At 47.8% G+C, this 257,011-nt stretch overlaps 5 protein-coding genes and 1 long non-coding RNA gene across 20 annotated transcripts; 2 read left to right on the top strand and 4 right to left on the bottom strand.

The window, feature by feature from the left end:
- Positions 1-2,442: 2,442 nt before the first annotated feature.
- SHMT1 (serine hydroxymethyltransferase 1) lies at positions 2,443-30,256 on the bottom strand. 2 transcript variants are annotated; one of them, XM_025428176.3, is made up of 12 exons: positions 30,074-30,256; positions 22,769-22,883; positions 20,882-21,027; positions 16,180-16,295; positions 15,672-15,832; positions 10,931-11,012; positions 9,795-10,007; positions 8,260-8,376; positions 6,801-6,923; positions 4,531-4,647; positions 3,848-3,958; positions 2,443-3,503 (listed from the first exon to the last, which is right to left on the bottom strand). In XM_025428176.3, exons 2-12 carry the CDS (start codon positions 22,862-22,864, stop codon positions 3,331-3,333), a joined length of 1,455 nt encoding a protein of 484 aa, XP_025283961.1. In that variant the 5' UTR covers positions 22,865-22,883; positions 30,074-30,256; the 3' UTR covers positions 2,443-3,330. The 2 variants fall into 2 exon arrangements, with proteins under 2 accessions (XP_025283961.1, XP_025283963.1); XM_025428178.3 differs by lacking the exon at positions 30,074-30,256 and adding an exon at positions 29,068-29,211.
- Positions 30,257-38,507: 8,251 nt separating this feature from the next.
- Positions 38,508-47,220, bottom strand: LOC112646435 (uncharacterized). Of its 2 annotated transcripts, XR_007410552.1 has the most exons (5): positions 47,130-47,220; positions 42,973-43,140; positions 42,457-42,569; positions 40,888-40,959; positions 38,508-38,690 (listed from the first exon to the last, which is right to left on the bottom strand). It is a non-coding gene; the product is annotated as an uncharacterized LOC112646435 (long non-coding RNA). The 2 variants fall into 2 exon arrangements; XR_003127644.2 differs by lacking the exon at positions 40,888-40,959.
- Positions 47,221-83,113: 35,893 nt separating this feature from the next.
- PRPSAP2 (phosphoribosyl pyrophosphate synthetase associated protein 2) lies at positions 83,114-132,191 on the top strand. Of its 7 annotated transcripts, none has more exons than XM_025428179.3 (12): positions 83,114-83,267; positions 88,559-88,654; positions 88,903-89,053; positions 90,046-90,098; positions 93,764-93,830; positions 97,694-97,866; positions 100,524-100,639; positions 109,632-109,687; positions 117,074-117,222; positions 124,436-124,506; positions 128,095-128,241; positions 131,680-132,191. In XM_025428179.3, the coding sequence occupies exons 3-12, from the start codon at positions 88,935-88,937 to the stop codon at positions 131,836-131,838; spliced, it is 1,110 nt and encodes a 369-aa protein (XP_025283964.1). In that variant the 5' UTR covers positions 83,114-83,267; positions 88,559-88,654; positions 88,903-88,934; the 3' UTR covers positions 131,839-132,191. The 7 variants fall into 7 exon arrangements, with proteins under 7 accessions (XP_025283964.1, XP_048966224.1, XP_025283967.1 ...); XM_025428180.3 differs by having other exon boundaries at positions 83,135-83,331; XM_049110264.1 differs by lacking the exon at positions 83,114-83,267 and adding an exon at positions 85,044-85,160.
- A 7,569-nt stretch (positions 132,192-139,760) lies between these two features.
- SLC5A10 (solute carrier family 5 member 10) lies at positions 139,761-211,582 on the top strand. 3 transcript variants are annotated; one of them, XM_049110263.1, is made up of 15 exons: positions 139,761-139,887; positions 160,510-160,581; positions 160,870-160,974; positions 161,362-161,421; positions 162,137-162,241; positions 165,795-165,900; positions 166,165-166,245; positions 167,638-167,843; positions 171,527-171,662; positions 204,757-204,864; positions 206,781-206,931; positions 210,231-210,399; positions 210,577-210,792; positions 211,034-211,091; positions 211,213-211,582. In XM_049110263.1, exons 1-15 carry the CDS (start codon positions 139,810-139,812, stop codon positions 211,317-211,319), a joined length of 1,758 nt encoding a protein of 585 aa, XP_048966220.1. In that variant the 5' UTR covers positions 139,761-139,809; the 3' UTR covers positions 211,320-211,582. The 3 variants fall into 3 exon arrangements, with proteins under 3 accessions (XP_048966220.1, XP_035572784.1, XP_025283973.1); XM_025428188.3 differs by lacking the exon at positions 139,761-139,887 and adding an exon at positions 155,243-155,419; XM_035716891.2 differs by lacking the exons at positions 139,761-139,887; positions 204,757-204,864 and adding an exon at positions 155,242-155,419.
- On the bottom strand, positions 165,565-195,940 carry FAM83G (family with sequence similarity 83 member G). 4 transcript variants are annotated; one of them, XM_025428183.3, is made up of 6 exons: positions 195,865-195,940; positions 194,728-195,403; positions 181,621-181,788; positions 174,163-174,287; positions 172,166-173,411; positions 165,565-168,419 (listed from the first exon to the last, which is right to left on the bottom strand). In XM_025428183.3, the coding sequence occupies exons 2-6, from the start codon at positions 195,247-195,249 to the stop codon at positions 168,012-168,014; spliced, it is 2,469 nt and encodes an 822-aa protein (XP_025283968.3). In that variant the 5' UTR covers positions 195,250-195,403; positions 195,865-195,940; the 3' UTR covers positions 165,565-168,011. The 4 variants fall into 4 exon arrangements, with proteins under 4 accessions (XP_025283968.3, XP_048966216.1, XP_048966217.1 ...); XM_049110260.1 differs by lacking the exon at positions 195,865-195,940 and adding an exon at positions 169,711-169,771 and having other exon boundaries at positions 168,223-168,419; positions 194,728-195,811; XM_049110259.1 differs by lacking the exon at positions 195,865-195,940 and having other exon boundaries at positions 172,385-173,411; positions 194,728-195,811.
- Positions 211,580-236,522, bottom strand: LOC112647270 (GRB2 related adaptor protein). 2 transcript variants are annotated; one of them, XM_025428189.3, is made up of 5 exons: positions 236,166-236,522; positions 228,661-228,758; positions 224,136-224,258; positions 214,624-214,792; positions 211,580-212,979 (listed from the first exon to the last, which is right to left on the bottom strand). In XM_025428189.3, exons 1-5 carry the CDS (start codon positions 236,391-236,393, stop codon positions 212,794-212,796), a joined length of 804 nt encoding a protein of 267 aa, XP_025283974.2. In that variant the 5' UTR covers positions 236,394-236,522; the 3' UTR covers positions 211,580-212,793. The 2 variants fall into 2 exon arrangements, with proteins under 2 accessions (XP_025283974.2, XP_035572785.2); XM_035716892.2 differs by lacking the exon at positions 214,624-214,792.
- Between the last annotated feature and the right edge of the window lie 20,489 nt (positions 236,523-257,011).

The raw sequence follows: 257,011 nt of genomic DNA, 5'->3' as shown, positions 1-257,011 counted from the left end.
GGCCTCCAGGGACATGACCTTACGACGCTTTATCTCCAAGGCACAGGAAGGCCTCTGGGGTCCAGAGGACAAGACAGAGAAGGCGATCCTTGGCACCACCATGGCTTCCCTTCTCGTTTCACACCATCATGGACTCTGCAGTTAACAGTGCCATCACCTGGGAAACTGACCGAGGCAGGAGATCAGTCATACTTGGCCTTCCAGAAGCTAAAGCCATTGGCTACTGTGGTCTAAAGTAGTCACCCTGGAGGGGGTTGGTGTGGAAGCTCTGTCTCAGGGATGGTTCTGGAGGCCCCAGGATTCAGAGGCAAGGGACCAGTCAGGTGTGAACAGAACAGGGGTGCCTTGTGCCAGGGCCAGCCTCAGAGCAAATGAGTGTCTCCCTGGAGTCGTTCATTCATGAAATGAAGTTAGCTACACAGACCAGTGGGTAGACTCCAGGTTTTACATTTTGGTTAAAGTCTAACTTTTCACTGTGGCCGTTTCAAAGGATTGCTAGATGCCAAGTATGTTTCTTTCCAAAGGGATTTCATGGTGGCCCTGGGACTGAGCCAGTTTGGGCAGGCACTTGAGACAGTGGAGATGCCCTTCCCAGACCCCCTCCACTTTGGAGAACTGGAACCCACTAGAAATCCCGCACCTGTAAATCTTAAGGGTGGGGAATCCTATGCAGTGGGGCTGATCTCTTTGCAGTGGGGCCTCAACCTCCTTTGAGGTTTGTCTCAAATCAAACATTTAAAAAACACTGCAGAAAATAGAGGACATCAGTGCCTCTTACTACTTTGTCAGTCCCCACTCCCTCTGAAGGCCCAGACACCAAAAGTGTGTCTAACATTTATTTCAACTTTACTTCCAATCTGGTACCGCTCCCCTATCCCCAACCACCCCTCTTTCAGCAGGTCCAGGTTGAGAGCAGCCTGATGAGGCTAGCGGTGCTGCGGTCGTGCTTTCCAGAAGCTCTGTATAAGAGAGGAATCAAAGCCTTTGTAGCACCTTGGCCCTCGGGACGCTTCAGCCTGAGCTGTTGCCTCACGCCTCCCTGTTTCCCTGGGGACCTTGCTCCTTTAGTGGGATCCTTGGAGTTTAAAAATTGTGACTTGTCCACAATTTACCGCAATGGCTGAAATTCTCTGAATTGCACCAGAATTTGGAAATGGATTGTCATAGCTTCCTCGTCATTTCCCATCAAGCTTTTAACTTCTTTGTTGCTACATTCAAGGTATTGTTTGTAGGTTTCGACCTCAAATAACATCCCAGTTCAAATCCTAGGAAGACCAACAGATGGTACCCTGAGTGCCAAGGCTGCTACAGCTCTGTGACAGGTTTCCAGAGGCTTAAAGAGATCGCGTGCACACCAACCACCCACTCTTCCAGCAGTGCTGGACGCATGCCCCCGCCTCCCTGGACCTGGTGTTGCCAAGCAGGTCAGCTTCTTATGCTGCTGCACAGCTGGTAACCCTCAGCTGCTGGGGAGCCCATGGGGAAGCATGGACAATCTTCAGAGGAACTGGTCTCCCAAGCCAGCAGTCCAGTTTTAATTTCTCATCTCCCTAGAAAGCTCAGAAGAAAGTGCCTTGGTTTGTGCTTTGAAGCCAACCAGCCAGCTTTCTGGCTTTTCCCCAATACTGTGATAGAAAGTGACAAAACTGGAATCTTTAAAAAGAGGTAACAGTATTAACAGACTGTAAGAAGGAAAAAGCATCAAATTTCTACTGGCTGGAAAGAAAACCAGTCTCAGCTGAAAAGGTCTGAGCACACCAAGTTTTCCTGAGCCCTCAGAGGAGAAAGCTGTGAGCATTGACCTAATCTAGTCCTACCTGTTAAGGTTTGGTGACGGCCAGGGGAAGGAAGAAGTGGGGTGGGGGTGGGGTGGGGGGCAGAGCGAGCGCTTTGCAGTGAATCCAGCTGTGGGGCGTGGAGCCCCAGCTTCCTGGGATTAATTGTTCAGCAAGGGTCTTGAGGCTCTCCTTTTGTGTTCAGTTGAAGGAGGAGCCAGGCTCCCTGAAGGGAAGACTAGCTTGGTGACATCATGGCTCCCAAAATTAAGGCAGAGAGATTTGGGGACTGGTATATCACCCACACCCCCTGGAGTCCCCAGTATCCATCACATGCTGGACCCCAGGGGCACCCTCCGGGCAGGACCACAGTGTGCCTCGCCCACTGACTGCCCAACTGCTGGCTGGCTATACAGGTTGGGTTGAAAACATGCCATCTTTTAAGGCTGCAGTGAAAAGCATAGTCTGTGATGAATTCGTAGCTGTTATTTTTGGAAAGCTATTTTATTACTGCATGTCCCTCTGTCCATGCGTGTGAATGTGAGTCCTAACCACCCCAGGAGCTGCAGGCATCGCAGTGCACGAACACGTGCGTGACAGCAGCTCTTGGGTGTGGCCGCATCAGAGTCTAACCAGAGTAAATGCCAAACAAATAGTATGAGAAGTGTACTTTTTAAGAAATTAATTTATTTGAGTTCAGATATTTTTGAAATATAAAAATTGGTTGTATTTTTTAAAGCTATAATTCTTGTAGACATTCTGTGGTTAAAAATTTGATTGTGCTTATTAAAAATGGTCATCTATGTTTTGCACTTCGGCTTTGTGAAAAATAAAGTTTCTCTGGGAAGGTGACATTTGGTTTCCTGATTACAGGAGGGGATTGGTTACACCTGGCACAGGGCAGGAAGCCCCCCCCCCCCCCCCCCCCCCCCGGGCCATTGATTCTCGCACCTGATGACACCTGGCAGCCCCCAGGGGTGGGGGATGAAAGAGACCGTTTCCAAGATGTCCTGAGCTGCTGTGAAGAACCTCCCACCATAGTGGGCGGCACCCTGTATAGAAATCACCAGAAGCTTCAAAATTTCCCTCAGTTATGACAATCCTCAGTCTTCCTTTAGCAACCCTCCACCTAACAAGACGTGAAGAAGGGGCAGCTCGTGGCAGCTCTGAACTTGGGAGGTTGTCTCTCGCAGGATGTGGGGAAAGGCCAGTAACTCAGAGAAGCGCAAGTACACCTCCTGGGGTCTTTCTAACCGTCAGCCCTGGATCCAGTCTAAGTACTTCATTTTTTCCAGAAGAACTTTTTATACAGCTAAGAGAAAGGATAATTTAAATGCCTCAGTAACTTGTCCCAGAATTATTAACAATGGGTCTTAAAAACAAATTTTGATTTGTGAAGGAATGAGGAAAGCAGAGAAAGAAACCCCCCTCGGGGCACAAAGCAGTCGATGCAGTCGGTCCCGTGTAGGGCAGCTCTCCCGTCTCTTCTCAGAAGGGCACTGGGTCCTCGAGCAGGTGGTTCCTGGGCAGGTGCCTGAGGGCAGGTGCGGCTCCTCTAAAAGTCAGGCAGGCCAGGCAGAGGGAAGAGAGAGGCAAAGCTCTCCACTTCCTCCCTGAGAGCCCTGATGGCCCTTTGGTGCTTCTCGTCCCCTGCCAGTTTCTCTCTGAACTCCTTTAGGGTGGCCCTGGCACCGATGTCGTTCTGAATCTGCAGAGTCAGTTCTATCCCTGTGCCGGCAAGAGACAAAACGGGTCCGTGCTGCGGCTCAGTGGGCCTGAGACACACCCGAGGCTCAGCTGCCAGTATGTTCCCAGAAGCTGGCGCGGGACAGCCATAGGTGTTAAGGCTGACCTCAGACACGATTCTGGTGTGCCCCCTTCCTTGGGCCCGACCACTTTACAAACCTCTCAGCCTAGATGGTTTGGTAAAGTGATTTTTGCTATCTCTTGTCGTCCCCAAGCCCTCAGCCCAGACCAGGAACATCCTTCAGTGGCTGGGTGTCAACTGCTCAGTCGCAATCAGAAATCCATACACAGTTCGGGATGTCTGACTTCCAAACCTTTATCCTTACCTCTGTGAACAAACTGGGCCACTTTCTGGAACTCTTTCTCCAAAAGTCCTCGAGATGTCAGCGCTGGAGTCCCGAGACGCAGTCCGCTGGGCCGCAGTGCACTTTTGTCACCTTCAAGATAAACAGGCTTTGTCCCTGGGTCACACCCAACTCACCACTGACCGCTGTGCATTTAAGACGCTTGGCCAAAAAAGTGGCCTTTGGGTGCCAGCTGTATCTAGGAAGCTGAGTGCTGCTGATTTAAATGCCCAAAGGGAGAGAGCAGTGCATTAGGGTCACGGTACTGAAACAGGAGGTTGCTTTCAGTGGTGTGGTTCTTGCTCCCCAAAGTGAGGCTAGCATCCATCTGTGTTAGATGCATCACCCACACTCTTCCTATAACTCCCTAAGAAACCCGGCCTGTTCCAGAGGCCCCACTTCCCTTATCCACACACCCGTGGCACCTGTGAGCAGTCCTCCCCAGTTCCTCCTCCTCTGTCCCTGGCACAGTTACAGCTGTGTCGGAAGGAGCAGGACGGGAGAGAGCCATGATTTTGCCCCATGCTGCATGATGGTGTACACACCCCTCCAAAATCCTGGAGTGTCTGTCCCCAGAGCCAAATTACCACCAGCTATAACCTTGGCCAAAAGAAATGCAGTAGGTCAGGAGAGGTACAGAAGAAGAGACCAGCAAGGATTCTTACCTGGACAGGTATTCTTGTTACAGGCAATAGAACAGGCTTCTAGAACCTTCTCAGCCCTTCCACCATCCGTGCCTTTGGAGCGGAGATCCACGAGGATCAAATGGTTGTCAGAACCACCTGGAAAACCAAGTTGGACATGTAGGAATGTGGAAAACTGACTCCGTACCAAGTGAAGGTATCTCTCCCTCCCTAGAAAGTGAGGGTAGGGCTGAAGGAGGCTCAGGCAGACAAGGTCAGAAGGTGAGCACCCCTACAGTGGGTCCTGTAAGACTTCAATCCTCTGCTAAACAAAGGATGCCCCAGGGCCACAGGATTGTGAGAAAAGACAGTAGCTTACAATGGGTACCCAGAGGACCGTGAGGCTGGGGGAGCTTTCCCAGCCCACGCTGCCCACTGGTGATGTGGCACCAGGTGCCGGCGTAGGGCCTGGCAGCTTGTCTGGGGAGTGACAGCTTGTTCAGTGCCCCTGGTAGCTCTTGTTGGCTCTTAATGATCACTTGGGAGTTCCCCCATGTGCCTGCGAGATCCATCTGGAAGGCTCCCTCGAAGGCAGCGTCAGAGTGGCAGGCAGCGGCTACATTCACGTTCATGGTGGCTGACTGCAGCATTCACTGAGCACACGGTAGGTGCCAGGCTTTGCTGGTCTGCCATGTGTCTTACCCTAATCCTGCCAGGTTAACACTGGTTAAGGTGTTATCAAAGTGGTCCACATGAGCCTATTGAAGCTCCAAAAACTTTCTGCAACTGGCCCAAGGCCATGCAGTGGTCTTTCAAGCACCTGCATCTTTCTGCTTCAAAATCTCATGAATCCCAGGCCATTAACTTGACCAACAGCAGTGACTTCAAAGACGGCAGTTGGACTCAGTCAGCACCTAGCTCTGGACCCCACAGCCTAGAGGTGAAGCTGTGCCCCCTTACTTCCCGTGGCTTTAGGCAGCTCAACGTCTTGGAACCCCAGATGTCCACTTTTAAAATAAGAGCAATAATTCACAAGGCTGCCGTGATGTCTCAACATGGTGCCATCTGTGGCATTTTGCCTGCACTGGGCACAAAGTGGGTTATCACAAACGCTGGCTCTCCGTCACCAGTATCTAATTCTGCCAGTTGCAGTGTGTCCTTGGAGCAGAGTGAACTAGGGGTGCGGGCAGGCCTGGGAGCTCAGGAAGGTGGAGACCTCTCTCCTGAGACTCATGGGAGGCCTCAGACAGAGCCAGGCTGCGGTGCTGCCTTGTGCTGTCTGTAACCAGAGGGAGTCTGGCCTAACCTTTCCCAAGACCAAGTGTGGTTCCCACACCAGCATCACATGGGAGCTGGATGGAATGCAGACGCCAAGCCAGATCTGCCAAATAAGACCTGCATTTTAACAGGGTGCCTGGGGGGTTGCTGTGCACCGCCAAGTTTGACAAAGAGTGACCCAAGGGACCTTGAAGGTCGCAGTCCATGCCGAGATTTCTAGGGCTTTCTTACCAAAAGATACGGAGAATGAAGGAGAAAGGAGAGAAGGGAAAAAAAGGAAGTGAACCAGAGAAGAGGCACCCCCGGGACTGCTGAGGACCCAGTGTGTGTCCCAGCTCTGCTGCTCACCAACAGTTTGGCGGGCAGCCCACTCCTCAGACTGGGGCCTGAAATCCCCGTGAAGGGCAGCAGGCCGGGCGTGGGCACCCAAGTCTGCGGAATGCCAGGACCCACCTCCCTAGACCACCCCACTTGCAGCATACACAGCAGCCTTGGAGCAGAAGAACAAAGCTGTCCCTCAAGATCACAAAGTCGGCCAAAAGAATGCCATCCTGGCTGTGTGAACCTGCAGTGACGCACGTGGATGGCACCCTGAGTGGGCCTCACCTGCAAAGTCCACCCCACAGGAGGTTACTCAGCGCCACTATCTTTTGTATGAAAGCAAACATGGGCACAACATACTCCCTGTGAACTCCTGGTGGGAGGGCCTGCTGTCCCCTGACCTTCAGGGGTGCCTGGAGACACTCCCAAGGGATGGCATAAGGTGTCGCTGTAGAGAAGGTGCCGGGGTCCTGCTCTATTCCGGATCATGGCTCTGCTGGCCACGAGCCATGTGAGCACTGGTACCTGCCCTCCCTCAGGTGAGCTTCAGGTACGCCTTCCACAAAGCTTTCCTGTGGTCTCCCGTGCCAGTGACAAACTGTCCATGGCTGCTGCCACAGCACCCAGGGCCACTGTAGCCACAATGTCTGAGGGCGAGGCTTCAATGCCACCCCAAGGAGCCAGGGGCACCTCCCCGGGGTTTCTGCTGGTACCTGTCACCACTTTGTAGCCCAGCTCCATCAGGGTCTCAGCCAGAACTCGGCAGTTGGCCACCACCTGGTGCTGGTAAAGTCTGAACTCCGGAGTCATGGCTTGCTTCAGGGCCACAGCGACCCCTGGCGGGAGAGAGATGGGGTCAGGAAGGCAGAGGGGACCAGGAGTCCAAGCCCCTGGTTTCCGCTCCTTGCTTTGTCCCCTCATCCCCCCAGAGGGTAGATTATACTCCTCCCCACAGATGGTATATATTTTTAACCCTACGATTACCTGGCTAAACCTCAGACCTCTCCTTTTTAAGGAGCTGCTTTTAAGGTACCTTTTAAGGTAGTTTCCTCTGGGCATGGGAGTCTGTGCTGTAAGATCACACAGGGAAGCTGCTCTTCTGCAGGATGGATTTTACGTCCTTTCTAAGCTCAGCATATGAACATGAGAACTCGACTGCCCAATAGAAAGCTTCTGCTTTGGTGCCAAATTATCCACATCTTCCCAACCTGAGGCCGGGAGAGTGGTGTAGACCTGTTCTACGTGCACATCTGGACTCATCCAGCCCCTTGTTCGATCCCAGGCTGCTTGAACAGGGCACAGAAAGTGAAGAAGACAAAATAAGCACTGCCTAAGTGTAGGCACAGAAGCCTCCCATCAGGGTTCATGGAAATGACTGGAAAAGGCCCAGAGTGGCTGGAGAGCGGGTGATCCCATCACCCCAAGAGCTGAAGAAGCCAGACATGGAGTTTGGAGGCGTAAAGGTGGAATGGGACCTGCCCCTGACTCCCCCTTAGTGGGCTAAGATTCACCCACTCCCCGCTGCCCCCCTTCCCTCCTCAAAAACACAGTGCTTCTCCAGATGGAGCTTGGTTACCTTCACCCTGGGCTCCTCTACCAAACTGCTTTGTTCCAAAGAAGACATTGAAGGAACTCCAAGATCACAGATTTCCCAAGCCACTTGCATACAGAAGGAATGCCACCGGCAGACTGCTGGGTGAGCTCGGTCAGCAGTGTGAGGGTCAGGGTGTTGGCACAAGCAACTCGCCCTCACAGGGCTTGGACACTCATCACTCACTCCCTTTGCCGTGCCGTCTTCCGATTGTTAAACTCCTTCCCCGCTGGTTCTTAAAGAGGGCCCTAGCTACTTTACAGAAGATGGCCTGACAGTTTTGCGCCAGTGGCGGCCATTTGGGCAAAGTGGTCATCAATCCCCCTCATTCCTGCCTGGCTGCAGTTGCCAGATTTCCTTTTCTTCCTCGTTAGCACTTCCCAGACAGAGAGTTTGCTCTAGCTGTTCCCCAACATGCAAGTCCTGGCACACATTTGGTGGACAGGTGAGGTGGGAATTAGGGGCCACAGATGAGCAAAGGCAGGAACTTCTACCACTAGCTGGCACAGGGGCTGCCATGGGTGAGGGTGCACCCCCAAGTGCCACCCGAGGGCTCTGGGCTGACTCTGATGACATTTTACCAGCAATGGCGTGGTTGTGGGGACCTCCCTGCAGGCCTGGGAACACAGCAGAGTTGATAAGCGACTCCAGGTTGTACAGGGTCTCTTTGCCGGTCTTGGGATCCACGCTGCGCACTCCTGGATAAAGGAAAATAATAAAATGGGAACAGCAGATGGGCCAGATGGGCTGTCCCCTCAGTCTTCTCCCTACCCAGACTCAAATCCAGACTGGCTATGGGCTGCTGAGCACAAGCCTGGCCTCTAGTCCTGGAGGCAAGACCTGGTCTATAATGCTGCAGAGCACAGTGCCCCTTGCTGGCAGAGCAAGAGCCAGGCTACTCTTTTGTAGATGAAATCAAAGGATAAAAATTTCCCTCCACCAACACTGTAACAAAGAGTATGCCTTGGGTGTATTTCCTCAAAGACGTGTCCAAGAGAGCAGTCTTCCAAGATGATTACTTTGAAGGAGAGAAGACTCATTTGTATAATGAAATATATAAATTATATAATAATGGCTCTAATGGGGACTAGGAATCCTTTGCAAAAAAAAAAAAAAAAGTTAATAATCAGTTGTAGTTACTAATGTGTCTACAGAGCTTCTTGTGAGCCAGGAACTTCTCTAGGCACTTTATATACATTAATTACTGCTCCCAACACTAGTCTGAAGGGACAGGTGCTATTATTACGATCCCCACTCAGGAGGTGTGGAAACGAGGCACAGAGAGGCTGTACAAGTAGCCCAGGATCACACAGTACAGACCAGGAGCTGCCCGGGCTAGCCATACTCGGTGGGAAGCAACAAACATTTCCCAGGCAGTTGGGAATGGCTGCCCGTCTCAGAACGTCGATACAACTAAAGAAGACCCTCAGAGACAGCAGCGCACTGAGGAGGCTAGTGGGCATGTGGGTGTGTCGAGCCCTGGCCAGGGTGCCAGGCAAGGAGACTGTAGGGGAGAGAGACCCCACCACCGAGGGCTGGTTTCTCTGCAAGTGTGTGGACATCTGATCTCACCATGGGCTGGATGATCTGATCATAAATCTGGCTTCCCCAGGTGTGGGAATCCCAAAATAAAGGGAGTGTTTAGGTATGGGTTGCAGGTGTTCAACAGAGAATCCTCACTAAAAGGACTACAGTGGTAACTAAGGTTTATACATCAATGTCTTGTGGTTTGATTACTGTGAGTCGTCCTCTCTGCGAGAGGCATGCTGGACCACAGTAAGTTCACCAGAGGAAGGTTGCACAGCGAGGCCTCCGGTGGCCCCTGGCCAGCCACGCACACCTTCCTTTGGCTCCGACACCTGCGTCTTGTGGGGAGGACTGGTTGGCCCACAGCACCATACTTTCCTCCTCTCCCAGGACCTGGACACCAAGGAATGAGGCTAGAGTTGTGCTCCGGACTTCCTTCCAGATCTCTTCTGCAGACTTATCATTGCCCCCTCCTAAGTAGCCATTTCAGGGATACTTCAAGGAATTTTCCCAGTTTCCCAAACTGAACATGAACCCCAGAGGAGACCAATGCCAGCACCTGGCCAGTACCCCACATCCCAGAGTGTACCTCTCCTGTAGAAGATTATGCCGGCTCGGCAGCCTCTCAGGGTTTTGTGGGTGGTGGTGGACACCACGTGGCAGTGCTCAAAGGGAGAGGGCACCACGCCCGCAGCCACCAGCCCGCTGATGTGCGCCATGTCGGCCATGAGATACGCCCCGTTGTCATCCGCGATCTTCCTCAGTCGGGCGTAGTCCAGGTTTCGGGAGTAGCAGCTGGTTCCTGAGATGGCAAAGGTGACACAGTCGAGTCAGAGATACCCACAGCCAGCTGAGAGTCACCGGAAGTGCAAACCTGCAAAGGTGCCTCTGGATAGGCAGATTTGAAAGCTTGGAAATTTCTCCCTCAGCATCTCTGAGAACAGAAGTGAAAAAGACCCTTAGAAAACATCTTTGTGGGGATCCCTGGGTGGCTCAGCGGTTTGGCGCCTGCCTTTGGCCCAAGGCGCAATCCTGGAGTCCCGGGATCGAGTCCTGCGTCGGGCTCCCAGCATGGAGCCTGCTTCTCCCTCTGTCTGTGTCTCTGCCTCTCTCTATCTGTGTCTATCATAAATTTAAAAATCTTAAAAAAAAAAAAAAGAAAACATCTTTGTGCCAAAGGCAACCACTCAGACCTGCCTCTTCACGTCAGGTGCCTCTTCACGGCAGTTGGGACAGCCCCTATTATTAACTCCGTCAATTAGTTAGTGGTAACATTTCTAGATGCTTCTCTGAGAACAGCCTCAGATCTTATTCTACCTTGTACTAAGTGGGGGGCAAACCGATATTTGTCCTGAAAGAAAAGAATATACTTAGACCCAAGAGGCCCAGCTATTTGAGGCAGAGACTAGCAGTGAGCTAGAGAACATCCCCACATCATCATTTTGGGTTTGTTTTTTTTTTTAATTGGTACCTTTTTTTTCCTTTAAGATTTTACTTATTTATTCATGAGAGAGAGAGAGAGGGGCAGAGACACAGGCAGAGGGAGAAACAGGCTCCATGTAGGAAGCCCGATGTGGGTCTCAATCCCGGGTCTCCTGGATCACGCCCTGGGCCAAAGGCAGGCACCAAACCGCTGAGCCACCCAGGTGTCCCCCCGACATCATTATTTTGTAAGAGGCCTGGGAGCTGCTGACAGGTACAGTTCCTTTACCCCCAACTCGTCACCTGCAATAATCAGCTTCGGGTGGAAGAGGCGTGCGTTTTCCTCCAGTTGATCGTAGTTGATGTAGCCAGTTTCTGGGTTCACCTGTGGAATGTCACAGAGACAGCAGGTTCGGGCTGCATCTTCCAGCACACCGTGCCTGCCTTCCCACCCAAACTCATGCCAGCTATCAAGGCCAAGATGACTTCCTCAACCTGCCCAAAGTCTGTTCGCTCCACTCTACCACAAACACAGGAAAGCTGTCCTAGGGTGCGACTTGAGGGTGAGATGGGGTACCATGTATCTGGCCTACAAAAGTGGTGTGGACAACCAAGTTATCGCTCAAGGAGGCAGGATGCCCTGAGGGGTCCCCAGAGGAAAAGTGAGCCCCTGTCCTGGGGCCTCTACCACAGAGGACAAGGAACCCAAGAGCCACTGCAGAATGAAATGGGAGCAACAAACATGCACCCCTGCAATGCAGGTGCTAAGACGCTGTTACCTTTGGGAATGAGACAAGATGCTGCCCTCAGCTCTTCTAGTCCAAATACAAAGAGGCAAGAAAAAGAAATAGAGACACAAGATCAGAAGACATAAAAAGCTGACATTACAGACACCATGACAGTGTCCCTGGAAAATACAAGCCTCTAGGGACAAACTATTAGAATTAGTAACTAGGATTAGCAGAGGGTCAAAAGCCAAAAACCAGTTACATCCATGCATATAAGCAGCAAAAAATGGGAAACGAAATTTTTTAAAAAATATTGTATTTATTTATGCTTGAGAGATAGAGAGAGGCAGAGACACAGGCAGAGGGAGAAGCAAGCACCATGCAGGGAGCCCGATGTGGGACTTGATCCTGGGACTCCAGGATCATGCCCTGGGCCAAAGGCAGACGCTCAACCACTGAGCCACCCAGGCAATCCAAGGGAAATGAAATTTTAATGATAATACTAATATTATGTTAGTTTCAAAATCCATAAAATATCTAATAAAAGACTTACTTATTTTAGAGACAGTGTGCAAGTAGGGGGGATGGGTAGGGTAGGGGGGAGAGAAAGAGAGAAGAGAGAGAAGAGGAGGGGAGGGGAGGGGAGGGGAGGGGAGAGGAGAGGAGAGGAGAGGCGAGAAGAGAAGAGAAGAGAAGAGAAGAGAAGAGAAGAGAAGAGAAGAGAAGAGAAGAGAAGAGAAGGAAAGAGACTAGCAAACTACTCGCTGAGTGTGGAGTCCCATGTGGGGCCCGATCTCATGGCCCTGAGATCAGGACCTGAGCCGAAATCAAGAGTCAGATGGTTAACCAAGGAGCCACCCAGGTGCCCACACACAAAGCATTACTGAGAGAAATTTAAAAATTCAAAAAGTTACAGTGATTAAGCAGCACATGTTTGTGGAAGGAAAAGAACAGAAGAGACCCAGAAATAGGACCCCTTGTGACAGAGGGTCATCTGATCAATGACTAAATGGTAATGCTGCAGGGAAAGGATAGTCTTCCAGTAAGTGGCACCAGGTATGCTGGATGTCCACATGGAAAACAGTGTTATCTAGACACCCACCCCACTGCACCCCACAGAAATCATTCCAGGTAGACCGTGGATCCATCTACATGGGAAACACAAAGCAATTTTGTTTTCCTCTTGGGCAATGCATGTCTTTGCAAACTCAGTGTATTAAAGCTGTGTTAAAGCATCTGTGCCAAGGGGAAGTGAAAATCAAAGCAAAAGATTTTCGTGGAGTGAGGCATGGGAGCTCTCTGGGGAGGAAGTAGTGGAGGAGCTTCATGGTCTACAGCCCCTTCCTCCTTGGGGCAACGCTCAGGTGTGGTGGCTACCCTTCCAGAATGAAAAGAAGCACTTCCAATCCCACACGGTCACAGAAACTCATGTGCAACCAACATCATTTGGAAAGGCAGGCAGAGGACCACCTGTGGTTCTGTTTCAGAGGGAATGAACTGGTTCTTTCTCAGTCACCTGAACTTGGCAGGGAAACTGTTACCTTGAGAAAAACCAACAGGGACGCCTGGGTGGCTCAGTGGTTGAGCATCTGCCTTTGGCCCAGGGCATGATCCCAGGGTCCCAGGATCGAGTCCCACATCGGGCTCCCTGCATGGATCCTGCTTCTCTTTCCTCTGCCTGTCGTGCTCCCTCGCTCCCTCTCTCTCTCTCTCTCTCTCTGTCTCTCATGAATAATAAAACTTAAAAAAAAAGAAAAAGAAAAAAGAAAAAAACCAACAGCTGGACCACAGCAAAAACATGGCCATAATTCTAAAAAAGTTTTTAAAGAGATTATACACCCCCCCAAATGTGTTGCTCCTCCTACTCTTCTACATTTTGGCTTTTAAACTTATAGGATTTTTTTTTTAAGTTTTTTTCTCTTTAAAAAAAAAAATCCTAAACATTCAACAGTAAGCCTGCTGCTCCAGGGAAAATTCATGGGTATTTGTAAGAAACCGCAGAGGGGCCAGAGGAGCGTAGAGGGGCAGGAATGGGGCCTCCCCTGTCACTTGGGACCTCCGGAGAGGGGACTCGTTGGACACAGGGAAGAGAGGGAGGGATGGAGGTTCGAGTTGCTGTTTCCCGGGAGGATAAAATGCCTGGCTCTGCATGCCTGCAGTTGCCTGGAGGGTGAGAGAGCCCCACGGAGAGGGCAGGGGCCGGGAGAGGCCAGGCAGGGAGGCAGGCTGGGGAAGAGGAGGAACAAGGCATCTGCTGCCGGAGGCCAGTCAGGTCTCTGTCCTCCTCTCTGCACCAGGCCCAGTGCTCACAGGCACCCCGCAGGCAGGTGAGCTATGCTTCCTGCTGCCCAAGCTGGCCAAGCTCCAGGGTCCCACCACTCCACACCCCTGCAGGCCTACCACCACTGAGCCTCCAGCCTGCACCCATGGGGCTGCAGCCTGCACAGCATATGTGTCAGAGATGCGGGGCGGCTGAAGGAGACTGGGATGCGGCCCCAGGCTTGCTAACACCCAGAAGAGATTCTTGTAGTAGGGTGCAGGGGGCTGGGTATCTCTGTCGGTTAAGCATCCGACTCTTGATCTCAGCTCAGGTCTTGATCTCAGGGTTTTTGTTTTGTTTTGTTTTTTGTTTTTTTTATTAATTATTTATGATAGTCACAGAGAGAGAAAGAGAGAGAGAGAGGCAGAGACACAGGCAGAGGGAGAAGCAGGCTCCATGCACCGGGAGCCCGACGTGGGATTCGATCCTGGGTCTCCAGGATCGCGCCCTGGGCCAAAGGCAGGCGCCAAACCACTGCGCCACCCAGGGATCCCTGATCTCAGGGTTTTTTTTTTTTTTTTAATTTTTATTTATTTATGATAGGCACACAGTGAGAGAGAGAGAGAGAGGCAGAGACACAGGCAGAGGGAGAAGCAGGCTCCATGCACCGGGAGCCCGACGTGGGATTCGATCCCGGGTCTCCAGGATCGCGCCCTGGGCCAAAGGCAGGCACCAAACAGCTGCGCCACCCAGGGATCCCTGATCTCAGGGTTTTGAGTTCAAGCCCCACATTAGGCTCTGTGCTGGGCACGGAGCCTACTTTAATTAATTAGTTAATTAATTTAAAAAAAGAAGGGACTCTGGGGTAATGGAGGACATTGCGTTAAAGAGTAAGGCTGCCCGAGGCCTCAGCTAAGGTCAGAAAACAAGTCTGTGATTCCTCTCTGCCACCGTTCTTTCCATAGTGAAAGAAACTGTAGAAACCAGGTTTTGTGTTCTATGTGCAAAGACGGAGCATTGTCCCGCTGGGATCACGTTTCAAAATCCATCTCCAAGGTCAGCATTGGCCAACGAAGATACTAGCAGCCAGAAATGCCTGGGCTTTCCCTAACAAGAAGTGAACTGTCACTTGCACACCAGAAGCACTCACATGGTCACTGGACCAAGCCGAAGGCTAACAACGGGTGAACAGTCAAGGGGAGGCGGCAAAGACCACAGAATGCCAGGAGGGAAAACTGGCTTGGCGTTCTTCAAAGAGTAAAATCCCGTGGCTGACACTCAGCCCAGCACAATGATGCACTGTGACCTCTGCTTGTGGTGGGACACGTGAACAAACCTGGAATGGCCCACCGCATATAAAACACCAGGAAGAAATGGTTTCTGGATGTGAGAAAGGGTTGCCAGGGGCATGGACTGCCCCATAGCCAAGTGTGAGGGTTACTGCCTTTGTCTCCAGCACCAGCAGCACCTTTACACATCAGCTATCATGCCCCCTGGGAGCCCACGGGTCTTCTGTGCATTGTTCCACCAAACTGTTTATAATGACAAGGGCCCCACAGGAATACGTGCCAGCCCCACGCCAGGCACACAGCTCATATAGGCTGCAGCTAGCTGATAGGTCGGTGAGGGGCGGCGGGGTGCAGGGGCCAGCTGTCCTGGTGGGCTGTGTGCTGATGGTGGGGCTGCTGGCGCCAGGGCTAGGGATGCAGCTGGTGGCCCAGAAGTTCCGAGCATGGCTGTCCCTGATCCCCAGGGGTCTGGCTGCAGCTGACCTGGGTGCCAAGAGTCATCATCCCAGCTGGCGTTGCCCCTTGGCTCTGGAGGAGCCCCCACCACCTCCTCCGCTGCCTCCCTGACCTGTCTCCCTAGGCTTCAGCTGCCCCTGGTGTGCTCTGAATGCCTGAGGAGTCCCCAGGCCAGGGAGGTGACAGATGGTGAAAGGTAGGGACACTTCCTCTTGCATCTTAGGAACAGGACCACCTATTCCTACAGGGGCAGACCTGGAGACTTTCTGAGGAAAAGGACTGCAGAGCCATGGACAGAAACCCACTCTTACCTTATAGGGCATAGATTCAAAGAAGATGGACGTAGCAGAGATTTTCTTCTTGTCTGTCATGAACCCGTGTGTCAGGTGGCCCCCATCGGGCAGGTCCAGGCCCATGATGCGCCCGTGGGGCTCCACCAAGGCAGTGTACACTGCAAAGTTGGCAGGGGAGCCTAGAACGCCAGACCAGAGAAAGTACGATGACTTCTGCCTGTGAGGCCCCAAGCAGGACCCCAGAGCTTGGCCACCAGGCCATCTACCAAGAGTGGACAGAACAAGCCTGGCACCACTGTGCAGCCCCCAGTTCCCTGGAGGTTCCCGGGCAGCAAACCCCGAGACCAAGGGACAGGAGTTCAGGAGGGGTGAGTCAGGGGCAAGCCAAGGTCAATGGAAAGAGACCCACAGACCCAGGAGAGGCTTAGCTTATTTTTCACTCTCATTTATGGGAAGTCCTTCTTGGGACTCCTCTCAGAGAATGCAGGGGGCTGCCCAGACCTGGCTGGATGTGGCAGTTACCTACCTGAGTAGGGCTGTACGTTGACCCCCCAGCACTCAGGATCCAGACCATAGACCTGCAGCGCTCGCTTCTGACAAAGGATCTCCAGCTCATCGATGAACTCGGTCCCACCATAATACCTGCAGGAGACAGCCAGCCGACTTAGGTCCCCTCTGGCCCCAAACCTCTGTGCTTCCTACAGAGGCCAAAGAAGCTTCCGGCTTTGGGGTGGAAGAATTAAAGCGGAGAAGTGGTGAGAACCAGTACCCTGAACCTCATGCCACTCATCTTCCATTTGTGCCAAGTCGGCTGTGTGTCCGAGGAAGTACCTCCTCATCTATAAGGAAAAGTCTGACGTGGGCTGCGTGCATGAACCCTGAGGATACACAGTCATTATGCTGAGCGAAGTAAGCCAGTTACAACTGTGTGATTTCCCTTATATGAGGTTCCAAGGGCAGAGTTCCAGAGACAGAATGTGCAAAGGGGTTCCTAGGGGAAGGGAGAAGTGGAAAGTTCTTTTGCTTTTTGTTTTTACAGTTCTAATAAAATTTTACTCATTTGGGCAGCCCTGGTGGCTCAGGGCTTTAAATCTTTAAAAAAAATTTTTTACTCATTTAATAGTTACATGTGAAAATTTATATTTGTCATATCTGCATATTAGTAATCGTAATAATTCAATTCAGATTTTTTTAAAAGATTTTATTTATTTATTCATTAGAGACACACACAGAGAGAGAGAGAGAGAGAGGCAGAGACACAGGCAGAGGGAGAAGCAGGCTCCATGCACCGGGAGCCCGATGTGGGATTCGATCCCAGGTCTCCAGGATCGCGTCCTGGGCCAAAGGCAGGCGCCAAACCACTGCGCCACCCAGGGATCCCCCAGTAGATGTTTTTAACACCTGTGCCTTGTGGTCAGAGAAAATCTTAAAATTTTTAAGTATATATACTCTTTTTGGGGCACCGGGTAGCTCAGTCAGTCAAGTGTCTGACTCTTGATTTGGGCTCAGGTCATGATCTCAGGGTCCTGGGATCCAGCACCACATTGGGCTCCCTGCTCAGTGGGGAGTCTGCTTCTCTTTCTCCCTCTGCTCCCCACCCCCAGCCCCTGTACTTGCACATACTTGCTCTCTCTCTTAAAATAAATAAATCTTTAAAAAGATTTATATATATATATATACACTCTTCATCCTAGTAAAGACCAAGTAACATAAAATTGACATCTCAATCTTTTCAAGTATAGTCTAGTGGTGTTAAGTACTTCACACTGCAATGTATATTCCCAATTTTGTGCAACAGACCTCTAGAACTTTCTTGTCCTGCAGAACTGAAACTCTACACCTATGAGCAGCAGCTCCCCGCTCCCTCCCCACAGCTGCTAGGAGCCATCATTCTCCTTTTCGCTAAGATCTTGACAATTCTAGACAGCTCACTGTAGCACAACACACCACCCATATTTTTGAGACTGGGTTATTGCAGGTGTCACAATGTCCTCATGGTTCATCTTCGATGTAGCACGTGATGGGAATTCTTTCTTTTTTAAGACTGAAGGATGTTCAATTATATGGATAGAGCACATTTTGCTTATCCATTCATCTACCCACTGATACTTGGGTTGCTCTCACCTCTTGGCTATTGTGAATAATGCTGCAATGGACAAGTCTGGAAATCAAAAGGGGCTTCACTGAGTGATCTGGAAGGTCCCTTCCAGCATCACATTCTCTGCTTTGTCACCAAAGAAGTGTGTGGTCTCCCCAGGTTTGAAGGAGAGCAGTCCGACTGGGGAACAATTATGGAGCTTCAGGAACATCAGGGCTACAAGGGGACGTAGCAATTTGCCATTTTTCAGGGGAGTAAACACAGGACAGTGATTCAGGGTCATGATGGGGCCCCAGTGCCCCTATCTGCCTTGCCTCAGACAGAGGAGCCAAGCCACCTGCCAAGCATTTGCCACACAGATGTGGATCTGAAGCATGCAAACCTGGTTCTGTTCTTTACTATGGGAGTTGGAGCAGCCTCCTTCACGTGCTCAAGTCTGACTCCTCATCGGGAAAGGGGGTGAGAGTTCTGACTTTGCAGTCAGGCTGCACATGAAGGTGACTGTAGTCACACTCGGCCTGATCCTAGAACACAGCACTACGTTTTACCCTCAGTGACAAGGCCACTGTCATCTCACTGATCTCCAAGAAAGACAAAAGTGTTTTCAATGAAATGGTGGCTTGGCATCTGTGAGATCCATTCCAGTTTCAGAGATGTTAAAATGTCAAAAAGTAAGTGCTCTGGGTTGATGAAAGTCAGTGAGGACTCAGCATGGTCCCCTGCTGCTGTCCCCAGCAGTGACTAGAGATTCATCTCGGGACAAGGGATTTGGAAGCCCGATATGGACCTAGGATCTAGGCCGTGTTCTTCAAAAGAACTTCCTGTACAAGAAAGTGGATCCTCTTCATGTGTATCAGGACAAGACTCTCAGAGGAGGAGAAATGCCTACCAGTGCTTAACTGATGCCCTCAAACCACAGCAGTAAATACAGTGTAACTCTTACCATGGAGGGGCAGATATCACCACCGGCTTCACCTCTCTACAGATAGAGCAGTCCCTGTGTCCACTGGGTGGGGACGAAACCCTGGGACCCATCGAAGTTTCTTTTACAAGATCAACTTAGAAATGATGGAACCCCTAAGACAGCTTGGAATTTGGAGTATGTGGGTGGTTTTTCCAATACCAACCACCAATTCTTGGATACCAACTGGGTGTCCCAACAATTCCATTCGATTCTGACACAAACTACCCAGAGTTAGCACAGAAGCCACAGGTTAAGGACTCAGTTTCACAAGGCTGCCCCCACTTTGCACACCAGCCACAAGTCCTGGGCCCCCATGCTACCCATGCCACTGTCCCGCTTGGCCACGAATTTGGGGGTCCCTACAACCTCCTCTCACGCTCATCATTTCACCAGAACAATTCACAAAACTCAAGAAAGTCCTTTACGTTTGATTACTGGTCTGTGAGAGAAGATTTAACTCAAGAACAGCCCAAGGAAGAGGTGCATACGGCAAGGTATATGGGAGGGCACGCCACCCTCCCAGCACCTCAACTGGTACAAGCCCTGCCGCATCTAGCCTCCTCTGGCGCCCTGGTGTGCCCTGGAGGCTCGGGGAGAGGGCTGAAAACACTGACCCTCTAATCTCCTGTCTGGTCTCTCTGCATCTAGGGGCCCCACCCACAGTCACCTTGTGTAAACTCAAGTGTGGTCAACAAAGGGTCACTTGAGAATAAGAAAAGACACGGCTACCACCAGGCAATTCAGAGGCTTTAGAAGCTCAGAGCCAGGAACCAGCAAGAAAGACCAGATGTTAATTTTTCACAAGACCACAGTATGAAAATGTCTACCTGTGTGCAAACCTGAGCCGTCACTGAATCTCAGTGAGTCTTGGCTTCCTCATCTGTCAAAGGCAGAAATAGCACCCCCGGCCCCGTAGGGTGGCCTCGAGGATCAAATGAGCTACTGGTTGTGAAAACACCAGATGAAGCCTTGAAGGCGCAGAGAGAAGGTAGTTATTTAGGGCAGGACAAAGATTATGCCTTCAACTTGATTCTCGACCTTTCTCCAGAGAGCTCCAGGGGCTTTTCAGTGCAGAATGGCAGGCAGTTCTACTCGAGGGTGACCCTTCTTTTTGCCTGTGTCCTTTGGGACACAAATATACAAATCTGCAAAAACCATATGTCAAATTCTATAATCATCATCTTTGATAATGACTATAAAAAACAAAAATGAATAGAACCTCTTGTGGTTCTCGGGGTGAAGGAACTGACCAAATCCAATGTTTCTAATGCAGCCATGACAGATTCAATTGTCACTTCTAGGTCACTCCTGATACAGATTCAATTACTCACTGAGCAACAACTTTCCATGGCATCATTCAGAGCACTGACCTTCTCCTAGAGGTTCAACAATGGCCTAGCAGCTCCAGACTCCTTAGGGACTAGCCTGTTATTCTAGAAAGCCCCAAAAGGGACTGCTAAAGACTCTAAGTAGAGCTGCTCCAAGAACATCAGTGCTGCCACATGCTGGGAATTGAAAATGAGTTATGACAGGATGGGAACAGAATAGAAATCCCCGCTGAGTGAAGTAAGTCAGTCGGAGAAGGACAAACATTATATGTTCTCATTCATTTGGGGAATATAAATAATAGTGAAAGGGAATATAAGGGAAGGGAGAAGAAATGTGTGGGAAATATCAGAAAGGGAGACAGAACGTAAAGACTGCTAACTCTGGGAAACGAACTAGGGGTGGTAGAAGGGGAGGAGGGCGGGGGGTGGGAGTGAATGGGTGACGGGCACTGGGTGTTATTCTGTATGTTAGTAAATTGAACACCAATAAAAAATAAATTAAAATTAAAAAAATTAAAAAAAAAAAAAAAAAAAGAATAGAAATCCCCACATGGGGATCCCTGGGTGGCGCAGCAGTTTGGTGCCTGCCTTTGGCCCAGGGCGCGATCCCAGAGACCCGGGATCGAATCCCACGTCAGGCTCCCGGTGCATTGGGCCTGCTTCTCCCTCTGCCTATGTCTCTGCCTCTCTCTCTCTCTGTGTGTGACTATCATAAATAAATAAAAATTTTAAAAAATTAAAAAAAAAAAAAAGAAATCCCCACGTGGTGTAGACTCTATACCGACTCTGTAGCTCCCATCAGTATGTCAGAAGCAGGCCTTTGACGGCATTCACATACCTCTGGCCTGGGTAACCCTCAGAGTACTTGTTATTTAAGCAAGAGCCGAGGGCCTCTAAAACTGCCCGGCTGGTGAAATTCTCTGACGCGATCAGCTCCAACCCGACTCTCTGCCGGTTACTCTCCTTCTTGATGATGTTGTAAACCTGATGAGAAGTAAAGGAACGGTGAATGTCTGGCTTAGCATTTTGCTCTGATCAAAGCCATAACCTATCTAAGAGAAGAGACACTATGATAGATTCATATTTTGCCCGTAAGAGCCGACCATAGCCCAAATAACCCAACTGAGAAGACTCCCATAGTACTTAGAGAATAGAGATCTTCCTCAGATTTTAGCATTCAGGGAGGAATTAATAGAAGACAATGAATTAAGGGAAATAAATAATTGAAGAGAAAATGACCTTTCAAATAAGTATCCCACCTAATTTTTAATTTTGTGCCACCTTGTTATTTTCATCCCTGTTTCATTGAGTTTCTCCCTCCCTGAACTTTATTCCTTGCTCTTCGTCCTTAAAATAAAAGTTGCTTTGGTAAACCCACACAGTTAGAAAGTAGGCCGGTAGAAGCTGAGGGTTGGGGGTAGCCTGAGGTGACTGCTCATGGGTTTGAGGTTTCCCTTTGGGGGCATAAAAATGTTCTAAAATTGATTATGGGGTGCCTGGGTCGCTTGGTTGATGAAGTGTCTGCCTTTGGCTCAGGGTGTGATCTCAGGGTCCTGGGATCGAGTCCCACATCAGGCTCTGTGCTCAGCCAGGAGCCTGCTTCTCCCTTTCCCTCTGCCACTCCCCCTACTCATGTTTTCTCTCTTTCATATGAAAAAATAAAATCTCTAAAAATGATTGTGAACATGCTAAACAACACCGACATGCGCACTTTCAGTGGTGATTTGTATGGTAAGTGAATGATCTCTTGTATATAAAGTTGTTATAAAACCTTATAAATAGGGATCCCTGGGTGGCGCAGCGGTTTAGCGCCTGCCTTTGGCCCAGGGCGCGATCCTGGAGACTCCGGATCGAATCCCACGTCGGGCTTCCGGTGCATGGAGCCTGCTTCTCCCTCTGCCTGTGTCTCTGCCTCTCTCTCTCTCTCTCTCTCTCTCTCTCACTATCATAAATAAAAAAATAAAAATAAAAAAAAATAAAAAAAAAAACCTTATAAATAAAAGATGCTTCTTGGTATCTAGATACACTCCTCTGAACTAGCAGGAAAGGGTCAGACCTCAGTGGACCCTCCTATACCCCTTTCCTCTAGAGCAGCCAGGACAGTGCTCTGCACTTGTAGAAACTCAGGAATATCTATATTTTCCCACAGAGGCCTTTTAAAGGTTTTTAAATTTTTATTTATTTGAGAGAGAGAGAGAATGTGTGAGCAAACAGGGAGAGGGACAGGAGAGGGAGAGAGAATCTAAAGCAGGCTTTGTGCTCAGTGTGGAGCCTGACATGGTACTCGATCTCACAACCCTGAGATCATGACCTGAGCTGAAACCAAGAGTCGGACACTCAACCAACCAAGCCACCCAGGCGTCCTGCACAGAGGGCTTTTGGCCACTTTGTCATGCACCGCCCCTAAATCTGGCACTCTAAGCGCAAGGCTATCCTGAGTAAGACTTATTTAGGAGTAGACCTGGCTATTTATTTATTTATTTTTAAAGATTTTATTTACTCATGAAAGACAAGAGAGGGAGAGAGGCAGAGACACAGGCAGAGAGAGAAGCAGGCTCCATGCAGGGAGCCCAACGTGGAACTCGATCCAGGGACCCCAGGATCACACCCCGGGCCGAAGGCAGACACTCAACCGCTAAGCCACCCAAGCATCCCCAAACTTGGAAATTTAAACAAGAGTCTCCGCTTTACAATATCTAAGCAGACCCTCCCCACGGCGTCTCACCTCAGTGTCATTGTCTTTCAGGGGCTCCGCCAGCATTTTATCATGCGAGGACCACAGGTCAGTGTCCTTGTGAGTACTGTTGACTGCAGTCATCATTGCACCAGTTCAAAGTTACCTAAAAATGGAAATGCTCCCAGCATTAAATTTAGTTAGTTAAAGCTCATGGCAACCTGTTGGTTCACCCAGGTTGCTGAAGGACTGACATGTTTTATGACCTTTTTCTAGAGCTGCTGGGTAAACACGAAGGCCTTCTATTGTAAAACCACCGTGTGGAAGGAACTTCTGGTTCCTTTCAGAACTGTAGACGTCCGCTTGTGATCCCATGAATACAGAGAACTACCTGCCCTCCCCATGAGGGCGGCCCAGTCCTGAGAGAGCCAGGTACCCCTCTTCCCAACTAAACCTTTCCTGGCTCCAGGGTAGGCCCCCACCTAAACTAAGTGCCTTGCAGGCAAGAACTGAGTGTTACTTTTTTTTTTTCAAATCCCACACAGAACCCCAACACAGCCATAGGTATTTGCCAAATGGCTGAACAAACAAACTTCCGTGTCACTCTTCCCATTTTTCATGTAACAAAAGTGAAAAGAAAAAGTATCTCAGCTCAGGGCTGCACAGCATGTTGGCCACAGAAGCCGCCCTCAAGAAACTCAACACACATTCTGAGCGCCTCCGCAGACTTCCTCATGGCTGCGAGTTAAGGCGCACGCTTTTGCTTAAATAGAAACCCTCCTGTAAAAACTGCAGGTCAGATTCGCACATCTGTCTTTTTTTAATCAGAAAACAGCATCCTGTTAAAATACAGCTGAGCGGAAAATGCAAGATTCTTAACCCAGGTTTCCGCAGAGAACGAGAATGTCTGGACAGCGGCATATCCACCAGTGTGAAAGTTTAAATATTGACAGGAACCAGCCACCTCTAATCAATAGTTGGCAGCTTTCTAGTACTTTCCCGTTAACTTACTAAGCTTTCATTTCAGTTCACTCATTAGCCAGCTATTTATCGAGGGCCTTCCCCGGGGCAGCCACAGCACTGGGAGGGACTGTGCACACAGATGGCTCCCCTCATGGGGAAGCACAGCTCCGAGCAAACAGGTGCACTCAATGCAGCTAGACAAAATGAGGAAAGTGGCATGTGGGCATTTGCTGGCATGGTCAGGGCTCACCGTGGACAGCTGGGTCAGGGGCCTAGTAGACGACATAAATCCAGAGGACAGCTAGATGGAGAAAGAGCCAAACAGGAGAGAGCCTATCTCCCAATGAGTACTGTGAAATAATAAGAAATATAGATTGGTCTCCGCTCCTAAAACCCTTGTGATTTCCTAGGGGAGAAGAGTGCCTTTTGTTCTACTTCGGTCACTCTGGGTGGACTCCTGGCTGGTCACCACAAAGACCAAGCCGTGATCAGAAGCTTGGAATGTTCCATCTGACTCCCCATTCTCCAGAGAGGGGAGAGGTGCTAGAAATCGAATTAATAATTGATCAAGTGTAAGTGATCAAGTGGGCCTTGGGGAGCTTCCATGTTGGTGAATACATCCACGTACCCAGAGGGTGGTGCACCCCACTCTAGGGGGACAGACACTGCTGCACGTAGGACCCTCCCACACCTCACCCTAAGTATCTCTTTATGGCTGTTTATCTGTATCCTTCCTTTATGGTCTCTTTCACTATATAACAAACTGATAAAGATAAGCAAATGTTTCTCTGAGTTCTATGGGCTCATAAGCAAATGATTGAGTCCAAGGAGACGGGTCATGGGAACCTCCAATTTGCACCCAAGTCATACAGAAGTTGTGGGTAACCTGGAGACCTATTACTTGCTGTTGGTGTACGAAATGGGAGGCAGTCTTGTGGGACTGAGCCCTTAATCTGGGGGGGTCTGCGCTAACTTCAAGTAGTACCAGAATCTAATTGAACTGTAGGACCCCCAGCCAGTGTCACAGAATTGACATGTAGAAAACCCACATTATCTGGTGTCAGAAGCATCACGAGTGTGGTAGCAATACGTGGAAAGGGGACACACAGCAACATGGGTCATTTTTCCTATGCAAGCTCACACGCACTCTCGTTTGCCAAACCAACGTACCCACTAAATAAAACAGCCCAGTAATCCCAAATCACAGTGATTCTCCTTAACCTCCAGTAGAGCTAGCAAGAAACTGTCAGTAATCTTTAACCAGGAAATTCCTAACTGGGGCTTTCAAAGCAGCCATTATTTTAACTCAAGCACTAGAAGATTAGTAATAAGCCACGTCTGCAAGCAGTTTGACTTCAGTGTCATGCAGACTTCTGCAGCAACAGTGGGACTATCCTTGCCAAGGGCAGGCAGGCAGCCTCGGAGGTGGCGGGCCAGACCATGTTGCCATTACAGGGGGAGAGAGAGACGGGAAATGGTTTGGGCACTGTGCCCATGGCTTCTTTGTGTTGATGATCCCCGTGCTCAAGAACAGCCGCTACAACCCAAGGCTCTCTGCATCAGCCAACACGCATGCCCTGGCAGGTGGTAAACCCACCAAAAGAAACAAAAAACAAAACCCTAAAAACACAAGAGCCGAAACAGGTGCTCAGGTCCTAGAATCTCGAGGAGCAAAGCTTCTTTTAAATACTGATTATTCAAAAAGGATTTGAAGGTGGCAAGCAACATCGATAAGATATTGCTCAAATGCCACATAATTAAAGTCCATTTTAAGCCCTCCTCCTCCAAGGCAGGTCAGATCCACAATCATTCTGGGAAAGGTGCCCAGTTGCACCCTGCTCAGGACAAGGAACAAAGTCCCTACCTGCTTCTCTGCGCCCACTGGCTTCCCTTCAGCAAAACACCTGCTACTTTGTACCCTGGCTGCAAATTTTTTCCTTACCTGAAATGCTAATTGAGTCAGTTACTTCTGACACCCCAAGGGAGAGCTGTACCGTGGCTGAGACCCTGCTAGGGCCTGCTGCTCTCACGACCCACCCACGCAGAAGAGTTTTCTACCCTGTGTCCTATAACCACTCAGGGTCAAGTCTTCTCCCCCCCACATGGGGTACTTAATCCACACACACCCTTATTAAACCCATACCCTTCTTTTTTTTTTTAAGATTCTATTTATTTATTCGTAAGAGACACACAGAGAGAGGCAGAGACACAGGCAGAGGGAGAAGCAGGCTCCATTCAGGGAGCCCAATGTGGGACTCGACCCCAGGACCCCGGGATCATGACCTTAAGCCAAAGGCAGACGCTCAACCACGAGCCACCCAGGCATCCCAAACCCATAGCCTTCTTTTTTTTTTTTTTTAAGATTTTATTTATTTATTCATGAGAGACACACAGAGAGAGAGAGAGAGAGAGAGGCAGACACAGGCAGAGGGAGAAGCAGGCTCCATGCAGGGAGCCCGACATGGGACTCGATCCCAGGTCTCCAGGATCACACCCTTGGCCGAAGGCAGCAGCGCCACCCGGGCTGCCCGCCCATAGCCTTCTTGAGTCCAGATGAAGCTTTTTGTTTTAACTGTGAAGAAGTTTCAATTCTTTAAACAGAGTTCAAGATTCCTTGTCTTGCTTGATTTAAGTCAATTAGACCTACTACAGATATGATCTATTGTCTCTATTAAGTCAATTAGATCTCTCCCATCCCAGGGCAATCTGAATTACACTTAGAAAGACAAAGACCGGGGATCCCTGGGTGGCGCAGCCGTTAAGCGCCTGCCTTTGGCCTGGGGGTGTGATCCTAGTCCCGCGTCAGGCTCCCGGCATGAAGTCTGCTTCTCCCTCCTCCTGTGTCTCTGCCTCTCTCTCTCTCTCTCTCTCTATCATAAGTAAATCTTAAAAAAAAAAAAAAAAAGACAAAGACCTTGAATGTAAACAGCTAATTTATGTGTCAACCTGAACAGATTTACAGATAACCAAGTAGCTGATAAAACAAGAAAGAGATCTTGACACTGTGTACTTTTAAGATGCAGAGGGAAGATCATTTTTAGCTAATATTATATTTAGGGAAGACCTACTTCACATCTTTTCTTGAGGTTTGGAATTTGGCTGAAAAATAACATGCCTTGAACTTTGTCCTCATTTTTTTTGAACTGTGATAAAATATACATAAGATTTACCATTTTAATCATTTTTAAATTAAAAATAATCTTTATTTAAAAAAATTTTTTTTTCTATTTCACCCATTCCCCCCCTTCCTTTCCTCTAGCAACCACCAGTTTGTTCTGTATTTAGGAGTCTGGACTTTTTCTTTTTTTCTTTGCTTGTTCATTTGTTTCTTAAATTCCACATATAAGTGAAACCAATATGGTCTTTGTCATTCTCTGCCACTTTAACCATGTTTAGGTGCAATTCAGGGGCATGAAATACATACATACTATTGTGCAACCATTAACACCATCCATCTCCAGAAGTTTCTCATCACCCCAAACTGCAATTCTGGGTACCCATTAAACCTTCTTCCAGGCAGGCTGGTAGTTAACAACTAGATTCTACTTTCTATGAATTTGACTATTTCAGGTACCCCTGTAAATAAAATCACACACTTGCCCTTTTGTGTCTGGCTTCTTTCATGTACTATAAGGTTTTCAGAGTTCATCCACATTGCAGGACTTGTCAGAATCTCCCTCTCAAGTCTGGGTAGTATTCCACTGTATGGAGACACCATGCAGTATTTTGTTTATCCATCCACCCATTACCGACAAGTGGGTTGCTCCCACCTTTTGGCTACTGTAAGTGATGCTGCCACAAAGATGAACAAATACCTTGTTTTCAGTCCTCTGGGTGAAGACCCCAAGTGGAATTGCAGGATCATATAGTAATTCTACATTCAGTTCAAAACAAGCTTTTGATATTTAGGAGATCTATACTCTACTACTATTATCAGCCTACAGTGAATTCATTCACTCCTGCAACAAGTATTTATTGAGGAGCTCCTATGTCCTACGCACTGAGCAAGGAACTTACTAGAATATATACGTCAAAAAAGACAGAGGCCTTGCTTTTACGAGGAGCAAACAAGTAAACAAGAAATACAGAAGGTAATGTCAGGGGGTGGTGATTGCTATAAGGACAATAAACGGGTAGAGGGCTTCTTTAGACCAGGCCATCGAAAGTACCTGGGCTGAAACCTTATCCTCCTAAGGTGCTCCTCACCTTATTGCCCTTAGTGCAAAGACCCTAAAATGGGAAGAAATTTGACTTGTCAAGAGTCAGAAATCAGGCCCACATGCCTGAAGCTTGGAGAACAAAGCAGAGGCACAAGAAATGACACTGAAGGACCAAGGGTGAGAGCAGGGATGGAGAACAGATTCTTCACCTTGACAGGATGTATTTTACAAGGTTTCAAACTATGTTCTAGAAACCTTGGTCTTGAGTCACTTCTCAGTCTGCCTGTGAAATCTGAAACTAACAACTAGAGAAACCCAACAGGGGAAGACCAGGGTTCCTTATGTAAAAGAGCAGATGGTGAACATCTCCCAAGCTGGACCCCTCCAACTCTCTCATGTCCCAACAGTGAAGACCACACCCAAGGAAACTGTGCTAAAGCCAGCCTCTCCACTTCCTAATGTGCAGCTCAGCTACTGACACCTCTGTTTCTCAGTCCCCTCATATAAAACCCAGGAGCGAAGACCGTTCTGATTTGGCAGGGAGAGCCAAATGAGCTACCGGACATACACAGAGTGCTTGGAACACTGCCAGGCACAGAGGAAGTACTCAAAAGCTATCATCTAGTACAGTTATTAAAGAAATGGAGGGACCTTTGGGCCATCTTTGTTACCACTCAGTAACCTGGGCTGAGCACCCTGGGAGCACACAGCTCACTGCAGCTATTATTATCATTATAATGCTGGATATTTTTTTAAATGTATTTATTTATTCATAAGAGACAGAGAGGCAGAGACATAGGCAGGAGAAGCAGGCTCCCTGTGGGGAGCCTGATGTAGGACTCGATCCCAGGACCCCAGAATGACCTGAGCCAAAGACAAGATGCTCAACCACTGAGCCACCCAGGTGCCTCTAATGCTGGATATTTCTGTGGGGGGGGACATGTCACTCACGTGTGGCATGATCCTCACCTCAACCCCAGGGAAACAGACCTGAATTTACTTGCCAAGGTCATCAACCTCCCCATGGCCCCAAATCTTCCCCAGGACTTTGTCACACAAGCGTAACCAGCCAGAAGTCTCCGGAGGGAACCACCCTATTGAATGTCATCGGTCTGTCCCATACACAGATTTTTCATTATCTAGCTTACAGAGGAGGAACCCGAGGCTCAGGGAGCTAAGTGGTCTAAGGTCCTACAACAAAGAGTCAGAATCTGAAGTCCAGTTTACCTTTAGTTCCAAACATCCTCACGACACTGCACTAAATAAAAGCACAGGTTGCCCACCTCCAGTGCATGTTCCCTCAGGTAAGAAATTCAAAAAATGATTCCATAAGAACCTGAACTGGTGTTTCCAGTCCAGCAACTGCCTGATTAAAGACACATGTTGGTGCTGGCCCCAGCTGATCAAGGGTCACTTAACTTCTAGGACCTCGAAGGCCAGGGCGTGGAGCCAAGAACCCTACAGTGCAATGTTTGTCTCCCAGCACAGTGAGGGCGGAGGGCGGGGGGCGGGGGCGGGGGGAGGGCGGCGACGGAGGACAGACTGCAGACAACAGGCGCAGCTCCGCCCCCGCAGGGCTCGGTTCACACCAAAAGTAGCGCGACCCTGTAAGCAGTGGTTGACAGTGCAGGCTTGGGGAGCTTCCGTTTGATTCCGGGCTCTGCCATTTTGCCATCTGCAGGGTCGCGCCCAAGTCGGCTCTTCTCTCCGAGCCTCACCTTCCCCATCTGTAAAATCGGCTACGCGACAGCGCTCCGCCTGTAGCTTTGCTCAGGGGATTCTCAGGTGAAGGGGTGTACTTAAATTTAAAATGCTCTACAAGGGACGTCTGGGTGGCTCTGCCTTCTGGAGTCACAGAATCCTCCTGGAGTCACAGGATCGAGCCCCGCATCGAGCTCCCTGCAGGAAGCCTGCTTCTTTGGCTCTCGATCTGTGTCTCTCGTGAATAAATCAATAAAATCTTTAAAAAAAAATGCTCTACGAAAGAAGCGCTCAGTGGAGAGCTACCTTACCAGCAGCAATCAGCCTTCGCGTCTGAGTCAAAGACCGCCCTCACCCCCTAGCGCACCGGCCCGTGACCAGGCCGGAGCATCCGGGCTCGCCGCCCTCCCTCCGCTCACTTTTTCCGGCCTCTCAGAGCCGCGGGGGAAGCGCGGCTGCCAGGCGCACACCACAAAGCGCCCCGAGAGCGCCGGGGGCACCGAGGTCCTGGCACCCGAAGCAGCCCACCTACCGGCACAGGGTCCCGCACAGCCCAGCGCCCCCGAGACCCGCCGCCGACCACGCTGCTGCCGCCGCGAGCAGAGTCCGAGACCCGCCGACCCGCGTCCGGCCCTGTGCCCGCCACGTGACACCTGCCGCGCGAGTCGGGAACCCAGAGCTTGGCGCGCAGCGGCTCTCGCGCTCCACTCCGTGCCCTCTGCGGGCAGCTGGGCCCCGCCCCCGGAGGCGCCCAATCAGAGGGCGCCCCGCCCCCCGAAGCGCGGGCGCTATTGGCTGCAGCGGAGCGGTGGGCGGGGCTGCCCCTCCCCGCGCGGCGCGGGGTAAGGCTGCACAGTGCAGCTGCGGAGCTAGACCTTCGCTGCGGCGCCCGCGGGCTAGGCGCGGGGCTTCCGGGGTGTCCGCAGAGGGCCTGTCCCAGCGCGTTTGGAATTAGGGGTGAATCTTGTTGCTTATATTTGACATTTGCATTGTCCTTTTTACAGTTTAGCACGTGATCATAGGACAAACCTGGGTTCGAATTCGGACACTATTACTCTGTGTAGAAGCCTATCTATATGAGTTTCATATTTCTCAACTTTGAATTGGGGATACTTTTATCTGCCTGACAGGACTCTCGGGAGGACTAATAGACATATCTGAGACACTTCACATCGCATCTGACTGACATGTTATAAGGACTCAACATATATTAGCCTTTGCTAAGAATCCTAAAAACCAGGGGTCTGCCCAGTGTACGAAAAGAGCTGACAAAGATTCTCTCAGGGACCAAATTCTACTCACGCTTGCCCAATTTTAGGAAGAATTCAGCTAAGTCATTTTAACCAGAACACCCCCCCCCCCCAAAATCCCCCATATCTGATTGGATTCCTTGTCCTCCACCATCCTTGGTGATGTCAGATCCCCCTGGCCTGGTCAGTTTAGCCAGAATCCCCTTACTCCTGGTGTTTGCTCTTACTAATTTTCCACCCACTGACCCTGGCTCCTTGGCTGTAGATTCCCAATCGCCCGTCCTATATTCAGAGTTCAGCTCCATCTCTCTCCCCACCCTGCAAGCGTCCATCCAGCAAATTTGGTTTCTGGTAAGGGCTCTCTTCCTGGCTTCTTTATGGGTGCCTCTCACTCTGGCTTCTATATGGGTGCCTCTCACTATGCCCTCACATGGCCTTTCCTTGGTGTGTGTGTGCACAAGGGGAGAGATAGCAAGATCTCTGGTGTCTCTTCTTATAGGGACACTAATCCTACCAGATCAAGTCCCCACCTTTGTGCCTTCACTTAACCTTAATTACCTCCTAAAGACCCTATCTCCAAATACAGTCAAATTGAGGGGGTCATCCTCCAACATAAGAATGAGGGGGATGACACAATTCATTCCATAGCAATCAGAATGGCTAAAAATTAAAAATAGTGCTAATGACAAATTCTGGAGAAGCTAAGAAACAGGATCTCCCATATATCACTGGTAGAGATGTAAAATGGTACAACCACTCTAGAAAACAGTTTGTCAGTGTCTTTTTTTTTTTTAAGATTTTATTTATTTATTCATGAGAGAGACACAGAGAGAGGCAGACACAGGCAGAGGGAGAAGCAGGCTCCATGCAGGGAACCTGACGTGGGACTCGATCCAGGGTCCCCAGGATCACACCCTAGGCTGAAGGCGGCACTAAACTGCTGAGCCACCCAGGCTGCCCAGTTTGTCAGTGTCTTAACAAACTAAACATACACTTTCCATATTACCTAGCAATCATACTCCCAGGCATTTACCCAGAGAAATGAAAACTTTAGTCCACATGAGCATTCAGAGCATATTTATTTGCAATACCCTCAAACTGGAAGCTACTCAAATGTCCTTCATTAGGTGAATGGTTAAACCAACTGTTACGTGAGCTTTTTATTTTTCCATTCTCTGTTCACAGAAGTCAAGATTCCAAAACCAAGAGGCAGATCCAAAATGGTAAAACAGCCTTGTCCTTCAGAGAGTGATATGATAACCTAAAAAGTAGCTCTTTAAAAAGATGAAGGGGGTCAGAAGGAAGGAGATAACCAAGAGAAGAGCCAGACAAACAAAAGGGAAACACAAAAGTTGAGTCAAAAGGGAACATTTCAGCTAGCACGGGTCCTATCAGCCCCTGATTTTAAAGAAGAAGGAGATGATCAAGAAGGTAAAAAGAAGAGGGGTGCCTGGGTGGCTCAGTCGGTTGCGTGTCTGACTCTTGGTTTCGCCTCAGGTCATCATCTCATGGGTGGTGATATTAAGCCCCGAGTTGAGCTCCATGCTGAGCATGGAACCTACTTAAAAAAAAAAAAAAAAAAAAAAACTGGGATCCCTGGGTGGCTCTGCGGTTTAGCACCTGCCTTTGGCCTGGGGCATGATCCTGGAGTTCCAGGATCCAGTCCCACATCAGGCCCTGCATGGAGCCTGCTTCTACCTCTACCTGTGTCTCTGCCTCTCTGTCTCTGTCTCTGTCTCTGTCTCTCTCTCTCTCTCTCTCTGTGTTTCTCATGAATATATACATAAAATCTTTAAAAAACAAAAAAACTCTGAACACTAAACAACATGTGATCTACTGTAATGAAAATACTTTGGGCTCAAAGTACTAATTCACTGCCAGAAAGAGAATACAAAAGAGCAAAGAAGAGATGGAGATCTTGAGAGAGATTCACAGGACTGATGTTCCAGATTCTAAATTGAGGACTTTATTGTTAATAGTATTATTCCTGGGTCACCTGGGTGGCTCCGTGGTTGAGCAGCTGCCTTTGATTCAGGATGTGACCCTGGGATCCAGGATCGAGTCCCACATCAGGCTCCTTGCATGGAGCCTGCTTCTCCCTCTGTCTATGTCTCTGCCCCCCCCTTCTGTGTCTCTCATGAATAAATAAATAAAATCTTTAAAAATATAGGATTATTCCTGTGTTATAATTATTGTAAAAATTTCCGATAGGGTACACACTACGTACTGAGGCAGGCCATCATCCTATTAAAAGTTTTTTTAACCAAGTTTAAGATGAAGCTATGTGTTTGAAAGTTATAAATTCAGAGGAAGATAGAGATTGTACATTATTTCACTTAGAAAAAATTAAAATTCATTTTGTTTTGAAGCTAGGTGTTCAGCTGGAATAGCTAATGTGCCCCCCACCCAGGGCAATTGTGCCTTTCCCTTGACATTCCTTTGTTGTGCAATTCTTTAGAATCCTAATACTTGTCTTCTTTTTAATCCTGAGGGATTAAATGGTAGACTTGTAAGAAAAAAACCTGTACTGTCACCAAAAGTTTTTTTAAGATTTTATTTAAAAGACACAAAGAGAGACAGAGATATAGGCAGAAGGAGAAGCAGACTCCCTGTGGGGAACCCGATGTGGGATTCAATCCCAGGACCTTAGGATCACGACCTGAGCCAAAGGCAGAGGTTCAGGTGCCCCTGTCACCAATATTTTAAAATTAAAAATTTTAAATAAAAATATGGTTATGGTTTGCTTAAGTGGTTAAACAAACATCTATACCCTGGAATACCAGCCAGCAATAAAGAGTACTGAGTTGTTGATACACATAACGATTTGGATGGATCTCAAGGGCATCATGCTGCATGAAAAAAAGCACTCTCAAAGGGTATATACTGTATGATTCCATTTGTATGACATTCTTGGGGCTCCTGGGTGCCTCAATTGATTAATTATTGGACTCTTGATTTCAACTCAGGTCATGGGCTCAGGGTCGTGAGATGGAACCCCATTTCGGGCTCCATGCTGGGTTTGGAGACTACTTGAGATTCTCTCTCCCTCTCCCTCTGTCCCTTACCTGCTGCTTGTGCTGTCTCTCACTCTCTGTCTTAAAAAAAAAGTAAGCTATATGACATTCTTGAAAAGACATAATTATAGAGATGGAGAACAAATTGCTCATTGACAGGGTAGGATAGGGGCATGAACTAGAAAGGGGTAACATGAGAGAGAGCTTCATGGGAAAGTTTCATATTGTTTTGATTGTGATGGTAATTACATAAATCTATACATGGTATTGAATATTGAACTATACACACATATTTTATCAATGTAAATTCCCTGATTTTTATATTGTACCACAGTTATGGAAGATGTGGCCATGTAAGAAACTGAGTGAAAGGTACATAGGCCCTCTTTATACTATCTTTGAAATTTCCAGTGAATTACAATTATTTTTAAATAAAAAGATATTTTAGGAAAAGTCTTAGAGATCAAAAAGATCCACAGGTAATTTAACTGTCATCCAGAATGAAGTCCAGCACCTTTAAAAAAGACAACAAAGTCTAGTTACTCAACAAATAACATCCACAGTGACCTGTACCCAATCAAAAGTTGGTAGACATGCCAAGAAGCAGAAAAATGTGACCCATAACTAGGAGAAAACATCAATGAATAGAAACAGATACAGAAATGAGGTGTTGAAACATGCACATAAGAACATCAAAACAGCTTTTGTAATCATGCTAAACCATTTACAGATATATATGAATATAGTGAGAAGGGAAATCAGTGAAATCAAAAGCTTTAGAAAAATCAACAAAATTGTGGCACCTGGGTGGCTCAGTTGTTGAGCATCCCACTCTTGATTTCGGCTCAGGTCATGATGTCAGGGTCATTTGATCAAGCCCCACGTCAGGCTCTGTGCTAGGTGGGGAGTCTGCCTCAGGATTCTCTTTCTCTCTTTCTGCCTTTCCCTTTCTCTTTCAAATAAATGAATAAATCTCTTTAAAAATTAGGGGCAGGGCAGCCCGGGTGGCTCGGAGGTTTACTGCAGCCTTTGGCCAAGGCTAGCGATCCTGGAGACCCGGGATCGAGTCCCACGTTGGGCTCCCTGCATGGAGCCTGCTTTTCCCTCTGCCTGTGTCTCTGCCTCTCTCTCTTTGTGTCTCTCATAAATAAATTTTTTAAAAATCTAAAAACTCAGGGGCAGCTGAGTGGCTGCCTTTGGCTTGGGTTGTGATCCCAGGGTGCCGGGATCAAGCTCTGCGTCAGGCTCCCTGCTTAGTGGGGAGTCTGCTTCTTCCTCTGCCCCTACCCTCCCTCTATCTCCCCCAAATTAATAAACAAATAAGATCAACAAAATTGATAAGACTGTAGCTAGAATAATCAAGAGTATAAGAGAAGACATAAATTATTAATATTAGGATGGAAAAAGTAGACATAACTACATACCATAAAACCATTGAAAGAGTAAGAGCATTAAATGAATAGACAAATTTCCACAAAGACACACTACCAAAACTCACTTAGGAAGAAATTATAAATAATCTTATATCAAGTAAAGAACTTGAATTCATATTTTTAAAAGGTTCCCACAACCATATAGTTTTCTTACCTATCAAATATTTAAGAAAGAAATAATGCCAATTCTACACAAAATCTTTCAGAAAAATAGAGTAGTAAACACCTTCCAACACATTTCATTAGCCCAGCATTACTATTAAAAAACTAGACAAAAATCATTAGAAGAAAACTACAGACCAATATCCCTTGTGAACAGAGATATGAAAGTCCTTAATAAAATAATAACAAACCAAATCCAGAAAAAAATAAACATGATCATATATTTGATCAAGGGAGTTTATCCTAGAAATGCAAAGTTTATTTATTTCTTTCAAGTTTACTTTGAATATCAATCAATGCAATTCACATATTTAATAGAATAAAGGTGAAAAAATATGATCATCACAATAAATGCAGAAATAGCATTTGGTCAGATGTAGTACCAAGTACTTTACTATTATGAGTAAAGCTGTTATAAACATCCATGTGCAGGTTGTTGTGTAGCCGTAGTTTTTCATTTCACTTATGTAAATATCTAGGATGGATGGATGGCTACTATGGCAAGCGTAACTTTATAGTAAACTGCCAACACCGTTTCCAAAGTAGTTATATAAATTTGCACTCTCATAAATAAGGTATGAGAGTTATAGTTGTATCGCATTCTCATCCATACGGTAGTCTCCTCCTTCTCTCCATGGAATATCCACCCAGTGGATGCCTACACCATGGATAGTACAAACCCTAAATATACTATATTTTTTCCTAAACATATATACCTATGATAAAGTTTAATTTATAAACCAGGCACAGTAAGAGATTAACCACAACTAATAATAAAGTAGAACAATTATAATAATGGATGGTAATAAAAGTTATGTGAATGTGAAAGTAGTCTCTCTCTCAAAATGTCTCATTGTATTCACTCTTCTTCCTGTGACAATGTGAGATGATAACACATCTGTGTGATGAGATGAAGTGAGGTGGATGACACAGGCGTTGTGATGTAGTGTTAGGACTACTATACATCAGAAGAAGGATAGGATGCATAAGAAGGAGAATCATCTGCTTCTGGACCTCAGTTGATCCTGGGTAACTGAAACCATGGAAAGCAAAATGGTGGATGAGGAGGGATCTACTGGATTTGGTTTTGTCAGTGTTTTGGATTTTTTTTTTTTTTTTTTTTTTGAGAGAAAGAGAGAGCATGTGTGTGCTCACAGAATGGGCTGGAAAGGTTCCTTCCTCATCTATTTTTGGGAAAAGTTTATGAGAAATTATTCATTCTTCTTTAAGTATTTGGCCGAATTCCCCAGTAAAGCCATTGGGCCTAGGTTTTTCTTTGTGGGTGAAATTTTGATGACAAAATTCAATCTCTTACTTATTATTGGTTTATTTGGAGCCTCTATTTTTTTTCTTCCATCAGTTCCAGTAGTTTGTGTTTCTAGGTATTTGTCCATTTTATCTAGTTATCCAATTTATTGGCATACACTTGTTTCAGCCGTTATTTTTTTTACATTTTTTCCTTCTCTCTCTCCTTTCCTTCTTGTATTCCATTATACATATGTTGGTGCATTTAATAGTATTGCAAATTTCTCTGAGACTCTATTATTCATTTTTCTTCTTCTTCCCATTCTTTGGATTGCATAATCTCTATCAATCTATCTTCAAGTTCACTTATTTTTCCTTCTGCCATTTCTATCTACTGTTGAGAATCAATAGTGAATTTTTCATCTCAGTTATTGTACTTTTCAAGTCCAGAACCTCCATTTGGGTCTTTTTTTTATAACTTCCATCTTTTTATAAACAATCTTTATTTGGTGTGACAGTGCCATCACACCTTCATTTGCTTCTTTAATTATGACTTTCTTTAGTTCTTTGATCATATTTGTAACACCTACTTTGAAATTTAAAAGTTTAACATTTAGTCCCTCTGAGTCATTTTCTGTTGCCTGATTTTTTTCAGCAACAGAAATTGTTGTGTTCAGGTTATTCTTTCTTGTTGTTTTTTTTTTTTTTTGCGGGGGGGCGTTAAATATTTTATTTATTTATTCATGAGATATACACACACAGAGAGAGAGGCAGAGACACAGGCAGAAGGAGAGCAGGCTCCATGCAGGGAGTCTGATGCAGGTCTCCATCCCAGGACCCTGGGATCATGACCTAAGCGGAAGACAGATGCTCAACCACTGAGCCACCCAGGCATCCCTGTTGGGGTTTGTTTTTTGGTTGTTGTTTTCTGTTTTGTTTTGTTTTTTTACCTGTCTTATAATTTTTTGTTGGAAATGGGAAATTTTATTTTATTTTATTTTTTAAACAAGATTTTATTTATTTATTCATGAGAGACACAGAGAGAGAGAGAGTCAGAGACACAGGCAGAGGGAGAAGTAGGCTCCATGCTGGGAGCCCAATGTGGGACTCGATCCCAGGACCCCAGGATCACATCCTGAACCAAAGGCAGACGCTTTAACCTCTGAGCCACCCAGGCATCCTGGAAATGGGAAATTTTACAAAATATATTGTAACAACCCTGAGTTATGGCCCTACCACCCTTTTCCTGGGCTTGCTTGTTTGTTTAATTATTTTAGTGACTTGCAGGATTAATGAAGTCTATATTCACTGCCCTCCCACCTCGAATGTGAAGTCCCTGATGTTGCTCCTACGGGAGGGAGGCACCTTGGGAGGACACTGGTTTTGGAAGAGCTCTCTTTATCTCTTTCCGTGACCACTTCCAGAGATTTAGCTGCACTAAGTGCCAGCTGATTGGGGACTGTGATAGACAAATGCAACTGTCATAAACGAATTATATACCCACACTGAAGGGAATGGGCAAAAAAGGAGCTGACCTCAGTAAATGTGGAAACAATATTTTGATACTGTTAAGTTAAAGGCAAAAAGAACTATAGACAAACATTAAACTCTAAGGATAAATTTGTTTCTGGCAGGGTTATGGGTCAGCACTTCTGAAACTGCATTATATGTACTCTAGGGTGGAAAAAACTTATTGTAGGTAGTGAGAGCCAGATTCCTTACTGTTGGAGAGGAGGAGAAATTATAACAAGGCAAAGGGGAGAAAGTTAGAATGAACCCTATGGTGCTCAAGAAATAAATGCACATAGAAATAAATAAATAAATAAATAAATAAACAAATAAATACATGTATACACAGAGAGTAGTATACCTAGATATATTTCTTAGCTCTTTCTATGGAGAAGAATGATACTCCAGTAGCAGTGAGCACATATAGTGTGCTGATCTTAGATTCTTGGATCTTGGAGAAGTGGTTCGTTCCAGAGCTGAGACAAGCAAAATACAGAAGGATCTTGGAGTATCGTGGTGCCAAAAGGAAGGAAGTGCTAAAAAAAAAAAAAAAAAAAGTTTTTTTTTTTCTTACAAAATGATGGAGGGGGCAGTCAAAAGAACAGAAGGCATACTGAAATAGTTTCCAATTACCAAAATTGGAACAATTTGAGGAACAAAATATATTAGAATAGTATTAGATTATAACCTAAAGAATAAAACAAATACAAGTGTGAGTCCATCCTGATGTAACTAAATAATTCAATAGATCATAAACGAAGAAGAGACTTTTCCTTTCAGAAGAATTCCAATGAATACATTTAGGAGGAATAAAGGAAATAGAAAATCATCACTAGAAAATCTTGCTTCAGGTCAGATCCACCAGTGAATGCTAACACAAAAGGTTGGCACTTTAAAGAGAAACAGGGTATTTGCAGTCTCAGACTATGTAATTTATTAGTTATCTGGGAAAAATAATACCTTTCCAGTGGAGACACCTGGCAGACATGACGTTAACGATGTGATCAAGGTCACTATCACCAATAATAAGATATGTTGATTTCATATCAGACACTGTGAAAGGCATATTACCTCTCAGTTTTTCTTCCTTGAAATGTATAGCCTTGATTGTATCAGGAGAAAACACTAGACAAATCCAAACTAAGGAGCATTCTACAAAATATCAAGCTAGAACTCCTTTAAATTGTCAAGATTGTGAAAGACAAGGAAAGAAATGAGGAACTGTCATAGACTGGAGTAGACAAGGGAGGTATGACATCTAAATGGAACACAAGATCCTGGATTGGAAACTGAAACAGACAAAAATAAATCTTAGAGCAAACACTTGTGAAGTCCAAATAAAGCATGCAGTTTAATTAATAGTAATGTACCAATATTAATTTCCTAGTTTTAATCATTGCACTGTGGGAACTGCAACTTGTTATCACCATGGAAGCTGGGAGAATACTATAGAGAAACACTGTACTAATTTTTTTATTGTAGTGAAATACACAGAACATAACACATCAACCATTTTAACCATTTTTAAACATAAAATTCAACGGCATTTAGTACATTTACTATGTTATAAAGTCATCACTAACTAGAGTTTCAGAACATATTCATATTCATCAACCTAAAAGAATTCTGTAATTTTTAAAAAGATTTATTTGTTTACTTGAGAGAGTGGAAAGGGGCAGAATGAGAGGGAGAGAGAGCCTTAAGCAGACTCTGCACTGAGCACAGAGCCTGACACAGGGCTCAGTCTCTTGACCCTGAGATCACAACCTCAGCTGAAACCAAGAGCCTGACATACAACCAACTGTGCTACCCAGGGGCCCCAGAACTCTGTAATAATTTTATAATTGTTTATAAGGCTAAAATTATTTCAAACCAAAAAGTTTAAAAATTCACCCATTTATGATTTTTAAAAAAATTTTTAGCATACTGCTATAAATGAGGAAACTTCCTTAGCCTGAGAAAGGACATCTATGAAAAATCTATATGTAACATATAGGTAACATAGCATTTAAGGGTAAAAGACTGAATGCTCTCCCCTAAGATAGGGAGAAAGGCAGGGGTCATACTCTCACCACTTATATAAAACTAATATCATTTAAAACAGTGTCCAAAAACATGAAATACTTAGGGGTAAATTTAACAAGATATGTTTATTGAATGTACAGTGAAAACTCAAAGACATTGTTGGAAAAGTAAAAAAAAAAAAAAAAAAAAAAAGACTTAAATAAATGAAGACACACCAGTGTACCATGCTCATGGACTGGAAGGTTCAGTATTATATGACAGCAGTTCTTCTTAAATTGATATGTGGATTTAATGCAATCAAATAAAAATCCCAGCAGGCTTTTCTTATTTTTGTAGAAATTATAAGCTGATTTTTAAAATTTATACAGAAATGCAAAAGCCAAATCAACTTTGAAAAGTAACAAAGTTACATTACCTGATTTCAAGACCTACAATGGAGGTAAAGAAACCAAGTCAGTGTGGTATTTTTATTAGAATAGATGTATAAGTAGGAAGGAAGTCCAGAAACAGAACCACACAGATATGATCAATTAATTTTCAACATAAGGGTCAGTGTAATCCAATGGGGAAAGGATATTCTTTTCAAGAAATGGTGCTGAATATACTCATGGGCAAAAATAAACCTTGACCTTTATCTCACACCATATAAAAACATTTGCTTTAAATAGATAAGAGACCTAGACATAAAGGCTAAAACTGTAACAGTACCTAGGAAAAATGCGTAGAAGAAAACTTTCAGTCTGGAATGGCAAAGATTTCTTAGTACACAAGCAGTGTGAACTACAAAAGAAAAAAGTGTAACTTAGACTTTACCAAAATTTAAAATATCTACTTTTTGAAAGATCTATTTGGGAAAATTAAACGATAAATGGGAGAATGTGAGAAAATATTTACAATACCTATATTTTCCAAAGACTCGTACCTGGAAGACATAAAAGTCTTTCACAAATCAACAACAAAAAACAACCCAATTAGAGAACGGCCAAAAGATCTGAATAGACATTTCTCCAAAGAAGATATATCAACGGCCAATAAACACATAAGAAAATGCTCAACACCATTCGTCATTTGAGAAATGCAAATTCAAACCACAAAGGGATAAGAAATTGACAAACTGGTTTTGAGTGTTTTTGTACCATTTCAAATTCCCCTACAAATTTATGAAAGTTCTAATTGCTCCACATCATCACCAACACTTGGTATGGTTACAGGGAACATAAGAAAAACTGGGATTTTGGGATGCCTGGGTGGCTCGGTGGTTGAGCATCTGCCTTCAGCTCAGGTCATGATTCTGAGATCCTAGGATCGGGTCCACATCAGGCTCCCCGCAGGGATCCTGCTTCTCCCTCTGCCTGTGTCTCTGCCTCTCTCTCTCTGTGTCTTTCATGAATAAGTAAATAAAATCTTAAAGAAAAACAAAAGAAAACCCAGGATTTTTCTAATATAGGAATGCTGGCTATACTGACTCCACGTTTGACCTACCATCTCATTGTTGTTTGCTTAATAACCCCTTTGGCCTCCGTGTTACAGGCCTCCTAGTATAAACTCCATGCTTACATTCCAAGACCAGAATGTTTAGGGAGCCTGTTCTGGATTTCAGTTGGCTCACAATCCAGTTTTCTCCTCCAGAGGCAAACATGCCTCTCCTCCAGAGGCAACAGATCTGCTGAACATTAGTTGTATATGGGAACACTCCCCTACACATCCTCCTCTCCTGTAAAACCAGTAAGTTAAAAACTGGACTTTTGCTGAGACTGGCTGCACAGCTGTTTGGATATTTATCCCCCAGATCCTCCCTGTCAGTGAGTTACTCCAAAATAAAACTGCATATTCCAGACGGAGTTGGGTGCTTTGTTTTTTCAGTCTCCAAGGGCCTTCTCAGTTTGGGGACACTACATTCTTCGTGCTCTGGAACATATAATCAGTGGGGGAAGAAAAGTAAGGGCAAGATGAGAGTGCTGTGTTCAGTACAAAATTTGTTAATGTTTTACCCAGCAAAAAAACAAAAACAAGGGGCGCCTGGGTGGCTCAGTCAGTTAGGCATCTGCCTTCAGCTCAGGTCATGATCTCTGAGTCCTGGAATCAAGTCCCATATTGGGCTCCCTGCTCAGTGGGGAGCCTGCTTCTCCCTCTCCCTCTGCCTGCTGCTCTGCCTACTTGTGCTCTCTCTCTCTCCCTGTCCGATAAATAAATTAAATTAAAAAAAAAAAGACGAAAATGAGAAACAATCCTCTAACACTTGGGGCCATCTTTACACTGGACAGAAAATAAAAGCACCTCATCTTAGTTTTACAGGATTGCAAAATCCATTGGCTCCTATCCTTTGGCAAGTCAAGTTTCCTTTCCCCCAGAAAATCTTCTGTCCTCAGCCAGGCTGGTTAGACAAACCTCTGCAAAACACAGAAAGTTCACAGAGTCATTCTCCAAGTTGTGGATAATTTCTCTTAATAACAACAATCTCCTAAGCGCCCTTCCTGGTCACTCTGGTCCTTGTCTCATCTGTTCTCTGCGGCAGAATGATTTGTTTTCAAAATGCCAGGCAGCAGAGTTTCACCTCTTAAAGCTTAAAGCTCTGTGGTCCCCTAGTTCTGACACGGAAGTCATTGCCTTCCGGCCCACACTGTGAGGCAGGAAGTTGTTTGGAGACTGACCCTGCCCCCAGCTTGTGGGATGGGCTCCAAGTGGTCCGTTTATGGACAGCACGTGAGATAAATTGATTCAATCAGAATAAACCCAAGAGTTTTGAGAGATTGTTGGGGTACCAGAAATTCTCTCTCTCTCTCTTTTCATTACCTCTAGGTAGATGTAAGTTCTGGAACTTCTGCTTCTCCTTTTTCTTACCAGGAAAGAACCCAGCCTGAGGATGAAGCCAACCATGGAGGGGATAGAGTTGGAAGAATGATGTCAAAAGAATGGAAGCCTTGACCAGTCCATTCTTGATGACTGGAATTGTCCAGTTACCTGAGCCAATAAATTTTCTTTATTATTATTATTATTAAAGATTCTTGTACTTATTTTATTTTATTTTTTTGTATTTATTTTAGAGAGAGAGTGCAAGAGTGGGGAGGGGGAGAGAGAGAGGGAGAGACAAAATCTCAAGCAGACCCTACACTGAGTGTGAAGCCCAACATGGGGCTGGATCACATGACTCTGAGATCTTGACCAAGAGTCATACCTCTAACCAACTGAGCCACTCAGGCAGCTCTTTCTTCATTATTTAAAACAGTTTGCCTTTTTAAAAAGATTTTATTTATTTATTCATGAGACACAGAGAGAGGCAGAGACATAGCCAGAGGGAGAAGCAGGCTCCCTGTGGGGAACCCGATACAGGATTCGATCCTAGGACCCTGGGATCACGACCTGAGCCAAAGGCAGACACTCAACCACTGAGCCACCCAGGCATCCCTCCTTTGTTTTTTAAAGAACATATTTATACTGCTGATTTTGTGTCTGAAACTGTTTTAAGCACTGTACTATATTAAATAATTTAAACTTTTAACAACCTTAGGAGGTAAGCCTTTTTTTATTCACTGTTTACAGATGAGGAAACTGAAATAGAAAGGTCATAGTCAGAACATGAGAGACTCCTAACTCTAGGAAATGTACAAGGGGTAGTGGAAGGGGAGGTGGTCGGGGGGGATGGGGTGACTGGGTGACAGGCACCGAGGGGGGCACTTGACAGGATGAGCACTGGATGTTATACTATATGTTGGCAAATTGACCTCCAATAAAAAAATATACAAAAATACAAATTTTAAAGAAAGGAAGGTCATAGTAACTTAGCCAAGGTCAAGAGCTGGTAAATGTTACAGCCATACCCTGAACCTGGTCCGTGTGGTCATGGAGTTCTTGCTCTGAACCATCACTATGACTTGAGTGTAATACCCTGGTCTCTAGAGGCCGACCCCAAGTTAGGAATTTGATACAGTAGTTTATTTGGGAGATGATGTTAAGGAACATCAGTAAGGGGGCATGTGGAATCTGCTTGAGATTCTCTCTCCCTCCCCCTCTGCTCCTCCTGGTTGATTGAGCTGTCTCTCACTCAAAAAAAAAAAAAAAAAAAAAAAGCATCTGTAAAAAAAAGAGAGAGAGAAAGAAACGTCAGTAACCAGTAGGGCAGAGAATATAGCCAACAAAGAGTATGGATCAAGTAAATTACTGCTGTGGGTAATTGGGTCTTAATCCTTTCAAAGAACTCTAGCAGACACGTGTGTTCTGATCACCTGTTGCTGCAGAGCAAATCACTCCAAACTTAATGCCATAAAGCAACAGCTATAACTGATTTTGTATTATATCTCTCAATTCTGGTGGTTGACTGGGCTCAGTTAGCAGGTTTCTTGCTGGGGCTGCAGGCTTCTTCACTCACCTGTCTGATGCTCGGTGCTGGCTGAGCCATGGCCTCAGTGTGGGCTTTCAGCCAGAACATAAGCATGTGGCGCCTGTGTGTGGCCTGGCCTCCCTCACAGCATGGTGGCAGGGTTCTAACAGTGAGTGTCCCATAGAGAGGGCCAGCTACCTTTTACAACCTTACCTCGAAATTCACACAGCATCACTTCCGTTGCTTTCTGTTCATTAGAAGTGTGTCACTTAGGCCAATCCAGACTCAGAGGCTGTGGAATCAGATTTTACCTTTTGATAGGAGGAGGGTCAAAAGCCAGAACCTGTCCTGGAGTGGCTACCCCAATGTGAGAGAGAAACTCTCCTATGGTATGTTTTTCTCTTATAGGTAGTGGACTCCGTCTGTCTAGGGCAGACTTTGGCTCCTCCTCTCTATACTCACCTTGACACTGACACCGCCTCATATGGCTTATATTAGAATATGTATAGATGCTGAAAGATGTTATTTTCAAGCCCTTTCAGTTCAGCAGCCCCTAACCACGAGCCACAGAAGATAAAGACTACTTCTTGCTTTGGAAGGATGGGGTGGGAGAAATGTAGCAGGAAGAAAATCAAGCTAACAGCCACATATGTACCATAATGCCACCAAGACACTTAGGTATGTCATGTGGTGTTAACATCTGCTGAGGTGTGATGGTCCTCCAAGGCAGGAACTGGGACCGTTCAGTGGAATCCTTAGCACCTGACACAGGGGCTGGCATACTCAGCGCATACTGTATGAGTGAGGATGGACAAATACCTGCAACTATATCCATGTACACAGATAATTTAGAACTATTTTATTTGTGGGGCACCTGGCTGGCTCAGGTGGCAGAGTGCGTAACTCTTGATCCCAGGATAGTGAGCTCGAGCCCCAAGTTGAGGGTAGAGTTTACTCAAAAACAAACAAAAAATAATAAAAATATTTTGTTTGTAAATAATTTGAAATTTACAGAAAATTTCTGAGAATCAGAATGATAGAATATTTGTGTGCCCTTTCCTTTACCCATAGGTCTCATATTGCTAATATTTTGCCCCATTAGCTTAATAAATAATAATATAGCTATAATAAATAATAGTATATATGTTAACAGAATGACATATAATAATCATTATACTATATTATATCTTATAATATATAATAGGATATGTTATATATAATTATATATAATAGCTTTAGTATATAATATAGCTACTATATATTAGTATATATTGTAGCTTTAATATATAGGTATATGTATGAATATAATAATATATTCTTATATGTAGTCACATATTATATATGATCATATGTCATGTATTATAATTATATATAGTTTTATAATCTAAACATATGTAATTACATGTAATATATTACTTCTAATAGTATAATTTATACCTATAATATATGATAATTATATATAGTTAACCCTTGACAATATGACTTTGGTTTTTTTTTTTAATTTTATTTATTTATTCATGAGAGACACAGAGAGGCAGAGACATAGGCAGAGGGAGAAGCAGGCTCTATCCAGGGAGCCCAACGTGGGACTCGATCCTGGGATCCAGGATCAGGCCCTGGGCTGAAGTCGGCACTAAACCGCTGAGCCACCCAGGCTGCCCAACAATATGACTTGGAACAGCATGGGTCCACTTATGTAGTTCTAAAAAATTTTTAGAGGCACCTGGGTGGCTCAGTCAGTTAAGTGTCTGCCTTTGGCTCAGGTCATGATCTCTGGGTCCTGGGATGGAACCCCAAGTCAGACTCCCTGCTCAGTGGGAGTCTGCTTCTCCCTCTCCCTCTGCCTACTGTTCTACCTGCTTGTGCACTCTCTCTCTCTCTCTCTCTCTGTCAAATAAATTAATTAATTAAATATTTAAGTAGAAAATATTTAAATAAATGCAGTACAGTACTATAAATGTATTTTCTCTTCCTTATGATTTTCTTAATAACATTCCCTTTTCTCTAGCTTACCTTATTATAAGAATACAATACATACTATATACAAAATATGTGTTAATCGACTGTTTATGTTATCAATAAGGCTTCCTGTCAATGGTCGGCTATTAGTGGTTAAATTTGGGAGGAATTGAAAGTGACACATATTTTTTCAATTGCACAGGAGGTTGGTACCCTTAACCCCTGTGTTGTGCAAGGGTCAACTGTACATTTTTACTGAATCACTGGAGTGTAAGGTCACCATGTATCAAGACTTGTATCCCTAAGTATTAGTATATTTCCTTAAGAAATTCTCTTATGGGGGGGATCCCTGGGTGGCACAGTGGTTTAGCGCCTGCCTTTGGCCCAGGGAGCGATCCTGGAGACCCGGGATCGAATCCCACATCGGGCTCCTGGTGCATGGAACCTGCTTCTCCCTCTGCCTATGTCTCTGCCTCTCTCTCTCTCTCACTGTGTGCCTATCATAAATAAATAAATAAAAAAGAAAAAAAAAAGAAATTCTCTTATGGGACACCCGAGTGGCTCAGTTGGTTAAGCCCCTGTGTTGGGGCTCAAACTCATGACCTTGAGATCATGACCTGAGCCAAAACCAAGAGTCAGCCACTTAACCCATGGAGACACCCAGGCAACCAACCCATCAGCGACTTCACAGTTTTGAGGAATACTGGTCAGCGATTTTGTAGAAACTCCCTCAACTTGGGTTTGTCTGATGATCTTCTCATGGTGAGACCAAGTGAGACCATTCTCATCACATCATACAAAGGGTCTGTGACCTCAGGATGACTTATTACAGTTGATATTGACCTTGATGGCTTGGTTGAGGGAGGTTTCTCCACTGTGAAGTCACTCTCCTTCCCAACTTCCTCACTTGTGTGACGTTGCTTCTTTTTTTAAATAGAAGGTTCCTTGATTTGTGTTTTTGTGTTTGTCTGCTTCTTCATTATTAAATTCTGGTTAGGCTTTCTCTGCCAGAATGCCTGCGTGAGTGATCCTGAGTGCTTCCTGGGGCATCGCATTAGAAGATGTACGATGCCTGTCTGTCGCTCATCAGTGACATTGATGTTGATGACTTCAGTACAGATGCTGTCTGATTGCCCCACTGCAGGGCTACTCTTCTTTCTTTCTATTCATAAGCAATCATACCCAGATTTTCTAAACGCTTTTTTTCTTGTGGTAAAATATGCAGAACACAAAATTTGCCTTTATTTTTTTTTAAATTTGCCGTTTTAAAAAAGATTTTATTTATTTATTTATTTGAGAGAGAGGGAGCACCAACCGAGGGAGGGGCAGAGGGAGAAGCTTGCCGAGCAGGGAGCCCTATGCAGGGCTCGATCCCAGGATCCCAGGATCATGACCTGAGCTGAAGGCAGACGCTGAACCAACTGAGCCACTCAGGTGCCCCACCCCATTTTCGCCATTTTTAACTGTATGTTTAGTGACATCAAGCTTGTCACACATACTTCTGACCAACTGGCTTTAAACCAGGAATTCCCACCACCCTTGCCTCGGGTTCAATGATTTGATAGAATGATTCACAGAACTTAGGAAGGCTCTTTACCTACTATCACTAGTTTGTGATAAAGGATGTAACTCAGGAGCAGCCGAATAGAAGAGGTGCATGGGAAGAGGGTGGGAGGTTTCATGGACTTTCCCCTGCCCAATCTGGGTATGTCACCCTTCCAGCACCAACTCAGAAACTCTCCAGTATAGGTTGTTTATGATTTTTTCTGGAGGTTTCATTACGTAGGCATAGTTGATTAAATCACTGGCCTTGGTGATTAACCCAGTTTCTAGCCCTCCTCACCTACATGGAGATTGGGGGTTGAGGTTGAAAGCTCCAGCCCTTTAATAGTGCCCTGGTTTTTCAAGGAACAGGCTCCCACTCTGATGCTATCTAGGAGTCCACTAAGTGTGGCTCCATTAGGACAAAAGATGCTCCTATCACCTGGAAATTCCAAGGGATTTAGGAACTTTGTGTCAGAAACTGGAGACAAAGTGCAAAAATTTATTTTTTATTATAAAATACACTTTACATTCTGTAGAATGTCTGCTCACACTCTGGTAACGACCATTCTCATTCTACTTTCTGTGTATCTATCTCTATGAATTTGACTATTCCAGGTACTTTGTATATGTAGATTCAAGGAATATTTGTTCTTTTGTGTCTGGCTTATTTCACTTACCGTAATGTTTTCAAGGTTCATCCATGTTGTAGGCTCCAATAGGCTTCACGCCTAAAGTGGGGCTTAAACTTATGACCCCAGGATCAAGAGTCACATGCTCCACCAACTGAGCCAGCCAGGCACCCCTCAGTCCTTTTGGCCGAATAACATTCCATTATTTGAATATACCATATCTTATTTTTCTATTCATTCATTGACACTTTTGTTATATTCACCTTTCGGCTATTGTGAATAATACTAAGAATATTTTTGAAGATGATTTATTTATTCATTCATGAGGGACACAGAGAGAGAGAGGCAGAGACACAGGCAGAGGGAGAAGCTGAAGGCAATGCCAAACCGCTGAGCCACCCGGGCTGCCCTAATACTAAGAATATTGATGTACAAATATTATTCAAGTCCCTGCTTTAAATTCTTTTGTATATATAACTGAAAATGGAATTACTTCTTTTGGATACATGCCTAAAAGGGAAATTGCTGGTCAGATGGTAACTGTATGATTAACTTTTGAAGGAACAGCCAATCTGTTTTCCACAGTGGTTGCACCATGTTATTTCCCCACCAGAAAGTACAAGGGTTGCAATTTCTCTACCTCTTTCCTGACACTTGATCTTTTTTCTTTTTCTTTTTTTCTTTTTTTTTTAAATTTTTATTTATTTATGATAGTTACAGAGAGAGAGAGAGGGGCAGAGACACAGGCAGAGGGAGAAGCAGGCTCCATGCACCGGGAGCCCGAGATCCCGGGTCTCCAGGATCGCGCCCTGGGCCAAAGGCAGGCGCCAAACCACTGCGCCACCCAGGGATCCCTCTTTTTCTTTTTTTCATCACCATCCTGGTCTGTGAAGTGGTATCTCACTGTGGTTTTGATTTGCATTTCCCTAATGACTAATGATGTCAAATATCTTTTCATGCGCACTTTGGCAATTCGTGTACGTTCTTTGAAGAAATTACAGTCCAAGCCCTTGGCTTATATTTTAATTGGGTTTTTTTGTCTTTTTGTTGTGGAGTTGTAAGAGTACTTTAAATATTCTGGATACTAGGTCTTTACAGATAGATGGTTCATGAATATGTTCTCCCATTCTCTGAACTGTCTTTTTCACTTTCTTGATGCAGTCCTTTGTTATGGACTAAATTTTTAATTTTGCCACAGTCCCTTTTAGTTAACTTCGGTTTTGGTGCTTGTGTTTTTGATGTCATATCTACAAATCAATTGGCCATTGGCAATCATTGATCAAAGGTCATAAAGATTTACTTCTATGTTTTATTCTTAAATCATTGATCAATTTTGAGTTTTTTTTTTCATATAGCATGTGGACATACAGAATTTTATTGTTTTCCATGTGGATATCTAGATGTTCCAGCAATTTTTGTTGAAACAAGGTTATGTTTCCCTACTGCATGGTCTTGACACTCATCAGAATCAATTCATCAATGATGTTTGGGTTTATTTCTGGACACTCAATTTTATACATTGGTCTAAATGTCTATTCTTATGCCAGTACCACATTGTTCGGATTACTACAGCCTTGTACTAAGCTGGAAGTGTGATTCCTACAGCTTGTCCCTCTTTTTCAAGGTTGTTTTGACTATTTGGGTCATATTCCATATGAATTTGGTTTTTCTGTTTTTGCAAGAAAAGCCTTTGGGTTTTGAAGGGATTGTGTTAAATCTATAGATTGCCTTCTGTATCATTCCATTTTAACAATACTAAGTCTTCCAATCAATAAGCATGAGATATCTCTCCATTTATTTAGGTCTTCTTTAAATTTTTTTCAATAATGTTTTAGAGTTCTCACTATACAAGTTGCACCTTTTTGTGTAAATTTACTCCTACGTATTTTTTAAATTTATTTTTATTTTATTTATTTTTTTTTAATTTTTATTTAAGTATGATAGTCACACAGAGAGAGAGAGAGGCAGAGACATAGGCAGAGGGAGAAGCAGGCTCCATGCACCGGGAGCCCGACGTGGGATTCGATCCCGGGTCTCCAGGATCGCGCCCTGGGCCAAAGGCAGGCGCCAAACCGCTGCACCACCCAGGGATCCCTTATTCTTTTGGATGGAGGTAATGGTGGTAAATGGAATTCTTAAAAAAAAAAAAAAAAAAAAAAAAAAAAAAAAAAAAGATTCTTTTATCTTTTATTTTTTAAAGATTTTATTTATTCATTCATGAGAGACAGAGGGAGAAGCAGGCTCCATGTAGGGAGTCCAACACGGGACTCAATCCCGAGTCTCCAGGATCAGGCCCCGGCCGAAGGCGGCGCTAAAACCGCTGAGCCACCAGGGCTGCCCAAAATATATATTTTTTAAATTTTCTTTTATGATAGTTACACAGAGAGAAGAGAAAGAGGCAGAGAAGCAGGCTCCATGCACCGGTAGCCCCACACGGGACTCGATCCCGGGTCTCCAGGATCACGCTCTGGGCCAAAGGCAGGGGCCAAACTGCTGCGCCACCCAGGGGTCCCAAGATTTTTCTTTAATTGTGAGAGAGACAGAGAGAGGAAGGGAAGGAGCGAGCAAGAGCAGGGGCAGAGGCAGAGGAAGAAGCACACACCCCGTTGGGTAGGGAGCCCAATGCAGGGCTCTATCCTAGGACCCTGGGATCATGTCCTGAGCCAAAGACAGACATTTAATCGACTGAGCCTCCCAGGCACCCACTTAATTTTATCTTTGAATTGTTTGTTGCTGGTATATGGACACTGATTTTTGTGAGCTGGTCTTGTACTCTGTAACTTTGCTGAATTCTTATTTATTTATATGTTATTTTAGGGACCCCTCGGTGGCTCAATGGTTTGAGCGTTTGCCTTTGGCTTGGGTCGTGATCCCTGGGTCCTGGGACCGAGTCCTGCGTCTGGCTCCCTTCAGGGAGCCTGCTTCTCCCTCTGCCTGTGTCTCTGCCTCTCTCTGTGTGTCTCTCATGAATAAAAAAATAAGATCTTTTTTAAAATGTTATTTTATTTTATTTAAATTCAATTAACATGTAGTATATTATTAGGTTCAGAGGTAGAGTTCAGTGATTTATCAGTCATATAATACCGAATGCTCATTATTCACGTGCCCTCTTTCATGCCCATCACCCAGTTACCCCATTCCCTCAACCCCCTTCCCCTCCAGCAACCCTCAGTTTGTATCCTATGGTTAAGAGTCTCTTATGGCTTATCTCCCTCTCTGATTTCATCTTGTTTTATTTTTTCCTCCCTTCCCCTGTGCTCCTCTGTTTTGTTTCTTAAATTCTACATATGAGTAAAATCATATAATAATTCTTTCTCTGATTGACTTATTTCAGTTAGCATAATGCCCTCTAGTTCCATCCACGTCATTGTAAATGGCAAGGTTTCTTTTTTTTTTTGATGGTTGAGTAATATTCCATTGTGTATATACATACATCACATCTTCCTTATTCATTCATCTATAAATGGACATCTGGCTTCATTCCATAACTTAGCTATTGTGGACATTAACTTTGCTGAATTTTTAAATTAGCTACAATATTTTTTATGGGTTCTTCGGAGGATGTTCAATGTATAGTATCTGTGAATTGAAAGAGGTTTACTTCTTTTACAATTTAGATGACTTTTGTTTCTTTTTCTACCTAAATACTCTGGCTAGAACTTACATCCAGTATGAGGTTGAATAGTAGTGGTGAAAGTGGACATCTTTGCCTTGTTCCTGATCTTAGGGGAAGTGTTTTTATTTATGGAAGTATACTGTTTTCCACAGCAGCTGTACCATTTTATATTCCCACCAACAGTGCACACCCACATTCTCACCAATATTATTTTTTTATTTTTGAGGTTTTTCTTTTTTTTAATAGTAGCCATCCTAATGAATGTGAAGCAGTATCTCATTGTAGTTTTGACTTGCAAGTCCTTAATGATTAGTGATGTTGAGCATCTTTTCTTTTTTTTTAAAGATTTTATTTATTTATTCATGAGAGACACAGAGAGGGGCAGAGACACAGGCAGAAGGAGAAGCAGGCTCCTCACAGGGAGCCTGATGCAGAACTCCACCCCAGGATCCTGGGACCATGACCTGAGCCAAAGTGTTTTTTTCTAGTTCTCTAATTCCTTGCTTAGCTTCTCTCTGGTTCATCCATCCATTATTGAGAGTTGGATATGGAAATCCCCAACTATATTTGTAGAATTGTCTATTTCTCCCTTCAATTGTTTCAATTTTTCTTTCTATATTTTTATAGTCTGTTATTAGGTGCATAATTGTTTATAATTATTTTATCTTCCTGCTGTATTGAACATTTTATAAATATACAATGTCCTGCCTTTTGTCTTGTCAACTTTAAAATCTAAAGTCTATTTTGTCTGGTATTGGTATAGTCAACCTTGCTCTTTTGTGGTCACTATTTTCATGGGATACTCTTTTCCATCTTTTTATTTTTAACTTGTCTTTGGATCTAATGTGAGTCTCTTGAAGATAGCATATAGCTATATCATTTTAAAAATTCACTCTACCAAACTCTGTTTTTTGATTGAATAGTTCAATCCATTTACATTGAAAATAATTACTGATAAAAGGGGACTCACTGCTGCCTTTCTACTATTTTTTTCTACATACCCTGTAGCTTTTTTTTTCTTTTTTTTCTTTTTTTAATTTTTATTTATTTATGATAGGCGCACAGTGAGAGAGAGAGAGAGAGGCAGAGACACAGGCAGAGGGAGAAGCAGGCTCCATGCACCGGGAGCCCGACGTGGGATTCGATCCCGGGTTTCCAGGATCGCGCCCCGGGCCAAAGGCAGGCGCTAAACCGCTGCGCCACCCAGGGATCCCACCCTGTAGCTTTTATTGTTCATTTCCTACATGACTTTTTTCTTTTGTCTTTGGTTAAATATTTAAATTTTTCTCATTTTCTTATTGTATATTCTTTAGCTATTTCCTTTTTTAGCTATCATAAAAATACATTTAAATTCCTAAAGAAGGGATCCCTGGGTGGCGCAGCGGTTTGGCACCTGCCTTTGGCCCAGGGTGTGATCCTGGAGACCCGGGATCGAATCCCACATTAGGCTCCCGGTGCATGGAGCCTGCTTCTCCCTCTGCCTATGTCTCTGCCTCTCTCTCTCTCTCTGTGACTATCATAAAAAATAATAATAATAAAAAATAAAAATTCCTAAAGAAATAAACTCTAATTTGAATTTTTACCAGCTTAACTTCAATAACATACAAAAACTACACCTTTAACAGCTGTCTTCACCCCTTTCAGTTGTTGATATCACTAAATTACATCCTTATATATTGTGTGTCCAAAACATAAACTAATAATTTTGAAATGCATTTGCCTCTTAAATCATGTAGAAAACAAAATGTGACATTACAAACCCAAATTACAACCATACTAGCTTCTAGAGTAATAAGTGTTTTGTGGGGTTTTTATAGATTTTATTTATTTATTCATGAGAGATGCAGAGAGAGAAAGGCAAAGACATAGGCAGAGGGAGAAGCAGGTTCCATGCAGGAAGCCCTATGGGGGACTCCAGGATCATGCCCTGAGCCAAAGGCAGACACTCAACCACTGAGCCAACCAGGCGTCCCAATAAGTGTTTTTTAAAAAGTATTAGTCTCTTAAATCATGTAGAAAACAAAAAGTGGACTTACACATTATTGTTACAACAATACTAGCTTTTACAATTGCCTACATATTTAGACTTACTGAAATCTCTATTTCTTCATATACTTTGAGTTGTCTAGTAGCCTTTCATTTTAAACTCAAGGATATCCTTTAGCATTTGTTGCAGGGCAGGTCTAGTGGTAAGTAACTCCTGAGTACTGTATGTATCTGAGAATGTCTCAATTTCTCCTTCACTATTGAAGGACATTTTTGCTGGATACGAGAGTAAGACAGATTTTTTTCTTTTAGCTCTGAATATTTGAATACATCATTCCATTGCCTCTGGCCTGCAAAACTTCTGATTGAATATAATGCAGTCTTGGGCAGCCCTAGTGTCTCCGCAGTTTAGCACTGCCTTTGGCCCTGGGGCGTGATCCTGGAGACCCAGGATGGAGTCCAACGTTGGGCTCCTTGCATGGGGCCCGCTTCTCCCTCTGCCTGTGTCTGTGCCGCTCTCTCTCTCTCTCTGTGTCTCTCTCTCTGTGACTCTCATTAATAAATAAATATGTAAATCTTTTTAAAAAATGAGTTGGGAAGAGTTCCCTCTTTAAAAAAAAGAATATAATGCAATCTTATAATTATACATAAATATATACATATTATGACATAATAATCTTATTGAATATTTTTTGTGGATGATAATTTGTTTCTCTCTTGCCTTTTTCAAAATTCCCTCTCTGTCTTTGTCTTTCAACAACTTGACTTTATATTTTTATTTTCTTTTAAAGATTTTATTTATTCATGAGAGACACATGGAGAGAGGCAGAGACATAGGCAGAGGGAGAAGCAGGTTTGGACCCCGATGTGGGACTCGATCCCAGGACTCTGGGATCATGCTCTGAGCCAAAGGAAGACTCTCAACCAGCCACCCAGATGTCCCTCAACAACTTGACTTTAATTTGTCTCAGTAATAGGTCTCTTTAAGTTTATCTAGGTTGGAGTTCTTTGAGATTCTTGGATGTTTGTAATGATGTTTCTCATCAAATTGGTATTTTTTTCCCCCTACCATTATTTACTTAAGTATGCTCTCTACCCCTTTATCTATCTCTTCTTCTCTTGGACTCCCACAATATGCATGATGGTCCATTTAATGATGTCCCACTGGTCTCTTAGGCTGTATTCACTTTTCTTCAATCTTTTTTCTTTCTGTTGCTCAAACATGATACTTTTTCTTTTTCTTATCTTCAGATTTGCTGATTCTTTCTTCTGCTTGCTTAAATCTGCCTTTGAATCACTCTGTTGAATTTTTCATTTTAGTTATTACACTTTCTTTTTTTTTTTTTTAAGATTTACTTTCCAACATCAAATATTTTTTCCTTTCTTTTTAGGTTTCCTGCATCTTTATCGATATTTCCATTTTGTTCATACATTGTTTTCTTGACTTTGTCCACATCTTCCTTTTGCTTTTTGAGCATTGTTAAGATAGTTTTGAAGTCTTTGTCTCATAAATATGCCATCAAACCTTTTTCAGCAATTTTTTACCTTGCTTATAGTCTTTCTCTAGATGAACCATCCTTTTTTTTATACCTTGTGAGGGAGCTCATGCGGGACTCAGTGGTTGGGAGTCTGCCTTCAGCTCATGTCATGGTCCCAGGATTCTGGGATCCAGTTCCTCATCGGGCTCCCTGCAGGGAGCCTGCTTCTCCTTTTGTCTGTGTCTCTGCCTTTCTCTGTGTCCCCCATGAATAAAGAAATAAAGTTTAAATAACAACAACAAAAAAGATTTTATGCCTTGTGGATTTTTTTTTTTCTGAACACTACTGGACATTTGAATCTAATATTGTAATAATTCTGGAAATCTGGTTCTCTCCCTTTCCCAGAGCTTCCTGGATTTGGTTTTGATTTTTGATGTTGGTTTTTGATTTTTTAATGTTGTAGCTATCTCTTTGCTGAGGATCTACCTAAGGTGTATATTTACAGCCTTTTCTGGTGTTTTTTGAGTCTGCATCTATCCTTCACATTCACAATGACTTTCTAATTTCCTTTGCAACGTGCTTGCTTCTGAATGTATTATTCTTCGATGTCTGGCTCTAAAAATGGGGAAAAGAGAAGATTAGGGATGCCTGGGTGGCTCAGTGGTTGAGCACCTGCCTGCCTTCGGCCCAGGGAGTGATCCTGGAGTCCTGGGATCGAGTCCCACACTGGGCTCCCTGCATGGAGATTGCTTCTCTCTCTGCCTATGTCTGTGTGTGTGTGTGTGTGTGTGTGTGTGTGTGTCTCATGAATAAATAAATAAATAAAATATTTTTAAAAAGAGAGAGAGAAGAAGAAAGGATGAAAAAAAAATCCCAATCCTTTAAATCTCCTGGAAGTCATTTCAACCAGAGGGGGAGGAGCAGCAACAATAGCCATTGTCTTTTTGTCTGAACTTCTGTGATCAGAAGCAGCAATCAGTGATTAGAGCACAATCTCCAACATTTGAAGGACGTGGTCCTTTTTGCCCACCCTAACCCCTGCCAGCTGTGTAAAAGCTGCTTCTGGAAAATGTGCACAGTTGCCTGCCATGGTGCTGAGGGGGAGGGGTTGGGTACTACTGCTCTGCTAAAACCTAAAATTGACGGAGATTAATCACTCTTTTCTGTCTAAGGCTTTCCTTAGAAGTTACAAGCCTTTAATAGACACCAGAGTTCCCAAATAGTAACACAAGACAGATTCTGCTGGTACAATTCTTGTGTAGGTGGGGAGACAGAGTTTCATGCTTACCACTCCATTATCTTTCCAAAATCCTCTCCTTTGTATTTGACTTTTAAAAATTTCATTGTAATGTCTTTTCATGGATCTTTCTGGATTTTTTAATACTTGTAGTTCTTTGAGTTCTTGAATATGTAGACTCATGATTTCATAAAATTTTGGAAGTGTTTTGCCTTCATTTTTTTTCAGATATTATTGTGCCTTTTTTTTTCTCTCTTTTGTGATTCTCATTATGCATATATTGGTACATTTGATGATGTTCCATATATCCCTTAAGCTCTATTTTTCATCATTTTTTCTCTATGCTCCTCAGACTAGATAATTTCAGTTGTTCTATATTTAAGTTTGTGGATTCATTCTTTCTTTCTTTGTGTGTGGATTCTTTCTTTGGCCTGCTCAAATCTGTTTCTCAACCCCCCTAGTCAATATTTTCTTTCAGCTATTGTACTCTCCAGCTCCAGTATTTGATATGGTTCCTTTTTATAATTTCTATATTTTTATAAATATCTATTTGTTCAAACATTGTTCTCCTCTATTTCATTAGCTTTTTGAGCATATTTAAGACAATTGGTTTAAAGTATTTCTCTATTAAGTTTAATACCTGGGTTCTTTCAAGATAGTTTCTCTTAATTTTTTTCCCTGTGAATGGGACACATATTTTTGTTTCTTTACATTGCTTGTTTTTTTTTTTGTTTTTTTGTTTGTTTGTTTGTTTGTTTGTTCTTGTTGAAAACTGAATATTTTGTTTTTTTTTTTTTTTTTAAACTGAGTATTTTGAATATTATAATATGGTAACTATGAAAATCAAATTTTCCCCTTTCTCTAGGGTCTGTTGTTTTTGATTATTGGGGGCTGATATTCTCTCTCTCTTTCTCTATGTGTGTGTGTGTGTGTGTGTGTGTGTGTGTTTATGGAAGAGAGAGAGGGGGAGAGAGATTTTTTCCAAAATATTTTGCCAAAACTGTATTCCTGATCATGTATTATCACTGAACATCATGTTCTGTTATCTCAGTAGACAAAGATTTCCATAACTGCCTGGAGCCAAAAAGAGGAGGAAGAAGGAAAAAGAAAAAACCCAAAACCTTTCTCCTAGTCTTTGCAGATTGGATCTGACTTAGGTTGCTCCTACAATACTTAACCAGGCCACCTAGAACTCTGCCTTAGCCTTCATCTCCTTCTTGTGCAGAGCCCAAGGATCAGCTAAACATGCAAGCCTAGAATCCTCTCAGATCTTTTCTATGTATGCATCTGGCCCTGGGCATTCCTTTTGTAGTCAAATAGCCTGGTATATGCTACAGTCCCTCAAAGCTCTTATTCCTCCCAGTATCTCCCTTCCTTCCCAGGCCTTTGAGTCCACCTGCTGCTGTACTTGTCCACTATCCCTGGCTCAGATGACTATGGGTATTCAATGTCTTTAATGGTTTTGAAAAATCACTACCTGGGAAGTTGATTCAGCCTGAGGGAGCAAGATCAAGGCAAACCCTTGCACCATTACTTAAGTAACTGCCAAATTGGACAAAACATACAAGCACAGTATTTAGAACAAATTGCCTGGTCTAGCAAGTTACACCAAGAATATGGGCTGCCATCCCCACAGCCAGAGAAATGAGTGATGGTAGGTAGGAAGGAAAAAATCCAATCTTTTTTTGCTTTTTCTTTTCTTATTTTACCCATCCCCCTACTCACATGACTTCTGGTAACCATCAGTTTGTTCTTTATAGCTAAGAATCTGTTTCTTGGTTTGTCTCTGCTTTTTCCTTTTGCTCATTTGTTTTGTTTCTTAAATTCTGCATATGAGTGAGACGATATGGCATTTCTCTGTCTCTGATTGACCTATTTCACTTAGAATAATTTTGTCTAGTTCATCCATGTTGTTGCAAATGGCAATATTTCATTCTTTTTATGGCTGAATAATATTCTATTGTGTATATATATACCACGTCTTCTTTATCCATTCATCTATTGATGGACAAAACCCTTTCTTACTAAAACTTAATACTTTTTTCCTTCATTAAGCACTTTCTGGTTGCTGTAAACTCTTTTTTAAAAAATTATTTCATAAGAATTATTTATTTTGTTTGTTTGTTTAAAAGAGAGCAGGAGGGAGGGCCAGAAGGAGAGGGAGAAGCAGACTCCCTGCTAAGTAGAGAGCTCTGTGCAGGGTTGATCCCAGGACCCTGAGATCATGACCTAAACAGAAGGTAGATGCTTAACTGACTGAGCCACCCAGGCGTCCCTGGTTGCTGTAAGCTCTTGATTAGATTCCAGAGTTCCAGAAAAAGTTGAATCTGTCAGTTTTTGCTTAATGGTTGCTTCAGTGGAGGGACTGACCCTTTGACTTCCTTTACTTCTATTTTCTGTTGCTATTTTGCTCTCTTCCTCCGCTTTTTCAAGATTTTCCTTCTTTCTTTTTTTCTTTTCTTTTCTTTTTTTTTTTTTAGAGAGAGAGTGTGTGAGCTGGAGGGAGGAGTAGAGAGAGAAGGTGAGAATCTTAAGCAGCCTCCATGCCCAGCACAGAACCCAATATGGGGCTCAACCTCATGACCCTGAGATCATCATCTGAGCTAAAATCAAAAGTCATGTGCTTAACAGATTAACCCAGGCACCCCCCAAGCTTTTCTTTCTTATTAGTCAGTTGTTTTGTTTCCAGTTACTTCTTACCATGGATGGTGCTATTAAACACATCTGCAGAGAAATGACCTGTTTTCCTTTTGTGAATGGATTTCTTTGGAATTTATTCCCAGATGAGGAAATTCTGGGCCAAAGAAAATAACAGTGGTACAGCTCTGGTTAAATATTACCAATCACTCTAGAACGATTGGCTTAATTCACCATCACGCACACACACACACAAGACACACACACTCCTCCAATCTTTGTTTTACTCTTCAATCTGTCAGCAACTGTGTTATTTTTATCTTTTACTGAGTATCTAATATGTGCCAAATGCTTTGTCTATTTCTTTTTTTTTATAAATTTTTATTTATTTATGATAGTCACAGAGAGAGAGAGGCAGAGACACAGGCAGAGGGAGAAGCAGGCTCCATGCATCGGGAGCCCGACGTGGGATTCGATCCCAGGTCTCCAGGATCGGGCCCTGGGCCAAAGGCAGGCGCCAAACCGCTGCGCCACCCAGGGATCCCGCTTTGTCTATTTCTTAATGCGTCTTTTTTTTTTTTAAGATATGAGCTGCTTTTTAGAGATTTTTTTTTATTTGTTTGTTTATTGAGAGAGAGAAAGAGGGCAGCCTGGTGGCCCAGCAGTTTAGCGCCGCTTTTGGCCCAGGGCGTGATCCTGGAGATCCAGGATGGAAACCCTCGTCCGGCTCCCTACAGGGAGCCTGCTTCTCCCTCTGCCTGTGTCTCTGCCTCTCTCTCTCTGTGTGTCTCTGTGTTTATTTCATAATAAATAAAATCTTTTTTAAAATTTTAATTAAATCAATAAAATCTTAAAAAGAGAGAGAGAGAGAAAGAGAGTGTGATCGGGGGCTGGGGCAGAGGGAGAGGGAGAGAGAATGTGAAGCAGACTCAGCACCAAGCATGGAGCCTGACTCAGGGCTCTATCACACGACCCTGAGATCATGACTTGAGCTGAAACCGGGAGTCAGACACTTATCTGACTAAGCCACCCAGGCGCCTCATTTAGTGCATATTTTCAAAGTGAGTGTTTTATTTACTAATGAAGAAACTTGGAAAGTTCAAGTTACTTGAGGTTATACAGATGAGGGCTGACTGGTCAGAACATTCGTACAGTTTCTAGGAGTCCTGCAGGTCCCATGTTGGGTCATGACCTGTATCACCTCAGGAATGAAGAAAATACACAGATCCAAATTAAAACCTAGAGGGAAGAGACTTGGATGATGGTGGAGGTGATGGTGGTATAGTATTTCAAAATCCCCAAATTCCTACATAAAAACTGCTGAACTAGGATAGCACATCAAAATCTCACTGACTAGATCCACAACAAAACCAGCAGACAAGGACTCAAACTATCATGAAGTGCAGTGTACTTATGAGCCCTTCCTGGGGAATCTGTCAGAATCTTCTTGGAGGATTAAAAATAGCCCCAAATCTTTGAAAAATCCCTCTCATTATCTTCCCTTCCACAGGGCATGGGGTCTGTGGCTGCTTTGATTACTAAAATACCAGGAAATGATAATGTGCCAATTTCAGGGCTCAGGCCTTAAGAACCTTGCAGCTTTCACTTCCTAACAACCCATTCTGGGGAGAGCTAGCTGCCAGTGTCAGAAGTCAGACTACTCCAAGGAAGCCCATGCTAGCCACATGGAAAGGCTACGTGGAGAGAGGTCGAAGCCTGGCCAGCCCCTGGCGGTTTATAGCCAGCCTTTTCCAGATACCACACAGGTGAGCCAGGGTAAATAGCCTCTGGAGAATCCCAGCCCCAGCCACCATCTGACTGCAACTCTGTGAGAGATCCTATGGGAAAACCACCCAGCTCAGCCCCATCAACTCACAGAACCATGACATATTAAAAAAAAAATGTTGTTTTATGCCTCTATTCTTTGTGAAGGATTGTTACATAAGCACAGATGACCTGGCTACAGGAAGCAGGACCACCAGCAGCAGTAGGAGCATCTGGTTGATCTTTAGAAATTCAGATTCTTTGGGCTAAACCCTGGCTGCAGCTCGACCCCTCCAGCCACTGTTTATGCTTCCAGCCACTCAGAGTGAACACCTGTGTGAAGCCATTCTGGATGTTTGTTGTTTCTGTTACTTGCCCTGAGTACATTCCTACTGCAACACACAGGAGGGTGGGTTTGTTTATTTTAATTGAGATATACCTGGGGCGGGGGGGTAGCTCAGTGGTTGAGTGTCTGTCTTTGGCTCAGGGCGTGATCCCGTAGTCCTGGGATTGAGTTCTGCAGGGCACCTGCTAATCCCTCTGCCTGTGTCTCTGCCTCTCTCTCTGTGTCTCTCATGAATGAATAGATAAAACCTTTAAAAAATTGAGATATACCTCACATATCATAAAACGCAGTACTTTGATGTGTTTTTTTGTATATTTGCAAGGTTCTGGCACCCTCACCACCATCCAATTTCAGAATATTTTCTTCACTCCCAAAAGGAGTCAGTAGTCACATCCCACCCCTCTCTCACTTGTTCTCCCCACCCCCTGCCTCTGGCAACCACTGATCTACTTGCTATCTCTAGGGATTCGCCTATTCTGGCTGTGTCACATAAACAAAATCCTGGATTATGTTGCCCTTTGTATCTGCTTTCTTTCACGTAACGTAATACTTTCAAGGTTAATGTTCATTTCAATACATAGCTCACCATACCTTGGCTGCTGTATGGCTCCTGTCTTCCCCTCCTTTACCCTGTGATCATCCCAAAGTAAATACACATTGTGTGCTCATCCACATAGATTTATAAGTATTGCTGTATGTAGTTGTCTTTTTTTTTAAGGTGTATATATTTATTTTTTACTTATTCTAGGCCCAGCTTGGGGCTCAAACTCACGACCCTGAGATCAAGAGTCGCACGCTCTTCTGGCTGAGCCCAGTGTGGTTGTCTTTTAAATCAGATATGAAAAGAAGAAGAGTTACAAACCAAAACTGATCACTCTGGCTTCTGTATTTACCAGGACTCAGAATAATGCAGAGAAAATGATGGGGAATGACAGGGGCAGGGAGAGAGGCAAACAGAGGTAGTCCACTTGATGCTAAGCTCAGAATGGTTGCAGAAACACCCTCCCACCCTGGACTGAATAGGGAAGGTGGTTGCCCTGGTGACTGCTGGCAGTCAGGAAGGAAGTCCTTCCAAGGAAGAACCTGACATATGGAGAAGGGCTGAGCAGAGAGAAAAGCAGAGCTTGATCAAACCACTCCTGAAACTCATTTTGCTGGAGTCTGTAAGTTCCCTCTCTTGTTAGGATTTCTGTTGCCTGAGCCTGACAGTACCCTGACCGCAGCTTTCTCTTTCCCCTTACTTTTCTCATACCTCTGAGCCTTTGAATTTGGCCTCTCTCCACTTTGAACACCCTTCCCTCATGCCCACCTGGTGCAAACCTAGTTATCATTCAATACCCTTCTCCGTGAATCTTTTCTTGAGCTCCCAGGTGGGGTTGACTCATCTCTAGCACAACCCAAGTTCCCAGGGCACGCTGCTATCGTGCATACACTTCACTGTCATGATTAATTCTTGGTCTGTGTCTATCACTGGACTGATGACTCTTAGGGCAAAGGGATGGGTCCAATTTTTCTCTTGACCTTCAACCCCAAGCAACTACACTAGATGAGTACACTAGACCTCAGTACCTACTCTTGCCATTGATTTATCCATGTTGATAAATGTAGCAGGAGCTCATTCATCTTCATTACTGTGTAAGATCCCATGATATCATGCCGTAGTTTCTTTGTCCATTCTCCTATATCAATTGATCATTGAGGTCATTTCCATCTTTTTTGCTATAATAAATAATGGTGCCCAGAACATTCCTTTATGTGCCTACTTATCTTTTTACTAAGACTTTGTTTCATTGCTGAGTGACAGAGATGTGAATAACAATGGCATAATAGGCTGGACAGTGGCCCCCAAAATACCAAGTCTTAATCCCTGGAACCTATAAATATTACCTTATTTGGAAAAAAGGTCCTCATAGATGTGATGAAGCTAAGGATCTTCTTTTTTTTTTCAGATTTTATTTATTTATTTGAGAGAAAGACCAAGAGGCATGAGTGGGATGGGGAGGAGCAGAGGGAGAAGCAGACTCCCCACTGAATATGGAGCCCAACGTGGGGTTTGATCCCCAGACCCTGAGATCAAGACCTAAGCCAAAGGCAGACACTTAACCAACTGAGCCACCCAGGAGCCCTTGAAGGTAAGGATCTTGAAATGAGATTTTTCTGGATTACCTGGGTGGACCCTAAATGCAGTTATATGTATCCTTGAAGGAGGAGGCAGAGGGAGAGTTGATGCACACTCAGAGAAGGCAGTGTGTAGGTGGAAGCAGAGATTGGAGTGATCTAGCTACAATCTGAGGAACACTGGCAGCCACCAGAGGCTGGAAGAGGTGAGGAGCAGATTCTCCTCTAAAGCTTCTGGAGGTGGGGATGATTGGGTGGCTCAGTTACTTAAGCCTCTGACTCTCAGCTTCTGCTCAGGTTATGATCTCAGGGTTTTGAGATCAAGGCCCAGGTAGGGGTCTGGACTGAGCTCGGATTCTCTCTCCTTCTCCCTCTGCCCCTCCCACTTATGCTCACTCTCTCTAAAATCAATCAATCAATAAATCTTTAAAAAAAAAAAAAAGCTTCTGGAAGGACTGAAGTCCTGGTGACTCCTTGATTCTGGTCCAGTCATACTGATCTCAAACTTCCAGCCTCCAGACTTGCAAGATGATAAATATACCTTGCTTTAAGCACCCAATGTGTGTGAATTTGTTGCAGCAGCCACAGGAAACAAATGCAAATGGCTTGAACACAACAGAAGTTGACAATTCCGGGGTTCCTGCTGACTCAGTCAGTAGAACATGTGACTCTTGATCTTGGGGTTATGAGTTCAAGCCCCACATTGGGTGGAGAGATTACTTAGAAATAAAATCTAGAAAGAAAGAAGGAAAGCGAGAGAGAGAGAGAGAGAGAGAGAGAGAGATCTCTTACACATAAAAATCTGAGTATAGACAGTCCAGGACTGGTATAGTGTCTCCACACTGATAATTCAGGCTGATTTAGTTTTCTGCCTTCCCATCGCAAGAGTGTGTCCCTATTCTCAAGCTCCAAGAAGGCACTCCAGCACACCAACCCATTTTTAAGTAAAGGGACGATGGATGCTCTTGAGCTGTCTTTAGAGAAAACCTCCCAGGAACTGTCAGAACACTGAGGTTTCATCCCATTGGCCAGAATGTAGTCACGTGGCCACCCTCACCACAGGGAAGCAGGACGGTGAGAAATACAGTGTGTCTTTCATTTTTTTTTTTTTTTTTTTTTTTTTTTCAGTGTGTCTTTCAGATGACGCATTGATCCGCTGAAAATTAGGAGATTTAAGAAGGAGAGAACAGATACTGGGGTGAGCAACTAGCTAACTCTTTGTGTTACTTCCTTGCTCTTGTCTTCATTTTATAAATTAAAAACAAATTTTAGAAATCACCATGCCTAATTTGTGTATTTTTAAAAATATTTGAAATGAAAAGGGAAAAGAAAAAAGTTTTACCGGTTTAAAAATATCATCATGCGGGCAGCCCCGGTGGTGCAGCGGTTTAGCGCCGTCTGCAGCCCAGGGCGTGATCCTGGAGACCCGGGATCGAGTCCCATGTCGGGCTCCCTGCATGGGGCCCGCTTCTCTCTCTGCCTCTCTCTCTCTCTCTCTCTGAATGAATAAATAGATCTTAAAAAAAAAAAAATAATCATGCATTATTTGTTAATACACAATGAAACATTTAAATTAAAAAGAAAACAGCAGGGGCGCCTGGGTGGCTCAGTCGGTTAAGCAGCTGCCTATGGCTCAGGTCATGATCCTGGCCCGGGGTCCTGGACTAGACCTGCATCCATTGGGCTTCCTGCTCAGCGAGGAGCCTGCTTCTCCTTCTCCCTCTTGACCTTCTCCTTCCGACCCTTCCCCCTGCCCATGCTCTTGATTGCTCTCTCTTTCTCAAATGAATACATTTAAAAATCTTAAAATATATAAAGAAAATAGCAAAAAAATTTTTTTTTAGTGTATAAAAATCACCATGCATTATTTGTATATTTTTTAAGTGTATGAAATAAAAAAGAGAGGGAACTGGGATGTAGTAACTTACTGCGTCCAGGGCCTGGCCCCCTTGGTGGGGAGCTGGTCTGGAAGCATCCATGGGGGCTGGTTCTAGAAGAAGACAGACTCACCACCCAGGAAACCATTGTAAGTAGGAGATATGGTCCAGCATATGTCCTGGAACAGCCCCCTCCCAACCCCATTAAAGTGGCTGTCACACTAGTGCCAGCAGCAGAGTCCAGGGTGAGCACCAGCTCAGAGCATGCAGAATGGCAGTCATTTTCCAGCAAACTCCTATTGAATGCTGTATTGGGTTGAGTAGTGTTTCCTCTTACACACACACACACACACACACACACACACACACACAGGTGTGCACGCAAAATTCAAGTCCACCAAGAAGCTCAGAATATGACTCTATTTGGAAATGGTGTATCGGGACAGCTGGGCAGCTCAGTGGTTGAGCGTCTGCCTTTGGCTCAGGGCGTGATCCTGGAGTCATGGGATCGAGTGCCGTATTGGGCTTCTTTGTGGGGAGCCTGCTTCTCCCTCTGCCTGTACCACTGCCTCTCTGTCTCTCATGAATAAATATATAAAATCATAAAAAAAAGGAAACGATGTATCTTTACAGGTATTCTTAGTTGAGGTGAAGTCATACTGGGTTACTGTAAGCCCTAAATTCAACATGATTGGTGTCCTTAAAAGAAGAGAAGTGACGCAAAGACACAAACATGAATATACCCTGTGAGGACAGGCAGAAATTGGAGAGGTATGGTATATATAAGCCAAGAATCATGATGGATTGCCAGTGATCACCAGAGGCCAGAGGAGGCAAAGAAGGATTCTATGAGGGATCCTTCATAGGGAGAAGGACCTGCTTACACCCCGACTTCTGACTTTGAGCCCCAGAACTGTGGAAGAATAAATTTCTGTTGTTTTCGGCCCTCCGGTTTGTGGTGTTTTGTTATGGCAGTCCACAAAGCTAATGTAAGCACCTACTATGTGCTAGATACTGTGTCAGCCTTGGAGACACAGTGAAAAAGTGGGCTAAGGGCTCTTGTCCAGTGGGGGAGGCAACCTTGTACCAGAGTCCAGGAAGTTCTGGGCATAAAGGGCACAGACTCCCTAATCAAGCCCCTGGTTGGGAAAGTTCTCCAAGCAAGGCCCTAAAAGCTGGGCTCTTCTTTGGAGGGACATTTTTCCCCAGGTTGTGGCCAAAGTTGATTCTCCTTCCCTGTGATTCCCCCCACATGCCATTAAAGCTTCCAAAACCCTCAACCCTTTCTGGGTCACCACATATGCCATGCACCTATGTGCCTCTCCTGAATCATAGCAATTGGATTACATGTCTGTCTCTCTCTAGGCTGCAAGGACCAGGTCTTTTTTTTTTTTTTTTTAAGATTTTACTTATTTATTCATGAGAGACACAGAGAGAGAGAGAGAGAGGCAGAGACACAGGCAGAGGGTGAAGCAAGTTCCCTGTGGGGAGTCCGATGCGGGACTTGATCCCAAGACCCTGCATCACGACCTGAGCTGAAGGCAGATGCTCAACTGCTGAGCCAACCAAGTGCCCCTGCAAGGACCAGGTCTTACTGATTTTTTAAAAAAAGATTTTATTTCCCTGAGATAGAGATAGAGAGAGAGAGAGAGCAGGCAGGAGGGAGAGGGAGAGAATCTGAAGCAGACTCCATGCTGAGTTCAGAGCCCAAAAGGGGGCTTGATCTCACCACCCCAGAGATCATAAGCCAAAACCAAGAGTCAGATGCCCAACAGACTGAGCCACTCAGGTGCCCCTTACTGATTTTCTTTTTAAAAGATTTTATTTATTTATTCATGAGAGATACAGTGAGAGAGAGAGAGAGAGAGAGGCAGAGACACAGGCAGAGGGAGAAGCAGGCTCCATGCAGTGTGTCTGATGTGGGACTCTATCCTGGGTTTCCAGGATCAGGCCCTGAGCTGAAGGCAGCACTAAACCATTGAGCCACCCAGGCACCCCTTACTGATTTTTTAAATCACTGAAATTGCTTAGCACGGGGCCAGGCACCAAGGAAGTGCCTAAAGGCTGTTGAAAACAATGAGGGCTAAAACTGAAGCTAAAATGGGCATGAAAAATCTTTCTAGAATGATGGAAATTTTCTACAATTGGTTCATGGTTGGTGGTTGCACAACTCCATAAATTTACCACAAATCATTGAATTGGACACATAAAAACAGGTGAATTTTACAGTATGTAAACTATATCTAATAAAGCTGTTAAAAAAAAGGGGGGGGGGATCCCTGGGTGGCGCAGCGGTTTGGCGCCTGCCTTTGGCCCAGGGCGCGATCCTGGAAACTCGGGATCAAATCCCACATCGGGTTCCCGGTGCATGGAGCCTGCTTCTCCCTCTGCCTGTGTCTCTGCCTCTCTCTCTCTCTCTCTCTCTCTGTGACTATCATCATAAAAAAAAAAAAAAAAAAAAAAGCCTCCGGTCCCCTGGCTGGCGCAGTCTCAGAAGCATGTGACTCTTGATCTTGAAGTTATGAGTTCAAGCTCCACATTTGGTGTAAAGATTACTAAAATAAATAAATAAACTTAAAAAAAGAAGCCTAATCTATGTGAATGGCTAAAATGGAAAAGACAGAAAACACCCAGTGAGATTGGAACCTGGTTGCACCACCACCAGTGGTATAACTCAGCTCAACTGCGTTGGAAGCAGGAGCTGCTACTGCTAAACAAATATATATATAACCTATGGCCCAACAGTCTCATTGGCAGGCAAACACACAACAAAAATATATATAATCTCCACCAAAAGATAAGAGACTCATAACAGCACTGTTCATAATGGCCTGGAACCGGAAATCATCCAAATGCCCATCCACAATAGAATGGAACATAGAATCATAATAAACTGTGTTCATTTGAAAATACAACTACAGGGGCATCTGACTCAGTCAGTGGCACATGTGACTTTTGATTTTGGGGTTGTGACTTCGAGCCCCACCTTGGGGTTGATGTTTACTTAATTTAAAAAAATACAGCTACACAGGACAGTATGGATAAAGCTCACGACGGTGTATTGAGTGAAAAAGCCAGACCCCAAGGAGCACATGACAAAACAAGAAAGACTGATGAATCTAGGGCTCTGTGAGTCAGGGTAGGGGTAATATTGGCAGGGGGAGGGGAGGGTGAGTGGAAGAGGGCACGAGAGGGCCTCCTGAGGTGTTGATCATATTCGGTCTCTGGAGATGAATGAATGCTGGTCACACAGGTTCGTTCAGTTTGTGAGAATTCATTGAACCGAGCCCTTAAGGCGCACTTGTCTGTATTTATTGCATAGCTCACTAAAAAGTAAACACACAAAACCCAGAGACTGGAGCCTGGTTTCTCGCCTCTCCATCTCCATCTCGTGGTCACTTTCTGAACTACTACACCCCGCGGGCTGCGCGAGAGGAAAGCAGGTTAATTAATGCTTCCGGGAGAAGAAAAAAGCCCCCCAAGCAGCCAAGACCTCAGAGTGTGCAAAAGAGTCACTGTGGGGACCTACAGGCTGAAAAAGCACTGAGAACCAACTGAGCTCCAAATGTCCTCTGAACTGGGGTAGGACCAGGTCACCAACCAAGTCCCCTCCTTCTCTGCTCTCAACTCTGAGAGTAGGTCATGTGCTGCTCACCTTCCAGAATCTAGCCCCTCCCGGGCCCCGCCCCCGGCCCCGCCCCCCTGGCCCCGCCCCTCCCGGGCCCTCCACTTATGCTGACTCCACCCCCTTAGCTAGGTGTGGAGCATGTGACTCCAGATAGACCAATCAGACCTAAGAGTCCCTGGCTTGAGTGATTGGTTCAGGGGCGGGATTGTGATGAAAGCCGTCCAATCAGAGTGAGCCTGGCACTTCCGCTGAGCGTGCTGAATGCTCCTCTGGAAGGAGGCCGCTCCCGAGGCTGTAAACCACCGTCTAACCACCTGTCTACTAGTGGCAGCAACACTGAGAGGATGAAGGGCCAGTGATGGGGAGAGAGAAATGGGGGCCTGGCCTCATCCTCTGGCCTCTGGCATAAAACCTGACTGAAGTGGAATCTAAGACTATTTGGTTATGTGGGAAAGCTTCCTTTTTTTGTTGTTTTTGTTTAGGGCAATCCCTGTGAGTGCTGTTTTTTTTGTGCCCTGCAATTGAAGGAAGCCAACAGAAAGAGTCTGATGGCTTGTGCTTCCAGAAGAATTAGCACGTGCATTGGAGGGAGGGAGGGAGATACTATGATACAATCAGTAGTCGGGAGCTCCAGGGGAACCACGTGAAATCAAAGAGCTCTGCACTGTGACATGAGAGCAGGTTTAAAGAAGCACAATTGACTCGCAAACCACACAGGAAATAAAAGCAAGGGGTAAACTCCTCCGTTTTACATTTTATTTTTTCGATTTCCTGTAAAGAACATGTTCAACCACAGAAGCATATAGTTTTGGTAAACACTTTCACAGTTGTTTGCATCTAGTCCTATTTACTTCTTTTTTTTTTAATTTTTATTTATAATAGTCACAGAGAGAGAGAGAGAGAGAGAGAGAGAGAGAGAGAGGCAGAGACACAGGCAGAGGGAGAAGCAGGCTCCATGCACCGGGAGCCCGACGTGGGATTCGATCCTGGGTCTCCAGGATCGCGCCCTGGACCAAATGCAGGCGCCAAACCGCTGCGCCACCCAGGGATCCCCTTTTGTTTCTTTTAAATCAAAGCAAGTCAAAAGAAATGGCAGAGATCACAGCTGGAGGGAAAACCTTCAGGGCTGAACTGTGACTCCCTCAAGAATGGATTTTTGGTCTACATTTAGATGGAGTTCCTGCAGGACCTGTCCTGTACTTTTTTTTTTTTTTAAGATTTTATTTATTTATTCATGAGAGACACACAGAGAGAGGCAGAGACACAGGCAGAGGGAGAAGCAGGCAGGCTCCCTATGGGGAGCTCCATGTGGGACTGGATCCCAGGAACCAGGGATCATGACCTGAGCCAAAGGCACATGCTCAACCACTGAACCACCCTGCCCTGTGCTGTTAGATTGTCCCAAGAATGCCCCCTCGATTGCTGTGCTTGGCTTGTAGGGTTATTCCTGGTATAACTTATAATTTATGGTCTGTGGCTTTGCTGAAGAATGGGAAGTAGCCTCTTCCCTTTACAGTACAACTCACCTAGCAGGGGACCCCAGAGCCAGTGGCTTCCTTTGTTGAAGTCTCCTGCAGCTAGAACATACCCCATATGCAGAGTTTAAGAAAAAGGAAAGCTGTAAGCCAAGTTCTCTATGGAGCTGGCTGCTGTATTTCCTGACCCATATCCTTTCTAAGAACATGAGGTGCTGAGTGAGCCACGGTATGTTGTGGATTTGATTGGCACTCTTAACCTGAGACCCACTACTGCGGTCTTGTGCTAACTTTTCCCCCTAGATACTTAAGGGGTGCCTCTTTTTTTTAAGATTTATTTATTAATTCTTTTATTTATGATAGAGAGAGAGAGAGAGAGAGAGAGAGAGAGGCAGAGACACAGGAGGAAGGAGAAGCAGGCTCCATGCCCGGAGCCCGACGTGGGACTCGATCGCGGGACTCCAGGATCGCGCCCTGGGCCAAAGGCAGGCGCTAAACCACTGCGCCATCCAGGGATCCCCAAGGATGCACCTCTTAAAATAATACCTGGGACGCCTGGGTGGCTCACGCCTGCCTTCGGCTCAGGGTGTGATCCTGGGATCCAGGATCAAGTCCCATACTGGGCTCCTGGTGGGAAGCCTGCTTCTCCCTCTGCCTGTGTCTCTGCCTCTCTCTCTCTCTCTCTCATGAATAAATAAATAAAATCTTAAAGAAAGAAAACCAAGAATATCCTACATAACCCAGGGATACTATCACATGCAAGAAAATTTAATTTTAGTATATGTGCTGCCAAAGCAAGCATGAGAACATTGAAAGTTCTAGAATACCATTTCACATCCAGTCCCTTTTCAAGTTTTCTCAACTGTCCCCCAAATATTCTTTATAGCTGATGTTTAAACATAAGGATCCATTGGCAGATCATTGGCAAAGATTCTCTCCTTAACCAAACTCCTCTGAGCCTAACTTGGTCCTGTCCTTGGGGATGTCCTCTAAGAATTTTATTTTATTTTATTTTATTTTTATTTTTTTTAGAATTTTTTAAATTTATTTATTCATGAGAGAGAGAGAGAGAGAGAGAAAGGCAGAGACATGGTAGGACACAGGCAGACAGAGAAGCAGGCTCCATGCAGGAAGCCGGATGTGGGATTTGATCCCAGGTCTCCAGGATCACACCCCGGCTTCAGGCGGCGCTAAACCGCTGCGCCACCGGGGCTGCCCTCCTATAAGAATTTTAGCAAGAATACTGCTAAGTCATTTTAGCCAGAATCTCCCACCCTGGATTTTTTTTTTAAGATTTTTTAAATTTATTTATTCATGAGAGACACAGTGGGGGGCGGGGGGCAGAGACACAGGCAGAGGAAGAAGCAGGCTCCATGCAGGGAGCCTGACGTGGGACTCAATCCTGGGACTCCAGGATCAGGCCCTGGGCTGAAGGTGACACTAAACCGCTGAGCCACCCAGGGATCCCCCCACCCTGGATATCTGATGGAATTCTTAATCCCCTGCCATCCCTCAAATAATGGCTGATCACCCTGGCCTGCTTTTAGCAAGCATTTTATTTAGCCAGAATTCTCTCTTAGCCCTGATATTTCCTTTTAATAATTTTCCATCCATTGACACCCCCCCACACACACACACCCTGCTCTTTGGCTGTGAATTATGATTTTTCCTTTTCATATTCAGAGTTGAGCCCAGTCCAATGGGGTGGGGAGGATGTCTCTTCTCGTCTTATTAAAATCTCAGGCCCCAGGTGGCGACACTTGGGCCAAGCCAACTCACCAAACTGGCTTAGTACCTAACCTAATTGCATTTTCAACCTTCTCCAGAAATGTAAGGATGTGTGTTAACCTGTCAATCAGGAATTTTCTGATAAGCACCAAAGAGGTCAGCTGTCACAGGGGCTCTTTCCATTTCCTACCTAAGACCCCCTGACCCCCACTCCATCTTGCCTGGAACAGCCCTTTCTTTTGCTAATAACTTTCTTGCCCCACCCTCCTTCCTATAAAAACCTTTCATTCTGTGATATTCCTTGGAGCTCCCCTCTACTTGCTAGATGGGATGCTGCCCAATTTATGAATCCTTTAACAAACCCATTACATTTTCAAAAGTACTTAGCCAAGTTATATTTCTAACACCCTATTGCAATAGTTCCCAAGTAGAATGTGTTTTTCTACTTTAACTACTGGCAGGCTCTGGTTTTCTCTGACATTTTGAGATTGGGAAGTTTTTATGGGCCAAGCCTCAAAGCAGTGTAAATCACGTCTGCTCACATTTCGTGTCCAGAACACAGTTACACAGACTCGCTGCGAGGAAACTGGGAAATGTAATTTACAAGTGCCCACAAGGGCACTTGTATTATTAAAAACCAGGCTTTATTTTTACTGTACAAAGAACATGTCACAGTGGTAAATGTTAATGGCTATTGCTGGTCACTTCCCTGGTACCCATTGTTCCCTTCCTAATATGATCTCAATTTTTTATACCCCAAAAAGAAATTGATGCAGTCTTTCAGTACAGCTAGGAGAGGAGGCAGTGAGTTCAGATTAGATCTCCTACCTTGGAAGTTGGAAGCCACTGTGATGAAGTTTTGGAATATAGGTGAGGTTCGGTGAGGTGAGGTCTGGAGCTGACAACCAAGAAAGAATTCTTGAGATATCTATGGTGCAAAATGGTAGTTTTATTAAAGCATGGGGACAGGACTCGTGGGCAGGAAGAGCGGCTGCCCTGGGGCCTGTGAGGGGTGGCTGATTATATACCTGGGAATTGGGAAGGGTTTGAGGATAGCGTACTCTCTAAGGAATTTTGGAAGCAAGGTTTCCAGGACCTTGAGGGAGCTAACTATTGTTGGGAAAAGGTCACTTATTACCGTCTAATAAAACCCGAGTCATGAGACCCTTCAGATATTTATCAGTGGGCCATGTGCTTGGGGGATGATTGCAACACATGTATATTGGGGGGTAGAGATAAAGGAAATTTCTAAAGGAATTTTTATATGTTAAAGCAGACTTACAGGATCCTGGGGGTCAGGCTAAGATTGTCTTTTCCCCTTAGCAAAGTATTAACATCGAGGCAGTTGAGTCCTCAGCTAGCTCTGTTCCCCATCAATTGAAATTTCCTTCACAGATAAATGACGTGGTAAAATGATTTTTTAAAAAGGAGTTAATTGGGTGCCTGGGTGACTCAGGTCAGTTAAGGGACTGCCTTTGACTCAAGTGATGATCCCAAGGTCCTGGGATTGAGCCCCCACATCAGGCTCCCTGCTCCAAGGGGGATCTGCTTCTCCCTCTCCCTCTGCCCCTTCCCTGGCTCCCATGCACATTCTCTCTCTCTCTCTCTCTCTCCCTCAAATGAATAAATACAATCTTTTTTTAAAAGGGAGCTAAAGGAGCTAATCGGGATGCCTGGGTGGCTCAGTGGTTGAGCATCTGCCTTCCACCCAGGGCATGATCCCAGGGTCCTAGGATCGAGTCCCGCCTCAGGCTCCTTGCATAGAGCCTGCTTCTCCTGTCTCTGCCTCTTTCTGTCTCTCATGAATAGATGAATAAAATCTTTTTTTAAAAAAGGAGCTAATCAAGATTCTTGCATAAAATGCCTTTTGAATCTGAGATTGGGAACCTTCATCCCCTACAAATAGGCTGTCCCAACAGAGGTTTTAAGACTCCCCTACCCCCAAGCCCAGCTGAGTCAGAGTCAGAGTCAGGTGACCTTCCAAGTTGGCTAGAGGAACACGGATGTAAATCAGAAATGACCACACCTGCATCCGCTAGGACTGTGGAGGAAGAGATTAGGGAGAAGGGAACTTCTCATGCTTTGCCACTTCCTGGCTCTGTGACCTCCGGGCAAGTGAATGATCCCTCCCTCTCTCCAATACAAGGTTGCATGACACCTGATGGACAAGACCACCATTCTGGGTGAGGTCTGCTTTACAGATAGTTGCCTCAGGTTTCTCAAAGGAAAACGGTGGAGGACGGCATTATTATTCACAAGCTTGCAGTGCCACTTGCTGGAGAACTCTCCTCCCTTGCTCCTCACACCAGGCTTGGCCCCATGACTTCCTCTGGCCTGTGGGTGTGTTAAAGTGACAATTATTCATCATGACACCTGTTAAAGAATTGTAAAGCAAGCTTTATTTGAGGGAGTCAATCAGGGACCACTGCAGTGGGGTTTTGCAGTTGGGGAGAGAAATTGGGCTCAACTTGGAATAGAACAGTGGGAATTTGTAACCAAGGTGTAGGATGGGGGCCAGTGGATGGAAAAGGATTGAAAGAAAATGTCAGGGTGGATTGTGGCCAAATGAGATTTTTGCTGAAGGTAGGCCAGGTGATAAGATAGCAGAGGGGAAAGTATGGAGAGTGATCTGTTATGTATGGAGGGTGATCCTCTATGGAGGATGGGGGATTCTGGCTAAACTGACTTAATGAGGTTCTTGCTTCAACTACATAATGCAAAAATGAGCACAGAAGTTCAAAAGTCAAGGTATAGTTGAAAAAGAATTCAGAGGAACCTGGGTAGAGTTTGGCCAAGGAGAGATTCCTTTGTCCCATATAAGCAAAAGTGACACATGTCATTTCCTAGCAGAAGCTGTTCCAATTGATGCATAATTAGCAATGGATGTCTTTTTTCTGTCTCCTGGGAGATAAACAGTGGCCCGCATAGGACTTGTTCCTATGCTGGGGTATCGAGTGTGTGGATGATATGGATTAGAGTGACCAGATGACCCACAGTGAACACATAGTGTTAGAAAGAACTCTTTGGGGGCACCTGGGTGGCTCAGTCGGTGAAGCATCTGCCTTCAGCCAGGTCACTATCTCCCGGTCCCGGGATAGAGTCCAGTGTTGGGCTTCCTGTTCAGCTGGGAATTGGTTTCCTCCTCTCCCTCTGCTCCTCCCCCTACTCTTTCTGGTGTTCTCTCTCAAATAAATAATAAAATATTTTTTTAAAAAAAGAAAGAAAGAATTGTTTACTGGTAAAACCAACAGCAATCTGGGGCTCATTTGTTACTGCAGCAGAACCCAGCCCATCCTGACTTACAGGGGCATCTTTATTGCCATTCACTGGACAGGACAGGCCTCCTGCTGGCAGCTCTGACCAACTTCCTGAAGCTAAGATGAAAGCTATTTCCTGGCAGCCTCTACCCTGGCCCCAGTTCGGGCCTCAATGAGGAACAGTGCCCAGTCACTCCCTCCCATGGGACAGCCCTGCAGTGATTTTAGGTGGAGAAACCTCTTCAAGGTCCAGAGTTTTCAGGAAGAGCTTCCACTTTATTTTTCGAGCTTTTATGGCACCAAACCCAGGACTTAGGACTATTTCAAGGGCCTTCATTTATTTTTGAGACCTAATTTTTTAAAATTACATCCCCAAGTTTTTAAAACCTTGCAAAGCCAATATTAATAAGCATTTAATTAAAGACCCACAAAATGTAACATTATACTCAACTTCTTCACCACTGAATCTAATGTTCATACACTTTTTTCAGGACAGCGGAAAACATGTGGCTTAGGTTTTCTCACTTTGTAAGAATTTCCCATAAAGTAAGATGAGCACTAATTACTTAGAAAACACAGCCAGTCAGAAGTTGAGTGAATCACTTGTGGCCAAATGATTTCAGAAATGGAATCATAAAAAATCCTTTCAAGTTTTATTTTATGGCAAAGAGTCTCATATTTTGTTAGGTGGGTGCATTTTTATGTATTTGATAGAGGATGTGGGGTGAGCATGCAAAGGTAAAGCCCTTGGTAGAAGGTCTTAATTCTGTTAGTGGTCTTTTTGTGGGACATGGCTTGGGACCCCTCCTTGTCTGTGATGGAGATGGCCAGTAGCTCATCAACATCCACTCTTCTCCTTCATCCTCAGAGCTCCCAGGGAGTGGCTTTCAAAGTATGGCCACTGGACAGCAGCAGTGGCATCCTGTGGGAACTTGTTAGAAATGCAGGTTCTCAGATTCTCAGATTCTCTGAATCAGGAACTCTGGGGTTGGGTCCAGCATTCTGTTTTAACAATCCCTCCAGTTGATTAAGTTATGCACTCAAGTTTAAGAACCACTGCTATGCACATGTGTATGCAAGTATTTGTTTGAAAGCCTGTTTTCAATTCTGTTGGGCAGACATCTGGGAGGAAAACTGATGAGTCATATAGGAAGTCTGTGTCTAGCTTTTTGAGGAACTGCCGAGCTGTTTTTTCAGAGTGGCTGCACCATTTCACATTCCCTTGGCTGGATGCTGTCAGCAGGAGGAGGCAGTCTCAACCTCACTGTGGCTTCCACTACTGCCAAGTACAGTAAATACATAGTTCCCCCCCTCCTCAGACAGTCCCCTGTGGTAGGGGGCATTAGCCCATTTACAGATAAGTAAATTGAGGGACAGAGAGAAGTGACCTCTTTTTTTTTTTAAGATTTTATTTATTTATCCATGAGAGACACAGAAAGAGGCAGAGACACAGGGAGAGGTAGAAGCAGGCTCCACACAAAGAGCCCAATGCAGGACTCGACCCTGGAACCCCAGAATCACACCTTGAGCTGAAGGCAGACACTCAACCACTGAGCCAGCCAGGTGTCCTGAGAAAAGTGACTTATAAGGTCTTATGGCCAAAAATGATGATAATATTTGATATTATCATTTTAAAAAAAAGACTTTATTTATTCATGAGGGACACAGAAAGAGAGGCAGAGACACAGGCAGAGGGAGGGAGAAGCAGGCTCCCTGCAAGGAGCCCTATGTGGGACTCCATCCTGGGAACCCAGAATCAGGTCCTGAGCCAAAGGCAGATGCTCAACTGCTGAGCCACCCAGGCTTCCCTGATATTATCATTTTATGTATGTAATGTAATTTATTATGTAATGATAATAAATGTTATATATAGTGCTATAATATTTACATATACAAAATGTATGTTTATTTATGAAGGTCTCAGTTATATAGTATTGTTTCCTGGGTGCTAAAGCTGGTGCTTGCCAACCACTTAGCATGTAGCAGCTCACCCACTTGTTGGTCATCTCATGAGGTAGATGCTTTGTCATTCTCTGCCCAGCTCTCTAACTGGGCCTGGCACATGAAAGATAATCAATATTTGTTGAGTGAATGAATAGATCTGAAGGTCAGCTAGCAGTGTGGCATGGGGAGCTAGAGGCAGCTCGATGCAAACGAGTAATTTTAACAAGCCCAGAGGGCCGCTGTGGTGGCTCAGCGGTTTAGCGCCGCCTTCAGCCCAGGGCGTGATCTTGGAGACCCGGGATCCAGTTCCATGTTGGGCTCCTTGCATGGAGCCTGCTTCTCCCTCTGCCTGTGTCTCTGCCTCTCTCTGTGTCTCTCATGAATAAATAAATAAATAAAATATTAAAGAAGAAACAAACACAAACAAACAAACAAAAAAACAAGCCCAGGAAACAGTGACAATCTGGTGGGCTAAATTAAAAAAAAAAAAAAAAGGATTATGCTTGATGGGTGGGGGTGAGGAAAATTGAAACTCTTCAGTTTACCTGGAGAGTTTTTTTTTTTTATTTTATTTTTTTATTCATGAGAGAAAGGCAGAGACAGAAGCAGGCTCCACACAGGGAACCTGATGTGGGACTCAATCCCAGGACTCCAGGATCACACCCCGGGGCAAAGGCAAGTGCTAAACCACTGAGCCACCCAGGGATCCCTACCTGGAGGGACTTAATATGAAAAAAGTACTCCAGTAAAAGTGCAAAGACGTGTAGATTAGTAAAATGTGTTCAGAATTAGAGGTGGGTTAAAAACATGACAGTCCTGGGGCACCTGGGTGGCTCAGGTGTTGAGTGTCTGCCTTTGGCTCAGGGCATGATCCCTGCAGGGAGCCTGCTTCTCCCTCTGCCTGTGTCTCTGCCTCTCTCTGTGTGTCTTTCATGAATAAATAAAATCTTAAACAAAAAAATCACAGTCCATCCATATTACCATAGTTCATAGGAAGTGTGGCTAATAGAAAATGGTTGGCAAGTGTGTGCTAGGTAATAACTCACTTAGTCATCATGAGACCCTCCGACATAGACACTGTGATCATTACCCTCCTATAGCTGAGGAAGCAGTTGCAGAAACGTAAAGGTCATACAGCCGGTGAGTAGGGCAGAAGGAATTTGGACATAGGCCATCTGATTCCCAAGGTCTGTGCTGTTTAGTCCACCATACACATGATGATGACCTTGACTTAAATTCATTAATGTGAACTCTGTAATCAATTATGATGTGGAGAAGGGAAGTTAAAAAGATATTAGGAGTAGGGCACCTGGCAGGTTAAAAAATATCAGGAGTGGGGCGCCTGGGTGGTTCAGGCCACCCAAGCATCTGACTCTTGATTTTGGCTCAGGTAGTGACCTCATGGGTCATGGGATCAAGCCCCATGCTGGGCTCCATTCTTAGGAGGGAGTCTGCTCAAAAATTTTCTCCCTCTGCTCCTCCCCCTGCTCACTCTCTCTCTGTCTCAAATAAATAAATCTTAAAAAAGCATCTCTCCATGGTGAGATAATGGCAAGTACCTTTTTACTTTTTTCTCCTTGTGTGTTTGCACTTTTTTACATGTAAATATTAATAATCATGAAAGACTATGAAGCAGCTTTTTTTTTGGTAGGGGGAGGGGATAGAAAAGGGAGAAAATCAGGGGATAAGGGAAAGGGCTCAATGGTGGAAACTTCCAAGGTCCCCTCCTTGACTGGTCACTGGTCTCTGGTTGCCTCCCACGGCCAGACCAGCTACCATCCTCCTCTCCTTGGAGAACAAACAAAGCCATTGATTCCTTTTTTTATTTATTTATTTTATTTATTTATTTATTTATTTTTTTAAATTATTTATTTATTTATGATAGTCACAGAGAGAGAGAGAGAGAGAGGCAGAGACACAGGCAGAGGGAGAAGCAGGCTCCATGCACCGGGAGCCCGACGTGGGATTCGATCCTGGGTCTCCAGGATCGCGCCCTGGGCCAAAGGCAGGCGCCAAACCGCTGCGCTACCCAGGGATCCCTGATTCCTTTTTTAAAAAAAGATTTTATTTATTTATTCATGAGAGACACAGAGACAGAGACAGAGACAGAGACACAGGCAGAGGGAGAAACAGGCTCCACGCAGGGAGCCCGATGTGGGACTCAATTCTGGGTCTCCAGGATCACACCCCAGGCCAAAGGCAGGTGCCAAACTGCTGAGCCACCCAGGGATCCCTAAAGCCATTGATTCCTGATGTCCAGAGACGTGAGGGTGGAGAGGCAGCTGCAAAGCAGCTTCCTCCTGCACTCCAACAAAAGGTCATTCTCTACCCCGAATTCCCATACAGCTGCTAATCTTAGTACCCATTTTTCAGGTGAGGAGACTGGAGCTCAGGGAGGTGCCCTCACCTCTCTGTCTAAGGTCATTTCTGCAATGAGGAGGCGGGATGCTGACTCTGGTCCTAGTGATTGACAGTCAAGTCCCTGAGTTTTCATTTCAATGTTTATTTGAAGGAGAAGTCTGTGGTCTCTCCTATACCACCCTGCTGAAAAACTTCTATAAAATTATAGCAAAGATGCTCTTCCTTAAAAAAAAAAAAAAAAAAAAAAAAAGGGATCCCTGGGTGGTGCAGGGGTTTGGCACCTGCCTTTGGCCCAGGGCACGATCCTGGAGACCCGGGATTGAATCCCACGTCGGGCTCCTGGTGCATGGAGCCTGCTTCTCCCTCTGCCTGTGTCTCTGCCTCTCTGTCTGTCTCTCTCTGTGTGACTATCATAAAAAAAAAAAAAAGAGGTGGAAGGGGAATGTCTTAGGCTTGGGTGTCTTGATTCATATTTTATTTGCAGAAGTTTGGCTCTTGAATATGGTCTGTGATGTGATGCAGGCAGGCTGATCATTTCCAGAATATATAAAGACTCTGTAAACCTCCAAGTATGCAAGGGATTCTCAAGCTTGGCAATAGACTAACCCAAAATTGCATTAAAGTGGAACTGACCACAGCCTTTAAATCCTCGTTCTGCTCCTGTCTTGCTCATTACCCATAGCTGTGTAACAAGACATCTCCAAACTCAGTGATCTAAGCCGAAAACTTATTATCTCTCAATGGTCTGTGGTTTGACGGGGCTCAGCTGCGCAATTCTCACTTGGGGGGTCTCTCATCCAGTTGCAGTTGGGTGGTCACTGGGGCTGCGGTCACTGGTGGGTCACCTGGGCTGGATGCCCACCACAGCTTATCCTCATGGCCTAAGCCCTGAGGATAATGAGAATGGGAGATGAGACATTAGATCTAGGAATTTCGAAAGAGTATTTGGAGAATGGAAGGCAAACGGACAAGTGGTATTTGATTCAACATAGCAAAGGAAACTAGAAGCCATGTGCCTGCAGTGAGGGGAAACTGATTAGAAACTAGTTATTTCACTGGAATCCTGGAAGCAGAGCTATATGGGACCAAGCCATACTGGCTCAGGAGAGGCAATATGTAAAATTTCCAGAACGTTTTCTCTGTGTGGTGCAAATATTATGTAATTCTGTGCTATTTCACACCTTTCCACCAAGGGGGGGTGTATCTGAGGTCACCCATTTTACAGACACTTCTTGAGTACCATACTTGTGCCAGACACTGTTTTCGGTACTGGAAACTAGAAGTCAGCAAAAGAGACAAAGGGCTTGCTTTCACAGGCTTACAATCTATGGGGCCTGGGATTGGGATGTTTATGAAATAATCACCCAAGTAAATACATAATTATCAATCATGATAAGTTTAATGAAAGAAAAGAACATGAAGCAAATTGGGGGGAGGGTTTAGGGAAGGCTTGAAAGTGACAACTGAGCTGAGATACAGTTTCAGTAGGAGTTGATGGGGGAGATGACTGCAGAAGGAAGTACATTCAAGGAGGCAGGAACAGCATGTGCAAAGGCCATGTAGTTCAGAGATGGAGAAGCAGGCTGGTGAGAAAGAACAATAAGCAAGTAGAGGAGAACACGCCCCCTGTGAATGATAGAAACCCAATCCACACTGGTTTAAGAGGGTGGAGGGGAGAAATTTATTGGCTGTATTGACATGTATTGACATGTCCAGGGAACTACTGACTTCACATGCAGCCTAAACCCATATAGTTGGGGCCCTTCTATATTCCCTCCCCTCTCTTCCACTCTCAGCATCTCTTCTGGCGGTTCCCCTGCAGGTATCCTGACAGGTGGCAAGATGCAAGGCATCCAGCCACAGTTCCCCACGCGGCTGCAGATCGTGTCTCCTGGGCTCCCATTGGCTCAGCGGCCTATCCTTGGAGCCAATCAGCGAGCTGAGAGAGATGAGCTGTCCTGATTGGTCAGATCCATTCTTGGGTAACAAGTGGCGTGAAGGGTGGATCCCATGCTTCTGGCCCAAGCAGGCAGGTGGTCGATCACAGTGCAGAAGTGAAGAAAATCTAGCAAAGGTCTGTTTGGAGAAGATTCCGTTTTGTTCCAAAACGTAACTGTGGGCTCAAAGGCCTCGCTCTTTGCAGAAGTATATCCCTGTAAAGTTGTCAGGCAAAGGAGATGTCTTAAATGACTCCATTTCATGAACTATCACACAATTTATAACTCATAAATTGTATGCTTGTATTCCTCAATTGTAAAATAAGAGGTGCCCAACCTTCAGTGAATGATTTCACGCTTGTGAAAAATCCAAAGCAGAGTTGGAGATGCAGTGTGGTGTCGGTTCAGCGTAGTGCAGGGTTTGGTGCCAGGCTTCCTGGATTGCAATTCTCGTCCGCTTAGTCATATGTCAAGCCATTCAGCGTCGGTGTTTCAGATACCACGGCTATCAAAATGCCTACTTCATACTCTTGTGAGCATTAAATAAATTACAGTTAATACATGGTAAGCACTTAAGAGGACTCAGCCTGACACATGGTAAATGCTACCTACATACGTGGTCACTATTATTATGTTATATATATAAAATAAAGGGTAAACATACTTAAATTATAAAGAATTCGGGCAATAGATACCAAAAACACCGATTGCTTTATAATGAAAGAAGAAAGGAAATAATTACAGGAACAACTGAGCATTTAACTATATGCCGGGAACTGAGCTAAAAAAGCCCTGCAGGTGCTATGTCCTTTAATCCTCACAGCCCCGTGAGGTGGATGCTGCTATCATTTCCATTTTTCAGATGAGGAAATCGAGGCTCAGAGGTGAAGTGACTTTGCCTAAGGTTACAGGCGGGTAAGGACTGGAGCCCAGACATCTGTAATTTCACAGCCACCTGAAGGCTAGCCCGGAGCAAGGGCCGCCCCCCGCCCCGAGGAGGCTCAGCCCCGCCCACGTCCCCGCCCCTCCCCTCGGGCGGGCCCCGCCCACGACCCCGAGCCAGGTGCCTCCGCAATCCCAGCGCCCGGCCCCGCCCTCGGCCCCGCCCACGGGCCTCGCAGTCGCCGCGGACGCCGCTCTTGCGCATGGAGTCGCCATTTTGCTCCTAGAGAAGCCGCCTGGAGAGACGGCGCTTGCTTCCTTCGGCAGCCGAGGCTGCGTCGGGGCCGGGGCTGGGGTCGGGGCCAGGTAGGGCGGGAGCCAGCGACGAGCGGCGGCGCGGACCGGCGGGCTCCGGCAGTGCGGGGCGCAGGTGCAAGGGGCGGGGAGCCCCCCGGCGCCGGCTGGCGGACGGGTCGCGCGGTCCCGGGGCTGCAGCTGGGGGGGGACAGCAGGGCGACCCCGGCCTCGCGCCCGCCGCCGCCCCCTCCCCCTCCCCCCTCCTCCTCCGTTCGTCCCTCCTCTCCCGCGCGGGCTCCGCGGGGCTCGGGCCGGCGCGCGGTCCCCGGGGTTCCCCCGCTCCGGGCGCCGTGGGGAGTCGAGCCCTAATTCCGGGACCTGCGGCCGGGGCGGCTCAGAAAACCAGCCTCCAACCCCGCCATCTGCGGCCCCTGATTTTAAGTCGACTGGCCTCGCTGCTCGCAGGCGCTTCTCTTACCCCGTAACCTGGTGTCTTTTTTTTTTTTTTTTTAATTCCACCCAGAACTCACCTAGAGGAGGTTGAGTGAGGACCTTGATGTTGATTTTTAGATATTCTTTTACTAGAAAATGTTTCCCCTAGTATCTTAACACTGATGATGAGGATCCCCCCCCCCCCCTTATTTTGATACTGGCGCAGTTTGGGTTGTGTAGCTTTTGTAAAAAATAAGGAAATGCAGAATGGGGATTTGGGGCACGAGGAAGTGTGATTTCTAATGTTTAAAAGATTTCAGTGCGCAAATAAAAATAATTCAGCCACATTATTGAACTCCACTAAATCATACCCTTCTTCCTGACCCAGTCTAAACCATTGTCACCCAGTTTTGATCGGAGGAGACGAAATTCTGCTCTTATTCACTTAACATAAGCACTTCTGCATTGTCCCAGACGTTTACCGTTCCTATTGTCTTGAATATATTATGAATTTCACTTAATTACCCCATTATCGATCATTCATGCCCAGTGTTGCCCTTAAAAAAAAAAAATCTTGCAGTGACTGACCATCATTGAACAAACGTGGCTTTTTCTTTCTTCCTCTTGGTGTAAATTCCCAAAAGGGGAAATACTGAATCAAAGTTCTGTGTTGTGTTCTTTCTTCAACACTCAGATATAAATTGTTTTCCAAACAAGGCCTGTTTATGGTAGACGTTTTTCAAAATGTGGATGTCGGATCCTGCTCACTGTGATGCAGAATCAGCAGGGGAGTCCAGGCATTTTTTGTGCTGTTGGGAGATGAGCTGTCCCCACAACTGTGTGTGCTGCAAGTCAGACTGGAACTGAGCTCATGTCTGCAGCTTAGAGGCCATGCAGCCTTGAGCATGTTTCTTCCGTGTCAGAGCCTCATTTCCCCGAGTGTAAAATGGATCCTTGTCTGGTCCCTGCTCTGTTGAGTTGTCATCAAAATTCAGAGGACTCAGAAAATGATGTTAGCCCATAAGAAAACATGCTGATGGAGAGAGACGAGCAAAGTGCCTGGGATCAGAGGCATGGAGGATTAATTCAGCTTTAGGTTTTGCCCTACTAATTCTCTTCACCAGTGAGATATAAAGCAATTGTTTTTGAAGTGAGGTACATCACTAATAAAAATAGTAATTCTTTGTACTTTATGATGCCTTTTAGTTCCATTTATTAATCATTGCAACCTGGTCAGGCTTTTATTCAAAAATGTTTGTTGTTTGACAAATACTGAGCTTCTTCCATGTGCCAGGTACTAGGCACTGGTTTATACAGTGGAGGACATAATGAAAAAAAAAAATCTCTGCTGTCCCAGACCCTAAATTCTGCTGGAGGAAGCTGATTTTACCAAGCATCTATCTCTGTTGTCAGGAAGGAAGACGCGCAGGCCCTGTGAGGCCAAGTGACCTACCCGAGGACCAGTAGCTAGTAACGTGGAAGGCAGACCCAAGACTTCACACTCCTACTCCAGCATCTTTAGATAAAAAGGTGTTTGTACAGTGGACCCTTTGGAGGGAAAGCGTCACACTTTAATGCAAGCCTTCCTTGTCCAAAATCCAGGGAAGTGGGTTTATTTTATTTTATTTTATTTTATTTTATTTTATTTTATTTTATTTTATTTATTTTATTTGTGTAAAGATTTTATTTATTCATGAGAGACACAGAGAGAGAGGCAGAGACACAGGCAGGGGGAGAGGCAGGCTCCCTGCAGGGAGCCCTATGCGGGACTTGATCCAGGGACCCAGGATCCTGGATCACGAGCTGAGCCAAAGGCAGATGCTCAACCACTGAGCCACCCAGGTGCCCCTGGGGAAGTGGTTTTGAAAAGACTGCTGGCCACATCTAAACCAAATGGTCTTTCAGTGTGGAATCATTCATGAGACTTAACAGGTTGTCAGATCTCATTCAAAGAGGCGTAGGATTTGCTTTTAGAAAGGTGCTGAGATTCTCTGGAAAGGGTGTGTTTTCATACTCGTTATAAATAATCCTCACACATTCTAGAACAAATTTAGGATAAACGTAAAAACAACTAGTTTAGAGGCTCCACTTCACCCTGTAGCTTTATGCTAATGAGCCTTCTGTTAGCTCCATCTTGGTGATTCTGTTTCTGAGGATGATCTTTAAAGCTCACTTTTCTTTTTTTTTTTTTTTTTTTTTTTAAATTTTTATTTATTTATGATAGTTACAGAGAGAGAGAGAGGCAGAGACACAGGCAGAGGGAGAAGCAGGCTCCATGCACCGGGAGCCTGACGTGGGATTCGATCCCGGGTCTCCAGGATCGCGCCCTGGGCCAAAGGCAGGCACCAAACCGCTGCGCCACCCAGGGATCCCTAAAGCTCACTTTTCTTGAACCTTGATAAAGAGCACAACTTGCATTTCCAATAGGGAAAAGGAGAACCCAAACTAACAACAGCCCTTGGGTTTGAACAGGACTTGACTGTATCGATAGCCATTTCCAAATGGACTCCCCTTCTGGTGCCATTCTGAGGGTGGTTTCAAGTTAGGTTTCAATTATAGAAACCTGGTATCTGAAGACGGACTCAAAAGAGAGCACAGTCAGTGGTGAAGGGCATTTAAACTGACCAGAAAAAAAAAAAATAAAAAGAAATAATTAACTGACCAGTAAGGAAAGGCTCCAGGAAGTATCCTGGAGCAGAGAGTACCCAGGAGTAAGAGAGCCATCTAGAGATATGCGGCAAGGGAATTTGACATTTCCTGTAGATTACCAAGGAAAAGACAAGGATCTGGGGGTGGCGACTGCAGGGAGAGAAAGTTTAGCATGTTCTACGGAAGTGTTTGGAATGGAGGGGCCCTCCGGGTATGGGCATCTAGCTCTGGAGCTGTTCAAGCACCTGCCTGCTGTGGCTTCTTGGCGGGAGTCCTGTAGATGGGCGGGTTTACCTGCAAGAGCTCTTTCTACCCTCAGATGCTTTCATTCTGAGTGTTCCAAGCCCTCTCAGGGACACTATGGTACTTTAAGAAGCTTCTTACTTGAAGTTTGGAGGATGTAAAAAGATGTCTACCCCAAGTGTATTACTGTGCTTGGTCAGTAGAAAACTGAAATATTAAAAGTTGATGCCTAAGTAGCTTCCATTTACCAAGCAGATCTTCTGTTTGGGACACTTTAAGTGCTGTACAGAATTAATTTTACAGTGACCCTGTAAGGGCTGTGTTTATATATTGTATGGATGAGGGAACAGTGGCTGAGAGATTAATTTTTGCAGGGCCTCTCAGTGAGCTAAGGGGAAGTAGCAGCCAAGATGCAGACACGATTTTGACTGTAAAGGTTGTACTTAAAATTACAGGAGAATGAATTTCATCTTCCAGACCTGTACCCTGTGTTCTTAAACACAGACCTACATTGGTTGAGAGACGGCGTTGGAAGATACTTAAGATCTCTTCCAACTTTGAGGATTGAGGATTTTTTTTTTCATGTAACCTGCCACTCTGCCCCCACAGTATGCCATAAAGCAGGGGTCAGCAGACTTTCTGTAGAGCGCCAGATATAATCAGTGTTTTGGCTTTATGGCCGATGCTCAGCTCTTATCATTGTATCTGTAGACTGTAGACAGTGAACGTGGCTGTGTTCCAATACAATTTTATGTACAGAAATAGCATTTGGAGGGATCTGGTTTGGCCCATGGGCTGTAGTTGGCTGATCCTTGCTCCTGAGCTGCTTTTCATGGTAGGCATGTCTGGTCCTCCTTGGTCTCCTTAGAGCTTTGGTCATGTGTGTATGTGTTTTTATTTGTAATTATTAGGCTGTAGGTAAATTTCATTGAAGTCCATATTTCCCTTTGTGGCATGCCCCATAAGAGGCAATCAGTGGGGGAACATGCTTTCCTAGCCTGCTGGTGCGTCCATACCTGTAAATTGCACCACCCCCAAGACCCAGTGGTTCTCTTTTTGCAGTTACTGCAGAGAGAGACCTACATGTGCACTAGGAAGCCTGTTTAGGATGTTGACCAGCTAAATGTGGCATCTCTGCATCATGGAGTACTGGCATCAGTTAAGAAAAGACACGATGGGCCTATATTTTGTAACCCTGGGTTGTCAAAATATATCATTTAACAAAAAAGATGATAAATTTGTATGATGATTCTTTTTCTATGTTAGAAGTATATCCTTATCATATTTTCTTATGAGGGATGGATCATGTATGAATGTGTAAAGGTCTGATGGTGCCCATATCAAACTAATAAAAACTGTCCATTCCGGGAGGGTGGGTGGGAAGGAGCCCGGGATTGGGGCTAGTGACTTTAACCTAAACTATCACGTTTCAGTTTTTTTTTTTCCCAAGGAGAATGTGTTTGTGTATTACTTGTGTAATTAAAATTGAAGAACAGCAGAAAAGATCCGCACAGCTTCATTCTTAGTCTCCACCGGCCTTGCGGGGGCCATCGAAGTAAAGCTACAACCGAGGAAGTGCAGTGGGCTAGCTGGGAAGGTGCCCCCGTTCCTCATGGTCCTCGAGACTGTTGCTGGTACACCTAGTCCTGCACCGTCCTTGGGTGATAAGGACACAGCTCAGAGATCGGAAGGTGGAAGGACACGTGAAAGGCCTCAGCCCTGACAATTTTGAGGCCAGGGGCTTTTCTCTTTGTGCTCTGCTGCCCATCAATTGGTGGTCTGCTTACCTCCCTTCCACTTAGGGTTATTGTTTGGTCTGCCTTATGTTCAGTTCAGGAAAATGCAGATGGCAAGGTCTCTTTTAGACCCGGCTCAGGGCCCCAGAGAGTCAGCTGGCAGGCCCCGGGGAGGTGTTGGGATAAATAGTGACTACAGTAAAAGCTGGGCATAGGTGGGTTATTTCTTCATGATTTTTGAGGGTCAATCAGTCCATGTCCTTGCTAATGGCTCTGCCATTTTTCTGTGTGTTAATCCAGGAGGAATTTTGTTGTCAGAGAATAAAAGGAGGTTGTCCATAATTGACTTTAAGCAGCAAACAGTAAAACACTGAGCTCTTCAGCTCCGCCTTTCTTGTAAGTTTATCATTTATTCCCAGTGGTCATGAAAACTAAATCATATAACAATGTATTTCCATAAATTTGGAGCCATAAAGCCCAAACGAACTTTTTCTTTATCCATACATATATGTAATATAAAAGACTCCATGATGGTGAACACTTATCTCCTTCAGCTTAAGTCATTTGCTATTTAAAAAAAAAAGTTCATTCAGGTGAATTTAATATTCTGTGGCAGTTCTTAATATACTTTTAAATCCTCCTAGGCTCTGAGAATTGGAAAACCAAGAAGGTTTTGATGTTTTGTGTGGCGCCACCTGAATTAGAAACCAAGATGAACATAACCAAAGGAGGTCTGGTGTTGTTTTCAGCAAATTCTAATTCATCATGTATGGAGCTCTCAAAGAAGATTGCTGAGTGAGTTATAATTATACTATTACAATCCATATTTATTATGTGATGTTTTAAATTTGATGATCGGAATAGCACTGATTGTTAAACTTGAGAGCAGATATTTTGTGGTTAGCCTGTGTATTATCTATATATTAAGGGCTAACTTTTTGTAAGCTGTTGTAACTCCCTACATGTTCATTCAGCAGACATTTAGGGAGTCTTGAGGAGTGCCAGGGATTGTGTTAGGTGCCACACATATACAGAATTACTTGAGTATAAAGAACAACGGAGTGTATTCTGTATGAAAATAGTTTATCTAGGTTATAGTTCAGTATAGTTTTAGTTATTTATTAAATATTCTCCAGAAACCAACATTGCACTGTATGTTAACTAACAAAATTTAAATTAAAAAATAAAAGATAAATATTGAACATCCTTCTGTGTACTAGGTCTTGATCTAGATATTGGGGACTCATGGTGAACAAACCAGTCAAGATCCTTCCTTCTTATATTTAGTAGACAACCAGACAAGAAGGAAGTCAACAAAACAAAATTTCAGGCAGTGGTAGGTAGTATGAAGAAAACACTGTGAAAGGAATGATTTGAGCAGGTTGCTCGGGTACCTTTTAAACTCAGGGTATGGTATGTGAATTGAGAAGTCCTGTGGGTCAAGGGGACAGAATGTTCAAAGGCCCTGGTGTGTGCACCTCTGACATGGTGGTATAGCCTAGGGGCATGGCAGGAGGGCAGAGGGTGCAAGGAATGGTCGGTGAGGCAGGCTGAGCAGGACTCCAGAGGCCTTCTTGGGTTAGGCCTGGGATGGCGGGTGGGGGATTAGATAACAGAGTGACTTAGTAGTAGCATATCTGCTTTAATTTTATAAAAAGAGTGCCTCTATTTCATTTTGCCTTATCTTCTTTTTAATGAATTTATTAAGCATCCTTAAATAGTTAAGGTGTTGGATAGATACTATCTCTGTTACCTTTCCAACTTTTCTCCCCCTTTCTCTTCTCTAGGCGGCTGGGGGTGGAGATGGGCAAAGTGCAGGTTTACCAGGAACCTAACAGAGGTGAGCTATCTTAGACATGCACTGCATTGATTTTTTTTTTTTTTGTGGAATGTGCCATGCTGGCTCTGTCTTTCATCCTCCACTCTTGAAACAATTGGATCGAGTGGCTGGTTAGTCCTGCCTGCAGGAAGTTGGGTGGGCAAGGTGGTGAGAGTAGTGCTCCAGCTCCTACTGATACCAGCTGTATATAGAGTATGTGGGAGCTTGGACTCCAGCTCTCAAACCTCTAATAAAAACTGCAGAGATGCATGAAACCTGTACCCTGAATGGAAACACTGCTCAGAAGTCATATGAGTTTATGTCACTTTGGGCAGGCTGAGAAAACCCTGTGTGGCCACAGTATTAATTGGTTGTTAATTCTTCTCTCTCTCTTTTTTTTTTTTAAGATTTATTTACTTATTTGGGAGAGAGAGTACAAGTGGAAGGGGAAGGGGGAGAGGGAGAGAGAATCTCAAGCAGACCTTGTGCTAAGCATGGAGCCTGATGCAGGGCTCAGTCTCACTACCCTGAGATCATGACCTGAGCCAAAACCAAGAATTGAACGCTAACCTGACTGAGCATCCAGGTGCCTCAGTTGGCTGGATTCTTATTTCCCTCAAGCTGTCATGGACAAGACTTCATGAAATGCTTGTTAGGAAATGCTTTTGTTAATTGATTTATATTATTACATAAGCGTCTCAAGTTGTGAAAGCATATGTTACTTAATCTTTGTGATTTCTCTAGAAATGGTGGATATTTGAAATTACCCTAGGAAAAGCGATGGAAAGCTTGCATGGACTTGAGGGTCAGACCACTTATTCTTGGCAAGTTATTTAACTTTTCTAAACTACAAATGATTAGGGCTATTTTGAAGATTAAATGTGATAATTTGCCCAATACAAAGTCCTTAGCACATAGTAGGTGCTCAGTAAATGCTGGTTCCCTCTCGTTCTCCACTGTAGGATTTTGTCGATATTTATTTATTTATTTAAAGATTTTATTTATTTAGTTGTGGGAGACACACACAGAGAGAGAGGCAGAGACATAGGCAGAGAGAGAAGCAGGTTCCATGCAGGGAGCCTGATGTGGGACTCGATCCTGGGACTCCGGGTTAATTTTATTTTTCGATTTTATTTTTATTTTTTAATTTTTAAAATACTTATTTGAGAGAGAAAGAGTGAGCACAAGCAAGGGGAGGGGCAGAGGGAGAGGGACAAGCAGACTCTCTGCTGAGCATGGAGTCTGACGGGCTCGATCCCAAGACCCTGAAATCATGACCTGAGCTGAAGTCAGGCTCTTAACCATCTGAGCCACCTAGGCATCCCTTTAGATTTTATTTTTAAACAATCTCTACACCCAACATGAGGCTCAAACTCATAGTCCCCAAATCAGAAGTGGCACACTCCACCAACTGAACCAGCCTGGTGCCTCTAGGATTTTGTCAATTACTTAAATAGAGAACTTAAAGACACTTTGATGAAAAGGCACAAAACTCTTTTTCCAGTATTTATTTCTCCATTACTGCCTTCTCTTTCCTGTCTCCCAAGATCTCCCATGTGGCTTCCATAGGAAAAATGTGTAATTAAAAAAAACCTGCAGGGAGAGTTTGGAGAAGGGTCTACTGCCAAAGGGGATTGCGTGATGTCCTTTGTGTAGTCTGGGAAGGGGGGGTAGGGAGAGCTGGTGGTGGAAGGCCCAGGAGGAGGTTGGCCCACCCTCCAGGTTCATGAATGAGGGCAGAGAAAGTAGTTGGTGTTTATTGTGAAGGAAGGCAGGAACTGACATTTGTGCATTCCTCACTGTTACCAGATACTAAGGAACTGCTGCGTTGAGGGATAATGTTACATATGAGGTCCCAAAGTAGGGGAGTCAGGGTTTAAGCCCAGGTCTCCCTGATTCTAAAGCTCATTTTCTTTCCTTGGTACCATATTCCTTTGTAAACATGTATTTTGTTTTTTCCAACTTTTTGAAAAAGATTTTATTTATTTATTCATGAGAGACAGAGAGAGAGAGAGAGGGGCAGAGACACAGGCAGAGGGAGAAGCAGGCTCCCATGCAGGGAGCCCGATGCGGGACTGTATCCCAGGACTTCAGGATCACGCCCTGGGCCGAAGGCGGCGCTAAACCGCTGAGCCACCTGGGCTGCCCTGTTTTTTCCAACATTTTTTTTTTTTTAATTTTTATTTATTTATGATAGTCACACAGAGAGAGAGAGAGAGGCAGAGACACAGGCAGAGGGAGAGGCAGAGACACAGGCAGAGGGAGAAGCAGGCTCCATGCACCGGGAGCCTGACGTGGGATTCGTTCCCGGGTCTCCAGGATCGCGCCCTGGGCCAAAGGCAGGCGCTAAACCGCTGCGCCACCCAGCGATCCCTTTTCCAACATTTTTAATGAAAATATTCAGACCTATAAAAAAGTTCAAAGAATAGTGCAGTGAATATCCATATGCATGTCTGCTGCTTGGATTCAACAGGTAACATTTTGCAATATGAATATGTGTGGTACCTTTTTTCTTTTCTTAAAGATTTTATTTATTTATTCATGAGAGACCCAGAGAAAGAGGCAGAGACACAGGCAGAGGGAGAAGCAAGCTCCATGCAGGGAGCCCGATATGGGACTGTATCCCAGGACTCCAGGATCATGCCCTGGGCCGAAGGCAGGCACCAGACCGCTGAGCCACCCAGGCACCCCTGTGTGGAACCTTTTGAAAGTGAGTTGCAGGTGTCAGGTCACTTAAGCCCCAAATGCTTGACCATGCGTCTCAAGAATAAGTATTTTCTCCTGCATGAATACAGTGTTGTTCTCATACTCAAAGAAATTAACAACCATTCTCTAATTATCTAATATCTAGTAATCTGTATTCAAATTTCCCTTGTCCTGAAGAGCCTTTTATAGCTGTTTTGTCTTTTTTTTTTTTTTTTTTTTTCCAAACCAGGATTCTTGGCTCAAGTAATAATGTTTTTTATTCTAATCTAGAACTGTTCTTTTCTTCCCAGGACATTGACTTTGAAGAATGTCTCATTCTGTATTTGTCTAATTGTGGCTGATCGCAAGTTTTTTGAGAGTAGGGTTATTGGACCTTATTTGTCTTTACTCTCACAGCATTGTTATAACATTTATTGTCTAATAAATTCTTAATTGTTGCTGGTTTTATGACTGAATATGTGATTTCCCATAGAGATACTGTGCTCAGTGTGGCACAACACTCACTGCCTGGATAAGAGAAGTAAGAAGGGTAGATTTACTTGTTCCAAGTCAGAAATTGAATTCTTTCTGAAGCACGTAATGTAACCCGACATGTTTTAAAAGTGTGGTTGGGGGGCCTGGGTGACTCAGTTGGTTAAGCATCTGACTCTTGATTTTGTCTCAGGTTGTGATCTCAGGGTTGTGAGATCGAGCCCAGGGTTAGACTCTGCACTGGGCGTGGAACCTGCTTGAGATTCTCTGTCTCCCTCTCCCCTCCCTTTCTCCCTTTCTCTAAAAAAAGTTAAAAAAAAAAAAAAAAAGTGTGATTAACTCCAGTGTGCTCGTTATCCTTTATAGCATCTAAAGCCTCATGAGTTTAACAGTTCCAGTTTCATATTTTATAACATTAGGGATGAAGCAGATTTTTTGATGTACATATTTTCAAAAATGTAAATTGTGTCTTTTTTTTACCCCCCTCACTTCTTTCCTTTTCCTGCCAGAAACAAGAGTGCAGATTCAAGAATCCGTGAGGGGAAAAGATGTTTTCATCATCCAGACTGTCTCAAAGTGAGTCCTTATCCAATAGATACGATGTTGTTCTCTGGGTTTTTCTTTCTAGGCATGAGCGTTTAAAATAATAGCAGCTGACTAGACAGGAAGAATTATGATCATTTGGAAATTGGTGTGTCGTATTCTGCTAATTTTTCTGACCTAACTGCTGACTTTTACGTGTTTGTTCCATGTTTTTGAATGGTGGAAGTAACCAAGTATTGGAGTAGAGGTTCTTAATGAGAACAGAACCCATTATATTGCCTCTCAACCAGAATTTTGTAAAACTCCCAGGGAAGCTCTTCTAGTTCCCCCCCAAAAAGGTAGGAGGAAAGCTGTGTATTTACTTGAGGTTTTTAAAGCTCTGGCTGCAGGTAATTTAAAAATGATCACCATTTCTTATGTTGTTTAGATAAATGAGCTGAGAAGGTAAAAGAATGTATTGAAGGAATATGTATTCCTCTTTGGTGTGGAGTTTGACATACGTGTGTCCTGGAAATTGTTGAGGCTGCAAGTGTATAATCTGAGTGCAGAGGAGTCAGTGCAATGAGGTTGGTCTGCGTCATTTTTTAAAAGACCACTCTGTCCATACATATCCCCAAATGCCTCTGTATTTGAAAGTTCTTCACTCAGAGTGATTCTTAATAATGTCTGGAGATCAGTTTGTGTAGGGCATAATTTTTTAGCTTAGAGATTCTAATTTTGCTGCGTGTTTATATGTATAATAAATACCAAAGAAGGGGAACAAGAGCCAAGTTTCAGGAGAATTTAGACTTGGGACACACATACTTTCATCTACATTTTGAACATCTGTCCAGGTCTTTGGTTCATGGGGATGAGATCTTGTAGCCACCTGGCTCTTCCAGGAAGAGGAGTTAAAGGGGACTTGTCATTGCATCCCATGCCCTCCCGGGAGTGTGTGTGCCTTGAAGGGAGGGGGTGGCTTGCCTTTGCCGAAGTTCCCTTGTTTTCATTTCTTCTGTGCCACTTAGCATTCTTGGCAGACCTGGGCTAGGAAGCTCCCAGTTCTCAGAACCCCTGCCACCACCTTCTTTACCCAGATGGCTGAAGGGCTGGGGTGCTAGTGGAGGACTCCCTGTGCCCACAGCTACTCTACCCCTCCTGACATTGGGGTGGGGATAGCGCAGAGCACAAAATAACTTAGGTTGCTCCTGGCTGTCTGCAGTGCTTTTATCTCCTCACAGACACGTGTGAATCCATTTGGATGAATGCAGAGAAGTCGCTTATGTTACACAAGGGGATAAGTGAGCCTTATAGGCCAAATTGGACTTAGAATTCAGGGCTTCAGCAGCATGACTCATATAGTCCTTCCTGTTTCCAGGTCCATCCATTCCTGTCCTTTTATTTCTATTTGGTTTATTTCAACACTTACTATTCTGCCCTTGCCTTTTGTTGGTTTCTTATTCCCTTAGCTAAAACTGCCTGCATGTCTCATTTTTCATTGTTCCGAACCATGACCTTGTGTGAACTCACTTCATCTTGCCAGAGAGCCTGGACATCGGGTGTTTATGAAATAGTTAATGTTGAGATTTGATGTTGTCAGATACGTGTTATCTTTCATTTTAGGACAGATTAACAGTGGGCACTAAAAGTATCAGAAAAGTTTTAAATGAAGAGAATGCTGCTCTTGGCTCCATTTATCCAGTCATTCAGACAAGTTCATGACTTGAGGTTAGTGCTGGTAAGCCTGTCAGCAGCTCCAGAAAAATGGTGCCCTTGTAGTATGGCGTGGGGCCCTTGGTGTAATTCTGTGCCCACTGTTGGGTCCTCTCCTTCTACCCTTTCACAGACAGTGCTTTCCTGAAAGTCTGCTTTTCACTCTTGTGAGACCAGGTCAGATATTAACATATAACCCAGTCACCCACATGTTCTGGGTTTCCTTTCACTCATTCATTCATTAACAAACACTGATTGAACGTCAGCTGCATGCCAGTCACTATTTCAGGTGTTCAAGATGCGTGAATGATTAAAACAGATAAAGACCGATGCACCTGGGTGGCTCAGTGGTTGGGCATCAGCCTTTGGCTCATGTCATGATCCAGGCGTCCTAGGATTGAGTCCTGTATCGGGCTTCCCCACAGGGTGCCTGCTTCTCTCTCTGCCTGTCTTTGTCTCTTTCTCTGTGTCTCTCATGAATAAACAAATAAAAATCTTAAAAACAAAACAGATAAAGACCCTTGGCTTCATGGAGTCTATTTTCTGAGACATGCAATTAGTTAACTATATACTTATTGACTTAGTAACTGAGTATCTACTGATCATCCAGTTTGTCAGAAGCTGACAAAGACCTCAACAGTGTGGCAGGGGATTGGGAGTGATGTAGGGAGGGAGTAGAGAGAGGGCAGGCCAGGCAGGCCTCAGCAAGGAGGTGACAGGAGAAGGTAGGGGCAGAAGCCAGGTGGCCAGCCAGGGAGGAGCACTTTCCAGTTGGGGAGAGCCCCAAGGGGTCTCAGTGTGAGTGAGGACTGACATGATGTCTAGTGTGACCAGACTGGGGGGCGGAGGGCATGAGAGGGGGAGCAGAGAGGTGGGGTGTCGGGCAAATCATAGAGGGCTTTGGGAGCCATCATGGGGCTGTAGGCTAAATGGGAAAGCATTTCTGGATCTTGAGCAGAGGAGTGTGTGATGTGACTTGCACTTGAAGATCCAGCCAGCCACCCTGAGGAGAACAAGCAGCAGAGGGACCGCTAAAGAACAGGGAGGCCTGTGGTGGCAGACTGCGCCTGTCACTGGCTTGACACAGAGCACACCTGGCCTGGCCCCTGTGCAGCAGTACAGTGGGGATATGCTGTGACCTTCTGGAGACAAGAACAGTGAAGGGGGCACCTCTTTTTTTGTCCTGAGTAAACTGAAGGAGGAGTGTCGCCATCTACTGCTATGGAAAAGGTTTTATGATGAAGCAGGCTTTGGGAGGCAAAGAGCAGTTCAGTTTTGAGGGGTCTTGACAGACACTTGAGTGGCACCATTGTCAGGTAGTGGTTGGATTTGCTAGACTGGAGTTGAGAAGCTTGGACTGAGACTGTGACCTTGAGTCTCCAACTTCTAGAAGCTGTGAAATTAGATGAGAAGCCCAAGGGATGAGGGGAGGTCGAAGAGAGGTGCAAACGAATGAGTGTTAGGAAGGTGGGGAGGAGGGGAAGCTGCAGAAGAAGCCAGGTGAACAGCAAGGAAGTCCTAGAAGCCCAGTGGGTGAAGCTGGGCAAGCAGCTGTGGACACTCAGGTGAGAGGAGAACTGTCCTTGGATCTAGGTGCATGGAGGTCATTGAGGACCCAGATTGGAATGCGTTTGAAAGAGGCAAGATGAGGTGAACCGGAGATATCTGAGTGTAGACAACTCTCTTGAGATGTATACACAGGGGAGGGAAGAAATAGGCCAGTGGGAAGAGTGGTCACCAGTCGTTTCTAATGCAACAACAGAGTTTATAGTCCGATGGGTACAAGCCCAGGGAGTGTACAGAATTGATGGCAGAGGCAAGAGGGAGAATTACTGGAGCCTATCTTCCAGTAGGCAGGAGTGGAGAGGAGGGCGAGGGGTGCTTAGGGTGTCATTGTGAGGCCTAATTGCAGAGTAACTGGTGTAGAAAGTTTTCTCTGCCTGATAGTGAAGGGCTGGCCAACTTGGAGGGTGGGAGCTCATGGAAGGCTCTCTTCTGACTGAGTAGTTTTTACAGGGAAAAAGGAAGTAGGTCAGTAGCTGTGAGGGGAATGTGGGAATTCGAATTCGTTTGTGCCTTTTCTGTGTCTCGAGCCTTAAGGCTGTAGAGGCACACATAGCACATTGCTGCTACTTTGTGGGAACAGGGAGATGTTAAACACATGTCTTATGTTCCTTGCTGGGATTTTCTTTCTTGAAATGCAGGGATGTGAACACCACCATCATGGAGCTCCTGATTATGGTGTACGCGTGTAAGACCTCTTGTGCCAAAAGCATTATCGGCGTGATTCCCTACTTTCCTTACAGCAAACAGTGCAAGATGAGAAAAAGAGGCTCCATTGTTTCTAAATTGCTGGCTTCGATGATGTGCAAAGCTGGTGAGAATGGCAGATACATGACATTTATTGGGGGCCAGGGCATTTTATGTTTACCTTGGAAAGTGTAAACCATTTTCTTAACTAAATTAGAATGTGGAACAGAAAAAAGACCATTTTTTAAGACCGCTAAGTTACAATGAGAAAACACAGAGAATTCTCTTCTGTTCCCCACAACCTAAAACAAAGTTAAGGAGAGTGACTTATTTTTCCCTAAGTTCTTTGTTTAAAGAATTATATTAAAACAACAAGTTACAATCACATTTAAGTTGTTTTTGAAGGGGAAAAGGGCATTTTAGAACCGAGCACTCTTAACATGGCAACTTTTATTTTAGTCTCTTCCCAGGGTGGATTGGCATATTTTGCAAACCATGTGCACTATTTTGTGTGGTGCGTTTTCAGGTCACATCCTAGGCATCCCCTCTTGTTTCTAAATAACCTTCTCATAACCTTCAGAGTTATTACATGTGTGTGTAACCATGTGGGCGTGTGTGTGTGTGTGTGTGTGTGTGTGTGTTTGTATGCAACTCTAGAAGCCACATATCCCAGAGCACTGGTACAGAGGGGAAAGGACAAAACAGCCCCATATCACTGCATTGAACACAGACACTTACTGTGAAATAGAGTTTGTGTCTATTTTTTTTGCATTCCAAAGAAGGCAAAAACAAAACAAAACAAAACAAAAGAAAAACAACCCACTCAAAAACCCACACACCCAAATTTGTCATTATTTGATGACACCCGAAGCCCAGCTGCCTTAATGTATAATGTATTAAACAGTCTTCAGAGTTTTAAAAGCTGGCTGAAGGGAGCAGGCTAGCTCACTGGATCTTCCAGAAAGATTCTGCTCATCTTTTCTTTTGGCCTTGATCCTGGCTGGACTGCCAGGTTGACTCTCTTTCTCTTCTGGGCAAGTTTTGCTTTTTTTTTTTTTTTTTTTAATGTTTTATTTATTCATTCATGAGAGACACAGAGAGAGAGAGAGGGGCAGAGACACAGGCAGAGGGAGAACCAGGCTCCATGCAGGGAGCCCGATGTGGGACTCGATCCTGGGTCTCCAGGATCAGGCCCTGGGCTGAAGGCGGCGCTAAACCACTGAGCCACCGGGGCTGCCCAAGTTCTGCTTTTTAAAAAACTTTTCCAGTTAGACTTTCCTTATTCTGGTGATCATTTCAAGTATCCTGTAAGGAGCCAGTGAGGATGAAGGTTCTTCATTTTGTCCAGAGACAGGCCCATGCAGTTTGTCTTAAGATCAATATTTGTCTTAAGTATCTATCTTAATATGGCTTTGCTATGCCTATTAAGGAAACTTCATGGAAATATAACTTGCTTTAATAGAATTATCAGAGACATTTCTTCATTACTATTATCTTTGTTATTTTCAGACTATAAATTGATGTGAAAATCATGTATCTGTGTGGAAAAACCACCCTCTCTTTCCCTTCTTTTTTTTTTTTTTTTTTTAATTTTTTATTTATTTATGATAGTCACACACAGAGAGAGAGAGAGAGAGGCAGAGACATAGGCAGAGGGAGAAGCAGGCTCCATGCACCGGGAGCCCGACGTGGGATTCGATCCCGGGTCTCCAGGATCACGCCCTGGGCCAAAGGCAGGCGCCAAACCGCTGCGCCACCCAGGGATCCCTCTCTTTCCCTTCTGAGTAAGGAAAAACCCAGTTCACCTCCTGTTTGTCTCTTCTACTCACACACAAAGGGGATTGCTTCTGACACTTCTGGTCACCAAAGGTGTAGGGGTTTTCCCTACACCTAGCAATTCTCCATGACACTGGCTGAGTATCCTACAATTCACTTAATTTCTGGAGATAGTGTCAAATCCCACAGGTTAAGGGCTCAGTCCCATAACCTGCCCCTGCCCCACTCACCCATGCTAGCTGCAAGGCCAGATTGTCACCTCTGCATCTGGCCAATCTGCTGTAAATCACAGATTCCCAAGACCCACATGTCGGATTCAATTAATTTGCTCGAGCAGCTCACAGAACTCCGGGGAACTACTCACTCACTGTTTGCCACTTTATTGTAAAAGCATATGATAAAGAATACAAGTGATAGAAGAGATACGAGGGCACAGGATGTGGGGAGGGCTGCAGAGCCCTTGACCTCTCAGCATGCACCACTTGCCCAGAGCCTCCACCTGTTCACCAACCTGGTGCCCCCCCTCTCTCCCAAGGCTCTGCCTCATCACGTAGGCGCAATCAATCATTGACTCCATTCCCAGCCCCTCTTCAGTCTCTGGAGAATGGGAGGTGGGGGCTGAAGATGCTAAACCTTTTTTTTTTTTTTTTTTGGTGCTAAACCTTTAATCACAGCATGGTCTTTCTTGGTCTCCTCATCCAAGAGCCCACCCAGAGTCCCCTCATTAGAACAAAAGGTTCTTTTGGTGCCCTTATCACTTAGGAATTTACAAGGGTTTTAGCTAAGAGCCCTGTGTTAGGGACACAGGTAGAGACCACTATATAGGTTTTCTATTCTCATCGTCTTATTGAACTAAAACATCTGAGAAATAAAGACACTAAGTCTTTTTGATGAGAAAGCAATTTTTAAATAGCTATTATATATAGTATTGTGTTTTATATATGCTTAGTTCGTACATATCGACTGGTTATTTGACCACTCGTGTTTTTGTCTGCTTTGTTTCCAAAGGTCTAACCCATCTCATTACTATGGATTTACACCAGAAGGAAATTCAAGGCTTCTTCAATATTCCTGTTGATAATTTAAGAGCTTCTCCCTTCTTACTACAGTATATTCAAGAAGAGGTGAGCTGGCTCAAACTTCTGCATTTTAACATTCTGTTTAAGGTTGAAAAGATACATTTCCATTTCCCTGGGCAGTCTGTAAAGGATTAAAACTTAGTGTATTCTGCTTGAATATTTCCTGGGATGCCTGAGTGGCTCAGTTGATTAATATCTATCTGACTCTTGATCTCAGGATCATGAATTCAAGCCCTGTGTTGGGCTCCACTGAGCCTCGCATGGAGCCTGTTTAAAATATAGTAATAAAATAATGAAGTACTATTTACTTTAATAAATGTAATTCAGTATATTTTAAAATTTCTAATCTATAGTTTCTTTGTTTTGCTAAGCTCTTAAAATTGCTGTGTTTTCTTTGGGGCCTCAGGTACCTAGGACCGGACTAGTTGTGATCATGGCACATAACTCTCATCATTGGTCCATGTATAGACCTGGCCCTCATTTCATATCTATTGCTCTTCCTTGCTATCTGTCCATCTGTCTGTAGTGGTCAGCATCCAGGATCTTACCACTCAGCAAGAAAACTTGATGCATCATAACTGATATCCACTAGCGTGGTTCTTTTGTGTCACATCCCCCCTACCTCCTCCCACTGAGGGAGCTACCATCTTGAATCTTGTTTCCTCTTTTAATTTCCTTTATATAGGGATCCCTGGGTGCGCAGCGGTTTGGCGCCTGCCTTTGGCCCAGGGCGCGATCCTGGAGACCCGGGATCGAATCCCACAACGGGCTCCCGGTGCATGGAGCCTGCTTCTCCCTCTGCCTGTGTCTCTGCCTCTCTCTCTCTCTCTCTCTCTGTGACCATCATAAAAAAAAAAAAAAAATTTAATTTCCTTTATATATGGTCTTATATCTTTGTACACATAGAGAGACTATTCCAAGACAAAAACATGTAAGATAGATATTTTTTAATTTTATTAGAAAAATAATCAAATTGTGCGATTTTGGGGGAATATTTCACTTTATGTTGCATTAGTAAGCTTCTTCCAGGTTGAGGGTCACAGTGCATTCATTTGAACTATTGAGAACTACTCACCGTGCAGCTTTACCACAGTTTACTTGTAAGGGTGTTGCCGTTGTGATTGTGCTCCTGTGAGCACTCTTGTCTGTGTCTCCTGTGGCACACAAGCAGAAGTATATCACGGTCACATACCTAGTGTAGTTTTGCAAGGTGAAATGGCATGTGAGTGTTTGATTTTTCCCAAAGCAGTTACGCCAACTTTCATCCCCCCCCAGCAGTAAATCAGATGCTCTGTGGATCCGTCTTGTTTCAACACTTAGGTTACCAGAATTTACAGTATTTGCTAGTTGAATGCACTGTGGTGTCTTGGCATCACTTTGATGGATAGATCTCTTATGATGTAAGAAGTTGAACATCTCTTTGTATAATTTCCTTTTTTATGAAAAGGCGCTAATGTACTTTGTTCTTCACTGGTTTTATGTGTGTGTTGTTTTCTGAGCTACAGGCATGCTGTTTTGTATTCTAGATTCTAGCTATTTGTTAGTATTGGTTTCATTAGGGAGTCTAGATGAGTAGACATATTCAGTTTTTTTTTTTCATTGAGGTGAAATCCATGTAACATAAAATTAACCAGTTTAAGACAATTTGGTGGGATTTAGTACAGTCAGTGTTGTATAACTGTCTGTATCCTTTGTCTAGTTCCAAAACTTTGTCATACTCCAGAAGAACACCCTGTACTCATTAAGTAACTACTTACCATTCCTCCCTCCCCCTATTCCCTGGCAGCTACTCATGTGCTCTTTGGCTCTGGATTTGCCTGTACTGGACATTTCATGTACCTGGGATCATGCAGCATGCAACCTTTTTGTGTTTGGCTTTATTCACTTAGCTTAATGCTTTTGAGGTTCATCAATGCAGTAATGTGTATTAGGACCTCATTCCTTTTGAAGACTGAATAATATTCCACCGTATGTACATACCACTATTTGTTTATCCATTCATGTGTTGATGAACATTTGGATTGTTGCCACTTTTTGACTATTGTGAATAGTGCTGCTGTGAACATTCTTGTATAAGCTCGCTCCTTCCTTCCTTCTTTCCTTCTTTCTTTCTTTTCTTTCTTTTCTTTCTTTTCTTTCTTTCTTTCTTTCTTGAGCAAGCAAGAAGTATATGCATGTGTGAGCAGGGGGAAAGAGGCAGAAAGATAGGGAGAATCTCAAGGAGGCTCCACGCTGGGAGTCACAGGACTCGATCTCACGACTTTAAGATTATGATCTGAGCTGAAATCAAGAGTCAGATGCTTAACCGACTAAACCACCCAGGCGCCCCTCTTGTATAAGTTTTTAAGTGGACATAGGCATTTATCGTGGCCATATATTTCATTTCTCAGATAAATACTTAGGATTGGAATTACATGGTCATATGATAATTCTGTATTTAACTTTTTGAGGAACTGCCAAACTGTTTTCAATGGTGCCTGCAGCAGTTTGCATTCTAATCAGGAGTATATAAGATTTGCAATTTCTTCACATACATACTGACTTACATTTTGATTATAGGTATTCTAGTGGTTATTGTGGTTATAAAGTGGCATCTCATTATAGTTTGATTTGTATTCCCCTAATGATGTTGAGCATCTTTTCATGTGTTTATTGACCATTTGCATATCTTCTTTATGCTTTTTAAAAAATGTTTATTTATTTAAGTAACCTCTGCATCCAACATGGGGCTTGAACTCACAACCCTGAGATCAAGAGCTGCGTGCTGTAAGGACTGAGGAGCCCATTTTTTAATTGGGCTGTTTACCATTTTATTTAGTTCTTATTATATATTGGACACTAAACTCTTACCAGGTATATGATTTACAGATATTTCCCACCATTCTGTAGTTTGTCTCTTCACTATCTTGATACTGTCTTTTGATGCCCAAATGTTTTAACTTTGATGAAGTCCAGTTTATCTCTTTTTTTTTTTTCGTTATTCATGGTTTTGCCCTAAGAAAGCATCAAATCCAGAGCCATTAAGATTTACCTCTGTGTTTTCTTCTGAGAGTCTTATAATTTTTAGATCTTATATTTAGGTTGATCCATTTGGAGTTAATTTTAGTATATGGTGTGAAGTAGGGGTGTAACTTTGTTTTTTTGGATATGGTATCTAGTGGTTCTAACACCATTTGTTGAAAAGGCTATTTCCCAACTGAATGGCTTTGTCAAAAAAAACCAAAAATTCGTCCATATACGTTTGTGTTTATTTCTAGTCCTTCTAGTCCTTCATTGGTCTATGCATCTGTCCTCCCACAATTAACCCTGGCTCTCAGTAATGAAAATAAATTTAAGTATTTTTGAAAGAGAGAAATATAAAAGAGTTTGCCTATTTTCTTTAAAGTTATACACAAGAAGCATACAGACTATAAAAAATCCAGGAAACAATACAGAATAGAATTTACCTGAATATGATTCCCAGTTGAGATAGAAAGGATAGGAGAGGGATCCCTGGGTAGCACAGCGGTTTAGCGCCTGCCTTTGGCCCAGGGTGTGATCCTGGAGTACCGGGATCGAGTCCCACATTGGGCTCCCTCCATGGAGCCTGCTTCTCCCTCTGCCTGTGGCTCTGTGCCTCTCTCTCTCTGTCTCTCATGAATAAATAAATAAAATCTAAAAAAAAAAAAAGAAAGGATAGGAGAGCAACAGCAAGTGTGTTGATAGGGCAGGGAAGTGGGTCCATCCAGAGAGAAGCCCCAGAGGATGAGACAGACTTAGGTATGTGGGAGAACATGGTCCAGTTAAGAACTGTCCATGTGAAGGATCCTACAGCTTTGGGAGAAATAGAGCAGTCGGTGTAGACTTTTATAGACTAATGTTTACATCTTCTGAATTTTTAGGATGTGTCCACTCAAGGTACAGGCATGTTGTGTGCTCACATATTGAGGCACAAATGGCAGTAATGCCTTTTGGGAGGTGCCCGTTTGGCCTACTGAGTTTGCACTGCGGCATTGATGCTGGTCCAGAGGCCAGGCTTCAGTCTCCTTGAGCCGCCCTGGTTGTGGCCCCTAAGTGTAGGCCTCTACCTCTGTATAAGACTGCCTTCCCCTAGGAAAATCCCTTTTTAGGCTTCATTATTGAAAAGAATTGAACTCTCAGGGTTGAACTCTCTCTTATACCTTTCACGATTCAGCAGACAAAGGAAATGGCTGTTTTTGATGGCAAGCTATCAGTGATAACACCAAATGTGGTTTTAAAATTCTCTGTCCTTCATTCATATATTATAAATTTTATAAATATAAATTAAATATAAATCAATATAGGCTGTCGAAAATGAAATACAATATGGGAGCTCACTGTTTGAAAGGATTTTTGTTTGTTTTGCCTTTTATTGCATACTTGTCTTAGTAGACCATGTCTTACAGAATTGAAGATGCCACCAGTTAAGGCTTACGTTATTTAGATTGTCAGGAAAGAAGAAAACACTATGGATGATAGTGTAACACAGTGCCTTCATGTCATTTAGTGATCCTGTTCTGCAAGATTGATGCTGACATCTTCCTACTTGATAGCTCACACGCTGTTTCTCTCAAGTCATCCTTGGAATTTATGTGCTTTCTGCCACATGGAAGGAGTGTTCAGATAATTGGATGCTCACTGCCTTGCAGCTTTGCTGCTCTCTCCTGAGAGCTTGGTAATTTCTCCTGCCCTCAGTTACGCTGCAGTGCGTGTGCTAGGCATCATCTGAGGTTCAGTCCTTTCCAACCTCCACCTGCTGGTGTGGATCCTCATTTGGTAGGTCCCACAGACCTTGCAGGAAGATACGGACTTGAGGCCATTTCCTCCAGTGATGACTGATTCATGAGTGTGAAATGTACACCCTGCTGCCCATATGCCAGGTCTGTGGACATGCATGGTAACTGTTGATTTTAATGCTGTATTATAGGGAACTCTTGCTGGAGACATTTTAAGTGGCAGGTAAAGCCAGCCCATATAGAACCAGCAGTGCCTGTGGCTCATTTGAAATGAGAACCATAAGAATGCCATGGCCTTCTTCACCCATACCAGATAAAAAAGGCACATCACAGCTGCTGTGGGGCTGACAGCAGCTATAAGACACTACTGAGTTCAAGACATCTAAATCGGGGCACCTAGGTGGCTCAGTCGGTTAACCATCTGCTTTCAGCTCTGGTCATGATCCCGGGATCCTGCTCAGCAGAGAGTCTCCTTCTCCCTTTCCGTTTGCCTGCCACTCTGCCTAATTGTGCATGCTCTCTCTTTGTCAAATAAATCTTTTTTTTTTTTTTAAATCCAAATCATAGAGATACTAAAATGACCAAAATTGTTCCAGGTATTGATTAAATACAGTGCATGTTTTTAAGAAATGATTAAGCATGACAGTGACAGTCCTAGAAATCATTGGTCTGCACCAGGAGTTTTTAAGGAAATGATGAAGAGGAAGACCACAAGTATATATTTTGTTAAGATTTATTTATTTATTTTAGAGAGCACTTCACTTGTGCATGGATGCAGAGATATAGGGCAGAGGCAGAGAATCTGCAAGCAGACTCTGCTAAGAATGGAGCCCGACATAGGGCTTGATCCCACGACCCATGAGATCTTGACCTGAGCCAAAACTGAGTTGCTCTTTAACCAGCTGAGCCACCCAGGTGCCTCTATCTGCACCAGGCGTTTTTAAGGAAATGATGAAGAGGAGGGCTACAAGTATATTTCTATGGTGTGTGTAGAGAGCCCATCCCATTAATCTTTTAAGTAGGAGTTTCTAGAGTATCTTGTTTCTGATTCTTGAGTTGCTGTTGTTTTTTCCTCCATGTTCTTCTGGATGTCTTTGTATCAAGCCACTATCATCACAGAAACAAGATACGGAAGGGAATGAGAAACCAGGGGACAAGGATAGGCCTGTATAGCAAAGGAGCGTGGGGCGTATGTAGCGCCATTTGATTCTTTGTGATTCCATAGTGGTCCTGGTGATGTTTTCCCTTAATGGCGCAGGGGAAAATTTTAGAGTTTGGAAGCTGGCTTACATGGCGTTTTTTTCCCACTCCACTTGTTAGTAGGGGTGCTCTTCTAAAAAATGAAAAATGACACTTTACATTGACAGTCGCAGTGTAGGGATGTGCATGTGTATCTATAGTAATTCTGACAATGTTGGTAAAGCCTTGGGGCTTCCCTAGCCCCCCAGCCTGATCCTGGGCTTCTCTGCAGGGATAACCCTTGTTACCAGCTTGCTTTGTGTCCTCTGTCCTCTCTGACCTTTCTCTTTATTTTTGCCTCCTCATCTACACACATAGTTATAGATGTTGAGTTGGGGGTGCTTTTTTTTTCCCTCTAAGTCATGACCCCAAGATCAAGAGTCGCATGCTCTACCCACTGAGTCAGCCACCCCCCACCCCCGATTTGTGCATGCTTTTTTAAAAAACACAATTGACCTATAGCCTTGTTCTGCAGCTTATTCTTTCATTTGCTCTGCTGGTATGTAGAGGTCTTTCCATGCTAAGATATGTAGGTTTATTGCTTTGATGATAATTGCTACATAGTAGTACTCAGTTTAGATCAGCAATGTCCAGTAGAGCTTTCTGTGATCATGAAAACGTTCTAGCTATTGTCCAGTATGGTAGCTGCTCGTTGCATGTGGCTAGTGTGACCAGAGAGCCAAATCATCTTCTCTAAGTTTATTTAAGTTTAAATAGCTACATGTTTAACTGCTTAGTGTGCAAGTTTAAATGAGCCACAGGCTTTTTTTTTTTTTTTCCCAACTATTTTCCTCTTGATTGTTCTAATTTTTTACTCTTTTAAGTGAAATATTTTATTTAAAGAAAATTATCATAAGGCATGCATGGCTAGCTCAGTCAGAGGATCATGCAACTCTTGATCTTGGGGTTGTGAGTTTGATCCTCACAATGGGTGTAGAGAACACTTAAGAAGTATCATAATACTGCATTGAAAATTCTTGTACTTACCTTTCTGATTACTTATGTGGGTGTTTTTCTGAAAAAATACTAGGAAGTGGAATTGCTTGATTGAAAACTATCTTTAAAACTTTATTTATTTATTTATTTATTTATTTATTTATTTATTTATTTATTATCTTTAATACTTTAATGGATATTGCAAAATGACAATTTCCTGAAAATTTAATGTTATAGGAAATTTCAGTTGTCCTAAGGGGCTGTATTAATTTATACTCCCGCTAACAGTACATATACTAGTATCTTGCCCTGGGCTCTTCATTTTGCAAACCGAATGACCAAAACAATATTGTATAATTTGAATTTTTTCCTTTCTCGATTTCTAGTGTGATCAGGCATCTTGTGTATGTTTTTGGGGGTGGGCAGGAATTTCCCCATCTAGTGGAGTTTCATTATTCTGCTATGTTTTTGAAATTTCAGCATGATGTGTCTGGGGTGAATGTTTCCATTCATTCCAGTAGATACTCACTGGGTCCCTTTCATTCGCTGGGCATTTTTTCCCTCTATGATTTGAGTGTCTTATCCCTTCTGTTTTCTCATTCTTTCCTTTGGGAACTATTAGATGTTGAAATTTTTGGATCTAGTTTCTGTTGTTTAACTTTTTTTTTCAAGTTTTGCATTCTTCTATACAGCATTGTGGGAAAATCTCTTGGCCTGATCTCAGTTTGTTCACCTGTGTCCATTCTACCGGCCCCGACAGCCAGCTAACTTTCTTATTTGGACTGTAATTATTCCAACCTCCTAGATTTCTTTTTGGTTCTTTTTCTTAACAAGTTGTTCATTCTTTATGGGTATGATTTCCCTTTTTAGCTCCTGATGAGAAAATAGATGTGTTTTCTTTTCTTTTCCTTCCTTTTTTTTTTTCTTTTTTTTAAGTTTATACCTGATAGGGGGCTCAAACCCAAGAGCCTGAGATCAAGAGTCATATACTCTACCAACTGAACCAGCCAGGTGCCCCCCAAATGGACTTGTTTTTATTAAAAAGTCCTTTAAAAAAAAGATTTATTTATTTATTTTAGAGGCAGGGAGCATGTCAGGGAGGGGGCAGAGAGGGAGGGAGAGAGACACTCAAGCTGACCTCATGCTCAGTATGGAGGCAGTGCGGGACTTGATCTCATGACCCTGAGATCATGACCTGAGCCAAAACCAAGAGTCAGATGCTCAACCACCTGTGCCACCCAGGCACTTCAGAGTCCTTTCTTTTAAAGCCTCCTTTTAATTTGTTTTATTAACTGTTTCCTTTGTTGTTACTTCTTCTCTTGGCTGGGTTTGGTGCTGTTTGATGATATTTGGTAAGACAAGTACATAAAACCGTTTAGACAGACTTCCAGCAAAAATATGGAAGGCACCTAAATTAGAATATTTTTTGCCAGTTTACTCCCTGATAGTATTGGATGAAATTATTAGGCTGTCCTGTGGAGACATCCAATCCATGTGGTTATGCTGGATATATCTGTATTAGAGCTGTCTTCAAATTAATCTTTTGTTCACTCACTAAGTATCATTTAATACATACTAGGCATTGTATGAGGTGCTAAAGGTTATTAATGCTTACATAGAAATTCAGTGATCTAGAGTAATTGTGAGAAAAGCAATAAGGATATATTGAATAAAATCAGGTAATTTAGTGTTTGTGTGTCTGGAACATAATTTGGAAATATGGCCAGGATGAAGTCAGAAACAAATTACTGCACGGCTTAAAAAGAGTTCTGTCTTCTAAACTCTTAGAAGTTGATAAGGGGTATATCTTCAATTAATGATCATCACCAGCACAGATCACTTCAAATGTCCACCAGTAGAAGACTCCAAAGTAGAGACCGATACTGTTGTTATTTTCTTAAGGGTTCTTCATATCTTTATTTAACCCCACCATCCTGGTCATCCTTTAACAAATTGGTGTCTTCAATATGCTGTGACTGAGACATGGGTAGTCATTTCTATGGACTGCACTGATTTGGAATTTGACAGTTAACTTTTTTATTGACTGTTGGGTGTTGGTGTGAGTGTTGGGTGTTGGTAGCCTTGTGGAGACAGGGGAGTAATCCCTGACCTCTTGTCTGTCACAGATTCCAGATTACAGGAATGCGGTGATTGTGGCCAAATCTCCAGCCTCAGCCAAGAGGTAGGTGGGAGCTCCTGACTACCCCTTGGGTCCACGTGGAGAATCACATCCCCAGTCGGATCCTGGACATTCTGGATTCTCAGTGCTTCTCATTGGTGTCCCTTATTTTTATTCTATGGGCGATAGTTTAAGAGATTGTCTGCTGACTCCATTTAAAAAAATGATGATTTATTTTCCTCTTTTTTTCAGTCCCAGTATGTAACCACCAGTTAAAGACATTTAGGTGTAGAGAAACCTGACCTAGTGTTTCTCTCACTTCTAGATTGGCAGCCTCTCCTGGATCTTCAAATCCAAGGTGTTTAAAATCCATGGTGTTTAAAATAACCAGTGGATATGCTTTGTAGTTGTTTATTTTTATTACAAGAACTGAGTAATTTATTAACAGAATTGTATCCAGCTGAGAGACCACTTACTAGTATGTGTTAAAAAATGACATTTTATTTTTATTTTTTATTTTTTAAAAAAGTGACATTTTTTAGAACAAAAACACCCTGAGGCACACAGATAGGGCTGCTGAGAGTTCCATGTAACCTAGAGTAACTGATGAATCAGTTACTTAAAGTGGTTTGGGGTTGAGAGGATTTCATATACCAGTGTTTTGTGGAGAAGCCACTTTGTTGGGAAGGGAGAGAACAAAAGCAAATGTAGGAAGAAAGGCTTTTTCCTGAAAAAGCTTTTTTTTTTTTGAAAAAGAAAGAGGATTGGAAGCAAGGGGCAGAGGGAGAGAGAGAATCTTAAGCGGGTTCCACACCCAACACAGGGCCTGGTGTGGGGCTTCATCTCATGACCCTGTGATCATGACCTGAGCCAAAAATCAAGTCACTTAAAAATAAAAAAATTAAAAAGGAGTCAGACGCTTAACCAAGTGAACCACCCAGGAGCCTCTAGAAAAGCTCTTTTAAGGGACATCTGGGTGGCTCAGTGGTTGAGTGTCTGCTTTCAGTTCAGGGCGTGATTCCGGAGTCCTGGGATCGAGTCCCACATCGGGCTCTTTGTATGGAGCCTGCTTCTCTCTCTGCCTGTGTCTCTGCCATTCTCCCTCTCTATCATGAATAAACAAACAAAATCTTAAAAAAAAAAAAAAAAAAAGCTCTTTTAAAATTATGTCCTACCATTGAATGCCTTTGCTCCCTGGATCCCTGTGAAGCTCTTGCAGAATATAAGAAAGCATCAGTACCTCCGTCCTGGACCCTGAAGGCTGTTGATATTGAAGGATGAGGGAGAGCTTGCAGACATTAAGCTGGTGATTTAAAAGGTATTACAGTAAGTAGTTATCCATTATAAGTTAAGAAGGACATTTAATATATTAAATAAATGAGGCTGGCACTTGTGGTAAAAACACAAAGTTGCCATGTCCAGTGCAGCCAGGGCTACACCCACACGACCCTTCCTTCGAGAAGCTCTATCATCCTCTATCATCGGGGTCCTGTATTGTCCATTTGGTTAAACTGTAGTAAACTGTGATTGGTTTTGGAGTATAAACATGTCAAACGCTTTTGGTGCTGGATCAGTTTTAATGTAGTAATTTGTTTTTCTCTTGTATACATGCTTTTAGTTGTTGTTAAGGCAAAAATCACGTAACACTATGTGATTAACACAATCACTTTAAAGAATTTTTTTTTTTTTTAATTCATTCATGATAGAGAGCTAGGCAGAGACACAGGCAGAGGGACCCCGATGCAGGACTCAATCCCGGGACTCCAGGATCGCGCCCTGGGCCAAAGGCAGGCACTAAACCACTGAGCCACCCAGGGATCCCCTAATTAATCACTTTAAAGTATACAATTCATTGGCATTTAGTGTCCTCACATTGTCGCGCAACCACCACCTCTCTCTAGTTTCAAAGCTTTGTCATCGCTCTAGAAGAACACCCCGTACCCATTAAGAAATCACCCTTCATTCCCTTCTCTCCCCAGGCCCTGGCAACTGTTAACCGGCTTTCTCTCTCTGCCTATTCTAGACATTGTGTATAAATGGAATCATACAATATGTGGCCTTTTGGGTCTGTTTTTTTTCACTTAACATTGTGTTTTCAAGGTTCATCCACACTGTAACATGTGTCAGTCATTCATTCCTTTTTTACAGCAGAATATTATCTACTGTGTGGATATACCGCACTGTTTATCCATTAGTATATTGAAGAACATTTGAATTGTTGCCACCAATTGTTGGCTGTTATGAGTAGTACTGCTATGAACATTGGTGTACAAGTTGCTGTGTCAGTATATGTTTTCATTTCTTGTGGATGTATACCAAGGTTTGAAAGTGCTGGCTATGTGATAATTCTATTGTTTACATTTTTGAGGGACCAGTAAACTGTAGCAGCTATATCATTTCACATTCTCACCAGGAATGTACAAGGATTCCAGGCTCTCTGCATCCTTATCAGTGCTTATTTTATATGTTATTGTTACTATGGCCATCCTGGTGAGTGTGAAGTGGTCTTTAAATGTGGTTTTGATTTGCACTTCTCTAATGATGAAGGATGTTGAACATCTTTTCATGTGCTTATTGGCTATTGTTATATCTTCAGAGAAATGTCTGTTCAGGTCTTTTGCACATTTTTTAATTGAGTTATCTTTTTGTGGTTGAGTTGCAGGATTCTGAATACTAGATCCTTATCAGATACGGGATTTGCAAATATTTTACCCCATCCTGTAGGTTATCTTTTACCTGTCTTAATAATGTCCTTCTACACACAGAAGTTTTTAATTTTTATGAAGTCTGGTTTAGCTATATTGTTACTGCTTTTGCTTCTGGCATCATACATAGGAAGCCATTGCTAAATCCAAGGTCATTAAGTTTTACCCCTGTGTTTTTGCCCAGTGGTTTAGTTTTAGCTTTTATGTTTGGGTTGTTGATTCATGTTGAGTTCATTTTTGTATATGGAGGGAGGTGTCAGGGTCCAGCTTCTTTTCCCTATAATTATCTGGTCATCCAGCACCATTTGTTGAAAAGACTATTCTTTCCTCCTTGAACGGCTTTGGCATTCTTGTCAAAAGTCATTTGGCCATAGATATTTGTGTTTATTTCTGGACTCTCCGATCTTCTGTCGTCTGTATGTCAGTACCACACTTTTGATTACTGTAGCTTTGTAGTAAGAATCAGATAAAAATGCTCACAAGTACACAGAAGTGGGAATAACACTCCTTGTGAATCCTCTACTGACACCAAGTGGGGAGTGGCCTTGTTACCACTGTTGGGGAAAGTCCTGACTCCACTAGGCCTCCCCTGACACCATCTAGTAGGGGAGAGGGAAAGGCACTTCTTTACTGTTGAGTTGGGTTGGAAGTCCAGGGTTCACTCTGCACTGGGAGATCATTACCATTTGGTAGGGATGAAAGTCCCAGCTCCCTACTTGGCTTTCTCTTAGACCACCCCATTGGAGGGCTTGGGGCTTGTCATTATAGCTTAGCAAGGGAGGAGGTGTGAACTCCGTACTTGACCTTTGCTCATGTTGGGGAGTGGGTAGCTGCAGTTTTTTCTGTGGCGGTTGGTTGGAGTAGGGCAGTTACCATGTTAAAGTTTTCTGACTTCAGACACTGCCCCTTTCTTAATCCTTTGGTTAGAAAAAGCAGGCTTTTTTGGGGGGGGGGGGCGGGGTATGTGCCTATTGGCATTTTTGGGTTGCAGCTGCAAGTCTGTGATAATGAGACAAAAAGACCAAAGGACCTAACTACTTTGTTGTTCCAGCAGTCCCAAGATCCCCAGTCAGTCTGTTTTCTCCTTTCCACCTTTAGTCTTTTTATGTTTGTTTCATAAAGAATATTCACGGTTTTAGTTTTACTTTGTGGGAAGAGTACACCATCTTAGCAGAAGCAGAAGTAACAGCAGTGCATTTTGATAAATTTTTTCCCCACCAAATACCAAAAGAATATGATGAATTTTCTTTTGACTCGCCCAGATGGATAGTCTTCTAGTAACTCTGTAATATTCAGTTTGTATTTAATATCATTTGCTGATGAGATTTTATCATTGTGGTAGTCTTTGGCTCAGTTTTTTTGGCATTTGTGACTCTTGAGCAACATGGGTCTTAGGGGTGCCAATCTCCCATCCTTCAAAAATCCACACATAACTTTTGATCCCCCAGAACTTATTTCTAATGGGCTACTGTTGACTGGAACCTTACTGAGAGCATAAACAGCTGATTAACACATATTTTGAATGGCATATGTATTACATACTTTATTCTTACTGTTAGAAAAATATCTACCTATAAGTGGACCCATGCAGTTCAAACCTGTGTTGTTTAAGAGTCAGTTAGTTGTATGACAGCATTTGTCATTTCTCCATTTAGATATTTTTTTTTAATTTTACTTACTTTATTAAAAATTTTTTTTTCATTTAGATGTTTATTAATAAGCTGTTGTGCCGGGTCTGATGAGGCCTGAGAAGATTCCCTCAGGAAGCTTATGTGTAGTGTCACTATGGTGGACTGTATTTGTGTCCCCTCCAAAATTCATCTTGAAATCCTAACCCCCAATACAATGGTATTAAGAGATGAAGCCTTGGGGGTGATTAGGTAATGAAGGTGGGAACCCTCATGTCTGGGATTAGTGCCCTTATGAGGAAAGTCTGGTGCTATAGTGCTCTGTCTCTCTGCTCTCTGCCATGTGAGGGTACCATGAGAGGCAAGGGGTGTCTGCAAACCGGGAAGCAGGCCCTCACCAGGCGCCAGCTCTCTTGTGCCCTCTTCTGGGCTGCTAGCCTCCAGAACTGTGAGAAATACATTTCTGTTGTTTAAGCACCTCCAGTCTGTGGTATTGTTATAGCAGCTGGAAACTAAAACATCTTTGTTACCTCATTTGATCTTCTGTGGTTGGCAGTCAACATTTATTATCTCTCACAGATGAAAGGGTTGAAGAAAGCGATCCACGGTGATTCAGCTATATGTTGTTTGCTGGAAGGTAGTAGAACCACTGGTCACTTCTTAGGATGTTTTCCATACCAGTGATTATGGGATTTGAGTGTTGGCCAAATATGATTGAGGTGGACTTGTCCATCCACTGAATATATATGTAAGTGCTATTTAGACTTTGAGAAAGAATAACAAAGTTGGACCTCTAACACTCAAGTCAGGACTAGCTGTAAAGCTAAAGTAATCATGATTACATAGTATTGGAGTAAAGATAGAAAAATAGATCAGTGGAACAGAATAGATTCCAAAAACAGATCTATGCATATCTAGAATACTGGTTTCCAGTAAAGGTACAAAAGCAATTCAGTGAGAAAGAATAATCCTTTTCATGAATGATATTGGAATGGTTGGATGTTCATGTGCAAAATAATTTTTTGAGCCATATTTCACATCATATACAAAAATCAACTAAAAATGAATCCTGTAACTAAATGTAAAACCTAAGACTAAAACTTCTAGAGGAAAACTTGGGAGAAAAATCTTTGTGACTTTGGTTGGACAAAAATTTTTAAAATATGACACCAAAAGTACATTTTATAAGGAAAAAAAATTATTAAATTAGACATCATCAAAAGTAAAACTCCTCTTCAGAAGACATTACTAAGAGGATGACAGGAGAAGGCATAGATGGGGAGAAAATATTTATAAAGCACATATCTGATAAAGAACTTATATTCAGGGGCTCCTGGCTGGTTCAGCTGTAGGAGCATGCAACTCAATCTTGGGGTCGCGAGTTCCAGCCCCACATTGGATGGAGAGATCACTTTAAAAATTAAATAAACTTAGGGACACCTGTGGTGGCCCCAAACTATGGTTGAGCATCTGCCTTTGGCTCAGATCATGATCCAGGGATCCTGGGATCAAGTCCCCTGGGGAGCCTGCTTCTCCCTCTGCCTGTGTCTCTGCCTCTCTCTCTCTGTGTCTCTCATGAATAAGTAAATAAAAATCTGAAATAAATAAATAAATAAATAAACTTTAAAAAAGAGAACTTCTATTCAGAATATATAAAGAATTCCCCAAACCTAGGTTTTTTTTTTTAAAAAAAAAAGATTTTATTTATTTATTAGAGAGGGGAGCATGTGTACATGAGTGGATGGGAGGAACAGACAGAGAGAGATAAGCAGATTCCCCACTCAGTGGTGAGCCCAACGTGGGGCTCAACCCCAGGATCCTGAGTGAGATCATGACCTGAGCCAAAGTCAGATGCTTAACCAACTAACCCACCCAGGAGCCCACAAAACTCAGAGAACTAACAACCCAACTAAAAAATTGGCAAAAAATAAGCAGACCCTTGACCAAAGTATGTATTCGAATGGCAAATAAGCACATGAAAAATGTTCAGCACCATTTTTTAAGAGGAAAATTCAAATGGAAACCACAGTGAGGTGCTGCTACACCCCATGAGAATGGATAGCATTTGAAATGATGGGCCACACCACATGTCAATGAGAACATGAAAATAGTGGAACCCCATGTGCGGCTCAGGGGGATGTAAAAGGTACAACCACTTTGTAAAAACAGTTTGTTTTTTTTTTAGAGAGTTAAATACATGCCTACCCTGTGATCCAGCCATTCTACTCCTTAGTGTTTACCCAAGAGAAAAGAAAGTGTGAGTCCATGCGGAGATTTGCACATAAGTGTTCAAAGCTGTTTTGTCATGGTTCAATATTGGAAACATCTCAGAAATTTATCGAATAAATGAACAAACTATGGTGGCCCCAAGTAGTGGGCTGTTGCAATGTGGAGGGATAATCTCTTGATGTGCCATATAATGTGGATGAATCTCCAAAATGTTATCCTTAGTGAGCAAAGTAAGACAAGAAATGACTACATACTCTGATGCCACTAATTAAATTCTAGAAAAGGCCAAATTCTGGTGACAGAAAGCAGATTATGAGTTGCCAGGTGCTGGAAGGAGAGGTTACAAGGACACGTCTGACAGTGATCAATATTTTGATGGTCTTCATCGTGCTAATGGTGACATGGATGTATGCGTCCATCAGAGCTTATGAGATTGTACAGTTTAAATATGTACAATTTATTGTGTCTCACTTATATCTTGGTAAAACATTAACATTGATGCTTATGACTTTGATGAGTATTTAGTGCGCTTTGTCTCCTGTGGTTGGTTGTCACTATTGGGTAGGTGGCGAGGTGGTTTAGTGATTACAAGCAAGGAAGCCGTGGTTTAGGCTTAGTGGAGTTAACTAGTGCAGGCTCAGCTGGCCGGCTGAATGCAGACCGGGCCAGCTGCCACCAGGTCACTGGTGCCCATTGCCAGAGGGACATGCTTATCACCTGGGGTCTCCATGCTTTGTCCTGGACCCGAAGACGTGAAGATTATTTCCTGTCTTTTTTCATTAATCCTTTTGGAAACCACACTGGATTTGTGTTCTGGAATGTTTCTGCTGTGAATATCAGGAGACGGGCTCTGTGCTTTCTGAACTGTGTCTCATGCTCTCCCTCAGGGCACAGTCTTTCGCGGAGCGCCTGCGACTGGGAATCGCGGTGATTCACGGAGAAGCGCAGGATGCCGAGTCAGACCTGGTGGATGGACGGCATTCCCCGCCCATGGTCAGGAGTGTAGCTGCCATCCACCCAAGCCTGGAGATCCCCAGTAAGTGGGCTGGCCCCTCTTTGTCACTTCCCTCTTTGCTTCTAGGGCTAACTCCGTGTATTGTTTTTCAACTGAGAATTGCCTCTTCTCTCTTTGATTTTTTAAGTTGCCAAAAATTGACTAATACCTTCTCTGGCCCTGTCATAACAAGTGCATTTCTGGTAGTGCTGTAGATAGTAGAGCCTTCTATTATTATTTTTTTAAGATTATTTATTTATTTATTCATGAGAGACCCAGAAAGAGAGAGAGGCAGAGACACAGGCAGAGGGAGAAGCAGGCTCCATGCAGGGAGCCCGACGTGGGACTTAATCCTGGGTCTCCAGGATCATGCCCTGGGCTGAAAGTGGCACTAAACCACTGAGCCACCCAGGCTGCCCAGTAGAGCCTTCTAGAAGCAGTCTGTGTGATCATAGCAGGAACTCTGAAAAGGCTCAGTTCTTCCATTTGAGAGAATTCCATTCATTCACTCAGTGAATTCATTCACTTTTCTTGGAGAAAAGTTTAACACAAGCAAAACACTCTGTGTAAGTTATTCACTAATAGTGTTATTTTTTTTTAAAGATTTTATTTATTATTCATGAGAGACAGAGAGAGAGAGATGCAGAGACACAGGCAGAGAGAGAAGCAGGCTCCATGGAGGGAGCCCGATGTGGGACTCAATCCCGGGACTCCAGGATCACACCCTGGGCCAAAGGCAGGCGCTAAACCGCTGAGCCACCTGGGGATTCCAATAGTGTTATTTTGAATGCAGAATATTAGAAAAGTCTGAATGGCTGAGCAGAGGGTAGGCCTTGATAAATTATCTTGCATCAGCACAACTAATCATGCAGCCCATTGAAAGTAATTAAGACTGTCTGCATACTAGAGAAAAATCTGGAATATATGGGAGTACCTCTGCTCGTGTGAGGCCCCTGAGGGAATACAAAAGATCCCAATACTGATGACAGGGTGGGGCGGTTATGTGTGAATTTGCTTTTGTTTTTTTTTTTTGTTTGTTTGTTTGTTTTTTCTTTTGTTTTTAAGAAACTTCCTTTGTGCTTTATTAACATCTTAAAAAAAATACTACCCTTTAGTCTGTTGGAGAAGCAAAAATTTCCCCTGCCCTCTTTAGGTTCAGGGTCATGCAAATAAAACTCACACAGGATAGATTTGTGCAAGAAAAGATAATCTATGACATTTTAACAGGGGAAACCAGAAAACAAGTGACTTGAGAGATGAAGGGTCCCCTAGCACAGAGGGGAGTAGGATAGTTTTGTGACTATGTCTGTTTAGGTGTGGTGCTGACTTCTTATCTGGGAGGTTAGTAATCTTCCCTGGTTGTTCCTAGCAGGGGATTTATGACATTTGAATTCTTTTGAGTTCTGTTGGGGTCTGTGCTTCTAGACAATCAGAATTTCAGGAGTTCCAGTGCCTTCAGCTCAGAATAATTTTTACACCATTGTGGCATATTCTGGATCCCTTCGGGTTCTTGCTTTGCCCAGGAGTTTGTTCATTTGCCAAGAGAGAAGGAAAGCTGTATTGCAGTGGCCATGAGGAAGCTGAGATTGGGGCTGAGCCTGTGGATCTCGGCAGGTGGAGGTAGAGGGAGGTGCTGGTTAGATCAGGGTGCCAGGGGGGCAGCTGGGAGGCCTGTGTCTGGCCGTGGTGTGACCAGGAAGGATACCATGCTGACTGCTAGAAGGTCCTTCAGGGAAAAGATGGGGGTTAGATAGCAGGAGTCTGCTGGAGAAATGCCAGTTAATATACTTGCATTACAAAAAGCAGAGTTCTCTCAAGATGGGAGCAGGTAGTAAGGGGTGGATGTCTAGGCTTGCATCGAATGTTAGGATGGATTATAGGGAAGAGAGAGGCAAGAGATGTGGAGGACAGATTTGGGAGGCTATTGAAATTACAGAAATGCACCGTGGGAGGGCTTTGATGTAGGGCTGTGCTGGGCTTGGCAGTACTGTCCAACCCGGTGGCCGTCCACTCCCTGGAATGGGGTGAGTGGGAGATGGGACATGCCGGGAATGTGAAACTCTCAGGAACTCTCAATGTGAAAACCATAATGTGAAAGATCTTTATTAATTTTTTATTGAGTCTATGTTGAAATGGTATTTTTGAGTTACTGGATTCAGTAAAATGTATTATTAAAATTAGCTTCACCTATTTCTTTGTACTTTTGTTACGTGGCTCCTAGAAAATTTAAAATTACATCTGTGGCTTCCATTTGTGGCTTAATGTACATCACTGCCCTGGGAATCTAGCAGTGGGCTCATTGGATGGGAAAACCTGTGTTCTCCCATTCCATCTTAGGAGATGGCCCTCTCCCACTGTGATAGTTAATTTAATTTTATTTTTTTTAAAACTTTATTTATTTGTTCATGAGAGACACAAAGAGAGAGGCAGAGACATAGGCAGAGGAAGAAGCAGGCTCCCTGCAGGGAGCCCAGTGTGGGACTCGAACTCAGGACCCTGGGATCACGACCTGAGCCGAAGGCAGATGCTCAACCACTGAGCCACCCAGGTGACCCTGTTTCAGTTAGTTTCATTCACGATTTTAATTATAACATTTCTGTGTTTACATTTTGACTCAACTAGTGTAAAGTAGTGGACACTATAGAGGATTTTGGGGGGCTTGGCCAGAATTGTAATTTCACAGATCCTATATGTTGAACATTTTTGTACATTCCATAGCCTGATGCTCTATGGATAATACTTGTTTAAGTTAGTAGCAAATAGATACATGAAAGCAAAAGAAAGCATTATTCCTATGGCATCTCACACCTATGTTTTGAGATTGTGATGACATCCAAAGATTTTGATATTTAGCATTAGATTTAAAAAATTAAAAATAAAAAAAAAGAAAAAAAATTAGTTTGTATTTTCGTGTTTTTTAGACACGAAAAATGCCAACTAAAAAAGAAAATACTCTTCCAGAATATGAAAAAATAAATTTTTAAAACATCATAGTGCATAAAGGAAGCCATCAGTGTGAAATCCAGAGACACAGCACTTTCATCTTTTGGTCAGCCTCTTTTCATGGTTTCCTTCCTTGGGTTATGGGGCTGCAGTGCATACGGTACAGAATGCATATGTTGCTCCATAGCACACCTTCTCCCAGGTGATTGGAAACTTGTAGAAAGAACATTTTTAATGGCTGTTGAATATCCCATCTTAGGGATGTGACTTTTTTTTTTTTAAGATTTTATTTATTTATTCATGAAAGACAGAGAGAGAGAGAGGCAGAGACAGAGGCAGAGGGAGAAGCAGACTCCATGCAGGGAGCCCAATGTGGGACTCGATCCTGGGTCTCCAGGTTCATGCCTTGGGCCGAAGGCAGGCGCTAAACCGCTGAGCCATCCAGGGATCCCTATGGATGTGACTTAAACCTAAGCCCAACGAGGGTTTAGCAGGTATTTGTTTTTGCCTATTTTTTTTTCTTTTTTTAAGATTTTATTTTAGAGAGAGTGGGGATGAGGGGGAGGAGCAGAGGAGGAGGGAGAGAATCTCCAGCAGACTCTGTGTTGAGCACAGAGCCCCACACAGGGCTTGATCTTAGAATTCTGAGATCATGACCTGAGCTGAAACCAAGAATTGGATGCTCACTCAACTGAGCCATCCAAGCACCCCAATGTTTTCGCCTGTTCTTTGTCTTTATATATAATGTTGCAGTGCACCTATGTGGGTAAACACTTTGTCTATACCTGGGCTTATTCATGATAGGATTCTAAGAGTGAGACTTATGAGTCCAGAGGTAAGCCTGTTCATACGGCTTTTTGTCAGGTTGATTCCCTAAAGGCTACACCACGTTGTATCTTTTGCTGGTGTTGGTCAGGTGCCTGGGAAAGCAAGTGTGGAAAATTTAAAAAAACGACTTCAGTTTTGGGATTTACCTTGCTTTGTTTGGTTTTACATTTCTGCCGTCCCCACTCCCCCACCTCTGCCACCTAGGATCACATTGCATTCTCTTGTCCTGTCTTTAGCCTCTTTTAATCCACAGCATTGGTTATCCGCTGCAGGGAGAGGGTGGCATGGAGTTTGTCCCTTGAGCACAGTTGGACGTGTCTGCATACATTTTTGGTGGTTGAAATTGAGGGGCCTGTTACTGTCACCTAGTGGGAAGAGGCCAATGATGCTATAAACATCCCATAACACATAGGACAGTTCCCACCGCAAAGCATTATCTGACCCAAAATGTCAGTGGTGCCCAGGTTGAGAATCCCTGATCTAAAGCACTCCTACTTTTTTTCTTTAGTGACACTGATCTTTCTTTAAAAATTGTACACAACACAGAATCAGCTGTTTTAAAGGCATTGAGTACATGTGCGGTGCTGTACAACCACCGTATCTTCCTAGTTTCAAACATTTCATCACCCCAGAGAAACACCCTTACCTATTAAATAATCACTCCCCACGCTCCCTCCCCCCACTAATTTACTTTCTGTTTCTATGAATTTGCCTGTTCTAGACATTTCATATACATGGAATCCTACAGTCTGTGACCTTTTCTGTCTAGTTTCTTTCACTGAGTACGATGTCTTTGCTGTTCATTCATGTCTTTGTATGGACCAGGACTCCATTCCTTTTGATGGCTGAATAATACTCCATTGTGTATGGATATGCCACAGTGTGTTTATCCCTTCGTGCACTGATGGACACTGGAGATGCTTCTACCTTTGGCTATAAGGCTGTTATGTTCATTTGCAAGTTTCTTCCAGACATAGGATTTCATTTCTCCAGGGTCTATCCCTAGGATTACAATTGCTGGATCATATGGCAATTTATGTTTAACTTTTTGAGGAGCTACCGAACTGTTTCCCACAGCAGTTGTACCATTTTACATTCCTGCCAGCAAAGGTTAAAGGTTTTGATTTCTCCACATCCTTACCAGCATTTATTTTCTGATTTTTTGAGTATCATCTTCCTACTGGGTTGAAGTGCTGCATCGTTGTAGTTTTGACCTGAGTTTCCCTAATGGCTAATGATGTATCTTTTCATATGCTTGTCCATTTGTGTGTCTTCTTTGGAGAACGTCTATTGAAATTTTTTGCTTATTTTTAAATTGGGTTGTTTGTTCTTTTATTGTTGAGTTGTAAGAGTTCTTTGTGTATTCTAGACAGTTGACTCTTAATAGAAAATACATATATTTTCTCTCATTGTGTAGGTCATCTTCACTTTCTTGATAGTGTCCTTTGATGCACAGAAGGTTTTAATTTTGATGAAATCCATCCAGTTTTTAGTTTATTGCTTATCTTTTGGTGTCATAGCTAAGAATCCTTTGCCAAATCCAAGGTAATGAAGATTTATTCTCATGTTTTCTATCTAGTGTTTTATACCTTTAGCTCTTATTTTTTAGATCTTTGATACATTTCAAGTTCATTTTTTGATATAGTGTGAGGTAAAAGTACAGCTTCATTCTTTCACGTGTGGATATCGAGTTTTCCCAGCACCGCTTGTTGAAAAGTCTGTTCTTTCTTTATGAGTGGCCTTGACATCCTTGTCAGAAATCAATTCTAAGTGTTGTCCTTCAGTGGTTGAATGGATAAAAAAATGGATGAAAAAACTATTATTCAGCCATAAAAAGGAAATACTGCCATTTATGGCAACATGGATGCACTTTGAGGATATTGTGCTTAGTGAAATAAGTCAGACAGAGAAAGACAAATACTGTGTGATGGCACTTATATGTGGAATCTAAAGAAAAAGTCGAACTCAGAAACAGAAAATAGAATGGTAGTTGCCAGGGCCTGGGGGTGCAGAGGAAATGAGATGTTGGTCAGGGTACAAACTTCCAGTTGTAAGATGAACAACTTCTGGTGATCTACTAGCATGGTGACTATAATTAATAATGCTGTATTACGTACCTGAAAGTTACTAAGAGAGTAGATATTAAAGATTCTTGTCACATACAAAAAAAAATCGTAATCATGTAAAGGTAATGGTCGTGTTAACTAATTTTACTGTGCTAATCATTTTGCAGTATGTACATGTTTCAAATCATTATGTTTTACACCTTAAACTTACACAATGTTGTATATCAGTGACAACTCAAAAAAAGCTGGTGGAAAATCAATTGACTATGGATGTTTGGGTTTATTTGTGGACACTCATTTCTGTTCCATTGATCTTTGTATCTCCATCCTTATGCTGCTACCACATTTGAGTCATACAGCTTTGTAATAAGTTCTCAAATAGGGAAATGTGAGCTCTGCACTTTTTTTTTTCTTTTTTAAGATTTTATTTATTCACGAGAGACACAGAGTGAGAGAGAAAGAGAGAGAGAGAAAGAGGCAGAGACACAGGCAGAGAGTGAAGCAGGCTCCATGCAGGGAGCCTGATGTGGGACTCGATCCTGGGTCTCCAGGATCAAGCCCTGGGCTGAAGGCAGTGCTAAACCGCTGAGCCACCCGGGCTGCCCAAGTTCTGTACCTTTATTCTTTCTTTTTTAGAGATTGTTCTGGCTATTCGGGGTCCCTTATATTTCCATATTTTAGGATTTTAGAATCAGGTCATTTCTTCCAGAAAAGCAGTTGGAATTCTGATAAAGATTGTATTGAATCTCTAGCTTACTCTGGGAGCACATTCCCATCTATACAGTATAAATGCTGTGATCCATGAACACCATGGGGTGTCTTTCCGTTTGTGTTTTTAGTTTCTTTCAGCTGTGTTTTGTAAGTTTGAGCGTACACGTCTTTCACTTTATTGGTTAAATTTATTTTTAGGTATTTTAGTCTTTTCAGTACTTTTACAAGTGGAATTTTCTTCATTTGTTCTTCAGATTGTTTGTTGCTGGTATGTAGAAACAGCTGATTTTTGTGTGTTACCTTGCAACTTTGGTGAATTAGTATATTAGCTTTAGTAGTTCTATGTGGATTCTTTGGTATTTTTTTATATGTAGAATCATGTCATTTGCTAATAAAGATAGTTTACTTCCTTCTGTCCAATTTGGATATGTTTTATTTTTTTTCTTGCCTAATTGCCCAGGCTAGTACATCCAGTACCTCGAGTAGCAATGGTGAGAGTAGGCATCCTTGTCTTGTTCCAAGTCTTAGGGGAAAGTTTTCAGTCTTTCATTAAATATGAAGTCAGCTGTGAGTTTTCCATGGTTGCCCTCTTGCAGGTTGCGGAGGTTCCCATCTGTTTTGAGTTTCTTGGAACTTTTTGTCATGAGACATTCCTTTCTAAAGGCTCTAATCTAGAAACTTGTGTGTGTGTCTTTTATTCTGACCAGTGCTGATTCCCAAAGAGAAGCCTCCAATCACAGTTGTAGGTGACGTGGGAGGAAGGATCGCCATCATTGTGGTAGGTAGACCTTTTATTATTATTCATTGTTATTCTCTTGTGTTATTTGTGAATTGTGTGGGGATAGCAGTGTGGCCACGTGAATCTCATTTAAGTTGATACCTTGTGCTAAATGTTTACTTTGGTCACAAAACTGAAAATTGTTACCATTAGTTTATTAAGAAATTTTAACTAACTGCTTAGTTAACTAAATATTATGCAGCTGTTTGTCATAACATAGAAAATTGTTTTATGATGGATAGAAGTAAGGTACAAAATTGATGAAAACTGTTTAAAACGCACATCCTCTTGCACTTCACAAAACCAGTGTACCGTAGGAGTACGTTTAATGCTTGTATAGTTAGAGGAAGGATAAGATGAACACGTGGGTACCCTGCTGCTTGGAAACAGAATGTTGTCCTGTCCCCTTGAAGCAGCCTCGGCTTCTCCCTGGTGTCTCTTCTCTCTGCTCCACTCAGAGGTTGTCAGCAGCCTGAAAGTCATCGTTCATGCCCTTACTAGCTGTGACAGTCTGCCATAAGTACATGTACCCCAAACACTAGGTGGTTCTGTCTAGCATGTTTTTGATGTTTGTATAATGACGTCTTTGTGTACTTTGTGACTTTTGTTCAATGCTGTTTTGAGATTTCTCCATGTAGTAACATGGTTGTACATTATTTTTCCTTATTGCTCTGCTCTGTTCCATGGAACAGCCATGATACAACGTACTGTTCTCCATGCATTGAACATATAGTTTCTCTATTTCCAAATAATACTGCTCTGAATAATCTTTTATTTTATAATTTTGTAAAGATTTTATTTATTTTTGTGAGAGAGAAATGTATGTGCGCATGAATAGAGAGAGGGGGAAGTAGACTCCCTGCTGAGTAGGACACCCAACATGGGGCTCCATTCCAGGACCCTGAGATCATGAGCTAAGCCAAAGGCAGATATTTAACTGACTGAGCCACCCAGGTGCCCTGCTCTGAACAATCTTGCGCCTATTTTCTGGTGCATATGTAAGATTTTCTTGGTGCCTGGGAGTGTGGTCATTACGTCTGAAGGCACACACATTTCTAGCTTTACTGGCTGGTGCCAAACTGTTCTCAGAGTGGCCACACTAGTTAACCAAGACTCCATAGTGGGGGCCCCACATGCTCCCCCATGCTTGTAATTTTGTTTATGAATTTCTGAATTATAAAGTTTTTTTCTGAATTAAGGAATCTCTGATATCACCCTTTTAATAAATACTCATTAATTTATTCCTCAGTTAACAAAATCTGTAGTAGCAAGATGCTGTGAATTCAGTAATGCTTTTGCTCCCTTTCTAACTGCATTTAAAAAAAAACAATCTAGGGATCCGTGGGTGGCTCAGCGGTTCAGTGCCTTCCTTTGGCTCAGGGTGTGATCCTGGAGTTCTGGGATCGAGTCCCACATCGGGCTCCCGGCATGGAGCCTGCTTCTCCCTCTGCCTGTGTCTCTGCCTCTCTCTCTCTCTCTCTCTCTGTCTATCATAAATAAATAAATCTTAAAAAAAAGACAATCTTTTTATTTTGAAATAATTATTGATTGGTGGGAAGTAGCTCCCCCCCCCAAGTTATATAGGGAAGTCTCTTGTTCTCTTTATCCAGCTTCCTCCTCTTTGCTTAACTGTGATGCAGTAACATAATCTGGAAATTCAGATCACTACGACCCACACAGCTGCTTCCGATAGCACCAGTGTGACCTGTGTGCATATAGACGTGTGCAGTCTTATCACACATGGAGCTTTCTATAACCACCACCACGGTCAGCTACTCCATCACCACAGAGCTCCTTCATGCTACTCCTTTATCGTCACACCCCTCTCCTGTGCCCCTGACCCCTAACTTGTGGCAGTGACTCATTGGTCCTCTGTATAATAGTTACTTCAAGAAAGTCATATAAGTGGAGTAAACAGTCAGGCAGCCTTTAAGATTGATATTTTTCACTTAGCGTGCTTCTTTGGAGAGCCACTCAAGTTCTAAGGTATGTTAAATACATACTTTCAGGCTGAGCAGTTTTCCATGCAGGTTAGTAGCACAATTGAACGGCTTACCCATTAACATGTGGATTGTTGCCATTTTTCTGCTATTAGAAATAAAATTGCCATGAACATTTGTATATGAGTTTTTGTGTGAACGGAGTTCTACTGTGGGATAGATGTCCGAAAGTACAATTGGTGGGTTGCATTGTGATTGCAAATATAGGATTTTTTTTTTAAGGCAGAAAAGCTATGATTTATTTATTCATTCATTTATTTGATTTTTTAAAAAATTTCAGAGATAGTGCACAAGTTGGAGCAGGGGGAAAGGCAGAGGGAGAAGGAGAAGCAGGCTCCCTGCTGAGCAGGGAGCCCAACACGGGGCTTGGTCCCAGGACCCCCCAAGATTATGACCTGAGATGAAGGCAGGTGTTTAACCAACTGAGCCACCTGGGCACCCCAGTTTAACTCCGTTCTGATGGTTTCTACCAGAGCTAACGTCAGAGCCCCACGGGTGAAGGGTGAGCCCCACAAATCTGCCCCCACCCTACTTCAAATGCCGTTTGCAAGTATTGCAAGTACAGCCCTGGGTTGCCCAAGCTTCTGTACAATCTGGCCACAAATTAGAGGCTCCTATGACCGACCCCTTATCAGATTGGATTAATTTGCTAAAGTGGCTCACAGAACTCAGGGAAACATTAATATTGGCCAGTTTATTAAAGGATGTCATAAAGGATACCGATGAAGGGATACATAGGATAAGACCTGGGAGGGTTCAGAGCACAGGATACTCTGGCCCTGTGGAGTTGGGGTACTTCACCCTCCTAGTGTGTGGGTGTAGTCACCAATCTGGAAGCTCTCCAAACCCTATACTTTTGAGATTGCTATAGAGGTTTCATCACATAGGCATGATGGATTAACTCCATTTCCAGCCCCTCTCCACTCTCTGGAGAATGGACGGCTGGGAATCCCAGGCTTCTCATGGCATGGTCTCTCTGGTGACCAGCCCCCATTCGGGAGCCTGCTGAGGGTCACCTCTTTAGAATAGAAGATGCTTCTGGTGCTCTCATCACTTAGGAATTTCCAAGGGTTTTTGGGACTTTGTGCCAGAAACTGGGGGCAGAGACCCCTCTATATATTTTCTACCCCATCACACTGGGAGCCTGTGGTGCATAGGTAGGAAACCATGGACTGCGTATTTTGTTAAAACACTATTACTGTCTGTCCCATTATAAAAACATACGTAGAAAGCATACTTCCCTTGTGCCCAGTGGAGAAAATATGGAAAATAAGGAAAACCAACAGGAAAGGAAGAAAGGGCTAGCTAGAGTGAAGCACCTCCAGTTTTATTCTGCATTTCAAAAAAACAAAAACCCTTCAGCAAACATCGCTAGAGCCCCTGCAAGCTGAGGGCGCAGTTCCCGACCCACTAGGGATGATGTAGAGCCTCGGGTGTGGTCCAGAAGTGTACAGGGAATGCAGTGGGGGCACGGCGGCCAGGTCACCATGCCACCCAGACATGTCCACACCCTTTATTTTTCCTGGTTGTGTAAACCCACCTTTGCGCCCGTGTTCACATACCCTATGCTCCCTCTGTGACTTGACAGGATGACATAATCGATGATGTGGACAGCTTCCTCGCTGCAGCTGAGACCCTGAAGGAAAGGGGCGCGTATAAGATCTTTGTGATGGCCACTCACGGCTTGTTGTCCTCAGATGCTCCCCGGCTGATTGAAGAATCTGCCATCGACGAGGTAACTGCCAGCACTCTGGGCAGCATGCCCTGGCACCTGTGTACCTCCGGGTCCTGGTTATAGAGAGTTGGTGACGAGGGTGTTATTCTCTGGTTAAGAATGAATTCACAATGTGGGTTGTGTTTGCATTTCATGGATCCAAAGCCTTGCTCTTCTGCCCACAGTAGTAGTTAATAAGTTTACTGACTCATAAGTGGAATATGCAGTGTGTGGTGCTGTGTACAGTCCCCCCACTCCGTCCCCTGAACTCCCATCACAGCCCTGCATGGTCCCTGTCGGTATCCCTGTTAGAGAGACAAGTCGTGCATCGGAAAGGTTAAGTAACTTCTTAAGGTCACACAGTTAGTAGGCTGAGCATTTATGATCAGACCTTAACTTGCATGCTGCCAAAGCCCGGCTGTCTTGCTGGTATGGACGCCTGTGGTATGAAATTGGGGGAGGAGGGCAAACAGGGCCGTTGTCCCAGGCTACCTGTGGCTCCTACGAGGCTGAAGCGAGGCTGTCCTGGCTTACTGCCCCTGCTTTGTTCATCCCCCACCCCCGCCCCGAGGTCCCCTGGCTTGTCTCCTTGTTTGCTTTCACTGCATAAATTGCATTTTTATTCTTTTAAGAAATGGAGGTGTTTTGCCCTTTAGATTCCTGGGAAATGAATCTTACATTGGTCAAACTCCTTTTACTTGTCTGAATCCCACACTTTTACTCTTTGGCAGTACACCTTCCTGAGCCTGGCTCTGTGTTGATGGGTTCTAGGTGCCTCCGCACAGTCAGAGGTCAGTCTGGTGTGGCTTGGATCAGATCCAGCCTCCTTACTCAGCTGGACAGACACCCTAGGGCTCAAGAATACATGAAAGGACAAATCCAACACGGACTTCACATATCACATAGACTGAGAAGACTTCAGGCCTCTGGCAGGCCTCAGCTGCCACGATCCAACCACGTGGTTCCCACGGGTGCTGCATGTGGCACATTTGAAAGAGCAAGCCAGAGGAGTGTGGGGGCCAGGCCTCCTAGAGCAGACCAGACTTTGGAGAGGAGGCATAAGAGCAGCAGAAGTGGACACAACTACACCTGAGTCAGGTGTGGGAGTCTTGAGGGAGAGGCTGCCTCTGCAGATGGGCGCCCTTGTGTCCTGAGAGGGGCCTCTGGCACCCATGCCCGGAAAGGGGGAGTCAGGCCAGTAGCTAGTGGCTCAGTCAGGTTCCGAGGTTAGGAACGGGGTGGGAAATTCAGGTTTTTCGTGTAAACTTCCAGACAAAGCATGGTCGTACAGTAGATTATAAACAGTGCAAGAGTGACGACGGAATCCATAAGTCAGGAGCTGGAGAGAGAGGCTGCCATCCTCATCTTTTGGAGCAGGAGCCAGTAGACTCTGCTCGGGGTTGATAAACCAAGATTTGAGGTGGTTTTCTTTGTTTTAGTTAAAAGAGTTGAATGAAATGTCCAGAATAGGCATCCCTAGAGACAGTAGATTAGTGGTCACCAGGCCTTTGGGGAACGGTGAGGTGAGGACTGACAGCGAGGGGGTGCAGGGTTTGTTTCGGGGAGACATAAGAAACCCAACTGTGAGTGTCGCGAAAACCAGTGAATGTACACTTCACAGGGCTGATGGGATGGTACATGAATTATCTCAGTAAAACTGGTACTGGCGAAAAGTGGTTCAAATAAATTTGGAGGATCTATTCCCCAGTGAGGGTGATAACTGGTGAGGGGCCGAGGCCCACGAGGGAGCGCCATGCAGGGTGTGCAGGCACAGCAGCACTACCGTGTGAGAGGTGCAGACTGGTCTGTGTTTGGTTCCAGTGATGGTACTTTTATGACTACTTGTGTTTCCATTTTTTGCCTCAGTTGCCAGGAATATCAGATTCAAAATGAGGAGTCAGCAAGAATCAGATGAGGTAGCTTTTCATGCTCCTGGTGCTGGTTCTGAATTATCCCTGACCGTCTCTATTTCAACAATCTCATTGTGTGTGTGCGTCTTTATTATGAGCGGTTTTGAGGCTTATTTCAGAAATAGGGAGTATAGATTATAAATATAATTTAAAAATCATCCCATCTCCTGTTTTTTTTAAAGAAGGCTGAGGTTTTTTTTTTTCCATTTGTAGCTGTTGAAAAAAGTGCTTGCTTGTCTTTGATTTTTTTATCAAATCTTAATTTAAAAAAAAAACAACTTTATTGAGATACAATTTACATATCATGCAGTTCACCTATTTAAAGTATATTTGCTGGTTTTTAGTGTAGTCACAAAACTGTGCAGCCCCCATTCTCATCTCCCCAGAAAGAAACCCCAATTCTCATTAGCAGCCACCCCCCATATTTCTTCTCTATTTACTCAGCTTTAGGCATCTAGTAACCTTCTTCCTGTCTCTATAGATTTACTGAATCTGGGCATTTTTTTAAAAAGATTTTTAGTTATTTATTTGAGAGCGAGAACATTAGCATGAGGAGGAGCAGAGAGAGCAGGATTGACAGAATCAGACTCCCTGCTGAGCACAGAGCCCAATGTCAAGCTTAATCCTAGGACCCTGAGATCATGACCTGAGCCAAAGGCAGACACTTTTCTGATGGAGCCACCCAGGTGCCCCTGGGCAATTCATATAAATGAAATCACATGATGTTGTGACCTTTCGGGTCTGGCTTCTTTCACTTAGCGTGTGGTTTGCAAGTTCATCCGTGCCAGAGCAGGGTATCAGTACTTCATTCCTGTTTGTTGAGTATTTCATCCAATGGAGATACCACATTTTGTCTTTTCATTCATAAGGTTATGGAGATTTGAGTGGTTTCCACGTTTTGACTCTTGTAAATAATGGTGTCATAAACATTTACGTACAAGTTTCTGAACAGAGATGTGTTTTCGTTTCTCTTGGATCCTATGGCAATTCTGTCTAATCTTTTGAGGAACTTCCAGACTGCTCCCCAAAGTAACCAAACCATGTTACACCCCCACCAGCAGCGTATGAGGGTTCCAGTTTCCCCACATCCTCACCAGTAGTTCTGACTCTTTGTCTTTTTTGCCTGTAGCTGGCTTTGTGGGTCTCAGGATATCAGATCTTGACCTTAGAGACACAAGTAATGGGGACACCTGGGTGGTGTAGTCGGTTAAGCATCTGGCTCTTGCCTTTCAGCTTGGGTCCTGAGGTCGAGCCCAAATCGGGCTCCACAGTCAGCAGAGTCTGCTTAAGACTCTCTCCCCCCTCCCCCTGCCTCTTCCCTCTGTGCGCACGCTCTCTCTTTCTCTCTCAGATAAAGTAAATCTTTAAAAAAGAAAGAAACACAGGTAGTGTTCACATTGATTGAAAACATCGTTGAAGGGATGATAGTAGACTTACTGTCCTGCCAGGTAGAACTGCAGAGATTTGAGAACATGTGGGATTTTCATATCCAGCCAGGGAACTTCCTGCTTTCCTGATGTTCTTGGTGTTTTTTCTTCTTGACTTGCAGGTGGTGGTTACCAATACGATTCCACATGAAATCCAGAAGCTCCAGTGCCCCAAAATTAAAACCGTGGATATTAGCATGATCCTTTCAGAAGCCATCCGTCGGATTCACAATGGGGAGTCCATGTCCTACCTCTTCAGAAACATAGGTTTAGATGACTGAACAGCTTTCTTTTCTTAAAACTCCTGAGGGCCAAACTGGAAGCAGAGAGTACTGTGAGGGGTCACGCCTGACGTGATGTACTTCCCAGGGGCCGTTTGTGCTTTGTTCCTTCCTTTTTGTTAATTCCTACAAAGATAGACCAATTTTTTATGTCAGTTTAAGTGTTTGTGAGTTTTGGGGGCGATTTTTATAAAAGAAAAACTATATTCTCTTCCTAAATGAATTAACAACCTGGTTTGTAGTTTATTTCAACAATAACCTGGAATAACATTTTTAAGCTCACAGACCCTGCCTTTTTCCAAACTTGCTGACGCCCAAGTGCTTAAAAAAAGTTAATGAAATCAAGTGGTCTATACTGTGTAATACCTATGATTGAAAAGCCAAAAAAGATTATAGTGTTGAATCCCAGCAAATGATGTTTTTAGAAATGCTTTTATAGACAAGCATATGTGAATGATTATTACACAACCATTATTTATTTTCTGCAACAAAAGAAGGAATAAAAACTTACGTTGTGTGTGTTTTTTTAAACTTTGTGTTTTGGCAATTGTTTTATAACTAAAATAAAATGAAAGCTGAATATACGTGGCTGTGGATGTTGAAATGTTCGTCTGCTTGTTGAGTCTTCTCCTCTGCAGCTTGTCATGGTGACTCAGTAGCCTCTCAGGAACGTAACGTTTCCTGTTCTGTTTGTCCAGGACCTGCACATTTCTGATGCACAATCACTTGGCTGTGGCAGGAGAGGAATTCGAGTCCCAGGCCGTGAGCCACGGGGGGCAGGTCAGCGAGTTGGCGTGAGCTGCCACCTGCATCTTGGCATGGCTTTGTTTTGCTCCCCGTGTAACAGCACAGCCATTCTCTGAACAAAATGCACCCCTGCATGGCCTGGAAGATGAGATGCTGGGGGGTGGCCACAGAGGGCAAGTGATACGACCTTGTTAATGACAGGCTTCTAAGTACCGTCTGCCCTGCAGGTCAGAGTGCAGAACTCAAAACTTGTACATTAGAGTTTTACCAGGCTCTGGAACACTGGGGTCCCAATGAGTTAGGCCAGCATGCTCTCCTGCTAAGGTCATGTAATGGCAATCCCATCAAATGCATGGAGGAAAAAATTAAGACCTCCTCACAAAGAAAAGGATTATTTCTTCTGTTTGTTTCAAGTAAACCTCACCCCCAGCGTGGGTCTCGAACTCATGACCTCAAGATCAAGAGCCGCATGCTCTACTGACTGAGCCCACCAAGAGCCCCAGGATTATTTTTTCCCCAAAAAAATAGTTAAACCTGTGGTTTCTGCCTGTGTTAGCAACTGGAATAAAATAGCAGTTGACACAAAATTAAGATTAGTCACTCACCGTTTGCCATATCGGGGTTTCTTGGTGCTTCCAAGACAGCAGCCTGACTCTTGGGGATTTGCCCTGAAGCGGTTCTGGGGCCCAGTTTCTGGCAGCTGCCCTGGGTATCAGATTGTCTCTCACGTATCTCTCTGTACTCATCACCCCAGCAGTGTCCAGGCCCCTCCTGACACATGTCTCAGCCAGACACCCTGTGATGGTTGTGCTCCTGCAGGTGCATGAAAGGAAGATCTATTTTGTTAATTATCAAAAGTAATGCACACTGATGCTAGGATCTACTCAAAGTAGAAGTCTGCACTGTTACCATGGGACATTAACTCTTGTGTAAAACTATGTGACCTTAAAATAAGCTTTCTCCTTTATATGTTGTGAGCATGGTTTTTCTCTTTGCTTTATGAAACCCTTGAAAGTAACCCAAGTTTTCCTTTTACTTCAAAATGAATAAGCTGGCAGATGTCTACAAGGCTGGTGGAACGGAGAACTCCAAAAGTCTCTTCTTCCGTAAAAGCGAATAAACTGGCAAAAACAGAATCCACTTTATTGGACCTCAAGGAAATAATCAAAAGTTTACAGCAACCAAGGATATAATAAAAACGAAAACAAAAAAACCCAAACAGCAATAATAAAGAAAAATGGCTGAATCTCGACAAGATTGCTTTGCGGCACTTTAACAACTTGGTTCCATTATGTGCTTCCTGGCAGCCTTGAAGACAATAGTCTGCATTCCTGGTACCAGTGGGAGTAGAATATTGTTCTCAAAGGATTACGGTTATTTGTTTGGACCTGCCTACTGGCTCCTTGAAGGACCTGTTCAAAAGGACTTGCCTGTATTTTACGCAACTGAGAACTCTTCCAAGCAGAGGGACAATGGTCAAAAAAGTTTAGAGGCAGATGTATTAGCCACCCTTCTTCGGGCAAACAATGAGACCATTAAAAGCTTGATCGGAGGGTAGGGAATGAGATCCTTCAGGGGGAAAGGGCTTTGAAAAGCTTCCACATCTTCCTTGGATATGATGGGCATGAGATTACACATGCTCAGGAAAGGCTAGAGATTCACATGGGTGGCTTAGTGGTTGAATGTGTGCCTTGGGCTCCGGTCGTGATCCCATGGTCCTGGGATTGAGTCCCACATCAGGCTCCCCACATGGAGCCTGCTTCTCCCTCTGCTTATGTTTCTGCCTCTCTGTCGCTCATGAATAAATAAAATCTTTAAAAAAGACTCAAGAAAGCTTTAAGCTCTCAGCTGTGTCAGACCTTTAGGCTCTGTGCAACCAAGAAATGAAAGCTAAAGCAGACTTCTAATCTGCCCAGTGAGTGTTGAAGGGGAGTTGCGAGAAACAGCTCATCTGCAGTCTGGATTATTTTTCCTCCTTCCCTTTCATCCTTCCTTTATTTTTTCTTTTTCTTTTTTCTTTTCTTTTCTTTTCTTTTTTTTTTTTTTCAGGCTTAAGGAAATCTGTGATGACTCACCATTCAGTTGACTGAACAGAGATTTCAGTTCCCCTACAGCTGTGTCAGACCTTTAGGCTCTGTGCAACCAAGAAATGAAAGCTAAAGCAGACTTCTAATCTGCCCAGTGAGTGTTGAAGGGGAGTTGCGAGAAACAGCTCATCTGCAGTCTGGATTATTTTTCCTCCTTCCCTTTCATCCTTCCTTTATTTTTTCTTTTTCTTTTTTCTTTTCTTTTCTTTTTTTTTTTTTTCAGGCTTAAGGAAATCTGTGATGACTCACCATTCAGTTGACTGAACAGAGATTTCAGTTCCCCTACACAACGAAAAATACAGACTTTACAAAAACTAGTTCAGAAAGGCCACCAAACAGACAACTACAAGCTGCAATAAACCCCAGGGAAGGAGAATTTGGTTTCCAGATTTCCCACATTATAATATTAAAAATGCCCAATTTCCAACAACAACAACAAAAAAACTCAGATGTGTGAACAAACAGGGTTGGGCCCACACACAGAAAATAATCATTGAAACCATCCTTGAGGGATGCCTGAGTGGCTTAGTGGTTGAGTGTCTGCCTTTGGCTCAAGGCATGATCCCGGGTTCTGGGATCAAGTCCTGCATTGGGCTCCCTGCAGGGAACCTGCTTCTGCCTCTGCCTATATCTCTGCCTCTCTCTCTCTCTCTCATGAATAAATAAATAAAATCTTTTAAAAAAGAAAAAGACTAGAACATTTAAAAACAACTGCATATATAGGGAAAATCTGAAAGTTACTGCACAAGCCCAGAGGGTGTGCAGGCTCAGAGTAGAACTGAAGAGACCCTAAGCTTATCCCTTGGATTGATCCTTGGCACAGGGACAGCCTACAATAACAACAACAACAACAAATACTACTACTACTACTACTACTACTACTACTACTACTACTACTATAAATACTGGAGAAGGGAGAGAAACTGATTTCCAATTACCACATTATTAGATTCAAAGGTCCAGCTTTTAATTAAAAAAAAAAAAAGCATGTAAAGAAACAGGAAAGAATAGTCCATTCAGAGGGGAAAATCAATACAAGTGTTTTATGGAAAAACCTGCTGGTAGATCTACTAGACAGACTTTTTTTTTAAATTTTTATTTATTTATGATAGTCACAGAGAGAGAGAGAGAGGCAGAGACACAGGGAGAGGGAGAAGCAGGCTCCACGCACTGGAAGCCCGACATGGGATTCGATCCCGGGTCTCCAGGATCGCGCCCTGGGCCAAAGGCAGGCGCCAAACCGCTGTGCCACCCAGGGATCCCTACTAGACAGACTTTAAAGAACTGTCTTAAAGATGCTCAAAAGAACTAAGAAAACAGTTGTGGAGAAAAAATCATGTATGAACAAAGCAGAGATATCAATAAACACAAAAGCTAAAAAGAAATCAAATTCTGAAAAGTATAACAAATAAAAAAATTCCCTAGCAGGATTCAGGCAAACTTGAGCAGGCAAAAGAAAGAATCAATGAACTTGAAGATAAGAAAATGGAACTAAGTCTGAGGAACAGAAAGAGGAAAGACTGAAGAAAGGGAAACAGAGCCTAAGGACCTGTGCAACTCTGTTAAGTGGATCATCATACGTATTGTGGCACACCTTCTTAAAGAAAAGAGAGGGAAAGGATAGAATATTTGATAAGTAGTGGCTGAAAAACATCAACATTTTATGAAAGACATGAATATGAACAGGCAAGAAGCTCAATAAACTCCAAGTAAGATGAATTCAGGGACACTCATACCAAGACACATTATAAACAAAATTCAAAAAGTCAGACAAAGAGAGAATCTTGAAAATAGCAAGAGAAGAGATGAGTCACATACAAGGGATTCTCAGTAAGATTATCAGCAGAATTTTTTTAAGGTTTTATTTATTCATGAGAAATAGACACACAGAGGCAGAGACATAGGTAGAGGGAGAAGCAGGCTCCTTGAGGGGAGCCTTATGCAGGACTCAATCCCAGGACCTTGGGATCATGACCTGAGCTGAAGGAAGGGCCTCAATTACTGAGCCACCGAGGTGTCCCAAGAGATGGAAATCTTAAGAAAGAACCAAAAAGAAATACTACAAACAAACACTGTAACACAAAAATAAATGCCTTTGATGGTATAATTAATACTAAACACAGATAAGGAAAGAATCTCCAAACTTGAGGATATATCAGTAGAAACCTCCAAAGATAAAAGTAAATATAACAAAGATTGGAAAAAAGAAAAAGAATATCCAAGGGCATGGGACAACTGCAAAATGTGTAACATGCCTATAATAATATCAAAAGGGGAAGAAATAGATATATTCAAAATAATAATAATAATTTCTCCTTAATGTCAGACACCAAATTATAGATTCAGAAAAGTCAGAAACACTGAGTAGGATAAATACCAAAAAGTACACCTAGGCATACCATTTTCAAACTACAGAAAATCAAAGATTAAAAAAAAAAACTAAAAGAAGCCAGACGGGAGGGAAACATTTTACCTATAGATGAACAAATATAAGAATGACATCCAGCTTCTCCTTGGAAACTATGCAATCAAGAAGAGAGTGTAGTGACATTGAGAGATAAAACTAACCAACTTAGAATTCTGTACCTTATGAAAAAATAATAAAGAAGAAATACTTTCTCTGACAAAAATTGAAAGGATATGTTGGCAATATATTGGCCATACAAGAAATGTTTAAGAAGTTCTGTAAAGAGAAGGGAAAAATATAGGTCAGAAACTCGGATCTACATAAACAGAAGAGCATCAAAAAAGGAATAAGTGAAGGAAAAATAAAAACTTGTCTTATTTTTAATTGATCTAATAGGTAACTGTTCAAAATGATAATAGCAACAATGTATTTGGTATGTGTATGCTTGCCTATAAAAGAAATGAATAATAGCAATGATATAAGAATGGGAAAGAAGAAGTGGGATTATTTTATTATAAGTTAATCACACTATTTGTGGCACAGTACACTTTTTAAAAAGATTTTATTTATTTATTCGTGAGAGACACACAGAGAAGCAGAGACACACAGGCAGAGGGAGAAGCAGGCTCCCTGAGGGGAGCCCAATGTGGGACTCGATCCCAGGACCTCGGGATCACGATCTGAGCCCAAGGCAGATGCTCAACCACTGAGACACGCGGATGCCCCAACATAGTACACTTTTATATGAAAGTGGACTTGGATTAGTGATAAATGTACAGACATAGTTCACTTCGTTGTGCTGTGCGGATCCTGTGTTTTTTACAAATTGACATTTAGGGCAACCCTGCATCAACACCATATTTTTCCAACAACATTTGTTCACCTTGTGTCTCTTTGTCACATATTGGTAATTCTCACAATATTTCAAACTTTATTATTATTATATTTGCTATGATGATCTGTGATCAGTAATCATTGATTACTCTTGTAGTTGTTTTAGGGCACCACATACCATGCCCATATAATATGATGAACAAAATAAATGTTGTGTATGTTCTCACTGCTCCACCGACTGGCTGTTTCCCCATTTTTCTCCCTCTCCTCAGACTTCCCTACACAATAATATCCAAATTAGGCCAGTTAACAACCTTACAATAACTTCTAAGTGTTCAAGTGAAAGAAGAGTCTCATGTCTCACTTGAAATCAAAAACTATAAATCATTGAGCATCTCAGAAGCTGAGACAAGCTGAAGGCTAGGCTTCTGGCACCACGTAGCCAAGTTGGGAATGCAAAGGAAAAGTTCTTGAAGGAAAGAGTGCTACTCAAGCGAACATATGGATGACAAGAAAGTGAAACAGCTTTATTACTGATGTGAAATGTTTAGGGGTCTGGAGAGAAGACCAAACCAGCCTCAATATTCCCTTAAGCCAAAGTCTAACCCAGAATAAGGCCCTGACTCCCTTCAATTCTGTGAAGGTTGAGAGATGAAGAAGCTACAGGAGAAAAGTCTGAAGCTAACAGAGGTTGGTTCTGGAAGTTTAAGGAAAGAAGCTGTCTTCATAACATAAATATGCAGGGTGAAGCAGCAAGAGCTGATGTAGAAGCTACAGCAAGTTCTCCAGAAGATTGAGCTAAGATATTTAATGAAGATGGCTACACTTAACAACAGATCTTCAATGTAGATGAGACAACTTTCTTTTGGAAGAAGATGCCATCTAGAACTTAGCTGGAGAGGAGCAGTCAGTGCCTGGCTTCAAAGCTTCAAAGGTCGGGCTGACTCTTTTGTTGGGGGTTAATGCGGCTGGTGACTTTAACTTGAGTGCAATGCTTTATTACCATTTTGAAAATCTTAGGGTTCTTAAAAAACTATGCTAAATGTACTCTGCCTATGCTCTATCAGTGGAAAAACAAAAACAAACGTGTGACAGCACATCTATTTCCACCATGGTTTACTGAATATTTAAAGTCCACTGGTAAGACCTACTGCTTAAAAAAAGATTTCTTTCAAAAGGACAATGCACCTGGTCACCCAAGAGCTCTGATGGAGATGCACGGTGAGATTAATGCTGTTTTCAGGCCTGCTAACGTAACATCCATTCTGCAATCCATGGATCAAAGACTAATTTTTAACTTCCAAGCCTTCTTATTTAAGAAAATATGTTTCATAAAACTATAGCTGCCATAGATAGTGATTGCTCTGATGGATGTGGGCAAAGTAAATTAAAGACCTTCTGGAAAGGATTCACCATTCTAGATGCCATTAAAGATATTTGTGATTCATGGGAGAGGTCAAAATGTCAACTGTAACAGGAGATTGGAGGAGGTTGATTCCAGCCCTACGGATGACTCTGAGGGGTTCAAGACTTCAGTAGGGGAGGTAACTGCAGATGGGGTGGAATTAGCAAGAGAACTAGAATTAGAAGTGGAGCCTGAAGAAGCGACTGAAGTATTACAATTATGATAAAACTTCAACAAATTATGAATTATTTCTTATGCATGAGCAAAGAAAGTGGTTTCTTGAGATGGAATCTGCTCCTGGGGAAGATGCTGTGAAGATTATTGAAATGACAACAAAGGATTTAGAATGTTCCATAAACTTAGTTGATAAAGCAACAGCAGAGTGTGAGAAGATTGGCTCTAATTCTGAAAGAAGTTCTACTGTGGGTAAAATGCTATCTAACAGCATCTTGTGCTACAGAGAAATCATTCATAAAAGGAAGAGCCAATCAATGCAGCAAACCTTATTGTTGTTTTATGTTAGGAAATTGCCACAGCCACCCCAGCCTTCAGCAGCCATCAACATTAAGGTAAGACGCTCTGTGAGTAACAAGATTATGACTTCCTGAAAGCTCAGATAATGGTTAGCATTTTTTTTTTTAGCAATAAAGCATATTTAAGTTAAGATATGCATTGTTTTAGACATAATACTATTATGCACTTAATAGATTACAGGCTAGTGCAAATGTAACATTTTTAAAAAGATTTATTTATTTATTTTAGTGGGGAGGGAGGCAGAGGGTCAGAGAAGAGAGAATCTCTTTTTCTTTTTTTTTTTTTTTAAGATTTATTTATTTATTCATGAGAGAGAGAGAGAGAGGCAGAGACAGACAGAGGGAGAAGCAGGCTTCCCATAAGGAGCCTGATATGGGACCCGATCCCAGATCCCAGGGTCACGCCCTGAGCTGTAGGCAGACACTCAACTGCTGAGCCACCCAAGTGTCCTGAGAGACAGTCTTATGCAGATACCACATTGAGCACAGAGCATGATGTCAGGCTTGATCTCATGATCCTGAGATCACAACCTGAGCTGAAACCAAGAGTTGGTTGCTTAACTGGCTGTGCCACCCAGATGGGGTGTGCCACCCAGATGCCCCCAAACATAACTTATATGCACTGGGAAACCTAAAAATTCATTTGACTTGCTTTATTACAATATGCACTTTATTTTAGTTGTCTGGAATTGATCTCACAACATCTTCAAGGTCTTCCATACTTACTACTCAGTATTGCTGTGAACCTATACCAAACCCCAACAAATAATCCAATTAAAAATGGGCAGAAGACATAAACAGTTTTCCAAGAAGACATACAGTTGGCCAACAGACACATGAGAAGATGCTCAATATCACTAATCATCAGGGAAATGCAAATCAAAATCACAATGAGATATCACCACACATTGGTCAGAATGGCTAAAATTAAAAACAGAAGAAATACAAATTTTGGCAAGGATGAAAAGCAAAGAAACATTTGTGCACTGTTGGTGGGAATGCAAGCTGGTGCAGCCACAGTGGATAAGAGTATGGAGTTTCCTTGAAAAATTAAGAAAAGAATTACCATATGATCTAGTAATTCCATTACTGAGTATTTACCCAAAGGAAATGAAAACACTAATTCAAAAAGATATACGGTCCTCTATGTTTAGTGCAGCATTATTTACCATTTACCATAGCCAAGATATGGAAGCAACCCATGTCCAACAATAGATGAATGAATGGATAAAGAAGATAGAAATGTGTATATATATATATACATATATACACACACATTGTGTAGAGAAATGTATGTGTGTGATAGAAATTTGTGCATATATATGTGCATTGTGTGTATATATACATACATATTTACACACACACATATATATACACAATGGAATATTAGCCATAAAAAGAAGGAAATCTTGTCATTTGCAACAACATGGTTGGATCTACGGGGTATAATGCTAAGTGAAACAAGTCAGCCAAAGAAAGACAAATGCCATGTGATTTTGCATGTTTGTGGGATTTAAGGAACAAACAAAAGAAACAAATAAAAAAACCAGGCTCTTAAATATAGAGAATAAACTGGTGGTTGCCAGAGAGGAGCTGGGTAAGGGATGGGTGAAACATGATGCACACTGTGTACTGTACACCTGAAACTAATAGAACACTGTATGTTAATTATACTTAAAATTTTAAAATAAGTCAACAAAAATTGCTGGTGGGAGACAATGCTCGTCAAGCAGTTTCACACAATGTGATACAGATCCAAGCGTTTTAGAACAAGAATTATAGCAGCCAACCTATGTTGCCCTCAGTTACGTGAATAGATTCATGACGGTTGCCACTTGCTGAGAGCCAGTCCCTAAAGAAGATTCACCTGAAGCTCTTGATGAGCTTGTCCAGCTCAGGGTCCTGAAGGAATGTGTCCACTCCACCATGCCACAGCAGGGGAAGCCTTACTCCCCCCATTACTCTGCCCAACATCTCGTCCTCTTCATTCTGCAGCAACACCCCAACAGGCAGTGAGTACCACTGGGAGGAGGTGGATTATGAGGAATGGGACAGCGATGAGCCTGGACCACAGAGAGTGCCATCAGCTCAGAAGCTATCCTCAGCTCCATGCACAAAAACGGAGAGGAAGAGAAGCCTTTTGTCTGCCCGGTTCCTGGATGTAAAAAGAGATACAAGGTGAATGGTATAAAGTACCATGCTAAGGACGTTGTGGTAGAAGTTACAAGATAGCTCGGGACCCTTGACACCACACAATCAATTTCCATCCACAGATGTCAGCTGAGATTATCAGGAAGTTGCAGCAATAACATGCGGTCCTAACTCTGCCAAGAAATCCTCACCCAGCTGTTGCTGATTTTTTAAAAAAATTATTTATGATAGTCATACAGAGAGAAAGAGAGAGAGGCAGAGACATAGGCAGAGAGAGAAGCAGGCTCCATGCACCGGGAGCCCGATGTGGGATTCGATCCCGGGTCTCCAGGATCGCGCCCTGGGCCAAAGGCAGGTGCTAAACCGCTGCGCCACCCAGGGATCCCCATGTTGCTGATTTTGAAAACAGCCAGCCCCCCGCCCCCCGGAAAGCATTCAGCAACCCTTTAAAGAATGAAATGTATGCTTTAAATTTTTTTTGAAATTTTGCAATGATGTATCTTTGCAGAGTTAATGATGTTGTACATTTGAACACGTAATCATCATATCTATTTTCATTACTTTGATATAAGGTGCTAAACAGAAAAAGCTCTAGGCAATTTAGCATATTTCCCTAAAAACAAAATAAAATTGAGGCCATATTGCATATTGTTTAGTTGTGTTGCAGTGATATCAGTTGGGGGGAGAAGGTGCTGGAACCGAGATTTCATTTCCCCCCAAGATTGTGATGTGATTGGTTTTTAACACATCAACTCACTGTGTTCAAAACCAAAGCAATACATTCATTATCAAACTTGGTACCATGCCCTACATAATGGAGTTAGTATTTGTGAGCCAAAAGACTTTAGGTAATGGAAATATAAATAAGAATGCTTAACATAATATACTAAAAATATTTTCATGCCTAACATTCATAAAAGATATGTTTTCTGCGTTTATTATTATCTTGCGAATCCTTTCCCTGGTTAAAAAACTGAAAGTTTTGCCATCTGATCATCTTAGTGTTATAAATGGCTTTTTTGAACAAAATAGTCTATTCGGTTTACTCATTAATTCGACACACATTCAATGAGTGCCTTCTGGGTGCAAAGGATTCAGTTTATGCCTCATGATATTTGTGGACCAAGATACCAGTTTAGCAAAATGTTTTTCTCTGAAATCTGTTAGGAAACACTTTGAAATACTGAAGTGCAAATTTTGTGTGTGCAAAATTTACCTTTATTCTTCATCTTTAGGTAAAGTTTTAAAGCACTTTGTAGTTCTCTATTGCCAACATATTTAATGTTGTGTGTGTGTGTGTGTGTGTGTGTGTTGCCAATTCTTTCAACTGCTGCCCTAAGAAACCCATGGCTTGCAAATAATTAAAACACAAAGCATGTTTCTTTTTTTAAAAAATATTTTATTTACTTATTCATGAGAGACACAAAGAGAGGCAGAGACACAGGCAGAGGGAGAAGCAGGCTCCATGCAGGTGGCCTGACATGGGACTCGATCCTGGGTCTCCAGGATCACGCTCTGGGCCAAAGGCAGGCACCAAACTGCTGAGCCACCCAGGCGCACCCCAAGCATGTTTCAAAGAGAATTTTTTGTTAAGACCTCTATTGCCTCTTCTTTATGCTCATTGTATTTTTAGACTTTTTTAAAGGTACTTTTCCCATCACATCATAGAGGGCTGTATTCTCTTTGCAAATAATCTGCTTAGCTTTAGAAATATTTTGCCATAATATGAAATTGAGCCTTACTGACAATTAACTGCTTCTTGCAGCAAGTGGCCAAAGAGTGGCTAATATGACCCGTTAGAGTAATCCACGTCTAGGCCATACTCTAAAGTTTTTCTCATCAACAATACCATCATGACTTGAGTGTTCTTTTCTCCCAAGTGCTAGTCCTTAAACATGAGAGTTTACCGGTTGTCTCATTATGCAATAAAAATTGCTTTGAGATGGCTAACTGCCTGCAAAACTGGTGAAAAGTGAACTAGAATTGCCTATAAAATAACTTTCTTCCCATCTTCCCATTTGATGAAAATCTTACAGCTGGGAAGCAGGTGTCCTTCCTCAGTTTTTCAGACAGTTCGAAAGAATGGCAATTCTGGTGGCCAGATGGGTAAGCCTCTATATTTTTAAGTTGTGAATCCCTCATAATGAGGGATTTTTAAAAAAGATTTATTTATTAATTTGAGAGAGAGAGAGTGAGCACACAAATGGGAAGGGCAAAGGGAGAAGGAGAGAGAGAATCTTAGGCAGACTCCATGCTGAGTCACCACAGAGCTGACTTAGGGCTTGATCTCAAAACCCTGAGATCACAACATCAGCCAAAACCAAGAGTCAGAGGCCCAACCAACTGTGCTACCCAGGCACCACTTAATAAGAGATTTTAAAGTATTTATAAAGATGTCAGGCTCCCTGCAAGGAGCCTGCTTCTCCCTCTGCCTGTGTCTCTGCCTCTCTCTCTCTCTTTCCTCTCTTCTCATGAATAAATAAATAAAATATTTTTAAAAATAAAGTATTTATAAAGACTACCCTCTAAAAATTTCCTCAGATCTCTGAAGAGTAGTCTTGGTTCTGAATATACAGTGTACCCTCTATGTTTGAAAGGGTGATTCAGACATGAGAAGCAACTAATTGGTGCATAAGAAGGGCCTGCTTGGCTATTTCATATCTACCTACAATTGACCAAAAAAAATTTTAGGCCAGTAATTATTATTTAGCTTTGTTCCTTCTAGTGCAAGAAACTGTAGGTTAGATCAGTAGTTCAACAGCAGAACAGTCATAAAATAATCATTGTACATGTTAAATTACAACTATAAAGCAAATTCAATTTTTATTTACTTATTCATTGTGACATTATTACTAAACAGGGAAGGATAGGAATATTTTGCTATACCATATATAGTGAATATATTGTACTGTGTCCATGAAAACTGTGCTTTAAATGATATTTTCATATGTTCTGTTGGGGACAGAGCACATTAAATTTGAAAGCAACAGAAGTTTGTTTTAAAACTGAAGGCAACTTAATGAATCACAATTCCTGCCAAGTAAAGGCTCAGTTGGTTAAGCGGCTGACACTTGATTTTGGCTCAGGTTGTGATGTCAGGGTTCTAAGACTGAGCCCAGCTCTGTGCTGGGTGTAGAGCTTGCATGGGATTCTCTCTCTCCTTCTTCCTCCACCCCCTCCCCCTTTGTTCTCTCTCCCCCCCACCAAAAAAAAAAAAAAAAAAAGAAAAAAGAAACAGAAATAAAAGGAAAACTGCTTATAAATGTAAATGAAATCACATTTAAAACAAACTGCCCCTGACACAAAATAAAAAATAATAACAAAAAAGAAAGATCTAAAACTATATTGCTGTTAACCTAAAAATGCCCTATAAAATTTAAAAAAAAAAAACTTCACAAAAATGTTTAGACTGATTTGATGAAAAAACTGGGTACCTAGGCAAGCTGACTCACAAAATAACCATGACACTAGGATTTCAATTGTAATCCCCAGGGAAACCACTAAAGAAACAGGTAAAAAATACATAACAAAAGAAGAAGGAGATCAAAATGGTAGACTAGAAAATATCTATGCAACACAAAAGAAGGGACTAGTGGAGAAATTGTGGTTCAAGAAAGATATGACAGGACACATGAGTGGCTCAGTTGGTTAAGCCATCTGCCTTTGGCTCAGGTCATGATCCCAGTGTCCTTAGATTGAGCCTGCATCAGGCTCCCTGCTCAGCGGGGACTCTGTCTCTCTCTCTGCCCTCTGGCTCTTCCCCTGCTTGTGCTCTCTCACTCTCTCTGTCAAATAAATAAATAAAATCTTTTAAAAAAAGATATGAAATAGAAGACAAATAGCACATTGGCACAAGTGCTTCTTTATCAATAATTATATTAATGTAAATAGATTAAACTCTGCAATCAAAAGACAGAGAAATTGGGAGACTAGATTTATTTATTTATTTATTTTTAGTTTTTTAAAGATTTTATTTATTTATTCATGAGAGACACACACACACACAGAGGCAGAGACACAGGCAGAGGGAGAAGCAGGCTCCATGCAGGGAGCCCGACTTGATCCTGGGTCTCCAGGATCACACCCTGGACTAAAGGCAGGTGCTAAACTGCTGAGCCACTGCCCCGGGAGACTAGATTTAAAAAAATCACGATCCATTTATAGCTGTCTACAAGAGAATTGATCTCCAAAGACACAAATAGGTTGAAAATGAAAAGATGGAAAAAGATATTTGATGCAAAGAGTATCCAAAAACAATTGGAATGGCTTATACAAATATCAGGCAAAATAGACTTTAAGATAAAAATTGTTTCAAGACAAAGGACATTATATGACTATAAAAAGGTCAATCCATTTAGAAGATATAATAATTATAAATATATATGTACACTGGCAACAAGGTCCCAATACATTGGAAGAAAAACAGAATTGAAGGGAGAAATAGACAATTCAACACTAATAGCTGGAGATTTAAGCACCCACTTTAATAATGGATAGAACAACTTGATAAAAGATCAATAAGAAGAGGATTTGAACAACAGTATAAACCAATTAGACAATGAATATGTACAAGACATACCACTCAACAGCAGTGGAATATACATCCTTCTCAAGTGCACACAGAACATTCTCCAGGACAGATCATATAAGAGATCACAAGACAAGTCTAAATAAGTTTAAAATGACTGAAATCCTACAAAGTATCTTCTCTAACCATAAAAATAAAACAGGAACCAGTAACAGAAGGAAATCCAGAAAATTCATAAATATGTGGAAATTTTAAAAACATTTTAAAAAGAACCCCTGGGTCAATGAAGAAATGAGAAGGTGAATTAGAAAAAAAAAAAAAACACTTTGAGATAAACAAAAATGAAGACACAATAGCAAAGGTTATATGATTTATGAAAACTCTTCAGAAAGAAATTTATAGCTGTAAATGGCTATATTAAAAAAGAAGAAAGGTCTCATATAAATCACTTAATTGAACACCTAAAGAAACTAGAAAAAGAAGAACAACTAAATTTAAAGAGCAGAAGGATGGAAATAATCTGGTATAAAGTGGAGATAAGCAAAAGAAAAAAGAGAAAAACAGTGGAGAAAATAAATAAAGCCAAAAGTTGATTCTTTGAAAAGGTCAACACAGGGACACCTGGGTGGCTCAGTGGTTGAGTGTCTGCTTTTGGCTCAGGTTGTGATCCCAGGGTCCTGGGATTGAATCCTGCATCAGGTTCCTCACAAGGAGCCTGCTTCTCCCTCTGCCTATATCTCTGCCTCTCTCCATGTGTCTCTCATGAATAAATAAATAAATAACAGCTTTTTTAAAAAAAAGAAAGAAAGAGAAGGTCAACACAAACAACAAACCTCTAGCTGGATTGACTAAGAAAAAAATCAGCAAAGACTCAAATTACTGAAATCAGAAATGAAAGTGAGAACATTACTACTGATGTTACAAAAGCAAGAAGGATTGGTTATAAGAGAGCACTCAGAGAGTACAACAACAGACTGGATAACTTAGATGAAATGGACAGGTTCTAAAAACACCCAAACTATCAAAACTGACTCAAGAAGAAATAGAAAAATTGAATAGACCTATAACAAGTAAAGAGATTGAATCGGTATCCAAAAAACTCCAACAAAGAGAAGCCCAGTACCAAATGGCTTCACTGGTGAATTCTATAAAACTTTTAAAGGGGAATTAACACAAATACTTCCCAAACTCTTCCAAAAAATTAAAGAGGTGTGTTATGGGTTGAATATTTGTGTCCTTCCAAAATTCATATGTTGAAGCCACGACCCCCAAATATGACTGTTTTTGGAAATAAGACCTTGTGGAGGTCTTATTTAAGCTTAAGAGAAGTCATAATGTTGGGGCCCTGATCCAATTGATTAATATCCTTATAAAAAGAAACAGAACCTCTCTCTCTCTCTCTCTCTCTCTCTTTCTCTTTCTCTTTCTCTCTCTCTCTTCCATGTGAGGACATAGTGAGAATGTGGCCATTCACCAATCAGGAAGAGAGCTCTTGCCAGGGACAGAACCAGCTGAACATTTTGATTTGGGACTTCTAGGCTCCAGAACTATGAGAAAATAAATTTCTCTTGTTTCAGCCATCCATTCTATATTTTGTCAGGGCAATCTGAGCTGACAAGCTGAGAAAACTAAGACAAGGAGGGAACACTTCTTAACTCATTCTATGAGGCCAGCATTACCCTGATACCATAGCCAGGCCAAGATTTCACACAAAAAGAAAATGATAGACTAATATCTTTTATTGAATATTAATTGAAAAATTCTCAACAAAATAGTAGCAAACCAAATCTAGTACTTTATTGAAAGGATTATACACATGAGCAAATAGGATTTATTCCAGGAATGCAAGTGTAGATCAACATACAAAAATCAATGTCACATACGATATTAATAGAATAAAGAGGAGGGGAGCCTGGGAGTATCAGTCAATTGAGCATCTGCCTTTCGCTTGGATCATGATCCCGGGGTCCTGGGATCAAGCCCTGCATTGGGCTCCTTACTCAATATGAAGCCTGCTTTTCCCTCTCTCTCCACCCCTCCCTCTCACTCATGCTCTCTCTCTAAAATAAATAAATAAAATCTTTAAAAAAATAGAATAATGAGGGAAAGCCCACACATAATCTTTTCAATGGCTGCAGAAAAACATTTGAAACAATCCAACACCCTTTCATGATAAAAATATTCAACAAACTAGGAATAGTAAGGAAGTTTCTCAAGATGAAAAGGGGTATATATGAAAAGCCCACAGTAAGATACTTAATGGTGAAAGGCTGGAGTTTTACCTTAAAATCGAGACCAAGATAAGATGTACTCTCTCAACCACTTCTATTCAACATTGTCCTGAAAGTTCTAGGAAGAGAAATCAGGCAAAAAAAAAAAAAACAAAATAAAAGTCATACAAGTTGGAAAGGAAGGAGTAAAACTAACTCCATTCACAGATTACCTAATATCATATATAGAAAATCCTTTAAAAAAAAAATTCCTGAAGAATCCACACCAAAACCCTATCAGCGCTAACAAGTTCAGCAAAGCTGCAGGATGTAAGACCAACAACCAACAGTTGTGTTTCTATACACTAGAAATAGTCAAGAGTCTTCTCTGCCTCCCAGCACCTATATGCCTTATACACTCCTTACATAAGACCCCTGTGGGGCTAACCAAGGTTTGAATTGGCTAATCTGGCCCTATGCTGAGAACCCTAAAGCATTCCGGCCGTGGACCTAGCGACTAATGATGTTGAGGGTCTTTCATGTACCTTTTGGCCATTTGTTTATCTATTTGGGTCTTGTGCCCATTATAACTGGATTATTTCTTTGTTTTGTTTTGCTTGCTATTTAGTTGTATGAGTTCTTTATATATTTTGGGTATTAACTTCTTATCAGATAGAGGCTTGCAAATGTTTTTTCCCCATTTTACAGGTTGTATTTTTAGTTTGTGATTGTTTCTTTTACTGTGAAGAAACCTTTTAGTTTGATGTAGTCCCACTTATTTTTTATTTTGTTGCTTATGTTTTAGGTGTCATGTCCAAAAATCATTGCCAAGAGCCATGTCAAGAGGTTTTTTTTCCCCTACATTTTCTTCTAGGAGTCTCATGGTTTTGGATCTTATATTTAAGTCTAATCCATTTTAGGTTAATTTTTGTGACTGGTGAAAAATAGGAGTCTAGTTATATTCTTTTATATGTGAATGTCCAACTTTCCAGCACCATTTATTAAAGAGACTGTCTTTTCCCCATTACATATTCTTGGCTCCCTTGTCAAATATTAGTTGACCATATTTACTTGAGTTTATTTCCGGGCTCTTAGTTCTGTTCCATCAATGTATTTGTCTGTTTTTATGCCAGTACCATACTGTTTTGATTACAATGTAATTATAATTATAAATTATAGTATAGTTTGAAATTAGAAGTGTGATGCCTCCCACTTTATTCTTCTTTTTCAGAATTTCTTTGACTATTTGGTGTCTTTTGTGCTTCCACATAAATTTTAGGACTGTCTTTTCCTACTTCTTTAAAAGAAAAAATACCATTGGAATCTTGATAGGGATGGCATTGAATCTAGAGATGGCTTTTGGTAGTATTGAGATGCTAGTAATATTACTTCTTTCAATCCATGAACATGGGATATCTTTCCATTCATTTGTATCTTCTTCAATTTCTTTCATCAATGTTTTAATTTTCAGAGTAGAGCTCTTTCATCTCATTGGTTAAATTTATTCCTAAGTATTTTATTTTTTTTGATGCTATTGTGGATGAATTTTGTAAAGTTTCTCTTTCAGATAATTCATTGTTAACATATAGAAATACTACTGTTTTTTTTAAATTTTTATTTATTTATGATAGTCACAGAGAGAGAGAGAGAGAGAGGCAGAGACACAGGGAGAGGGAGAAGCAGGCTCCGTGCACCGGGAGCCCGATGTGGGATTCGATCCTGGGTCTCCAGGATCGCGCCCTGGGCCAAAGGCAGGCGCTAAACCGCTGCGCCACCCAGGGATCCCTGTTTTTTTATGTTAATTTTGTATCCTGCAACTTTACTGAATTTGTGATTAGATCTAACCCTTTTTTGATGGAGTCTTTAGGATTTTCTATATATAAAATCATATCATTTGCAAATATAGATAATTCTACTTCTTCCTTTCCAATGCTGATTTTTTATTTCTTTTTCTTGCCTGACTGCTCTGGCAAGGACTTCTAGCACTGTGGTGAATTGGATTGGTCAAAGTGAGCGCTGTTGTCTTATTCCTTAGAGGAAAAGCTTTCAAACTTTCATCATTGAATCTGATGTTAACTGTGGGCATATCATGTATGCCCTTTATTATGTTGAGAAAGTTCTTGTTGTCCTAATTTGTTGAGTTTTTATCATGAATGGAAGCTGAATGTTATCAAATGCTTTTTCTGCATCCACTGAATGATCATAGGATTTTTTTCCTTTTGTTCTATTAATGTGATGTAGCACACTGATTGATTTGCATATGTTGAACCATCCTTGCATTCCATGTAGAAATCCCAATTGATCATGGTGAATGATCTTTTTAATGTGCTCCTAAATTCCATTTGCAAGTATTTTCTTGAGAATTTTTGTGACTATATTCATTAGTGATGTTGGTCTGTATTTTTTCTTTTCTGGTAGTGTCTTTTTCTGACTTTGAAATCAGAATGTCGGCCTAATAAAATGAATTTGGGAATATTTCCTCTTCCTTTTTTGGAAGAGTTTGAGAAGGATTGGTGTTGATTCTTTAAATGTTTGGCAAAATTCAGCAGTAAAGCCATCTATCTGGTGCTGGGTTTTTCTTCATTTGGAGCTTTTTGATTCCTGATTCAATCTCCTTAGTAGTGATTGGTTTATTCAGACTTTCTGTCTTCCTGATTCAATCATGGTGGTTTGTATGTTTCTAAGAATTTTTTTGGTCATTTTCTTCTAGGCTGTCCAGTTTGTTGGTGTGTAATTTTTCATAGTAGCTTCTTATGATCCTTTGTATTTCTAAGACATCAGTTGTACTGTTTCATTTTTCATTTATAATTTTGTTGGTTGGATCTCCTCTATTGTTTTCCCTGGTTAACCTAGATAAAGTTTCATCAATTTTATTTATCTTTTCCCAACCAACTCTTAGCTTAATTAATCTTTTCTATTGTTTTTTTGTTTTCTCTTTCATTTATTTCTCTCTAATCTTTATTATTTCATTCCTCCTGCTAACCTTGGGCTCAGTTTATTCTTTTTCTCGTTCCTTGAGGCATGGTGTTAGGTTGTTTATTTAGGATCTTTCTTACTTATTTTTAAAAAGTTTTATTTTAATTCCAGTTATTTAACATATAGTGTTACATTAGTTTCATGTGTACAGTATAGTGATGCAACAATTCCGTATATCACCCAGTGTTCATCATACTTACTTCTTAATGTAGGCATTTGTTGCTTTGAAGTTCTCTTTTAGAACTGATTTTGCTGCATCTCATAAGTTTTGGTATGTTGTATTTCCATTTTCATTTGTTTCAAGATACTTTTTTATTTCTCCTTTAATTTCATCTTTGATCCATTGTCGTTTAGGAGACTGTTCTTTAATTTCCATGTATTCATGAATTTTTTGGGTATTCTTTTCATTATTGATTTCTAGTTTCATACCATTGTGGTTAGAGAAGATACTTGGTATGAATTCAGTTTTCTTGAATTTGCTGACTTGTTTTGTCTAATATAAGTTGTTTTGTCTAATATGTTTGGTCTAGCATATGGTCTATTCTAGAAACTGTTTCATGTGCACTTGAGAAGAATATGCATTCTATTATTGTTAGACATAGTGTTCTGTGTATGTTAGGTCCATTTGGTTTGTAGTGTTGTTCAAACCGTATGCTGTTTCTTTATTGATTCTCTGTCTTGATGATCTATCCATTGTTGGAGTTGGGCATAAAGTCCCAACTATTATTGTATTGCTGTTTATTTGAAAAGAAACTTCTTAATGGATACAGGATTTTACCTTGGCTCAGTACATTTATACATAATACCAAGACCACCAAAGCCTTTTAAATCTCAGAAATCTATTTTTATCAAGGTAAAATATACATAATGTAAAATTAATCATTTTAAACATTTTAAAGTATACCATTCAGTGGCCCTTAGATAGCTTCAGGATGGGAACAAGACATCAGAAAGACCAAGGTATGATGAGAAGTCTGGAACTTTTAGCCTTGAGTTAATTAATCCTTGGTGGCCAGTGATTTAATCCATAATGCCTGGGTGATGAAATTTATGTAAACATCCCTACATGATGAATAGGGTTCAGGGAGCTTTCAGGTTGGTGGACACACCCATGTACTGGGACCCTTTTGGATCTCACTCTATGTACCTCTCCATCTGGCTGTTCATCTGTACATTTATAATAATCTTTATCATATATATACTGATAATTGTAAGTAAAACATTTCCCTGAATTCTGTAAACCATCTAGCAAATTATGAAATCTGAGAAGGGGATTGTGGGAACTTCCAACATTTATAGATGGTCAGTCAGAAGAGTAAGACTCTTTAAGAACTTAGACTGTGGGGTCTTCGCTAACTTGGGTAAGTCATGGCAGAATTGAATCAAATTGTAGGACACCTAGTTGGCATCCAGGGAGATGGAGAATTCATTGGTGTGGGGAAAAAAATCCCCACACATTTGGCATCAGCGGTGGTGTTGGAAAACATGACATAGGAGTTTCCTCTTGGGATGGATGCAGCTTAATGATATGGCTGGCTTCTTGGCTGGGCAGTCCCATTCATTCCTGTCCTGGGTGAGTTGGGCCAGAAGACTTTGATCTGAGTGCGGTCATGTTGGGTAGGATGGGGTGGGAATATGGAATGTGATTGGGCTTAAGTGTGGAATTTCTCATGTCCTTCACTGCTGTCCTCTCCCTGTCCTTGTGACCATCCACTCCTTGTGACCTCTAGTCCCCAGAACTTGTTACCATAGGCAGGCGGTTTTATCCCTAATGGTTTATTTCCTTCTGAGACCCAGGCTGAGGAGAGGGGACCAAAGACTATTTTTCAACCTCTTTATCTTTAGGAGACTGCTTTAATAAATTTCGATAGTATCCAGTTGGGTCCTTCTGGTATAAAATGATCTTTTGATTCACGATATGCTTCTAGCAATGGCTTGGAAAGTAAACACCATTGGGGAGGCTAGCTGGCTGACGGTGTGGGTAGTTGGGGAGGGGGCAATGTGCGCCTGCCTGAATTTACTATACACAGTGACTTAGTTGCTCTGCCGTGTCTAGTTTTGCATGTAATCTTTAAACAGTCTACCTCGGGTTACCAAGTAACAGGTGCAGTTGGGTTTTTGCAGGTCAGTATGTTCCCAGCTCACTGCTCACTCATTAACACTTCTAGAAGAGCTGCGTGTCCCGGTTAAACTCCAAATACTTTGCAAAGCCACGGGCAGTGTCGGAGACATCCACCAGGCTGTGGATAATGATTTCATTAGTGAGTAAGCATCTGAGACTCTATGGGTTCCAGTGGAACCAGAGCCATCATTTTCACCAATGGGGAACATCTGGGGTCAGATCTGGAGGGCTGAATCCCAGCTCTGCCCCTGACATGGCCAGATGACAGATGGCTTAGCCTCCTGGCCTCCATTCCTTGACTGTGATATGATGTCACCTACTCTGAGTGAGCGACAAAATGTGACAGCATGCAGAAAGGCGAAGCATTGTCCTTAGCTCCTGGCAGGCAACTGCTGGATGTGTCCCTCCGTGGACGTCCTGAGGAGACCACGGAGACCTGAACAGAGATGGTCACAACGAGGGGCTTGAGATTGTTTCAACTGGTCTAGAAAAAGAAAGCAAAAATGAAACTGTGAAACTTCCCAAAGACTTTCAGTGGTTAAGAGTATTTAATAATAAGGAAAAAGAAAGCAGAATATTTGGCAACAGGCCTTTATTGTCCAAATCTGGGATGTTCTGGGGCCGAGACTCTTGTGGCTGGAAGTGAACCACATGATGCAAGAGTCATCATCCCAAGCCTCTCTAAGTCCACTCATGGCCTAACAGCCACAGGACATGGTTGCCCACCACAGTGGTGTCCCCAGACGTGAGACATCTGTCTCCAACCTTCCATGCTTCTTATACAAATTATTTTATTTTTTTTAAAGATTTTATATTTTATTCATGAGAGACACAGAGAGAGAGGCAGAGATACAGGCAGAGGGAGAAGTAGGCTCCCTGCAGGGAACCCAATATGGGACTTGATCCAGGGACCCCGGGGTCACGACCTGAGCCAAAGGTAGATGCTAACCATTGAGTCACTCAGGTGCCCCTTCTTATACAAATTAAATAAAGGTCAAGCCACACATCAGGTAACTGAGCCCTTTCTCGGACTATTCTGTTTGCCTTTGGATGCACTAAACTGTCTATCTATCTATCATCTATCTATCTATTTATTTATTTATAAAGTATTTTGAGCAGGCTCCACACCCAACATGAGGATCGAACTTGCAACCCTGAGATCAAGAGGCACATACTTTACCGACTGAGCCCACCAGGTGCCCCCTAACTCCCTTTATTTTTCCCAAACCTCCTCTGAGTTTAGGGGGGACTCTCCCCCTTTCTCACAGTCAGGATTTGCTTCCCGCTGGGGGGCAGAGGACACCCTGGCTGCAGTTGGAAGCAGCTTCCCTGCACGCGGCTGCCTTGTGGGCTGGAGATGCCACCATCCCGGCTCGGTTTAATGATCAATTTACTGCCTGCCGGGAAGCCCTTTCTGACCCGGTCCAGCCTCAGTTCCTCTTGCTCAGAGCTGGTGTCTGCTGCAGAATGACGGCTGACAACTCCACCGGCGACCCACATGCTCCCCGGCCGCAGCTGAGCGTCACCGACATCATCGTCATCACCGTGTATTTCGCTCTGAATGTGGCCGTGGGCATATGGGTGAGAGGCCCGCGGGGGGCGGCCGGCCAGGGTGGGCACTGGGGCTGGGAACCCGGCATCGTCTCTCCTGGAGGCCTGAGGTCTGCTGGGGTCCTCCTCCCGGCCCTGGGGTGGATTTGTCCAAGACTTTGACCTAGTCCCTTTCTCTTTGGGCAGTGGCTGCTCAGTGTCCAAGGTGAGGAAGAGGAAGTCCTCTCCAGTGGGCAGGCGGGGCGGTGTGTGGGAAGCTCACTGGGCTTTCGCTCGGCCGACAAGCTGGGTATCCAGTACCGTGTCCTCCTCCCAGCCTCTGTCTCCTCCGTCAGATGGGCCTACGGTGTGAACATCTGCGCAGCTGCTCCCACACCGGCTGGGTCAGGATCCAGAGAAGGGGAGGGGCACACAGAGCCTGGGGACCATTATTTTATTTTATTTTAAATATTTTATTTATTCATGAGAGACAGAGAGAGAGAGAGAGAGAGGCAGAGACATAGGCAGAGGGAGAAGCAGGCTCCACACAGGGAGCCCTATGTGGGACTCGATCCAGGGTCTCCAGGATCACACCCTGGGCTGAAGGCAGCACTAAACCTCTGAGCCACCCAGGGATCCCCAGGACCTTTATTTTTAAAAGGACTGTGTCCACCAGCCTAGTCTAGTTCCTGAGACAGCTTCTCTCACCTTCGATGAGGAAGAGAAGTGATTTAGGCCATCACAGACTCCAGCAGCAGTGAGGCCACTGCTATGCAGGCCCTGTGCTCATCACCGGGTCCCCACAACCCCGTTTACAGATGAACCCCAGTGCTCTGGGGTCTGGGACTTACCCAGTGAACCCCAAGTCCTTGTGCATAGGGGAGGAGAGGTTCCTCCTGTCTACTCATAATGCTGACCTTGGAGGACTACGTGGCAGGGAGGTGAACACAAAACCAGCTTTGGGTTTGCAGAAGCCAGGCCCTTCCTCCTTGTCTTCAGAGCTCCCCAGGCTAGCGTCCCTGAGCCATGGTACATGGTGGTCTCATCCACGGGGGGAGAATGAGTATCCTTTTTTATCCATTCCAGCCCCTGATTTAAGCCCGAGTGCCAGAGGCAAGAATGTCACATTCCCAGCTCTGGCATCCTAAAAAGCCGCTCAGCATTCTGGGCCTTGGGGTCTTGATCTCTAAGACGGACTCAGCACCTACTTCATCCCAAGCCCCGAGTGCCTGAGTCAGAGGAGTTCTGCTACCCAAGGTGCCTACATGGGCTCGGATTCTGCTGCTGCTGCTGTTGGTTCTATAGCAGGAATGGTGTGACGGTGCTGGGGGTGCTGGGGGCGCTGGGGTCAGGGGTGGTGGCAGCAGGAGTAATTGGAGTTGATTCTTAGGTGGCGGAATAGTAAACCACAGGCAGGTCAGGGCTGGTGGTCGGGACCGCTGGCTTCTAGTCCCCACTCTGGGTACTCGGAGTAAGTTACTTAACCTCTCTGGGCACGTCTCCTGAAATACGCAGTGCAGATCTGTGCAGCCCACTTCTCATGGCCATTCCAAGGAGCACAGGTGGCCAGTGGATGGGAAAATCTGTTGCCAGGCATAGCACGCTGTTTCTGGGTGAGCCGGTGGCTGGGAATTCAGGGGAGGGGCTGCCAGCGACAGAGGCTTTCTGGAGGAGGTGAGGTGATGGCCAGGTGTTGGAGGTCAGCAAGCTCCGAAGAGGGAAGAGGAGTGGGGAGAAGGCCTTCCTGGCCAGCATGGCTGGGGAGATTTAGTTGGACGCACACATCTCAGAAAATGTTTTGGGCATCTGAGCCACCCGGTGATTGGGGCCCATCGGCCTCTGCCCGGGCCCCACCTCCCCCAGCTTGGCTGGTGCTGTGGGCCATGAGGCTGTGGGAGTTCTGGCCTGTCCCTCCAAGCAGGCCAGGCTGGCCCAGCTCGGTGCTGCTGGCCGGATGGCTGTGAGCATATGCAGCAAAGAACAGAGCCAGACGAGAAGGGTGCCAGAGCCAGATTGTGGGTGTTCATCACTCAAATGCAGATGGGACAAGCTGGGTTGGACAGGTGCACCTGCCAAGGTGCTCTGACATTGCGATTAGTAGAACCTGGGGGAGGAGGACCTTTAAGGAGGTGAACCTGGATGAGGAACCTTGAGCTGACCCTTTGCATCTATTAGGGTCTCTGTTAACAAGTGACAGAAAACCTAGATCGGATGAGCTTGAACAACGAAGGAAATGTAATAATGTCCATCTTGAAAAGTCCAACAATAGATAAGGCTTCAGGCACAGTAGGATCCAGGGGTTCACAGCATCATCAAGGCTATGGGTGCATTTCACTTGGCTTTCTCAGCCTCCACCCACGTGTGGCATTGTCCTGAGCCCAGTTTCCTGCACTGATGCCCAAACTGTCTGCTCAGCCTGGGTTCAGATCCTGACTCCATCACTTGCCACTCTCAGCTCTAAAAGTCTTGACTTCCTCATAGGTAATAAAACACTGCATACAAATAAAGCACTTGGAATCAACTCTGCTGCCAAGGGGCACTCAGTGAATATTAACTAGGTACACATGGCTGCCAGCATCCCCAGAGCCTTGGCATCCTCCTCCACCTCCTAGGAGGCCAGGAGCCATCCCAGCTTAAGTCCACAACTGCCCTGAACCAGGTGTGACAGCAAAGGAATATCATAGGTCCCAAGGCTTAGATGAGTCAGGACTCTTGGAGCTCAACACTGGGTCTGGATCACTCAAGCCAATTGCCAGGAAGAAATGAGACCCCTTCAGGAAGGGAAAGGGCAAGAAGGAGGCAATTGGCAATGCCCACCATATCCTTGGAAGACGAGGAGATGTTAGGAAAAATCACGGGTTAAGAACAGAGCTGCTCTCGAAGTTGCACAGTGCACAGCCTACACAGCTGGATGTGACCATCCTGGCCAAGACTCCTGGAACCTTCATATAGTACTGCATTCACTGTGGCTGGATCATAGCTCACAGAAACTGATGGGAGTTCAGGTGGGAGAAAAGCAAGCAGGACTCATATCAAAAGCTTTGAATGACAGATGCAATCAATTCAAGAGAACCATCTTAAATATGATGGGGGGTGTGTGTGCAACTAAAGTCAGGTAGAAAGAGGCCTGTATATCAGTTGAGATTGTGTGATCCAGCCTTACGTTAGGATATGTATGCTTTGAAAAAAGAATGCAAAATATATAAATACACCTGCTGTGTTTTTCTTTTCAAATGTCTTCTGTCCTCAAGTTCACCTCTTTTCATTTTCTCCTGTCCAGATAGCACTCAGTGAGGCCTTGAAAAATCCATAGAATCACTGACCCTTATTGGTCACCTCCTAGGTACCAGTCACCATTGTCAGACTGTTACGAGTATTAACTCATTAAACCTCATAGAAGCCTATGAGGGAAGAACTTTTATTAGGCCCATATTACAGATGAGGAAACCGAGGCACCAGTGAGGTAACTTGCCCAAGATCACATAGCCAAGAAGCAGAGAAGCTGGGATTTGCTCCCAGGCACTCTGATTTCAGGTTTTTAAAAATTATATTATGGAGCACAAAATTCCATACTCCTCCCAAAACAAAAGGTATACAGGAATACTTGAGTGATAATTCTTTGAAATGTATCAGAGATTAAAATATTAGAAGTAAGAGAGGGTGTTGAGTAGCTCAGTCGGTTAAGTGTCCAACTCTTGGTTTTGGCTCAGGTCATGATCTCAGGGTCCTGGGATCGAGCCCCCGTGTCATGTCAGGCTCTGGGCTCCATGCTCAGCAGGGAGTCTGCTTGGGATTCTCTCTTTCCATCTGTCTCTGCCCCTCCCCCTACTCCATGCTTGCTCTCTCTCTCAAATAAATAAAATCTTTAAAATATTAGGGGGCACTGGGTGGCTCAGTAGTTGAACGTCTGCCTTCAGCTCAGGTCATGATCCTGGGGTCCTGAGATCGAGTTCCACATCAGGCTCCCTGCCTGGGGCCTGCTTCTCCCTCTGCCTGTGTTTCTGCCCCTCTCTCTCTGTGTCTCTCATGAATAAATAAATAAAATCTTTTTCAAAAAATAGAAGAAATCAAGGCCAAGAAGCTCTCAGAATCCTTGACTCAAAAGTCATCACACAGAGACAAAAATCCCACCGCTTAGGGGCGCCTGGCTGGCTCAGGCAGTAGAGCACGTGTGAGACCAAGCCCCACATTGAACATGGAGCCTACTTAAGCCATTTGAAAGTGTATAGCTCAGTGGTATTTAGAACATTCACGTGTTGTACAACCATTACCTCATCTGGTTCCAAAACTTTTTCATCACCCCGCAAGGAACCCCACACCTATTAATAGTCATTCCCCTTTGCCCCCTCTCCTCAGCCCCTGGAAACCACTACTCTACTTTCTGCCTCTATGGATTCACCTGTTCTGGACATTTCATTCCCATGGGGTCATTACCATACGTGGCCTTTTGCATCTGACTCCTTTTATTTGGCAGAATGTTCTTGAGGGCCATCTGTGTCGTGACAGGTGTCAGAACCGCATTCGATCCTGTGGTCGGGTAATATTCCGTGGTATGGACAGTCCACCTTTTGTCTGTTCGTCAGGTGATGGGCATCTGGTTGTGTCCATCAATTGGGCAACAATTGGGCTGTTATGAATATGCTGCTATGAACATTCAGGTACAAGTTTTGTTTGAACGTAGGTTTCCAGTTCTCTCGGAGGTGCAGTGGAATGCTGGGTCATTGCGTTCCCAATTAAGTGTTGACTGTTTAAGTCTTTGAAGAGCTCTCAGGCTGTCTTCCACTGCAAGGGCACCATTTTATGTTCTCTGCAGTGGTTGTGAGGGTTCCAATTTCTTTTCCTTTTTTTAAATTTATTTTTATTTAATTTATTTATTTACTCATGAGAGACACACAGAGAGAGGCAGAGACATAGGCAGAGGGAGAAGCAGGCTCCATGCAGGGAGCCCGACGTGGGACTTGATCCTGGGTCTCCAGGATCACACCCCGGCTGAAGGTGGTGCTAAACCGCTAAGCCACCCAGGCTGCCCTTTTCTTTTCTTTTTTTTTTTTTTTTTATAATTTAAATCCAATTTGCCAACATATAGCATAACACCCAGTGCTCATCTCATCGTGTGCCCATTTCTGTCTCCGCTCTTGCAGTCCTCATGCCGGGCCAGCAGGAACACCGTGAGAGGCTACTTCCTGGCGGGCCGGGACATGACCTGGTGGCCGGTGAGTGCTCTCCTCCCCCCCACAGCCCCTCCTTCTGGTGGGACTGGACCCCTGGTGCAGGTGCCCGCTAGGGGCCCATCCCTGAGGTCACCTTGTGTGCCTTCCTCACCCAAGGCCGCCACCCCCCCGCCCCCAGCCCAGGCAGGCAATGATGGGCCGGGTGGAGGCTGGCGGGAGTCCTGGAGCTGGGAGTGTAGGGATGGGGTGCTGGGAATTGTGTAAAGGGTGGGGGCTTCGGAGTCTGGGGAGGGGGGCTGCTGCTGATTCCTTGTCCTCTCTGTCCTCCAGATCGGAGCTTCTCTCTTTGCCAGCAGCGAGGGCTCGGGCCTCTTTATTGGACTGGCGGGCTCGGGTGCGGCCGGGGGCCTGGCCGTGGCGGGCTTCGAGTGGAACGTGAGCTGCCGGGGGGGGGGGGTGATGGGGGGTGGCGGGCGGGTGTGAGAGGGGCAGCAGCCCCAGAGGACGCCGGTGGGGCTTCACCGGAGTCTGCCCTCGGCCCAAGGAGCAGCTCCCGGCACCTCAGGGTGGCCAGCGTCTGGACGGGTGGTGTTCCTGGGACAGGCTGGTCCTCGGATGGCCGAAGCGCTGGACAGGCCCGCGGGAGGGGAGCTTTAGCCTTGGCCCGGGGCCATCTGCTTACAGAGGCCCAGAGAGAGGACGAGGCCGCTGCGGGGTCCCGTGGCCAGGCAGGCCTCCAGACAACTGGTCCGGGCCATGTTTCTAGAGCAGGGTTTGTGGGAGCTGTGCCTGCCGTCCTCACTCTGCCTCTGTCCCCCTCAGGCCACGTATGTGCTGCTGGCCCTGGCCTGGGTGTTCGTGCCCATCTACATCTCCTCAGAGGTGAGTCTACACCTGGGGCCTCGGGATGGCCTCGCCTGGCTCGGGAGCCTTGGTCGGGCTCGGCGGAGCGGATGAGCGGCAACCCTGGCTTTGCTCAAGAGTTGGTGCGCGAACCCACTGCTCTCAGGGCTGGATTTGTTATTAATGCAACTAATATCCCTATGGACTCATGAAGACACGTCCCCGAGGACCTCAGCCTGGGGACTTTGTTGGTTTCTCCTATCCCTGCTTGCTGTGCCTGGGGGATAGGCTCCGTCTGCTTGAGCACACAGGCTGCAGACCTGGGGGACACACGGGGGGGGGGGGCATATCTGGGGGGCCACACCTGGGCAGCACACCTGGGGGCCACACCTGGGCGGCACACCTGGGGGGCATACCTGGGCGGCACATGTGGGCAGCACACCTGGGGGGCACACGTGGGGGCCCCCTCCCAGGTGATTCTGTCCCTGACCTGCCCACTCCTTCAGCCCCAGCTGGGCAGTCACTGACCTCCAGTGGCTTCCACTTCCTGGATCTCCTAGCCGTCATGGCCATCTTCCCCATTCAGCTGTGTCATAGCTCATCTGGGTTTGTCACAACAGCCCCCAGACTTGTCTCTCTGTCCCTAGTCACAGTCCAGGTTCTGGGACGGTGGTAAGCGGGCCTGGCTCTGTCCTGGAGCAGCTCTGGCCCTGAACTCGGGCAAGAGCTTAGTCCCACCCCCGTGTCTCCCCAGATCGTCACCATGCCCGAATACATTCAGAAGCGCTATGGAGGCCAGCGGATCCGCACCTACCTGTCTGTCCTGTCCCTGCTGCTGTCTGTCTTCACCAAGATATCGGTGAGCTGCGCTGTACTCCCAGCGTCCGGCCAACACAGCCTGGAATCCTCCCTACTCTGGGGGCCCTCAAACACACCTGACATGCCCATCTCTGTCTCTGGGTCCCTAGCTGGGGAAACTGAGGCCCAGAGAGGGGCAAGGAGTTGCCCACCCAGTGAGGCTGGCCTAGCAGGCCTTCTGCCTTCTGCTCGGCCCCAGGTCTAGATATGAGGGTGTTGGCGTTCTCCCCGGGAGAGGTCACTGGTGGGGGCGCGGAGGTGAGCCAGGACTGTCCCCTAGGGGGCGCTGAGCGCGCGGTCTCTGGCGGCTCCCAAGCTGCAGGGAGCCCGGCCTGTGGCCCGTCAGCTCCTTCACACAGCTGACCCCTGGCGGCGCCCTTCGGGCACTGCGGCGCCACCCTGGTGGGCCCTCCAGGCCTCTTTGCCCTGGGGGCCTGGACTTGTCCCCCTAGGAGGGTAAGAGTGGAAAGCACACCCTGAATGCCAACCAGGGCCCACTTAGGCCAGCTCTTCACACTGTCCCCTCTCTGGTCCCAGAAGTATCTGACCTAGAGATACCTAGAATCCAGGCCCCCTGACCTGACTCTCCTGGACACATCCTACACCGCCCGCCCGCCTCTCTCCTTGACATCTGTTCCCCACCCCACGTCAGTGTCTCCCCCATTTCTTCTCTCTGTTCATTGATGTGTCCCCAGTGCTTCTATGGGCCTGGCATACGTCATGGGATTGAATGACAAAATATGCCAGGGGCCAGCTAATTGTTTCCATGAAGGGCCAGAAAGTAAATATTTTTAGCTTCGCAGGACACACACCAGTTACTGGACTTTGCTGCTGGAGTGAGAAACAATGTGTGTGACTGGACTTGGCCTGTGGGCTCTGCTGTGCCAACCCCTGGGATACACATGTAAACGTATCGACTTGAGCACCTACTGTGTGCTGGGCCCTGGGCGATAAACACATTCCTTATGTTCAGGGAGCTTTGTGTTCCAGAAAGATAAGTACACAGGCCAATATAATCACAATAGTAAAAGTGTGGTGAAAGGAGCAAAGGCGGGGCTGAATTCTAGAGCCATGAGAGCAGGGGCAGAGGTCAGGCTCCCTTCGGAGAGACTGGTTCGCATTGAACATGCCAGGCTCGCAGCGGCGGAAGGAAGGAAGGGGTGAAGGTAGAGGTGAGGCTGGAGCTCGGGGAGGGGTGAGTGACGCAGGGGACGGCAGGGGCGGCCTGCCAGGTGGCATAGGGCTGCTGGGCCTGGTTAGCTGGATTTTGTTCTATGTGCTATGGAAATGCTGAGAACTTGATTTTCCTCTGGATAAGGGATGGGGCAGAGGGTGGGAACAGCTAACGTGGGAGTGTTTTGGAAACAGCAGTGGCCAGAGGGTCGGGTGTAGGGAGTGTGGCAAAGGTGAGAAGTTTCTGGAGCCCTGAAGGGGCAGTGGTGGCCTCGATGGAGGGGGCAAGGGGCAGGACAGGCTCCTTTGGGGGTCTTGCCTGCCCTCCCTCCAACCTCCCGGAGGGCAGGTCTCTGCAGAGGGATGGAGGGCCTGTATCTGTGTCCCCTCTCTCCACATCTGCATCCCCCCCTCCAGATAAGGGCCACCGAGGCCCAGGGAGTGACGTGACCTGCTCAGAGCTGTGTATGTTTAGGATTTCTAGCTTCTACCGAGCCACAGCTCTCCTGGGACCCACAGAAGACAGGGCTCGGGCTGCAGGAGAGGTTGGATTGGGTTGGGTGCCATCAAAAGCTCCCATTGGGGCCTCCCTGGGAGCCTGTAGGCAATATTCTACTTGCTGCGGCAGCAAGTCCTTCCTGGACACTGTGCAGGGCCCCAGAGGGAAGACAGCAGCCAGAGTCCTACCTCCACACCTTGGCCTGTGTGGCTCCTGACCCCTGTCCAGGTCCTCATCACTCCTTAGGGCCCACTCTCACGGAAGAACGTTCCTGAGGAGGAGAGGTTACAGGAGCTGCATCTGGGAAGACAGTTCTGGAAGATGGGGGGTGCAGACTGGGCAGCTCCAGGTCACAGGGACCCAGCCAGTGCTGGGGGTGCAACGGTGGCCAGCCCGGTGTGACCAAGTCACCCAGCCTCAGACAGACCTATGGCTGGGGCCTGAAGGCTCCCATTGAGGCGGCCTGGGTCCACGGAGGGTCCTGAGTGGTGGCTGGAGGATGAGCAGGCAGGGGGAGGGGCTGCTTCTTTCTAGAGGACTCCTGTCCCCCTTCACTGGCCACTCTCACCTCTGATACCTGGCAGGAAGTCCCTCCTCTCCCCAGGCCTCAGTTTCTTCTCTGGTCTGATGGGACAGGGGCTGGAAGAGTCCTTCCTGCTCTGACATTCACCACCTTGGGCTTCTGTCCTCAGGCTGGAGGTAGACACACTGTTCCCAACACACACGCGTGCATGCTCACGCACATGCACACCACCAAGCCAGCCAGAGTGAGTGGCCGCTCTTCTCCCAAAAGCACCTTGTTAGAGTCCACACTGGCTGGTCTCTCCCAGGGAGGGTAGAGGAGGAGCCTGGCGGGAGAGCTACAGGGGACAGAGGCTGTGGAGTGAGACCCAGGTTCTGTGGGCGCTGTGTCCTCAGGGCTGGGGCCGGGGCAGAGGGTCCACACGCCGACTGGGCAGTGCTGGCTGGCTCGGTGTCGGGCCAGGCGCTGCAGTCGTTCCGGGCCCGCGCCCCTGGGCCTTGTGCTTCCCCCCACACGCAGGCTCGGCTGACCCATCACCTTGCCAGGCTTCTCAGGAGCCTGTTGGCCCCAAAGGCTGTATTTCGGGTCAGCTCTCCTGCACTAAGGAGGCCCAGAATGGCAGATTCGGAGCCCCTTGCCCAACCCCAGGTCCCACAGGACAGAGTCCTGCCGGCCTTCCCTGGGCTCACCCCTGGGGGTGGAATTATGGTTGGAAGGCTCACTGCAGGACGAGGGCTCCGGCCCCTTATGCTGCCCCACAGTCAGGGATAGGTGCGGCGGGATCCAGCCCAGGGGACCAGCCTCAGCCTGAGACACGGTCCTGGCTTCACTTCAACCCCACCGGAGGGCAGTAAGCAAGACTGCCCGTCTGTTCCCCAGCCTGCCCCCCTCAACACTTCTGGTCTCTTTTCACACCACCACTCCCCGGTCTAATGAGGAGCAGAGAATAGGGGGGCACACCCAGATGGGACTGGCCTGGAGACCAAAGCTGCAGACCCATCTCCTTGCGCCTCCCTCAGGGAGCCCTCCTGGACTCCTCCTTGTCCCCCTGACCTCTGGGAAGCCAGGGTACAGGGCTCCTCCCTTCACATACCCCCCCAGGGGCCAGACTCAATAACAACTCTGCTCCTTGGTAGCCACTTCGGACTTTATTAACATCAGCAACATCCCCTGCACACAGCCTGTCCACACCCGGGACCCCCTCCCACCCTTGCGACAGCGCCAACAGGTGTGTAGGGGAGGGAGTGCGTGTCTGTCCCTCCCTGTCCATGGGGCATCGTGGCCACATGTCACATGAGTGCTGCCCTGGCTCCTGCGGTCACCTCGAGCCTCCACACAAGTTTCTTTCCGGTTCCCCAGATTGACCTGTACGCGGGCGCCCTCTTTGTGCACATCTGCCTGGGCTGGAACTTCTACCTTTCCACCATCCTCATGCTCATCATCACGGCCCTGTACACCATCGCAGGTACGTGCCCAGCCGGCGGCGGGCTCGCAAGGGGAGCTGCCCCCCAACCCGCGCACCCGTGTGGCTGGGCAGATGCGTGCCAGAGCCTGAGGGGCTGGCGGGGCTCAGGGGGCCGCCTCCTCAATGGCCCGGCCCAGTGTGGATGGGAAGCTGGCTCTGCGGGCCCAGCTGATGGGCCCCACAGCTCAGCCGCCCACGAGCGGGCAGGGGACACGTCTGCGGGAAAGCAGTCCCTCCCTCCAGCCTCCTTGTTTCTACCCACAGGGGGCCTGGCTGCTGTGATCTACACGGACGCCCTGCAAACGCTCATCATGGTGGTGGGGGCCATCATCCTGACTGTCAAAGGTGAGGCTGTCTGGGGGCTGGCCTGCCCGGACCCAGGTGCCAGCACTGGGTGGGGGTGGACTCCCAAGGACAAGCCACCAGGCAGTCAGTACCCCCGGATGGTCTTCCCTGGATGACAGAGGCTGCCTGTCCTCTCCCACCGCCAGCGCCCAGCTGTGTTTGTCACCAGCTCCGGCCTCAGGTCTGGTGTGGAGCTGACCCAGGAATGCTGGGCCACTGCCCCTGTCCTGGCTCAGGGCTTGATGGTGAGGTGTGCACACAATCAGGAGACCACAGAGCTGCCTGGGCGCCTGCTCCAACTGTTCAAACTCACGTCCGTAACCCCAAGAAGTGCTGCTACAGCCCGCTGGCCGTGGCACGGAAAGAGAGAAGAGGGTTTAGACCGGTCGGTGCTACTGGTCTGGTAACCTGGAGGGCTGCCCCAATAGGTAGTGAACTTCCCGTCTCTAGAAGTACACAAGAACTCTTGAGCCTCCTCCAGATGCAGGCTGTAGGATCCCGTGGCCAGGCAATCTCGGACCTCTGTACAGTGTTTGTACATTTGCCCCAAGTACTCGTCCGGCCCAGGCTCCAGGTGGCAGTGAGGCAAGGACCCAGGGTCCGGGCAGCAGGCTTCCTGGTTGGGAAAGGCAGGGTTGGGGACAGATGAGACAGAGGATTTCCTGTATTCAGTCGTCTCTGTATCTGCCTCCTTTCAGACCAGGGACCTGTGTCCCCAGGAGCCACTGCAGGAGGGGGACCCAGGCAGCCAGGGCCAGCCTGGATGGGAGGGGACTGATTGTAGACACAGCAAAAGCCACAGATGGGCCAGAATTTGGCCACACAGGGCCCTGACCCTGAGGTAGACAGAAACAGTGAGGGAGTGAAAGTGGTCTGGTCTCGAGACAAAAGCCTTCGGGCCTGAGCCCAGCCGGCTGGCCACGCGGCCCTGGTCACTCCCCTGCCCCTGCTGGGACTTGTTTCTGTTCTCAGTGCTACATGACTGCCAGCCATCCTCAGCTTTGCCAAAATCACATCCTTCGGAAGCCTCAGCTCAGGACTTTAACACTTTAGACTCCGCGGGAAGGTCCTCAAATGCCAAGAAAGAATACTTTGGCTCCCTTGATTTGACAACCTGAAGCTTGGCAGAGAACCCCTTGCCCGGGGCCAACAGGCATCCAGGGCCAAGAGGACACTGTGGTGTCCAGTGCAAAATGCTCATTTAATAGTATATTTTAAATACAAATAAAACAGCCATTTGAATTCCCCGATTTTTTAAAACCCTGTACCCTCCATGCCTTTCTAGACACCAGGAAAGGTGAGTGGGAAAAAGTCAAGTTTGATGCATTGGGAAGTGGGGGCCCGGAGTCAGGGCCACCAGCCACCAACCCGTCCCTGTCCCACCCCCTCCAGCTTTTGACCACATCGGCGGGTATGAGCAGCTGGCGGTCGCCTACGCCCAGGCCATCCCATCCAGGATCATCGCCAACACAACCTGCCACGTGCCGCGTGCAGATGCCATGCACATGTTCCGAGACCCCTACACAGGGGACCTCCCGTGGACTGGGATGACCTTCGGTTTGACCATCATGGCCACCTGGTACTGGTGCACTGACCAGGTGAGTGTCAATGTCGCCATCCACCCCACCTTCCCACCTTCTGGGGTGGGCTCTGGTCCGGGCGGCCCGTCTGCCAATCCCTGGAGCAGCCCCGCAAACACCTGCTTGGTGAGTCTGGGCTGGGGCAGAGGCCACGGACCGCATGGCCCCAGGCCCAGGGACAGGATGCTAGGGGTCCTTGCGGTCCCTGGGGGCCTGAGGCCTCCGTTTAGAATCAGAGGAGGCCCACTGGCCACTGCCCGTCCTGGCCTTGAGGTGCTTCGACTGGGACAGTTTGGAGTACGGGATTCCAAAAGGACTTGGGTGCTCCTCAGGGACTCTGCCATCGGCCTGGGGGCTGGCGTTTTGGGCTGGCCTTGGGGTCCCAGGATCTGCCAGCGTGCGGGGCATGGGGCCACCCTTGACCTGCCAGGGGTATGGGCCTGCCACGGCGGGGCCCGCTTTCCTGGCCGAGCTCTGGGCGCCGTCAGCAGCAGGGCGGTACCGCAGGGGTCCCGAGGTCCTCATCGGCCGCAGGAAGGCATCTTTATCCCTGGTCCCCGAGACAGGGACTCTGTAGTGGGGGCTCTGCTGGCCCTAGGGAGAAAGAGCAGAAGACAGTGAGGACACCCCAAGCTGGCACGCCTGGCTTTGCCTCTTGGCCTTGCCGCACACCAGCTGGCGGTCCTCAACAGGTTTCACTACCTCGTGCCTCAGTTTCCCCATGTCATATGGGAATGATCCCGCCTTTTATGCTTACAGTAAGGGAGGCTTCCGCTGTTCCTGCCCCAGCTTCCTCCATCTGTCAATGGGGTTGGCACCTCGATCTGGGCCAGGAGTTCGAGTGAGGGCAGGGGCTGGGTCATCTTCTGGAGTCTGACTCTTGTTCTCCCTGAGCCGTGAACACACCAGGGGACCCCAGACAGACCGCCCCCTCCGAGCAGAAGTTCTGCCTGCCCCAGAAGGCCGGGGGCAGCTCTAGGAAGCACTCTGTGAGGCAAGACACAGCCATCCTGCCTCTGGACCTGCACCCCCAAGGGCCCCACCACCGCGGGATGGAGGAGGAGAGCCTTCCCTGCGAGATAGGCCCAGCCAACCCCATTCCCAGGCCCAGCAGGTAGAACTGGGATCTGCACCCAGAATTGAGTGACGTCCCCCATGGCCATGGCTCCCATCCAGTGAGCAAAGTGCTCAGTGGGCTCAGCCCTGGCCCAGGCAGGAGGATCGTCTCTGGGCTGTGTCAGTGGAGAGTGATCCAGGTTAGGAGGCTTCAGGAACCCTGAGAGGCTGGGCCTCAGTTTCCCCAGCTATAACATGATGCTCCAAGATTGCTGTCTCCCATGTGGGCCTTTAGGGCACAGATGAGCTGACAGCAGGTGTCTGCCCAGCATCTCGGGAGAGCGGAGCCCTCGCCCATGCCCCTCCTCTCTAGGACACCTCTCTTTTCCCCACTCAGCATGGGCCTGGTGTGGCACAGGCATTTCGAGGCGGGATGTCAATCAGGAGAGTTTCCCATGAAGGCCAAGTGAGTCAGCACACTGCCTGGCCTCAAGATCAGGGCTGGCTGGGCCCTACTGCATGGATAGGAAGGTCACACGAGGAGGCCAAGGCAGGCCACGGCTGACCCCAAGGTGGTCCTGACTACCACCAACATTGGGGCCCCACAGCCTGGCCACAGCCTTACTTCCCTGTCGTCCTCCCGCTCAGGGTTTGCCTGGGGGACGGCCAGGTCCTGGCCCAGCACCCTCACAACGTAGGTGCCTTTGCACCGGATCCCAGGTGCCTGGTCCTACTCTGCCCCTCCCTGGCCTCGGTGGCCCTGTCAGAAACGCAGGGAGGCACATGGGCCAGGAGGCTTCCTGGGGTCCTGCCCTCTCCAGCAGCATACCTTCTGGCACCTGCTGCTGCTCCATGTCACAGGGAGTCTCCCTCTTAGGAGGTGACAGCACCTGCATCAATCACACAGTGGGCACCTTGTTGTGACCACCAGGCCAGCTCAGGACTTTCCCAAAGAGTGGCACTCAGGGAACTCGTGAGCAGCCAGGCACGGGCTTGGCCATCTACACGGCAGCAAGCCCGCGGGTCAGTGGTAGTATCCCATTTTGCAGATGAGGACCCAGGGGCTCGGGCAGGTTAAGCGGCTGAGCACGAGGAGTGAATGCCAGCTCTGGCCAAGCCTGTGCTCAGAGGTGCTGGGGATGCGGTAGCCCGCTGACCCAGGGAAGGTCCCGGCCTCGCTGCCCGATGCTCGCTCTGCCGGGGCAGTGAGCCTCAGCATCTCCAGCTGCAGAATGGGGTGACAGCAGCTTCCCCCACTACCTCCTAAAACGGGCCACTGTGAGTATTGAATGAAATAGTGGGATTTGATGCATGGGGTTTTAGGAAAATGCTTTTTCTCTCCCATGAGGAGTGCAGGGCTCTTGCAACCACAGGATATCTGAGGGGAAGGGTCTACAGAGAGCTGTATCTAACCCACTCACTGCCCAGACAGGGACACTGAGGCCCAAGGTGAGGCAGGGACTTGTCCCAAGTCAGAGGCAGTTGCTGGAGAAGCAGGAGTGAAGCCAGCATGTCCTGCACACTCAGGACCCCCACTTCTGCACCCTGTTCCACCAGGAGCTGAGTCTCAGAGGGAAATGCTGGGAATTATCCATTCAACTAGCATGTTTGGAAAATAAGTGAAAAATCACAGATTCTCACTCCTGAACTGCAGGTGGTGATTTACAGCGCAGAACACCTGGGGCACCTGGGTGGCTCAGTGGTTGAGCATCTGCCTTCGGCTCAGGGCGTGATCCCAGGATCATTTCTGGGATCGAGTCCTGCATCGGGCTCCCTCTGTAGGGAGCTTGCTTCTCCCTCTGCCTGTGTCTCTGCCTCTCTCTGTGAGTGTCTCATGAATAAATAAAATTTTAAAAATAAATAAAGTTTTAAAAATAAATAAATTGCAAAACACCCAATGAAAAATACTTAAACGTAACAGTTGTAGACTGTACAACCCTATAAACATACTGAAACCACTGAATCGTACGGTTTACATGAATATATCTCTATAAAGCTGTTCAAAGTTACACTTAAAAAAAAAACCACACAACGAAAAAATCACTTCAGAGCTGGGAGGGATCTCAGAGATGCCATTGCTTCCAATGATTGGTCCTGTCCCTCTTCCCGTCCTGCAGATCTGGAAACTGAGGCCCAGTCAGGATTTGCCTAGGGCTACATGTGGAGCTGCGCTGGGGCAGCTCCTAGCATCCCTCCACTGCCTGACCACAAGCTCCCCCAAACCCCAGGGTTTAAAGCTCCAGACCTCGGCCAGAGATGTAACACTGGTGTCAGTGTGTGCTCCTGGCACATACAAGAGTGTGCAGCCACTCTCACGGGGCGCAGGAGATGGGGGTGAGGGGTCCCAGGTCCCGTCCCACCAGGGTGGCCTCCGGCCCTGACAAGTGCCAGTGTGTCAGGCCAGGCAGGATCATGCTTTCCCTCCTCAACAGACACATGAGGAGACTGAGTCTGAGCCCCTGGAACGGCATGATCTTGCTTCTGGTGGGAATGCTGTCGGGGATCAGGCTGCCATTGCCTCCGGCAGCCCGAGGGCTAACAGGACAGCACCCTCTCTCCCGCCACCCCCTGAGCACAGCATAGAGAAACCCCAGCTCAGGTGCTCCTGAGGGGGCCTGGGGCTCACCCCCTTCTCGCGCCCCCAGGTCATCGTGCAGCGCTCGCTGTCCGCCAGGGACCTGAACCACGCCAAGGCAGGCTCCATCCTGGCCAGCTACCTCAAGATGCTGCCCATGGGCCTGATCATCATGCCAGGCATGATCAGCCGTGCGCTCTTCCCAGGTAGGACGGCCACGGGGCTGGGCCGAGGCTGCAGGGCGCCCACACTTCTGTGTCCTTGACCTACAGCGGTCATCAGGAGGAGAGGCAAAGCACGAATGTGGGCTGTTTCCTGGTCCAGGGGAGAGGGGAGGACAATGGTCCCCAGGGCCATAATCAAAGGGACTGGCATGGTAGTGGCTTGACATAAAAGGTCCAGACGAGGACCACTTGCTGCCGTGTGACCTTGGGGGGCGTACAGGGCCAGGTCTGTGCTGTCGGCAAACAGGGAGTGGACCACCCGACGGCAGGGCAGAGTCGACTCCCTGAAACTCGAGCGTCAGAAATTTCTGTATTTTAAGTACGTTTCCTCTCAGCTCCCAGCAGCCGGCTTCGGTTGCCCTTATGGGGTGCTGGGGCGGTGGGTCCCAGCGTTGGTAAGGACTAGTCGCATGTGCGGCCCTGGGTGGTTGCTACCTACCCCCTGCCCCGGTGGGGACCCCTCGTGTGCAGGGACCCCCACTCACCTGTGTCTCCTTGTCCATGGAATGTGGAGCCTGTGTCCTCCTTGGGGTAGCTGCCTCTTCTCTCTCCCGACCTGGGGCCCATGGTAAACCACCCAGGGGTCCACCAAAGGTCCCTCGGGTCATGTGGGGAGCACTCAGCTGTCGGCGGGGGGTCTGGGCTGGCCCGTTGGCTACCTGCTCTGAGTGGCGCCTCTGGAGAGGAACCGAGCGCCCCCTCACCTCAAAATACTCGTCTGACACAGAAGAGGAGGCCGCCGAGGGCCGCTGGGGGCCGGGGCTGTGGCCAGAGCTGCCTGAGAGGCTGTCCTGGTCACTGAGGGTCACATAGTCATCATCATCTTCATCCTCCTCCCCATCTAGCCCGTTGGGGATCGCTGTTCCCTGGCCGTCAGGGTCATCCAGGGTCAGAGACACCTGCCTCTGGAGTGGGGCATGGCCTGAGCTCCGTGTCCGGGGGGATGCGTGGTCTGTCCCATTCTGGGGCATCTTCTCTGCTGGGGTCTCCAGGGCCCAGTCAACACTGCCGTTGTCCTGGGCAAGTAGGTCTGCCACAGGGACCGTCCGGGGCTTGGGCACGGGGGGCTGTGGCTCGGGATCCCCCTGGGAAAGGCCGTTCTCAGCCAGGGCCCCATCCTGGGAGGCACTGGGCCCAGGGGCGGGGCTGCAGTCCTGGCTTTGCCTCCACAGTTGGGTGCCAGCCTGGGATGTGTCTCGGATCTTGATGCGGTTCATCTGGCTGGGCTGGGGGTTCCAGATGTTCGGGTCAATGATATTGATGTAGCCCAGGATGTCACTGCCGGGCTCCGGGTCCGGCTCCACCCACGTGGGCAGGTATTCGAACATGTTGGCTCGTTCCAGGTGGAGCAGCCCGGGGTGGACCGGCGGGGGTGCCTCCGGGAGGTCTCCGGGCCGCTCAGCCAGTGCGGCGCCCCGCAGCCCAGGGGGCTTCTTCACCTCCTGCTTCTCAGAGGAGGTCTTGGCGATTTCGTCGGCGCTCTTGGCCTTGACCAGCGCGTACTTGGGGTTGACCAGCTTCTTGGCTACGGTGCCTGAGGGCACCAGCGGTACCACGGAGGGCAGCACGACGGGGTCTGGCTCTGGCTCCTTCTCCATGGGGATGCCCTTGAGGCTGACGCCATGGGACATGAGGTACAGCTCCTGGAACTGCCGGTCGAACATCTCCACCACCTGGCCGGATAGCACGGAGATCACGTTCCGGTCCGTCCTTGCAGCCGACCACGTGAAGCTGCAGCACAGAGAGACAGGGTGGCCTGGTCAGGCACACGGGGGACAGTTTCCTCCCTCCAGCCTTGGGTTCCCGGTCTAGGGAGTCCTCCCCAGCCACTGCGCACTCACAGGCCGGGGCTCATCGGACTGGAGATGGGGGCCTGGATGGAAACAAGTGAGCAGAGGCAGAGAAGAGCACGAGCCTTGGGGTCAGACCTGAGCCCGGGACGAGTCGCTTGTGCTGGGGCTGCCCCCACCTGTGTAACACAGCACAATGTGGCACTTCTCTGGGCTGTGCAAGCACCCCGTAAGGCCGGTTGCAGAATGCCTGGTACAGCCCTGCTGTCCTCCAGCACCCAGGAGACAGGTGCTGGCACCAGTGGCTTTGCTGCATGGATGGGCATGGCTAGGGGCAGCCCCCACCCTGCTGGCCCCCATACAGGGGGGTTTGTGGAGCTGGGCTATGGCCATCCTGGCCCATCCTGGAGGCGGCTCTCTGAGTGACCGCCCTGTGTGCCTGGCCCACACCCATGTCCAGGCCAGTGACACTACTGGCTGGAACACCAGTCTTAAGGACAAAAGCCCTCCCCTGCCTGCTTCTGGAGATAGGCTGGCGGTGTGCGGGTGTGCCCCAGCCCTGCTTACACCTTAGCAGTTTGGGGACCAATGAACCGGAATAACCAGGGTGTCATAAGGCAGGATTAAGGGCAGAAACCATCTGGGAACAGGAGCCACCTCTGTCCCCCGCCCCTAGAAACCTCGAGAGTCACCTGTAGGAGCCACAGATGGCCCGGTCTCCATCCACGAACATGAACTTCTGGGCCAGGGCCCCCTTGAACTTGGTAGCCGACCGTGTGAAGAACTCTGTTCCCCCACTGCTCCGCACCCTGAGATTCTGTGTTGGGGGACAGGAGGCACAATTACATGTTGGCAGGGCTGGGGGTGGGCAGCAACCTCCTCCTGGGGCTCAAAAAGGGCTTCGGGGGGTGGGAGGGTTGGATGGGGAAGGACAAAGCAGTAAGCCCTGGAGAAAGGGGTGGTGATTGTGGGGACCACAGGGTCTGGCCCAAAGTGGAAAGTGGTGGCAAGACAGAAGGAGTGGGGCCAGTGACAAAAGGCGTGGCCTGCAGGGTGTCCACAGAGCAGACATGGGCAGGACAAGAGCTGTGGGGCCAGGCCACCACGGACAAGCTGCTGCAGGGTCTTGAGCGGAAGGGGCATGCAGACGCATTTTAGCAAAATCCCACGGGGTCTGTGTGGCCGGGGAGGAGGGAGGCCTGCCTTCAGGCTTTCCCAGGGTGAGTAAGCGGCCGGGCCTCTCTCCCAGTCTTCCCCACACGGCTGTCTCACTGTCCCTGCTGAGCCCCACTCACTGAGGACAGGGCTCCCAGCAAACTCCCCTACTTCCTGACAGGCCGCTCACTACCTGCTACGCACTCCTCACTGGGCTTGCACTGTGGCTCAGAGCCAGTTGGAGAGGCCCCCAGGGACCATGGGAAGGGGAGCTAAGACCCAGAGGGAGGAGATGGAGTCTCCCAGGTGTCACGAGCCGACCGGGCCCACCCCTACCTCAGGTCCGAGCTGGGTAGCTCCTGCCTTTCTCTGGACCCCGGCCACGGAAGGGCCCTTCCTCCCTCCCCGGTGTGTGCTCTGTGGGGCACTGCAGGGCTGAGTGCTGGCTTCCCTTCCACCAGGAGGACTGGTGTCAGGCTGGAAATTTCATTTTGCACCCAAACCCCAGTGGGTCTGACACCTGCCCAGGGACGAGTCACTCCCTCCGAAAGGGATCCGTGCCAACTTCAAGCACAGGGCTGTTACCCCTTCTGCGCCTCCCCTGTCACCCTCGCCTATTCACTAGGTTTATTAACTGCCCGCCCATTCACGCACTCCTTGACCCCTGCCAAGACCCCAGCAGCAGACCAAGAGGGCTGTGACAAGGACCCCACGCTGGAGGTGGGGGAGGAGGCAGATGAGTAAGAACTATAGGTCTGGGGGGCTGGGGCAGGCTCCCGGAGGCGGCTGACATCTGGAAGACGAGGATGAGTGGGTCGGGTGGGAAGAGGGTGCAGCATTCCAAACACAGGAACACAAAGGCCTGGCAACAAGAACAGCATCTAGGACCTGCGAGGACTTTGCAGGAGGAGGGTGGGCGACAGAGCCTGCAGAGCGGGCTGGGCCACATGTCGAAGAAAGACCCTACACCTGCTTAAGGGCCTGGCTCGGGCCTGGGGGCAGTAGGGAGCCACGAAGGGATTCAGGGCAGGAAGTGACCAGGTTAGAGCTGCCCGTAAGAACAGTCCTGGCATCCAGCAGGGGGGTGCATGAAGTGAACGGGGAGCAGGAGGTGGATAGGGAGGGGGCTTCTGTGGGTGAGGGAGTGCACGGCCTGAGTCAGGGCAGGGGTGACGGGGAGAAGGGAATGGGTCTGAGAGGGCCAGAGCCTACCCTCCGCTCGGGCCCCAGCCCAAGGGCGCTCCTTTGTCTGTTCCTTCTGTGAAAGTCCCAGACACTCTCAGCCAGGCAACCCCGGGGCAGTCACCAGACATTACGGGGTGGGCATGGATGCCCACCTGGCTGTGTGGGGAGCAATCATTTGTTGTCGGGCCCAGCCCAGGAGGTGGATAAACCTCTGCTCCCAGGGCTGGCTCCCCTGCCCCCCCGCCCCAGGCTGCCTGTCTCTACACTGCCAGCTCAGCAGGAAGCTGGCCACGACCCAGGACAATTAGTGCTCGTGACTTTGTACCCAGCACCGAGCATGCTCGAGTGGAACAAAGATCCTGGAGGTGGTTTGAGGCCTTCCCCTGTCACCAGGGCCAGACCACAGCCCAGCTCTGTGGCTTCTATGGGCTCCTGGCCCAGAGCTCTGCATGCTGGGGCCACAGGCCTCTCTGTGGGCTAGAAGAGCCGCCAGCTCTCACCAGCATCTGCCCCCGTCCACCCCAAAGCCTGTCCCCATCAAGGGCTCCGGTCACCACCTGTATCTCAGAGTGACTCAACTCCATGTAACAGGCAGCCTTGGCTCCGCCAGATTTGCTGTGTGACTACGAGCAGATCTCTAGCCCTCTCTGGGCCTTAATCATACTGTCTATATGCTGTGGCCTCAGACTCTAAGACCATCCAACCCTAGGGCCAGCAGCAGGTGGGGGCTCGTGGTAGCACCCCGGCCTGTTTGTTCCTGGGTGGGCCCCGCCCCATGGGGCCTGGTCCCGATGAGGTAACGTCTCAGGAGTCAGGGCTCGGGTGAGCAGAGGTAGAGGATCCCACAAAGCCGCATTGTCTCTGAGCCCTGGGGCACCCCCAGCAGAGCATGTAGCAGGCAGGGTGGAGCACAGCCAGGCTGGCCCAAGTGGGGTGTCTGGGGCAAGTCCCTGGACCCTGTGGACTCTCAATTTCCTCGGGCATGAAAGAGAGGCAGGGAGGCCCTGAGAGGACATCCGGGGAGGATGGCTGGGCAGTGCTCCGTCCGCTCCTAGAGTAGCTTTTCTCCTGACCACATAGAGGGCACAGCGGATGGCCACTAGGCTGTGGCAGTGCCCTGCCTGCACCCCCACTGGGGCTCTTATGCTCACAAAGAAGAACCTGAACCTGTCCCAAGCTGGCCAGGGCCCCCCACTGGGGCAGGGTGGGTCACTGAGCTCTGGTCAAACATGGCTCTAGTCCTAACACCAAATGGATGCCAGCTGGGCCTCCTTGGGCCTCAGTTTTCTTACCTGGGAAATGGGCCTATGCAGCCTTCTGCTTCAGGGTTGCTGTGAGGACTAACTGGAGCCAGGATACGAGTGGGTAAGGGCCGGCAAGGTGCCCTGCACTCAGTGGGTGCTCCGTGAATGAGGTGACAAAGGATGTGACAGCACATGCAGTGTGACAGGGATGGATGGGATCTCTTCTGCTCGGGAACCAAGAGGGGATTGACACGGAGGACCTGGAAATACCTAGTGTGTCATGGCTCAGGCCCAGGGAGGTCAGGACTGTCAGCCAAATGTGGGAGGGGGAGTGACCGACCTGCAGTCTCCCAGCCCATGGGGTCTCGTCCCCAGCTGTACCATGGTGGCTCTCTGCAGGGGCCTGAGGGGGAGTGGGGAGGCCCAGAGATGCATCCCGAGGGGGCCTGGCTGGTGACAGGGAGATCAGGCCAGCTACGCTGGCTGCAGGGGACACAGAGCCCATATCCCGTGTTTGGGGCACCCAGCTAGCCTCTGCTCTCTTCCAAAGGACCCGTTTCACCCCCTGTAACGGGGGAGTGGGAGCAACACCCACCCTGGCCTCTCCGTGCTGTCATGATGCTGGGAAAGGGGTAAGTGCAGCCCTGAGCCAGCCCAGCTCTAAGACCTTGCTGTCTTCGGGACTCCTGGCTCTGCCCCTAGGCTCAGCCTTGGCACTGCTGACATTCTGCGCCAGGTGATGCCCTGTGGTGGGGCCTGACCCGTACACTGCACCCCACATGTTTAACAGCGTCCTTGCCTTCTATACACTGGACACCAACAGTAGCCTCCCAGTCACAACCATTAAAAAAAGCCTCCGGACGTTGACAAATGGCCCGGGCCAGGGAGACCCTGCTTGGTCGAGAAGCGCTGCCCCATGCCCTGAGTCCATCACAGAGCCAGGCCAGGATCAGAGAAGGCAGGACAGCAGCAGGGGAAGCTGTGGGCACTGGAAGGGGGCCAAGGCTGGCCTGGCCGGCATGTAACCGGAGCCACAGGCTAAACCCCTGCATCCTCACCATCGTGGCCATGGTGGCTGGAGTTTCCTTGTTCATCAGAAACAGGTCCAGCCCTAGCCCAAGTGGCCGCTGGTTTTTCCAGTTTGGCAGCACAAAGTCTACCTTTTCAGATCAGCCAGGCATCTTGCTGCTCCGGTCGTGTCTCAGAGATGAGGCTCGAGGCCTGGCCTAGCCTTCCCCTGCTCCCCCTGCCTCTGGGGCATCCATCAGTACTGAGTCTCAACCCAAATGTGCCTGGGTCACCCGGTGTGGCGCTGTGTGGGGACAAGAGGGCTGGGTCCTTTTCTCTGGGCCTATTCTCTGCTTGGAACATGGGGCACTCATTCCCGCACTCCCTGCCTGAAAGAGTCAGGGGCCAGCTGAGCCAGCAGGCTGGGGTGCTGGGGGCAACTGGGACCCTCACACCCGGGAGGGGGACTGGGGCATGGCCTTCACCCCACCTAGAAAGCAGGAGTTGGCTTGGCCCAAGCACCACAGCAGCTGTCTGCAGAATGTGCTGGGTGAGCTCAGAGTTCAGGAGGCGTGAGGCTGGGGTAGGGGTGGTCGATGACCCCAAGGTGAGGGGGTGAGGGTGGCCTCTAGCCCGAACACACTTTGAAGGGGAAGGGGAGCCCCTTGGCTCTTAGATAAGCACTGAGGTCTCACGAAGAAGGCTCACTAAGTTCCTTACTGAGTGCCCTGCCCCCACATGGCTTCCTTTGGAGCAGCCTTGCCAAACACATGGTGGAAATTCCCATTTTTCAGAAAGGAAATTGAGCCCCAAAAAGATTCAGTATCTTGGCTCAGGGTCCTAGTGCAGGCAGCAGAGCTAGGGCTCAGGCTGGGCTCACCCTTGTGGTCACAAGGATGACCCCACCAGGCACAGCCTGTACCCCGGGGCCTGTATGAGCTGAGGGCAGGTCACTGCAGAGCTGAGCAGGGGCGGCGGGTGGCCGAGGGCGGGCCCAGGGATTACCGGCAGAGGAAGTGTTCCTGAGACAGGTCTGGGCCCAGCTGGCCCGCGGGCAGGGAGGCAGGCCGGGCAGGCAGGCCCTCAACAAGGTGACACTTGGCCAGGGCCGGGCGCACAGGCGCCTCTGGCCACCTGCCCGGGCTGTGGAAGGGGCGGGCTCAACAGCAAGAATGGGGAGGTCAGGGTCATCCACTCTTTCCCACGAAGGTGCCCGCCCCTGGGCAGCGTCAGGGCAGCCCCTGCACCACCCCCAGAGCAGGGCAGACTGCGCCAGGGACCCCTGGTCTGAGCTGCGCCGCCCATGCTTCGGGCTATGCGCTCATCTCAAGCTGAAGTGTCAGGGGGAGGCCTCGCCGCACCCTCCCCTGCCCCGGGCCTGGGGTTTATAATTTCTTGTTATTGCCAGCAGCCGCGTAACTCCCCTGGGCGCACAGAGCGCTTTTACAACCATTGTCTCCTGTAATTTCATCCTCCGACAGCCTATGAGGCATCATTATGGCCACGAGGCGCTGGAGGCTCGGACAGGTGGAGCCACGTGCCCAAGTCCCACCGTGGTCGGCCCGGGGAGCCCCGTGGGCAGCCTCGGCCAGGCCGTCGGGCACTGGGCACCTCTGCCCTCCTCATCTGTGTCAACTTCCTCTCAGTGGCTGTTAGTTTCAGCCGCTGACTTGGCGGGATGACTTTGGGCAAGTCCCAGCCTCCCCTGGCCCGAGTCTCCCATCTGCCCCGTGGGAGCCTAGACCAGTGGCCTCCAGCCCCTTCAAAGCTGCGGGGCTTCACGCTGGGGAGCAGAGGGCAGGGTGGGCGGGCTGAGGGGCAGGAGCCAGCCCCCTGGGGAGGGAGCCGGGCAGCCCAGGAGCCACTTTCTCAGCCCAATCCTGCCTGCCTCCAGCTGCCCCCAGAGCTCCAAAAGCTCTGAGCAGACCTCCCCCTGAGTCTTCCCTACTGAGAAGAGGCAGCCAACAGGGGCGAGGCCAGTCCTGTGTTTAGATCCCACTCAGCATGGACAAGCCCACCTCCTGCTTCTTCCTCCTGCACCAGGAACACATGGGCGCTGAGCCAAGTGACGTGTATGAAGCACCCACCGGCTTTGTGGCCAGGGTGCAATGGGGGTGGGCCTCAGGGGTTCTCTGATCTGCTGCCCACAGGGCAGAGGCTTCTGCAGTCACCTTTCAAAGGACGCCTTGTCCACACTCTGGACCTCTCCAGCATGAGCTGTCTGCCCCGGGAGTCTATTCCCAGTGCTAATTACATGGCGGGCAGCGCGGAGGGTGAGTGTGGGGCTTGGGGTCAACCCACCAGGGAGACCACATGAAAATGTCCCAACAGCCACAGACTCACCGCCCAGAGAGCTCATACCCACTTAAAAGGACTCAGCTGGGATGGGTGGGCACACCTGACAAATACTGACAAATTACAAGCGCAGGAACCCAGCCCCTTGTTAACTAGCCTGGCGTCGCCCCTTCTTCTATGTTCAGATCACAGGCTGGAAGCCCACGGAAATCTGACCTGTCAGAGGTTGGGGCTCAGCCAGGGAGCTCTGGTGCTGTCCCCCATGCCCCTTATGCTTAACTTACTAGCAGTGAATAACACCTGGACAAGAGCCTCAATTTCCTTATCTCCAAGATGGGGACAACTGCCCTATCCCACTGGGTCATCATGTGGAGTAAAGAATCATGTAAAGTCCCTAGGATGGGGCCGACCCCAGCCAAGTGCTGTGAAAATATTTGCTGCTGTCATGCATACTGATCTGTACTCTCTGGGGAGCTTCCTGCACACAGCAGGTGGCAAGTCATAGCTGAGTGGAAGGAGGGCTCCTCCTGCCCCCCAACAAGGGATCAAATGCAAGGTCTCGGAGTGGAAAAGCCCAGCCACAGTGGCCACTCTGCCCCTCTGGGGGGACCAATGAGATCCTGGAGCCCAGGGACAGGAGGTGATGGGCTCAAGGACATGCAGCAAAGCGGCTCTAGGAACCCAGGCTCATCCCGATCCCTCCACCTCTGCTCCATGGTGTCCTTCCCTAGAAAGCCCTTTCTGCTCTCCATCCTCAAATTTATTTCAACTCTGCAGCCCTCAAGGCAGGCTTCCCTGACCTCAGCCCAAGGAAGCTGCCTGCCTCTGTCAGAGACAGATCCTAAACCCTAAACGTCCTGGGTGGACATCCTACAGAGACAGATTCCAGCTAAGCCCCCAAAATAACTTCCTGGGAGTCAGAGCCCTCCAGGTAGGATAGGAGCTGCTGGAGCCAGGGTGGTGAGCACCCCGTCACTGGAGGAGTGCAAGCAAAGACAGGTAATCAACGCGGCATATGGGCTGCTTTGAAATAGCATGTGATACAGCACCTGCGGAGGCCCCAGCACCGGATCAGCCCTTAGCCAATGTTTCTCTTATCTCTGCCTGCTGTTGGCGGTGTCCTGTCCCTCTGGGCGGTCAGGCAGGGGTCAGGTGACCACCTGGCAGGAGGCCCTAGGATTACTGAAACTCTCTGTGCCCGACACAGGGCTCCATCCCTAGAAGAGAGTCCTAGTTTGTGGACTGACCTACCAGCCAGCTCACCTTGAGGTGCCCCAGATGCATGCGGGCCCGCTCACACATGTGCAGGAAGTACTTGACGTTACTCTCGTCCACGATGATGTACACGGCGACTTTCCTCTTGAAGCCGGCATCCAGCAGGTCCTTGAAGATGTCCACATCGGTGAACATGTCCATGACCACGGCGATCACCTGTAAGCGGGAAGAGAGCAGGGCTGTCAGGTGGTGCGGCAGTGGGGACAGATGCCGCAGCAGGACACGCAGGCCTCCCACACCCACCACTGTCTCTGGGCGCCCCCTGCTAGCCCTGCTCCCCCTGCCTCAGCACTGGGACTGGGAAGCAGTGGGCTGGGGGCCTCTCTGGTCCCGAAGTTCTAGGGTGCGCTCAGCACGTAGGATACAAGGTTCTCAATAGGTGAAACAGCCTGGAACAGTGGGAATGGAGCAGCACAGTCATCGTGCCCGCTGTCTCTGTAATACAAGACCACAGAAAACAAAGCCCAGTATCCTGGCCAACGAGGCCTGTGGTGTGGAGGGAAGACACCGTGCCGTGGAGCCAGGGACGGTCTGCATCCTGAGGCCTGGAGCGTGTGGGGCCGGCCCCCAGAGCAGCCTGCCTTCCTGTGGGCACCAGGGCTCCGCACAGCAGTGCCCTGTTTCAGCCCCTTCCTGGGTTGCATTCCTGAACCACAGCAGCCCACACCATCCCTGGTGCCTGCCACGCTGGGATGCCGAGTTGAACCAGATGTGTCAACAGCCGGAAAGAGGCAGCAGCTGGCACAGCCGTTCATGAAGCCACTTGTGTGTCCCTGGGCTGCTGTGGACTTTGGCAGGCTTTCCGCCACCACCTCTCCTGTCTCTGAACGGAGCCCAAACCAGCACATGCTCTTCCTATTACGTGACAACATCTGTGCCCACAGCCGCTGACCTCCAGCCTCCTGGACTGGCTCAGGGTGGGGCCCCAGAGGTCAGAGTGCATCTGTCCCAAGCCCTAGCCCAGCGTGGGCAGTGACATGCCCCAGACCTGGCAGGCCTGAGTCAAAGCACAAGGACTGAAGAGGTATCAGGAGAGAACAGGGTGGTTGGGATGAGCTCACCTGCCTTGCTCACCTTGACAGCAGCAGATGTTTGGGACCACTGGGGCTCAGTGACCATCTTAGGCCCTCTCTTGTCCTCTCCCACCCCCATCCTATGGGGCAGCAATGGGGAGCACATGGGACCAGGGTCTGATGCTGACAACCAACGTAGACATCCAGCCCCTCCAAACATTTGAGACCGGCGCCACTGCCCTGTCCAGGGCCTGAGGACCTTCTGAAGAAGACTTAAGAAGTTGAGGACTAGGCCATACAATGAGCTGGGAATGGTCAGGCTAGAGCCTACCCAGGCCAGCTAGGGAGCCAAGTACACCCCCACGCCCACCCCCACCATGAGGGCAGCCTGACAGGCTCCCCTCACTGGGACCTGTAGGCACAGGGTGAAGGACAGGCAGCCTGGGGCCTGCTGGGGATGAGTCTGCACGCTGTAGTGAGCTCACCCTGCTGGCCCCCGCAGGCCCATCTGGGCTCCTCCTTGCCCTGCCCTGCCCTGGACACGATCTGTGTGAACCCTAGCAATTCACCCAGCTTTCTCTGTGGTACAACGGGTAGTGTAGCCACAGGACCAGCCGGGCTCCAGGAGGCAGGGGCCCAGAATTGACACCGTACTCTGGGGGACAACCACTTGCTGGCTTTGAGTCTCCAAAGGGCTGTTTCAGGTGGGGCAGGGGGAGTGGGTACAGTCTATGAGAGCCAGGGCCAGCAGGGGGAAGCTGACAGAGGCAGACGTTGGTGCCACTTGAGGAGGTGCTTTCTGACCCCAAGTGAGGCAGAGGTCTTGATAGGGAGTGAGCTCCCCATCCCAGGAGGTGTTTAAGGAAAGGCCAGAGACTGCTTGGCAAGGAGGTGGATGAGGGGGCAGATGAGCCAAAAGGACAGCTGGGTAGGCTCGCGACAGCCTTTGATTTCACCCATTGAGTGTGAGGTGATCCTGAGGTGGGAGGGGTGGAAGCAGGGCCTTCCTTGCCGGGGACCCCACAGCTCCAGAGTCAGCTCGGGGATCCCCTTGCATAAGGCTCTCCTGGAGGCAAACAGCTTCACGTGCCACCCTGGGAAGGGCACAGCCGACACGTTCCTCCCTGGAGCAGACATCACATCACCTCTTGCTTCCTTGTCACCGCCGCCCCCGACCAGATTGGTCAGGCCTGCTTCCAGGACCGGCCTGCCATGGCAGATGGGGACTTGCCCTGGGCCTGGGCTGGGGGACGTGCCCCAGCAGAACCCAATCCACGTGTGTCCTTCCCCACGTCGCCCTCTGGCAGGTAGGGTAGTGGATCCAGGGATCATCTGTCATTGGGCTGATCTGTTAGGGCCTGCCCCCCTTGCCCCCCCCCCCCCCCCCCCCCCCCCGCCATGGTGGATCCCTCATGGGGTCCTGGGGCGAGCGCCAGTTCTTACCAGCACTGGGTTAGGTTCCAGGGGCGGTCAAAGGAGAGCTTGTCACAGGTGATGCTGGGAGCAAGGAGAGGGGACGATGGAGGGGAGGCTGGGATCTGGAGACGGTCCTTGGCCCATGTGTGCAGGGAATGTGCTGGGGAGAGGCGGGTGGCCTGGGTTCTAGCCCTGAAGCTCGAGCCTCATGACCACAGGAACCAGTGTGTCCACATGAGCAGCCGGACCAACTGCCGGGTGCCAGGGGGCGGGGGTGGCAGGCACGTGTACATCCTGTATTCCAGGCCTAGCATTGCTGGGGAACTGATGGGGCAGTGCCAGCCCCGCAACACAGAACCTACCCAGATCGCACAGGCCAGCTCCCAAGGGAAGGAAGGTCCCCAGGCCTACCCGTGTGTCTTACTGATGGGCAAGGCCTTCCCTGAAGATGTGGGCACAGAACCAGGAGCAGCCAAACACCCATGCCAACCCTCCTGTTCTCAGTGCCCAGGGGCAGCACACTGGGGGCAGCAGGAGGATGGCTGTGCCCACATAGGGGGCCAGCCACACGGTATAGACGTGGATGAGCCTGGAGCAGAGGGAAACACGGCACTGCTGTAGGAACTGGGCTTGAGTGTGCTCTATACCCAATGACCCCACGTCTCTCGGTGGTGCAGTGACGTGCAAGCTCCCAAAGTACGTTCGTCCCATGATTCCCCACACCTCCTCTTCCCATGCCTTCCCCAATCCAACAGATCCCATTCTGCCCCTCTCTCTGGCCTCCTGGCATCTCACCAACCTCCTGATGGTTTTGGAATTCCTGAAACATCCTTGGGAAGGGTGGACACCCACCCCCATGTCAGAGACGCAGACAGTGGGGCCCGGAGGAGGATGAGATGGGCTCCAGGTCCCACCTTGAACCAGTGGGATTGTAGACATGGGTCTCTGGCATAGGCCTCCCACATCCCGCCCTGAGCACTTCCATCACCCAGGCGGCTACTGGGGAGACTTGAACAAGGCGGGCAGCGTCTGACCCACAAAAGAGCAGCCTTCCCCCAACCGTGGCTGCAGTCCCCAACAGACACAGCCTGAAGCCTCGTAATACCTACTACTGGTGTTGCTGGCATGGGCGGGGGTGCAGGTGTATCTACCCCCCATCCTCCCTGGGGCCGTCACAGCAGTCTGAGCCCCTGGACGAGGGTAGAGTGGGCCCAGAGTTGGAGCTCTGGGCTGCAAGCCAGGGGAGAGCCATGTTTCTCTCTGGGTCTGTGTCCTCATCTGTAAAATAAGGAAGGTGGATGGGAGGCCCAAGGCTGGACCTGCCAAGGGATCCCTGACTCCCTGGGCCCTGCCTGGATGCCCTGACTGGCTGGTCTGGGCCAGCTGGAGCATCTTGCTGTGCCCACCACTGCCTCACCCCCGCTCTGCACTACCCACATGGGACTCCCAATGCCTTAGCAGGTTGACACCCAGCCTACAGCTCCCAGCACCCCTAGGGCTGTTTCTTAGATTCACTGTGACCACAGAATCCACTCCTGGAGCATAAGTGTGCTCACGGGACCAGTGGGTAGAACAGGCCCGTGAAAGCGCTGGGTGAAGAAGGGCAGGGGTGAGATGGCCCAGGGGTTCCACGTGCAGCTGGAGGACCACTGGCCATGGGCCCAGCCTCAGTGGCCATATCTCTCCCCAGGGGGCCCTGACCCTGTTGATTCGTCCCTGAAACGCCTAGCCTGGAGCCACACATGCTCATCTCTTGCCAGGCCTCCTTCCTCTCCTCCTCTGTGCTAACAATTCCTACCATACTTCAAAGCCCAATTTAAATACCACTCCTAGCTCCTCTCTAGCTCCTCTCAGCCATCTGGGCAGGTATCATTTCTGCATGACACAACAACCTACCAAGTGGCGTGCTGTCTCCTGAAGGTCTGGACTCTGAGAGCCAGGCCAGGGTCCAGCAGGTTCCTAGTGGGAGCTCCAGCTGTAATGCCTGCTCCGCCCTCCCTGGCCACAGAGATGCGTGGAGGAGGCTCAGAGAGAGGTGGCCCTGGTTTCTCCCCTCAAAGTGTCCCAGAACAGATGAGGGAGACAGACACACCCCACCCACCCGAAACCCAAAAGCAGCCACAGACACAGGGCATAAGCACACAAGTCCCTGGCCTTCCACGGGCATTGTTTCACCACCTGGAAAGTGTAGGAGATGAAGAGGACCCCAGTGCTCTGGGTCCGTCACTCTAAAGCTCTGGTGGACACCCAGATGATGGAAGCGTGGGCTCCAGACTGTTCTGGGAAGACGTGTGACCTTGGGCAAGAGCCTTAGTCTCCTGGGGGATGGGGGCAGTAATAATGCACACCTGTACAGCTGTTGACGGGAAGAGTGAATTAGTGTAGGCACAGAGCCGGCTCAGGGCCCGAGGGCCTGTGCTCAGCAGGTGCCCCTTTTCCTGCCTCTTCGTCACACCAACTGGAGTCCTGACCCACCAGACCCACAGCACCCTCCACAGTGGACAGGCCAGGAATCATCACTCACCATCCCCACTCCCCTCCTGCTGGAAGGCTGGTGCCACCTGGTAACTCATGGGGATGACACAGAGAATGGTATAGACCATTCTAAGTTTTGGAACAATAGCCATAACATCCTGGATTCGACTTCCACTTCCAGTCACAGCAGAATAACAGAGCCTATACTAACCTTCCTGCCTTAATAATTGAAAAAACAAAACACACACACAGAGGCAAAAATCTGTGAAACTGGGCCAACGAGATTGCAGCGAATACAGTGATCCTTGAGAGAAGGGGAACAGTTGAGATCAGCCCTAGGATTGCCTCAGCCACCTCTGGACTGCAGAATGGAGAGGGGCCCCTGCTGGGGTTCAGCAGCCTCCCTGAGTCTCCTGGAGTCGAGGAGACAGGGTGTGCTCACAGCACAGCAGCCAGAATTTTTCAAACGGATTACTGGAGAAGAGAGGGCTGCAGAGAGCAAACACCAGACACCTACACAGGGCATCCCCTTGACCCTTCAGCTGGTGATCACATGCATGGAGGAAACCACCCAGGCTGGGACAAAACTGCTGGAAAAAAGGACAGCTGGAATGGATACCAGTGCTCATGCAGAACCAGGAATGATTTACATCCCCCCGCCCCCCACTAGAGTGCAGGCCCATTTAAAACTCAGGGCATTTGGGAGAGTCCTCGGAGGAGTATTACCTGAATCGTGGGTAAATAAGCCCTAGGAGAGGCACCAACAAATTTTTTTCTGTAAAGGCCACATGGTAAAGACTTCAGGCTTTGCAAGCCATATGTCTCTGACACCCTTGACTCTGCTGTAATAGTAGGTGGTCCATAGTCCAACCCTTACCCTGGACTAAATCTGGTCTGGTCCCACCTAATAAAACTTTAAAAAACACTAAGTTGAATCTCAAAATGTAAAACTAGTCAACATTTAAGATGAAGAATACACTGGATGGGATGAATAACAGATTAGACAAAATAGAAGAAAAAATGTGTGGACTTGAAGACATACCAGTAGAACTATCCAAAATGACCCATGGAAAGGGACTGAAAAAGCAGGATCGGCTCAAAGCAGCAATGAACTGGGGGTCCAGTTAGAAGGTCTAGGATACACAGAACTGGAGTCACAAGAGGTTTCGAAGTGGAGAAAGGGTGGGCAAGACAGAAAAATGTTTGAAGAAAATAATGTCCATGATTTTTCCCCATTTGAAGAAAACTATCCATCCACAGTCAGAGAAGTTCAGTGAATTCCAAGCAGAAGAGACAGGAAGAAAAACTCACTAAAGCACATGATAATCACATCATTTAAAGCCCAGGATAAAGGGAAAATCTGAAAAGAAGCCAGAGGGAATAAGACCATTACATAATGAGGAACGAAGATAAGCCGACTTCTCCACAGAATCATCACAAACCAGGATTAAGGAGATTAAAAGGCCGGGAAGGTTCTCCAGGTACTGGGGAGGATTCCTGGGAGCCCCTGGCCCCACCGTGGGTGGCGTTCTCCTGACTCTGGCACTCTCCAAACCAGTTTGCCCATCTGGCTCCAAAGGCCTGTCACCGAGGGAAAGGCCTGGTCCTGCCTCTTAGGGAGCAAGTCCATGTCTGTCATGACACCTGCTGACCCAAGCCAGGGACAGGATAACCAGGCCAGCTTTCTGACACTCACACAGGTGTCCCTTTTCTGGGGATTAAGGGAAGGCAGCAATGACTACTCCCATTTTCCAGGGAGGGAGTCCTTGTCCCAGAGCCACACAGTCGGCTGGTGTCAGAGGCCTCCTGTCCAGGGCTCTTCCCCTGGCAGGGGATCCTGTGTACACTCTAGCTGACTCCACCCACTGCCCTGCAGAGCCCACTCTGAGTCCTAGAGCAACTCCTGAGCATCAGCTCTGCCCGGGTGGTAAAGTCCCAGGGCCTCCTGGCTCTGCCACTCCTTCCCTGGGTGGCCCATGGCACAGTTCTTCCGCTCTAGAAGCTTTAGCTGCTCTTCTTGGTAACATGGGGGGATGCAATGGGTAGCCTGAGTCTCTCCCTCTGACATGCATCAACCATGGCGCCTTCCCCACCCTCTGGACTATTAAAACAGAAGCCTCATTAAGGCCAATTAAAGGAGGCTCGGGCCTCCCAAGTGTCAAATGGCTGCAGCAGGATGGGTTCAAGAGGCACATACTGGTCACACCCAGAGCCCTCTGTCCAGGGACCCGGCCCAGCCCAGCCCAGCCCAGCAGCGTGGGCCCTGCCCTGAGTCTCCAGCCTTCCCCAGATACACATCACCACGGCTCAGGAATGCTGCAGAGTAAAGAGGCCGTCAGCTGACCCAGGCTGTGCCTGGGGATGAGTGGACAGGCCCCGCCCCCTTCCCACCAGCACCCAAGGGGCCTCAGAGTCCTGCGAATTTCCAGGCCTGCAGGCATAACGTCTAGCCAACCAGACCCCCACAAAGTCATCAGTGAGTGGCACAAGCTGAGGATTTTCAAATTGGAAAATCTCAGACTCATTAATTCAAAAGCCTCAAGTTCTCCAGGATCCAAGAGTCACAGATGCTGTGGTGTCATTGAGCATCCTAATCCCGCAGGAGGATGGCCTGGAAAGGACTTGCCCAAGGTCACACAGCAAGCCAGGGAGGGCCTGAGGCCCCTGGGCCACCTGAAGGCCACTCCTCTCTACTGCTTTCCACCAAGCCCCTGCTTGAACTCCCCCAGGATGGGGAGCTCACCACTTCTCAACCCAGACTATTCCCAGAGAGAGGCTGTCAGTAGAGGCGATGATGCGGGCAGAGAAGAGAGAATCAGCATTTACGAAATGCCAGCTCTGTGCCAGACACCGCACTGCACTCTCTGCACGACTCTGAGGCATGACAGAGATGTCACCGTGGCAATGAGGAGGCAGGAACAGAGGATCAGAGGGGCAAAGTGGCTATCCTGAGGCGGCCCAGTGAGGTAACAGCAGAGCTGAGGTTTGAGGGTGGGTCTGCATTGTACAGAAGCCCCTCTTCCCACTGCCCCACATGGCATTTAGCCTGGGAAGACACCTAAGCCCGGCGATCACTCGGAGGCCACGAAGGGCGCTAGTACAGCCCACGCAGGCCAGCACCTGCCAGGACATAGGGCAGGGTCCTGGCGTGGAGGGGTGCCCTGCCCCACACTCAGCACCCTCCGATCACTCAGTAGCTCGTGGGCATTCACAACTATTACTGTTGCAAGGCAAGTGCCCAATTCCAATTTTGCAGATGAAGAAACTGAGGCCCAAGGTCACACAACAAGGGGATGGCTGAGCCATCGGGGAGCCAGGGGACTGTGAGAGCACTGGCCCCTCAGGATGAGCCTGTTGAACCTGGGAGACCAGGGCTCTGCAGAGCACCACACAGGCCTGCCACATGAGAGACCCTCATGTGAAGGCCAGCAGGCCCCTGGCCCACTGTCAGTGCCCTGACCTCAGTACCCTCACCTGTCATCAAGATGACAGGCCCCACCTTGCAGGGTCAGGGAAGGAGGGCTGTGCCAGCACCAGCGGGAGTGAGGCTGCCTGCCCAGCGCTGCCTCCTTCCTGGCAGAGCTGCTCCTGGCTCTCCTCAAACTCTCAATTAAGATGCAAACACCATTGGGTAGGAAGCCTTTGGAGAAAATGGAGCTGACACCTGGGATTATGTTATCAGATCGCTCCCCACCTGGCAGGCGACAGGGCCCTGGGCCTGGGCTGGGAACTGCTGGAATGGGCAGGAGGCAACTCCCTGCTTCGTGGCATGAGCCTGGGCCTGGCCCGGCTGCTGCTCCGTCTGGGCTCCTGCTGCACCTGGGAACAGTGCAGTGGGCCCTAGGAACATAGGGACCACTATGTCCTTGTGGCCCCTGGAGACGCTGAAGCTGTCCTGGTGCCACCGAGCTCCGGGGAAACGAGAGCCCTCCCTCGTGCTCCAGAGGGAGCTGCAGGGGTCTCAGGTCCGGTCGCCGTGTTCTCCTGGCCCAGTGCGGTCATACTTCTACTCGCCCCCACTCCCACCCCAGGGAGAGCCCGGTGTTTGCAAGCCTGAGGGGGACAAGGAACCTCATGAAAGGGCTTTTACTGTCCTGAGTCAGGCTGGAGCCAGCAGCAGGGCGCCAGTGCTCCCATTAGGGGCAGGGCTCCGAGAGTACAGCCAAGATGCTGCTTCCCCCGGGACACGGGGCTCCGAGCCCGCAGACCGGGGTTCTGGGCACAGCTCTTCCAGAACACCTGCGCTCTCTGAGCCTCGGGCTCGTCGTCAGCACCGAGGAGCCAACACCTCCTTGATGGAGTCGCTGGGAGGGTCAGAGCGCAGCTAAAGTGCCCGCTCAGCACCTGGCATACAGCTGGCACTTAATGAACGCCTCATTAAGCTGCTTTTATTCTCCGGGAGCCGAGCCGTGAGCCAGCGCTTCAGCGTGTGAAGGCAGGGGGCTGACAGAAAAGACTGCGGGGTTAATCAGGCAGCATGAAACCCGGTTCCAGTTTCTTCCTGCTGTGTAGCCCTAGGCGAAAAACTGAACTTCTCTGGGTGTCTGTTCCCAAGCCCTGGCCTGGCAGGCCCGAGGAGTGGGTTCTAGTCCAGCCTTCCACACTCATTCTTCCTCGTGCTCCCTCAGTGTTTACAGGGCTCAGCCCTGCCCCTGGGGCCTTCCCCGGCGCCTCGGGTGGGATCCCCTGCACCCACATCGTGAAGGGGGAGCACTCCCTCCTCAGTCCCCCTCCAGGACCCAGCCCAGCCTCACCCCTCTCTCAGAGGCTGTAGTGGAGCGAGGCTGGGGCTCATCCCTCCTGGGCATGATGCTACAGGCCCGGCCTCTGGTATGCAGCTGGAACCCCGAAGCAGGTTTTTTCCCCAGGTAAATCACTGGTACTGGGGGTGGGGGGCAGGGGAGGAGCAGGCAAATGACCTTCCATCTCAGAGTCTGGGGCCGGAAGACACCTCACAGAGCACAAGCTGCCTACGTGGGACTGGTATGGTTAGACCCAGGCCCCTCTGCTCTCTCGTCCCAGAAGTGTCCAGAATCGCAGGGCAACAGGGCGCCAGAGCTGAAGGGACCCTCAGCAGTCTTTAAGGTCTGTACCCATTGTACAGATGAAATGACTGAGGCTCAGAGGAGAGCCGGGGCTTGTCCCGGGTCCCACAGCGGTGGGATCACGGCCCACTAGTTTTGTTCTAGCCTTTGGGGGAAGCAGGGAGTTCAGAAGTCCTGCTGGGAACACAGCCACTCCCCAGCGGCCCCAGCGGGCCGGGCTGAGTGTGTGCTGCGTCACTTCCCTGCCCCAGGGTCTGCCTGCCCTTGCTGACAGGCCAGGCTGGGGAGGTGGCGGGCCGGGTCGCCCTGAGTCAGCACCAGCAGCCCCAGCCCAGGTGCCCTGCTGGGCAGGGGGTCAGCGTGGGGCCAGGTGGCAGGACAGTGGGCTCCCCATCTCAGGGCTGGGGAGGGGGCGGGTTCTCCCCACATTGCTGTTGCGGAGGGTGTGCAGATGAAGATGCGGGGGCGAAGGGAAAGAGGTGATTCATGGGGAGAGATAAGGCAGGGAGAGCTCCCGGTGGCGGTGGCGGCGGTGGTGGTGGTGGCGGTGGGCGGGCCACGCAAAGCACCTCGTCAGCATCCGTCAGCATCCGTCAGCGGCACAGCCCAGCGCTGGAGCCTGGGAAGCAGCAGGAGCGGGCAGATGGGAGGGTTGCAGGTGGCACTGGTGAGCTGCCCCTCCCTGCCCTGCCTGTCACTGTGCTCTGTCGAGGCCAGGATGGGCAGGGGACCCATCCTGGAGTCTGAGGACAACACAGGCCTGTCCCCACCCTCCACCCAAAAACTAGCTAAGTGACAATGGCAGGGACTAACCAGTTGGGCCTCAGTTTCTACATCTGAAAAATGGGCAGATCCGACTACCTGAAATTATAAAGTGCCTCGCACTCAAAAACCGGGAGCTATAGTCATTACTGCCTGCCCACACACACGGCATGCTGGCCTCAGGTCCCTGGATGGATGGGACTGGGAAGCACAAAGGATGGAAAGCAGAGGCATGGCTCCCCATGGTGCTGTGGGGTGTGAACAAGTCCCTGTCCTCCCTGCGTCCGTGCTCTCATCTGGAAGACCCCAGACCCTCCTGCTTGGTCTGGGAGGCTCTCTGCTGTCGGAGAGCAGCGGAAAGTCTCAGCAGTGGGGCCCCATTCTCAGTGGGACCAGCCGACGGTGCTACCCCACAGACCATGGTTCAAACCCAAGATGGACATCCCCCTGGCCATGTCACCTTAGAGAAGTGATGCCAATAACCTGGTGGGGCTTTCATGGGGAGCAAATGAAGTTATGGGGGCCCGTGGGCCTGCGTGGGGTGGCTGGGTCTCAGCCCTGGCCATGGGCATGTGAGGAGAAGGCCCTGGTGCCCAGCCTGGCCCCAGGTGCTCCTATCGGGCCCCATCACTGAGCCAGCCCATCAGTCTTCCTGTCTGGGGGAGATTAGACTCTGGCTGTTGTTCCCATACCAAGCACAGCCTAGTGTCTGCTTCCTTTCTACTCCCAGTGGGGAAGAGAGGTGTGGAGGAGAGGGAGCCCTGGCACAGCAGGTCAAGCCCCACCCTGGGCCTCAGTTTCTCCATTTTTAAAAAGGGGGCCATGGGATCCCAACAGGCCCTTCCAGAGGACTGGGTTCCACAATCTCAAGTCAGGCACAAGGTCAGCAGCACCTGCCTACCCCAAGGCAGGTGTGGGGCAGGTTATTCAGCCCAAGAGCTCTGAAGGCCCCGTCCCCCTCCCCCTTTACCTCCTCTTCCTGCAACTCTTCCTCACTCCCGTCACCTGATTCCATCTTCACAACAGCCAAAGACGTAGCTTCCATCCTCGCCACCTCCACTTTACACACCCGAAACCCGAAGCCTCAAAGCTGCCTGGGATCAGGCTGAGAGCCAGGCTCTGAGACGCAGGCTATCTGACTCCGCCAGCCCCCTTGGGGAACAGGGACTCTACCTTTCTAGAAACCTAACCCATGGCCACCTTGTCAGCTCCTGACCCAGTTCTGGTTTCTCTGAACCAAGAGCTTCCCCAGGCTCTATCAGCCCGGATGGTCCCCAAAGCCAGCGTTTTGGGCTTGTGCGATTTGCTGGCCCACTCTGGGCCTGGTGAAGGAAGGGTTAGACTCTGCTAGAAATAACTTCACCAGAACACACATTGCTAATTGCTCACCACCCTCTACTGAGCTCAGACCTGGCCTCGGAATCTTTCTCAACACAGCTCTCCTGGGCAGGCTTTATCAAACATTTCGGGATGTCCTTTGAAACCACGAAAAAGAAGGACAGCTCATGGCCCGGCTCTACAAGTGGTGAGCAGCCCTTCTCGGGATGTGTGTCAGTGTGTCAGCTGAGAATGACTTCCCACACCAGGGATACCACACGTCGAGGCAGGGATCGAGAAGAAGCAATGCTCCAGGTCCCTCCACTGGCAAAATTCAACCCCGGCGGACAACCCTCAGCTGACTTCGCTCTGTTTCCACCCAGGGACCATCCCCAGCCCCCACCTCCCAGCCTGGAAAGATCCTGCCATTGGAAAAGCTCACAGAGAGGCTCAGAGAGGGTGAGCAAGTCACTCTCAGTTGCCCAGCACAGCCAGGAAAAAGACACCTTTGAACTCGACCTCCAGGCCAGCCTCAGATGGACCCAAGCCACTTTTTTGCCTCTGTAACTCCTGCACCACTCCAGACTATCTCCACCACCCGGGAAAGAGCAACAGCAAAGGTTCACGGTGTGTGTGGGAGCTTGCTACTTCTCAGGTGTGAATCAGAGCCATCTCAACGGACAGTGAGAGAAAAGCCCGAGATCCCTCCCTGCCCCACCCCATCATAGCACTTTCTTCTGAGGAACCTGCTTCCCAGGTCTGGGGAAATCAGAACTTGAACACCCCCCCCCAATAATGTACAAAGGCCCTTTGAGATGAGGCAGCCCACCATCACCTGCCAGAAGACCTGGGCACCCTAACCCCATGCAGAGAAACTGAGGACCCCAAGAGAGCAACGGGGGGAGGCAGCCAGGGAGGCAGCCAAGGGAACCACAGAGGACAGTGTTGGGGTTTCCAAATCGGTGCTGTGAGTGAGCAGACACCGCGGTGGCAGAGATGCTGGGGGCCCGCTCAGGCCCACTGGGCCAGCTCTCCGTCCGGGGACCCCCTCCCAGCAGCTGGCTCACCTTCTGGGCCTGGCTGATCATCTTCCGCACCACCTCCTTGATGTGAGCCTGCCCATCGATGGGGGGCTGCATGTAGACGCTGGCCCGGGTGACCCCACGGTAGGCAATGGTGTCGGGCCAGCCCAGGTCCAGCTGTGGGATGGATCGGTCGGACTTCTGGGGCCAGTACTCCAGAGAGGGCGGCGGCTCGGCCTGGGTGGCGTCCCCACCTGCCCTGCTGGCCTCCTCGCTGTCACCAACGCCATCGTCCTCAGGGCCCCGCGACCGGACGTCGCCCCTCAGGTCCTCGGAGCCTGGGTCGTACACCTCAATGGTCTCCAGGATGCGCTTGAGTTCCAGCTCCGATAGGAAATCCCGAATGTTCTCCCGCTTGAGCACCTCGTAGAAAGCCTCCCTGCCGCGGGCCACCAGGGCCTCCAGGGCCAGCCGCTGCTCCTCGCTGTAGAAGAACTCGGGCTTGGACTCACTGGAGCGCCAGTTGACATGGCTGTCGTCCAGACACTGCACCTGGGAGAAGGCCATGTTGCCACTGCCCCGACGCCTGTGCCTGTGCCTGTGCCTGGGCCGGGTGGGGGGGCGGCAGGGCGCTCCGCAAGGTCAGGCTCCCGACTCCCCGACTCCGGCGCGGCGCTCGCTGGGCTCCAGCAGCGGCTCGGCAGCTCTGCCCATAGGGAGCCTGCGGGAGAGCCCAAGTGAACGCAGAGGTCAGGTCAGGGTGCAGGCGGGACCGGGGAGGGGCGACGGGGCGACAGGGCGGGGGTGGGGTGGCAGTGGGCGAGACGGCGGGGCGGGACCCACGCCTGGGCGCGGTGCGCCTCTATCAGTAGGGGCCGAGGGACCCACGTCCCAGAGGGGCTGTGGAGCTGCCTAAAAAGTCCCAGGCAACGTCTGGGAGGAACCAGGGCAGGCGGGGAACTTCCCAGAAGTTTCCAAGAGGGGGAGGCCGGGACAACACGGGTGGCCTTTGGCCCGGCTCGGCGGCGCCCCGCATTCCGACGGCTTCGCGGAAGGGAGCGGGGTCTTAACATCTGCGGGGGCCACGACCGCAACCCGGGGGGCCTGCCGGGAGGAGGGAGGCTCGGGGCGGCGCCGCCCTGGGGGCCCGGGGTCCGGGGCCGCGGGCCGGGACTCGCTTACCGGGCGGGCGCGGGGCAGAGCCGGCAAGGAGGGGCGCGCGCGGGCGGAGCGGGGCGCACCGGCGGCGGCCCGGTGACTAATGCGCCCCGCCCACCCGCCGCCGCCGCCGCCGCCACCTGCGGTCACGTGCCGCCCCGGGGGCGGGGCCGGAAGCTGATTCACCGCCCCCCGCCCCCCCCCCCCCCCGACCCGAGGGACCCCGGCGGCCGGGGCGGTCGTGCGCCCCGTTTACCCCCCGCTGCCTCCCACCCCGGGCGGCCGGATTCCGGGAAGCTCAGGGGCCGAGACCGAGAGCTCCTGGAACTCCGCAGCCTGGAGAGGGACAGCGTTCTTCCTGGGAACACAGCGTCAACAACCTTTGCACTGCCCCTGGGGCCTGTTGGTAACCGAGGTCCCGCCCTCCCCGTGTCCAGCTTCCCAGGTGGGACGGCAAGTCTGCGCAGACAGCCAGCTGTGCGGTTGTGGGAGGAGAGTTAGGGTACTAGACTGGGAGGCCCCAAGGCAAGAGTAGGGCACCAACGGCGCAACCAAACTCCGGAAGGAGCCTTGTACAGAGCCTGGTGTGCAGAGAGCAGATGGATACCCAGCCCTTAGTCCCTAGCGTTTCTCCCTGCTGGGAGGGGTACCCCCCCAGGACTGGTCCGGTGTGATGAGCAGTGCCCACCTGGACCCTGGGATGAAAAGAGCCTTCAGAGAGCACTGGAGTCAGGCTGGCGTCAGGCCCCACCTGGTTGGGAGGTCCGGGAGTGCCAACTAAATGTAAAAGCAGGTTGCTAGGGCAGGGACAACAAAGCGCATTAAACCTGACCCGATAAACAGCCCCTACCCCATTGTGTGCCACAGCTAGCTGGCCAGGTACTTGGCCCAGCCCTCCCCCTCTTCCCCCACCATTTGCCCTGGATCTGGACAGGGCCGCTGCAGCTTGGGTGGCAGTTGGAGCCCTGAGGACACTGCTCTGTGTTGCTGAAGGTTGGCTGGTGACATCTCTAGAACTGGGCCCAGAATGCACCACTATCTATCCACCGGCCCTGAGCAGCGTCTGTGATCTCCATCACTGACCCCTCAAGTCCTTTTTTTTTTTCTTTTTTTCTTTTTCCTTTTTTTTTTTAATTTTTATTTATTTATGATAGTCATACAGAGAGAGAGAGAGAGAGAGGCAGAGACACAGGCAGAGGGAGAAGCAGGCTCCATGCACCGGGAGTCCAACATGGGACTTGATCCCAGGTCTCCAGGATCGCACCCTGGGCCAAAGGCAGGCGCTAAACCACTGCACCACCCAGGGATCCCCTCAAGCCTCACATCCAATACTCCCTGCCCTGCGGCCCCCCACTGCAGCCCCAGCACACTATGTCTGGACATAGTGACCCCAGAAGTCAGGCCCCTGCCCAAGCGTCTCTGGACCTCAGCTTCTCCTTTTGCTCTTATGACTGCACAGAGGTCCAGGGGATCATGATGGGAATCTTGGCTTTCCCGGCTGAGAGGCATACAGCCTTTCATTCAACCTTACAGTTCCCTGCCCATGTTTACAGATGCACAGGAAGTTGTTAACAACAACAACAACAACAACAACAACAGCAAAACACCAACAGAGGCAACAGGCAGCCTTTACCCAGTTTCTCCCAGCAGTATCATCTTGTAGAACTGTAGTCCAATAATACTATAGCCAGAAAATTGATGTCAGTGTGATCTAGGACTTTTTCAGATTTCACCAGCTTACCTGCATTCATTGTGTGTGTGTGGATGCAACCTTACCGCACATGTAGATTTGTGTGGCCACCACTGCAACTGGGATGCAGAACTATTCCACCATCACTGAGACCTCCCTCTCTACGGCCATTCCCACATCTCCATCCCTAACCCCTGGCAACCACTATATCTGTTCTCTATCTCTACAATTTTTTTTTATTTCAACACCGTTACATAAATGGAAGATACAGTATATAACCTTTGGGGATTAGCTTTTTCTGGCAAGTCATCCAGGCTGTTGTGTGTATCTTGTAGCTTGTTCATTTCTGTTGCTGGCTAATATTCATGGCATGGATGGATCAGAGTTTGTTCAACCATTTCTCCTGTTCAAGGACAATGGGTTGTTTCCAGTTTGGGGGCTATTATGAATTAAGCTGCTATGAACATTCATATACATATTCATTTGTATATATATTGTATCATGTATATTTTACATACCTGTAACATACGAGTGATCCAATTTCTCCACATCCTTGCCAACATTTTATGTTGTCACAGTTTTTTTTTATTTTAGTTTATTTTTTTATTTTAGTTGATAAGGATGTGATAATAGTATCTTACTATGCTGTTAATTTTCATCTTCTTGATGACTAATGATATAGAACATATTCTCATGTGCTTATTTGCCAGCTGTCTGTCCTCTTCAGTGAAATGCCTGTTCATGTGTTTTGCCCATTTTCAAAGTGCATTGTTTGGTGTTTACTGTTAAGTGTTGAGAGCTCTTTATATATTCTTTTTCTTTTAAGAGAGATAGAGAGTGAGTGAGAGTGTGAGCAGGATGAGGGGGAGGAGCAGAGGGAGAGAGATAATCTCAGGCAGGCTTCACACCCAGCACAGAGCCCAACATGGGGCTCTATCCCATGACCCCAAAACCATGGCTTGAACCAAAACCAAGAGTCAGATGCCTAACCAACTGAACCACCCAGGGCATTCCTGCTCTTTATATATTCTAAAAACAAGGTCTTTGTTAGGTCTATGATCTGCACATATTTTCTGCTGGTCTGTAACTTTTTCTTTTTGTTTTTAAAGTGTAGAACACTATTATTAACTATAATCACTATGCTGTATATTGAATCTCCAGAATTTATTCATCTTATAATTGGAAGTTTGTACCTTTTGACTAATATTGCCCCTTTCCCCCTACCCCACAGTCTCATCCTTCTATTCTCTTTTTCTATAAGTTTGGGGGGTTTTTTGGATTCCACTTATGAGATCAAACAATATTTGTCTTTCTTTGTCTGACTTAGCTCTCTTAGCATAATGCCCTCAAGGACCAGCAATATTGTCACAAATGGTAGGATTCTCTTCTTTCTCAGGGCTGAATAATATTTCTGTGTGTGTGTGTGTGTGTGTGTGTGTGTATGCCATATCTTTATCTATCCATCTGCTGATGGACCCTTTAGGTTGTTTCCACATCTTGGCTATTGTGACTAATGCTTCAATGAACACGGAGTACAGATATCTCTTCAAGTTAGTGATTTCATTTCCTTAAGGTATATACCCAGATGTAGCATTGCTGGGTCATATGGTAATTCTATTTTTACTTTGAGAAACCTCCATACTGTTTTTCATAGTAGCTGCACTGATATATGTTCCTATCAGTATCACACCCACACATACAAAAGGGTTCTCTTTTCTCTACATCCTTGCCAACACATGTGATCTCTTGTCTTTTTTATGATAGCCATTCTAACAGGTGTGAGGTGCTATTTCATTGTGGTTTTGGTTTGCATAGCCCCAGTGACTAGTAATGTTGAGCACCTTTTCATGTACACGTTGGTCATTTTTATGTCTCCTTCAGAGAAATGTATATTCAGATCTTCTGCCCACTTTTTAATTGGATTTTATTTGGGGGGGGTTGCTATTGAGTTGTATGAGCTCTTTATATATTTTGGCTATTAACCCCTTATCAGATATACAGTTGCAAATATTTCTTCCCAATCCATAAGTTACCTTTTGCTTTTGCTGATGGTTTCCTTTGCTCTGTGGAAGCTTTTTAATCTGTTGTAATCTCATTTGTGGGTTTTTTTTTTTCTTTTCCTTTTGGTGTCAAATAAAAAAAAATTCATCACCATGATAATGTCAAGGAGCTTACCCTTCATGTTTTCTTCTAGGAGTTTTACATTGAAATCCTTAATCCATTTTGAGTTGGTGTTTATGTATGGTTTGAGATAGTGGCCCAGTTTCATTGTTTTGCCTGCAGCTGTCCTGTTTTCCCAACATCATTTATTGAAGAGACTGTCCTTTCCCCATTGTATATTATTGACTCTTGTCATTAGTTAATTGACTATACATGTGTGGGTTTATTTGTGTGGTCTCTATTGTGTTGAATTGATTTCTATGTCTGTTTTTGTGCTAATACTGTATTGTTTTGATTACTATAGCTTTGTAATATAGTTTGAAATTAGGGACATGTTGTCTTCAGTTTTTCTCTTCTTTCTTAAGATTGCTTTGGCTGTTTGGGGTGTCTTTTGTGGTTCTATACAAATTTTTAGGATTGTTTTTTCTATTTGTGTGAAAAAGGCTATTGGAATTTTGATAGGGACTGCATTGAATCTGCAGATGGCTTTCAGTGGTATGGACATTTTAATAACATGAATTCTTTGAATCCATGAACATGGTATATCTTTCCATTTATTTGTGTCGTCTGCAATTTCTTTCATCAGTGTCTTATAATTTTCATTGTATAGGTCTTTCCCCTCTTTGGTTAAATTTATTTATAGGTATTTTATTATTTTTGATGCCATCACGAACGGGATTATATTCTTAATTACTCTTTCTGATGGTTCATTGTTAGTGTGTAGAAACATAACCAATCTTTGTGTATTGGCTGTGTATCCTACAACTTGACTGATTTTGTTCTGTAGCTTTTCTTTTCATTCTTTTCACAGGTGTCCTACACTAAACTTTTAATTTTGATGAGATCTACTTTATCCATTTTTTTCTTTTATGGACACTGCTTTTGATGTTAAGTCTAAGAACTCTTTCCCTAGCCCTAGGTCCTGAAGATTTTCTCCTACTTTTTAGATTTTCCCCCCAGGGATCCCTGGGTGGCACAGCGGTTTAGCGCCTGCCTTTGGCCCAGGGCGCGATCCTGGAGACCTGGGATCGAATCCCACGTCAGGCTCCCAGGTGCATGGAGCCTGCTTCTCCCTCTGCCTATGTCTCTGCCTCTCTCTCTCTCTCTCTCTCTCTCTCTGTGACTATCATAAATAAATAAAAATTAAAAAAAAAACAACAGTAGATTTTCCCCCCAAAAGTGTGATAGTTTTTACATCTTACATTTAAATCTGTGATATATTTTGAATGAATTTTTGCATCAGGTATGACATTGAGGTTGCAGTTGAGTTTTGGCCTCTGGATATCCTTTGAAGGACTTTAGAGGGGGAAGAAACAGCCTCAGAGACCTTAACTAATCACCCAGGATCACACAGTAGGGCATTGGGATAGTTGGACTTAAACCTCCTCCTCCTTACTGCAACATCCACATCTGGACTGACTCCCAGGGATGGGCCATGCCTGGTTAGGGAGTAGGGAGGAACTTGATTAGCCCTCATGGTGTTATGTGCATTGGCCTCCATGAGAAAAGGTAATTCATGGGACGCCTGGGTGGCTCAGTGGTTGAGTGTCTGCCTTCAGATCAGATCATGATCCCAGGGTCCTGGGATGAGTCCCACATCAGACTCCCCATAGGAAGCCTGCTTCTCCCTCTGCCTATGTCTCTGCCTCTTTCTCTGTGTCTCTCATGAATACATTTTTTAAAGAAAAAGGGTAATTCAGTCCATCAGCAAACACTGGCAGAGGCTGTCACAGGTCACAGAGTTATTGGTGCCATGAGGACATTGCCCAAAGCCTGCACAGATATCCACAAGCTGACAGTATGAATGCATATGAATTCCCTGAATTTGTGAAGGAGGGAAGGGTATTCCAGAGAGAGGGAATAGCAAACACAGAGGCTCAGAGGTGTGGCTAAAAGTGGCTAAGTGGGTAGAAAGCCATGAATGGCACAATAGAGGCTTGTGCTCCCTCCTGCAGGAGATGGAGAACCACAGAAGTGTGTGAGCAGGAAGGATCATGTGCAGACTGGTGGTTTTAGAAGTTCCCTCTGCAGCTTGCATGAGGGATGGACTAGTGGGGGCAAGGCACTGCAGTAAGGAGGTGGTGCAGTTCACCCGGTCACCAAGGCCCAGCTGCTGGACTTGGTATTGGCCACAGGGAGGGAGGATGCGGGGGATAAAGTGAGGGGCAGCTCCCAGGCTTCTGGTGTGGCCCCTGGCTGGATGGAGGTGCCAAGGCAAAAGTAGAGCCCAGTTGGGAAGCTCTCAGGCCCACAGAAGCTGGTTCCTTGACAAACTCAGAAGCTGCTGCCGCTGTCATAAAGAAGAGGTGGTTCTTTCACTGTTCAGCACAAACTCGCACCAGCGAGCCAGTGGTGCCAGAGGCGGAGGCCCATGACCAGAGTTTGGAATGGGCTGAATAAACTCGGCCAGAATCTCCTGACTCGGGCTTTCTGAGCCATTATGTGGCTGTGACTCCTCACCTGTCTCTCCCAGGAGGGCTGGGTCCCAGCCCCAGAGCCAGCTGGTCCAGGCCCAGAACCTGTCAGGGTGCCCATCACCTGCCCTCTGTATGCTGGACCCTCAGTGCCCCCCTCAAGTCCTGCCATGGGGCTGGGGCTATGTCCTGGGTCCAACTGTGGGTCCCAGACAAGTTCCACCATTTTGTGGTCTCGAGTTCTCATCTGCACACCTACTGGGCTATGGGTGGTAGAACAGGGCAGCTGGATCAAGCAGTGCCTGAACTTCTTCATGGCTCTTTCTCGCATCCTATCTCCTCCTTCTCCTCCTCCACTCCTGTGTCTTGCCTCCTTCCTCCCAACCATTCACACCATTACTCACTCATTCATTCACAAATGTTCACAAGATCTCTCTTCTGGGCCCAGCCCTGAACTGAGTGATACCTGGGACCTGGAGATGATTCAAACCCAGTGTCAGCCCTTGGGGAGCTCCCAGTCTGGTAGAGGAGGTAAAATATGCATACAAACAACTGTGATTCAATCCTTGGCCATAGGAGCCTTTGAGAGGAAGCTGCTTTGCCTGCTTGGGGGGGGGGGGGGGGGGGGGCGGGGGACAGTGCAGGGGGAGCCTGAGAAAGCCTCAGAGGACAAGCCCTTTGTGATGGGCCAGGAAGCAGGAGGTAAATAAGGGTGGACGGAGTCCTGGGAGGAGGGGACCTGGTCTGTAAAGGCCTAGAGGCGGCAAAGTGCTGGGTGTATCCGACAAAACACAAGCAGGTCGGGGTGGCTGATGGACGCGTGCTGGATGGGAGGACCTGAGACCAGTTGTCAAGGACCTGAAAGGCCACAGAAAGGATTTTTTCCTAGGAAGGCATGGGCTCCAGGAGTGCAGGGGGAGGGGGGCTCCTGAGAAGTAAGGGATGTGAGCTGAGGAGGTGTAATTTTGCAAGGATGGGAGGATGGAAGGGAGGCGGGGAGGAGCTGGTGCCCGGGAGCAGGGCAGGGAGCCAAGCGAAGCAGGCAGGGCTGTCGGTAGAGGAGCCATGGGGCTGGGGGTTGTGGGGGAGAAAGGACAGGGAGCTATTACCAGGCCAAGGTGGGGGACACCGACAAGTGTCATTGGACACCCTGAGTGGGAGGTGCCAGGGGACAACAGGCAGCCGATGTCCTGGGTGCCTGGAGCTCAAGACAGGGGCTGCGCTAGAGACACGGATGCCAGGACATTGAGCTGGAGTGAAGCTGCCCCAGCCCTGCTAGCCTAGAGGAAGGGAATCTGAGAACAACTGCACTGGGTTGGGCATCTGTGGAGGGACTTCTCAGAAGGGGCATTTGGAGGGGACAGTACTTAACTCAGAAGTGCCTGATCTGCGAGGGGAGCCCCGTGGGCAGCTGATTCCCACTGCCATATGGAAATGTAAGCCCCCAAACGCCTCCAGTGCCCCCGGAGTGCTGGTGGGGCAGCTTCTGTTTCTGAACTTCCCTCACCGTCACAGTCTTCTTGATCCTTCTACAATCTATGGGCCCCTGCTGAAAATCCCAAGGGACAGGGGCCGCAAGGCATTCAGAGAGAATTTTGTGGAGGAGCACCCGCATATGGGGTTGACTGCCGTTCCCCACACTGTGCTGGGGAACCTTGCTGCCGCCGAGGAGCAGGGTCCCACAGGAGCCGCACCAGCTCTGGGAGTGAGGCCCGAGCTTCCTGCCCCCCAACAGGGGTCGGCTGGGGCAGCTTGCTAGGGAGGCCCAATGTAGGGTTCAGTCCAGGACGCTTGTTAATCTGCATTCACTCAATAGGTGAGCATGTGCGCTGCTCCTGCGGCTGGGGAGGTGGCCCCATTGGGACTGGCCCCCTTCTTACCGGCTCAGCACCCACCACTCACTGGGAAGAGCAAGAAACAAACTAGCAGGCCCCAGGGGTCCTGAGTAAAGAGATGAGGATCAGGCCCAGAGTCAGTGCTGAGCCAGTCCTCCTGGGAAGGCCTGGGCAGAGGGGCTGCTGGGGAAGGCCCAGGTGACAGGGAGGCCTCCTGTGGCTGGAGCAAGGTGAGGGGCGGGGGCAAAGAAGGGGACAAGCCAGGAGGAGTTGGCATCTCCATGACTGGAAGGACTTGTTGACAGTGGAACTATTGGGCAGTACAATTGGTCCAGCATCTTCCAGAAGCTGCTGGAGACTCCAGGTGGGAGGTCAGGGAAACAGGCCTGGCCTAAAGCTCTGACCCAGGGATGGGGGAAGGTGCCCCCACTAGCCTGCATTTGCCCCTCTGGGAAGGGCTAGGGGCAGGAGGAGGGTGAGGGAGACCAGTGCCCAGGTGGCTTCTAACAGCGACTGCTCATGCATGGGCAGTGCCACACTGCAAGTGACCCTCCTGGCCTGGCCTGGGACCACAAAAAGGCATTATAATGGAAGACAACGGGCAGGAAGAGTCAAGGCTTTAGGGCCCAGAAAGTTCTCAGAGGCCAGCCCCCTCCTTGTGACCCAGGCTGGGAAATAGACCAAGGACCAAGTAGATCCTGGTAAGAGGCGGTGACAGAGCTGGGCCGGGTCGGGGTTCTGCCGACCCCAGGTGTTCACACCTGCCGGAAGGGTGGGGTGGGGCAGCTGGGACATACTGGGCATCCCTCTCACGCAGATGATGTGGGCTGTGTGGTGCCGTCTGAGTGCCTACGGGCCTGTGGGGCTGAGATTGGCTGCTCCAACATCGCCTACCCCAAGCTGGTCATGGAACTGATGCCCATAGGTGAGACTCTGGGTGGGGTGCGGGCAGGCTGTGCAGTGGGGCCTCGGGTGGGACCAGTGAGGGTGAGGGGCACTGGGGGCTGTGGAGGCCACTCTGGATCCAGCGTGACACCCAAGTGGGACGTTCCACTCGTAGGGGAAGAGAGGAACATAATAATGCTAGAAAACACTCACATGTCACCCCTTAAGGACCAGGCACGATTCCAAGGACTTTACATATAATAAACTTCCATCTTCTTCCAAGAACCCTTAGAACTGCTATTATCATCCCCATTTTAAACATGGGGAAACTGAGACCCAGAGAGATTGAAGAGACCTGCCCAAGGTCATGTGGCGAAAGTGCCTTCGCCAGGGCTGCAGAGTGGCTGAGACACAAACCCCAGTCTGTCTGGCCCCAAGCCCACTGCCGGGATCAGGATCTCAAGCCCCCCGAAGCCCACACCTCCTGCCTTCCCACAACTGGTAGCACTAGAGGGGCAGGTTTTAGCTTTTCTCACATTTCTTGTCCCATCAAAGCAAGAAGAGAAGAGAGCCCTTCTGAGATCCTCTGCAGCCCGATTTCACCTCCAGATTCTCAGACCCTGAGTGTCTCCCACCCCCTCTGTGGCCTCCCTTCTAGAAGCTTCCAGGTCCTGCCAGCTTTCCCTCTGTCCTGGGGTGCAGAGGCCCAGGGGATGTGAGTTCACAGACCTGGGATCAAATCTCAGCTCTGCCACTCGCTGACTGAGATATTTGGGGTGGGTCACTTCCCTGCTTGGAGCTGCAGTGTCCTCATTTGTAAATTCGAGATAATGACGCCTACCCACCCCTTGGCGTGTTGTTGCTGGGATTAAGTATAATAATGCTGGGACACGGCTGAGCGCAAGACTTGGCCTCCCTGTGGGTTCCCACCTCTGGGAACCTTCCTTCCTCTTCTGTTCTGGGGGACGGGGTGAGGGGACACTCACTAGGCCCCCGAATGCTGACACCCAGCCACTGTTGGGCTGTAACCTCTCTCTAGACCTTGAGCTCCTTGTCTGAAAATGGGTGGAGAATAAGCTCCAAGTTAATCCACTTCCCTGAGCAAGAGAAACAGGATGGAGAAAGGCTTTGGGGAAAACCATGATCTAACTCACTTTTCTTTGGGGCCCAGCCCAGTCAGCATGATAAGTAAACAGAGAGGGCCATGGGATGCCTGGTAGTCACACGGCAGGTCGGACACAGAACCAAGGCCAGGCAAAAAATAGCACCAAGGAGGCCGAGCACTCGGGAGGGTGGGGGACCCTCGTCGGGTTTATCCCAGGGCAGGGGCCGGAGGAGAGACTCTCTCTGTCTCCCTGGGAGAACGGCATCTCCTTTTCCACAGAGCCAACAAGAAAGGGGACCCCTGTGCCTGCTGGGGCCTGCCGCATGCAGGAAGTTGCAGGAGACCCCCCGACACGGGGCCACCGTGCCTTGCCGGGCCATGACTTCCGAGCAGAGGGTCGCCCCGGGCCTTCCCACCCCACCCCACCCCACCCCACCCGAGTTTTGCCTCTGGCCTCTGTGAGTCCCTGGGCACCTCTCCTCCCGCTAGGAGCCTCCACTTCCTCATCTGTCAAACGGGTTAATAATGCTTCCGTCAAATCAAGTCCCGGGTGTGAAAGTGCTTTGTCACCTGCGAGGCTCATAACTGCACCCAGGACAGCAGAAGCCGTCACGGTGGTGCGGACAGGGTGAGGCGGGGCCAGCAGACCGCGGGCTCCCGCGGCAAATCCCGAAGCCCCCCACCCCCACCCCTGCGTTTGCCCTCGGCCTCCAGCCGCTCTTGGGGGAGCACCTCCAGCCTCCTTCCTCCCGGGGCTCTGCTCCCAGGGACTTGTGGTGGCCGATGCCCGCCGCGGGGCCTGGGGCGGGGGGCTCCCGAGCAGGGTCACAGCGGCCTGTCCCCGACCCCAGGTCTGCGGGGGCTGATGATCGCAGTGATGATGGCCGCGCTCATGTCGTCGCTGACCTCCATCTTCAACAGCAGCAGCACGCTCTTCACCATGGACATCTGGAGGCGGCTGAGGCCCCGCGCCGGCGAGCGGGAGCTGCTGCTGGTGGGCCGGTGAGGTGGGGGGCGGGCGGAGGCCCCTGAGGTCCCACCAGAGGGGCTTCGAGGGGTAAGAAGGAGTTTGCGGGCTGGAGGAAGGGCCGCCCCCGTCCCACGTGGCTCGGGCCACCCCTCAGGTCACGGCCCTCACCTTACTCTGAGCTGCGTCTCTGAAGGACTCCCTGCCGGTCCAGGGCCCCTTCCGCAACCGTCCCAGAGACCTCTGTCTTCCCCTCCTGATGCTTTCGGGCTGCCCCAAGGAGGGCCCCAAGCCAGCTCTCCGGGGGGTCCCGCTCAGGCCACGGAGCTGCTGCCATTTCCTCGCAGCATTGTTAATGAGTCACCCCTTGATCTCTGTCGACTCTGCCCAACTGTCCCCTCCTCCGTGTAGCCCTCCTTGATAACCCCGACCAAGGAATGAGCCTCTGTCCCCTCTCAGCCTCCCACAGGGGATCATGGTCAGACTCCTCCCACAGTGCGGACTCCTCCTCGATGCCCCTCCCCCCACTCCAGGATGGGCAGGGTTGTGTGTGGCCCAGCCCTCCATCCCTGGACTCGGAGAGTACCAGGGAGGGAGTCTTTGGGGGCGCATGGGCCTGTGTCCCTCCGAGCCATGCGGCCCCCCACTCCGCTGGCCGAGGGGCCCAGCCTCCGGGGCCTGGCTTGACCCCCAGCTCCCCTCAGGCTCCCGGCCCCTGGCACCCATCCTCAGGGCGGGGTCCCCCCCCAGGAGCTCCAGGCAGTTGTCTCCGTGATGCAAAACAGCTGAGCTCCTGTCAGAAGGGCCCTGTTGGGACACGCCACTCAGCAGGCGAGTGTGAGCTCATCTGCAGGCTCACAGCCTCCTCCAAAACAACGAGCCTCTCCCTCCTGCCTGGCAGGATGCTTCTGTGTCAGCAGGTCCTGGCCCCTTGACCTCCTCTCCCCGCCACGTGGTCCCCCCCCCACCCCTGGTGGCTGTGTGGCCCTGGAAGCCCCTGCCCTTGTCGGACAGACTCCTCTGAAGCCCTTCCTTCCCTGGCCTCTGCATCAGCTCGCCCCGGCTACGGCACCCTGACCCTCTTCTCACCTCTCCTGCCAAGTCCAGCCCCACCCAACCCGGGCCCCGCAGCCCGCTTGTGGGCACCCGGCTGTGTGACGCGGGCGGGTTGCTCACCCTCTTTGGGTCCCAGTTTTCTCCGCTGCCAGTTTGGTGAAGTGGAAAGGATCCTACACTAGGTGTTGGGCCAGGACCACCCCCACCCCCACCCCCTACAACACCTCCAGCCTCCACTGCATTTCCTGGAATGTATGGGGTCCTGGGTCTCTGGAGCCCTGATCCAAGGGGATATGGGACTTACAGAGAGAGCATGTCCAGAAGCCTTGGGGAGGAGGCCGTCCTGGGGCAGCGACAGGCAGGGGCATGCCAGCGACCCTGACAGCCTCGGTCAGGTGAGGGTGGGGCCAGAGGAGCCATCGCAGGTCTGGGGGAAGTGACAGTCCCACGTCTGGGGCCCTGGGCTTTGCTAGCACCAGGCCCCTCTGCCTGGTCCTTCTGCTCCTTCATTTCCCTCCCCTGCTACCCTCTTCTGTCTACATCCTACCTTCTGTCTACTATTCAGTCCACAAACAGTGCCCGATGCCTCCGCGGCATCCTGCATCGAGCGGAACAATATAGGGGACCCAGAGAGATCTCCAAGCCCCTACCTTGAGCCCTGCAGGGGGTCCCCTGCAGCTACAGCTGCAGCCCAAGGATGACAGTCAGTCTTCCTGAAGGCAGCATGTGTGCACGGGGAGGGATGGTGGGGCTGGAAGGCTTCCTGGAGGAGGAGGGCCTTGAGCTGAGCCTTGGCGGGGTGGGGGTGGGGGGGTTGGCAATGGGAGGAGTTGGAGAGGATTTTCTAGACAGAAGGAACAGCCTGTGGGTTTGTGGTACCCCCGGAAGGGAAAGCCCTGGAGACCGGCGGGAGGCCAGGGCCAAAGTCTGGGCTGCTCAGGAGAGGCCAGGCCCTGTGCAGAGATGCTGAGTCCAGTGTTGGACGCAGAAGGCTGTGTGGGGAGGGCAGGGTGCGGGTGTTAATGGAGCCCGCCTATGCCTTTGAAGAGGGCAGCGCCCGCCCGCCCGCCTGCCAGGCTAAGGGTTAATTAGCCTTAATCAAGGTGGCACCTCCTCCCTCCACCCTCTCCCTTGGGCCTGGAAGGGAAGAAAGGGAGGCGGGCAGGCGGGCAGACAGGAAGGGCCTGCCCCAGCTGCACACATGCTGGCCTGTCCAGGGTCTCAGGCCTCCCCTGCCACCCACTTTGGTGGAGAAGGGTGTCCAATTGACACAGGGGAGAGGGGCACTGAGCTAAGAAGGAGCAGATGGGACACCTTGCCCCTCCTCTGTCTCCTTAGCTGGGCCCCACACTCTTCAAGGCCCTCCTCTGCCTAGACGCCCTCCTGGATTAATGCCTCCTCTGGGGCCCCTGAGCGCAGCCCTTTGCACAGGATAACAGGCTCATCTGCTTTCTTTACTCCGCTCTCAGAGCTGGGAAGGGACTCATCACTGAGTCTGGGTTCAGCACAGTGCTCTGCACTCAGGAGGGGTCCCGAGGGGCTCTTGCTCACTACGTGAAGCATGTCCCTGTGGTGGAGGATGCACACCGAGGGGGAAGGCAGGCAGGAGCCAAAAGGAGTCCACACGGGGTAGGCAGGCACAGGGGCTCGTTCTGGTCAGACATCTCAGGCTTCAGAGCTGAGGAGGCCACGTCCCAACCCAAACCCAGACTGCCCAACCCCAAACCCTGCATTCTGAGGACAGAGGCCACCCCGTGAGGGTGCAGGTCAGCAGCCTGGGGGCTACAGGTGTGAGGAGTGTGCCAGCCAGAGGCCACAGCTCCTGCCAAGCCCCACCAGTGTGAGAGAAACACCAAGGGGTCAGTCTGGCTGGACTAAGGGCAGTGGGCCATTCACAAAGCCACCAAGTATTTATTGAGCACCTACTCTGTGTTGGGGACCGCAGTGGTGGGCTGAAGACGTGAGGCTCCTGCTCTCCTCGGGTGTCCAGCCCAGACAGGGAGACAGACAGTAAGGAAGTAAACAGGTGGGACGAGTACTTGAGGATCAAGGGGAGAGCCTGGGGTGGGGGGCCTGGGGGTCTCCCCAGGGATACGAAGGAGCACCCAGGCTGAGTCGGGGGCTGTACCTGCAGGTGGCAGGAAGCCACAGAAGGGTTTGGGGCAGGGCCAGGCTGGCCACATCCCCAGAAGCCAGGGAGGCGGCTTGAAGTCTGCAGGAGATGGTAGAGAAGTGAGGAAGGGTCCCAGGGGACGAGCACACCCCCTGCCTCCCGCAGGCTGGTCATCGTGGTGCTCATCGGTGTGAGCGTGGCCTGGATCCCCGTCCTGCAGGGCTCCAACAGTGGGCAACTCTTCATCTACATGCAGTCAGTCACCAGCTCCCTGGCACCCCCCGTGACCGCAGTCTTCGTTCTGGGAATCTTCTGGCGGCGTGCCAACGAGCAGGTGGGTGGGTGACGGGGAGAGCTGGGGCAGCCAAGACATGGGGGCCGGACGGGGTCCTCTTCCTGCAGATGAGCTGCGTCTGGCCCATGCCTTCCCCTGCTGCCTATGTGCTGGTTGGGATTGGGGGGGACTTGGCCTCCCCCTCACGACCCACTGGCCCTGCCTCCTCTTCCCCAGGGGGCCTTCTGGGGCCTCATGGTGGGGCTGGCACTGGGCGCCACCAGGCTGGTCCTGGAATTCCTGCACCCTGCCCCACCGTGCGGTGACCCGGACACGCGGCCAGCCATCCTGGGCAGTATCCACTACCTGCACTTCGCTGTTGCCCTCTTTGTGCTCAGTGGAGCTGTGGTGGTGGCCGGGAGCCTGATGACACCCCCCCCACAGGGAATCCAGGTGAGCCTGCCCTGGGCCCTGACCCTGACCCCGCGTGTCCTATCCCTGACTCTGATCCCTGACCTTTAACACACTTGGACTCAGGTCCCATTCTCTCCCTGACCCTCTGTGACTTGAGAACTTTCTAGCTCTTGACCTCCGTCCCTTCTTGACCTCTGCTGCTCACTTCCCATCCCTGACCCCCAGCCCCACCTGGGCCCACCCTATCCTGCCTCACCCCCCTCCCGATCATCCTCTGCAGATTGAGAACCTCACCTGGTGGACCTTGGCTCAGGATGTGCTGGTGGGAGCGAAAGCAGGTATGCAGCTGACCCGAGGCCCTGATGCTCACTCCCACCTGGGGGAGTGCGGGAGTGGAAACAGGAGGGCGGCCCTCTGGCCCTCATCTGCCTCTCCCCTCTTCCCCCCTCTTGCATCCAGGTGATAGCCAGACACCCCAGAAACATGCTTTTTGGGCCCGTGTGTGTGGCTTCAATGCCATTCTGCTCATGTGTGTCAACATCTTCTTCTACGCCTACTTTGCCTGATGCTGGCCCTGTGGGCAAGAAGGCCAAGTCGTTGGAGTCCCCATGTCCACCTTGCTTTCACTGATGAGGACACCGAGGCCCAGAGAGGTGCAGACTCACCTCACGACTACACAGCCAGTCGGTGCCCAGGGACTGGGTGAGCCTACGAAGCAGGAGCCGCGAAGAAAGTAGGGGGGCAATGAACAGAAAGAACGAGATATTTCGAAAATAGCACCAAGTAGTCATAACGGCAAGGAGAATTAGATTTCTGATGAACACTCTTATCCTCATTTTACTGTTTTTATTTTGAAAACTCGGGCCCAGGTCAGGAGCAGCTCAGGACTCGCAGGGTCTCTGGCCCACCCGGTGCCAGGGACCTACAGCCCCCATCCCACCTGCTCCCAGCTGCCACAACATCTTCCTCTCCCCGCCTCCCCACTCACTGCCCCCTCCACCACCAGCCAGGCATTCAAAGCGCTTTCAGAGCCCCCCTCACTCTCCCTGCTCCCAAAGGTGCCCAGGCCCCAGGTCAGTGCTGCTCGCTACCTGCTGCTGCTTGCCCATCCTGTGTGCACACCCTGCCTTTCCTCAAGCCAGGGTCCCATTCCGTGAGAGCTCCAAGTCCAGCCGTGGCCCTGACTGCCCACCTGGCCTATAATTTCCCCAAACTCGGTGGGGCGGCACCCCAGTCTGAGCAGAACAAACAAGAGCCAGGGTAGAGGGTCCTTCCAAGGGGCTGTGCCCAGGGCCTGCACCTCAGAGCTTGTCCACTGTGTCCGGCCAGCTGGAGGGGAGCAGCTCCTGTTTCTCTCATCACTGCCCACCTGCTCTGGGCCTCCCAGCCCCTCTCCAAAGTGTCTGTGGTGAGGCGGAGAGTGGGGGGGGTGGTGCTAGACACCCAAGCAGAGCCCAAAGTTTTGTGAGACAGCCCAGAAATCGGTGTCAACCTGGAATCAGTCCATTGGTCCAGGTCAGCAGGTGTGCAGCTCCCAGGCCTGGCCCTCACCACTAGGAGCCAGGACACCTCAAGGGGCCATCTGAGGGTGGGGCAGGCAGGCGGCCCAGCAGATGGTCAGCCGAGGTGGAACCCATCCACCACACCCGTGCTTCCTTGGGCAGAGCCCCCAAATGCATGTAACCCAGGAACCTTCAACTCTCCCTGAGGCTGGGGCCACTGATGGTTGGAGAGAGTGGGGCCTCTGCCGCCCTGCCCCAGAGCCCTCGCAGCTGGTAGCCAATGGGAAGAGGCCAGGAGGAAGCACCGGGAGCTCCCGTTGCCTGCTAGGCACCGAACATCGCCGTGGTTCTTGGGATGGGCCCAGTTTGTGTGAAGCAGCCCGAGCCGGGGGCCTGGCTTGTGTTGCTCCAGTCCAAGACCCTTGGCTGAGCCCTGCGGGACCCCGGAGACGGGGCGTCCATGTCCTCTCTCTGGACCTCAGTGTCTGGTGGATGGAGGGTCTTCTGGTTCCGCCCCCACCCCCAGGCCCCACTCTGGTCACAGTTGCACTGGCTGTACGTAGCTCCGAGGGAAGAAGCCAATGCGTCCGCCCAACCGGCCCCGCCACCAGTGGGGGTCAAGGTGCTCCAGGACCTCGATGATGTCACCGTGGTGGAAACTGAGCTGTGAGGAGTCCTGGGCCGAGAAGTCAAACTGGGCCTGGGCAAAGCAGGCCCGGGGCGACTGTGAGGAGAGGAAGTGGTTAGTGGGGATTTCTCCAGAGGCCCCAACAAGAGAAGTGGTTGGCTGTGGGTGGAAGGACAGACTTACTTCTCACTCCAAATCCAGTTAGATGGCCACCCCACCCCATGAACCCCCTACTGCCCCCTGAATGTCTGCAGCTCAGAGGCTGCGATCTGCATAGACCAACAGGACTGTCTCGGCCATGGGAACAGGCCCTATAAGCTGTACAGTGATGTGTAGCTAAGAGCAGAGTTTACTGCTGTTGCATTTGACCGGGTTTTGAGGCAGAGGATGTCCCTCAAAGCTGCTCCCAGCTCTCCGGCCCAGATTCCTGTCCTATGTATACCCCAAGGTGACCTCAGGTAAGACCCTGCCCTTATGGGACTTAGTTTCCCCACCTGCAAAGGGCAGCTGGACAAAGCTCTCTGCAGGCATATCATCCCGGCGCCGTGACAATTATACCCAGTGTCCTGGCCCTGCCTGCCCCACCTGGATCTCTCTTCGGAGCCTGTGGAATCTTATCCAGGATGGGTGATAGGATCAGCAGACAGGCTCTAATTAGCAGTTCTCAGCCCAGGGAGGAGGAGGCGGTACCATGGGTCCTAGGGGACTGAGCCAGTTCTGGAATCATCCCACAGGCTGGGTGCCCACAGAGCCCAGGCCTGAGTAAAGCAGTGGGTGTGGGGAGCCCTCAGGCAGCCCCCAGCTCCGTCCTGGCTCCCTCACATTCTCCAAGGGCAGTGCTGGCCCAGGCAGGGGAGCAGAGAGGATGGAGGTCTGGGACAGACGTCTAGCAGTGGGGAAGACACCTCCAAGGCTGGGAGCTCACAGTTGCCCCAGCCCCCAGGGTGGCGGAGGAGGCCCAGCATCCTGGCAGCACACACGGTTCACTAATGGGGGCCTCCCAAGGCACCCTTTGCCTCTCCTGGCTCCTGAGACCCCAGGGCTCATCCTATCACACAGTGGGGAAACTGAGGCCCAGCTGAGGTCACACATGGTGGGGGTCTAACACAAGCAGGATCAGAACTTCTCTGTGGCAGGCGGCAGCCCCTCCCCAGGCTCAACTGGGCAGGCCTGGGGTCCAGACCTCTGGCCCTGGGGCCTTGCGGACACCCCCCTTCCCAAAGAAGACAGCACTTGTCGGGGCTAATAACCCGGTTGGCTGGTGTCATCATTCTAATCACACCCTGAGCCCGGCCAGGACCTCGCCCACAGACACACCGCCCCCACCCCACCCGGAGCCAGCTCCTGGGGGCAGAAACCAGGGCAGAGCCTACCCCGCAAGTGGTCTTGAGGGAGCCTCAAGACGAAGACCAGGCCCCTGCGGACTAAGCCAGCTCAGGGAGTGGCCCCCAGAAGCCTCAGTAGGTGGCGGGACCTTCGTGCACTCAGAGTGCGCAGAGTCCCCACGATGGCCACGCACGGCGCTGGGGCTGAGAGCAAGCCCGCCGCGGTGTGGCCCCGGCCCCGTCCACTCTGTGCCTTCCTCCTCCTTCCCCCTGCTTCCCCACCCCGGCCTGTGTTACTGCAAAAGGGGGACTTTAGAGCCCTGCCCCGGGACCCGGGTCGATGCCGCGGCGGGTGGCAGAAGGAGCAGGTGCAGAGAGCCCCCCCTCGCCCCCCAACCCCTGGGGGCGCGCCTACCTTGACCAGGGGCTCCTCGTCCCGCAGGAAGACCTGCCGCTGCTTGGCGATGGTGGTGGTGCGATAGAAGTCCACCAGCTCATTCAGGGAGTTGAACTTCTCTTCCCACAGGAAGTACTTCCCCGAGGCCTCCCGCAGCACCTTGAAGTGCTGCACCTGGTCGCCGTAGCTGGGGGAGGGCAGCCACCTGAGCCACCAGGCCTGGGCGGCCCTGTCCCCACCCCCACCTGCAGCTGGCAGCTCCGGGGCCCACTGACCCGGCGGGGACGTGGGGGCTGGAGGCAAGGGTGTGGGCCCTGGGACAGGCCGCTGGGCTGCCGTGTGACCTTGGGCAAACCACCGGACTTCTCTAATCCTCCGCTTCTTTATAAGGTAGCTCCTCCCTTCTGGGTAAGTGTTCAGAAAGCGCTGCCCGGGGTCAATGGGCCACGTGACCCGGTTCCTCTGAGGCAGAGGTGGTCAGGCAGCTCCTCCTCTCCCATCCCTTCAACATCTCCCCCAGGCCTCTCCTGGCCCGGCAGACCAGTGAGGAGTGAGTCCTAAGACCTCCTGACTCAGAGCAAAGCCTGCCCGTGTATTGGATGCTTCGTGTCTGTCCCTGCGCCCTACCTCAAGAACCTTCTATGGCTCCCCATTGCCCTCCGGATAAAATCTTAACACCTCGGACTAGAGATGTGGCTCCAGTGCCCAGCCCCGTTTCCTTCATATACTTTACCCTCTTGCCATACGCCTCATGTCCCATGCCAGGACAGGCCATGACGGACTGGGACTGGAGGTGCAGCCCTTTGTCCCAACCCACGTGGGCAGCACAAACCATTGTGATTCCCCTCGCTGCTGCAGGGGTAGCCAGACCCACCACATGGCTCAGGAGGTGCCAATCCAGCCATTTGTGCAGTGGGGAAACTGACACCCCGCTGCAAACCATGCCATCCCCAGGGTTGCACAGCAGCAAAGCCCCAGAGCTAGGGCCTCCTGTCAAGAGTCACTCCAGCATGTTCCCCTGTTGGTTCTTGTTGTATAACAACAGGAATAATGATTATTCCAAATATGGGGTTGATAATGTCCTGGACCTTGTCATCCCAAGTCTAGGACCATGCCACCATGTCATTCCCTGGGCTGTGATCCCCAGGAGGCCCTCCCCTCTCTCAGCCTCTATGCCTGGCCGAGTGGCAGGCAGCCATCCTTGCTGGCTCTGGTCAGCCCAGCTGGACCTCAGTGTCCTCACCTGCCCAGTGGGGGCAAGGGGCTGGCAGCTTCAGGGAGAATCCAGAAGAGCCCCAGCTCCCCAGCAGGAAGAAGCCAGTTTAGGAACCTGCCCCCTGTGGCTGGTGGAGCTGAGAGCCCAGAAAGCCTTGGGGCCTGTGGGCATGGCCCGGCATGTATGTGGGGCCCCGGGATGGCCCCAGAGTGGGCGATGGCCTCTCGGCCTCCTGAACCACAGGCTACATTCTCATTCTGTTCAGGGCTCAGTGAGAACCAAATAGTGGTCTGGAGACTTGACAGTAAAAAGAAAAAAGAAAAAACACCTCCTGGGCTCTAAATTTAATCTTATGAAATCATTCTGTAAGCCAGGGTTTGTGTGCCACCCAAGTCCCCTGGCCCACAGTCCAGGGTCTTGGCAGGCCCCGAATAGGAGCATGATTTTGTCACCCACGGCCGCCCAGGCCTGCTATCTCATCCTTGCCTGCCGTTCACCGCCTCCAATGGTCAGCGCCAGCCTTCTTAAAGGTTTAAGATTAAAGATGGAAGACAAAGAATTGTTCAAGGTGTGTGGGTTTGGGGTGGGGTGGAGGGCAAGCTGGGATGCACCCCCCCATATTAAGGAGTCCAAACCACCCAGTGCCCATCAGTCTCCATTCAAACATATCTCCCCTCCAGGCCTTTGCACACATGATTTTCTCCAATTTCTTCTGCAGTCAAACTCCTACTCATGCTTCAAAGCCCAGGAGAAATGGCCCAACTCAGAGTCAAAGGTCTTCTTCGGTTCCCCAGCCCCTTGTACAGCCTTCCTCTAGCCCACTGCTCACAATGGCTTGCATGCTAGACCCAGAAAATGCAGGGAGGTAGGAGGAGGCCCTGGGGGTCTAGCCCAAGTTGGGAGAGGCGGGACTCAGGGAACAGAGCGTCAGGGCCTCTGGCTAAGTGCTCATCAGGGTGGTTTGTTCTTGAAAACCCTCTCCTGTTGGTTCTGGGCTTCAAGTCCAGCCCTCCAGGTGTCCTGGCCCTGAAATAGACCTGACACCCTCTCTAAGACGTGTCCGGTCTCAGGGCTGCTTAGCTGCAAAGGGGGCCAGTGCCCCCCAAGAGGCTCTGTGAGCAGATGAAGCAATGATCCCCAACCCTGAGACAAAGCCACTCATGTGCTGTCAGCAAGCATTGTTCCCAGGTGACTAAGCGGCTCGTGCTGGCAGCCATGGGACATGTAGGCCCATGGAACTAGGGCGAGCAGGAGGATGGTGCTTCCTGCCCTGTCTGACTTGCCACAGCCTCCCACAGGCCACGCACTTTTGTTGAGGGACCTCTGAGCCCACTGACTCTCTAGTGCCCTGTCCCAGCCAGATCGGGGTTTCCCTAGCCCCTAGACGTTGGTGGGGGTACCTGGGGAGGAGGGTCTCTCATCCAAAGGCTGGGCAGGCGAAAAGCCAGGAAACAGGGCCCCCAGGGACCCCATGTGTGGGCCACTCAGTGCAGAAGCAGAGGCTCCGACTCGGGGCTGGGCTGTCCCCAGGGAAGAGCCTGTGGTATGGACGGCCTCCCCCTCTGGGTAAGGGGGCAGAGAAGCAGGTGGCAGGTGTGAAAAAGATCTCAAACCCAAGTGACCACCTGGAAAGTTAACCAGAATGAAGTATTCCTTGATCACATAAGAGGATCAGTGAGTAGAGGACAGGAGATGAGGCAGGAAAGGGCCAAGGGACCCAAGAAGTCTAGAACCTTCCAACCTGAGAATTGGAGAACTCTCAACTTGGGGAAGTTTGCATGGTCCAGCCTCTCACCTATATATGGTACACAGTAGGTGCTCCGTAAATGGCAGGTCTGGTCCCTTCTCCTAGCTGGTTCCAACTCCCTGTCCTATGATGAGGGACTGGGGCCCAGTGAGGAGAGAGGCCTACCCACAGCCAGGGACAGCCGTGTCGGGGATGCTGCTCGGTGCGTAAACTGAGCATGGCCTCCTCGGATCAGCGATCACAGCTGTCTGAGGCCAAGCAAGGCCATCTCCATCAGACGACCCCAGGACTCAGCATCTGGGCAGCCCCCCTATCTGCTGGCTTTATGGGGCCCTTGCTGGGGATCTATCTCCCCAGGAGCACCGTCCCCTGCCTGGTCTTGACCTTAGCCATCCTTCAAAGCCTTATGGAGCCTTGAGATGGTCTGAGAGCCCCCTAGACCCTCTGTGGCCTCTCTAGACCTCAAACCCTCACTCTCAGGCCCAGGGGAGCTCCAGGGCATATAGGGGAGACCACGTCCGAGTCCAAGTGAACCTTGACCTGGGAGGGATGGCTTGGGTGCAGGCACCCTGCTGGGTGAGCCTTCCTGAGCCGGGGGAGGGAAGGGCAGCCAGGATGGGGTCTAAGCCCAGGCGAGGACAGACGAGGGGGCATCTGGAGCTGGTCCAGGGCAGTGGCCAGTGAGTGGTGTGTGTGTGTGTGTGTGTGTGTGTCCTGGCCTGTGTGTGCCGGGTGTGTCTCTATAGTGTCTGGGTGTGTGGGGGGGTCTCTCTCTGCTCTGCCACAGTGACTGTATGTGAGTCCCTTTCTGTGCAGCCACGGGCATGTTTGTCTCTGTATGACCCCCACACCCACCTACCCAGGGGGATGAGGGGCAGGGCCCGGCCTCTGGGCTGTCACAAAAGCCTCAAGCAAGGACCAAGTGAGGCCTGATGCTAGCAGTAGCCTGTCCTGCCCAGCAGGTTTTTCTGGCCTGGTGGCGGCAGCAGCAAAGGTGACAGTGGCCTCCCAGTGAGGATAAACAAGGCTGGGGTAAGGTCAGGAGCCCCCCAACTGCCCCAACTAGGGCCCTGGGCCCCCCTAGACAGAGGCCTGGGTGCTAACCGTCCCCTGGGTGATCTCCTTCAGGCATCAGCAGTCGAGCCTCAGTTTTCCCGTCTGTGAAAAGGGCAGGGGCGGAATACATGGACTGCAGCAGACATGAAATAGAATCAAAGTGATCTTGACAGGGACTCAGGGGCCTTTGGGACTCAGGAAAGGTGGATGGAAGATAGAATGGGTCTGTCTGGGCACAGGAGGTCATTGGGCCCTTGCTCTGCTCTTCCTTGCTGTGTGACCTTGGGTAAGTCCCTGCACCTCTCTGAGCTTCTGTTTCCTGCAAACTAGGCTTCTGGGGATCGCTTCCTCTGTCTTTGCCTGCACATATAACACCCTCCATCTTCTGGCACCACTTCTTTCTTGCTTCATTTTCCCAAGAGCCTTTATCATCTCCCAAGATTTTATGTAGTTCGCTAATTGTTGGGCATCTGAGTGGCTCCGTCAGTCAAACATCTGCCTTCAGCTCAGGTGGGGATCCCAGAGGCCTGAGATGGAGCCCCGCATGGAGCAGAGCACAGAACTTCTCCCTCTGTCTCTGCCTCCCTCTCTCTCTGTCTCTCGTGAATAAATAAATACAATCTTTTTTAAAAATTAAAAACTAGGGGCTCCTGGTGGCTCAACGGTTGAGTGCCTGCCTTGGGCTTGGGGTATGATCCCAGGGTCCCAAGTTCAAGTCTCACATCGGGCTCCCCACAGACAGCCTGCTTCTCCCTCTGCCTGTGTCTCTGTCTTTCTCTTGAATAAATAAAAAAATCATTTAAAAATTTAAAAATAAACATAAAAATAATAATGTGCTAATTGTTTCTTGTCTGTCACTCCAGTAGAAATGAGTGCCTAAAGGACAGGGAGTTTTGTCCTATTTTGTTCACGGCTGAATCCTAAGCACCTGGGACAATCCGGGTGCACAGTAGGTACTCAGTGACCAGAGCAAACACAGGTGCAATGACTCCAGGGCACCTCTGGCCTGAAAGGAAGCAAAATACCTCACTGCGGGGGGAAAAACCTGTCATTGACGGCAGAGGAGTCCACAGCAGCCTGGATGGGATTGTGGAGAAAAGTCACACTGAGCCCCAGCTTCAGTCCTTGGGCTGCTGGCTGCCGGCTCAGACGTGCCCCTGTGAGGGGGGGGAAGCCCTCTGTAAACTCGTAAAGAGCAGCCAGCGTGGCCACTATCGCTCCATGAGGCGGCCCGAGGCCCATAAACCCCATCCCTGACAGCTTTATGGGGCTTGGCATGAGCATGTGGGAGATGCCACGTGTAGTGGGGTCAGAGTCCCCAAGAGCCAAGTCAGCGAGGCCGGAAATGCTCTCACACATAAGTTTTATAGCTGTCACTTTTCTGGATGACCACTGGGTCCCTGGATTTCATAACACCTGGGGTTACTGTCTCCACGTTGTTGATGAGGACATTACAGCTACAAGAAAGCCAGCCCCTGCCTCACAGCAGGTTCTGAACAAAGTTAGGACAAGAACTGGGTTCCCTGCTGCTCCATGTCACCGCCTCTTCCATGTCACTGTCTCTTTTCTAATAGCCCTGGATTTGTGGGACAAGGGGCTGGGAAGCTGTGTGCTTACTGTGTGCTTACAGGGTAATATATATATTTCTAAAGATTTTATTTATTTACTAGTGAGAGACACAGAGAGAGGGGCAGAGACACAGGCAGAGGGAGAAGCAGGTTCCCTGTGAGGAGTCCGATGTGAGACTTGAACTCGGGACCCTGAGATCATACCCCAAGCCCAAGGCAGATGCTCAACCTTTGAGACACCTAGCATCTCCCCTAGAGGGTAATATAATGATAATTACTATAACTGGCATTTTTGGAGCGCTTACTATGTGCTAAGCAGCATACTAAGCACTTTACATGGATGTTCATTTTACAGATGAGGAAACAGGCTCAGAGGGTAACTTCCCCAGGGTTATACAGCTAGTAGGTATTAGAGTCGAAAGTCTTGCTTAAAAGCCCACATTCCTGGCCATATACGCCCTCTGAGTCTGTTTCCTACTCTAATCCCTGCCCAGTGGTCCCCCAAGGGCCACTGAAATGCCCACATGAGAGACAATGGACCAAGCTAGGACGGAACCAAGGGTGGAGGACGCCACCTGGTGACGCTGTGCACAAACCACAGTCAGCTGATCCCAGGAAGCTCCGGTGGGTTCCGACCTTAGGGGGCTTGGCCAGGAGACCTTGGGGGAGGCCCCAAGGGGCAGGAGCCAGGATTTCTCTGAAGGACGCTGCCAGACCTCTTCCCAGGACATAGGTGCTGGCTCCCCTGCTCAACAACTGCTTCCCACCACCACCTATTGCCCCTGCTGGTCACACTCACTATCCAAACCCACCCCTCTCTGCCCCAACTCCAGGTCTCTGCACAGCCTGGTCCCTGTGCCTGGCAGGCCCTCTCCTCTCTTTGTGCACCAAACTGCCGCTCAGGCTTTAGGGTCCAGTTCAGATGTCACCTCCTTCGTCACGTGGAATGTGTCCCCTGTCACTGAATTCCTTTTTTTTTTTTTTTTTTTTTTAGATTTTATTTATTTATTCATGGGAGACACAGAGAGAGGCAGAGACAGAGGCAGAGGGAGAAGCAGACTCCCCGGGAGGAGCCCGATGCGGCACTCGATCCGCGGACCCCGGGATCAAGCCCTGAGCCGAAGCCAGACGCTCCACTGCTGAGCCGCCCCGGGGCCCCTGAATCCCCCCCTTATTTACTCATTCATCACAAGAGCCTGGGTCTGAGTCTGCGCGTGCGCACTGGCGGGGCTGCACTTACGAAGAAAGGCCAGGAGAGGGCAGTGCACAGGCCTAATGCTGGAGGTTCAGGCAGCGTGAGGAGTTAGGGTGGGGAGAGGCAGGGGGAGAGGTGGGGGTTGGGAGGGGCCCCTGCCCCCCAGCTTGGGCTGCAGAAGCTGTCCCAGTGAGTCCCCTGTGCCCCTGCCTCGCTGGGAGATCTTGGACTTCAGAGCTGATTCTAGGAGGCCCTCGAAGCTGCACCAGCCCGCCTGGCGGGCGCCAATCCCAGATGACCAGGCCCTTGGCCGCCAGCACATGGAAAATAACCGTTTCCTGCTTTTGCAGGGACCCCAGGGGGATGTGGGGGCTGGGCTGTGGAGGTGGGAACTCCACTCCAGATGCCCACAACCATGCATCTCCCACACACAGATGCACTGACCGTGCTCCCATTTTTAATATGGGGGAGTAGAGGTTTGACTAGGGCCAGAACCATTCCCATCTCCTGGGATAACCAGCCTGTTTCCTGAATGTGTGTGTGTGGGGGGAGATCCTTGGGGTAACCAGCCTGTTCCTCATGTGTGAGAGGGGTGTGGGGTCCTCTGGGGTAACCAGCCTGTTCCCGGTGTGTGTGGGTCGCAGGGGGTGCGATCCCCAGGACTAACGAGCCTATTCCCCATGCGGGGAGCAGGGAAGTAAACAGAGCCAATGCTGCTTGCACAGCTTGGAGGGGCTCAGCTAAGTGCCGTGACCTCTCCTGATGTTGGATAGATCTTATTACCACCTCCCAGTAGCCTTCCCACCCTCAGCAGATGGCCCCACATGGGGTTCTCCAGGCCCAGACAGGGAGATCACCACCGCCCAGGGCTCCAGGGTGCAGATCGCTCACCACCACTTACCCCAGAAATGGACCGCCCGACAGTGCACCAGCCACAGAGCTCACCATGGGTCCGAGAGAGCCAGGACGGCACCGACCTATGTCCTCAACCCCAGCCCCTGCATTAACCATCAAAGGTGTCCCGCGTTCATTCAGCCTTTGGACAATCAAGCCATTGGCCATAAACCAATCCAGTCCTAGGACAAAGGCCTCTTAGAGGCCACACCACCAAGTTCCAGACCTGCCACTTGTGCCTTCCTTCCAGGCAACCTTGTCACCCCACTACCGCTCTCAGTGACCCCAAAACCTGGCACAGTGAGCGCCTCCTCTGTGCAGGCTCTGTGCCCACTGTCCACGGAGACCCTAACAGTTGGGGGCCTTGACCTCACAGATCCATGCCACTCCCTCACCTGGCCTGACCCAGCAGCCACTTGGTATGCCTTCAGCCCTCACCACCATCCCAGGTACTGTCACCCCCTGCCTGGCTCCCCTCTGACCTCCCAGTGCCCCCCTCCTCACTGCCAACCATCCTTCCTCCTCCTAGCAGCCAGAGGAGAGGGATCTGCTGAGAAATGGAAGCCAATCACATCTCTCCCTGCTCAAGACCCTCCATGGCTCCCTATTGCTCTGAGAAAAAACTCGATCTCCTTGTCAGGATCTGTCAGCTCCATCTCTTGGGTTGCATCCCCCAGGCTTCTCTGCTCCAATCGCACCACCTCCTGTGGATGCCAGCACGTCCCACGTGCATTCCTACCTCAGGGCCTTTGCATTTGCTGTTCTGTCTGCCTAGAAATCTCCCCTCCCGGGTCATCACTCCCAGACACCTGGGCAGCCTCCAAATCCAGATTCAGATCTTTGCTCGAGCACCACCTCTAGGGAGGCTGTCTCTGACCACCTTGACTCCTGCCATAGGTCTTTGCTTGTTCACTATCTCCTCCACTAAGACATAAATCCAGAAGGGCAGCAACTTTGGGGTTTTTATGGTCATTTCCCCAGCCTCTAGAGTAGCCTGGCACACGCCAATGTGGCTCAGCGAATATTCCTTAAATGTATGCCTCTATACACCACTGTTCCCGACAGTGAGAACAGGAAAAGTCAGAAACCAGGCCCCTTGGGCCCCAACTCCTGTTCCCGTTTCTACCTCCCGGCCCGGGAAGTGTGGCCTTCGAGACCGGGCCTTCGGGATTGGCGTCTGCGCGGCCTAGAGGCTGCTGGTCCTGCTTGAGTTGCTGCAGGTCACAAAGTCAGACTCTCACACACTCCCATCGTGGCAACCCTGCTTCAATGTCGGGCAATATTTTAAATATATTGACTCAAAATATATATTTATAGACTCATATAGTCCTTGTAATAACTCATTTCACATCAGAGGAAACAGGCCCAGAGAGGTTAAGTGACTTGCCCCAGGTCACACAGCCAGGAAGTGGCCGAACTCGGGTTGGAACCCAAGCAGCAGGGCTCTGTAGTCCATCATCTCATTTATGTCACCGTGTGGTGGGCGCCGAGCAGGGCGCATCCCGGACACCTGCCCTGGGTACCCCGGGGCTCTCTCACCCACTGTTGCTCCCATCACATCAAACTCTGGCATCCTCCTTCCTCCCCTCGGATGAGTCTTGGATGTCTCCCTGCTGCTCATAGAAGAACATGCAGACACTTGACCTGGCGGCGCACCCACGCCTGCCTTCCGAGCATGTCCCACTGCTCTGGGCCGCACCCTGGGGTGGCTGTCATTCCCTGACCCCTGGGCAGTCACCAGCTTCTGGGCTCCGGCTGTCTCCCCTTCAGGGATGAGGCTCCCTGCACCATGAGCCACGCCCATGCTGCCTCCCTGCATCCCCTTCCCTGCAGTCCCCACGGGTCAGAACTCACTTCACGGACACTGAGAACTCCCCTGGGGAGCTCTCACTCTCCCGGATCAGGAAGGCTCCCAGGTGGTTCCGCTTCATCAGAATCTCTTCAGCCAGCTGCCGGGAAATCCTGCCCGAGTACCACCTGCAGCGAGAGGGGGGCTGGTGAGGGCGGTGGGACGGCCAGGCCACCCCTTGCCCCTGTGCCAGCACCCAACGCCGCCGATCCTTCCAGTGGTCCAGAGACACAGGAGATATGAGTGTACCCATTTCACAGATGAGGAAGCTGAGGCGCAGAGATGCAAAGCAACAAGCCCAAGGTTACATGCAGTGCGTTACACGCGGAGCAGGAGGCAGCTGAGACCCACTCCCAGCATCTGGCTCCAGAGCCCAAGCCTTTCCCACCCTGCCAGGCAAACACATCCCCTTATGAAAAGAGAAAAATCAAACCTTAGTGAACCTCCCCCCAGCCAACCCCAGCTGAGCTCTTCCATTTTAGACGATAGAGTCTTAAAAGCGAAAAAATATAAACACGGATGACAAAGGCAATAGTGGCTTTGGTCTGATGAGGAAGGATGGCTCCCTGCACCCATTTCACAGATGCACAGGCTGAGGCCACCTGGGCTTTTTCTCCCAGGTACAGGTCCCTCCCCTGGCTGCCCACACAGAACTGGGGATGCGGGAGTGCCCGGCAGATGCTTAGGGTCTTGCGAGACCCCCACTGCCCCTCCGTCCCCCAGTTCCTGGAGGAGAAGGGCTGGGACTCAGCTTCCCTGCCAGTCCTGCCCCTCCTGCTGTGGGGCCCTGGCAAGCCCCCGGGCTCTTTGGTCCTCGTAGCATCCACGTGGTCTCTGACGGGGGCCCTTGATGGTTCAGATGGGGAAACTGAGGCCCGGAGCAGCTAGGGTCTCCTGGAGGCACTGTGGCCAACCAAGGGCGGGGTCTGGAGACTGTTCCTTGAAAGCTTCCCGTCCCTCTTTCAGCAAATGCTTCCTGAGTCTGGGCTTGGCAGCGGGGGCGGATGTGAGCTGGGACTTTTCCTGTTGTCTCAGGATGTTGACGAGCCCTTGAAGCCCAGAGCCGGGGCAACAGGTGCAGCCGCACGGTCCGCGGTGTCCTGCCGGGTCCTCAGTCCCACTGGGGTTCTGGCCACGAACAAAGGCCTGTGTGTGGGGTGGGCTGAGCCCCCAGAGAGCTGTCGAGTGATGACCGAGGGGAGAGGGTGATAAACATTCAGCTCCCTGCCCCCCATGGAACATTCTGGGGAGGCTGCGCTGCCTCCCCGCCCACCCTGGGGCCTGCCGCTGCCAGCAGCAGCCGTGCTGATAGCCCTAATTGCTGGCTCCTTCCCTGCCCACTTCCCACTCCGAAATCAAGTCCTGTCCTCACATTGCATCTCAGGCACTGCTTCTGGGGAGCCCACACCCAGAAGTGAGACTTGGCCCACTGCTGTCCCCAAACCATGGGGACCCTGGAGCCCATCTCGCCCAGGTGGATTTCCTGGGAGGGGAGGCGGTGAAAGATGGTTGCTGGGTGTGGGGGCTCAAGGTGAGCATCTGGAAAGTTCAGCTGGGGTCTCTGGAGTTCAGGAGGCCTGGATGGAGGCTTCCAGGCCAGAAGCTGAGCTGGGGAACTGGGGGTGGCAAGGAGCTTCTCCACCGGGAAGCCCCCAGCGGGACAGGTGCAGGCACCATGTAGGAGCAGGGGCCCAGTGGGGCCCCAAGTGGGCGTTTCCTGAGGGCCCGGGTGTCTCCAAAGAACCCACAAAACACCACAGGAGGCGTCAGTGTGTGGGTGGCTGTCACCCTCAAAGGCTTTTGCAGCCACACCCTCAGAGGAGGCCAGCCCTGCCCCCCATTGGAACAAGGCAAGGCTGGTCCTCAGGTGACTCCAAGGACAGCAGGAGCAACATTTTCCGGAGCCCCCAGAACCCGGCTCCCTCCACCATGCCAGCAGCACCTCGCATACTCCCCCATTTCACTGATGTGGGAACTGAGGCCCAGAAAAGGGCAGGGATTCCCCTGAAAGTATGCACATTAAGCACCTGGCCTCAGGCCCCACCCTGGTGCCACGGAGGCTCCTAGGGCACCCCTTCCCCACGCCTGGCGGGTGCAAATCCCACTCTGCCTCTTGCTGGCTGTGTGGCCCTGAACAAGCCACTCAACCTCCCTCTGCCTCAGTTTCCTTGTCTGTGAGACGGTGATGACAGTACCAGGCTTGCAGAGCCCTTGAGAGACTGGGGGCGCTGCTGCATGCCAGCGTCCCTGCCACCACCCCCACTCCCACGGCACTCCCTTGGGCCTGTCTGCCGCCCTCCCTGGCAAACTTCTATTTTAACTCCCAGGCCCAAGGAACCGTGCCCTTCTTCTGGGGAGCCCTCCCTGCCACCCGCTGGCACACTGCCAGGAGGGTGCTTCTGGGGCACCTGGTCTGCATCATGGCTCCCTCAGGGGCTCCCTGGGCAGTCAGGGAGACAGCAGGTCCCCAGAGAAGGAGTGGGGCTGGTGTAGCTCCTTTCTGGGACCCCAGTCCTCCCCGCCACCCACACCCTGGGGCCTGATGGCTGAGTCAGATACTGAACTGCACTCCCCCCCATTTCAGCAGCAGGTGCTGAGGTTAGCTGAGAACGCACCTGGGCAGGGCCTCCGACAGGTTGGTTGGGGGCCTGACCCCTGTCCCTGCTCTGTCCAGACTCAGGTGACCAGAATTGATGGCGGGGACCCCAAGGGCATCGGACAACTGGGACCCACCGCAGCTTCCAACAGGTAGTCTTGTCTCAACCACCAGCATTGCCCAGGTAGGCCCAGCCTCACACTGAAACCTGTGTCAGCAGATGGAAGCGTCTGCTCGAGGCTTCCCAGCAGCCCTGGGCCCTCTGGGCTTCTGGCCTTAGCTGGGGCATTGCCTGCCCCCCGAGATCTCTCCCCGACCCACCTGCCTGTGGTCACTCCCTGGGGCGCCTGGCATCTCTCCGGGTCTCTCCCCTCGTGCCCTCCCTTTATTGACAGAAGGACCATGAGGCCGGAGGGGCAGACACCTGCCCCGCGTTGCCAGGCCAGAGGCCACTGCGGAGCCTGGATCCGGAGCTGCAGGCTGCAGGCTGCAGGCAGCCGCCTCTGTGTGGGAGGCTGGGGATGCCTGGAGCCCCGGCGGGGTGCGGCTGGGTGGCCGGGCCCCAGGTGGGATGGGGTTTGCCCAGCACAGGAAGCTGGAGGCGGAGGGCTTTGGAAAGAACTCGAAGACAGATAAAGAGGAAACACCCCCACCCGGGGCCCCACCCTGTCGCTGCTCCTCCCTCCCCTTCCACCCCTCAGTCACGCAGGCCTCACGGCTTCCAATCTGTCCCCTCCAGCCTGCATGGCCCTGTCACCTGCCTCCACATCTGAGTCAGCCCCTACTCAGCCATATCTGTGCTCCCCGACCCCTGGGGGCTGCCGCACCTGAGGCCCTCCCACCAGTCCCACTGCCACGGGGTCACCCCCATTGTCCCCCGTCCTCTCTTCCAGTAACACCTGGTTTTCTACCTAGCTAACTCCTACACACCTTTCAAAGCCTCATTCGTTGCTACCTCTTCTGAGACGCCTTCCCCAGGCACTTGGGTGTTGGCTGCCTCCCCATCTGGTACTTTCTTTATCTCCTGTGTCTCCCCCAGGATGGGGCTAGTCCAACCCCGGCAGCTCCTCATGTGTCTCCAGCATCACCCAGGCCAGGCCCCTGGGGCTGTGGCTAGAGTTTGATGAATGACTGAGTGAGGGGCTGCCTCCGCCACCATCTCAAGCATATCCAGTTGGTTTTTTCATAGGTTCTTGGCCACTGGGGCCTGTTCTGGGGCTGGGCTCTGCCCCAGTCACTCTCAGGGTGGCCGCGTGGGATGCCAGCTGCTGTGAGCGTGACGGGGGCTCCCCTGGGCCAGCAGGTCCCCAGGTCCCAGGACACCCAGCCCCACATGTGTCTCCCACTCTGCCCTGGTCCTAAGGCATTGGTCTGTTTGGCCAATGTCCAGCTCCCCACAAAACCCCCAAGGCAGGGCCCCACAGGATCTGTATCCTGGCCACCCATCACCACCCCCCCCCATTGTCACCCTCACTTCTTATCCTCACAAAAGCCTGAGCCAGCCTCTTGGAGAGAGCTCTAGAATCCCCTGCAGATGGAAGCTTCGCCTTCCTTGAGTTACAGATATAGGGAAACAGGAATAGGGAGAGCGGGACCTGCCAGAGACCACACGGCCACCTGAGAGCCGGGGGCCTGTCTCCTCCACCTCTCTCCTGGATGTTCCCCAGCATTCCAGGTCCTCAGCCTTGTGGCCTGGGCTGGCCCTGACTCTGCCGCCACCTCGGTCCTCACATCTCTGTCCCCTGCCCCTGCTCAGGGTGGGGACTGGGGGCCCTAGGCAGGTGAATGGAAGCCGGGAGCAAGGAATCCCCAGGCCTAAGGGGTGTGCGGTGCCCCGAGCTTAGCTCAACCTGGGCCAGGCCAAGTGGGGTCATCTAGCTGCAGGGCTGGGGTAGGGGTGTCCTGAGGAGAGGGCCGGGGTGACAGCCACTCACGGGTGGGGCTTGATGCGAATGTAGTTCTTGGGAATAAAGCCCTCGGCGCCTCGGAGCTCAGCCTTGTACCAGTTCTGGTCATCTTCCATGTTCAGGATCTGCGGGCAGGAGAGACACGGTCACTTGGTCACCGAAGAGGGACAGCTGCCACCAGCTGAAGTCCTGCTGCTCGAGGACCCCAGGTAGGGGGTCGCAGGACCCATTTCACAGAGGAGGGTTGAGGACCTGCCCAAGTTCACAAGGGCCATGTCTGGTTCACAGTCCTGCTTGCTTTCAGGCCCCAGGACAACCTGTTCCTGGGAGCGTCGCTGACTCCCAAGGTTGGATAGTTGGGAACCCACAGGAGGTTGTGGTTAGTGGTTGAGCTTTGGTAGGAGGCTGGAGCTGGACTCTCAGGATCTGTCCCCCAGCCCCCCAGCAGACCCTGCAGTCTCAGGGGGCAGATGCAGGGGTGCCTCAGTTCTCAAGCTGTGCCCCTGAGCATGGGGACTCCACAGCATCTGTATCCCACACACTGATCCATGGGGAGAAGGTCTGAGGTACCCTGGAAGGTTGGGGAGCCCCAGCCTGAGCTCAGCACCTACGGGTGGTCACCTGGGGTCACTTGCATTTAAACAACCCTTATCATCTGAGCTCCGGGGTGTGATTTCAGGGTAGCAGGGATTCGGGCACCAGGGAGCAGATAAGGGAGGCCTTTGGGCTACCAGGAGGCTGAGGCCTGGCCTGCTCGGGTCACATGGGCTCCTCGTCCACAGGTGGGCTGAGAGGAACTGAAACAGCCCGAGTGGGGGTGGGAGTTGCAGTGGGTGAGCAGTCAAGCGGCCCCAGGGAGGAACGGGCCAGGCCTGGGGAGTAGCTACAGCATGAATCTTGGGGCTCCTTCCTCCTTTCCCTGGGTAAGCCTCCCACATGGGACACCACATCACCAAAGCCTATTTCACAGATGGGGACACTGAGGCCCAGACATGAGAGGTGTGCAAGGCCACACAGCAGGGAGGAGGCACCGCCCGTACAGCCAGCGAATCAGGATTTTGGGGCCTGGGGTTCTTGGCTCAGCTGGTATAGTGGGGACTGTGTTGCACTAGTCTTTACCCCCATTCTACCTCCCACTTGGGTCTGGATCCAAGGCCAGTCCTGGAGCAGGTGCCAACATTGGTTCAAGCCTTGTAGGTATTTGTTGAGGGGGAAAAAATCAGATATGTAACCACATCCCAAGTAGAGGGCATTGGAGAAGCAAAGCCTTGGGGGCAGGCCAATGCAGGCCACCAGCTTAGTTCCATTTTGACACGAAGACCTGAGATGTGCTCCCTTGGGCCCAGGCAGGCACCCCCTTGTCTGGCTGCCAGGCCCCGTTGAGCTCCTTCCTTCCTGACTCTGCAGCCTGGGCAAGGTCAGCAGACCCAGGGACAGACGGAAGCAGGTGGCTGACTCAGGACAACTTTTGCTAAAAACAAAACCAAACCAATTCCTCAATTGAATAGGACACCCGGAGCCTGTCAGCTGCCTTCCACGACCACCGGTTCAGGGAAGATGCTCTGGAGCCTGGGGCCACACTCCTCTGTCTGCCTCTGCCTCTCTCCACGGTCTCAGCCTCAGTCTCTTCATCTGTGAAATGGGCACATTTACGGCCTCTGCTGAATGTGGCCATGTCTCGTAACTATAATGTCCCATGTGACCGTGAATGTCATGTATCGAATAGAATCTTTGTTTTGCTTTCTTTTGCTTTCCTGTCATTTCTGCTCTGAACACCCAGAAACATTCTTGGTTGGTTACGTGAACTGAATTCTTAATGTTTACGTTGTTCAAAAGCTACAGCCCCCCTGAGACATAAGAATTCACACCAGCTCCTCCCTGGTGAAATCTGCACCTTGGCCTCCCCACAAGACTTTGCTCTCACCTTGCTCTCCACCCAGGATGCCGCCCTACCCCTCTGTTCCCTGGCCAGGTATTCACTTATCAGCTATGTCATGAGCACCCACTGTGTGTCAGACACCGTGCTAAGTCCTAGTGAGACAGCAGGGAGCATAGAGCTTACATTGTGCTAGGCAGAGGCAGACAATAAAGAAGGAAGGAAACAAGTTAACAGGTAATTTAATGTAGTGGTAAGGGCTCTGAAAAGATGGAAGATGTCTGGTGGAGGGCTGGGGGGTGTCAACAGGAAGCAGATGGAGCACTCAAGAGAGTCCTCTCTGAGTAAGTGATACGTGAGCTGAGGCCCAAGTCATAGGAAGGGACTGGATGTGAGAAGATGTGGGGAACAGTATCCAGAGCAGAGGGGACAACCAGTGCAAAGGCCCTGGGGTAGGAGCAAGCCCTGTTCTCGGAACAGGGAGGAGGCCAGTGTGCCTGGAGCTGAGGCGGGAAGGCCACGCTGTGAGGTGAGTGAGGAAGGCCACCAGGGCGAGAGGGTGTTGGTCTTGTATGCCATGGGAAGCACCTCAGATTTTACTGTAAAAGCCATGGAGGGGCCTCGGGGGAGGCTCAGCTCTGGGCATGGCTGCTGTGTGGAGACTGGGACAGCTGGGAGCAGAGGGAGGCGGGGTAGTGAGGAGCTTCTGCACTGGCCCAGGTGAGTCCAGGTAAGCGAGGTCAGCGAGGCCCCCACTGCGGGGGCAGGGCAGGTGGGGTGTAGAGAAGCCGTAGGGTTCAGGATAGGTGTTGGCAGAGTCGCTGACCGGCCTCAGTGAAGGCCGGGCACGAGGCAGGTAAGGAGCAGTCAGGACAAGTCCAGGGCTTTGGGCCAGAGCGCCGGCAGGCTGTCGTGGCCTCAAATGCCATGGGAACGGCTGTGGGGAGCAGGTGTGGGCTCAGGGTTGACTGCATTGGCTCTGAGGTGCCATTGACCTTCCCTCTGGAGATGCCAGGGAGACTGTGGGGTCCCTGAGTCTGGGCCTTGGGAGCCAGGTCACCCATGGAGAGATAAGGGTGCAGCCACCACCCACCTCCCTCTTCCAGGTGGGAGCAAGGGGGTCCTGGGCCCCCGGAAGTGCCCAGCCTGACAGGGAGGACGCTTGGTTCCAGGGAAACGATGTTTGGGGCCAATTGTCCAGAGCAGATTCACGTGCCACCTAGACTCCCTCCAAGACCAGAGCTCAGATTTATTTATTCAGGGGGGACTCCCAGAGGCTGGGTGGGAGTCGCCTGCAGGCACGGCTGTGACGGCCTGGCCTAGAGGGGCCGTGCGGGAAACACTCGCTGGAAAAGAGAATGGGATGGCTCTGGGTGGGGGGCACCCTATCCCTGCCTAGCCAGGTAAGGGGGGGGCAGCCAACCCACACACCACTGCCCAGCCTGGCTGGGAGAGAGGGGGACACAGCGTGACATCGCAGCCCATTTTTATGGTTATACAGAAAGAGGGCTTTGTAGGAGTGAAGCGGCTGAGGCACCTTGGGAGCAAAATTTAAGGGATTGTCAACACAAGGAATCAAGATAAAGAATACTTTAAGACAATGTGGCAAAAATAAATAAAATCAATGCAAAACTCCAATTACATTCATTAATTAGCAGTAATGTATCAATATCAATCCATTAATGTAACAGCCGATAGATGTTCAGAGCATCCGATGTTTACCAACTGGGGGAGATGGGTCCAGATGCCTCTGTAATATCTCCTTGATTTTTCTGTAAATCTAAAACTGTCTTGAAAAATAAAGTCTGTTTAAAAGCTAACGCAAAAAAAAAAAAAAAAAAAAATTCCATCCAGATCTGAACGTGACCTTGCACTTGCACAGCCATGGCAGCGCCGTCCCAGCGACCACCTCAGCTGGCCCTGGAAGGAATGCTCGCCTCTTGCACAACATGTGGGAAATGCAGAAAGAGTGAAGAAGAAAAATGTGGGGACGCCCAGGTGGCTCAGTGGTTGAGCATCTGCCTTCAGCCCAGGGCGTGATCCCGGGTCCCGAGATCGAGTTCCGCATCGGGCTCCCTGTATGGAGCCTGCTTCTCCTTCTGCCTGTGTCTCTGCCTCTCTCTCTCTCTCTCTCTGTCTCTCATGAATAAATAAATAAAATCTAAAAAAAAAAAAAAAGTGGGGGGGAGGAAGAAGAAAAAGAAAACCGTGAATAGCTCATGGCCCACCTCCCCAAACAGACCACTGCTAGCTTTTCAGATCATTTCTTTCTAGTTTTTTTATTGGGACACCGGATGCAGTGCAGGACAGTTTTCCCTCCCCAAAATCAATCCCTCCACAAAATTATTACCTATCGATTATCTATGTAGAGTTGACCCTCTGTGCAGATACGTTTGCATTCTGTGTTTTGCCACTTAACATTGCATCATGAGTTTTTTTTATGCCATTAAATAGCATTTTCGGGGCTGTCTGATCTTTGGTACCATCCCTAAGCAGGCAGTCTGGGTTGATTCCATACTGCGAACGTGCCCCCAAGCTTCCCCACATTTCACAGGCTTCTTTGCCCCACGGGCTGCCTCCATCTGACAAACTCTATATGTTACAAACTCTGTTCCTCATCTGGTTTGTGGCCCTCATCTGCCACCAGAACACCGGCTGCATGAGCAGTGACTGTGCCCATTCTCTCCTTGCTCAGTTGTCACTGCCTAGACCAGGACAGCAGACACACTGAGTGCTCCTTGAGTCCTTTATGAGGAAACATACATATGTCTCTGATTATGTCTCAGTTTCCCAGGGGCAGAATTTCTGGGTCACAGGACATGGATATTTTTACGGCTTTATGTTCCCCAAGTTCCCCCCAAAGGGTTGTGTTGTTGTACCTGTCCACCATTCACATGTAAGAGTGTGTATTTTCCCACAGTGTCAATAACCTTGGAGATTTTTTTTTAAATAAGATTTTGCTGATCTGTCAAATGGAAAACAGTTACTTGCTTTAAGTTGCATGGCTTTTGTTACTGGTGAAATTGGGCACTTACTGGCTTACATTGTTTCTTTTGCAACTTTCCAGTTCATATCCTTTGTCCATTTTTCTGTTATGCTGTTTGTGGTTTTTCTTATTGGTTTATAAGAGCTCTTTACAGATCAAGGACATTGATATTTTGTCAGGATTTTTTTTTTTTTTTAGTTTAAGCCATTTTCATTTTTTGCTTAGTAGACAAGAGCCCTGCTCTGCTTCCATTCTCATCCCCTGTTATCTTTTGAAAATGTAAATCTGATCAAGTTTTTCTCCCTGCTGAAAACTCTTCAGTGAGCATGCCTCAAATTAAGAATGAAATACAAATCTTTCACAGGCCCTGATGCCTGCCTACCTCCCAACATCATCCTTACCCTCTCTTTCTCACTCATTGCCCTTCAGTCACAGACCTTTCAACTCCTCAAACACACTAATAATGGTCCTGCCTCAGGGCCTTTGCACCAGCTGGTCCCCCCCTGACACCCCCGCACCTAGGGTTCTCTTCCTCCGGCTCTTTGCATGGCTGATTCTGCTCATCTTTTGGGGCTCAACTAAGGTGTTATCTCTTTTTTTTGTGCTCTATGCCCAATGTGGGGCTCGAATTCACGACCCCAAGATCAAGAGTCACACGTTCCATTGATTGAGCCATCCATGTGCCCCTAGGTCTGAACTCTTTTGAGAGACCATCCTGACCAGCCCATCTAAAGCTGTCCCCCTGCCCCCTCCCACCCACTGTCATCCTTACGCATCTCCCTGCACTAATTTCTTCAATCCATTTACCACTTGCTGATGTCACTCACTCTCTGGAGTGTCAGCTCCAGGACAGCAGGGAGATTGCTTTGTTCCTTGCTATAACCTCAGTACTTAGGGCAATGCCTAGCACAGGTATGTGCTCAATAGCTTGACAAGTGTCTGAGGGATGAAGGAAGGGAGGAAGAAAAAGGCAGGTCTTCTCACTGCCTGATGTTCCTCCATCATTCTCTGAGCCTGGAAGGCCCTGCATCGGTCTCTATGGACACGAGGTGCTCAGTCCCACCGGGAGAGATGCTCCGGTTTCAGCTAACACTTAAATCCTTCCATCCTTCCTTCTTTCCTGCAACATTGCCCACATCTTACTAAGAGCCTCCTGCGGGCCAGGCACTGCTTTAGGTCCTGGAGCTCCAGGGTGTCCCTGCCTCATGAGCTCACACTTCCCTTAGCCAGCAACTCTGTTAGAAGAAACACACCGGGAGCTGGCAAACGCTTTAGCAGAAGTTAGTGGGAACCCTGAGTCATCTTGGGGTGGGGGGTCCTGGGCACAGGAGTCCAGGAGGGAAGTGGGGTGTCACAATCTTTGCTACAATTGCCTTGGGGGATGTGATCCACCCTGCCCACCACTGGCTGATCTCTGAGCCTCGGCTGGAGCCTACCACCTACCTCATTCCTATTTCCCCATTGCCCCACTCCCCACCAAGCCCCAAATCTGGGTCTAGAGACCCCAGACTGCTCTCAAAGATGTCAATGAGGCCTCTGATGTAGACCTAGCTCTACATCTCATGCCCTGGCTAGGTAGTGCTGGTGCTAAGCCTACCCCTGTCCCCAGCAGGCCACATGTCCCCAGGGCCCCCAGCCAGCAGCTTAGGTGGACGCAGGTGCTGGCATCCTGGCACAGAGAGGAGCGGGATTCCTTATGGGGACAGGGTTCCTCTTGGGGAGCATCCCACTCTTGCACCCCAGCCCCGGTTGTTCAGTCTCACAGGGACAGAACGAAGGTTCCAGAATCAAAGAACGTAGGTTCACATCTGACCCGATGCCAGGCAAGTCATGCCAGCTCCCTATGCCTCAGCTTAGTCACCTGTGAAGTGGGGGCGCTGCACCTCCCCACCTCAGCAGCCTAAACGGGACCTTGTGCGTAGCTGAGCTCGGGGCCTGGCTCTAGCAGGGCGCCAGCAAAAGGGAGTCCCTGTCCCTGTTTGTGCCTGAAGCTTGGGGCGGAGAGCGGGGCCCAGCGGGGTGGAGAGAGCGGGTCTAATGCCCACTACTCCGCCGCGCGGCCTGAGGCCCAGGGAGCGGCAGCTCCAGCGACTTCTGCCCGCCCCGACCTCGGCGCACGGCGCACGGGCCCACTTGTGAGCAGGGACGTTTCCCGGAGACAGTCCCGCGCGCGGGCCGGGCCGCCTGACAAGGCCGCGGTGCTCGGTGCTCGTCGGAAAGGGCCGGATGCGGGCTCTCTGCCCTTCCCTCCGCGCTGCCCGGAAGCCATCTCCACACCGAAATCACGGCCCTTTTAGCGCCCTGTAGAGCGTGTGCACTTCACCCCGAAAGCTTTCCGATCCCTCCCTCTCTCTCTCCAACTGTCTTTTCAAACTCTTCCCAGGGAAACTGGGTGTTGAAGTGACTCCCTGCCGGGGACTGTGCTAATGTCTCCTTGAATCCTCACAAGGCGGGCCCCCCTTCCAAGGAAGGGTCGTAGTCATTCCCCCATTTCCTAGATGGGAACACTGAGGCTCAGCGGAGGTGGCTTGTCCAGAATCCCGCAGCCGACAGCTGGAGAAGCCCGGCCCGTCCTCCCCCAGAAGCTGGACTCTGTTTGGGGCGCTGTCCCGGGCCTCTATTCTTAACCACCGCCCCCCACTCCATGTGGACCCAGCTCAGCCACCCTACCTTGAGTGTGTCCCCCTTGTTGAAAGCCAGCTCATCACTCTCCGTGGCCTGGAAGCTGTACAGGGCCACCGACTCCATCGCGCTGTCCCCAGGCCCCAGCAGCTGGGCTCCGAGCAGGGTCGGCTCTTCCTGCTTCCTCTGCAGTGGAGGACTGTCTTCCTTTGTTTTGAGAGCGCGTTGTTCTTTTGAAGCTGCCCCTGAGGGAGGAGAAACAGGAAGCAGACACATCACTGAGCACGGAGAGCATGTGAGCGGCCCAGCCTCTACCTCACACCCCAAAGGGCCAGATATGGCTCTTGGGGAGTCCCTGCACAGCCCTGGGAGTGTGTCTCCTCTTCTCACCCATGTTACACATGATATACGGAGGTTTCCAGAGAAGAGCCCTCCTGACTCCTCAGGCAAGGCATCTCAAGGTCCCAACCACCCCCACCAACTTGCCAATCTGCCCCCCACATTTTCTAAACCCTGATGCCTCTCAGGACTCCCTCAGTGCCTGTTACACCAACCCCAAGCTCCTTGTCTGACATTCAAGGCTCTTCCAAGCCATTACCCATACCCACCACTGCTCATCTCCATCCTTTGTTATATCCCCTCGCGTTGTGAACAAACATTGGGCCCCAGCCATAGTAGGGGGGCCACATTGCTCTTTCATTCCCCTGCCTTTTGTACCTGTGTGTCCTTTCACCTTGGGCTCTCTTCTCTTTTCTCTCCCTGGGAGACTCCTATTCGTCCACCAAAGCCCAATTCAGAAAGGACCTCTTCCAGTTTATTTTTATTTATTTACTTTTAAAGATTTTATCTATTTCATCGTGAGAGACACACAGAAAGAGGCAGAGACATAGGCAGAGGGAGAAGCAGGCTCCCCACAGGAGCCTGTTACAGGACTCGATCCCAGGACCCCACGATCACGACCTGAGCCAAAGTCAGATGCTCAACTCCTCACTCCACTCAGGGGCCCCAGTACCTCTTCCAGTTTAAACACCAGGCATCCTCAGCATGATTGAGACCTTAAGGTCAAAAAGAACTGCAAGTAACTGTTGACCTCTCCTGAGTAGGCTTGTTACAGGCCATGGCATCAGCGTAGCATTTCTGCAACAACTACATGAGTATGGTGGGCAAGAGCATAAATGGATAAATGAGGTGGTGTTGCTTCGAACCCTGGTTCTCTCCAGGAAAGAAAGGAGACACAAAACTAGAAAGACAAAGTGAGGAAGAGCCCTGTAGGGTTGGACAAGAACTGGATGGATCAGTGTGAAGTCACACTGTTTTTTTCTGTAAGAGAGTTTTTCCTCCTTCATTTCTATCCATATGGTTGCATCACGTTTTCTTGTTTTCGTCAATGGGTTAGAATCCATGACTACAGTGATTGAAATGGGATGCTCAAACTGTCCCGGAGTTGGCCAGTGGGGCCCCTTTCAGGCTGCCTCCTTGTCCTTCTGCCAAGCGTTTGTCATTCTCTGAGCACTTCCCTTCTGCCAGTATGTTCTAGGCTCATCCGAGACTTCTCCTGTGCCAGCCCTGGAATCAGCCACCTCTGAAGAGGTGGAAAATAGTGTTTAACCAGGATTGAGCTGATATTAGCTGCATTTAGCACTCTGGGGCTAACAGTGTTTCTAGACCCACTACACAGGCAGAGCTGGGGGGACACAAACACACACACTTATCATGTATAAACACACTCATATAGAAACTCGTTATATACATATATGTAATAGACTCATCCTCTACGAGACTTTAAAAATGTAGTTCCTGGTGGACAGAGTATGTCCAGACTTCCACATTTATTTCTATGCATGTCTGTATAGTTATAGACTATAGATTAAAAACCGTAAACTCAGGACATCTGGGTGGCTCAGCGGTTGAGTATCTGCCTTTGGCTCAAGTCATGATCCCGGGATCTTGGGATCGAGTCCCGCATCGGGTTCCCCACAGGGAGCCTGCTTCTTCTCCCTCTGCCTGTGTCTCTGCCTCTCTCTGTGTCTCTCATGAATAAATATAAAATCTTTCAAAAACAACAATAACAACAACCATGAACTCAATCAGATATGAATTGGTGAAAGCAGATGAGCACATCCTTGTGCCTTTCTCACAGCTTTTCTGTAAGGCTTGAAATTTTGCTATGTAAAAAGTTGATAAGCTACATGTGAATCGACAGCTATCTCAAAATAAAAGATTCAGTTTAAAAACAGACAAAAGTCGTCGGGCAAGAAGAGGAACATAGAGAAGCCATCACCCGCCCCGGAGCCCCAGACAGCCAGGCCTGGGCTAGCACCCCAAGGCCCCTTCCTCGTCTCTCCGTTGGCCCCTCCCTGTCTTCCTCCTGCCCCAGACCCCAGCGTGACAGGATGTTATAAGGCTCTTCTTTCCGGCTCAGTTTTAGCTGAAGTTTCAAAGCCTCAGAATGGTGCAACCAGGGGATTGGGATCCACCCCCAGCTCAAATCTGAGGGGCCTAGATGCAGGCATGGGGAAGGTTCTCTTGATGAAGCCAAGCATGTGTCCCCTGGGGCCTGTGGGCCAGCTGGCTGGTTTATTTTGTCTTTTTCAAAGCATTTATTCTGTGTCAGGTCACACGCAAAAAGGTAGGTAGCTCTCCAAAGGGCCTATGGCTAGTACATGGCAGGGCTGGGGTTTAAGCCTGGGCAGATCTGAGCCAGGCCAGGCCGGAATCCTTGTGTCACATGACCTCAGCCTGGAGCCTGGGCTGTACACAGTCAAGAGAGCCATGCTGGGGTGAGCAGCAAATCGTAGGGATACAAATGTACCAGATTCCCAGAGACAAAGCAGGACCCCCACCAGATGGGACTTGACTGGGGGGACTGTTGGGGACTTCGGGCACCCCAACAGAGGGTAGATGGGAGGCCTAGTATGTGGGGGCATCAGATCTGGCAGCTGGGAGAGCATCAAGCCCACCATGGGAATCATAGCTGGGAATGGAAGTCCCTCAAAAGCTGCCCACAGGAGGAAAGAAATCAACATTGGTCACTAGCCAAGCCATGCACAGCAGAGCCAGCCACACAAGGCTCTCTCGGTCTTTAGGCTCTAATTCCCTGTGGCAGGCTGATTAATGGCCCCAAGACACCCAGAGCCCTGTGAATGTTCCCTCATCTGAGGAAGGGACTTTGCAGATGTGGCTCAGGTATGGATCTTGAGATGGGAAGAGGATCCCGATTATCCAAGCCAGCGGGGCAAATCGGACCAGGGAGAAGCAGGTCTGTGCCCCAAGCCCGAGGTCGGACCCCCACTTCGAAGACAGAGGAAGGGGCCCTGAGCCAAGGGGTGTGAGGCACGCAGCTCTGGAAGCGAGGAGGCCCCGCCCGGATTCTCTCCTGGAAGCTCCAGAAAGAGCCAGCCTGCCCATGCCCTGACAGTAGTCCGGTGACACTGATTTTGGACTTCTGGCCTCTACAACTACAGAGAAAACTCTTGCATTGTTTTTGTTTTTTAGAAGATTTTATTTATTTATTCATGAGAAACACACAGAGAGAGGCAGAGACACAGGCAGAGGGAGAAGCAGGCTCCATGCAGGGAGCCCGACATGGGACTCAATCCCAGGACCCCGGGATCATGACCTGAGCCAAAGGCAGACACTCAACCACTGAGCCACCCAGGCGTCCCTAATCTTGCCTTGTTGAAGCCTCCAAAGCTTGTGGAGACTTGTTATAGAAGCTACAGGAGACAAATACACCCCGTCTCCCTCAGGGTTGATCCTATGGGGAAGAGAGTCGGAAATGGCAGCTTGAGACCAGGACAGAGAAATGGATCATGGCCTCCATCTCTGGGTCCGGAGCTGGGGTGGGGAGGTCCCCGAATCTCAAATTCTGTGAAAGCTAGAGTTCTGTCATCATTTGATTGGACTACATCCTTGACACTCCAAGGAGGCAGATTGGAGGACTTCTTTCCTGAGCCTCTATTCTGACCCGAGCTCTACATAAGGTTTTGTGCATGTAACAAGAGAGATTGAGAAAAAAACCCAACACAAAACAAACCTCCGCCTTCAGACACAGACACCCGCAGGTTGGCACAAGGGGCTCCTCAGACCTGCTACCCCATGAAACCTGCAAAAACTAGTGCAGGAGGCCCACAGAATATTTAAAGCTTCTGAAAATGGTCCAGAAGGTAAACAGAAAATGAAAACAAAACAAAACAAAACATTTAAGACCATTCATGAAAATTTGGTAAAAAAGATGAGAGTCTGTGGTATTTGAACCAAGACCACTCCTTCCCTTTACCCTAGTTTTGGTTCAATGAGGTGAATGAAGACTCCTGTCCAGACCACTGCGGCCAACAACATGGGGCTCCTGCCCCCCAGACCAATGATATAGGGCCCCCCTTTCCCCAGACCAACAACACAGGCCCCCCTTCGCCTCAGACCAACAACACAGGGCCCTCCTTCACCTCAGACCAACAACACAGGGCCCCCCTTCACCTCAGACCAAAAGAGCCCCCCTTCACCTCAGACCAAGAACACTGGTCCCCTTTTCTCCCAGACCGACAACACAGGGCCCTTCTCCCCCTAGCCCCAGTAGGAGGCCATTCTTCCTGGGAGGAGCAGGATGTCAGCATTTCTCAAGCTGTTCCAGCTACCTAATGCTGAGGCTAAGTGGGTGACTGTCTGAGAGGTGGCAACTCCCCTCTGCCCAGCCTCCCTCCTTTCATGGAACAATAATAAGGCAACCTTATTACTGCACCTTGAGTGCTGTGTGCTGAGAATACTGGGGCCCTCTTAGCCCTGCCCTGGTTCAGGAGGTGGTGTTCCACAACAGGAAAGGCAAGCTGAGAGGACCTCAAGCTTCTCCCTCCCCTGTCTCCCCATCTAAAGTAGGGGTATTATTTAGAGAGAAGCTTGCCTTTGTCCTCACCCCTGGTTCCAGAACCCTGGCTCAGAGGTTTGCCTGGGGATAGAAACTGGCCATAAAACAGCTCCTACTCTCTTCCCGAGGGAACTGACTTTATCTACACCAGAGAATGAAGAAGAACCTCAAGCCTAAAGGTGGAGGTTGGGGTGACTGGGTGATGGGCACTGAGGGAGGCACTTGCGGTGGGATGAGCACTGGGTGTTATGCTATATGTTGGCAAATTGAACTCCAATAAAAAAATAAATAAAAATAAAGGTGCTCTCAAGAATAGTGGAAGTACTGGGTGAAGACAATTAGGAGGATCTTCAAGACAGGCTGAACTGTAGGCTGGCTGGTTTGCAGGAGAGAACAAGAGAATAATACAGGTAGGAGGAGCCCTTCTGGAGTCAGAACAAATAATCAATTATGGACCATACACAAATTCTTCAAAAGAGCCAGAGTTGATTGGATTCTTTGTAGAACACTGTATGCCCTAGGGTATTGTTGAGAACAATAGAAAAATCAGTTGGAAATTAGTGGAGCTTAACAGCTGGGTGTGGTCAGGGAAAGAAAGAATGGGAGACCTGCCAAAACCACTGTCATCCCAGGATGACTACCAAGCATTCCAAAGCTATGCTTCCCTGAAAAAAAAAGAAAAAAGAAAAAAAAAAGAAAAATAGAGGCTTAACACTGTGGGAAGGAGATACTTCCCCCAAATTATCCAGTTGTTCCTAAACAATAAGAAAATAACAATAACAAGCCCCAGAGTAGGGAAACTCATACCCAGAGTTGCCACAATATATTATCCAAAATGTCCAATATATATATATATATGGCAAAACAACAACAACAGCAGCAGCAAAACAAACCAAAAAACAAGAAAGCACAATCATACACAGGAAAAAACCCAGGTAATATAAACTGCTTGTGAGAGAGACCAGCTGTCAGATTTACCAGAAAAAGACTTTAAAATAGTCATTTTAAAAAAAGATTTTATTTGTTTATTCATGACAGACACAGAGAGAGAGAGCAGAGACACAGGCAGAGGGAGAAGCAGGCTCTCTGTGGGGATCCCGATGCAGGACTCCAACCCAGGACCCCAGGATCACAATCTGAGCCGAAGAAGGCATATATTCAACCACTGAGCCACACAGGTGTCCCTAAAGTAGTCATTTTAAACATGTTTACAGAATAAAGGAAACCATGATTTAAGAAGTAAAAGAAGGCAAGAAGACATGTCTCATCAAATAGGAAATATCAATAAAAAGACAGAAATTATGAAAAGAACCAAAGGGAAGTTATAGAGTTGGAAAGTACAATAACTAAAATGAAAAATTCACTAGAAGGTCTTGACAGTAGATTTGAACTGGCAGAAGAAAAAATAAGTGAACTTGAAGGTAGATTGATAGAGATTATACAGACTGAGGAATAGAAATAAAAAAGAAGGAACAAAAATTAAGAGAGCATCCAGAGAAATTTGGGACACCATTTACATAAAGGGATTACCAAAAGGAGGTGAAAGAGGAAAAGGTGCAGAAAAAAAATATTCAAAGAGATAATGGCAGAAATATTCCCAAGTTTATTGAAAAACATTAGCCTATACATTCAAGAAGCTCAACAAACTCCAAGTAAGATAAACGCAAAGAGAACCACAAACAGATAGTACATAGCAAAAATGCTACAAGCAAAGACAAGGAAAAAATCTTGAAAGTAACAACAACAAAAAATCCCAAATTCTTACTTACAAAAGAACCTGAAAAGACTAACAGCTGACTTCTCAGGAAAAACCACAGAGTACAGAAAGTAGAGGGACAATACCGTCAAAGCCCACAAAGGAAAAGCTGTCAACCCCAAACCCCGTATCTAGCAAAGTTATCTTTCAAAAATGAAGGTGAAGTATAGGTGTTCCCAGATAAACAAAAAATGAGAGAATTTTTTTGCTGGCAGACCCCCCCCATAAGAAATACTAAAGGAAGCTCTTCAGGCTGAGAGCAAATGATAATTTCAATCAACAAAATGAACAAAACACACTGGTAAAGGCAACTATGTCATTATAAAAGATAGTAGAAGTGCACATTTTCTCTTTTCTATAAAGCAATTGTATAAAGTAATATGTAAACAATGTCTTGTTGGGACTGTAACAGGTAAAAATGTAATATGTGCAAAAAAATGTAAAATGTAAATACATTGTAAATGTATTTTTAAATACATTATAAACATTTAAATACATTGTATACATTTACAATGTATTTGTCAATGACAGCACAAAGTAAGTGGGTTGGAGCAAAGCTGTGTTGGGCTACGGAAATAACTATATATTTCCATATATATATAAATATATATTTATATAAATTTATATATAAAAAATTTAAAATATATATAAATGTATAATATATAAATATATAAAGTAATAATTATAACAATGTATTGTTAGGTTTGTAACATTAATAGATGTAATATAACAATATACACAATAATACCATAAGAAGGAGGAGTATAGAGCTATATAGGAGTATCATTTCTATATGTCACTAGAATTAAGCTGATATAAATCAGAAGCTGATTCAGATAATTTATGATGTATGTGGCAAATCCTAGAGCAACTACTAAAATACTTGAAAAAAAGTGAAAAATTATTAAAAAATAATTAAAGGAATTAAAGTTCCACATTAGAAAATATTCTCTTAATGCAAAAGAAAGCCATAAAGGAGGAATACAGAAACAAAAAGACATGAAATATAGAAAACAACAAATTAAATAGCAAACATAAACCCAACTACATCAGCAATAACATTAAGTGTAAATGGATTAAGTAATGCATTTAAGAGGCAGAGACTGTCATATTGGAATAACCAACAAAATCAAACTATACACTCTCTATGGGAGACACTTTCAAAGATACAAATACATTAAAAGTAAAAAAATGTTTTAAAGGTATATCATGCAAACAACAACTATTAGAAAGCTAGAGTGGTACTCTAGCTTTTGCTATGTACTGTCTGTTTGTGGTTCTCTTTGCATTTATCTTACTTGGAGTTTGTTGAGCTTCTTGAATGTATAGGCTAATGTTTTTCAATAAACTTGGGAATATTTCTGCCATTATCTCTTTGAATATTTTTTTTCTGCACCTTCCCCTCTTTAGACAAAATAGACTTTAAAACAAAAAATGTTACTAGACAAAGAGGGACTCAAATTTTTTTTTGAAGATTTAATTATTCATTTGAGAGGGGGAAGGGGCAAAGGAAGAGAAAATCTTAAGCAATCTTCACACTGAGTGCAGAGCCCTATGCAGGGCTCAATTCCTTGACCTCAAGACCATGACATGAGCTAAAACCAAGAGTCAGACACTCAACTGACTGTACTATCAAGGTTTTCCCAAAGAGAGACTTTTTAAAAAAGTAAGCTCTAGGGGCACCTAGATGGTTCAGTATCTGAGCATCTGCCTTGGGCTCAGGTTGTGAACCTGGGTCCTGGGTTCGAGACCCACACTGGGCTCTCCACAGGGAACCTGCTTCTCCCTCTGCCTCTGTCTCTGCCTCTGTCTCTCTGTCTCCCATGAATAAATAAATAAAATCTCTTAAAAAATAAAAATAAAAAATAAAAAGTAAGCTGTATGCCCCATGTGGGGTTTGAACTCATGACCCCAAGACTGAGTCATATGCTCCACGACTGAGCTAGCCAGGCACTGCAAAAAGGGACATCTTCATAATGATCAAAGTGAAAGGGAAAACAGAAAATGAAAAAAAATTTGGAGACTATAAATACTACTAAAAAAACCCACTTTCAAAATAAAAAGGAAAATTAGGTCAGAGATCAAGTAGGAATTAGAAGACTTGAATAACACTATAAACCAACTAAATTTAACAAGCATCTATGAAACCCTCCACCCAACATCAGCAGAATATATATTCTTCTTAAGTACACATGGAGCTTTCTCCGGGATAAACCATATGCTAGGCCATAAAACAAACCTTAAAAGGATAAAGGGATAGAAACAATACAAAGTGGAATTAAATAAGAAATCAATAACAGAAAAATTTGGGAAACTCACAGATATGAGGAAATTTAACAACACACCATAAAGAACCAATGGATCATAGAAGAAATCAAAAGAGAAATCATAAAATACTTTGAGGTGAATGAAAATAAAGATATATGGGGCACCTAGGTGGCTCAGTCAGTTAAGTGTCTGCCTTCAGCTCAGGTCATGACCCCAGAGTCCTGGGATTGAGTCCTTCATCAGGCTTCCCACTCACTGGGGAGTCTGCTTCTCCCCTCTGCCCTATCCCCTGCTCTCTCTCCCTCTCTCTCTCTCTCTCTCTCTCATTCTGCATGCATGCTTTCTCTTCCAAATAAATAAATATTTTTAAAAAGAAATTCTTAAAAAAAGAAAATGAAGATATATGTTGCCAAACTTTGCAATAAAATCAGTACTTAAAGGAAAACTTATAGCTATAAATGCTTATACTAAAAAAGAAAGATATCAAACCAATAACTTAGCCTTCCACCTGAGATATTGGAAGAAGAGCAAACTACCTAAAGTAAGCAGAAGCAAGGAAATAGTAAAGTTTAGAAATGAAATTAAAGAAGTAGGGAATAGAAAAAATAGAGAAATAATTGAAACAAAAAGCTAGTTCTTTGAAAATATCAACAAAATTGGCAAACCTTTAGCCAGATCAACCAAGAAAAAAAGAGAATACTCAAATTACTAAAATCAGAAATAAAAGGGGGGGGGCATTACTACTTACCCTACAGTAATAAAAAGGAATATGAAGAAATACTATGAACAATTGTCCACCAACAAATTAGATAACTTAGTTGAAATGGGAAAATTGGGGATCCCTGGGTGGCTCAGCGGTTTAGTGCCTGCCTTTGGCCTAGGGCGCGATCCTGGAGTCCCTGGATCGAGTCCCACGTTGGGCTCCAGGCATGGAGCCTGCTTCTCCCTCCTCCTGTGTCTCTGCCTCTCTCTCTATGTCTATCATAAATAAATAAATAAATCTTTAAAAAAAAAAAAAGAAATGGGAAAATTCCTGGAAAGGCATGAACTACCAAACTGAATCAATGAGAAATAAACATCTGAGAGACCTATAATAAATGAAGTGTTTGAAGTAGTAATAGTTAAAAAAAAAAAAAAAGACAAAAACTATCCACAAAGAAATGTCCAGGCCTAGATGGCTTCATTACTAAACTCTACTAAATATTTAAAGAATAAGTAGTACCAATTTCTCACAAACTCTTCCAAAAAAAAAAAAAAACACAGAAGAGGAAGCAACACAATACTTCCTATGAGGCCAATATTACCTGATATCAAAACCAAAGACACCAAAGAGGGATCCCTGGGTGGCGCAGCGGTTTGGCGCCTGCCTTTGGCCCAGGGCGCGATCCTGGAGACCCGGGATCGAATCCCACGTCGGGCTCCCGGTGCATGGAGCCTGCTTCTCCCTCTGCCTGTGTCTCTGCCTCTCTCTCTCTCTCTCTCTCTGTGACTATCCTAAATAAATAAATAAATAAAAAATATTCAAAGACACCAAAGAAAGCTATAGACCAATATCTCTTATGAATATGGATGCAAAAATCCTGAACAAAATACTAGCAAACTGAATCTGGCAATATGTAAAAAGAATTATATGCCAAGACTAAGTGAGATTTAGCATAGGATATAAGGTTGGTTCAACATCTAAAATCAATTAATGCAGTATATCATATAAATAGAACAAAAAACAAATACCACAAGTCATTTCAATAGACTCAGAAAAAATTTTTGACAAAAATCCAATGCTTCTTATGATTAAAACATTAAACAAACCAAGAAGAGAAGAGAACTTCCTCAACATGATAAAAATTATCTATGAAAAACCCACAGCTAACATCATACTTAAATACTCATCATACTCAGTGAAATACTGAATGCTTTACCCCTAGGATCAGAAACAAGAGTGTTCATACTCACTACTTCTGCTCAGCCTTGTAGTGGAGGGTCTAGACATTGCAATTGGAAGAAAAAGAAATAAAAGGCACCAACATTGGAAAGGAAAGAGTAAAACTATTTACAGAGAGCATGACCTTGTATAAAGAAAATACTAAGGAATTCACTAAAAAATATTAAAAATAATAAATGAGTTCATCAAAGTTGCAGGATAAAAGATAAATATATAAAAAGCAATTTTATTTCTATAACACATCAAACAACTTGAAAGTGATATTAAGAAAACAATTCAACTTACAGTAGCAAGAATTAAATACTTATGAATAAATTTACCAAATAAAGTGCAAAATTTTTAAAAAACTACAAATATTGCTGAAAAAAATTAAAGTAGATCAAAATAATTAGAAAAACATCCCATGGAATCATGGACTGGAAGGTTTTTTTTTTAAGATTTTATTTATTTGAGAGAAAGCAAGAGAGCGCAAGCAGGAAAAGTGGCAGAGGGAGAAGGAGAAGCAGGCTGTCCACTGAGCAGGGAGCCAGATGTGGGGCTCAATCCCAGGATTCTGGGATTATGACCAGAGCTGAAGGCAGATGCTTAACCAACTGAACTACCCAGGTGCCCCTAGAGGATTTAACATTGTTAGGATGACCATAGTACCAGCTGACTTCTTACAGAAGTCAGGCTTATTCTAAAATTCATATGGAGGGTGCCTGGGTGGCTCAGCAGTTGAGCATCTGCTTTTGGCTCAGGGTGTAATCTCAGTCCCGGGATCCAGTCCCATATCAGGCTCCCTGCAAGGATCCTTCTTCTCCTTCTGCCTGTGTGTCTGCCTCTCTGTGTGTGTCTCTCATGAATATATAAATAAATAAAACAAAATCTTTAAAATAAAATAAAATTCATATGGAAAATAAAATAAAATTCATATGGAATTGTAAGTGGCCCAGAATAGTCAAAACAATCTAGAAAAATAAGAATAGTTTAGAAGAAATATAGGGGAAGATGGTGGAGTAGGAGAACCCTAAGCTCACCTCATCCCACAGATACAAATAGATAACACTAAGCGTAATTAAGTGTAATTAATCCAGAAACTAATCCAGAAAATGACCCAAAGACTGGCAGAAGAAAAAAAAACCCAACTAAAGGTAGAAAAGAGGCCACATCAAAGAGGGTAGGAAGGATGGAGATGTAGTGCAGAGCTAGATGGACCTCTGGAACCATCCACAGGGTGGAGAGGAAAGAAAGAAACAGACTATCACACTGGGAAGGTAAGTTCCCATAACATTTGATTTTGAAAACCAGAGAGGCCAGATTTTATGAGTTCTTATAACCAGCAGGACTTAAAACCTGGAATTTAATTTAATTTTTATTTTATTTTATTTTATTATTTTTGAGAGAAAGAGCATACACTTGAGCAAGGGGGGTACAGAAGGAGAGGGAAAGAGAATCTGAAGCAGACTCCACTCTCAGCACAGAGCCCAATATGGGGCTTGATCTCACAACCCTGAGATCATGATCTGAGCCAAAATCAAGAGCCTGGCATTTAATTGAGTGAACCACCCAGGAACTCCACTCCCTTTAATTTATTTACTTTTGAGAGAGAGAGAGAAAAAAAAAAAAAACCTGATATTTAAAAATTCAGTGGGGGATCCCTGGGTGGCTCAGTGGTTTCGCGTCTGCCTTTGGCCCAGGGCGTGATCCTGGGGTCCCGGGATCGAGTCCCGCATCAGGCTCCCGGCATGGAGCCTGCTTCTCCCTCTGTCTGTGTCTCTGCCTCTCTCTCTCTCTCTCTCTGTGTGTGTCTATCATAAATAAATAAATAAATCTTAAAAAATAATCCTTTAAAAAATAGGTAAATAAATAAAATAAAAATTCAGTGGGCTCAGCTCTGGGAGAGCCCAGAGTATGGAGAGTAAGAGGAAACTGAGTCTTGCCCTTAAAGAGACAGCGCAACAAATAGGCCATGCAGATAGAGCATGGAAACAACAGTTTTAAAAGTACCGGGGACATACGGGAGGGAGAGTTACTAATCTCAGAGCTGTGTCGAGGGACAGAGATCCTTGGGAGACTCCTCGAGGAGTAAAGGAGCTGGCAGGAGCCATTTCTCTCCCCCATGCTCCAGCGTAAACACATGGACACCTGTGGGAACAAGCGTGGGGCCAATATTCCTATCTAACAAGCTAACACCATGCCCTGCCCTCCCCCTGCCACACACACACACACACACACACACACACACACACACACACACTTCAGTGATTCTGTCTCCTCCGGCCAGGCCTGTCTCAGTCCCAGGGCTGCAGGTCCCTGCCAACACAGGACTGGCACAAACCTTGCTGGAACCACATCTCCTGACCGGGGCACTTTGTGGGGCTGCCCGCTTCTGGCCTGGCTGCCTGTGGTTCCAACAGCGGTGGCAGGTCCCCTCTCTTGGAAAACCAGTACGCAAACCTTGCTAACACCACATCTCTAGACCCATGCAGGTTGCAGATCTGCCCACGCACCCCCAAGATGCTCTTGGCCAGAGCTCATCCAAAGTGGTGCCACAAGCTTCGCAGTGTGCAAGCAGCCCCAAAGGAGGCCAGCACTGCACCAAAGTGACTCTTGCCCAGGGAAGAGAGGAAGATAAGCACACACACCAGTCAGACTGCAGTCCCAGCAGGGAGGCTGGGTATTTACCTAGAGAATATGAGAATGCTATTTTGAAAGGATACATGCACCCTTATGTTTATAGTGGCCTTATTAATAATTATGGAAGCTGTCCAAGTGTCCATCGATAAATAAATGGACAGAGAAGATGTGGTATACACAATGGTATATGAACATCTCTCAGATGTACCATGGACAGCCAGAACACATCACTTCCTCATCCTCTTGCTCTCTCTCTCTCAGGTTCTCCAGCCATGAAGGCCCTTCACCCACCCAGTTGTTCTTGTAGGGTCCTGGACCACCCATGGGCTCTCCTATTTACACATCAAGTGCTCACTAGATTGACACTTTACTAACTTCACATTATTTGGGTTTTGTTTTGCTCTCAGAGCCTCCATCCTTCTTCTTTCGAGGAAGAAAGCCAGGACCTTCAGGTCCCTCAGGACACGTTTTGAGGCTCAAAGTTAGGTGGTGAACCCTCTCCCTGACATTTGGGTCCATATAAGGAATTATGATAGGGGATTTGGAGGGGGGAGGAAGGAGTGAGCACCTTTTGGGGTATAAGCAGGAGAAGCAAGGATGGGAAAGAGGAAGTCTTCCTATCCAAGGGGGAGGGGCAGAGGTCTGAGGCTCAGCTAGGAGTGGGATTTACCACTGCCCATCTCAGGGCCTAAGAAGGACCTCTCCCCACCTCACAGTGGAGGGAAAGGGGATGTGGCAGGAAGCTTCAGGGTAAATCAAGTGGAAACTTTGGACAGAGATGCCCAAAGGGCCCACAAGCAAGAGGAGGTGAGATGATGTAGCCATATACTCAGGGAACCTGGGCATACTTAGAGTTCAATCCACAAATTAAACAAAAGAAACAAATACAAAACTTACTTGGTCTGAAAGAAAACATTACATGATGAAAAGCAGATTCTACATGAGTACCTTGACTAGGAAAGGTGCCTTGACTTAACAAGACCAGAGGGGCACCTGGCCGGCTCAGTCAGTTAAGCGTCTGCCTTCAGCTCAGGTCATGATCCGGGGTCCTGGGATCAAACTCCATGTCGGGCTCTCTGCTCAGTGGGGAGTATACCCACTCCCTCTCCCTCTGCCTCTCCCCACATTCATGCTCACATGCTCTCTTTCTCTCAAATAAATAAATAAATAAAATCTTAAAAAAAAAAAAAAAAGAATATGGACTAGGTGATCACATGACTGTAGTGACAAAAAGAGGTAGAAGATAAGAAAATCGGTCCAGAGGACTCCACCACAGACTTAAACGAATTACAAACAGAAAATAAAAAGGAGCAATCATGGAATAAAAACAAGATCAGGGACATGGAGGAAGGGTTGAGGAAGTCACAGTGAATGCAGAGGCAAAAGACAAAGAGATTAATGCAATAAGCATGAAGTGATAAGTATCAGAGTGGGGATGATCTAAAATAAGGATAATCAATGCCCCTGAAGAAAAGGCACCATGGATATAAAAATCTATTTTGACATACATAGCAGGAAAAATTTACAAAAATAAATAAAAAAAGAACTGTATTACTGATAGTAAGGGCATACCACATATCAAAAAAAATCAATAAAGTTTGTGCATAGCAATAGGAACATATCTCAGTAAAAATGCAAGAATTAAAAAAAAAATATTTGCCTTAAAATTGAAGTCATGCAAAGGGAAAAAAATAGTCTGTTCTCAGCCTTCTCCAAAGCAACACTTCACACCAGAAAACACTGCAACAAAGCATCAAGATTTGGAGGGCAAGGGTGCCCCAAGAATATCACTGTCAGGAGCTCAGCTGAGCTGGGAGGGAGAGCTGAGCTGTAAGGTGTTAGAGTAGCTGATTAAGGCAACAAGCCAAAAGTGAAAGTGTTGAGTTTTAATCATGCATTGTGATATAAGCAAGAATCTCAAACCAGAGACGCTCTCACTCCTCCTGTTCTAATTTCCCCCATGGAATGGTGCATCTGTGGAGGGTCAGCTAGAGCAGTGCCTTGGGGGTTTCCCCTCATCCATAAAGAGGCCTCACAGAGGTGCTTGGAGAAGACCACTGCCTGAGGTCTTGATGAAGAGACCTACAAATGAAGGTAGGGTGCTGGAAATGGAAATATGCAAAGAGCATGGCTAGCCAGGGGGCCTGAGCCCCTGATTGCAACTCCCCTCAGAGACTCCATGCTCCAAGCCTCGTGTGGAGGGGGAGCTTCTCCCGTGAGGCCTGCCTGGGAAAGCTTTTGTCATCTCCTGTGCTCAGGCCTGGAAAGTCACACAAAGGTTTTTAACCAGGGGCTGGCCTCCTCGATCATAACCAGCCAACATGTCAAGCCAGCATGGAAGTGGTAGGCAGAGGTTCCTAAACATGATCTCAGTGTGTGATTTATCAGTTTATTGACTCACAGCTGCAAAGGCACCCTTAAATATGCTCTATGACAAATGAAGGGACTTCTTTAGGCACTTCTGTAAAGCGACACAGTGTTAGGCTGGAGGGACATTGCAGGAGGAAGAGGCTCCTTGCAATTTCTGGCATAGGGAAGGGAAAGGGTCAGCAGTGTGGGCGCGAGGACATTCGATGGAGCCTGCCCCAGCCTTGGACCCAGAAAATATGCCCGCTTGATCATATTTCAGCCTCAGTCTGGTGATAACCTTTTTATGGCCCTCTTTTATATATATATATATATATATATATATATATATATATATATATATAAATTTTATTTATTTATTTGAGAGAGAGATAGCTAGAGAGAGCAGGGGTGGGGAGGAGACGGAAAAGCAAGCTCCCCACTGAGCAGAGAACCAGTTTGGGGCTCCATCCCAGCACGCTGGAATCATGACCTGAGCCAAAGGCAGACGCTTAACTGACTCAGCCATCCAGGCGCCCCCTGTGGGCCTCTTGAAAAATGGAAACCAAAGACCTCGCAGTCTGCACACAGCTGCCTGTGGCCTGAAGGGTCATGCCCCAAGCAGTTTCTCATCCTGTAGGCCTCAGGAGAGCCACATGTTGGAAAACTGTCCTGCCCTCCACTTGCAGTTGCTGATTACCTGGTCTCCCTCCTGTACTGGAGAGTGCCCTCTTTTCAGCCCAGCAGCTTCATTCTGACTAAGCCAGAGAATTCCTCTATTATCCACTGGTTGAACCACACCTTCCTCAGTGAGATCTGCACCTCTTCCAAATTTGTCCATCCTTGGGTACTCTCCCTCAGCACTAGGGTACTATACAGAGTTCCCTTATAGTCACTCTTTTATCATAGTGATTCACTGTGGCAAGCTTTCCCTGCTTAGTATATGGTGTCCACTCTCTTGATTAGACCCTACCTGTTTCATGCAGTAAATACTGCACCTTTCAGATCTTCTTTAAAAACTACTCAATAATAATATCTGGCAAACCCATGGATAAATCAAAAGAAAGAACTCAGAAACAAAAAAGTCATGTTAAAAGGAGTGGAGGCGGGGCACCTAGGTGGCTCAGTGGTTGAGCATCTGCCTTTGGCTCAGGTCGTGAACCTGGGGTCCTGTTATCAAGTCCCACATCGGACTCCCCACAGGGAACCTGCTTCTCCCTCTGCCTATGTCTCTGCCTCTCTCTCTGTGTCTCTCATGAATAAATAAATAAAATCTCTAAAAAAAAAAAAGAGTGGAGGTGTGTATTGAATCTATTTCAACACAGAAATAAAACTCAACTGGGAGACGTGTGATTACAGAACAGAATGTTCACAAAGTTAAAAGCAACCAAAGTTGTGAGTGCTCAGCATTAAAAAAAAAAACCCAGTCACCTTATCTATCATTGCAGGGAGCTATTCATATCATCTAAATTTTAAACATACGATTAAAAAAAAAGACACCAATTTGTTAATGACTTTCATGAACTCTATCTTAACCACAGACGATTCTTTTTTTTTTTTTTTTTAGACGATTCTTTTTAAGGAACTCATATTTCTTGTGGTTTAAAAAATTATTTCAAGTCAGGATTTATTCAATTTCATTTTTCTTCTTCATCTTCCAAATTCCAACGAAATTAATTTTAAGGCCTTTATTTTAAGAACAACATGGGCTGAGTTGTGGTTTGCAGTTGGGCATCCCTGGAGCTCAGAGGTAGTCACTGACACCTCCGATCTCACAGCAAGAAGAAAGATAGACAAACTGAAAATCACAACTCTCCTTAGATCTACTGGAGGACTGAGAGCACAGGACAAGCCACGACCCCCAAAACTGGAGAGAAAGACAGATACAGAGAGCCACAGCTGACCAGAGCAGAGGCTCAGGAACAGTGGACTCAGTACTAAAGTTAGGAAACTGAAACTGTACTTAATGAATTGCTGGAAGCCCATTGGGCAAGTTTGAGAATTACAATCTCCAGGGGGCCTCATCCTCAAGTTTATCTTTAGGATCTTTTTTGTTTTGTTTTAAGATTTATTTATTGGGGCACCTCAGTGGCTCAAAGGTTGACCATCTGCCTTTAGCTCAGGTTGTGATCCTGGGGTCCTGGGATTGAGTCCTGCACTGGGCTCCCCGCAGGGAGCCTGCTTCTCCCTCTGCCTATTTATTTATTTATGAGAGAGAGAAAGAGAGAGAGAGATCAGGAGCGTATGGGTGGGGGGGAGGGGGCAAAGGGAGAGAGAGAAGCAGACTCTCCACTGAGCAGAGAGCCCAACATGGGGCTTGATCTCAGGACCCTGGGATCATGACCTGAGCCAAATGCAGACACTCAACCAAATAAGCCACCCAGGCGCCCCTCCTGTGAATAGGTTCTCACAGTGAATATTAGAGAAAATCTGTTCATGTTTCTGGCAGGAGGAGAACAAAAGTAGCTATTTTGAAATATGCCAGAATGTTCTGCTTTTCTTAGCAAGGGCTTATAACTAGTTATCTTAACAAGGCCTATTATTTATAAATAGGGCTCTTGTGTAATAACAGAGGAACCCAACTGACAGAACACACATCTCAGACTTTATTTAAGAAGTCTATACTTTAGGGCACCCCTGGTGGCGCAGCGGTTTAGCGCCGCCTGCAGCCCAGGGTCTGATTCTGGAGACTCAGGACCGAGTTCCGCGTCAGGCTCCCTGCATGGAGCCCGCTTCTCCCTCTGCCTGTGTCTCTGCCTCTCAGTCTCTCTCTCTCTCTCTGAATAAATAAATTTTTAAAAAATGTTAAAAAAAAAGAAGTCTATACTTTAATAAAATTTTAAATATAATAATAATTAATTAATAAGTCTCTAGAGAACCCCAAATACCATGGAGAAGACAAAATCAAGGACCCTAGTGGACATTTTAGCCTCTGACACCTACAACTACAACAAATAGTAATTATAGCCTAATTTCTAGCCAGATAAACATAGAATCTTACACTGAAAGCCTATTCACCTCAGTTCCTTTTACCCAGCATATTACGTTTGGCTTTCAACAAAAAATTACAAACTAGGGGCACCTGGGTGGCTCAGTTGGTTAAGTGTCTGCCTTTGGCTCAGGTCATGATCCCAAGGTCCTGGGATGGAGGCTTTCTGCTCAGTGAGAAGTCTGCTTCTTCCTCTGCCCCTTCCCCTGCTCATGCTCGTTCTCTCTCTCTCACTCTCTCTCTCTCTCTCTCTCACACATACACGCTGTCTCTCTCAAATAAATAAATACAATCTTAAAAGAAAGAATTTTTAAAATTACAAAGTATACTAACAACAAAAAGACAGTTTGAAAAGACCAAGCAGGCATAAGAACCACACTCAGATATGGCAGAGATGTTGGAATTATCAGATTGGAAATTTAAAACAACTATGATTATTAATATGCTAAGGGCTGTAATGAAAAAAGTGGACAACATGCAAGAGCAGCCAAGTAATGCAACCAAAGATGGATATTCTAAGGAATAAAAAACACGAGGCACCTGGGTGGCTCAGTGGTTGAGCTCAGGTCATGATCTCGGGATCCTGGGATCAAGTCCCGCATCAAGCTTCTCCCTCTGCTTGTGTCTCTGCCTCTGTGTGTGTGTGTGTTTCTCATGAATAAATAAATAAAATATTTAGAAAAATAATAAAAAACCATGAATAGAAAGGAAGAATGAACTCATGAATAGACTGGTCATAGCTGAGGTAAAAAAAAATCAGTGCACTTGAAGAAATATTGATAGAAACTTCCAAAACTGAAATGCAAAGAAAAAATATTTTTATTTTTTTATGATAGTCACAGAGAGAGAGAGAGAGGCAGAGACACAGGCAGAGGGAGAAGCAGGCTCCATGTACCGGGAGCCCGACACGGGACTCGATCCTGGGTCTCCAGGATCACGCCCTGGGCCAAAGGCAGGCGCTTAACCACTGCGCCACCCAGGGATCCCAAAAAAATGTTTTTAAAAGACAGAACAGGGCAGCCCTGGTGGTGCAGCGGTTTAGTCCTGCCTGCAGCCCAGGGCGTGATCCTGGAGACCCTGGATTGAGTCCCAGGTTAGGCTCTCTGCATGAAGCCTGCTTCTCCCTCTGCCTGTGTTTCTGCCTCTCTCTCTCTCTCTCTCTCTCTCTGTCTCTATGAATAAATAAATAAAATCTTAAAAAAAATTTAAAAAGTAAAAGGCAGAGCAGAATATCCAAGGACTGTAAGAAAAGTATAAAAGGTGTAACATACACACAATAGGAGCACCAGAAGAATAAAAAGAAGAGAAACAAAGAAAAGAAATATTTGAAGCAATAATGACTAAGAATTTCCAAAAATTAATGTCAAATATGAAACTAGAGATACAGAGAACTCAGATACACAAAGCAGGATAAACAAGAATCTAGGGATCCCTGGGTGGCGCAGCGGTTTGGCGCCTGCCTTTGGCCCAGGGCGCGATCCTGGAGACCCGGGATCGAATCCCACGTCGGGCTCCCGGTGCATGGAGCCTGCTTCTCCTTCTGCCTATGTCTCTGCCTCTCTCTCTCTCTCTCTCTCTCTCTCTCTCTCTGTGTGACTATCATAAATAAATAAAAATTAAAAAAAAAAAAACAAGAATCTATATCTAACCATATAATATTTAAATGGTAGAAAAATCTGGGGATCCCTGGGTGGCTCAGCAGTTTAGTGCCTGCCTTTGGCCCAGGGCCTGATCCTGGAGTCCCGGGATCAAGTCCCACGTTGGGCTCCCAGCATGGAGCCTACTTCTCCCTCCTCCTGTGTCTCTGCCTCTCTCTCTCTCTCTCTATGTCTATCATGAATAAATAAATACATCTTTTTTTAAAATGGTAGAAAAATCAAAGACAATGAAAAAAATCCCAAGAGAAGTCAGGTGATGAAGGGAAACCCATCCTGCCTATAGAGAAGCAAGGAGAATTGCTTCAGATTTCTCTTCAGGAACCATGCAAGCAATAAGAGAGTGGAGAGAAATATTTAAAGTGTTGAAAAAACCCCCACCAACCTAGAATTCTCTATCCAGCACAATTATCCTTCAAGAGTGCAGAAGATAAAGACTTTCTCAGAGAAGCAAAACA

The sequence above is a fragment of the Canis lupus genome, chromosome 5, assembly GCF_003254725.2.
Source record: "Canis lupus dingo isolate Sandy chromosome 5, ASM325472v2, whole genome shotgun sequence".
Classification (NCBI taxonomy): Eukaryota; Metazoa; Chordata; class Mammalia; order Carnivora; family Canidae; genus Canis; species Canis lupus.
The sequence above is the reverse complement of the archived record's forward strand: the minus strand, read 5'-3'. Positions and strand labels throughout refer to the sequence as shown.

Excerpts from the sequence above, each read along its gene's own strand:
- SHMT1 (XM_025428176.3), bottom strand. The coding sequence starts at position 22,864 with ATGATGACTGCAGTCAACAGTACTCACAAGGACACTGACCTGTGGTCC. Across the intron at positions 11,013-15,671 it reads TTGAATCTATGCCCTATAAG|GTGAACCCAGAAACTGGCTA; the intron begins GTAAGAGTGGGT and ends GACATTCCACAG. Across the intron at positions 6,924-8,259 it reads CCACAACCACGCCATTGCTG|GGGTCGCTGTGGCCCTGAAG; the intron begins GTAAAATGTCAT and ends CTCTCCCGCCAG.
- PRPSAP2 (XM_025428179.3), top strand. The coding sequence starts at position 88,935 with ATGTTTTGTGTGGCGCCACCTGAATTAGAAACCAAGATGAACATAACC. Across the intron at positions 90,099-93,763 it reads TTACCAGGAACCTAACAGAG|AAACAAGAGTGCAGATTCAA; the intron begins GTGAGCTATCTT and ends TTTTCCTGCCAG. Across the intron at positions 128,242-131,679 it reads AAGAATCTGCCATCGACGAG|GTGGTGGTTACCAATACGAT; the intron begins GTAACTGCCAGC and ends CTTGACTTGCAG.
- SLC5A10 (XM_025428188.3), top strand. The coding sequence starts at position 155,306 with ATGACGGCTGACAACTCCACCGGCGACCCACATGCTCCCCGGCCGCAG. Across the intron at positions 161,422-162,136 it reads CCATCTACATCTCCTCAGAG|ATCGTCACCATGCCCGAATA; the intron begins GTGAGTCTACAC and ends GTGTCTCCCCAG. Across the intron at positions 171,663-204,756 it reads CAGCCGTGCGCTCTTCCCAG|ATGATGTGGGCTGTGTGGTG; the intron begins GTAGGACGGCCA and ends CCTCTCACGCAG.
- FAM83G (XM_025428183.3), bottom strand. The coding sequence starts at position 195,249 with ATGGCCTTCTCCCAGGTGCAGTGTCTGGACGACAGCCATGTCAACTGG. Across the intron at positions 181,789-194,727 it reads TGATCAGCCAGGCCCAGAAG|GTGATCGCCGTGGTCATGGA; the intron begins GTGAGCCAGCTG and ends TCCCGCTTACAG. Across the intron at positions 173,412-174,162 it reads GCCATCTGTGGCTCCTACAG|CTTCACGTGGTCGGCTGCAA; the intron begins GTGACTCTCGAG and ends TCTGTGCTGCAG.
- LOC112647270 (XM_035716892.2), bottom strand. The coding sequence starts at position 236,393 with ATGTGTCTGCTTCCTGTTTCTCCTCCCTCAGGGGCAGCTTCAAAAGAA. Across the intron at positions 224,259-228,660 it reads ATTCGCATCAAGCCCCACCC|GTGGTACTCGGGCAGGATTT; the intron begins GTGAGTGGCTGT and ends CTCTCGCTGCAG. Across the intron at positions 212,980-224,135 it reads GAGTTCTCAGTGTCCGTGAA|TCGCCCCGGGCCTGCTTTGC; the intron begins GTGAGTTCTGAC and ends CTCTCCTCACAG.